Consider the following 288,358-nt stretch of genomic DNA (forward strand, 5'->3'; position numbering starts at 1 on the left):
AACTGCTAATGTAACACCCTTATTTAAGAAGGGAAGTAGACAAAAAGCTGGAAACTATAGACCAGTTAGCCTAACATCTGTGGTTGGCAAAATGTTGGAGTCCATTATTAAGGAAACAATAACAGAGCATTTGGATAAACATAATTTAATAGGACAGAGTCAGCATGGTTTTATGAAGGGGAAGTCATGTTTGACAAATTTGCTCGAATTCTTTGAGGACGTAACATACAGGGTGGATAAAGGGGAACCAGTGGATGTAGTGTATTTGGACTTCCAAAAGGCATTTGACAAGGTTCCACACAAAAGATTACTGATCAAGATAAAAAATCACGGGATTGGGGGTAATATACTGGCATGGGTGGAAGATTGGCTATCTAACAGAAAACAAAGAGTTGGGATAAATGGTTTGTTCTCGGGCTGGCAATCAGTAACTAGTGGTGTTCCGCAGGGGTCAGTGCTGGGACCCCAACTCTTTACAATCTATATTAATGATTTGGAGGAAGGGACCGAGTGCAACATATCCAAGTTTGCCGACGATACAAAGATGGGAGCGAAAGCAGTGAGTGAGGAGGACATAAAAAACCTGCAAAAGGACATAGACAGGCTAAGTGAGTGGGCAGAGATTTGGCAGATGGAATATAATATTGGAAAGTGTGAGGTTATGCACTTTGGCAGAAAAAATCAAAGAGCAAGCTATTATCTAAATGGAGAGAAACTGCAAAGTGCTACAGTACAAAGGGATCTGGGGGTCCTGGTGCATGAAACACAAAAAGTTAGTATGCAGGTGCAGCAGGTGATCAGGAAGGCCAATGGAATCTTGGCTTTTATTGCAAGGGGGATGGAGTACAAAAACAGGGAAGTCTTGCTGCAGTTATACAGGGTATTGGTGAGGCCACACCTGGAATACTGTGTGCAGTTTTGGTTTCCATATTTAAGAAAAGATATACTTGCTCTCGAGGCGGTTCAGAGAAGGTTCACTCAGTTGATTCCGGAGATGAGGGGTTGACGTATGAGGAAAGGTTGAGTAGGTTGGGCCTCTACTCATTGGAGTTCAGAAGAATGAGAGGCGATCTTATCGAAACATATAAAATTGTGAGGGGGCTTGATCGGGTGGATGCGGTGAGGATGTTTCCACTGATGGGTGAGACTAGAACTAGGGGGCATAATCTTAGAATAAGGGGCTGCCCTTTCAAAACTGAGATGAGGAGAAACTTCTTCACTCAGAGGGTAGTAAATCTATGGAATTTGCTACCCCAGAGAGCTGGGGAAGCTGCAACATTAAATAAATTTAAAACGGAGATAGACAGTTTCCTAGCAGATAAGGGAATTAGGGTTTACGGGGAGAGGGCAGGGAAGTGGACGTGAGTCTAGATTCGGATCAGCCATGATCCTATTGAATGGCGGAGCAGGCCCGAGGGGCCACATGGCCTACTCCTGCTCCTACTTCTTATGTTCTTATATTCTTATGTTCTTATGTAACTTCCCAGATATTATGAGGGTCTGGAGAACTCCTTCAGAATTCTGTAACTCTTCACCAAAGAGTGTACAGAGATTGAGTTCATGAGTTATTGATACAGAAGACTTATGTGAGATAATTCTAAAAATATATAGAGATTTATTAAAGAACCGACATGCAATTTACAGTTGGTGAATCAGTCAATCGCAATGTTAACAGTTCTAAAAAGAGAAAAAATACTATCTTATTATTAACAGAGAATCTTACTTTTAAATCGTAACTTCGCTACAATATTACAGTTCTTATAGTTTTCTATACAGGATATCCATCAATATCAAATACCTTTGATCCCCGAGGTACAAAGAGTTGGAGACCACAGAGCCACCTCTGTGGTCAATAATCGCTTTGTTCGATTAAAGCGAGTCTGATATCCCATTTGAGACTTCAATATTTATACCCTTTTCAGTTGTATTTCTTTTAAAGTTTTCTGCTGATGCAAGTTAATTATCCCTATTCATCTTTCTGCTGACCTCTGCAATTCTTACTGCTACTCAGCTTGTAATATTCCAGAATCTTGTCTCATCTTCAGGTGTTCTGGGTTGACCATATAAAACGGTGTGAAGGGCAGGTGTTCCTTATTTTATGTCATCTTTACGAGGTTTAAATTAAAACACCTTATCGAGGGTTCACCATTGTATTGTTCCCAAAAGGTCAACCTGTCAAAGCCATGCACCTTCTGTTTAAATAAGGTTATTTATTCAGGGTCAACAACTGTTTTATCTGGATCGCCAGAATTTTTTCATAGCCATTTCATAGTTAGGTTTCTAAATTTCCAAAGCCAGTTTGTCATGTTTTAAAGAATTTATAAGGTAGAGTTCCTTATATAATGGCCCAGAAATTCCAGAACGGGGCTTGCAGCGCGTGCAAGCCCCGTATTTACACTTACCCCGCGCTACTGCCGATCAGCTCCAGGGACGCCTGGAATTGGTGTTTCCAGAAGAAGAATCCCGGGCAGCGTATGACGTCACGCCGCCCAGGAGTGCAGCCAGCACGAAGTCAGGAGCGTGCAGTGCAAGTGAGACATGCCCCTTGAGGTCTCAGTTTCACTGGACATGCCCCCAATGTTTCTGTCAAGCTGCTAACCATTTTTACATGCAAAGCAGCAGTTTAAATAGGTTTTTGGAAGTTTTTTGAAGATTTTGGTAACTTTCATAAACTTTTTTAAATGTTTACATTATTTTGAGTAATCTGAAGTAGTTTTAAAGAGAATTAAAGCAATTTAAAGACTTTTAAAAGCCCTAAAAGAATTTTTTTAATTCCATTTATTTAGTTAGCAATGTCGTCGTCATACGTGTCTTCACACTGTTCCCTTTGGGGAACTGTATGAAGTGGTGGAAGGATTTATGGCCATGATTAACGCTCATTCCGTGACCTTAACCATCTTTGAACCAGCCATTAGGGCGGTTAGTCCTATGGCGGGAGGGTTTTACGGGCTCCCACAAGCTATACAAGGAGGGGGGGCCACCCACACCCACGGACGCAAATATCCCACTGGATGTCAACCCAGAATTTAGAGCCGGAGCTCCGACTCCACTTGCCGGGACTGTCTGGAACGGGGTTCGAAACCCTACCCTGATCTGGCCCAGCGGCGGGGATCCTATCGCTATGACAAAGGCCCAATCCAATTAGCAACGTGAAATGGCAGCATAGGGCTCCAGTCACGGGGAGGGAAAAGGCGCAGGAAACGTATGGGTGTCACCTTTTGTGTGGAGTGGGCCTTTTGCGTAGTAGTAAGCATCCCCGCCGCTGGGCCAGAAGGAGTAGGGTTTTGAACCCCACTCCAGACAGTCCCGGCAAGTGGAGTCGGAGCTCCAACTTTAAATTCTGGGTGGACATCCAGCGGGATGCTTGCATCCGTGGGTGTTGGTGGCCCCCCCCCCGCCTCAGATGGGTTGTGGGAGCCCGTAAAACCCGCCCGCCATAGGACTAACCACCCTAATGGCTGGTTCAAAGATGGTTACGGTCACGGAATGAGCGTTAATCACGGCCATAAATCCTTCCACCACTTCATACAGTTCCCCAAAGGGAACAGTGTGAGGATACGTACGATGATGACCTCTTGCGCAATGCACCTCCTTGGACCCTCAGTCGCAGATGCGAGGGGGCAAGTTGTGCAATTGTTAAATTTTTTATTTTATTGACATGTAAAATGTTGGCCCAGTAATTCCCTTCCAAATGCGCTAGTACGGTCGGGGTACTTACGCATCTGGCCGGATGAAATGCCGGTTTTCAGCATGCACAGTGCATGTGGGGAAAACCGGCATTTCCTGTCCTCTGAACGAAGGGGTTCAGAGGCAGAACGCGTGCGACTGCACAGGCAGCGCGTGCGCAGTATAATTCGCCGCTTTCATTAATGCTTTCAGTGAGGTCCAGTCATTACAACTTACACATGAAAAAAGCATGGGTACAGTTGCTCCAGAGGCTGCGGAGGAAGATATTTCTTATCGTGGAGCTTCTGAAAGTATGTATGTCTGTATATATTCCTTTGCGTGTTATGTATATATTCCTTTACTTATGTGTATGAATGTATTATTTAATTATGACTTTCAGAGAAAGTAACTTATTGGAAAATCATAATTAAAAATATACATTCATACACATTAGTAAAGGAATATAAAACATACATACATATACGTAAAGGAATATATGTGGACATACATACATAACTCATTCTCACATTCCATTCACACAGCCACAATTGCTCCTTCTACCTACCGTTCTGAAAACCCGTTTAAAAAAAAAAAAAAAATTGAAGTTTAAAACTTAGTTAAAATTTCTTAAAGTAACTTCCCTCCCTTTCCCAAACCTAAATATTGCATTTCATAAGCTCCTCCATAAAATATATCTCCTTCCCCAGCCAATGAACAACTTTACACTTGCTTTTTTTAAGTGCAAGTTCTAGGGACTTACCCTCACTGAATCCATCAGTGAAATCTACAAAGTTCACTGCGCAAGCGCTGCCTGTGCAGTCGCACGCGCTGTGAATAGACCTCGGGTCTGGAAATGCCGGTGTTCCCCGCATGCGCTGTTCCTGCTGAACGCCGGCATTTCCAACGGCCAGATGCGTGAGTAACCCGACCGTACTCACGCTTCTGGCCTGGAATTTCTGGCCCAATATATTCCATCACAATATCTGGGTCTGTTGAAAATTTTAAAACTGAGATTAATAGATTTTTGTTAGACAAGGGTATTAAGGGTTACGGAACCAAAGGAGGTAGATAGAGTTAAGATACAGATCAACCATGATCTAACTGAACAGACTCGAGGGGCTGATTGGCCTACTCCTTCACCTATGTTCCTACTAGGTTGGGAGAAGGCAACTAGATAGACCTTGCCCTTTTTGTCATCTAACTGTTCCTATGTTCCTATCTTCCTTATGGGAAGACAGTGGGAGCAGAAGACTTCCTTGTACAGGGGCGTGAGACGGAGGCTCGGCAGTTTATAAATGGTGGGCCTCAATTGAATCCCGCCGGTCAACTGCTCGGCCGTTTCCGGTGGAACAGCGGCAGCGGGGAAGGACGGAAATCAAAAGAAGGCTGTTGGCCAGCAGGGGTGGTCCGAGGATCTCGCAGCTAAGGAATGGAGGAGCCGGGCGGGAAGCACAGGCCCGGCCTGCTCCTCTAGGCTCCATCAAGGGAAGTTTTTTTTTTCTAACTTACCCCAGCGAGCCGTGCTGGCTTCCAGACTCAAGAGCCTGTTAAAGTTCCATCGGGATCCTTTGTACATCATTGTAACCCTGATTTACATTTATTAATGAGTTCAGCAGGAGCCTCATCCATCGACAAAACCAGCAGTGTTCAAATAGCAGGTCGGCAGGAGCGGAGCGTAAAATGGAGCCGCTCCATCTTAACAGCTTCCCTCACTCTGTTTCCACCGATTGAGGAGAATAAATATCACCCCTTATCTCTGTGCTAATGCATGGAATTACATAGAATTTACAGCACGGAAACAGCCCAGTAGATCCATGCCCGGGGTTTATGCTCCGCACGAGCGTCCTCCCACCCCTCTTCATCTCACCCCATTAGCATATCCTTCTATTCCTTTCTCCCTCATGTAGTTATAAGACTTCCCCTTAAATGCATCTGTGCTATTCGTCTCAACTACTCCCTGCGGCAGCGAGTTCCACACTCTAACCACCCTCTGGGTAAAGAATCTTCTCCTGAATTTCCTATTGGATTTATTCATGGCTGCCTTATATTTATGGCCCCTAGTTTTGGATTCCCCCGCATACACATGCAATCCAAATCCGTTATAAGGGGAGGACTGTGTGGAAAAACACAGTGGGCCTTTGCCCCAATAACCTGCCCTCAGCTAAGTATCTATAAAAAGCAGCAAGTTCCTGTTTTATTATTGGCAGGGAATCCAGCTACGATTAAGTGGCTTGTTATGAAATTTCTACTCTGTGGAAAAGAATATTGGCTTCTAAGATGAACTTGACCGGTTTCCAAGGGACAGGATGTTTGTTTATACCGTTGACTTATCACTGTCCTACTTGGATGGCCTGATGTCACTATTATTAATCAAATGGTGGCTAAAGGTCGAGGATGTGTCCTCACACTTCTCTTCAGGATAGGGAGTATCCCTGCCTCTTAAAAAAAAAAAAAAAAATAATAATAATTTGGCGCATCAAGTTCTATTTTTTGCTTCTTCTCGTGAGTTTGTAAGTCCGCCACTAGACCATGTTTCTCACTTGTTAAATGGGTCAAAGGGGAATATATTATTCTATTCAGCTCCATGACCTCTGATGCCAGTGTTTGTCCAACTGCCACAGAAGGTCGTGTAATCGACTGAAGGAATATCTTGCGATATTTAACGGGAACAAAACGTGCGCAAGGGTAGATTTTTTGTGAGTTTGCGCCTTGGTGCAGAGTTTCATGAGCCAGGACCACGTCTTGGTAATTCTAGTCTGGAGATCAGCAAGCCTCACGGAATTGGCCACCCCATAGTCTTCAAGGGCTGCAGAACTCAGCGCTCAAATTCCCGATATACGCTCCCGGCCTGTGAAACCCAGTGCCAGGAGTGCGCATGCATAAAATCTACCCTATGTGGTCAAGTAAGGAAAGGAAAGGATTTGCATTTATATAGCACCTTTCACAACCTCAGGACGTCCCAAAGCGTTTTCCAGCCAATGAAATACATAGGATTACATAGGATATACAGCACAGAAACAGGTCATTCAGCCCAACCAGTCCATGCCAGCGTTTATGTTCCACTTGAGCCTCCTCCCATCCTTCCTCATTTAAATTTATCAACATATCCCTCTATTCCCTTCTCCCTCATATGCTTATCTAGTTTCCCCTTAAATGCATCTGTGCTATTCACCTCAAGTACTCCCTGTGGTAGCGAGTTCCACATTCTCACCACACTCTGGGTAAAGAAGTTTCTTCTGAATTTGATTTCTTGGTGACTATCTTATATTGATGGCCTCTAGTTTTGCTGTTCCCCACAAGTGGAAACACTCTTTTCTGTATTGAAGTGTAGTCGCTGTTGTAATGTGGGAAACGTGGCAGCCAATTTATGCACAGCAAGATCCCACAGACAGCAATGTGACAATGACCAGATAATTTGTTTTAGTGATGTTGATTGAGGGATAAATATTGGCCAGGGCACCGGAGATAACGCCCCTGTTCTTTCTTCGAAATAGTGCTGTGGGATCTTTTACATCCACCTGAGAGAGCAGACGGGGGCCTCGGTTTAACGTCTCATCCGAAAGGTGGCACCTCCGACAGTGCAGCGCTCCCTCAGCACTGCACTGGGAGTGTCAGCCTGGATTCTGTGCTCAAGTCTCTGGGGTGGGGCTAGAACCCACGACATTCTGACTCAGAGGGGAAAATGTTATCCACTGAACCAAAACTCATTTTCATAAAATTGCTCTATAAATAATACTCCAGAAAAAAAACTTTCGTTTTTTTCCTCTGTCAGTCTGAGGGAATCTTGACAAGGAGCTCGAAACGCTGCGCAGCTCTCTCAGAGCAATGAGCTCATATCATTTTTATTGCTCGGTGTATATATATATATATATATACATAATAATAATACACATGCACTAGAAGCAAATACATATCAACCTGCATAAATGCGCATGTACATACAAATAGATACATTCTTGTGCAGACACAGCAGGCACCTGATTTTATTCACATGCACTAGCTCCGCCTTGTGGCATTGTCGTGCAAGCTTTGCCCTTATATCTGTGTGGACCAGACTTGGCCGTAAGGCTCCTCTTATGGTTGCTGATACTCAAGTGCCTGAGCTCACACAGGACGCCTCAGTGGGTCGCACCCTCGCCTCTGAGTCAAAAGGTCGTGGGTTCCAGTCCCACTCCAGAGATTTGAGCACATAATCCAGGCTGACACTCCAGTGAGGGAGTGCTGCACTGTCGGAGGTGCCGTCTTTCGGACAAGACGCTAAACCGAGGCCCCGTCTGCTCTCTCGGGTGGATGTAAAAGATCCCATGGCACTATTTTGAAGAAGAGCAGAGGAGTTCTCCCTGGTGTCCTGGGCCAATATATATATTCCTCAACCAACATCACTAAAACAAATTACCTGGCCATAGATCACGTGGCTGTGGGAGCTTGCTGTGCATAAATTGTGTGCCGTGTTTCCTACATTACAACAGTGATGACACTTCAAAAAGTACTTCATTGACCATAAGGTTGAGAAAGGCGCTGTATAAATACAAGTCTTGCTTTTTTCTGTTGTTAGAGCTGCTGTCCTGGCGGTGAGGTGTCGAACCGAGGCCCGATCTGCTTGTGCAAGTATATGTTGAAGATCTCATGCTTGTCCTGGCTAACATTCCTTCCTGATCCACCACCAAAATAGATTAACCGGTTACTGCAGTGTGTGGGGTATCGCTGGTGCACAATAGCTTCCGTGCTTCATTACACAGCAACAGTCAGCTCACTTTAAAGGATATGAGGAATGAGCAAGAGAGTCGGATCAGACTAGGTGGCTGATGTGAAAGAAAAGAATCTCCAGCACAGACTTAATCGCTCCATCATTGGTGGCCGTGCCTTCAGCTGCCGAGGCCCTAAGCTCAGGAATTCCCTCCCTAAACCTCTCCGCCTCTCCGCCTCTCTTTCCTCCTTTAAGACACTCCTTAAAACCTCCCTCTTTGACTAAGCTTTTTGTCACCTGCCCTAATATCTCCTTATGTGGCTCGGTGTCAGATTTTGTTTGATTACGCTCCTGTGAAGCACCTTGGGACGTTTTACTACGTTAAAGGTGTTATATAAATGCAAGTTGTTGTTGTTGTTGATGTGCTGAATGGCCTGCTTTGGCTCTGTAACATTCTGTGACTCTATCATTTACTTGGTGTCCGGGACACGTAGGCCTAGAATGTCTATGGGGAATCTTCTGATCTCTGGGCATTACTTTGAGCTCCTGGGAGAATTAACGGTTACAGCTAAAAGTGACCATTTATTCCATTTCGCCATGGTCCAGTACTGAGGGAGTGCTGCATCTTAGGGGTGTGATGTTAACACTGAGGCCCTACTTGCCTGTTTAGGTAGATGTGAAAGGTCCCATGCCACTTCTTAAAGAGCGGGGAACTCTCCTTGTGTCATTTCTAACCTACCTCCCTCGAACAAAACCATTAACCGGTCATTAATCTCATTTACTGCTTATGGGATCTTGCTGTGTGCAAAATTCGTTGCTGTGTTTTGCCGACATAACGAGAGTGACCACACTGTAAAAGTAATCCATCCTGAGGTGCTATAGAAATTCAAGTATGACCATAGTCAGGAGGAAAACTCTGCAAAAGAAGTTGGAGAGGGTGTCGAGGAGATTTATCAGAATGGTACAGGAAACTTTGTTCTATCCGGCACCGACGGGACCGAGCTGTTGCCGTCCCATCAAAACTGCCAGACAAACCAGCGCTAATGTTGAAATATACGGAGATTTTGAGCTCCGTATCTGGCAACAAACCCTGTTGCGCAACAGCTTCTAAACAGTCAGCCATACCTTGCAAGCGTCTCTGTAGCTTAGCAACAGCTTCAGCGAGACCTTGCAGAGCTTGACTGTTGAGAAAAAAGCAACGAAAAGAAAAAAAACCTAACGAAACGGCTCCTGATTTTTGCTGGTGGCTCGAGCTTGCCGTACATTTAGCCTCCGGATAACACAAAGTTTCCTGTACCAGGGATGAGAGACTTCAGTTACATGGAGAGACTGGAGAATCTGGGGGAGAGCAAAGAGAGTTAAAGGAAGATTTGATGGAGGTGTTCAAAATGACTGTATGAGGGGTTTTGATCGAGTAGATAGGGCAAAACTGCTTCCACTGGCAGGAAGGTCGGTAACCAGAGGACACAGATTGAAGTTAATTGACAAAAGAACCGGGGGGGAGCGATGAGGAGAATGTTTTTTACGCAGTGAGTTGTTGTGATCTGGAATGCACTGCCATGAAAGGGCGATGGAAGCAGATTCAATAATAACTTTCAAAAGGAAATTGGAGAAATACTTGAAAAGGTAAAATTTGCAGAGCTGCAGGGAAAGAGTGGGGTTGGGGGGGTGGGGGAGTGGGACTGATTGGACAGTCGGCATAGGCACCGCGGACCGAATGGCCTCCTTCTTACACTGTAAGATTCTACGATAAGTTGTGACTATAAAATACAAAGTAATAACTCATGGGGGCCAGTGTCCTTGTGCTGTGCTGTGTTGATTCAGGCTAAGATAAACAGTATCATAAGAGATAGTATAAACAAACAGCACATAACTGAGGGTGGGGATGGGGGAATCGATGATTTGTGACGTGCCTGCCTGTAAGATGTGGGCCCGAGGCTGAATCTATACGGAGCTGGTGTTTTATTCTGTGCTACATGATCTCAGGCCAGGGTCAGAGTAAAAAGCACAGAGACAATGGACTTCCCTGGACGGCTTTCAGCCACATTACTGCTCCTGGGTTATCTGGGCTGGCTCTTATGTAAAGAGTGGAGGTCGGACGTTTCCTCTGCTGCTCGAGAAGGTATGTTTTGAAACCCCCTTTCTGCGCGCCGAGAGTTAATAATCGGCAGGGCCCCTGAAGACGACAGCCAGAAGCTCCGCGTAGCGTATTGCAGGGGGATCGTTCTTTCTTTAAGGGGCCGGGTAGTATTCTGAATCAACATGCAATTCTGGATGTTACCGATGCCACTCAGCCCTCCCAGTCTCCTCTGTTTTAAAGGGGAAACGCCTTTCATGAGAAGCAACAGTTTGCATTTATACAACTCTGTTAACATCTAAGGATAAGGGGTAGGCCATTTAGGACAGAGATGCGGAGGAATTTCTTCACCCAGAGAGTGGTGAACCTGTGGAATTCTCTACCACACAAGGCAGTTGAGGCCAATTCATTAAATATATTCAAGAAGGAGTTAGATATATTTCTTAAGGCTAAAGGGATCAAGGGATATGGAGAGAAGGCAGGGACAGGGCACTGAATTTGGATGATCAGCCATGATCTCATTAAATGGCGGAACAGGTTCGAGGGGTCGAATGGCCTACTCCTGCTCCTATCTTCTATGTTTCTATAGTGAGACGTCTCAAGGCGATTCACAGGAGTGTAAATCAGACAAAACATTGACACTGAGCCAAAGAAAGAGGCATTAGGAGAGGGGACCAAACGCTTGGTCAAAGAGATAGCTTGTAAGAAGGGTTTTAAAGGTGGAGAGGGGAAGAGGCCTGGGGTGGGAATTCCAGAGCTTAGGGCCTAGATAGCTGAAGGCACGGCCGCCAATGGCGGGGCAAAGGGAGTGGGGGATGCACCAGAGGCCAGAGTTGGAGGAACGCAGGGATCTCGGAGGGTTGTCAAAGTCTTTGACAAACATTCCTTCATTAGTTGGGTAAACCCACAGTCCCATGGCAAAAATTGTATTGAAGTGCATAATTGAGTGCAACATTACCCTGAAGCCTCTTCTTTCTAGAAAGAAAGAAAAAAGGTTTGTAAACCTTTCTTCTTGAAAAATATTTCATTTTAAATACCACTTTAGAACAAGTGAATTTAGGGACAGATCTTAGAAGCTCATCTACCTGGTAGGACGATATAGAAATAGGGAAAGCTTGAAAAATTGGGTCATTTTTGTGTTCCAACAATGCAGGTTGTGTGGCGATATGCTACAAGTGTTTAAAGTTATGAAGAGGTGGGATAGGGTAGATAGAATCAAATTGATTCCAGTAGCTGATGGGTCAAGAATGAGGGGCTGGAGATACAAGATTAAATATAAGAGATTTAGAACAGAGGGCAGGAGAAACTTCGTCACATGAGAGATGTGAGGTCGTGGAATTCACTTGCAGGGTTAGTGGTTGAGGCAGAAATGATGTCAAGATCCAAGATTAGATTGGATAGGTGGCTGAAGGAAAAGGAGCTTGGAGGGATATGGGAACAGGATGGGTAAATGTGATTAGAACTAATTACTCACGGGGAGGGTAAACGCGGACACGGACTGTCTGGGCTGAAGGGCCTGTTTTCATGTTGTAACTCCGATGTATCGCTTCACACAAAGAGTGATCAATGACATGAATCTCGTCATTCAGGAAAGAAAGACTTATGAAATAATACTGAGCAGCCTGCGGGTGGCGCTGTCCAGGGAGAGTATAAATACTCGGGCACGGGCCCAGCTTGTGCAGGACATTCTTAACAGGAACTAGTGAAGGACACAACTGGACCTCCATGTTGTAAAACAGTTGATTAAAGCTTTGTTTAACGCTTAGACCAAGTGCCTAGTAGTTTTCTTACGTCAATCAACACTTGGAATGGACTTCTGGGCAAGAGAAAATAGGCCTGGAATAATGCTCAATTGGAGGCCCTACAGAGCCTTTCTGCAGCTACCCTGTGATGGGCAAAAGCTTCTACCAGCGACTCGATTGGTATCAGCCATACCCGAGTGTGTTCCTGAACCATAGCGAACGGGAAGAAGTAGCGCTGGCAAAATGGCAGGAAGTTTAAAAATATTACCCTTTAACAACGTAATGTATTTGTTTTGCTGCTACAGGTCCTGCTTCAGTGGCAGTGAGCGTGCCTGTGACGTTTGACTCCTTCCTCCACAATCAGCAGCTGAGGAAAAAGCTGCTGAGGTCATTCTGCAATCAAGGGCCGAAGGCCAAGAGGCTCCGCCAGCCCCGCTACTTTTCGGGGCTCAAAGTAAACGAACGTCATGAGCTGGTGTACTGCAACGTGCCTGACGTTGGCACAGTGAACTGGGACCGGATGTTAAAGATCCTGAACGATGTGCCCGGCCAGGCGGAGAAGATAATGCACGAGAGCATGCCGTTAAAAGCGCCTCACGAGTACCTGAGCCAGTACAACATGACCACCATCGACAGCCTACTGGCATCGTACACCAAAATTATCTTCATCAGAGACCCCCTTCAGCGCCTGCTCGCCACTTACCGCCGCGAGTGTGCTGCGGGGGAGTCCTTCGACACGTTCGTCCGACGCGTGTTAGGCCAGGGCCTGAAACCGGCCGCCAGCTGCAAACCCCTGGTCGAATTGTGCCACCTGTGTCTTGTCCGGTATGACTACGTCGCCGCGCACGGACTCCTCGACCGAGAGCTGAGACACCTTTTGCGTCGGCTAGGCTTCTCGGCGGAGGTGGAGCTGCCCGAGTTCCAGGATTCGGAGGAGAGCCTGTCGTCCCGGTGGCTGGTACAGCAGCACTTTGGCCAGCTCTCGGCCCAGCTGATGGGCAAGTTGTTGCAGTTCTACCGCAGCGACTTTGCTGCCTTCAATTTCACCAACAGTTTGACCTTGAGTTAACCGACCCTTCAAACCCATCAACCTGTGCGGGTTAAAAAACCTACAGTGGGAGTTAGATGGACGCTTGCCCTTTTTCTTCGCTACCTTGGGTTCGAATGCACCTAATGGAATGAAAGGATCCTCGTGAAATGAGTTTGGGCGGGCTCAGTCTAATTGGTTGTGAGCATGCGCCGACGGCACTCATTGGCTATCTCGCTCAGAGAGACTGCAGGGTGAAAATATCAGGGCATCAGGGAGAATTTCTACCAAAAATTCTCACAAATATGCCCTGATTTCAGAAATCTGAATGACAACCAAAAACTCCCATTCCTACTGGGAGAGGAGAGAAGCTGTATAACACTGGCGGCACACTATGTTACAGCTTGCCATGAACAGAGGGACAACCAGTAAACTAAGAAAAGAATATATATAAACAATGCGAATGTATATTTATACACTCAGGGATATACCTCTTTATACACTGTATGAATAGAACTGCGTTTATGTGCTAAACCATAAATGTATTTTGATGCTTTGGCAACATAAGATGTAACTTATCATGCCAATAAAGCGATTTGAATTGTGAATTGTGAATTGTGACTGGTGTGGGAAGTGGAAGAAAACGTCACGTTGGCACAGCAGCAGCCATCGCTCTTTTGAGGAGGAGAAGGTAGTTTTATTTCTCATCTAGCTGTACCGGACCATTGGGTACCTGAAATGGGCAGAGTTCCATACCTGGGCAGTTTTCCACATTGTCAGTTAGATGCCAATGTTCTGGCTGTAATGGAACAGCTTGGCTAGAGGCACGGCTAGTTCTGGAGCACAAGTCTTCAGCACGACAGCCGGGATGTTGTCAGGGCCCATAGCCTTTGCTGTATCCAGTGCACTGAGCCATTTCTTGATATCGCGTGGAGTGAATCGAATTGGCTGAAGACTGGTTTCTGTGATGGTGGGAACCTCAGGAGGAGGCCGATATGGATCATCCACTCGGCACTTCTGGCTGAAGGTGGTTGCAAACGCTTCAGCCTTGTCTTTTGCATTCACGTGCTAGGTTCTGCCATCATTGAGGATGGGGACATTCATGCAGCCTATGCCTCCCATTAGTTGTTTAATTGTCATCCACCATTCACGACTGGATGTGGCAGGACTGTAGAGCTACCCTCAGTGCTTCTTCCAAGTGGTGTTCAACATGGCGGAGTGCTGATTCATCAGCTGAGGGAGGGCGGTAGGTGGTAATCAGCAGGAGGTTTCCTTGCCCATGCTTGACCTGAAGACATGAGACTTCATGGGGTCCGGAGTCAATGTTGAGGACTCCCAGGGCCACTCCCTCCCGACTGTATACCACTGTGCCGCCACCTCTGGTGGGACAGAGCATACCCAGGACATACGACAATCCAGTAGTTTCATGCTCTCCATTACTGAAACTAGCTTGTTATTCCTGATTTTTATTTAATTAATTGAATTTAAATTTCCCAGCTGCTAGTGGTGGGATTGGAACTCACGGGCTGGATTTTGATACTGGAGGTGTGTAGGAGGCGGGACTACATCTTTTGGGGTTGTAGTCCCGCCTCCATCGAGTTGTGGCCAACCCACTCAATTTTCACTTGATTGACCTTGTTGAGCTCGCCCAGCGGGCTCAGCAGGCCAATTAAGGCCCACCCGGCAACAGGTGACGTCACAGATTGACATTTCATCTGTCAAGAGCTTTTGACAGATGAAATATCAGCGTTTGACAGCTCTTTGAAGCTGTCAAACACTAACAATCTGTACACGAAGTTAATTCCTTCCTCTCAGGCTGATTTAGAGATCTCTCTAGAACAGAAAGCTTAATGGTACAACTTTTGACAGCTCGCGGCCGTTCTGCTTTCTGTGCCGGTGAGATGAGGGACTCCCGAGACCTGAAGGAAGGAAGGCTGTAAAGGTAAGTAAAATTTCTTTAAACACTTTACACACACCAAACACACTTACCTCTGTACTCATGCACCCATCACTCACCTGAACACCGGACATCTCGAAACTTCCAAGCCCTTCAGCCCGACGGTCCGCCTCACTTACTTGGCGTGGTTTGGAGCCGTCTGGAATCCCAGACTTCAGCAATAAAAATAGGGATTAGGCTAAAAATTGCCTGTTAACTACCTGTTAACAGGCAGTTAATTGGCACTAATCCCCTTCCCGTCTCGGGGAGGCAGCTCCCAGCACAGGTCGATTATCCGCCTCCTTTGAAACTGGCATGGAGGCGGATTGGGGGCGGGATGGGTTCATGCCCCCCCGATTTCGAGATTTTAACCCCCCACACGCCTCCAATCCCGCCTCCATGGCCCAATGAAAATCCTGCCCCACATCTCTGGATTATTAGTCCAGTAACATAACAACTATGCTACCAACTCATAGGTGTGGTAGCTTCTCTCCATGCTCTAAACTGCAGACCATAAAAGATAGAGACATGAGGCAATGAGGTGGAATTGTGGCTTGTGTTCAAGGTTCGATTTGCGGTTGAAAGGTCATTGGAAATAGTAGCAGCCAATAACACTTCCGCATCATGATACACTGAATTAAATGGAAAATTAAATATTACTTTAGGTAACTGGTTTTCCTTTTAGAAATTTCTGTTTAGCAGGATTGAAACTCAAACTGTCTGGACCAGAACTGAGTGACAACCCATGTACGCTGACGACACCCAGCTCTACCTCACCACCACTTCTCTCAACCCCTCCACGGTCTCTAAATTGTCAGACTGCTTGTTCGACATCCAGTTCTGGATGAGCAGAAACTTTTTCCAATTAAATATTGGGAAGACCGAAGCCATTGTTTTCAGTCCCCGCCACAAACTTCATTCCCTAGCCACTGACTCCATCTCTCTCCCTAACATCTGTCTGAGGCTGAACCACACTGTTCGCAACCTTGGTGCTATATTTGACCCTGAAATGAGCTTCCGACCATATATCCGTGGCATAACTAAGACCACCTATTTCCACCTCTGTAACGTCGCCTGACTCCGTCCCTGCCTCAGCTCATCTGCTGCTGAAACCCTCATCCATGCCTTTGTTACCTCTAGAATTGACTATTCCAATGCATTCCTGACTGGTTTCCCACATTCTACCCTATGTAAACTTGAGGTTATCCAAAACTCGGCTGCCCGTGTCCTAACTCGCACCAAGTCCCGTTCGCCCATCACCCCTGTGCTCGCTGACCTACACTGGCTCCCAGTTAAGCAACACCTTGATTTCAAAATTCTCATCCTTGTTTTCAAATCACTCCATGGCCTCGCCCCTTCCTCTCTCTCTAATCTCATCCAGCCCCACAACCCCCCGAGATATCTGCGCTCCTCTAATTCTGCCCCCTTGAGCATCCCTGATTATAATCGCTCAACCATTGGTGGCCGTGCCTTCTGTTGCCTAGGCCCTAAGTTCTGCCTAATCCTTTCTGCCTCACTACCTCTCTTTCCTCCTTTAAGACGCTCCTTAAAATCTACCTCTTTGACGAAGCTTTGGGTCATCTGCCCTAATTTCTCCTTATGTGGCTCGGTGTCAAATTTTTTGTGTAATAACGCTCCTGTGAAGCACCTTGGGACATTTTACTATGTTAAAGGTGCTATATAAATACAAGTTGTTGTTGTTATTACTGTCCTCACAAGGAGGAAACACATTAATGGGCAAAACGAAAATACCACGGATGCTGGAAATCTGAAATAAAAACAGAAAATGCTGGAAACACTCAGCAGGTCAAGCAGTATCTGTGGACAGAGAAACAGAGTGAACGTTTTAGGTCGATGACCTTTTTGTCAGAACTGTTCTGGCAAGAGGTCATCGATCTGAAACGTTAACTCTGTTTCTCTCTCCACATTAATGGGCAAGATGCACAATGGCAAAAGACTCAGACGGAGATGAGCGGACTTATTTAGTCAACCTGTCCTCATAATTTAACCCTTTAAGCCCCGGTATCTTCTGGTGAATCTGCGCTGCACCTCCTCCAGGGCCATTATATCATTCCTGAGGTGTGGTGCCCAGAACTGAACGCAGTTCTCCAGGTGTGGTCTAACCAGAGCTTTATATAACTGCAGCATAACTTCCACCTCTTTGTATTCCAGCCCCCTTGAGAAAAATATTTCATTAGCCTTTTTGATTATTTTTTATACCTGTGATTTTAGTGATTTTGTGTACATGGACATCTAAATCCCGTTGCTCCTCATTGTTCTCCTCATCTCTCCCTATTAAGGCAATATCCCAAATTGTCTTTCCCAGTCTCAAAGTAGTTGACCTCACACATCTGCCATAGTTCTGCCCTCTCACTAGGACCACCACTGCACAATGGATTCCTGGGTCAGACCCCCGAAGACTGCAGGCATCCCAGTAACAGTACACCAGCCGGAATTACATGTGAGGTGGGGTAAAGGAGTAAAGTTAGGAATAAGTAAATGTAAATTCAATGTCACAGCTAGACAATGCATGTACAAACCCAAATCAAACTGTATCTTTGCATTAAATGAGTAAAAAAGCTTATGTTCTCTGGCATTGCGTGATACAGTGGGTCACACACTGTCCTCTGGGACCGGGTGCTGCAGGGTGTCACTCAGCCTGATTTATGGGATTGAAGGTGTCCCTCCCTGTACTGGCTGTAAGAATCCAACATGAAATTAATTTGAGCAGATTTACTGCAGATATTATTGGGTGCGAGACTTCATCACAAAAGTGATGCTAATGTTTCACTCACAGACATCAATGTCTGGGTTCTGTGAGAGCTAGAACTGACAGAAGGTTGGATATTGGGACTGTAACATCCCTCAGTGATCTCAACAAAAGAGAAAATTCTACTCCATCAGAATATTCTGCAAATTATATTTTATTTTAAATTTAAAATTAATCTCAGTACAACAGTCAGAGATTTGAAACTGGTGAATGACAGACTATACAGACATTACTGATATGCATTCACTACAACCTGAATGTTAAAATCTAAACATTATATTTACTAATTTACAGTATTAGCAGCCCTTCTCATACAGTTCTGATCACACTGAGAACTGTGCGTCTCTGACAGTGTAAGAAATATATATGTTTAATATATTGTCAGCGCAGTACTTAGTGAGGAGCATTGTAAACTGCGATGTCTATCATTAGTGAAATGGATCCTATTATCATGATAGCAAAATACTGCAGATGCTGGAAATCTGAAATAACAACAGAAAATGCTGGAAAAACTCAGCAGGCCAGGCAACATCCGTAGAGAGAAAATAGAGTCAACGTTTCAGGTGAACCCTTTGTCAAGACTAAAGAAGCACAGGAAATGAAATAGATTAAGAGGCCAGGCTGGGAGAGAACAAAAGAGAAGAAGAGACATTAAGAGGTATTCAAAACGAGACGAGATGGTGATAGGACTAGTGGAGACAAAAGACGGCTCTAGATTAGGTGTGAAATGTGCTGGCAGAATGGGAGACAGCTGCCATGTGGGAGAGAAAAAAAAAGAAAGGGGAGGAAGCGAAAAGTACATTTTTACTTATATTTTTTATCCACACCTTTGCTTTGGTTTCCCCCCCTTTTTTTTTTCTCTCTCCCACATGGCAGCTGTCTCTCATTCTGCCAGCGCATTTCACACCTAATCTGAGCCGTCTTTTGTCTCCACTAGTCCTATCACCATCTCGTCTCATTTTGAATACCTCTTAATGTCTCTTCTCTTTTGTTCTCTCCCAGCCTGGCCTCTTAATCTATTTCATTTCCTGTGCTTCTTTAGTCTTGACAAAGGGTTCACCTGAAACGTTGGGCTGGATTTTGCTACGGGGGCGGGTTGGAGGTGGGAAACCCACATTCGGGCTTGTTGTCCTGCCTCCATGGAGATGTGGCCAACCCACTGGATTTTCCTCTGATTGACCTTGTTGAGCCCGCCCTGTGGGCTCAGCAGGCCAATTAAGGGCCACCCGGCAACAGGTGACGTCAGAAATTGACATTTCATCTGTCAAAAGCTTTTGGCAGATGAAATATCAGTGTTTAGCAGCTGTTTGAAGCTGTCAAGCACTGAAAAACTAAATCATTTTGCTGCAGAAACCAAGAAGCTGATTTTTTTTTAAAAATCGGAGCTTCTGTGGTTCTTGCAGCCGACTCCCAACACCGGAATGCAGGACTCCTGTAAAGGTAAGTAAAAGTAAGTTAAACTTATTTAAACACTTTAAACACTTGCAAAACACTTACCTTTGCACGCCTGCACCCCTCACTCACCTGAACACTGGGCATCTCGACCCCTCCAAGACCTCAGACCTACGTCCCGCCTCGAAAACTTTTCGTGGTTGGAGCTGTCGGGAAGCCCACAAACCAGCAATAAAAATCGCGAATAGGCAAAAAACTACCTGTTAACAGGCAGTTTAATTGCCTTTAATCCCTTCCCGCCTCTGGGAGTCGGGTTCCAGCACTTGTCAGCAACCCGACTCCTATGAAATTGACATGGAGGCGGGTTGGAGGCGGGATGGGGTCGGGACCCCCGGATCTCCGATTTTTATCGCCTGCACACCTCCAACCCGACTCCAGGGGCTTAGGAAAATCCAGCCCGTTGACTCTATTTTCTCTCCACAGACGTTGCCTGGCCTGCTGAGTTTTTCCAGCATTTTCTGTTGTTATTTTGGATCCTATCATGGTTGTGTTTAGACTGCATTGTTAAATGATAATGCTAAACGGTAATGTTAAATGTTATTGTTGAATTATATTGCTAGACTTTAATGTTAGACTTTACAGTTAGATCATGTTCATTTGACTGTAATATTAAATTGCAATGTTAGAGATTGTAATGTTGATTGTCATGTTAGATTGTAATGTCAGAGATTGCAGTATCAGGCTGTATTGTTAAATTTTAATATGAATTTTAATGTTAAACTGTGATGTAGATTTAATATTAAATTGTAATGTTTGACTGCAATGTAAATTCTGATAAATGATCAGAGGATCAAAACATTAAGTTGTAATGTAAACCCTAACATATTGATTTATGGAGTAATTTTTAACAAAATAAAATGCTAATTGTTGTGTTTGATATCAACATACTATTAATGATCATACACCTAGCATATGCTCCTTGCCCACAAACTTTATTTCCTGTGTCACAATTTTGAGACACACTTTTTCCCTCAACAAACAACTGCATATGTAAATATAATAGGAAAAACAGCTCAACATTTATAATCCTATTTCATGTCAACTTTCACCTTCACAGTTTGTTGGTGAATTAGTCGAATCACTCAAAATGTCCTTTCTGGAAAACAAAATTGATTTACCATTTTGTTCAGTAACTGAAATTTCTGATTTCCAAAATTTAAACAAAAAAAAGCACAATTCATTATTTCATGATAACATGATTAAATTTACTCATTGAATTGCCGTTTGTGTCATTAAAATTTTGACTTTGTTGCCCCAGCCTGGATATTTTTACCTCACTATGGTCAGAGAGAGCTATCAACCACTCGATCCCTTTTGAACATGCTGAGTTTGTAGAATTTCCCAGCAGGCAATCTGTACATCAGCAGAAGTTGAAGATTAAAAGGATACCCTCGATTAATTTGAGAGGATTTGAGAGTTTCTTTGCTTTTTCCAAAAGACCTGATTTGTCAAAGCTTTATTTCAAGCAAATGCTGACGTTTGCCATTCTGTTATAAACTTCTACGGACAACGCCTGAGATTATCAGCAGCTGTGATTCACCACAACTATCATAGAATCATAGAATGACACAGCAAAGAAGGGAGGCCATTTGGCCCACCGTGCCTGCGCTGGCTCTTTGGTAGCGCTATCCAATTAATCCCACTTCCCTGCTCTTTCCCCCATAGCCCTGTCTATTTTTTCCTTTTCAAGTATTTATCCAATTCTTGGCTTCCTTTGTCGAAAAGTAAACAAAGAGATTGTTTATTGAGAACGGGCTTTGCTTGATTGTATGTGCAGTTAAAGCATTTCCCTTCTGATTAAGTTTTAAGGCTTACGGAATTTTTAAAATATATAATAACTTGTAAACTGCGTAACAATGAACTCTGAGCATTTTTCAGGTAATTTATGTTTATTTATTTTTTTAAAGACTGTACAGGGTAGATAGATTTTTCAGCATGCTGCTGGGGCATAAAACAGGCAGTGCGGGTGGACCGCCTGGTATAGAAACCGTCGGATTATTATTTCCATAACGGCTGTCTGAACCACAATGCCAGTTTTATACACAGGTGGCAAGTTGAAAATCTCCCCTATAAGTCTTCATCTCTCCGCCTCTCACTCCTCCTTTAAGACATTGTTTTAAAACCTCCCTCTTTGAAGAAGCATTTGGTCACCTGTCTCCTTTTGTGGCTGGGTGTCAATTTTATGTTTGATTACGCTCCTACACAGCATCTTGGGAAATGTTACTATGGTTACGAGAGGGACGGAGTCGCTGGCTAGGGAACAGAGTCTGTGGCGGGGACAAAATGTCTTCTCAATATTTAGTTGGAGGCAGTTTCTACTCATCCGATACTGAATGTCGGACAAGCAGCGTGAGAAATCAGAGACAATGGAGGCGTTGAGAGAGGTGGTGGTGAGGTAGAGCTGGGTTTTGTCAGCATGCATGTAGAATTGTCGTCGAATTACAGTATGCAGACGATGCTTGCGTCTGCGCTCACTTGGAGGTCGAACTCCAAACCATTGTCAACGCCTTCACCGAAACGTACGAGAGCATGGGCCTTACACTAAACATCCGTAAGACAAAGGTCCTCTAACAACCTGCCCCCGTCACACAGTGCTGCCCCCCGATTATCAAAATCCACGACAAGGCCTTGGACAGCGTGGACCACTTTCCATACCTCGGGAGCCTACTGTCAACAAGGGCAGACATTGACGACGAAGTCCAACACCGCCTTCAGTGTGCCAGTGCAGCCTTCGGTCGCCTAAGGAAGAGAGTGTTTGAAGACCACGACCTCAAACCCGGCACTAAGCTCATGGTCTACAGAGCAACAGTGATACGCGCCCTGCTGTATGCCTCAGAGACATGGACCATGTACAGCAGGCACCTCAAAGCACTGGAGAGGTACCACCAACGCTGCATCCGCAAGATCCTGCAAATCCATTGGCAGGATAGGCGCACCAACATCAGTGTTCTCGCTCAGGCCAACATCCCCAGCATCGAAGCTCTGACCACGCTCAATCAGCTCCGATGGATGGGTCACACTGTCTGCATGCCCGATATGAGACTCCCAAAACAAGCGCACTACTCGGAGCTCCGGCATGGCAAGAGAGCCCCAGGTGGGCAGAGGAAACACTTCAAGGACACCCTCAAAGCCTCCTTGAAAAAGTGTAACATCCCCACCGACACCTGGGAATCCCTGGCCCAAGACCGCACAAAGAGGAGGAGAAGCATCCGGGAAGGCGCCGAACACCTCGAGTCTCTTCGCCGGGAGCAAGCGGAAGCCAAGCGCAGGCAGCGCAAGGAGCGCACGTCAACCCAAGCACCCCACCCACCCGCCCCTTCAACCACCATCTGCCCCACCTGTGACAGAGACTGTAGGTCCCGCATTGGACTAATCAGTCACCCGAGAACTCATTTTTAATGTGGAAGCAAGTCATCCTCGGTTCCGAGGGACTGCCTAAGAAGAGAAGAAGAGAATCTGACATGCTTTCGGATGATGTCGCCGAGGGGCAGCATGTGGATGAGAAGTAGGAGGGGGCCAAGGATAGATCCTTGGGGGACACCAGAGGTAATGGTGTGGGAGCAGGAAGAGAAACCATTGCAGGTGATTCTCTGGCTACGACCGGATAGATAGATCCCTTGGTGATCAACTCGGCGATCAGTTTCCATCATCCGTCAACACAATCCACCATATATTTCTTTGGGCATTAATTAACTTGTCAAGTAGCTTTCAAGTAGTAAGCTCAATCTGCTGAATTTAACTATTGAATGGACTGCGACCTTTGTACGAACCTAAAAATTACTTGTTAAAAGGCTGCCAGTTGGTCAGACTTGGGTGTGATATGATGTCTTGACCTGAAGGGGGGAGGTCATGGAGTAGCCTGCGGGCCCCACTAATTTGTGTTCCATTGCCGAGTGTCCCAGAAACTGGGGGTCGATAAAATTCTCATGGGCCAAATAATGATCAAACGTTCCCTCACTCACTCATTGGAAACGATCATCTCCGGGGCTCAGGTTACACTTCGACATTCCAGGGAGTAAATGTCCCTGGTTCCGCAGGAGGACACTGGGGAAAAATGAAAACAATTTCATTCATCTTTATTTTATAAAACAGAAAATATACATTTCAATTAAAGAGGGAAGAATGGGTGTGTTTTAATTGTGGCCGTCAGCAATCACAGGCCTTTTGTATTAAACTCAAACCCCCGGGAGTGTGTCGGTATTTACAGGGGGTCCCCGGGAGTGTGTCAGTATTTACAGGGGGTCCCCGGGAGTGTGTCGGTATTTACAGGGGGTCCCCGGGAGTGTGTCAGTATTTACAGGGGGTCCCCGGGAGTGTGTCAGTATTTACAGGGGGTCCCTGGGAGTGTGTCGGTATTTACAGGGGGTCCCCGGGAGTGTGTCAGTATTTACAGGGGGTCCCCGGGAGTGTGTCAGTATTTACAGGGGGTCCCCGGGAGTGTGTCAGTATTTACAGGGGGTCCCCCGGAGTGTGTCAGTGTTTACAGGGGGTCCCCGGGAGCGTGTCAGTATTTACAGGGGGTCCCCGGGAGTGTGTCTGTATTTACAGGGGATCCCTGGGAGCGTGTCAGTATTTACAGGGTGTCCTGGGAGTGTGTCAGTATTTACAGGGGGTCCACGGGAGTGTGTCAGTATTTACAGGGTGTCCCGGGAGTGTGTCAGTATTTACATGGGGTCCCCGGGAGTGTTTCAGTATTTACAGGGGGTCCCCGGGAGTGTGTCAGTATTTACAGGGTGTCCCGGGAGTGTGTCAGTATTTACAGGGGGTGCCCGGGAGTGTGTCAGTATTTACAGGGGGTCCCCGGGGAGTGTGTCAGTATTTACAGGGGGTCACCGGGAGTGTGTCAGTATTTACAGGGGGTCACCGGGAGTGTGTCAGTATTTACAGGGGGTCCCCGGGGAGTGTGTCAGTATTTACAAGGGGTCCCCAGGAGTGTGTCCGTATTTACATGGGGTTCACTGGGAGTGTGTCAGTATTTACAGGGGGTCCCCGGGAGTGTGTCAGTGTTTACAGGGGGTCCCCGGGAGTGTGTCAGTATTTACAGGGTGTCCTGGGAGTGTGTCAGTATTTACAGGGTGTCCCGGGAGTGTGTCAGTATTTACATGGGGTCCCCGGGAGTGTTTCAGTATTTACAGGGGGTCCCCGGGAGTGTGTCAGTATTTACAGGGGGTCACCGGGAGTGTGTCAGTATTTACAGGGGGTCCCCGGGGAGTGTGTCAGTATTTACAAGGGGTCCCCAGGAGTGTTTCAGTAATTACAGGGGGTCCCCGGGAGTGTGTCAGTATTTACAGGGGGTCCCCGGGGAGTGTGTCAGTATTTACAAGGGGTCCCCGGGAGTGTTTCAGTATTTACAGGGGGTCCCCGGGAGTGTGTCAGTATTTACAGGGGGTCACCGGGAGTGTGTCAGTATTTACAGGGGGTCCCCGGGGAGTGTGTCAGTATTTACATGGGGTCCCCGGGAGTGTTTCAGTATTTACAGGGTGTCCCGGGAGTGTGTCAGTATTTACAGGGGGTGCCCGGGAGTGTGTCAGTATTTACAGGGGGTCACCGGGAGTGTGTCAGTATTTACAGGGGGTCCCCGGGAGTGTGTCAGTGTTTACAGGGGGTCCCCGGGAGTGTGTCAGTATTTACAGGGGGTCCCCGGGAGTGTGTCAGTATTTACAGGGGGTCCCCGGGAGTGTGTCAGTATTTACAGGGGGTCCCCGGGAGTGTGTCAGTATTTACAGGGGGTCCCCCGGAGTGTGTCAGTGTTTACAGGGGGTCCCCGGGAGCGTGTCAGTATTTACAGGGGGTCCCCGGGAGTGTGTCTATATTTACAGGGGATCCCCGGGAGTGTGTCAGTATTTACAGGGGGTCCCTGGGAGTGTGTCAGTATTTACAGGGTGTCCTGGGAGTGTGTCAGTATTTACAGGGGGTCCCTGGGAGTGTGTCAGTATTTACAGGGTGTCCTGGGAGTGTGTCAGTATTTACAGGGGGTCCCCGGGAGTGTGTCAGTATTTACAGGGGGTCCCCGGGAGTGTTTCAGTAATTACAGGGGGTCCCCGGGAGTGTGTCAGTATTTACAGGGGGTCCCTGGGAGTGTGTCAGTATTTACAGGGGGTCCCTGGGAGTGTGTCAGTATTTACAGGGTGTCACTGGGAGTGCGTCAGCATTTACAGGGTGTCCCGGAAGTGCGTCAGTATTTACATGGGGTCTCCGGGAGTGTGTCAGTATTTACAGGGGGGTCCCTGGGAGTGTGTCAGTATTTACAGGGTGTCCCGGGAGTGTGTCAGTATTTACATGGGGTCCCCGGGAGTGTTTCAGTATTTACAGGGGGTCCCCGGGAGTGTGTCAGTATTTACAGGGGGTGCCCGGGAGTGTGTCAGTATTTACAAGGGGCCCCCAGGAGTGTGTCCGTATTTACATGGGGTTCACTGGGAGTGTGTCAGTATTTACAGGGGGTCCCCGGGAGTGTGTCAGTATTTACAAGGGGTCCCCAGGAGTGTGTCAGTATTTACATGGGGTTCACTGGGAGTGTGTCAGTATTTACAGGGGGTCCCTGGGAGTGTGTCAGTATTTACAGGGTGTCCCGGGAGTGTGTCAGTATTTACAGGGGGTTCCCGGGAGTGTGTCAGTATTTACACGGGGTCCCCTGGAGTGTGTCAGTATTTACAGGGGTCCCCAGGAGTGTGTCACTGTTTACAGGGGGTTCCCAGGAGTGTGTCAGTATTTACAGGGGGTCCCCGGGAGTGTGTCAGTATTTACAGTGGGTCCTCGGGAGTGTGTCAGTATTTACAGGTTGTTGTGGGAGTGTGTCGGTATTTACAGGGGGTCCCGGGAGTGTGTCAGTGTTTACAGGGGGTTCCCAAGAGTGTGTCAGTATTTACAGGGGGTCCTCGGGAGTGTGTCAGTATTTACAGGTTGTTGTGGGAGTGTGTCCGTATTTACAGGGGGTCCCGGGAGTGTGTCAGTGTTTACAGGGGGTTCCCAAGAGTGTGTCAGTAATTACAGGGGGTCCTCGGGAGTGTCTCAGTATTTACAGGGGGTCCCTGGGAGTGTGTCAGTATTTACAGGGTGTCATGGGAGTGTTTCGGTATTTACAGGGGTTCCCGGGAGTGTGTCAGTATTTACAGGGGGTCGCCGGGAGTGTGTCGGTAATTACAGGGTGTTCTGGGAGTGTGTCAGTATTTACAGGGTGTTCTGGGAGTGTGTTAGTATTTACAGTGGGTCCACGGGAGTGTGTCAGTATTTACAGGGGGTCCCCCGGAGTGTGTCAGTGTTTACAGGGGGTCCCCGGGAGCGTGTCAGTATTTACAGGGGGTCCCCGGGAGTGTGTCTATATTTACAGGGGATCCCCGGGAGTGTGTCAGTATTTACAGGGGGTCCCTGGGAGTGTGTCAGTATTTACAGGGTGTCCTGGGAGTGTGTCAGTATTTACAGGGGGTCCCCGGGAGTGTGTCAGTATTTACAGGGGGTCCCCGGGAGTGTTTCAGTAATTACAGGGGGTCCCCGGGAGTGTGTCAGTATTTACAGGGGGTCCCTGGGAGTGTGTCAGCATTTACAGGGTGTCCCGGAAGTGCGTCAGTATTTACATGGGGTCTCCGGGAGTGTGTCAGTATTTACAGGGGGGTCCCTGGGAGTGTGTCAGTATTTACAGGGTGTCCCGGGAGTGTGTCAGTATTTACATGGGGTCCCCGGGAGTGTTTCAGTATTTACAGGGGGTCCCCGGGAGTGTGTCAGTATTTACAGGGGGTCCCCGGGAGTGTGTCAGTATTTACAGGGTGTCCCGGGAGTGTGTCAGTGTTTACAGGGGGTCCCTGGGAGTGTGTCAGTATTTACAGGGGGTCCCCGGGAGTGTGTCAGTATTTACAGGGGGTCCCCGGGAGTGTGTCAGTATTTACAGGGTGTCCCGGGAGTGTGTCAGTATTTACAGGGGGTGCCCGGGAGTGTGTCAGTATTTACAGGGGGTCACCGGGAGTGTGTCAGTATTTACAAGGGGCCCCCAGGAGTGTGTCCGTATTTACATGGGGTTCACTGGGAGTGTGTCAGTATTTACAGGGGGGTCCCGGGAGTGTGTCAGTATTTACAGGGGGTCCCCGGGAGTGTGTCAGTATTTACAAGGGGTCCCCGGGAGTGTGTCAGTATTTACATGGGGTTCACTGGGAGTGTGTCAGTATTTACAGGGGGTCCCTGGGAGTGTGTCAGTATTTACAGGGGGTTCCCGGGAGTGTGTCAGTATTTACACGGGGTCCCCTGGAGTGTGTCAGTATTTACAGGGGTCCCCAGGAGTGTGTCACTGTTTACAGGGGGTTCCCAGGAGTGTGTCAGTATTTACAGGGGGTCCCCGGGAGTGTGTCAGTATTTACAGTGGGTCCTCGGGAGTGTGTCAGTATTTACAGGTTGTTGTGGGAGTGTGTCGGTATTTACAGGGAGTCCCGGGAGTGTGTCAGTGTTTACAGGGGGTTCCCAAGAGTGTGTCAGTATTTACAGGGGGTCCTCGGGAGTGTGTCAGTATTTACAGGTTGTTGTGGGAGTGTGTCCGTATTTACAGGGGGTCCCGGGAGTGTGTCAGTGTTTACAGGGGGTTCCCAAGAGTGTGTCAGTATTTACGGGGGGTCCTCGGGAGTGGGTCAGTATTTACAGGGGATCCCCGGGAGTGTCTCAGTATTTACAGGGGGTCCCTGGGAGTGTGTCAGTATTTACAGGGTGTCATGGGAGTGTTTTGGTATTTACAGGGGTTCCCGGGAGTGTGTCAGTATTTACAGGGGGTCGCCGGGAGTGTGTCGGTAATTACAGGGTGTTCTGGGAGTGTGTCAGTATTTACAGGGTGTTCTGGGAGTGTGTTAGTATTTACAGTGGGTCCACGGGAGTGTGTCAGTATTTACAGAGGGTTCCTGAGAGTGTGTCAGTATTGACCGGGGTTTACGGGAGTGTGTCAGTATTTACAGGGTGTTCTGGGAGTGTGTCAGTATGTACAGGGGGTCCCCGGGAGTGTGTCAGTATTTACAGAGGGTTCCTGAGAGTGTGTCAGTATTGACCGGGGTTTACGGGAGTGTGTCAGTATTGACAGGGGGTCCCTGGAACTCTGTCGGTATTTACAGGGGGTCCCTGGGAGTGTGTCATTATTTATGGGGGCTCCCCGGGAGTGTGTCAGTATTTACAGGGGGTCCCCGGGAGTGTGTCAGTATTTAAAGGGGGTCCCCGGGAGTGTGTCAGTATTTACAGGGGGTCCCCGGGAGTGTGTCAGTATTTACAGGGGGTCACCGGGAGTGTGTCAGCATTTACAGGGTGTCACGGGAGTGTGTCAGTATTTACAGGGAGGTCCCCGGGAGTGTGTCAGTATTTACAGGATGTCCCCGGGAGTGTGTCAATATTTACAGGGTGTCCGGGGAGTGTGTCAGTATTTACAGGGTGTCCCCGGGAGTGTGTCAATATTTACAGGGTGTCCGGGGAGTGTGTCAGTATTTACAGGGGATCCCCGGGAGTGTGTTGGTATTTACAGGGTGTCGTGCGAGTTTGTCAGTATTTAAAGGGGGCCCCCAGGAGTGTGTCAGTATTTACAGGGTGTGTCTGTATTTACAGCAGGTCCCCGGGAGTGTGTCGGTATTTATAGGGTGTGTCTGTATTTACAGGGGGTCCCCAGGAGTGTGTCAGTATTGACAGGGTGTCCCCGGAAGTGCGTCAGTATATACAGGGTGTCCCCGGGAGTGTGTCAGTATTTACAGGGTGTTCTGGGAGTGTGTCAGTATTTATAGGGGGTCCCTGGGAGTGTGTCAGTATTTACAGGGGGTCCCCAGGAGTGTGTTACTATTTGCAGGGGTTCCCGGGAGTGTGTCAGTATTTACAGGGGGTCCCCGGGAGTGTGTCAGTATTTACAGGGGGTCCCCGGGAGTGTGTCAGTATTTACAGGGTGTCCCCGGGAGTGTGTCAATATTTACAGGGTGTCCGGGGAGTGTGTCAGTATTTACAGGGGATCCCCGGGAGTGTGTTGGTATTTACAGGGTGTCCGGGGAGTGTGTCAGTATTTAAAGGGGGCCCCCAGGAGTGTGTCAGTATTTACAGGGTGTGTCTGTATTTACAGCGGGTCCCCGGGAGTGTGTCGGTATTTATAGGGTGTGTCTGTATTTACAGGGGGTCCCCAGGAGTGTGTCAGTATTGACAGGGTGGCCCCGGAAGTGTGTCAGTATATACAGGGGGTCCCTGGGAGTGTGTCCGTATTTACAGGGTGTCACGGGAGTGTGTCAGTATTTACAGGGGGGTCCCCGGGAGTGTGTCAGTATTTACAGGGTGTCATGGGAGTGTGTCAGTATTTACAGGGGGGTCCCCGGGAGTGTGTCAATATTTACAGGGTGTCACGGGAGTGTGTCAGTATTTACAGGGGGGTCCCCGGGAGTGTGTCAGTATTTGCAGGGTCTCCGGGCATGTGTATGTATTTACAGGGTGTCACGGGAGTGTGTCAGTATTTACAGGGTGTCGTGCGAGTTTGTCAGTATTTAAAGGGGGCCCCCAGGAGTGTATCAGTATTTACAGGGTGTGTCTGTATTTACAGCGGGTCCCCGGGAGTGTGTCGGTATTTATAGGGTGTGTCTGTATTTACAGGGGGTCCCCAGGAGTGTGTCAGTATTGACAGGGTGGCCCCGGAAGTGTGTCAGTATATACAGGGTGTCCCCGGGAGTGTGTCAGTATTTACAGGGTGTTCTGGGAGTGTGTCAGTATTTATAGGGGGTCCCTGGGAGTGTGTCAGTATTTACAGGGGGTCCCCAGGAGTGTGTTACTATTTGCAGGGGTTCCCGGGAGTGTGTCAGTATTTACAGGGGGTCCCCGGGAGTGTGTCAGTATTTACAGGGGGTCTCCGGGAGTGTGTCAGTATTTACAGAGGGTTCCCGAGAGTGTGGCAGTATTTACCTGGGTTCCCGGGAGTGTGTCGGTATTTACAGGGGGTCCCTGGGAGTGTGTCCGTATTTACAGGGGGTCCCCGGGAGTGTGTCTGTATTTACAGGGGGTCCCCGGGAGTGTGTCAGTATTTACAGGGGGTCCCCGGGAGTGTGTCAGTATTTACAGGGGGGTCCCCGGGAGTGTGTCAGTATTTACAGGGTGTCACGGGAGTGTGTCAGTATTTACAGGGGGGTCCCCGGGAGTGTGTTAGTATTTACAGGGTGTCCCCGGGAGTGTGTCAATATTTACAGGGTGTCACGGGAGTGTGTCAGTATTTACAGGGTGTCCGGCGAGTGTGTCAGTATTTACAGGGGATCCCCGGGAGTGTGTTGGTATTTACAGGGTGTCGTGGGAGTTTGTCAGTATTTACAGGGGGTCCCCAGGAGTGTGTCAGTATTTGCAGGATGTGTCTGTATTTACAGGGGGGTCCCCGGGACTGTGTCGGTATTTACAGGGGGTCCCCGGGAGTGTGTCAGTATTGACAGGGTATCCCCGGAAGTGTGTCAGTATATACAGGGTGTCCCCGGGAGTGTGTCAGTATTTACAGCGTGTCCCTGGGAGTGTCTCAGTATTTACAGCGCGTCCCCGGGAGTGTGTCTGTATTTACAGGGGGTCCCTGGGAGTGTCTCAGTATTTACAGCGCGTCCCCAGGAGTGTGTCGGTATTTACAGGGGGTCCCCGGGAGTGTGTCGGTATTTACAGGGGGGTCCCCGGGAGTGTGCCAGTATTTACAAGGTGTCCCTGGGAGTGTGCCAGTATTTACAAGGTGTCCCTGGGAGTGCGCCTTGAGGAACTGTACGGCCTAGTACTGCTTCTATATCTTTCTTTTGTAAATCGTCCCAAGGCGCTTCAGAGGAGAGATTATTAAATAAAATTTGCCGTTGAGCCACATAAGGAGATATTAGGACAAGTGACGAAAAGCTTGGTCAAAAAGGTAGTGTTTTAAATGTGGAGAAAGAGCTGGAGAGGTTTAGGGAGGGAATTCCAGAGCTTAGGGCCTAGGCAGCTGAAGGCACCAGGATCCTCCATCGTGAGAAGGTAGTTGGGCTGAGATCCATTAGAAAAAGAACATGCCTGTTGGGACTAATGGGCCCACCCTGTTCCTGAAACTCTTGTCATCAGCGGGCTGCGCTGGGCTTGAAGGACGTGACTCTGGTGTGACCCCTCCACTGATGGCTGCAGAAAGACCCCGAGAAAGCATCAATTGGCCATCTCCGGTCTTGGCGTTCCCTTCAACCCAGTCACTGAGAGGAGACCCACGTACCATCTCCGTCAGGTTATCGATGCAGGCGTTACGTATCCTGTCTGGTGTTGCTGGGCTGTCCAGCCGGAAGAGGCCCGTCACTCCAGATGCTGCCCTGGCGACGGTAATGGCGTCTTTGATGGCGAAGAATATGGAGGCTGCGAGGAACAGAGGGGGTTCTCCAACGGCCTGAAATAAACAGACACGGTTCACATCCCACTGCCCCGGGGTAGAGTTAATCACTTACACTGATCCCTGAAATAAACAGACACGGTTCACATCCCACTGCCCTGGGGTCCAGTTATTTGCAGCAATACCTTTAATGATCATTAATTCATAATTTTAAATATGTTAATGAAGGAATTCACAAACTAGCCCACACACGCACGCACGATATTAATAAAGGCCTTGTCTCAGCTGGCATTGTGGCTTTCCTTTGTTCTCTCTCCTCTCCTGAAGGCACTGACTCATTTGGGGCCTGGTATGACAGGCCCCAGAAGCCTCCAGTAGAAGTGTCCATTCTCCATGTGTGCGCCTACACGCAGTGAGCGGTAACCAGCTATTCGACTGAGTGGAGAGGGGTCGTGGCCAATTGCGTGCTTTGAACCCATGCGCGTTCCATCAGAGGTTGCTGGGTAGCAGTCAGGAGTGGGAGCCCTGGCTGATTTCCACCCACCATTCCCCTCCTCCTCCTGCACCGCCCTTCGGGCAGGGGCACTGGGGCAGACTGTTGACCAGCCGAGATACCTGAACCAGGAGTCAAATCTGCACCCTGTGTGGTTTGATGCCACACCTGGTGATGCTGTAAACCACCCGCCCGCTCGAGAAGACCCTCCACATCACCCACTTAATCTCCTGACTCAAGGTTTCGCCTCAATATTCCGCGTTCGGGGAAAATCAGGCAAATCCCTTCAGTGTCTGCAGCCACCGTCATCGTTATGTGACGGTGAGGGTTATACTGCCATCTGGTGGCTGCAAAAATAACTGCAGTTTTTCATACAGCACAGAAGGAGGCCATTTAAAGAGCAGTTGTGTTTAGGCCCCCCCTCCCCGCTTTCTGTCCTGTAACCCTGTAAGTTCCTTATCCTCAAGGACCCGTCCAACTCCCTTTTAACATTATTGATGGAATCAGCATCCACCACCTGTTCAGGTCGAGCGTTCCAGATCCCGACAACTCTCTGAGTGACAAAAGTTTCTCCTCGTTTCCTCCTCTAGATCTTTTGTCAATGATTTTGAATCTATGAGCTCTAGTTTTTATTGTAATCTGCAGAGGGAATATGGGGGAATGACAGCAGGGGGAAATTGCTGAGTAAAGATAACTAAAGCGTTGGCCCCACAAAGTGTGATGTCAGCATCGACTGTGGCGACGCTGCCATCACTAAAACATCTGCAGAACAACTTCCGTACGTTTTACCTGGAATTCCTCTGCCTGCGATTTTATTGTGTTGGTCCCCTCGGTGAAAGAGCGCACTGAAGAACTCTATACAGGCACATTGCCACTATCGCCAAATGTGGTTTCAACCACAGGATCATACAGCACAGGAGGAGGCCATTCGGCCCATCGTGCCGGTGCTGCCTCTTTGAAAGAGCTCTCCAATTAGTCCCACAACAAATACTTATCCAATTCCCTTTTGAAAGTTACTATTAAATCTGCTTCCACCGCCCTTTCAGGCAGTGCACTCCAGATCACAACAACTCGCTGCGTAAAAAAAATTCTCCTCATCTCAGCCTCTGGTTCTTTTGCCAATTACCTCAAATCTGTGTCCTCTGGTTACCGACCCTCCTGCCGGTGGAAACAGTTTCTCCCTATCTACTCTATTAAAACCCTTTGTAATTTTGAACACTATTACATCTACATTTAACCTTCTCCGCTATAAGGAGAACAATCCCAACTTCTCCTGTCTCTCCACATAACTGCAGTCCCTACAAGATCGAAGTATTAGTGGTAATATATTGAGTTGGATTGAGAACTGGCTGGAAGGCCATAGACAGAAAGTAGCTACAGATGGATTTGTACCTGTTTGGAAACCGGTCACCAGTGGTGTCCCGCAGGGATCAGTGTTTTTATTAATGATCTAGATGTAGGTGTTGGGGACACGATCGACACGTTTGCAGATGATACTAAGATTTGTGCGAGTGTTACGACTGTAGACGATGCACGACAGCTTCAGGTGGACCTTGATGTGTTGGAGAGTTGGACTTGTGAATGGCAAATGATGTTTAACTTAGAAAAGTGCAGTGTTACTTTTTAAAATTCTCATTGGTGTTTTGAAATCTTTCCAAGGCCTCGCCCCTCCCTATCTCTGTAAACCCCTCCAGCCCTACAACCCTCTGACATTTCTGCGCTCCTCCAATTCTGGCCCTTGTGCGTCATTGGCAGCCGGCCCTCCCTAAACCTCTCTGCCTCTCTTTCCTCCTTTAAAACGCTCCTTAAAACCTACCTTTTTGACTAAGCTTTTGGTCATCTGCCCTAATATCTCCTTATGTGGCTTGTTGTCTAATTTTGTTTGCTCCCATTTGGTGAGACCACACCTGGCGTACTGTGTACAGTTTTGATCTCCTTACTTAAGGAAGGATATACTTGTTTCGGAGGCAGTGCAACGAAGGTTCACTCGATCGATTCCTGGGTTGAGAGGGTTGTCATATAAGGAGAGATTGAGTAGAATGGGCCTGACGTAATAAAACTCACTACGTGCTTGGTTTGAGCATAAAGCAAGGCTTTACTCAACTTCTTTCAGAACATGGAGGTCTAGTTGTATTTCACTAGCCCCTTGTCTTACAAAATGTCCTTGGAAAGCTGGGGCCCACGCCTGAGTATTTAAACTCCTTGGACGGCGCCACCAGCTGGCCGTCCAGCGTTATTTCATAAGTAGTTTCTTGATGATGAGATTTATAACAGGGCCTATATTCTCTGGAGATTAGAAGAATGGCAGGCGATCTCATTGAAACTTAGAATTCTTGACAGGGTAGATGCTGAGAGGTTGTTTCCTATGGCTGGAGAATCTAGAACTGGGGGCATAGTCTCAGGATAAAGGGTTGGCCATTTAGTACTGAGATGAGGAGAAATTTCTTCACTCAGAGGGTTGTGAATCTTTGGAATTCTCTACTACAGAGGGCTGTGGATGCTCAGTTGTTGAGTATATTTAAGACTGAGATCGTTAGATTTTTGGACACTAGCGGCATCAAGGGATATGGGGATAGTGCGGGAAAGTGGAGTTAAGGTGGAAGATTAGCCATGATCTTATTGAATGGTGGAGCAGGTTCGAGGGGCCATATGGCCGACTCCTGCTCCTATTTCCTATGTTATGTTCTTATATCCCTGGTACCATTCTAGTAAATCTCCTCTGCACCCTCTCAAAGGCCTTGAAATCCTTCCTAAAGTGTGGTGCCCAGAATTGGACACAATACTCCAGCTAAGGCCTAACCAGTGATTTTATTACATAGAAATTACAGCACAGAAACAGGCCATTTGGTCCAATTCGTCCATGCCAGTGCTTATGCTCCACACGAGCCTCTGCCCACCCTATGTCATCTAACCCTATTAACATATCCTTCTATTCCTTGATGCAAAAGCAAAATACTGTGGATGCAGGAAATCTGAGATAAAAACAGAAAATGCTGGAAATACTCAGCAGGTCGGTACGGTAGCACAGTGGTTATGTTACTGGACAAGTAATCCAGAGGCCTGGACTAATGATCCAGAAACGTGAGTTCAAATCCCACCACGGCAGCTGGGGAATTTAAATTCAATAAATTAAATAAATCTGGAATAAACAGCTCGTATCAGTAATGGAACTATTGGATGGTCATGAAAACCCATCTGGTTCACCAAAGCCCTTTAGGTAGGAAATATGCCGTCTTTACCTCGTCTGGCCTATATGTGTGCAAAGTAGTTGACTCTTAACTACCATCTGAATATGGCCTAGCAAGCCACTCAGTTGTAACAAACCACTACGAAAAATAAAAATAAAACCGGACGACAACAGCACACCCAGCCCAGTCGACCCTGCAAAGTCCTCACTAACATTTGGGGAATTGTGCCAAAATTGGGAGAGCTGTCCCACAGACTAGTCAAGCAACAGCCTGACATAGTCATACTCACAGAATCATACCTTTCAGCCAATGTCCTGGACTCCTCCAACACCATCCCTGAGTATATCCTGTCCCATCAGCAGACCAGAGGTGGCGGCACAGTGGTATACAGTCGGGAGGGAGTGGCCCTGGGAGTCCTCAACATTGATTCTGGACCCCATGAATGGCTTCAAGTCAAGCATGAGCAATGAAACCTCCTGCTGATTACAACCTACCGCACTCCCTCAGCTGATGAATCAGCACTCCGCCATGTTGAACACCACTTGGAAGAAGCACTGAGGGTAGCAAGGGCACAGAATGTACTCTGGGTGGGGGACTTCAATGTCCATCACCAAGAGTGACTCGGTAGCACCACTACTGACCGAGCTGGCTGAATCCTGAAGGACACAGCTGCCAGCCTGGGCCTGCGGCAGGTGGTGAGAGAACCAATACGAGGGAAAAATCTCATTGACCTCGTCCCCACCAATCTACCTATCGCAGATGGATTTGTCCATTACAGTATTGGTAGCAGTGATCACTGCACTGTCTTTGTGGAGGCGAAGTCCCGTCTTCACACTGAGGACACCCTCCATCATGTTGTGTGGCACTAACACCGTGCTAAATGGGATAGATTCAGAACAGATCTAGAAGCGCAAAACGGGGCATCCATGAGGCGCTGTGGGCCATCAGCAGCAGAATTATATTCCACCACAATCTGTAACCTCATGGCCCAGCATATCCCTCACTCTACCATTATCATCAAGCCAGGGGACCAACCCTGGTTCAATGAGGAGTGCAGAAGAGCATGCCAGGAGCAGCACCAGGCGTACCTAAAAATGAGGTGCCAACCTGGGGAAGCTGCAACACAGTACGACATGCATGCTAAACAACGGAAGCAGCATGCTGTAGACAGAGTTAAGCGATCTCACAATCAACGGATCAGATCAAAGCTTTGCAGTCCCGCCACATCCAGTTGTGAATGGTGGTCGACCATTAAACAACTAACAGGAGGAGGAGGCTCCATGAACATCCCCATCCTCAATGACGGTGGAGCCCAGCACGTGAGTGCAAAAGACAAAGCTGAAGCGTTTGCAACCATCTTCAGCCAGAAATGCCGAGTGGATGATCCATATCGGCCTCCTCCTGAGGTCCCCATTACCACGTGATATTGAGAAATGGCTGAGCACACTGGATACAGCAAAGGCTATGGACCCCGACAACATCCCAGCTGTCATGCTGAAGACTTGTGCTCTAGAACTAGCCCCACCTATAGCCAAGCTGATCCAGTACTGCTACAACACTGGCATCTATCCCACAATGTGGAAAGCTGACCAGGTATGTCCTGTCCACAAAAAGCAGGACAAATCCAACCCGGCCAATTAGCGCCCCATCAGTCTACTCTCAATCATCGGTGTTGTGTATTTTGAATGTTATATTTGAATTGTTCCACATAGCTTACCGTAGTTGTGATGTGCAATGCACTATGGGAAATAGAGTGCATTAAGTGGAAGAGATTCTTCTGGAAGTAATGGCTGTTAACTGAACTCTGTCTCCTGCGTACTCTTTTAATTGTTATACAAGCAAGGTTAATAAACTCTTGAGATTTAACAAAAGTGGCGACGAGGACGTCTGAACTTACGTGGCTCTGCTGTGCGGAAGATAGTCGGGTTTTACGTGTTTAAAACTGTTTATTTTGCCGTGGACAGTTAATTAAAGTGAGGCTGGTTCGAGGAAAGGAGTTTGCAATGGCGGGAAGACGAGACGACGCATAAGGTACTAATGACTTGAGGAAGGGGGGGAAAAGCAGTGAGTAAATCGGGAAGGACATTTATTCAACTGTGAAACGATCTGTGAATTGAAGCACTAAATAACTGATAGTGATTTTAGTTGAGTTCAACATTGGAAGGATCCTTAGTGAATGATAATTAGGAGCCTGAGAGAAGGAAAATGGCTGGAATTATCGGTAACATTGGACCGTTTGATGAGAATGTCGAACAATGGAGCTCATACACAGAACGATTTGAATACTTCACACAAGCAAATGACATTGGAGGGAACAAAGTAGTACCTACATTGTTAAGTGTGATGGGACCAAAGACTTTCAATCTTTTGCGTACTTTAGTGCATCCAGATAAACCAGGGACTGAACAATATAGCGAAATTGTGGAGATACTAAAAGGGCATTTTTCACCCAAACCCCTAGTCATAGCTGAGAGGTTTAGGTTTCACAGGCGTAACCAGGAAGAAGGATAAACAGTGACCATGTTTGTAGCTGCACTAAAAAGACTATCAGTGCACTGTGAGTTTAATGACGTGCTAAATGATACTATAAGAGACAGGCTAGTGTGTGGTATGAGAACTGAAGCCATACAGAAGAGACTATTAACGGAGAGTAATCTGACACTACAAAAGGCCATTGAAATCAGTATTTCCATGGAATTGGCAGCTAAGGAAGCTCAACAATTGGGTGCAACAGAAAAAGTGCACAAAGTAAGAACAGAGAGCCAAGGGCCATGCTTCCGTTGTGGCAAAACGGGGCATCTTGCGTCTGCATGCTGGTGTGTGGACATGGATTGCTACAGCTGTGGTAAAAAGGGACATATTCAGCGCGCATGCAGAAATAAAAAGGACACAGAGAAAACGTCAAAGACGGAAGGAAGAAAAAAAACATTCAGACAAAAGATAAAGAAGCATGTCCGCTCTGTAGAACAGGACAAAACAGAGGCAAGTGACACTTCAGAGGAGGAATTATCACTTAACGTGCTGACTGTAGCTGGGGATTCGCATGGCTACTGGGTCTCACCCTTGCTAGATGGGCAGCCTGTGCGAATGCAGATCGATACCGGGGCAGCAGTATCTCTTATGTCAGAGACAGTCTACAAAAAGACATTAAAGCACCTTCCACTTCAGCCAGCTAACCTAGCGTTAAGGACATATACCGGTGAAAGAGTAACCGTGAGAGATATCACTGAGGTCACAGTTCAGTTGAATGGACAAACTAGGAAGTTACCACTCTACGTAGTTAAAGGAGACTACCCCTCCCTACTGGGACATTCATGGATGGAGAGAATAAAATTAGACTGGCCATCAGTCTACATGATGTCACACAATGATCCAGGCTTAACCGCCATCTTAAAGAAACATGCAGAAGTCTTTAATGGAGAACTGGGTAGCATGAAAGATATTACTGTGAAGCTTTGTATTAAGCAGGATAGCAAACCCAAGTTCATGAAGGCACGACCTGTACCTTATGCCATCAGATCAAAAGTCGAGGCTGACTTAGAAGCCCTAGTTGAAAGCGGAGTACTAGAACCAGTCAGCGTGAGTGAATGGGCAACACCCATCGTACCAGTGCTCAAGAAAGGGGGTGGAGTTAGGATATGTGGAGATTTTAAAGTAACTGTTAACCCTGTATTGTCAGTGGAGCAATATCCGCTTCCCCATATTGATGATTTGTTTGCGGGACTTGCTGGGGGCCAGAAGTTTAGCACAATCGACCTCTGTCAAGCCTACCTGCAAATGCATGTGGATGAACAGTCACAAGAAATGCTGACTATTGTGATGCACAAGGGCCTATTTAGGTATCGTCGACTTCCTTTCGGAATTACATCAGCTCCAGTGCTTTTCCAATGTGCTATGGACCAGATCCTTAGTGGATTGCCTGTAGTCCAGTGCTACTTAGATGATATCTTAGTTACTGGGTGTGATGACCAAGACCATCTGCGTAACTTGGACGCAACGCTACAGAGACTGAGGGATTATGGACTCAGAGTTCGCAGGGATAAATGCGATTTTTTTCAGGCATCAGTTGAGTACCTCGGTCATGTGATCGATGCCACAGGCCTTCACAAGGCACCGTCCAAGACCAAGGCAATCGTGGATGCCCCAGCACCTGAAAATATCAGCCAGCTGCGTTCTTTTCTAGGGTTACTGAACTACTATGGATGGTTCATACCGAACCTAGCCTCGATGCTGAGGTCGCTGCATTGGTTGCTATGTAAAGACAAGAAGTGGGAATGGACTAACAAGTGCCAGGAGGCGTTCATGACAGCAAAGGACACGTTCCTGAAGTCAGAGGCTTTGACGCATTTTGACCCTTCATTACCAATACAGTTAGCTTGTGATGCATCGTCATATGGTGTGGGAGCGGCCGTTTCACATATCATGCCAAACGGAGAAGAGAAGCCGATAGCATTCGCATCTAGGACTTTGAACAGAGCTGAAACTAACTATGCCCAAGTAGAATGAGAAGCACTGAGCATCGTTTTTGGCGTTCGCAAGTTTCACCAATATTTGTACGGGAGACAGTTCACCCTACTAACAGATCACCGCCCTCTCACGACCATCTTCGGGCCACATACAGGGATTCCGTCACTTGCTGCGAGCAGAATGCAACGGTGGGCGCTGCTGTTGTCTGCACACACCTTTGACATTAGATATCGCAAGTCTGACCTGCACGGCAACGCCGACGGTCTTTCCAGGTTGCCGCTGCCTGTCACCAAGCCTATGACGAGTAGCATGGACATCTGCTATTTTAGGCAGGTGGAGAACGCACCTGTTACTTCGACACAGGTCCGACGAAACACCAGAAATGACCCAGTGTTGTCTGCAGTGCTGGACATTATTGTCAGGGGCAAGCTTGACAGCGATGACCCAAACCTGAAACCATATCTCTTAAGGAGAAACAAACTGTTGGTGCAGTCTGGATGTTTGCTGTGGGGGAGGAGAGTGGTTATTCCACCATCGCTACGGAAACCAGTGTTGCAGCAACTACACTCCGGAATGGTTCGTATGAAAGAAATAGCGAGGAGCTACTTCTGGTGGCCGGGTATGGATGGACAGATTGAGGACAAAGCTAAAACCTGTTCCTCATGTCAGAGAGTTCGTAATGTGCCACAGCTTGCACCTCTTCACCCCTGGGACTTTCCAGAGGAAGCATGGCACCGCATTCATGTAGACTTTGCAGGTCCATTCGAGGAGAGAATGTTCCTGGTGGCTGTTGACATGCACAGTAAGTGGCCAGAGGTTGTTATAATGAGGTCCACCACCGCTGAGAAGACCATCGAGAAGTTAGGTGAGGTGTTCAGCCGATTTGGATCTCCGATGCAACTTGTCTCAGACAACGGTCCACAGTGGGTGTCACAAGAAATGGCTACATTCCTGCAGGTGAATGGCTTACAGCATATCAGGGCTGCACCATACCACCCTGCTACCAATGGTCTAGCTGAGAGGTTTGTTCAGACCATGAAACACTCTCTAAAGGCATCGCAAGGCCAGGGAACGCTTCATCAGTGCCTGAATAGTTTCCTGTTGAGTTACAGGAACACACCACATGCGACCACAAAAGCATCACCTGCCACTCTACTGCTCAAAAGAGAGCTATGAACCAACTTCGACCTGCTGAAACCACCAAAGGTGAAAGACGTGGTACAGTATCAGCAGGACAAGCAGATCAAGCGATGTAAACAACGCTCCAAATACAGAGTCTTCAGTCCAGGTGAACATGTGTTGGCACGGAACTACAGTGGTGGACCTAAGTGGGTTCCTGCTACTGTCATTGCACAGACTGGTCCAGTATCCTACACTGTACAGACACCCAAGGACATTGTCTGGAAGAGACACACCGATCAGCTTCTACGAAGTGCAGCAACACCCACTGAACCACCAACAGCAGTTTATCTGCCATTGGGTGATGCTGTGGGTCATCCGCCTTCTACACCGAGAGGCTCAACTTCTGAGGAAGCAGCCGCTTCAGCCCCTATCTCATCAGCAAGGGAGACCTGTATACAGGCACCTCAGCCGCCTACACCTGTGGTGACGTCACCTGTGAGAGACAATGAACTGGAGAGTCAGGTTGACCGCCAGTATCCTACCAGAGAGCGGCGGGCCCCTATACGTTTGAACTTATAGTTCAGAGACTTACCCTTTATCTGGGGCAGAATAATCCCCATGGGTATAACAGGTTATTGTGTTTTAAAATTTTGTGGTTCTATTGGGACATCTAATGTAAGAGGGGAGGAGATGTTGTGTATTTTAAATGTTGTATTTGAATTGTTCCACATAGCTTACTGTAGTTGTGATGTGCAATGCACTATGGGAAATAGAGTGCATTAAGTGGAAGAGATTCTTCTGGAAGTAATGGCTGTTAACTGAACTCTGTCTCCTGCGTACTCTTTTAATTGTTATACAAGCAAGGTTAATAAACTCTTGAGATTTAACAATCAGCAAAGTGACGGAAGGTGTCATCGACAGTGCTATCAAGCGGCAGTTACTCACCTAGAACCTGCTCACCAATGCTCAGTTTGGGTTCCGCCAAGACCACTCGGCTCCTGGCCTCATCACAGCCTTGGTCTAAACATGGACAAAAGAGCTGAATTCCAGAGGTGAGGTGAGAGTGGCTGCCTTTGACATCAAGACAGCATTGACCGAGTGTGGCATCAAGGAGCCCTAGTAAAATTGAAGTCAATGGGAATCAGGGGGAAAACTCTCCACTGGCTGGAGTCATACCTAGCACAAAGGAAGATGGTTGTGGTTGTTGGAGGTTATTCATCTCAGCCCCAGGACATCGCTGCAGGTGTTCCTCAGGGCAGTGTCCTAGGCCAACCATCTTCAGCTGCTTCATCAATGACCTTCTCTCCATCATAAGGTCCAAAGTGGGGATGTTCCCTGATAATTGCACATTGTTCAGTTCCATTCGCAACTCCTCAGATAATGAGGCAGTCCATGCCCGCATGCAGAAAGACCTGGATGACATTCAGGCTTGGGCTGATAAGTGCCAGGTAACATTCACGCCACAGAAGTGCCAGGCAATGACTATCTCCAAGAAGCGAGAGTCGAACCACCGCCCCTTGACATTTAACGGCATTACCATCGTCGAATCCCCCACTATCAACATCCTGGGGGTCACCATTGACCAGAAATTTAACTGGACCAGCCACATAAATACTGTGGCTAAAGAGCAGGTCAGAGGCTGGGAATTCTGCGGCGAGTGTCTCACCTCCTGACTCCCGAAAGCCTTTCCACCATCTACAAGGCACAAGTCAGGAGTGTAATGGAATACTCTCCACTTGCCTGGATGAGTGTAGCTCCAACAACACTCAAGAAGCTCAACACCATTTCGGACAAAGCAGCCCGCTTGATTGGCACCCCAACCACCACACTAAACATTCACTCCCTCCACCACCGTGGCTGCAGTGTGTACCATCTACAAGATGCGCTGCAGCAACTCGCCAAGGCTTCTTCGACGGCACCACCCAAACCTGCGATCTCTACCACCTAGAAGGACAAGGGCAGCAGGCGAACGGGACCACCACCACCTCCAAGTTCCCCTCCAAGTCACACACCATCCTGACTTGGAAATATATCGCCGATCCTTCATCGTCGCTGGGTCAAAATCTTGGAACTCCCTCTCTAACAGCACTGTGGGGAGTACCTTCACCACACGGACTGCAGCGGTTCATGAAGTCGGCTCACCACTGCCTTCTCAAGGGCAACTAGGGATGGGCAATAAATGCTGGCCTTGCCAGCGACGCCCACATCCCAGGAACGAAAATAAAAGTTCAGGCTGCATTTGTGTAGCGAGAAACAAAGTTAACGTTTCAGGTCGATGACCTTTCATCAGAACTGGAAAAACTTAAGAGCTGTAACAGGTTTTACAATACAGATGGTGTGGAGATGCCGGACTTGGACTGGGGTGGACAAATGTAAGAAGTCACACAACACCAGGTTATAGTCCAACAGCTTTATTTGAAATCACAAGCTTTCGGAGCGCTGCTCCTTCGTCAGGTGAAGTGGAGAAATGCATAAAGACACAGCTTATATAGTCAGAGAATAATGTCAGATGTTTACAGGTAATCTTGCCAACTGCCATTTATCACACCTCGGCAGAGAGATAATCACAGCAATCAAAGGTGTGAATGGTGTCCAAACAGGTCAGTCAGGAAAACATTACATCAAAGAACAATGAGGTGGGGTCACAAGGGGTCAAATATTGCAGATGCTGGGGTCTGTATGAAAAACAAAAAAAGACAAAAAACATTTTTTGTTGTTGCTGGAACTCACAGCAGGTCCGGTCGCATCTGTGTAGAGAGAACAAGCCAATGTCGACTTGAGTCTGGATGACCCTGCGTCAGGTGGGGTTACATGTAGCGTGACATGAACCCAAGATCTCGGTTGAGGCCATCCTCATGGCTGCGGAACTTGGTTTCTGCTCGACGATTTTGCGTTGTCGTGTGTCTCGAAGGCCGCCTTGGAGAATGCTTACCCGAAGATCGGAGGCTGAATGTCCTTGACTGCTGAAGTGTTCCCCGACTGGGAGGGAACACTCCTGCCTGGTGATTGTTGCGCGGTGTCTGTTCATCCGTTGTCGCAGTGTCTGCATGGTCTCGCCGATGTACCATGCTCCGGGGCATCCTTTCCTGCAACGTATGAGGTAGACAACGTTGGCCGAGTCACATGAGTATGTACCATGTACCTGGTGGGTGGTGTCCTCACGTGTGATGATGGTATCTGTGTTGATGATCTGGCATGCCTTGCAGAGGTTGCTGTGGCAGGGTTGTGTGGTGTCGTGGTCGCTGTTCTCCTGAAAGCTGGGTAATTTGCTGCGAACGATGGTCTGTTTGAGGTTAGGCGGCTGTTTGAAAGCGAGTAGTGGAGGCGTGGGGATGGCCTTAGCGAGGTGTTCATCGTCATCGATGACATGTTGAAGGCTGCGAAGAACATGGCGTAGTTTCTCCGCTCCGGGGAAGTACTGGACGACGAAGGATACTCTGTTGGTTGTGTCCCGTGTTTGTCTTCTGAGGAGGTCGGTGCGATTTTTCGCTGTGGCCCGTCGGAACTGTCGATCGACGAGTCGAGCGTCATATCCCGTTCTTACAAGGGCGTCTTTCAGTGTCTGTAGGTGTCCATCGCGTTCCTCCTCGTCTGAGCAGATCCTGTGTATTCGCAGGGCTTGTCCATAGGGAATGGCTTCTTTAACGTGGTTAGGGTGGAAGCTGGAGAAGTGGAGCATCGTGAGGTTGTCCATGGGCTTGCGGTAGAGTGAAGTGCTGAGGTGTCCGTCTTTGATGGAGATTCGTGTGTCCAAGAATGAAACCGATTCTGAGGAATAGTCCATGGTGAGTTTGATGGTGGGATGGAATCGTTGATGTTATCGTGTAGTCTTTTCAGTGATTCTTCGCCGTGGGTCCATAGGAAGAAAATGTCGTCGATGTATCTGGTGTATAGCGTTGGTTGGAGATCCTGTGCAGCGAAGAAGTCTTGCTCGAACTTGTGCATGAAGATGTTTGCGTATTAGGGTGCGAATTTGGTCCCCATGGCTGTTCCGTGTGTTTGGGTAAAGAACTGGTTGTCGAAGGTGAAGACATTGTTGTCAAGGATGAAGCGGATGAGTTGTAGGATGGCGTCTGGAGATTGGCTGTTGTTGGTGTCGAGTACTGAGGCTGTCGCAGCGATGCCGTCATCGTGGGGGATACTGGTGTAGAGTGCCGAGACGTCCATCGTGGCGAGGAGTGTTCCTGGTTCAACTGGTCCGTGGGTGCTGAGTTTCTGTAAGAAGTCTGTAGTGTCGCGACAGAAGCTGGGGGTTCCCTGTACGATGGGTTTCAGGATGCCCTCGACATATCCAGAGAGGTTCTCACACAGGGTTCCGCTGCCTGATGCGATAGGATGTCCGGGTGTGTTGGCTTTGTGTATCTTTGGGAGGCAGTAGAAGTCTCCCACGCGGGGAGTACGTGGGATGAGAGTATGTAGGATGCTTTGAAGGTCTGGATCGAATGTCTTGATCAGTCTGTTGAGTTGGCGGGTGTGTTCTTTGGTCGGATCTGCGGGTAACTGTCTGTAGTGTTCCTGGTTGTCCAGTTGTCGGTCAAGGACATTCAGCCTCCGATCTTTGGGTAAGCATTCTCCAAGGCGGCCTTCGAGACACACGACAACGCAAAATCGTCGAGCAGAAACTGATAGCCAAGTTCCGCACCCATGAGGACGGCCTCAACCGAGATCTTGGGTTCATGTCACGCTACATGTAACCCCACCTGACGCAGGGTCATCCAGACTCGAGTCAACATTGGCTTGTTCTCTCTACACAGATGCGGCCGGACCTGCTGTGAGTTCCAGCAAAAAAAAATATATGTTTTTTGTCTGTTTTTTTGTTTTTCATACAGACCCCAGCATCTGCAGTATTTGACCCCTTGTGACCCCACCTCATTGTTCTTTGATGTAATGTTTTCCTGACTGACCTGTTTGGACACCATTCACACCTTTGATTGCTGTGATTATCTCTCTGCCGAGGTGTGATAAATGGCAGTTGGCAAGATTACCTGTAAACATCTGACATTATTCTCTGACTATAAAAGCTGTGTTTTTATGCATTTCTCCACTTCACCTGACGAAGGAGCAGCGCTCCGAAAGCTTGTGATTTCAAATAAAGCTGTTGGACTATAACCTGGTGTTGTGTGACTTCTTACAATACAGAGGCAGGGAAAGGAGGGAGGGGAGGAAAGAACAAAAGGGAAGGTCTGTGATAGGGCGGAAGGCAGGAGAGATTAAATGACAAAAGGGATGATGGTGCGAGGTGAAAGGAGATGGTAATGGAACAAGTACAGAAACAAAGGATGGGTCTAGAGGAGGTGTAAATGGGAATAGCAGAATCATCAACAGCTGCTGTCTGGAAAAAATGGGAACAGAGGTTATGATCTGAAATTGGTGAACTCAATGTTTTCCAGTTCTGACGAAAGATCATCGACCTGAAACGTTAACTCTGTTTCTCTCTTCACAGATGCTGCCTGACCTGCTGAGTGTCTCCAGCATTTTCTGTTTGTATTCCTTCTATTCCTTTCTCCCTTGTTTACTTATCTAGCTTTCCCTTAAATACATCTGCGTATAGATTAATAAAGGTTTACCATAACTTCCTTGCTTTTGTACTCTATGGGCAGGATTTTCATTGAGCCGTGGCGGTGGGATTGGAGGCGTGTGGGGGGTTAAAATCTTGAAATCAGGGGGCACGAACCCATCCCGCCCTCAACCTGCCTCCATGCCAGTTTCAAAGGAGGCGGGTACCCGCCCCGCACTGGGACCCGCCTACCCAAGGCGGGAAGGGATTAGTGCCAATTAACTGCCTGTTAACAGGCAGTTTTTAGCCTAATCCCTATTTTTAAGGTTGAAGTGTGGGATTCCCGACAGCTCCAAACCACGGCAAGTTAGAGGAGGCAGGCCGTCGGGTTGAAGGACTTGGAGGGGTCGAGATGTCGGTGTTCAGGTGAGTGATGCGTGCATGAGTGCAAAGGTAAGTGTGTTTGGTGTGTCTAAAGTGATTAAAGAAGTTTAAATTACCTTTTCTTACCTTTTCAGCCTTCCTTCCTTTAGGTCTCGGGAGTCCATCATCTCACCGGCACAGAAAGCAGAATGGCTGCGAACTGTCAAAAGTGACAGCCTTCAGCTTACTGTGCAGGAGAGATTTCTAACTGAGTCTGTGGAGAAGGACTCAGGTTAGAAGTAAGACTGTCAGTGTTTGACAGCTTCAAAGAGCTGTCAAACACTGATATTTCATCTGTCAAAACGTCTTGACAGATGAAATTTCAGTCTGTGACGTCACCTGTTGCCGGGTGGCCCTTAATTGGCCTGCTGAGCCCGCTGGGCGGGCTCAACAAGGTCAATCAAGTTAAAATCGCGTGGATTGGCCGCATCTCGATGGAGGTGGGACTACAACCCCGAAAGTTGTAGTCCCGCCTCCAACCCGACTCCTGAATGAAAATCCTGCCCTATGCCTCTATTAATAAAGTCAGAGACCCCAGCTTCCCTCGTCTCTCCACATCTTTGATGTGTTCAGATCAGAGCCACTGCCTCCTCTGTGCCCTTATTATTAATGAACTCATGCGAAGTGTGCCACCAACCCATGATGTGACAATGGAGCCAACAACTAATCCACTCTATTGGTTAAATAACAAAAAAAGGCCAAGTTACCTTGGAGGAATAAATAGCCTTTGTGTTCAGAGATTCCCGAAGGAGGGATACATTTAGTTCCGTTGGGATGTCGCCTGCTGCTGGGATCTTGTACGTCCCTGGTCCCCGGGTGTACAGGACTCCATCAGGTGAATAGCGCAGCTCCTCCATAGCAAAGAGACCGAGGCCCTGTATGAAGGCTCCCTCCACCTGATCAATAGAGAGAGATCAAATCACTAAAGCAGTCTCTTCGCAAACACTGACGTTAACACCACACACCCTCCCTTTCCTCTTTCGGAAGAGATCTTAAACCGTCGGCTCTCTCAGGTGGACTTCAAAGATCCCAAGGTGCTATTTTGAAGAAGAGCAGGGGAGTTCTCCCCGCTGTCCTAGGCCACTATTTATCCCTCAACCAACATCACTAAAAAACAGATGATCTGGTCATTATCACATTACTGTTTGTGGGAGCTTGCTGTGCGCAAATTGGCTGCTACATTTTCTACATCAGTGACTACACTTCAAAAAGTACTTAATTGGCTGTAAAGCGCTTTGGGATGTCCTGAGGTCATGAAAGACGCTATATAAATGCAAGTCAGTCTTTCTTTCTCTCTGTCTTTATATCTTTCTTTCTTCTCTCCCACTCCCCCCGTTAAAGGCCTGGGATAGCGCACCTCGTGATGCAAAGGCCTCTCACCTGCCCGATGTCCACTGCTGGGTTCAGGCTCTTCCCAACGTCCATGACGATGTCAGTGCGGAGGTTCTGAAATCAAGGACGTTTCGGAGTGAAGACGTGTACTTCGAGCGGGACACTAAACCATCAGTCTTTCCCGGGAGACCCACGCTCTCCGACAGGACACCGCACAGAGATATATAACAGACTGATGTCACAGCTAAAGGAATGCCAACCAGCATCATTCACAAACGCCACCACCTTGAACAGGTTCATTTGACTGCTACATGGGTGGTTACTCTTCGGAACCCTAACCCAGCCCCCTCACCCCTCCCATTCCCTGACATCCTTTCTATACACTAGTTGAAGCATTGTTTTGAAGTATTTTAATTTTGTTCAGTGCATTTTCTTGGCCTGTTCATTGGCCAGGTGTGGAGCTTTACGCACATGACTGAGGTTCACATCAACACTTCAGGTACATTTAAAAGGCACCTACATTATCATGGTATGATGCACTTATGTTGAGCGTGCTTACGTTGAGGTGTCAGCTGTGGCTCAGTGATAGCACTCTTGCCTCGGAGTCATAAGGTCGTGAGTTCAAGTCCCACTCCAGAGACTTGAACACAAAATCTAAGCTGACACTCCAGTGCAGTACTGAGGGAGTGCTACACCGTTGAGAGTGCCGTCTTTCAGATGAGATGTTAAACTGAGGCCCCGTCTGCTCCCTCAGGTGGAAGTAAAAGATCCCATGGCACTATTTCGAAGAAGAGTAGGGAGTTCTCTCCTATGACCTGGCCAACATTTGTCCCGCAACATCACTAAAACCGATTACCAGGTCATTATCAAATTACTGTTTGTGGGACCTTGCTGTGCGCAAAATGGTTACCGAGTTTCCAACAGTGGCTACATTTCAAAAAGTTCTTCATTGATTGTAAAGCGCTTTGAGACGTGCCAAGGATGTGAAAGGTGCTAAAGGAATGCAAGTCTTTCTTTCTTTCCCACTTCCCATGGTGCACTTACCCACTTGGCATGACTATTCCAACGCACTCCTGGCCGGCCTCCCATTTTCTACCCTCCATAAACTTGAGATCATCCAAAACTCAGCCGCCCGTGTCCTACCTCGCACCAAGTCCCGTTCACCCAAAACCCCTGTGCCCGCTGGCCTACATTGGCTCCCGATTAATCAATGCCTTGATTTTAAAATTCTCATCCTCATTTTCAAATCCCTCCATGGCCTCGCCCCACCCTATCTCTGTAATCTCCTCCAGCCCTACAAACCTCTGAGATCTCTGCGCTTCTCCAATTCTGGCCTCTTGCACATCCCCATTAGTGGCCGTGCCTTCAGCCGGTAAGGCCTTAAGCTCTGGAATGCCCTCTCTGAAGCTCTCTGCCTCGCTACCTCTCTCTCCTCCTTTAAGACGCTCCTTAAAACCTACCTCTTTGACCAAGCTTTTGGTCATCTGCCCTAATATCTCCTAATGTGGCATGGTGTCAAATTGTTTTGATAACGCTCCCATGAAGCACCTTGGGAGATTTTAGTACGTTAAAGGCGCTATATAAATGCAGGTTGTTGTTAGTTGCTTACCTTGTGATCCCCAGTGAGACAGTCAATTTCAACCTCAGAGCAAGCCACACCATAGCTAAAATAATGGTAAGGTCTTCCTTCGTTCTTCTCCCGGTTGTAATTAATATTAGGAATTCTGTCCGAGGAACATTAACATGTGTCAGTTCCTTTCAAATCATGACCCTTTGCAATGTTACAACTCTTAGCAAACTTCAGCACAACTGAAAACGCATTTTTTAAAACTTTCCTTCTCGACATGAGATTGATCAAAGGCCGTTCCACCATCTACAAGGCACAAGTAAGGAGTGTGATGGAATACTCTCCACTTGCCTGGAAGAGTGCAGCTCCAACAACACTCAAGAAGCTCAACACCATCCAGGACAAAGCAGCCCATTTGATTGGCACCCCATCCCCCACCTTAAAAATTCACTCCCTCCACCACCGGCGTACCGTGGCTGCAGTGTGTACCATCTATAAGATGCACTGCAGCAACTCGCCAAGGCTTCTTCGGCAGCACCTCCCAAACCCGCGACCTCTTCCACCTAGAAGGACAAGGGCAGCAGGCGCATGGGAACACCACCGTCTGCAAGTTCCCCTCCAAGTCACACACCATCCTGACTTGGAAATATATCGCCGTTCCTTCATCGTCGCTGAGTCAAAATCCTGGAACTCCCTCCCTAACAGCACTGTGGGAGTAGCTTCACCACATGGATTGCAGCGGTTCAAGAAGGTGGCTCACCGCCACCTTCTCAAGGGCAATTAGGGATGGACAATAAATGTTGGCCATGCCTGTGACGCCCACATCCCAGGAACAAATTTAAAAAAAAATTAGGACTCAGGGCGGGAAATTCTTCACAGGAAATTATGAAGGGTTTTGACAGAGTAAATGAGGGGAAACTGTTTCCACTGGCGGGAGGGTTGGTAACCAGAGGACATAGATTTAAGATAATTGGCAAAAGAACCAAAAATATGCAAAAAAAATTCAGCAACAGAATACTTTGAAACTAAGAGATGGAACGGCACTAAGTGGAAGAGGAGGTGTTACTGCTCCAAGAATCACCTGTGTACTTTTTACCGATGTCATTCAGCCATTCAGCCCATTTTAATTCATCCATCCAGAGGGGTCCTAAATGCCACCCCCTGCCCCGCCATATTGCAGCACCTGATTAGCCCCTCCAAGGTTCCAGGGTTTCCACCTCTGCTACTCTTCCTGGCAGCTTATTCCATACGTTGGTCACTTTGTTTGAGGAATTTCATGAGATCAGTCGTAACGTTAGTTTTTACTGATCTGAGGCTGTGTCCCCTTGTCCTTCCCTTGCTCTGTAACTTAAAGTACTATTGTGGGTTTACCTATGCCTTCCCTTTAACTAGCTCATAAATCGGCTCTCAAACACCTCCGATCCAGGTGGAAAAGCCCAGGTTTCTCCCATCTTTCCTCATATTTCCGACCTTTGACACCAGGGATCTTTCTTGCGAATCCTCTCTGCCAATGGGGTCTGCCCATTTTACTTGAGAAAGCAAAAAAAATATCAGACGAGGACACTTGAAAGCCACCAAACCCTCTCCTTCCACGGAGCAGGTGGAGCCGGCCCTATCATGAACTCACCATTTGTTTAATACCCTGAAGGAAAATTCTGCAGAATACAGACATTGTTTAAGTACATTACCAGAGAGTGAAGGGTCAGACCAGTCTGTACAATGAGTGCAGCAGATTTTGCACCGAATGATCCAATCCGCATAACTCATTACGATAGGTCCATAAAAGGCCCATACTCAGAGAGAGATGACAGCACACTCCTAGCTTCCATTGTCATGTCACCTCTGTCAAACACCAGAGACTTCATGGAATCATACAGCACAGAAGGAGGCCATTCAGCCCATCGTGCCTGTGCCGGCTCTTTGGTAGGACTATCTAATTAGTCCCACTCCCCTGTTCTTATCCCCGTAGCCCTGCAAATTTTTCCCCTTCAAGTATTTATCCAATTCTCTTTTGAAAGTTACTATTGAATCTACTTCCACTGCCCTTTCAGGCAGCGCATTCCTGATCATAACAACTCACTGTGTAAAAAAAACCTCCCTTCTGCTTCTTTTGCTAATTACCTTAAATCTGTGTCCTCTGGTTACCGACCCTCCTTCCAGTGGAAACAATTTCTCTCTATCTACTCTGTCAAAACCCTTCATAATTTTGAACACCTCTATTAAATCTCCCCTTAACCTTCTCTGCTCTAAGGAGAACAACCCCAGCTTCTCTAGTCTCTCCACATAACTGAAACCCCTCTTTCCTGGTGCCATTCTAGTAAATCTCTTCTTCACCCTCTCCAAGGCCTCGACATCTTTCCTAAAGTGCCCAAAAGAGGTGCCCAAATCTGGATACAATACTTCAGCTGGGGTCTAACCAGTGATTTATAAAGGTTCAGCGTAACTTTCCTGCTTTTGTACTCTTATGCCTCGATTTATAAAGCCAATGATCCCTTATGCTTTTTTACCATCCTTCTCAACTTGTCCTGCCACCTTCAAAGATTTGTGTACTTACACCCCCAGTTTTCTCTCTTCCTGAACCCCCTTTAAAATTGTGCATTTCATTAATATTGCTTCTCTTCATTCTATCTACCAAAATGCACCACTTCACACTTCTCTGTATTAAATTTCATCTGCCATGTGTCTGCCCATTGTCCTGCGCTGTCTATCTCAGGGACTGGCCTAGCTATAAACCCACAAACTGCAAGTGGACGTAGACACTTACCTGTAGAACCCTGCCGCTGACAGGCTCACTCTATCCATATAAGCTGCGGAGACCTGAGGGAAGACAACACAGAATCAAAAGGAAACGTTAATGATCTCTCCCACATGATTAAAGTCCATGCCAGCCGTATATCTTGTTGTGGGTCAGCCTTGTATGCGATTTCCAAAGGGCTGCTGCCGTATGTTCTGAAACTGATGACTTACTTCACGTACCTTTTCCCCTGGCTGGAAGGCCTAGATCCAGGGGGCAAAGTTTCAGAATAAGGGGTTGGACATTTAAGACTGAGATGAGGAGAACTTTCTTCACTCAGAGGGATGCGAGACTTTGGAATTCTCTGCCCCAAAGGGCTGTGGCTGCTCAGTCGTTGAGTATATTCAAGACAGAGATCGATAGATTTTTGGACATGAAGGGCATCAAGGGATATGGGAATAGGGCGAGAAAGTGGAGTTGAGGTAGAAGATCAGCCATGATCTTATTCAATGGCAGAGCTGGCTCGAGGGGCCGTATGGCCTACTCCTGCTCCTATTTCTCATTCTTATGTTCTTACGAGCCACGCGGTACACCACAGCCACAGTACATGGGGTCAAAGGTTTGTGGCCATGCTGTCGGACAGTGTCATGGGCAGCTGAGGTCAGAGGTTTCCTTGCAGGGAACGAGGGACAAGCAGAGGGGATATCACACTGGGCCTCTTTCCAAGGCCTCCTGGATCAGCAGTGGGATGTCCTTCAAAGGCGAGATGCATAGAGTACAAAATAAACACATTCCTATACGGCAAAAAGGTTTTGTATCAAAGGAAACAGTTCTGGGGCTAAATAGATTAAAAATAAACTGAAGTTTATATAAAGATAGGGACAACAAAAGCAAAGATAATCATGAGAAATGTAGGAAGGGTAATGGAGAGGTGACAGGTCAGATTGGAAGCGCTAAAAGATAATATGAAACAAAGGCTCTCAGATAAGAACATAGGAACAGGAAAAAAAAATAAGGGCAATAAGGGAAAAAAACTACTGTGGAAAATTCCCCTCCGAGCCCCCCCTCAGACAATCGAAACCTGTCCAGGAATCCAAGTGTTACCTGTAAAGACATTCACCTTTGATATGATGCAATCTCTAAATCAGCATCGAATACTCGCTGTCTCCCGACAGAGTGAAACTCCTGATATGTTGCCATTGCAGAAACAAGAGGCTTTAGTAATGAGAAACAAAACATCATTGCAACGAATTATTTTGTACCTACCCAGCTCTTCCAGGTGCCCTTCGGATCAGCAAGCTTAAACGGCTCCAGCCTGGTCAGAAGGGTCTGACACGCGTTCTGAAACAAACAGTCATCATCGAGGTTGAATCATTGCTCGCCTTACGGGAGGGCATGAAGTGGAATTACGCAAACTGAAGAATTTAAAAAAAAATAAAGCCAATAGATTTTTTTCGAAGTTGTTTTCTTACATAAATTGCCATTCCGTTCAAGTCGGAGCTCACTGAGGCCGCTGTCGGACTTGTGTTCGGGACAGTGTTGGTGCTTGTCTCAGAGATGTGAATCTGGGAAACCGGAATTCCTAGAGCTTTACTGGCAACCTGGATAACAAAGAATATTCAAACAGGCCATTCATTTACTCGAATCATTCAGAGAAGAGCCGCTTTGGGCCTAGTGCAGGCTTTTATTTTTCTCTCTTTCTGTTTGTTCTCCAGATGTGGGCATTGCTGACAAGGCAAGCATTTATTGCCCATATCTAGTTGCCATGAGATGGCTGTGGAGGTAGACCTTCTCCTTGACCTGATGGGCTACACACTGGCCTTTCATCTCTCGGAGCTGTGGTCTCTTGTGGTGATGCTGCTCCCACCATACTGTTGAGTCAGGAATTCCCACATTTCGACCCAGCAATGAAGAAGGAGCCACCTTATATGCCCACGTCAGGATGGTGTGTGACTTGGAGGGGAAACTTGGGGGTGACGGTGTCCCCATCATATCGCTGCCCTTGCTGTTCATAGTGATTATGAGTCACGAGACTGGGAGGTTCTGTTGAAGCAAGCTTGGCCTGTTAGAATCATGGAATGATACAGCACAGAAGGAGGCCATTTGGCCCATCGTGCCTGTGCTGGGTCTGTGAAAGAGCTGTCCAATTAGTCCCACTCCCCTGCTCTTTCCCCATAGCCCTGCAATATCTAATTTTCAAGTATTTATCCAATTCTCTTTTGAAAGTTACTGCTGAATCTGCTTCCACCGCCCTTTCAGGCAGTGCATTCCAGGTCGCAACAACTTGCTGAGTGAAAAAAAATTCTCCTCACCTCCCCCCCAGAACAGCAACGAGGTAAACGACCAGTGAATCTATTTTTGGCGCTGTCGATTATGGGGATGAATGTTGGCCAAGGCACGAGGTGAATTGCTCTGGCAGTAAGAAGCCGATAAGGTGGCTCCTTTATAGAAGTGTCAGAGGTATGCCAATTTATGTCAAGTCAGTGGGCTATCAACAAAGGAAAAAACCCAAGAAAGGAATACCATTGGCAATCATATGAACATACAAACAATGATGGACAGAAAAAGACCCACTGGTCCATCCAGCCTGTCCTATATAATTGGGATGCCTTGTGTATCATAATACATGCGCTGCCCACCCAACCCTGGGAGAGACGGAAAACCAGATAAAACACCAGGCCAATTACTAAAAAAAAATCTGGACAATTTCCCTCCGTTTAATTATTTTTTTATGCCCAAATGTTTATTAAATATAAATTTAAAAAATAAACGCCAAACTTTCCCGGGATATTAACTCCGTTTTTATTTCTGGGAGTCCCGGTTACATTCATACCTGCACCATCTTGGTATGGAGCCCTTGTCCCATCTCAGTCCCACCGTGAGTCAGAAGCACTGAGCCGTCAGTGTAAATATGCACCAAAGCTCCCGCCTGAAACAAAACACAGGAGAATATTCGAATTTCCGCTCGGGCGATAAGATTCCTGATTACGAATGGGGGGAGCCCCCCACCCCTCCACCCGACCCTCATGATTTTTCCGATATGTCCTCCCGCTGGCTGAGGCTCCGCACCGGGAGCACGCATTCGTACAATTAAAGCCTCTTAAAATCTTTGGGCCAAGACGCACTGCCTCTGCAGTTCTGATGGAAGGTGCACACTCGAAATGTTGGGACAATTGGAGCTTTCAAGACTGAGATCGTTAGATGTTATAAGAACATAAGAAATAGGAGCAGAAATTGGCCCCTCGAGCCTGCTCCGCCATTTAATGAGATCATGGCTGATCTGATCTTGGGCTCAGCTCCATTTCCCTGCCCGCTCCCCATAACCCTTCACTCCCTTATTGTTCAAAAATCTGTCTATCTCCACCTTAAATATATTCAAAAACCCAGCCTCCACAGCTCTCTGGGGAAGAGAATTCCACAGATTTATGACCCTCAGAGAAGAAATTCCTCCTCATCTCAGTTTTAAATGGGCGACCCCTTATTCTGAAACTATGCCCCCTAGTTCTAGATTCCCCCATGAGGGGAAACATTTTCTCAGCATCTACCTTGTCGAGCCCCCTCGGTATCTTATATGTTTCAATAAGATCACCTCTCATTCTTCTAAGCTCCAATGAGTATAGGCCCAGCCTGCTCAACCTTTCTTCATAAGTCAACCCCTTCATCTCAGGATGATAGCAAAATACTGCAGATGCTGGAAATCCAAAATAACAACAGAAAATGCTGGAAAAACTCAGCAGGCCAGGCAACATGCGTGGAGAGAGAAATAGAGTCCACGTTTCGAGTCAAACTCTTTGTCAAGACTGAAAAAGCACAGGAAATGAAATAGATTAAAAGGCCAGGCTGGGAGAGAACAAAAGAGAAGTGAAGAGACATTAAGAGGTATTCAAAACGAGACGAGATGGTGATAGGACTAGTGGAGACAAAAGACAGCTCTAGATTAGGTGTGAAATGCGCTGGCAGAATGGGAGACAGCTGCCATGTGGGAGAGAAAAAAAAGGGGGGGGAAAGGAAAAAACAAAGGTGTGGATAAAAAAATAAGTAAAAATGTAATGGGGGCTGAGGTTATGATCTGAAACTGTTGAACTCGATATTGAGTCCGGAAGGCTGTAAAGTGCCTAATTGGAAGATGAGGTGCTGTTCCTCGAGCTTACGCTGAGCTTCCGTGGAACAATGCAAGAGCCCGAGTACAGTGAGGTCTGAGTGGGAATGGGGCGGTGAATTAAAATGACAGGCGACCAGAAGCTCAGGGTCACCCTTACGGACTGAATGGAGGTGTTCCGCAAAGCGGTCACCCAATCTGCGTTTGGTCTCCCCAATGTAGAGGAGACCACATCGTGAGCAGCGAATACAGTATACTAGATTGCAAGAAGTACAAGTAAATCGCTGTTTCACCTGGAAGGGGTGTTTGGGGCCCTGGACAGTGGGAAGGGGGGAGGTATAAGGGCAGGTGTTGCATCTCCTGCGCTTGCACGGGAAGGTGCCGGGTGAAGGGGAAGGGGTGCTGGGGGTGATAGAGGAGTGGACTAGGGTGTCTCGGAGGGAGCGGTCCCTACGGGAGGGGACGATGCGTTTGGTGGTGGGATCACTTTGGAGGTGGCGGAAATGGCGGAGGATGATCCGTTGAATGTGGAGGCTGGTGGGGTGAAAGGTGAGGACAAGGGGAACCCTATCGTGGTTCTGGGAGGGAGGGGCAGGGGTGAGGGCAGAAGTGCGGGAGATAGAACGGACACAGTCAAGGGCCGTGTCAACCACGGTAGAGGGGAATCCTCGGTTGAGGAAAAAGGGCCCTTTCCCCCCCCACCCCTTTTGTTCTCTCCCACATGGCAGCTGTCTCCCATTCTGCCAGCGCATTTCACACCTAATCTAGAGCCGTCTTTTGTCTCCACTAGTCCTATCACCATCTTGTCTCGTTTTGAATACCTCTTAATGTCTCTTCACTTCTCTTTTGTTCTCTCCCAGCCTGGCCTTTCAATCTATTTCATTTCCTGTGCTTTTTCAGTCTTGACAAAGGGTTTGACCCGAAACGATGACTCTATTTTCTCTCCACGGATGTTACCTGGCCTGCTGAGTTTTTCCACCTTCATCTCAGCAATCAACCTCGTGAACCTTCTCTGAACTGCCTCCAATGCAAGGATATCCCTCCTTAAATACGGAGACCAAAACTGCACGCAGTACTCCAGGTGTGTTTATTGGGTAAGGGTATCGAAGGATATGAAGCTAAGGCGGGTAAATGGAGTTGAGGTACAGATCAGCCATGATCTAACTGAATGGCAGAATAGGCCCGAGGGGCTGAATAGCCTCCTCCTGTTCCGATGTTAACTTTGACTTTACTCTTTCAGATGCTGACGGACCTGCTGCGTAGTTCCAGCGACATCTGATTTTTAGATGATCTTGTTTAGAATTTTTTTTCCTTTGTTATCTCAGAGTTCATTTCTACGCAAGCAGCTCCCCTCACCCCGCCCCCCGCCCCCACCACCCACCTGATTCAAGAAGGCGGCGGTGAAGCATATCCCGAACTTGGTTGGAATAACTGCCAGCCCTCTCTTCTTCCAGCGATGTTGTCTGGGCATAAAGATTGAAGAAACAGTTAACCCTTGCACAATATTGTTTGGCAGTATAAGGGTTCAACTCCCCTAACTACCATTAAAGAAATAACTTACTTTTCTATAGCAATTTCTATCGAGCAGAAAGACCTTGGTGTCCATATACACAAATCCTTAAAGGTGGCAGGGCGAGTTGATAAGGTGGTCAAAAATGCATATGGGTTACTTGGTTTTATAAATAGCGGAATAGAATATAAAAGCCAAGAGATCATGCTAGAACTTTATAAATCACTGGTTAGGCCTCAGCTGGAGTATTGTGGACAATTCTGGGCTCCACACTTCAGGAAAGATGTAAAGACATTAGAAAGGGTGCAGAGGAGGTTTACCAGGATGTTACCAGGGATGAGGGACTTCAGTTATGAGGAGAGGTTGGAAACGTTAGGCTTGTTCTCCTTGGAACAGAGAAGGTTAAGAGGTGACCTAGTAGAGGTTTTCAAGATGAACATAGAATAGGGGAAAACTGTCCCCGCTGGTGAGTGGGTCAATAACCAGAGGTCATAGATTCAAAATCATTGGAAAAAGATCTAGAGGGGAGACGAGGAGAAATGTTTTCACTCAGAGAGTTGTCGGAATCTGGAACGCTCGACCTGAAAAGGTGGAGGAAGCTGATTCCATCAATAATTTTAAAAGGGAATTGGACGGGTCCTTGAGGATGAGGAACTTACAGGGTTACGGACAGAAAGCGGGGATTGTGGGACTAAGCATGACTGCTCTTTCAAAGAGCCAGCACAGGCACGACGGGCCGAATGGCCTCCTTCTGTGCTGTAAGTTTCCGTGATTCTAAAACTTCCACAACCTCAGGAAGTCCCAAAGCGCTTTACAGTCAAGGAAATACTTTTGAAGTGTAGTCACTGTTGGAATGTAGCAAATGTGGTAGCCAATATGCGCACAGCAGGCTCCCACAAACAACGAGGAGATAAACGACCAGATAATCTCTTTTAGGCACTGTTGGAGGAACAAATGCTGCCAGGACACCGGAAAGAACTCCCCTGCTCTTCTTCAAAATTGTGAGATCTTTTACATCCACTGAGAGAACAGACAGGGCCTCAGTTTAATGTCTCATCTGAAAGACAGCACCTCCGACAGTGCAGCACTCCACCTAGATTTTGTGTTCAAGTCTCTGGTGTGGGACTCTGAACCCACAACCTTGTGACTCGAGAAGGCAAGAGTGCTACCCACTGAGCCACAGCTGACAACCTAGTAGATGGAGGACAGAACAGCAGTTTGATAAACCAAGTTAAAAGAAACACACGCACACCAAAGACACAGGAGCGTTTATATATCCGACCTGTTAAATTCATCCAATGCTTTTCTCCTGCTGTGATAGGACGAACTCTCCAAACATTCGTCCCAACATCTCCTGATGCTGGACTCTTCTACCTTTTGGTTGAAGTAGGTGATGTCTCCCTCTTGGTAAAGGTTCAGCTTCCGCACCTCGGGAACGGAAAGGGAACAGGATTATTATGGATAAATGAGGACTCCTGGTATGCAGTGGTTGCTCCTGTGGTGAACGGGGGTGTTTGGAGGCCTGTGCGGCCCACTTGTGCCCGCACGTGATTCGACAAATTAACAGGTGGAACACCAGCCGACCTCAAAAGGGGCGTTCAGCCATTCCGTGTCAGAATTTCTGATATCTGATCCTGTGCCAGGAGAGAGCTAAAAATGGACTCTGAAAATCTTGGCCATTCTTTGTACCATGGCTGCAGTGTGTACCATCTATAAGATGCACTGCAGCAACTCGCCAAGGCTTCTTCGGCAGCACCTCCCAAACCCGCGACCTCTTCCACCTAGAAGGACAAGGGCAGCAGGCGCATGGGAACACCACCACCTCCAAGTTCCCCTCCAAGTCACACACCATCCTGACTTGGAAATATATCGCCGTTCCTTCATCGTCGCTGGGTCAAAATCCTGGAACTCCCTCCCTGACAGCACTGTGGGAGTACCTTCACCACACGGACTGCAGCAGTTCAAGAAGACGGTTCACCACCACCTTCTCAAGGGCAATTAGGGATGGGCAATAAATGCTGGCCTTGCCAGCGACGCCCAGATCTCATGAACGAATAAAAAAAATATTTGTGCTCAGGATGTGGGCGGTCCCCAGTTGAAGAAGGTGGCGGTTGTCGCCTTCCTGAATTGCTGCAGTCTGCGTGGTTTTTATTATTCTTTGGAGGGATTTGATACGACTGAGAGGCTTTCTTGGACACTGCAGAGGGCAGTTAAGAGTCAATCAAGTTGGTGTGGGACTGGAGTCACATATAGGCCCAGACCCTCTGAAATGGCCCCACCTTCCCCGGACTTTATGAACCCTCCCATTCCCCCCTCAAATCCATACTTACCTTGCCGGGGATTGTTTCCGTGGGTTACCTGGCAGCGAACACACCCCCATTCCCCTCGCCCCATCCCTGCACCCCCACTCCCCCCACCACCAATGTTGACTCTCATCTACCATAAGTCATGGAATTCCCGTCGGCTTTGGGCGGGAGTCAGCCATCAGGGATTAGAAATGAAGAGCGGTGGGAGTTAAAATCCTGCCCACGATTCCCGCCCCGAGTTAAAACCGGCCCTATAATCCGTGGGAGGAGCAGGCTTGACGAGTCAACTAGTTCTTTTTTACACTGTGCTTTCTTGCGCCCTAATCTGTGTCCCTGGTCCTTGGGGTCCCCGCCCCGCACCCCTCCCCAGCAGCCCTCGCTCACACCATACCTGCTCTGGAGGCAGTCCGCACTTCTCAATAACATCGTTCATCCAGTACTCTGCGATCAGCATTCCCTGAGGAGCCCCGAATCCGCGGAACGCCGTGTTGGAAGGCAGGTTCGTTTTGCAGATGTAGCCTATTCCTCGAATGTTGGGGATTTTGTAAGCGTTACCCATGTGCAATAAAGCCCTTTCCATGACCTGGTTTCAGAGTAAGGCAGTGGTGTAAAGAATTTACTTTGTGGTTCCCTCAGTATTGAAATATAATCTTTACCTCTTATTCTTTGGGAGAAAAATTCGGTTGCTTTGCGCTTCCCGTTAACGCCCCGGTGGTCCGGCAGGGCCCCGGTGCGTGCTGTGTTCGGCCTCTCCCCTTTAATCGGGGAGGGAGGCCTGTAGTACCGCGGCGCTACGTTCCGGCGCTCATGTCGCTGCGGCACGTAGCGCCTCGATATTCAATGGGAGCGCCCCAAGAGGGAGGGGTAGCACTTCCAGTAGCCCCGCCTCCTGCTTGGGGTTCTACCATTCAATTTTGGGCCGGGTGTGCTAACTTTTCCAGCGAAGTTAGTGCCCCAAAGGCGGCATGACTCAATTTTTCTCCCTTTAACTTTACAAGAATGCACAGGAGGCCCCTGGTCTGGATTCTCCTCTAAATTTATTGTCAGTTTTGGGGGCAGCAAGCGCTCTTAAAGGCGAACATCTCAGGTTCACCACAAATGAATAATCCTCCCCACAAAATAACTTCAGTTCCCTTTAAGGCCCAACACCAGACTGTTCTGTTACTCCAGTGTGCGGTTAATGTTGCTGAGAAGATTACCTCACTGAGGAGGCGGTAGCTTGCTGTACTTTACCTGCCTGCTGATCATTTTAATATTCACCAGGACCACCTGCGTCCACCTCCAGAACATTGCCCGACTCCGCCCCTGCCTCAGCTCATCTGCTGCTGAAACGCTCATCCATGCCTTTGGTACCTCCAGACTCGACTATTCGAACGCTCTTCTGGCTGACCTCCCATCTTCCACCCTCCATAAACTGGAGGTCATCCAAAACTTTGCTGTCCATAACCTAACTCGCACCAAGTCCCGTTCACCCATCAACCCTGTGCTCGCTGACCTACATTAGCACCCGGTCCGGCGGTAAAACTCTCATCCTTATTTTCAAATTCCTCCATGGCCTCGCTCCTCCCTATCTCTGTAATCTCCTCCAGCCCTACAACCCTTCGAGATATCTGGGCTCCTCCAATCCTGGCCTCTTGCGCCTTCTCAGTTTTAATCGCTCCACCATTGGCGGCCGTGCCTTCAGTTGCCTGGGCCCTAAGCTCTGGAATTCCCTCCCTAAACCTCTCTGCCTTGCTACCTCTCTCTCCTTCTTTAAGATGCTCCTTAAAACCTACCTCTTTGACCAAGCTTTTAGTCACCTGACCTAATATCTCCTTATGTGGCTCGGTGTCAAATTTTGCCGATAACGCTCCTGTGAAGTGCCTTGGGACATTTTACTATGTTAAAGGTGCTATATCAATACAAGTTGTTGTTGTTGTTGAAAGGTATGATGAAGAGATTGATAAGCCATGCAGTTGTTGCTTTCGTATCTTCACACTCTTCCCCTTGGAGAATGGCGTGAGGTGGCGGAAGGATTCGCAGACCCCTTAACAGCCTGACATGCCATGACGTGAACACACCTTCCGTGGCCGGAACCATCTTAGTACCAGCCAGCAGGGTGGTCAGTATTATACAGTGGGAGGGTGTCATGGGCTCCCACAACCCATATGGTGAGGGGGATGGGCAACCCACACCTATTGGGCGTGAGTATCCCATTGGATGTCAATCCATTGCATTCGAGTTGCGTACGCCTGTTTCACACCAGTGACTGCTCCAATGGGTATGCAAATTACCTGACCTAGGAAATCCTTGTGCAACTAACTCTCCTGAGCGCTAATCTTTTTACACTGGCGTAACAGCAGTGCAACTTGCTGCCTGGAAGTTCTCCCCCATGTTTCTCCAAAATCTTCCTTGCTGGCCTTCCATCATTGACCTTCCATCAACACCAACTTGTTCAAAACTCAGCCACCCGCATCCTGTCGCGCACTAACTCTCACTCATCCATCGCCCCCATCCTCACTGACCAGTACTGGCTCCCTAGCTGCCAACGCTTTGAATTTAAAACTTTTACCCTCAGTTTCAACTGCCTCCATGGCCTTGCTCCACCTTATCTCTACACTCGCTGCACCCTTATATCCCTTTCTTGCACACTTTGGTCCTCTTACTCTGGCCTTTTATGTATCCTGCCCTCCCTTGGTGTCAGAGCCTTTAGCCACCTGGGTCCCAGTCTGTGGAAATCCCTCCCTAAACCCTTCCGACTCTCCACGTCTCCCTTCATCTTTAAAAGCCTTGAATACACAGATCTTCTAACAAGCTTTTATACACTTCTTCTAACTCTCTCACTTGGGCTGTGTTTGTTCCATTATTCCTTTGATCTATTTTATTTATTTATCCCCTCTTCCCCACACACCCCTGTGAATTGCCTTGGGATATTTTCTACATGATAGGTGCTATATAAATACATATTGTTGTTGAAAGATAGAGAGAGTGGACATCTACTGGATTCAAGAAACATCAAACAAACAGGAGAACATAGGAGCAGGAGTAGGCCATATGATCCTTCGAGCCTGCTCCACCATTCAATAAGATCGTGGCTGATCTTCTACCTCATCTCCACGTTCCCACCCGATCCCCGTATTCCTTGATTCCCTTCGTGTCCAAAACTCTTTAGTGCTCTCAGCCTTGAATATACTCAACGACTGAGCATCCTCAGCCCTCTGGGGTAAAGAATTCCAAAGATTCACAACCCTGTGAGTGAAGAAATTTCTCCTCATCTCAGTCCTAAAAAGACCAACTCTTTATCCTGAGATTGTGACCCCTAGTTCTCGACTCTCCTGCCGGGGTAAGAAGCTCCAATATTGGTCTGAAATAGAATGCTCCCTTGTGCCACTGGAAAAAAAAGCTTTCTGCTTAGTAAGGAAGCACAAGCAAGTGTCACGTACAGAAGATGAAAGGTCCAAGGTATTTCCTGCGTTACAGTAAAACGTGAGATCCACTGCTACAATTTTCCCATTCTTCTGGTACCCGACCTTGAAGCAAAGCACAGGAAGAAAAGAAAAAAGAATCCATGAATAACGGGGCAAACAATTCCATTAACATTTCTCTTCACTTTTCTTACCATTCTCGCATCTTTACCTTATAGCGACCCAAAAACGGATTTCTTCCCCCGCTCACTAACATGTCCTCATCACGGTTCAGCATACATCGAACGGGACGCTTTGTCCTATCAAAGGGGGGGGTGGGGGGGGGAGAAGAGGGGATGAAGGGGGGAGGAAAAGAAACAGTGAAACCTTTTTTTGTTGCTGAAAAGCTCACACTTGTGAGTACAATTTCTGATGTTATACTCCCAGCATCGAGTCTCACCCATCGGGAGTAAATATTGAGGAATCAACGGGAGCAGGCCCCTTGGCTATCTTGTCCATGGTCGTGTCAGAAACTTGAATTGGTCACCTAGCCCAGCAACCCTGCTGCGTCTGCAGAGCGTGTACAATTCGCACGGCCGTGGAATCTTATTTAACCTCACAGGATTTACGACAGGACACCAGTGAAATCCCTGGGAGTTTCATCCCCTTTTATGTCCCAGAAGAGACCAGGAGGTAGAAACTGTGGACGTAAAACAGGGGCAAACGTATAGCAACAGTGGGACGTCCCATGTCCAATCTGCATTGGTGTTCGGGCCACTGCTAAATTAATCGGGCCTTTTTTTTAGGCGTCGCGGAGGGGGTGAGGGGGGGTGGTGCCTGAACCGGGTGTTAGGCTCTATGCATATGTTAATGAGGGGCCCGAATGCCTCTTTTAGGGCCCCTCTTGAAAATTGGTTTGTGAGAAGTGGAGCAGACATAGGACAGTAGTCATTAACCATCTGTTGGTCATCCTCAGTTTCTGTTCTCGTTTCTTTGACTGCCCTTTTACCGCTATACCTAGAATTTACAGCACCGAAACAGGTCCACAAACAGCAACAGATAATCTATTTTTTAATGATATTGTTTGAGGGATAAATATTGGCCAGGACACCGGGGAGAACTCACCTGCTCTTCTTCGAATACTGCCGTGGGATCATTTGCATCCACCTGAGAGGGCAGAGAGGGCCTTGGCTTAACATCTCATCCGAAAGACAGCACCTCCGACAGTGCAGCACTGCACTGGAGTTTCAGCCTAGATTACATGCTCAAGTCTCTGTGGTGGGACTTGAACCCACGACCTTCTGACTCAGAGGTGAGAGTGTTACCCACTGAGCCAAGGCTGACACCTGACATAATGGCCCAGAAATTCGGGTAGGGGGCTTCCCGCGGGTGCAAGCCCCCGACCTGCACTTACCTTGCGCGCTGGCAGTTGAGCTGTAGTGCCCCGTGGAATTCCGCTCCGGGGCCTGGCCCAGCTGCCGGCGCGCTGTGCTTGCGTGTCCCAGGGGTGTAGTTAGTGCGATGTGTCACCTGGGATCACGTGAGCCATGGGCAGCTTATCAGAGGAGGGAAAAGCCCATTCATAAGAATGACAGGAAGACCTGTCAAAACTTATAAATACTCCGGGCCCCAAAATAGGAGTAAACCTTCAAATAAAATTTTTTTTTAAATCACCCTTTTTAAATAAACTATAAATTACATTAAATAACTATTTTATACAATAATTTAAATTTTAGAAAAAAATAATTTTATATTCTAACGGGGCTAAAAATAAACTTACCTTGCTTTAAAGTATTAAAAAATAATAAACCTGTGGAAATTTTTTTTTAATTTTAATTAATTGACCACTTACCTTGTAAAAAGCAGGCCTTACGCCTGCTTTTTAAATGTGTAAATCCTGCAGGCTTAACCTCGCGTGAAAACCTGCAAAAAAAAACTAAGTTCAAAGCGCACGTGCAGCCTCCCCTACGCGCGCGTTCAACCTCTGAACCCCTTCGTTCAGAGGATCGAAAATGCCGGTTTCCCGCGCATGCAGGAAACCGGCACTTCCATTCGGCCTACGGGTGAGTACCCCGTGCGTACTCACCAGTGGAGACCCGAATTTCTGGGCCAATATGAGATTGGAGTCAAACCTGGTAGGGGTTGCAGGTTCCCTTCCTTGAAGGCATTGGTGAACCATTATTTATGAAAATCCAGTAGCTTTCATGGTCCTTTTTTTCCTGGTGCCAGCCCACAAACTTATTGGGGATAAACAGATCATCCCGAGCCTCCTCGCAGCTGAATTGATATCATCCGTGTTACACTATCGCCCACAGTCAATATTAGCCCCACTGAATTCAATTTTACAACTGGCCAGGGTAGGATTCGAACTCACTACCTCTTGGTTGTCATTCCAATACTATAGCCAATACACTACCGTATCCCAAAGGTACAGACAAATGAACAGGAACATTCAATTTTATAGGCCCATGGGGGTCCATGGTATGTATCTGACAGGCCCACAGAGACAAACAGTTTGGATACTGGGATGCAGCCTCGAACCATTCCGTTCCAGCAAGGGTTAGTGTTGCGCTTTTAGGGCCAGGGAGGTACATGGTTAGTACACCGACATGGTCATAAATCTCCTTCATTAGTTTCCTATAATCCTCCACTCGCTCTGACTCTTACTTGTAAGCAGCGATTGCCACCACCGAAGACAGCAGCGTGCTGCGGCTCTCCTTCCCACCGAAACCCCCGCCTAACCGCTTCACCCGACAGACGATCCTGTTGGCGGGGACGCCCAGTGCTTTAGCAACGAGGTGCTGCGGGAACACACAATGGAGAATTACATAGAATTTAACAGCACGAAACAGGCCATTCGGGATAAATGCTCCACCCCAGCCTTGTCCCACCTTATGTCATCTCACCCTATCGACATATTCTTCTATTGCTTTCTCCCTCATGTACATATCTAGTTTCTGCATAAATAAAAAGGAAGACCTGCATTTATACAGCGCCTAGCACAACCTCAGGACTTCATCAAGTGCAGCACAACCAATAAAGTACTTTCGAAGTGTAGTCACTCTTGTAATGTAGTAAACGCGGCCAAAATATGTGCACAGCAAGTTCCCACAAACAGCAATGTGATTATGACCAGATAATCTGTTTTAGTGTTGTTGGTTGAGGGATAAATATTGGCCAGGATACCAGGGAGAACTCCCCTGCTCTTCTTTGAAATAGTGCCATTGGATCTTTTACGTCCGCCTGAGAGAGTAGACAGGGTCTCAGTTTAACGTCTCATCCGAAAGACAGCACCTCCACCAGTGCAGCACTCCCTAAGTACTGCGCTGGATTGTCAGCCTAGATTTTGCGCTCAAATCTCTGGAGCGAGACTTGAACCCAAACCGCTAACTCAGAGGTGAGCGCGCTACCACTGAACCATAACTGACAGCTATGGATTGGGGTAAAAAGATGAGGGGATATCATTTTCTAACGCTAGGGATACACCATTTCCAACCCTTCCACAGACTGCGCAACACCTACTTACTCTAATTCTGCTTCCTGTCTGTTAACTAACTGACCCACAGGGTCATCACCACAGACTGGAACTGTCCCACGGAGTCATCACCACAGACAGTGAAGACGTGGGCCCCGACAACATCCTGGCTGTCATGCTGAAGACTTGTGCTCCAGAAATGGCTGCGCCTCTAGCCAAGCTGTTCCAGTACAGCTACAACACTGGCATCTAACCGACAATGTGGAAAACTGCCCAGTTATGTCCTGTCCACAAAAAACAGGACAAATCCAATCCGGTCAATTACTGCCCCATCAGTCTACTCTCAATCATCAGCAAAGTGATGGAAGGTGTCGTCGACAATGCTATCAAGCAGCACTTACTCACCAATAGCCTGCTCACTGATGCTCAGTTTGAGTTCCGTCAGGACCACTCAGCTCCAGACCTCATTACAGCCTTGGTCCAAACTTGGGCAAAATAGCCAAATTCCAGAGGTGAGGTGAGAGTGACTGCTCCACCATTCAATATGATCATGGCTGATCCTTATCTCAATATCATATTCCCGCTCTCTCCCCATACCCCTTGACGCCTTTTGCATCTAGAAATCTATCTATCTCCTTCTTAAATATAATCAGTGACTTGGCCACCACAACCTTCTGTGGTAGAGAATTCCACAGGTTCACCACCCTCTGAGTGAAGAGATTTCTCCTCATCTCAGTCCTAAATGTCCTACCCCGTATCCTGAGACTGTGACCCCTCGTTCTAGACTCCGCAGCCAGGGGAGACATCCTCCCTTCTTCCAGCCTGTCTAGCCCGGTCAGAATTTTATGCGTTTCAATGAGATCCCCTCTCATTCTTCAAAACTCTAGTGAATACAGGCCTAGTCGACCCAATCTCTCCTCATACGACAGTTCTGCCATCCCAGGAATCAGTCTGGTGAACCTTCGCTGCACTCCCTCTATGGCAAGTATATCCTTTCTTAGGTAAGGAGACCAAAGCTGCACCCAGTACTCCAGGTGTGGTCTCACCAAGGCCCTGTATAACCGTAGTAAGGCATCCTTGCTCCTGTACTCAAATCCTCTTGCAATGAAGGCCAACATACCATTTGCATTCCTAACTGCTTGCTGCACCTGCATGTTTGCTTTCAGCGACTGGTGTACAAGGACACCCAGGTCCCTTTGTACATCAACATTTCCCAATCTATCACAATTTAAATAATACTCTATCTTTCTGTTTTTCCTACCAAAGTGGATAACTTCACATTTATCCACATTATACTGCATCTGCCATGTATTTGCCCACTCACTCAAATTGTCTAAATCGCCTTGAAGCCTCTTTGCATCCTCCTCACAACTCACAATCCCACCTAGTTTCGTGTCGTCAGCAAACTTGAAAATATTACATTTGGTTCCCTCATCCAAATCATTCATATATATTGTGAATAGCTGGGGCCCAAGCACTGATCCCTGCGGTAGCCCACTAGTCACCACCTGCCACCCCAAAAAAGACCCATTTATTCCTACTCTCTGTTTCCTGTCTGTTAACCAATTTTCAATCCATGCCAGTATATTACCCCTAATCCCATGTGCTTTAATTTTGCACAATAACCTCTTATATGGGACTTTATCAAAGGCCTTCTGAAAATCCAGATACACCACATCCACTGGTTCTCCCTTATCTATTCTACCAGTTACATCCACAAAAAACTCCAGTAGGTTTGTCAAACACGATTTCCTTTTCATAAATCCATGTTGACTTTGTCTAATCCCATTGATATTTTCGAAGTGTCCTGTTATCACATCCTTTATAATAAACTCTAGCATTTTCCCTACTACTGATGTTAGGCTAACCGGTCTGTAGTTCCCTGTTTTCTCTCTCCCTCCTTTTTTAAATAGTGGGGTTACATTTGCCACCCTCGAATCTGCAGGAACTGTTCCATAATCTATAGAATTTTGGAAGATGCCAACCAATGCATCCACTATTTCCATGGCTACCTCTTTTAGTACTCTGGGATGTAGATTATCAGGCCCTGGGGATTCAGTTCCGTTAATTTCTCCAGCACTATTTTTTTTACAAATACTAATTTCCTTTAATTACTCCTTCTCACTAGACCCTTGGTTCCTTAGCATTTCTGGGAAGTTATTTGTGTCCTCTACCGTGAAGACAGAGCCAAATTATTTGTTCAATTACTCTGCCATTTCCTTGTTCCCCATTATAAATTCTCCCGTTTCTGACCTACATTTGTCTTCACTAATCTTTTTGATGGCTTATCACCAACAAGACAGCATCTAACCACTGCCCCTTGGCATTCAACGGCATTACCATTGCCGAATCCCCCAACATCAACATCCTGGGGGTCACCATTGACCAGAAACTTAACTGGACCAGCCACACAAATACTGTGGCTACAAAGCAGGACAGAGGCTGGGTATTTTTTGATGAGTGTCTCACCTCCTGACTCCCCAAAACCTTTCCACCATGTACAAGGCACAAGTCAGGAGTGTGATGGAATACCCTCCACTTGCCTGGATGAGTGCAGCTCCAACATTCAAGAAGCTCGACACCATCCAGGACAAAGCAGCCCGCTTGATTGGCACCCCATCCACCACCTTAAACAGTCATTCCCTCCACCACTGGCGCATCGTGGCTGCAGTGTGTACCATCTACAAGATGCGCTGCAGCAACTCGCCAAGGCTTCTTCGACAGCACCTTCCAAATCCACGACCTCTACCACCTAGAAGTTACACAACACCAGGTTATAGTCCAACAGCTTTATTTGAAATCACAAGCTTTCGGAGCGCTGCTCCTTCGTCAGGTGAAGTGGAGAAATGCATAAAGACACAGCTTATATAATCAGAGAATAATGTCAGATGTTTACAGGTAATCTTTCCAACTGCCATTTATCGCACCTCGGCAGAGAGATAATCACAGCAGTCAAAGGTGTGAATGGTGTCCAAACAGGTCAGTCCTCCCAAACATGTAACCCCACCTGACGCAGGGTCATCCAGACTTGAGTCGACATTGGCTTGTTCTCTCTACACAGATGCGGCCGGACCTGCTGTGATTTCCAGCAAAAAAAATGTTTTCTGTCTGTTTTTTTGTTTTTCATACAGACCCCAGCATCTGCATGTTCTTTGATGTAATGTTTTCCTGACTGACCTGTTTGGACACCATTCACACCTTTGACTGCTGCGATTATCTCTCTGCCGAGGTGCGATAAATGGCAGTTGGAAAGATTACCTGTAAACATCTGACATTATTCTATGACTATATTATTCTATGTCTTTATGCATTTCTCCACTTCACCTGACGAAGGAGCAGCGCTCCGAAAGCTTGTGATTTCAAATAAAGCTGTTGGACTATAACCTGGTGTTGTGTGATATCTTACATTTGTCCACCCCAGTCCAACTCCGGCATCTCCACACCATGACCACCTAGAAGGACAAGGGCAGCAGGCGCATGGGAACACCACCTCCTCTAAGTTCCCCTCCAAGTCATACACCATCCTGACTTACAAGTATATCGCCATTCCTTCATCGTTGCTGGGTCAAAATCCTGGAACTCCCTCCCTAAGAGCAGCGGATCAAGAAGGAGGCTCTCCACTACCTTCTCAAGGGCAATTAGGGATAGGCAAAAAATGCTAGCCTTCCCAGTGACGCCCACATCCCAGGAACGAATAAAAAAAAGACAGGAACTGACCTGCGGTGCCATCACCACAGGCAGGAACTGACCTGCGGAGTCAACATCACAGATAGGAACTGACCCGTAGTGTCCACCGTCACTGCAAACTGTGATGCGCGTACAAACCTCCTCCTATAGAGCCTCCCAATAGTATTGAAGTACAATGTCAGCTGGTGACATCTGCATTGATGCAGCAACCAGTCAGAAGCACCTGCCTGTGATTGCGAAGGGCCCTGCGTTGATGCAAAGAATTCCATTTCACCGTCTTCACCCTTGGGCACAGCCACGGTGCAGTGTGTCTCCAGGTAGAAGTGCTCCTGGCCTCCAATGTGAATTTCCCCTGCAGAACACCATCAACACAAGTTAGGTGATACCTTGCATCTTGAGAGAGGCGGATCCCGAACAACGAACACATTTTTAAATACAGCTGTACTTCAGGACGAGCAAAAGAATCATTGAATAATACAGCACGAAAGGAGGCCATTCAGCCCGATGTGCCTGTGCTGGCTCTTTGAAAAGCTTGGAATCTAATCGACAGGTTCAGTTTATATATGGAATAAAAACCATCGGAATCCCTCCATTAGATTCCAGTCTGTAATCACTCCCAGGTATCCATTATTCTATATATAAACCATCTGAACCCCTCGATTAGATTCCAGTCTGTAATCACTCCCAGGTATCCATTATTCTATATATAAACCATCTGAACCCCTCGATTAGATTCCAGCCTGTAATCGCTCCCAAGTATCCATTATTCTATATATAAACCACCTGAACCCCTCGATTAGATTCCAGTCTGTAATCACTCCCAGGTATCCATTATTCTATATATAAACCATCTGAACCCCTCGATTAGATTCCAGTCTGTAATCACTCCCAGGTATCCATTATTCTATATATAAACCATCTGAACCCCTTGATTAGATTCCAGCCTGTAATCGCTCCCAAGTATCCATTATTCTATATATAAACCATCTGAACCCCTCGATTAGATTCCAGTCTGTAATCACTCCCAGGTATCCATTATTCTATATATAAACCACCTGAACCCCTCGATTAGATTCCAGCCTGTAATCACTCCCAGGTATCCATTATTCTATATATAAACCATCTGAACCCCTCGATTAGATTCCAGCCTGTAATCACTCCCAGGTATCCATTATTCTATATATAAACCATCTGAACCCCTCGATTAGATTCCAGTCTGTAATCACTCCCAGGTATCTATTATTCTATATATAAACCATCTGAACCCCTCGATTAGATTCCAGCCTGTAATCGCTCCAAGGTATCCATTATTTTATATATAAACCATCTGAACCCCTCGATTAGATTCCAGCCTGTAATCACTCCCAGGTATCCATTATTCTATATGTAAACCATCTGAACCCCTCGATTAGATTCCAGTCTGTAATCACTCCCAGGTATCCATTATTCTATATATAAACCATCTGAACCCCTCGATTAGATTCCAGCCTGTAATCACTTCCAGGTATCCATTATTCTATATATAAACCATCTGAACCCCTCGATTAGATTCCAGCCTGTAATCACTTCCAGGTATCCATTATTATTCTATATATAAACCATCTGAACCCCTCGATTAGATTCCAGTCTGTAATCACTCCCAGGTATCCATTATTCTATATATAAACCATCTGAACCCCTCGATTAGATTCCAGCCTGTAATCACTTCCAGGTATCCATTATTATTCTATATATAAACCATCTGAACCCCTCGATTAGATTCCAGTCTGTAATCACTCCCAGGTATCCATTATTCTATATATAAACCATCCGAACCCCTCGATTAGATTCCAGTCTGTAATCACTCCCAGGTATTCATTATCTTCTATATATATAAAAGGATCTGTCCGTCTGTATGTCTGTCTGTATGTCTGTCTGTATGTCTGTCTGTCCGCTATACACTCAAAAGTTATAGAGCGTACCTACACATATGTTATATCAAAAGAAAGCTTATGATTAGGGGGAGTCTCATAGGCGTATTAACTTTTTGGTCAGACAAAAATTGTTCAGACAGTGTACAAAAAACTTTCAAAAATCCGCTCATTAGCGGTTGACCAATCCTACCGCTCATTAGCGTTGAGTGACATGATGGTTGACCAATTGGTGTGTCACGGGGGGCGTTTCATTCCGTGTGTGGGCGGGACCTAATCCTGCAGCCTCCCGAAACGTAGCGGCCATTTTTTTCACTGCTTTTACTCAACAGCGAGCGGGGCAGCTGCGGCAGCCTGCCGGAGCGGGAGGTGAGTTGGGGTCACTCAGGCCGGGTCTGACAACCGCTCGGCCCGAGACACAGAGCAGGGGAGCAGCAGCGGCCGGCCGTAAACCGCGCGGCCCGAGACACAGAGCGGGGGAGTGGTGCGGCGGCCGGCCGCAGCGGGAGCTCAGCTGGGGTCACTCGCGCTGGGCCTGACCGCTACGCCATGCACGGGGCCTCCGGCTCACCAAGGCCGGGCTCCCTCTCTCTCTCTCTCTCCCCCTCTCTCTCTCCTCCCCCTCGCTCTCCTCCCCCCTCTCCTCCCCCCCTCTCTCCTCCCCCCTCTCTCTCCTCTACTTTTTTCATAACAACATGCCCTCAAAAAACCCTCGGCACCGCCGGGCACTCCAGCTAGTTCTATATATAAACCATCTGCACCCCTCGATTAAAGTCCGGAACTCTTGGCTGTCTCTCACCCTGAGCAGATAAAGGCTTGCCAAACAGTTTTTTTCTCATGAAGGCAGTACGCCCGTAAAATAAAACCAGTACAGACCTTCGATGATGTCATCAGCTTGTGCAAATCCAAGATCAAGGTTTCCATTCTCTATTTTCTGTGGTGGAGTGTGGAATGATTCATGGGCGATTGCCTCCTGTTTTAGAAGATATATCTGGTCACTGCTTGCAGCCAACACACAGGTCTTCAAATGGGACCCTTTTACTTAGACAACGATATCTAGTGAACACAGGAGCTTTTAAACTGCAAGAAGACTTGAAAAGAAAGAACTTGCATTTCTATTGCACCTTTCACGACCTCAGGACATCCCAAAGCACTTTATCGTCAATTAAGTATTTTTGAAGCGTTGTCACTCTTGTAAAGTAGGAAATGGAGCAGCCAATTTGCACACAGCAAGCTCCCACAAACAGCATTGGGATAATAACCAGATAAACTGTGTTTTAGTGATGTTGGTTGAGGGATAAATAGTGGCCAAGACACCAAGGAGAACTGCCCTGCTCATCCAGCAACATTGCCACGGGATCCTTTATGTCCACCTGAGAGAGCAGATGGGGCCTTGGTTTAATGTCTTATCCCCGCAGTATGGCACTGGGAGCGTCAGCCTAGATTTTGTGCTCAAGTCTCTGGAATGGGACTATGAACTCACAACCTTCTGACTCAGATGTGAGAGTGTTACTAAGGGAGCTATGGCTGACACCTGCTGCAAGTGTAACTTGTGAACACTTGTTTCACAACTTGCTGCTGGAGCCCCAACTCCACTCATCGCTTCATTTGAGGTGAGCTAAGAATGCCATCATCTGTATTGTAAGGAAAGGGGTAATCTTTATATTGTAGGAATACTAGCTTTTAGCCGTTGTTTTGTTTAATAGGGATTCTTAAATTGTTAGAAGTCACAGACACAGGACAGGCAGAAAAAGCTCCATTTGTTCATTCATTAGAAAGGAAACCTTGAAGATAAGCACCTGCCTGAGAAAGACCACTGCTCTGGAAAGATAGAGAGTGTACTCAAGTTAGGGAGTGACCTATCTATGGCTGCAGGGGCAGGATATAATCAAATCAGTGTTGAATGATAACTATGCAATGTACCTTTGAAACGTGCAAATTATCACGTAGAAGGGAGGAGATAAAGGTATAGAAAGTGGCTATTGCAACAGATAATTTAGAATTCGATTAAGGTCTGATCAAACTCGGAACTGTCACTCACTTGAATTCTGCGGCTACAACTCATAAGGTTTTGTCTTAAGTACTGGCTGTTCAAGTGTATGTTTAATTATTGTATGCTTAATAAATATGTGGCACCTGACATTAAATGCTGCGAACCCTATTAATTTGAGGAGTAAATTACATCCATCCTCTAAAAGTATCATAATATAAAAGGGGGTACAGTTTACTGTATATAGTAATTAATATAAGGAGGTGCAGTGAATTACCTGAATGGTGATGATGGGCTTAAGCTTATTGTACGTGACCTTTACCGCCTTTGCAGCCCGCTGGGCATGAATCTCTGTGTCAGCAACAACTGCCCCAATAACATGTCCGACACAAGTGACCTACACAGTGTACAAAAATAACAAGGAGTGGTTATAACATACAGCAGTCTTTTTTTTTACGCTCCTAAGAAACCACCTTCAGATTCCACGCTGCCCAAGGGGAGACATGGCGTATCGAGAAATCACGAGCATGCGCTGTGCAGATTCACCAGAATGATACCTGGCCCAAAAGGTTTAAATTATGAGGACAGCTTGCATAGACTAGGCAGGTATTCACTTGAATAAAGACGATTGTGGGCTGAGCTAATTGAGGTATTAAGATGATTAAAGGAGTTGACAGGGTAGATGGAGAGAAAGGCCTTGAAATTGGTTATCATTAAAAATCTGCTGGTGCCACCGTGGGCTGGTGCTACTGGCCACTGCAAATGGTGGCACTGGTGGGACCGCTAAATTGGCACTGGTGGCTAATTAACATTAGCCCAGCGCTAAACTTAACGTCCAATGCCGTTCTGGTGGCATTCGTCTGGCAGGAGGCCCCAATGTAGCATGGCCGTAGCGTCATTGCAGCAAGAACAGCCTTCTCTTAAAGTGAGGCTGTCATTTCAGAAAGCAGTGTCGGTCTCTTAAAGAGGAACTGCCTTCTGAAATGAAAAAAAATTAAAATCATGTAAAAATAGGCAGCTTTTAGCCCTTACAGCTCAACTGCCTTCTGAAAAAAAGGTTAACATTTAAAATAATTCCCAAATGGGAGGCTCCAGCCCTTAAAGCTGAATTACCTTCCATACCTAAAAAAATGGGAAAAGTTCTTCAGCACTAACACAACTGGCTCAGCAAGCCAGAGAAGGGGCACCCAGGGTCTCGCACACAGCACTCCAGCTTTGTGCAGGGGGTCAACACTGCAAGAGAGGTCTTCCACCCACAGGGGCCAGGAGGCTCTCAAGAAAGAAGGATGTGGGACCAGATCACCGAGGCCGTCACTGCCAGCAATGTCGCCCCCACCAATTGGCTCCAGTGCCAAAAGAAGTTTCATGACCTCAGATCAGTGGTCAAGTTCAGTGAATGCATCTTCAAAAGCCGTCTCCTACCAGCTGCACCAATAGCCTCACACACTGCTCAATGCATGACTCCCCCACCCCCGCCGCATCACTCACCTACCAACAATCTACCAAACACAAGTCATCCCTCCCAATCCTAGCTTCACCTCACCCACTTGTAGGAGATGGTGTTGGCTATTCTTGGCAGGGGCATGGCTGAGTCCTTGGCCAGCCGCGGGGCTGAAAGGATACAAGGTGCTGGTATCCTCATATGTTATCTTCCTTCTGGCATGCACCTCATGCTTTCCTGCCCTCCCCTCATCACAACTCCACCCTTATCCCTTCCTTATTTCACACACCCAAGAAATGCAGCCTGCCCAGCCAGTGGTTGACCAAGAAGAGGGAGAGGAGAGTGAAGAAGAAGAAGAAACACTGTCACTTGATTTCACACTCCCAGCCACCAGTACCTCAGGTTCAACCAACAAGGCCATTTGCAGTTTTCCCCACTGAAAATCAGCAGCCTTTCACCAGCCATGCTGCAGCCACTGGGGTAGCACTGCATGACATCAGTAGGATAGACAAAGACACACACAAGACAATCACTAAGGGAATGCATAAAGGCGATGAGTTGATTTCTTGATGCCATATTGGATGGATAGATGTATAAAGTTCGATTGGAAAATTTGCTTTGTGGTGACTTTTATTTCAGCATCGTGGCCAAGAGGATGCTATAATGGTCAGTAACAGAGGGAAGGGAAGGTGTGGGACAAATGTTGAAAGGGAAATTGGGGTTGTGATCACTGGTACCGCAGGTAGATGATTCCATCCCAGACTGCCTGACCAGATAGGGGCTGTCTGGGTTGATCCTTCCTTCTACTTCTTCCTTTGCTTACTCCTCTTCTTCTTCCTCTTCTTCTGTCTCTTCCTCTTCTTCCTCTTCCTCTTCCCTCTGCGAGCAGATGCTGTAAATGTAAATCTGAAGTAAAAGCAAAAAATGCTGGAAATACTCAGCAGATCAGGCAGCATCTCGACCTGAGATGTGAACTCTGTTTCCCTCTCCACGGATGCTGCCTGACCTGCAGAGTATTTGCAGCATTTTCTGTCTTCTCAGAGGCCTTCTTTTACCATCCGAAGCCTTGCAAACATTCAGCAGCACTCCCTGCACACTTACAAAACTTTTAACATGCATTGCAGCAAGTCACTACTTTAATAAAATTTTTAAAAATCCAAATCAAACGCTTATGGAAGCAAACTGATCCCACTGAACCTGACAAGGTATCTATGGCAGTCCAGAATTTGTAACACTCACTCCCCCCATTAAAGCATCTGACTGAGTTTTAAATGACTCCCGAGTCTTTGGGGGACAAACTCATTATAGTCCCGCTTGGGGGGCTAAATTTTAAAAGTTTGGAAAATTAGCGCCAGGCGCTAATGATTCTAAACTTTTAAAAAATTCGGTTTTGCGCTCCAAGAAGGAAGTGGAGCACGAAATCAAGTGTTCCACCTCCTTCTTGGAGCACAATCAGCAGCAGGCGGGGCAGAGACTTCAGCAGTGCTGCACACTGGGCCGTGCAGCGCCGCCGTGTTCAAAGGTTCCTTCACTCCCTTAAAGGGAAGGGCCATCGCTGCAGGCTCTGCAATGGAAAAAGTACCTACCTGGACCACCAAGGCAGCCGCGATCCCACGCGATCAGCCTGGCACTCAAGCAGAGTGCTGGACTGATTGATTGCGGGCAGGAACCCACGAGAAAAAGCGGAACCACAAAGGTAAGTAATTTTTTACTTACCTCGGCCACCTCGCCTTTAATCATCACTCCCAAAGTGGCCAGCCGACCGATGCATGCCCCCTGAAGCTGTCGGTGTTTTCGGCCGGCGTTGCTGCAGGGGGCAGAGGTCAATTTCAGGTCCGGGGCGATGCGCATGGTGATGACATCATGATCTCCAGGTGATGGAGATCGGGGCGCAACGCCATAGCGCCACCGCAAAACTCCCGCCGAATATGGCAGGAGTTGATGTCAACGCCATTTGCGTCCCGTTAGTGCCACCCAGGGGTGCTAACGGGAGGCACAAAGGCACCCAATTTCGCCCCATTGTCTCCACTACCCAAACCTGAAGGTAAATTCCGCACGTTAGATCCACACAACTAAGTAGAACAATTGTTTACAAAAGCCAAATACTGCGGATGCTGGAAAACTGAAATAAAACCAGAAAATGCTGGAAATACTCAGCAGGTCAGGCAGTAGCTGTGGAGAGAGAAACAGAGTTAACATTTCAGGTCGATGACCTTTCATCATCCGAAGAATTGTTCCCTCAGTTGTAGAAACGCAGGAATTTGGTTTCCAATTTCTATTTAAGTGGAGAAACCAAACTGGTCCAAAAATGGGCAAGTGCTATCCCGATCTGCGTTCTGAGACAGTACTGAGGGTTGATCTTAAGATCTGTCTGAAAGGATCGGTCTTGATTCGATCTGAGTTATGCTGGGATCACGGAAGTGACACGTTACCCCATTTCATTATCGTCCCACATAGTTCCTATGTCATTTCCTCTTCCCTCCAAAAAACAGAACCTGGCTGATTTCCATTCCATTGATTTCAGAAGGGTGAAGATCAGGCGGGTCCTACAATGGACGGGTGACCCTCTCCCCCAGATTACCACCCAGGGGGGTGAAGATTAAAGTTTATCCCAGTGATGTATGAATGCAAGTTGTTATTGATATTGGTGAAGACTAACCACTCCCTCAGCAAACACCGTCTCATCTATTGCAATGTGTCCAGTCTTGTTGCTCCCAGGGACGTCCTTGGCAGTAAGGAAGCATGTGACTCCAGCGACCTTCAGGGCTTGACTTGCATCAATTGAACTGCAAGAAACAGGGGAAAGAAGTGAGTTAGCTCATTTCAACGCTTTATTTCAAGCACACAGAGTGTGTTACTGTGTAATATACATAGGGTGTTATTGTATAATATACACAGGGTCAATGTACCCCCAAATCTTTTTTGGGTGCGAGGCCCCTTTAAGGGGCTGCACAGTTTTGCGCATACGCAAAATTTAACATGGGAAAAGCCGGTCCCGGGCTGCGTGGGGCTGGTAAGGAGCTGCACGGCGTGCAGCTTAAAGGGAACAATGCACAGGATGTGTTACTGTATAATATATACAGGGTGCTATTGTATAACCTATACAGGATGTGTTACTGTATAATATATACAGGGTGCTATTGTATAACATATACAGGATATGTTACTGTATAATATATACAGGGTGCTATTGTATAACCTATACAGGATGTGTTACTGTATAATACATACAGGGTGCTATTGTATAACATATAAAGGATGTGTTACTGTAATCAGGGTTTTTGTAACACTCAGATAGCTTTATGCTCACATTTACTGACACCAGCTTTCTATTTCCAGATTCTTAAAACTGAATTCAAATTCTCAAACTGCCAAGGCAGAATTTGAACTCACGTTCTCTGGATTACTAATCCTGTAACATAACCGCGACACTGACACATGCCGATTGAAGCATATTGCAGCCTTGTGACACATTCCCGGTCATTGTTTATTCTCTAGCTCACTGTCATAGAGGGAGAGGTAAATGAAGAGTTACCTTATCTGGGCATGAGCTTCGGTGCTGGTCACCAGCGCCAGGTACAGCTCCTTCTCGAAATGTGGCAGGTCATCGCAGTAAAGCGCCTCTCCCGTGGCCTGCTTGGTGCTCGATAGATGCTGCAGTGGATGGCCGACCACATCCGTGGGGGACTGGCCAGGAGGCACTTCCTGCGGAAGTAAGGAGAGAGAACAGCTGTGATTCCAGTCACTGGGAGCTGAGTTGGAGCATCCATGGTCAGTACCACAGCTCGATGCGGTTCCACAGGTGCCAGTCAACCAATGGCAACTTGACCAATTGACCATTCATAGAATCATAGAACATTACAGCCTGGGCGATGGAGGGGTAAATTTTCCAGTTCGAGCGTGAGCCTATTGGTTCTTTGTAACCATCGGCTGGTCGGAGGCCAGATCCCACTGCAACATCTGGCCTCATTCCCATGGCGACAAGCATCCAACCCTTATAAAATGCCAATTAGGATGACACCAAATTAACAACGTGCACAGCCAGGTCCCACAAACAGCAATGTGATAATAACAGGATAATCTGTTTCAGTGATGTTGCTTAAGGGCTAAATATTGACCCAGGACACCGGGGATAATTCCCCTGCTCTTCTTTGAAGTAGTGCCGTGGAATCTTTTAGGCCCACCTGACGGGTCCTCGGTTTAACGCCTCATCCGAAAGACGGCACCTCTGACAGTGCAGCCCTCCCTCAGCACTGCACTGGAGTGTCAGCCTGGATTGTACGCTCAATCTCTGGAGTGGGGCTTGAACCCGCGACCTTCTGACTCAGAGGCGAGGGTGTTACCCACTGAGCCGGAGCTGCCACAAAACTATAAAGTGTCAACTCAACTCTTTTTAAATAATTAAATAGAGCCTTTGGGAAATGTATTCAGTGGAAGGATGGGGTGAAATTCCTCCTGTCGATAATTGTAACGGAAAAGTTGGGAATTTGAGTTTTGTGCTCACCGCTCCTTTCTGCTAAAAACTACCGGCTAAAGGAATCGTACTCCTCGACTCCACAGCCCTGTAAAGGTTACACAAGTGTATCCGTTTTACTGATTGTTGGCAAAGATCCGATCATTTGGGAAGTCAAGGTAACTTCAAGCATTAAAGATGCGCATCTGGGAAGCCTGACGGTGTAACCGCTGGGTCCCACTAACCTGGAACAGCTGAACCGCCGAGGGAGAGTCCTTGCTGAATAATTCCGTGGCACTGATGTATTCTGGCGGAATGCATTCAACTCGAAAATCCTAGAGGGAGGACGGGGAAATTGGAAAGCCAGTCATTTTAATGTACAAGTTTTACCTACACAACGGCAGGTCAAAAAGTAACTCTTTGTGTGAAGCACTTTTGAGATGGATTGATGTGATAAGGGATAATGTAGGTTATATAAGATCAGAAGATGGGGCTGACATCAATCTAAAAGGGTCACACTTGTTGGCTCAAATGACTTGCTTTCCTGCTTATATATTATAGATACATAGAAAGAAGGAAAGAAGGAACTTGCATTTCTATAGCACCTTTCACAACCTCAGGATGTCCCAAAGCGCTTCACAGCCAATCAAATACTTTTGGAATTGAAGTCACTGCAGTAATGTAGGAAACTGTTGCAATGTGTAAAGTAGGAACATTGGGAAATGTTGAGCCAATAAGCACGCCCCATTTTGGTTGATGTCAGCGGCATCTTCTCTCCAACAACAACATGCATTTATATAGTACCTTTGATGTAGAAAATATCCTAGAAATGAATAGTTACAGAAAGGGAAGAGAGAAAATAAGTACAAGAATGGAAAGGACGCCAATCCATTGTGGGACAGTGAGGAGAGGAGACTGAAAGCTTGTTTGAAAAGATAGGTTTTGAGGAGACTTTTAAAGGTTTGAGGGAGAAGTGATTGTACTATTTCCCATAGCTTATCCAATTTGTCTGTTATCCTTCAGTGTGAGGCATCCTGCCCCCCTAGTTTTTTGAACAGTTTCTCCAGACCAGCTTCATGTGTTCTTTTCATTAACTTTAAAAACTTTAATTAGGCCATCTCAAAGTCGCCTGTCTCCTGATGAGAACAAGGCCAACATCCTGATCCTTTCCTTACAACTTAGACCCCTCATACCTGGTATCATCAAGGATGTCCTATGCTGCCCCCTCTTAAGGGCGATAATGCCCTTCCTCCAATCTGATGGCCAATACAACACACAGAGCTCTAGGTGGCAACCCTTCATAAACCAATCATCGCTCACTGAGCCCTATGGCTAATTCAGTGAGATCGATAATTTACTACAGTGGTTTCTTGGCTGCGTAGAGTAATACCAACAATCCCCTGCCAGAATGAGGATGATTGGATAATTCCCTTAAGATAAGAAATAGGAGCAGGAGTAGGCCATTCGGCCCTTCGAGCCTGCTCTGCCATTCAATGAGATCATGGCTGATCTTCTGCCTCAACTCCATTCACCGGCCCTATCGCCATATCCCTTGATGCCTTTACTAGTCAGAAATCTATCAACTTCTGTTTTGAATATACCCAATGACTGAGCTTCCACAGCCCTCTGGGGTAGAGAATTCCAAAGATTCACCACCCTCTGTGTGCAGAAATTTCTTCTCATCTCAGTCCTGAATGGCCTACCCTTTATCCTGAGGCTGTGGTCCCTGGTTCTAGACTCCCCAGCCAAGGGAAACATTCTCCCAGCATCCACCCTATCAAGCCCGTAATAATTTTGTATGCTTCAATGAGATCCCCTCTCATTCTTCTGAATTCAAGAGAATACAGGCCTAGTTTACTCAATCTCTTCTCATACGACAGTCCCACCATCTCAGGAATCAATCTCGTGAACTTTCGTTGCACTCCCTCTATGGCAAGTATATCCTTCCTTAGGAAAGGAGACCAAAATTGTACACTGTACTCCAGGTGTGGTCTCACCAAGGCCCTATATAATTGGAGTAAGACTTCTTTGCTCCTGTATTCAAAACCTCTTGTAATGAAGGCCAGCATACCACTTGCCTTCCTAATGGCTTGCTGCACCTGCACATTCACTTTCAGTGACTCATGTACAAGGACACCCAGGTCCCTTTAAGCATCTGCATTCCCCAATCTTTCACCATTTAGGAAATACTCTGCCTTTCTGTTTTTTCTACCAAAGTGGATAACTTCACATTTATCCACATTATATTCCACCTGCCATGTTCTCGCCCACTCACTGAGCTTGTCGAGATCCCCTTGAAACCTCTTCACAACTGACACTGCCACCTAGTTTTGTATCATCAGCAAATTTGGAAATGTTGCATTTAGTCCCCTCATCCAAATCATTGATATAGATTGTGAATAGTTGGGGCCCAAGCACCGATCCTTGCGGTACCCCACTGAAAGGATTCACAAATTTCATGTCTCCCCCGAGGATTTACTTTTGGTTTATTAAAGAAGCCCTGGTTGGACTGAGTTTGGAATCCAGGGCTCAACAAGATGGCTGCGGTCAGCCTCATGGCCAAAGCCTGTAAGTTTCAGTTTGGACTGACAAGCTTGTATTCTGATGACTCTGAGAAGCAACTTCCCAGAACTTGAATGCAGACAGACCTTCTGCATTTATGCATGAGAAACAAACCCAGTGGCATTCGGGCCTCTGATTAAAAGCCATCAAGGTTGTTTGCACAAACAATCAAGAGCAGACAAGGCCTGTTCAATATGTAGTGGAAAAAATTCTGAGGGACAGAATTGGTCTCCACTTGGAGAGGCAAGGATTAATTAGGGATAGCCAGCATGGCTTTGTCAAGGGAAGATCATGTCTGACTAATTTGATTGAATTTTTCGAGGGGGTGACTAGGTGTGTGGATGAGGGTAGTGCAGTGGATGTGGTTTACATGGATTTCAGTAAGGCTTTTGATAAAGTCCTGCATAGGAGACTGGTCAAGAAGGTAAGCGCCCATGGGATCCCAGGGTGCCTTGGCACATTGGATCCAAAACTGGCTTAGTGGCAGAAGGCAGAGGGTGATGGTGGAAGGTTGTTTTTGTGACTGGAAGCCTGTGTCCAGTGGGGTACCGCAGGGATCGGTGCTGGGTCCCTTGCTGTTTGTGGTCTACATTAATGATTTGGATGTGAATGTAAAAGGTATGATCAGTAAGTTCGCAGATGACACGAAAATTGGTGGGGTGGTAAATAACGAGGAGGGAAGCCTCAGGATACAGGACGATATAGATGGGTTGGTCAGATGGGCGGAGCAGTGGCAAATGGAATTTAACCCTGAAAAGTGTGAGGTAATGCATTTTGGACGGACTAACAAGGCAAGGGAATACACAATGAATGGTAAGACCCTAGGAAAGACAGAGGATCAGAGGGACCTTGGTGTGCATGTACATAGATCCCTGAAGGCAGCAGAACAGGTGGATAAGGTGGTTAAAAAGGCATATGGGATACTTGCCTTCATTAACCGAGGCATAGAATATAAGAGCAGGGAGGTTATGATGGAGCTGTACAAAATGCTGGTAAGGCCACAGCTGGAGTACTGTGTGCAGTTCTGGTCGCCATACTATAGGAAGGATGTGCTTGCTTTGGAGAGGGTGCAGAGGAGATTCACCAGGATGTTACCTGGGCTGGAGCGCTTCAGCTATGAAGAAAGGCTGGACAGGCTGGGGTTGTTTTCCTTGGAGCAGAGAAGGCTGAGGGGGGACCTGATTGAGGTATACAAAATTATGAGGGGCATAGATAAGGTAGATAGAAGGGAACTTTTCCCCTTAGTAGCGGGGTCAATAACAAGGGGGCATAGATTCAAGGTAAGGGGCAGGAGGTTTAGAGGGGATTTGAGGAAGAACTTTTTCACCCAGAGGGTGGTTGGAATCTGGAACTCACTGCCTGAAAGGGTGGTAGAGGCAGGAACCCTCACAACATTCAACAAGCATTTGGATGAGCACTTGAAATGCCATAGCATACAAGGCTATGGACCAAATGCTGGAAAATGGGATTAGATTAGACAGGGCTTGATGGCCGGCGCGGACGCGATGGGCCGAAGGGCCTCTTTCTGTGCTGTATAACTCTATGACTCTATGACTCTAAGCTCAGCTGCATTCAGGCCTTCGTTTAGAGGGCGTCAACATTGTTTACCCAAGTGCTTCAAAACGATCAACGGGGCATTCAGACTGGAATAGCCCCATCACGAAACCAGTTGGACAAAGTGGAACACTGATGAGGCGTTTAAAACTGATTACCGGCCATCCAGGTCGATGGGCCCAGATCGGTACCTTTTGTATGAGTTTCAATACGTCCAGATTAGACAAAAAAAATTAGCTGATCTGGCGGGAGATAAGGGCTAGCGGGAAGGGTATAACTAGTCCCTCGGGAGGCCATTTCTCTCTCTCTCCTGCATCGCCTCCGGTGCCCTGCCTTACCATCAACCCAGCAAAAAGGACCGTCGACGAAGAGCCCGTCCAGGGAAGTAGAATACCTGCAGTTACGTTTAAATTACTGGGGTATCTCTGCTTTGGGGCAGTGAAAACCTAGGACATCGACAGGCAACAGGGCACGGTGCAGGCGTTTCAACATCCTAGACTGGTGAGCATCAATTTTCTGGCCCATCACAAGATAACCTAGATAGGTGTAAAGGGTGGGAGTTAAGGGGAATTGCTAAAGTGTCATTTTAGTCATTTTCGCTCGATGTGTCCGTTTCTCCTCCCCCGTTAAGTGTAATTGTGCTGCATCCATAGTGATTTTCTCTGTATAGTAATTGTTCTCTATTTTAATAAACACTGGTTTCCTTTGCACCAAACCATTGGTCTTGTTTGTCTATATCGCTACTTGTAAATAAGTCTGGTGGTCAGAACGAAAGGGGAAGCGATTCGAACAGCACAGGGCTGGAGCAGCTCAGACACACGACTGACTGACCAGACACAAACCCCAAACCAAAACCCCCTACAGAAATGGTGAGTCAGGCAGGAGCATCGGCGACAGTATGCGATATGGCAGACAGTGGTGCGGAGGGAGAAACCGCAATGGAAGAGAGGTTGTCCACTTATGTGTGCAGAAAGGTCAATATCGCCAAGAAATGGGTGGGCGCTATGTTAAAGGCCGAGCGTCCCATAGACGCCGCCGCCCAGTGGACGGCGAGTAAACAGCATAAGAGGGCAATTGAAAAGGCAGTCTGGTTAATGTGTTACAAGAAACAAGTCCTAGTGCTGGACAGTGTTGTAGCAGCACAGGCTGCCAAGCTCAAGAAATTGGCCCTAGAAATGCAGGATAAGGTTTTAGCGGAAGAGAAAGTGCTAGTGGCACTTCAGGAGTTAAGCCAAGGAAGAGCGCAGACGGCAAAGGAACACCAGGCAAAGGTAGAGCGTCTGGAGGCCCGGGCCGGCGAAGTGCAACGGGAACACCAGGCAAAGGTAGAGCGCCTGGAGGCCCGGGCCGGCGAAGTGTAACGGGAACATCAGGCAAGGGTAGAGCACCTGGAATACCAGACCGGTGAAATTAAAGCCAGCGCTAGGCGCAAGATGGAGCACTTGGAATACCAGGTCAGAGAGGTGAGGGGCAGCAAGATAAGGCTGCAGGACACGATTTGCGACCTCACCCAAGAATTAAAAGAGCAGGAGGAGAAAGCAAGGGAGGTAAAGGCAGCATACAAGCTAGCCTGCGACCGGGGGTTCGAGGAGGCAGATCACGGGCCCTGTAAGGAGGAGATAGAAAGCTTGGGCATGGCCTTATCGAGGGCAAAGGGCATGGTATGCCTCATCAGCCCAAAGGCGGGCCAGTCGGACTTTACCGGCAACCCAAACAGAATCGTCCCACAGGCAGCACCCAGAACAAAGTTGGCTAGGGAATCAGAGGTCCCACAGCCGCCACCCATAACTCCGCGTTTTCAGGAGTTCTGGCAGCAAGGGGAGGGGCGAGTGGAGGATGAAGTGGTAGGGGAAGCACAGCAGGCCCCGCTAGATAGGCCGGGACCAGGACCGGTGTACCCCCTCCGACAACGGAGGTACGGCCTGCCCGTTGATGACGAGGACCCAGGGGCCATCCAAAATCAGTTTGTGGTGCCGCATGGCACCCAACAGCTCAGGGCCATGGTTAGTCACATCCCCAAGCTCACCGAAAAGGGAGACCCCTCTCTGCACTTCAGGGAGATAGAACAGGCAGCGTGCGCTAATGACTGCGATGACGCAGAGCAAGCTAAGATGCTGTTGTTTTCTCTGGGGAGTGATCTCCTCCAGACCCTATCTGATGAATGTAAAAAGGGGCAGAAAGATTATGAGGATTTGAGGAACAAGATATTGGAGGCCATGAGGCTCAATGACGGTAGTCCATTCGCCCGGGCGGAAAAAACGGTACAGCTCCCAGGGGAGTCCTCCGCAGGCGTTTGCAGACAGGCTGTGGCCAGTCTACCGGAGCGCATGCCCGGGAATGCCAGCGCGGACATTACTGAACCAAGTCCAATTGACCCACTGGCTCCGTTGTCTGATGACAAACTGCCTGCCCCAAATCCGAGCCCAGGCTGTGGCCTGGTTTGACCCCTCAAAGCCCCCAGACCACCGAAGAAATGGTGATCCGCCAGCTCACGGTAGCGTTTAGGAATATGAGTGGTATCGAGACGCCCCAACCCAAGGGAAAAGTCCATGAGGTTAAACCTGGGGACCAGAATAAGAAAGAGTGGCACCAGGAGGGGAACCGTCCCTCCCAGACTAAGTTAAACTGTTACGGGTGCAGGAAGGATGGCCACTGGCGCAAGGATTGTAAAAATCCATGGAAAGACAATAAAGTAAAGAACTCCACAGCCCCAGCCCAGAAGGCAGAGACGGAAATTGCTCCCGCTGCGATCGAGTCATTTTTAGAGACCATGCGATCTCTTATGACCAGCCAGGGGAGAATAGCAGCCACCACCGGTGTGGTGGTTCCCTTGGCCTCCTCTGATGCCCCACAATGACTAGAGCCAGCGCAGCCTGTCGACCTGTGTCCCCCAGAAAGACACGCACAGGAAGAGTCCTCCTGTAAAATGGAGGAATACCTGCGGTGTCAGGTTGCGGAGGCTAAGTTAGTTGAGCAGGCTTTAAGGGAGGAGAACGCTAGGTTAACAGCGAGGGCTGGTAGGTTAGAGGGTCAGCTAAGGGTTTTTAAAATGGCTCATGACCAGTGTGAGCTGTTTAAGCTGGAGGCGAAGAAGCAGGCAGCTGGGATCCAACACGAGGTTAGAAATCCTCAGCCCGCAGCGGGTACGCGCACGCAGGCTGCACACGCAGGCGCAGTCGTGTGCGTCAAGGGAGAAGTTCCCCAGCACTTTGTCCAGACCACTCCCCCTCTCCTATGGGATTCTGAGGAGGAGGAGCCCAAATCAGATGGCCCCGCCCCCGAACCGGGTTTTGAACCTGGAGGGGGAGACTCTCAGCCACCGGCAGCTGGTGGCGAGGGATTGCCCGTCCCCAGTTCAGGTTTGGGAGGGGAGGGACCCGAGGGAGAAGGCCCCCAGCCAACGAGGACTGTGACCCGAGCCAAGGGTCTGCTCGACAGGGTAGCCCCACCGGTAGCACTCCCTAGGAGGCCTCCTCGGCCACCCCAGCCCAGAAAAGTATAGTCACCGGCTCTTCAGTTAAAAAGGGCGGCCTCCCGTGTCAGGGAGAAGCCGAAAGACAGAGGTCCCCAGCCAGCAGCCATAAGCTGCGAGAGACCAGAAGTGGAGATCAGTCCAGCTTCGCCGCAGGTAGTAGCCTGCAGCAGCCCAAACAGGGATTAGGCTGGCCGCCTGGAGACAGGCGGCGGATGTATATAGTTTAGGTAGTTTAATTTTTAAGTTTATATAGTGTTAAGTTTAGGGTGTTTAATTTAATTCTAATTAAGGTGATGGTTAGTTTTAAGTAATCCGCTCAGAGTGTGTACATTTGAGTCGAGGTCGCAAGACCCGACCATGCTTCACCGAAGCCAGTGAATCTCTAGGGAACCTGGCTGTGTGCTTCTATTTCTGCTACAGGAAAATTTACGGAATGAAGGGGGGCGTAATCCTACTCGCCCTGATAGGACTGAGCTTCGGAAGGAGAGGTGACGTGGAGGATTCCCACCTCTATGGGTGTTCCGGAGACACAGCACCGATAGCGATCGATGGGAGCGGCGAACGGCATGCAGAGGAGAATTTGACCAATTATGGGAATAGTAGTCAGAATGCTGGTTATGGGTAGGACGGCCCGACCCGCACCGGTATACAGGGTGGAGAACATTGAAGTAATTCAAGGGGGTGCACACATTCGTTTTACAGCGGTCCCACCCTATGTCATAAAGTGGGAGCACGCTATGACGGGTACTGACCTCTCGGGGTGCCATAGCCGGGGAGCACACATCATCCTGTGTCCCCAGCACTTGAATGCCTATTCGAAACCACAATGCGGGTTCAGAGCTGCTGATGCGAAACCTATAAATTGTACCATGGAAGCCATGGCACAAGGCCATGTTCCCCCACAGGTAGCATATATAGGAGGTGAGACATATTGCGTCACCACAGGAGCATCTCACTACCAGCACGGACAGCGCAGCTGGTGCGCGGTGAGTGACAGCAGCTTCTGCTTCAAACCCGAGGCAGAAGTTCAAGTGGCACAGGTACGAATTGTCCCCATTCCTGAACCGTCCACTGTTCACCTCACTGTGGAGGAGAGTTTTACCCACCTCCAGAAATATGTCGCCCACTTCGGTTATACGATTCCCCCTCTCCCAGAGCACCTTACCAAATTATTAAAAGCCGTTCTAGTATCTCAAAAGCACTCCTACACTTTGGAACAGAAGACTGTACAGATAGGGGCCGACATTTTAGATATTACGACCCCGCCCTGGTGGGGCGTTTTTGAAAGTATAGAGGTCCCCTCCTGGATTCGAACGGCGTCCCACATCTTAGTAGTCTGTCAGCTAGGGATCGTCCTCTACCTGGTTTGTGTCCAGTGTAGGAGAAAGGGTCCCGGGGTAGAATTTAAAGCAAAAAGGTTGTGGAAGGACCGGTATGCCCGGGTGGAAGAAGAAACACCTGTGTGAGCTTTGTGTCGTATCACTGCCGAGTGATGGCAGATTCGTTTGTTATTTTTAATAAAGCTCGTTCCTTCCGTTCGTTATTTTTAATAAATATGGTTCTGGCCTGATGTTGATTTTATTAAAGATTGTGTGTTGTAATAAAGTTTTATGATGTCCCAAGTAGTGCAGGGGTGTTGGACCCCCTCCGTGCTTGGATTATTGTAACAGATCATATTTGCTATCGATAGATGCCTGCCGTGCACTGCGGTTTTCTCTAAGTAAGGGGGATGTATCTGTCGGGGGATCGTGAATAGATAAATATAGGGGAAGGTTGTTTGTGGGGGGGTCAGAAATTTTGCTCACCTTGATTGGACACTTCAAGCAAGTTTCAGTATCCTAGGGGGCACTGAAAGGATTCGCAAATTTCATGTCTCCCCCGAGGATTTACTTTTGGTTTATTAAAGAAGCCCTGGTTGGACTGAGTTTGGAATCCAGGGCTCAACAAGATGGCTGCGGTCAGCCTCATGACCAAAGCCTGTAAGTTTCAGTTTGGACTGACAAGCTTGTATTCTGATGACTGTGAGAAGGAACTTCCCAGAACTTGAATGCAGATAGACCTTCTGCATTTATGCATGAGAAACAAACCCAGTGGCATTCAGGCCTCTGATTAAAAGCCATCAAGGTTGTTTGCACAAACAATCAAGAGCAGACAAGGCCTATTCAATATGTAGTGGGACAAGCTCAGCTGCATTCAGGCCTTTGTTTAGAGGACGTCAACATTGTTTACCCAAGTGCTTCAAAACGATCAACGGGGCATTCAGACTGGAATAGCCCCATCACAAAACCAGTTGGACAAAGGGGAACACTGATGAAGCGTTTAAAACTGATTACCGGCCATCCAGGTCGATGGGCCCAGATCGGTACCTTTTGTATGAGTTTCAATACGTCCAGATTAGACAAAAGAAATGAGCTGATCTGGCGGGAGATAAGGGCTACCGGGAAGGGTATAACTAATCCCTCGGGAGGCCATTTCTCTCTCTCTCCTGCATCGCCTCTGGTGCCCTGCCTTACCATCAACCCAGCAAAAAGGACCGTCGACGAAGAGCCCATCCAGGGAAGTAGAATACCCGCAGTTACGTTTAAATTACTGGGGTATCTCTGCTTTGGGGCGGTGAAAACCTAGGACATCGACAGGCAACAGGGCACGGTGCAGGCGTTTCAACATCCTAGACTGGTGAGCATCAATTTTCTGGCCCATCACAAGATAACCTAGATAGGTGTAAAGGGTGGGAGTTAAGGGGAATTGCTAAAGTGTCATTTTAGTAATTTTCGCTCGATGTGTCCGTTTCTCCTCCCCCGTTAAGTGTAATTGTGCTGCATCCATAGTGATTTTCTCTGTATAGTAATTGTTTTCTATTTTAATAAACACTGGTTTTCTTTGCACCAAACCACTGGTCTTGTTTGTCTATATCGCTACTTGTAAATAAGTCCGGTGGTCAGAACCAAAGGGGAAGTGATTCGAACCGCACGGGGCTGGAGCAGCTCAGACACATGACTGACTGACCAGACACAAACCCCAAACCAAAACCCCTACACCCACCGAACCTTGCGGTACCCCACTAGTCACAGCCTGCCATCCTGAAAAGGACCCGTTTATCCCTACTCTTTGTTTTCTGTCTGTTAACCAATTCTCAATCCATATTAATATATTACCCCCAATTCCATGTGCCCTAATTTTGTTCACCAACCACTTGTGTGGGACCTTATCGAAGGCCTTCTGAAAATCCAGATATACCACATCTACCGGTTCCCCTTTGTCTACTCTACTAGTTACATCCTCAAAGAACTCCAATAGGTTTGTCAAACAGGTTTTCCCTTTCATAAATCCATGTTGACTCTGCCCAATCTTACTATTAGTTTCTAAGTGCCCAGTTATTGCATCCTTTATAACAGATTCCAGCATTTTCCCAACTACTAATATGAGGCTAACAGGTCTGTAGTTCCCTGTTTTCTCTCTCCCTTCTTTCTTAAATAGCGGGGTTACATTTGCTATCCTCCAATCTGCAGGAACTGTTCCAGAATCTATAGAATTTTGAAAGATGGCAACCAATGCGTCCACTATCCCAATGGCCACCTCTTTCAAAACCCTAGGATGTAGGTCAGCCGGTCCTTTGGATTTATCGACTTTTAGTCCCATTAATTTTGCGAGTACTTTTTTTTACTAATAATAATTTCTTTAAGTTCCTCATTCTCGCCACAGCCTTGGTTTTCTCGTATTTCTGGGAGGTTTTTTGTGTCTTCCTCTGTGAAGACAGAAACAAAGTATTTATTTAATTTCTCTGCCATTTCCTCATTCCCCATTATAAATTCACCTGTCTCTGACTGTATAGGACCTACATTTACCTTCACCAGTCTTTTCCTTTTCACATGCCTATAGAAGCTTTTACAATCCGTTTTTATATTTTTCACTAGTTTGTGCTCATATTCCATTTTCCCTTTCTTTATCAATTTCTTGGTACCCCTTTGCTGATTTCAAAAAAGATCCCAATCCTCAGGTTGACCACTTTTTCTGGCAACTTTATAAGCTTCCTCCTTTGACTTAATACTAGCTTTAATTTCTTTTGTTAGCCATGGTTGGATCACTTTTCTTTTTGGGTTTTTATGCCCTAGAGGAATATATGTTTGTTGCAAATTATGCATTATTTCCTTGAATGTTAGCCATTGTATGTCCACCTTCATACCTTTTACTGTAGTCTCCCAATCTACCAAGGCCAACTTGTCCCTTATGCCCTTTTAGTTTCCTCTGTTTAGATTGTAGACCTTAGTTTCAGATTGGACTACATCACTCTCAAACTTAATGTAAAATTCAATCATATTATGGTCACTTGTCCCTAAAGGCTCCTTTACCACAAGATTATTGATTAGCCCTTTCTCATTGCACAGTACCAGATCCAGAATAACCTGTTCCCTGGTTGGTTCCTCCACATACTGATCCAGGAAACCATCTCACATGCAATCCAAGAATTCGTCCTCCACACCATTAGTGGTAATTTGATTTGCCCAGTCAATATGTAGATTAAAGTCCCTCATGATTACCGTATTGCTCTTGTTACATGCACTTCTAATTTCTTGATTGATACTGTGCCCTACATTACCACTACTGTTTGGTGGCCTATACACAACTCCCACCAATGTTTTCTGCCCTTTGCTGTTTCTTAGCTCCACCCAAACTGATTCCAGTTCTACATCACGATCTGCCGAGCCAAGATGTTTTATCTCTACCGTACCGATCTCATCCGTTATTAACAGCGCTACACCACCTCCTTTTCCTTTTTGTCTGTCCTTCCTAAATGTTGAGTACCCTGGAACATTCAGTTCCCAGCTTTGGTTACCCTGCAACCATGTCTCTGTATTGGCAATTACATCATACCCATCATACTTCTATTTGTGCCATTAAATCATCCATCTTGTTGCGAATGCTACGTGCATTTAGATAAAGTGCCTTTAACTTTGCCTGTTTAATATTTTTCTGTACTTTGACCCTCTTTACTGTTGGCCTTTGTTTTTGCTCCCTACTAGTTTTGCTGACTACTTTTCTAACTTGCACTTCCAGCTTTGTTTCTCTCCGTTCTGGGCCCACACTTAGGTTCCCAGCCCCCTGACAATCATGCCTGGAGGCCACACTGCTATAAGTGACTTGGATTGATTTTATGCACATAATCTGTATGCAACTATTCTCCACTCACTGCATTTTGTTGGAGAAATCACTGTGCTTTTATCGGGAGAAGTTAAGAACATAAGATATAGGAGCAGGAGTAGGCCATACGGCCCTTCGAGCCTGCTCTGCCAATCAATAAGATTATGGCTGATCTTCGATCTCAACTCTACTTTCCCACCTGATCCCTATATCCCTTGATTCCCCTAGAGTCCAAAAATCTATCTACCCCAGCCTTGAATATACTCAATGATTCAGCATCCACAGCCCTTTGGGGTAGAGAATTTCAAAGATTCACAACACTCTGAGTGAAGAAATTCCTCCTCATCTCAGCCGTAATTGGCCAACCCCTTATTCTGAGACTATGCTCCCTAGTTCTAGACTCCCCAGCCAGGGGAAACAACCTCTCAGCATCTACCCTGTCAATCCCCCTCAGAATCTCATATGTTTCAATGAGATCACCTCTCATTCTTCTAAACTCCAGAAAGTATAGACCCAACCTACTCAAGTTGCTGTATGTTGTGTATGTAATATGTATGTTGCTTTAGACCTATGGCCAGGGCAGCACTACTTTGTAGGGCGTAGTGATACCGTAGTACCACCCCTGGCCATAGGGGTATAAATAGTACTGTGGGCACTGATTTCCCCTCAGTTCCCGCCTGTTGGTATGAAGTAAAGACCTACGTTGAATCTTCCAAGCTGTCTCTTCATTATTGAATTAAGTATAGACACATACTTTACACTGGCGACGAGTTACGTTCGAACTCACCAGTACACGGTGCAACAAAGCAACGGCAGCAGTACGGAGAGAGAAGAAGAGAGGCTTCTTACCAGCCAGCCTGCACGGTCCAGCGGTGACCAATGGAAATCGACCAACACTCCAAGTGCGAGAGGTACACAGCCCAGCGGCGACCAAGAGAAATCGACCAACACTCGAGAGGTGCAGAGCCAGCGGCGACCAAGAGAAATCGACGAGAGGTGCAGAGCCAGCGGCGACCAAGTGAAATTGACCAACACTCGAGAGGTGCAGAGCCAGCGGCGACCAAGAGAAATCGACCAGCACTACAGGCACCAAAAAGAGCAGCAGCAACAGAGAGGGGCGCTCCAGCCACGGGGCAAAAGTCCAGGTAACTGAAATCCTTCCAGGGAACGGCTGCTGCAAGGAACGGGCAGGCGAGCTCGGGAATAAACTGAGCCACAAGGACTAACACGCCATCTAGTGGACAAAAGGGAAAAAAAAAAATTCATCCAGCGGTAAAAAAAAACAGCGCGATCTAGTGGACAAAAGGGGAAAAGTTTTTTTTTCTCTTCAAAGTTTTTTTTCTCGAGGACTAGCACTCCACCTAGTGGACAAAAGGGGAAAAGTTTTTTTTTTCTCTCTTCAAAGTTTTTTTTTCTTCACCAATTAAAAATGTCTAAAGACGGGTGGTTGGCACCATTTGTGGAGGACACAGAAGAATGGGAGGCCTATATCGAAAGGCATGAACTTTATTGCATAGTGAACAAGGTGGAAGATGATCAAAAGGTAGCAACCTTATTAAATTTCATGGGGCCAAAAACATACGGGCTGCTGAGAAATCTTCTTACTCCAGAAAAGCCAGCGGACAAAACGTACACCCAAATTGTTGATACGTTAAGGGAACATTTAAACCCTAAGCCACCATTTATAGCGGAAAGGTACCGCTTCTACGGACATGACCAAAGGAATGATGAGTCACAGGCAGCATATTTAGCTGAGCTCAGAAGGTTGTCCAAACATTGCCAGTTTGGAGCCATATTGACGGACGCGATCAGAGACAGATTTGTCTGTGGCATGTTAAATGAGAATACACGTAAACGGTTGCTAGCCAAGAAACAGCTCAGCCTAGATCAGGCGATTGAAATAGCATCGTCCCATGAAGCAGCAGCACAGGGTGCGGCCCAAATACGACAAAACACAACCAGCTATGACACCCATGAGGTGACACTTCACAAAGGTAAATGCTACCGTTGTGGCAAAACCACCCACGACCAAAGTAATTGTTGGTTTCGTGATAAAATATGCCGGCAGTGTGGTAAAAAGGGGCATATAGCGAAAGTTTGTCGGTCTGGTACGAAACCCAATCGTGGGGGCAATCCGAGCAGTACCAAGGCAAGGACAACAATACATAAGCTGTCTGACAGTAGCTCAGATGAGTCACAGGAAGGCACAACAGCAGAGCCTAAAGGTCTAGGATGTCTCAAGTTATATGGTGTAGACAAAACGGAGGACCACAGCACAATGTGGGTTAAAATGACGGTAGCAGGCGTCGAAGTTAATATGGAGCTAGACACGGGTTCAGCCCTATCAGTAATTAATGAATAAGATTATAACAGGCTGTTCAAAAGCATTCCCTTAAAGGATACGGAAATTAAATTAAAAACATATACTGGACAAAAAGTTTACCCGAAGGGAAAAATGCAAGTAACAGTTAAATACAACGGCACAAAAGTGCCAGGACTTTATTTATACGTCCTACCAAACGGTGGACCACCACTTTTGGGTAGGGAATGGATAAGAAAAATCCACTTCGACTGGAAGTCGATACACGAGTTAAAAGTAGAGACCACCACGGATGATACAACCATTACAAGCAGGCTGTCGAAACTATTGGCAAAAACGCCAGAGGTGTTCCAACAAGGGCTGGGGACCTTAAAGGACATTAGAGCAAAAATAACTATTGCTCAAGACGCAAACCCCAAGTTTTGTAAGGCCAGACCTGTGCCTTATGCCATTCGGCCAGCGGTGGAAGCAGAACTGGACGCCTTAGAGAGTGCAGGTGTCCTTACAAAGATTGAGTGGAGCGAGTGGGCCACGCCCATCATCCCAGTTATAAAGAAATCTGCAATTAACACACCGGGGGAACCAAAGAAGGTTCGCATTTGCGGGGATTTTAAGATAACTATTAACCCAGTCCTGCACACGGTACAGTATCCGCTGCCGCGGATAGAAGACATATTCGCATCGTTAGCTGGGGGTAGACACTTTATGAAGATTGACCTTTGTCAAGCTTATTTACAGATGGAGGTGGAGCAGGACTCGAAAAAGCTCCTAACGATTAACACACACAAGGGATTGTACCAATACAATCGCCTGGTATTTGGTGTGGCGTCTGCCCCGGCAATATGGCAGAGGACCATGGAACAGGTCCTACAGGGCATTCCAGGAACGCAATGCTACCTGGATGACATCCTGGTGACAGGACAAACGGATAACGACCACCTCGCTAACCTGGAGCGAGTACTTCTGCGGTTACAACAATACGGACTCAGGGCGAACAAGCAGAAATGTGAGTTTTTCCAGGAACGTATCTCATACTGTGGTCACATTATAGATAAGGAAGGCCTGCATAAGTCCCCGAAAAGATCGAGGCAGTAGTGAAGGCCCCGCCCCCTGAGAACGTATCTCAGTTACGATCATTCTTAGGCCTTATAAACTATTACCATAAGTTCCTCCCGAACTTATCGTCCATTTTACATCCACTAAATTCATTGCTACAAAAGGGAGCCTCCTGGAATTGGGACGAAACGTGTGAGGCTGCTTTTAAAAAGGGTAAACAACTCATCACATCAAAGGAAGTGCTCGCACACTTTGACCCAAAAATGCCAATGAGGTTGGCATGTGACGCCTCCCCGTACGGTATAGGGGCAGTGTTGTCACACAAATTTCCCAACGGGACGGAGAGGCCAATAGCATTTGCCTCAAGGTCGTTAACTACAGCTGAAAGAAACTATGCGCAAATCGACAGGGAGGCCCTCAGTCTGGTGTGGGGTGTAAAAAAAATTCCACCACTACCTGCATGGGCAACGTTTCACACTACTGACGGATCATCAACCATTGGTGTCGATATTTAATCCAACAAAAGGGGTGCCCCTGATGATGGCCCAAAGGCTACAGAGATGGTCACTGTTCTTAGGAGCACACCAGTACCTTATCGAATATAAGGGTACCAAACAGCATGGCAATGCGGATGGCCTGTCGCGGCTACCCTTGCCTACCGAGATCGAAGAGATAGTACAGGACCCCGTTGAAATATATCATACGGCTGTTATGGAACACCTGCCCATCACCAGCCAATGTATCGAGCGGGAAACACGGAACGACCCGACATTGGCAAGGGTTTACGAACTAACCGTGAAAGGCTGGCCGGCGCAGGGTGATGCATCATTGCCGGCGTTTTCAGCAAGGAAGGACCAGTTGTCCGTCTGCCGGGGCACATTGATGTGCGGAGCCAGGGTAGTGGTCCCTCAAAAATTACAACATAAAGTGTTGCAGGACTTACACGAAGGTCATCTGGGGGGTGTCAAAATGAAAAGCCTCGCCAGAGCCTACGTCTGGTGGCCCGGCATTGACAGGGACATTGAGGAAGTAGCAAAAGCGTGCCAAGGATGCCAGATGGTACAGAACGTACCACCACAAGCCCCACTACATCCGTGGGAGTGGCCCTCAACGCCGTGGCAAAGGATCCACATGGACTTCGCTGGCCCCTTCCTGGATGCGATGTTCCTCATTGTAGTGGACGCCCATTCAAAATGGCCGGAAGTCATAAAGATGTCATCAACGACAGCCGAAAAGACGGTCACAGTCTTAAGGACCATTTTTGCCCGAAACGGGGTGCCCGAGCAAGTCTGTTCGGACAATGGGCCACAATTTGTGGCAGAAGAATTTCAAGCATTCCTAAAAAGGAATGGAGTGCGACATTATACGTCCGCACCATATCATCCGGCTACAAATGGGCTGGCAGAGCGATTTGTACAGACTTTTAAAAAGGCCATCAAGGCGATGGGAGAGGAAAGGTTGCCACTACAACACAAGGTGGACAACTTCCTATTCGCATACCGTAATGCTGCACATACGGTGACCAACCAGGCCCCCGCCATCATGTTCTTTAATAGAAGGTTAAGGTCTCGCCTTGAATTGCTTAAACCAAACATTCGGAGAGATGTGGAAAACCGAGTATTTCGTAGGGCCCCTGACAGACAGACACGGAGCTTCGAGGTGGGGCAGCAAGTGTTGGCCCGTGATTATAGGAAGGAAAAGTGGCGGCCTGGTACGATCAAGGCCCGCCAGGGACCCTTGATGTACACAGTTGAGACAGGGGAAGGCGTAATCAGACGACATGCTGATCAACTTGTGGAGTCCAGAAACCCAACTGATCCACTACCTCAAACGTCTCAGCACATTATTACAGCGGAATCACAGCCCAGCTCGTCGTTACAGAGGCCTCAGGATGGCGAGGAGTTCAGCACTCCAGTGATCTCCACGGCACAGGATGTGCCATCAGACACCGATGAGTCCAGCGATGAAGGGGTGACAGAAGTACCGCTGCCTACACCGAGACCGACTAGAGAAAGACGTTATCCTAGTCGAGACAGGAGGCCTCCTCAGAGACTGAATCTATAACCTGTTTCTGCTTATATGTATATAAGTAGACAACTCTTGATGTAAATATGTTATGCAGATTGTGTTACCAAATGTTATTAGCCCTAATTATGGGGCATCCATTGACTTAATTGCACGGGTACGTTTTAATTAAAAGGGGAGGAATGTTGTGTATGTAATATGTATGTTGCTTTAGACCTATGGCCAGGGCAGCACTACTTTGTAGGGCGTAGTGATACCGTAGTACCACCCCTGGCCATAGGGGTATAAATAGTACTGTGGGCACTGATTTCCCCTCAGTTCCCGCCTGTTGGTATGAAGTAAAGACCTACGTTGAATCTTCCAAGCTGTCTCTTCATTATTGAATTAAGTATAGACACATACTTTACACTGTAGTCATGAGTTCTGTTTGCTTTAGTTTGTGGAGACTCTTTTTAAATAGACTCTGTTTGCTGAGTAAATAGACTTTGTTTTAAAATAGACTGTTTGCTGTGAGTCCTGCCGTAAGTCCCGCCCCACCTCCAACTCATTGGCTGACACAGTGGTGTCAATAGACACAGGGCACTTCCTTTGCCCAGGTAGTCCGACCCCAATAGTCAGATAGGACATGTGATCCATTCTCATATGTCTCTTCTGCACGGCCAAGTCCTCCGAGCAGCACGACAGCAATGCGATAATATTTGAACCTCTACGTCTTGTGGGATCGGCAGTGCGCGACGGCCAATGCTGGCGATTACGTACGCTCTTGAAGTCCTGTCCCAGCTTCTGGAGGACGCTGAGGTAGAATTTGAAGAAGAAGCTGAGGCTCAGGGTGCGCCGGAATTGCACCATCCCGCCAGGAGCAGAGGGCGATAGCGTGAGCTCAGCCGCGAGCAGCGAGCAGGCTTGCTGGAGAAAGGCCTCGTTCCACTTTCTAAACGGGTGACAATTGACGTAACATCAGAGACCCCATCAATATAAGATCAAAGTGCTCAAGAGATTCAAACAGGTGTGTAAGGCGGACAGTATTTAATATATTTTAATTTCTTCTTAGGATGTGGGCGAGGCTGCATTTCTTGCCCCTCTCTAGTTGCCCTGCAAGGAATCATAGAATGATGCCGCACCGATGGAGGCCATTCAGCCCATCGTGCCCAAGCCGACTCTTTAAGTTAGTCCTACTTCCACCGCTCTTTCCCCATAGCCCTGCAATTTTTTTCTTTTCAAGTATTTATCCAATTCCCTTTTGAAAATTATCATTGAATCTGTTTTCACCGCCCTTTCAGGCAATGCATTCCAGATGGTGGCATTTCACCCCCATGACCTCTGGTTTACGAGTCCAGTACCATAGCCAGTACATACCGTACTGTAAAAACCAGCCCCTGTGGCAATGTGGCACACCCTCAGTACTGTGCTGAAGTGTCAACCTGTGCGCTTATATCCCAGAGAAGCTTCAACCCACCAACTTCTGACTCAGAGGCAAGTGGGTGTCTAGGGGTATTTGAATATCTATCTTCCTGCTCTACGGGGCTCAGTGTCTCTGCTTCTACTCCATGGGGCTCAGTGTCACTGTTTCCACTCTGTGGATTGAGTGTATAAATTCTGACCATTTACTCCTGGATGTCATACCACACCAATCATGTGCACTTAATATAACTAACCAATGGATATTAAAATGGGAAACACATCACATGCACTTCCTTCCCCGCTGTGATTGAAAAACCTAAGTTATTGGCCTTACTCAGAGGAAGTGAAACTTGTCATTTTAAGAGATATATCACTATAGCATGGAATGAGGCCATTGCAGACGACACAAAGCTGGGTGGGCGAGTGTGCTGTGAGGAGGATGCAGAGAAACTCCAGTACGATTTGGACAGGTTGGGTGATTGGGCAGATGCATGGCAAATGCAGTATAATGAGGATAAATGCGAGGTTATCAACTTTGGTGGCAAAAACAGGAAGACAGATTATTATCTGAACGGCAATAGATTGGGAAAAGGGGAAGTGCAACGAGACCTGGGTGTGCTTGTGCACCAGTCGCTGAAGGTAAGCATGCAGGTGCAGTAGGCGGTTAAGAAGGAAAATGGAATGTTGGCCTTCATAGTGAGAGGATTCGAGTACAGGAGCAAGGGTGTCTTGCTGCAGTTGTACAGGGCCTTGGTGAGACCACACCTTGAATATTGTGTGCAGTTTTGGTCGCCTTATCTGATGAGGGATGTTCTTGCCATGGAGAGAGTGAAGCGAAGATTCACCAGACTCATACCTGGGATGGCAGGAATGACGTATGAGGAGAGATTGGATCGATTAAGCTTATATTCGCTAGAGTTTAGAAGAATGAGAGGGGATCTCATTGAAACTTATAAAATTCTAACAGGACTAGACAGACTAGATGCAGGAAGGATGTTCCCGCTGGCGGGGGAGCCCAGAACCAGGGGTCACAGTCTAAGGATAAGGGGTAAGCCATTTAGGACTGATGAGGAGGAATTTCTTTACCCAGAGAGTGGTGAACCTGTGGAATTCTCTGCCACACAGGGCAGTTGAGGCCAATTCATTAAATATATTCAAGAAGGAGTTGGATATATTTATCGAGGCTAAAGGGATCAAGGGATATGGGGAGGAAGCAGGGACAGGGTACTGAATTTGGATGATCAGCCATGATCTCATTAAATGGCGGAGCGGGCTCGAGGGGCCGAATGGCCTACTCCTGTCCTATCTTCTATGTTTCTATGGGCTATGGTTTCTGTGCCGTTCTTTGCTGAAAAGACTATGGTTTGGAAGAGTATTCTACTTCTGATGAGGCTTACTTCCCAAGAAGCTGTTCAGATGTCTTCTTTGCAGACACAGTGGTAGGCCCCATGCCTCCGTAACTCAGCTCAAACTCTTCCACAACATCAGTGCCTTCCTTGAAAGCAACTCGCATCCCACAGTTCACTATTGCAATGTCGTCCTCGCGTCTCTGGGCTTGTTTGAATGCTGAGAAATACTCTCCCTTCAAAGGAACAGATTAATTCAATGATCAACAGTCTATTAACGTGCTAGCAACTAGCATTGCATGCAAAATGGAGTCAGCGGCTAAGGGAACATGGCTTGCGACCAACACGTCAAAAACAGTCTTAAGCTAGGGTCATGTTCAGGGATGCGTCAGATGGAGCAAGCAAATTGTGGGCCAAATGGGAAGGAATAGTTAATGAAAAGAGAGCCAGAGACAAACAGAAACTGGCAACCACAGTGCTTCAGTGACAATCAATGAGAGACCAAAAGCAAATCTTTGAAGGGGACAAGACAAGTTGAGAAGGCTGGTAAAAAAGCATATGGGATCTTGGGCTTTATAAACAGAGGCATAGGGTACAAAAGCAAGGAAGTTATGGTAAACCTTTATAAATCACTGGTAAGGCCTCAGCTGGAGTATTGTGACCAATTCTGGGCATCACACTTTAGGAAGGATGTCATGGCCTTGGAGAGGATGCAGATGAGATTTACTAGAATGGTACCAGGGGTGAGAGACTTCAGTTTTATGTTGGAGTGACTGGAAAAGCTGGGGTGGTTCTACTTAGAGCAGAGAAGGTTAAGGGGAGATTTAATAGAGGTGCTCAAAATTATGAGGGGTTTAGATAGAGTTGATTGGGAGAAAATGCTTTCCACTGGCAGGAGGGTCAGTAAGCGGGAGATACCGATTTGAAGGTAATTGCCAAAAATTACAAGGGGAAACGAGGGGAATTTCTTTTTATGCAGCGAGTTGTTACGATAGGGTGGCCATTTTCCAGGATCAGTCCCCGGATGAGGGACTGTGCCCCCAGGAAAACGAAGTCCCTGGAAAGGTCCCCAGTTCAGGAAAGTCGTCCCCAAAAACGCACGGGTTCAAATCAGGAGGCACGTGACCCCAAGCTGCCCTGCAGTCAGTCAAAAAAGTGGGTGGGGTTGTGCAGCGGGGCGGGTTCCGATTGGTGGGAGGGATGTCAATCTCCTGTTTTCAACCAGTAGAAGGGGTGGCCTGACTGAGGGACTTTAATTTATGCAGAGATTGCGCTCTGTGGCCAGCGTACGCATCCGCCACCCCTCCCACATCCTACCCCAAACCCACCCCCCCACCCCCCCCACACCCACCTAATCCTCGGATAGTCCTGTGAAATTCGGTTGAAGAGAAATCGGCCCTGGAGCTAAAATGTCCGAGTAACGGGAGCCGCTGGTAACCGGACTAATGAGTGGCGGCTGGAGCTGGGCCGTGTGGACATCCCAAGAGTGGGATCAGACTGAGCTCCGCGGCCTCGGATGGCGTGGGTGAGTCGGGCTGTGAGGAGGGGGAGGAGCCGGTGATTGCGGCCGGCAGATGCTGTGAACAGCGGCCGCACTATTCAAGTGGAAAGTTCTGCCGCTGCTTTTTGCAGATACAGTGTGCATCAAAATAACAAAAAATTGTGCCTCGCGCCGCTGCGCAACCTCCATATTTCATCCTGGCTACCTTGCTGTGCTCCCACCCTGTGTGTCACCAGATTCGGTTTAGAAAATATGGTCACCCTAAGCTAGAGAAGCACATGAGGGATAAAGGAATAGAAGGATATGTTGATAGGATTAGATGAAGAAGGTGGGAGGAGGCTCGTGGGGAACGTAATCGTCAGCATGGACCAGTTGGGCCGAATGGCCTGTTGCTGTGCTGTTAATTCTATGTAATCCTATGTAAGTGATAATTCCCACACCAGTTAAACCGCGGACCCTCATTCATTTGCAGTTAGAGTCTGTTTTGTGGAGTTACAATAACCAGGAGGCAGTTCCTCACCTTCCTTGTGTAGGGGATCTCAATGGACAATAGTATTTCCTGCGGTTTTAACACTGTTTTCCTATATCCAGTGAAAAAATCTCCATCCATCCGTACAACTCGGGTGCTGCCTGTGAACGGTCAGACATAGAGAGGGTTAACGACAGGCACGATCACAGTCGGACAGTGATGGCACTCAACCCGTCTGAGATACAACCTACCTTCGGAGGCCAGGGTGAGCAGACAGCCAGAGGCCATGAACACGGGGTTGAGGTCTGAGATAGGGCTGGCAGTCATGATGTTCCCACCGACAGCCTGGAATTGTGGAGAGAGGGAAATTATTTTATTTTTAAATGCTCACTGCCCGATTGTTTTTTTGTTTTAAGTCCTTCTCACCCATTCTGATCCACACCACGCAATATTCCCGCTCATCGTCGGATGCTGTTGTGTGGATAGCGATGATCTGGATTTCCCTTCTTTCCCTTGAGGAGGTCTGGGCAGGACTTCCACCCACCGTCCCAACCCTGATATGACCACTCCCACCTTCACCCCTACCCTCCCCCGACGCAGTTCCCTCCACCATGTGGCGGGGCGAGCTGCTGCCCAGCAAAATGTGTTGGTACCAAGGAGAGGAGGAGAACAGAAGCACTGCATGGACTTTGAGATTTTCCATTAAAGATCTCAAGACTCAAACCACTCATTTGTACCAAAACGCTGCAAAGAATAACAAGAATTTGCAGTAGTTCAAGAAGAAGGCCAACCACCATCTTCTCAAAGACCAGCACCTTCTCAAAGACCACCACCTTCTCAAAGACCACCATCTTCTCAAGGCCCACCACCTTCTCAAAGACCAGCACCTTCTCAAGGTCCACCACCTTCTCAAAGACCACGACCTTCTCAAAGACCACCATCTTCTCAAGGCCCACCACCTTCTCAAAGACCACCACCTTCTCAAAGACCACCAACTTCTCAAGGCCCACCACCTTCTCAAAAACCACCACCTTCTCAAAGACCACCACCTTCTCAAGGCTCACCACCTTCTCAAGGCCCATCACCTTCTCAAAAACCACCACCTTTTCAAAGACCACCACCTTCTCAAAGACCAACACCTTCTCAAAGACCATCACCTTCTCAAGGCCCACCACCTTCTCAAGGCCCACCACCTTCTCAAAGACCACCATCTTCTCAAGGACCACCACCTTCTCAAAGACCACCACCTTCTCAAGGCCCACCACCTTCTCAAGGCCCACCACCTTCTCAAGGTCCACCACCTTCTCAAAGACCAGCACCTTCTCAAGGCCCATCACCTTCTCAAAGACCACGACCTTCTCAAGGCCCACCACCTTCTCAAAGACCACCACCTTCTCAAAGACCACCACCTTCTCAAGGCCCACCACCTTCTCAAAAACCACCACCTTCTCAAAGACCACCACCTTCTCAAGGCCCACCACCTTCTCAAAAACCGCCACCTTTTCAAAGACCACCACCTTCTCAAAGACCACCACCTTCTCAAAGACCATCACCTTCTCAAGGCCCACCACCTTCTCAAGGCCCACCACCTTCTCAAAGACCACCATCTTCTCAAGGCCCACCACCTTCTCAAAGACCACCACCTTCTCAAGGCCCACCACCTTCTCAAGGCCCACCACCTTCTCAAGGTCCACCACCTTCTCAAAGACCAGCACCTTCTCAAGGCCCATCACCTTCTCAAAGACCACGACCTTCTCAAGGCCCACCACCTTCTCAAAGACCACCACCTTCTCAAAGACCACCACCTTCTCAAGGCCCCCCACCTTAACAAAGACCAGCACCTTCCCAAGGTCCACCATCACCTTCTCAAGGCCCACCACCACCTTCTCAAAGACCACCACCTTCTCAAAGACCATCACCTTCTCAAAGACCACCACCTTCTCAAGGTCCACCATCACCTTCTCAAGGCCCATCACCTTCTCAAAGACCACCACCTTCTGAAGGCCCACCATCACCTTCTCAAGGTCCACCACCTTCTCAAAGACCATCACTTTCTCAAGGTCCACCACCACTTTCTCAAAGATCATCACCTTCTCAAAGACCACCACCTTCTATAAAAGTAAAAGCTTTTATAGATATGTGAAGAGAAAAAGATTGGTGAAGTCAAGCGTAGGTCCATTGCAGTCAGAATCAAGGGCATTTATAATGGGGAACAAAGAAATGGCAGACCAACTAAATATATATTTTGGTTCTGTCTTCACAAAGGAGGACACAAATAACCTCCCAGAGATGCCGGGAAACATAGGGTCTGATGAAAGGGAGGAACTGAAAGAAATCAGTATTTGTAGGGAAATGGTGTTAGTGAAATTGATGGGATTGAAGGCCGATAAATCCCCAGGGCCTGATAATCTACATCCTAGGGTACTTAAGGAAGTGGCCCTAGAAATAGTAGATGCATTGCTGATCATCTTCCAACATTCGCTGGAATCTGGAACAGTACCCATGGATTGGAGGGTAGCTAATGTTACCCCACTATTCAAAAAAGGTGGTAGAGAGAAAACGGGGAATTACAGACTGGTAAGCCTGACGTCGGTAGTAGGGAAAATGCTAGAGTCCATTATAAAAGATGTAATAGCAGAGCACTTGAAAAACAGTGACAGGATCAGACAAAGTCAACATGGATTCACAAAAGGTAAATCGTGCTTGACTAATCTACTGGAATTTTTTGAGGATGTAACTGGTAAAATAGATAAGGGAGAACCAGTGGATGTGGTGTATCTGGACTTTCAGAAGGCCTTCGATAAGGTCCCGCATAAGAGATTAGCGTGTAAAGTTAAGGCACATGGGATTGGGGGCAAGGTATTGACTTGGATAGAGAACTGGTTGGCAGACAGAAAGCAAAGAGTTGGAATAAACGGGTCCTTTTTCCGAGTGGCAGGCAGTGTCTAGTGGGGTACCGCAGGGATCGGTCCTTGGACCCCAGCTATTCACAATATATATTAATGATCTAGACAAGGGAACTAGATGTAATATCTCCAAATTTTCAGACGACACAAAGCTGTGTGGGCGTGTGTGCTGTGAGGAGGATGTCGAGAAACTCCAGGATGATTTGGACATGTTGGGTGATTGGGCAGAAACATGGCAGATGCAATATAACGTAGATAAATGTGAGGTTGTCCACTTTGGTGGCAAAAACAGGAAGGCAGATTATTATCTAAATGGCAATAGATTAGGAGAAGGGGAAGTGCAACGAGACCTGGGTGTCCTTGTGCACCAGTCGCTGAAGGTAAGCATGCAGGTGCAGCAGGCGGTTAAGAAGGCAAATGGTATGTTGGCCTTCATAGCGAGAGGGTTTGAGTACAGGAACAAGGATGTCTTGCTGCAGTTGTACAGGGCCTTGGTGAGACCACATCTGGAGTATTGTGTGCAGTTTTGGTCGCCTTATCTGAGGAAGGATGTTCTTGCCATGGAAGGAGTTCAGCGAAGATTCACCAGGCTGATACCTGGGATGGCAGGAATGATGTATGAGGAGAGATTGGGTCGATTGGGCTTGTACTCGCTGGAGTTTAGAAGAATGAGAGGTGATCTCATTGAAACTTATAAAATTCTGACAGGACTGGACAGACTAGATGCAGGATGTTCCCAATGGTCGGGGAGTCCAGAACCAGGGGACACAGTCTAAGGATAAAGGGTAGGCCATTTAGGACAGAAATGAGGAGGAATTTCTTCACCCAGAGAGTAGTGAACCTCTGGAACTCTCTACCACAGAAGGCGGTGGAGGCCAGTTCAATAAATATATTCAAGAAAGAGTTGGATATATTTCTTAAGGCTAAAGGGATCAAGGGGTATGGGGAGAAAGCAGGGACCGGGTACTGAATTTGGATGATCAGCCATGATCGCATTGAATGGCGGAGCAGGCTCGAGGGGCCGAATGGCCTACTCCTGCTCCTATCTTCTATGTTTCTATGTTTCTCAAAGACCATCACCTTCTCAAAGACCACCACTTTCTCAAGGCCCACCACCACTTTCTCAAAGACCATCACCTGCTCAAAGACCATCATCTTCTCAAAGACAATCACCTTCTCAAGGTCCACCACCACCTTTTCAAAGACCACCATCGCCTTCTCAAGGACCACCATCGCCTTCTCAAGGGCAACTAGGGACGGGCAATAAATGCCAGCCTTGCTAGTGATGTCCACATCTTGAGAGATAGCAAAATACTGCAGATGTTGGAAATCCGAAATAACAACAGAAAATGCTGGAAAAACTCAGCAAGTCAGGCAACATCCGTGGAGAGAAATTTGAGTTGACGTTTCGGGTTTGACCCTTCTTCAAAACTGGAGAGAAAAGGAACTAGATCGAAGGCAGGGCTGCGATCGGACAAAAGAATAAAAGAACCAAAAGAAGTAAAAGAGATTAGAAGCTAGACGAGATGGTAATAGGCTGTGATTAGGTGTAAAGTGTACTGGCAGGGCAAAAGATAGCTGCCAGGTGTGAGAGAGAAACAAAAGGAAAGGGGGGGGGGAAAGGAAAGGAGTGGAAAAATATAAGTGAAAATGAAATAGGGGCCGAGGTTATGATCTGAAATTGTTGAACTCGATATTGAGACCGGAAGGCTGCAGACTGCCTAATCGGAAGATGAGGTGCTGTTCCTCGAGTTTACGTTGAGCTTCCGTGGAACAGTACAAGAGGCCAAGGACGGTGAGGTCCGAGTGGGAATGGAGCGGTGAATTGAAATGACAGGCGACCGGAAGCTCGGGGTCACCCTTACGGACTGAACGGAGGTGTTCCGCAAAGCGGTCACCCAATCTGCGTTTGGTCTCCCCAATGTAGAGGAGACCGCATCGTGAGCAGCGAATACAGTATACTAGATTGCGAGAAGTACAAGTAAATCGCTGTTTCACCTGGAAGGGGTGTTTGGGGCCCTGGACAGTGGGGAGGGGGGAGGTATAGGGGCAGGTGTTACATCTCCTTCCCCTTCGCCTGGCACCTTCCCGTGCAAGCGGAGGAGATGTAACACATCCTATCACAGCCTATTACCATCTCGTCTAGCTTCTAATCTCTTTTACTTCTTTTGGTTCTTTTATTATTTTGTCCGATCGCAGCCCTGCCTTCGATCTAGTTCCTTTTCTCTCCAGTTTTGAAGAAGGGTCAAACCCGAAACGTCAACTCAAATTTCTCTCCACGGATGTTGCCTGACTTGCTGAGTTTTTCCAGCATTTTCTGTTGTTATTCCACATCTTGAGAATTCTGCGTTTTTTAAAATCTCTGTGCAACAACAGAAGACCATCGGCCCCACCAGGCCTATCCTCCCGACTATCCTCTTTCTTTAATTAAATGGCGGTGAGGCATTTTAGGGAAATAAAAATGCACACACACCTCATGGATGGAGGTGATTTGAGACAATCCACATCAGAGCGGTAATGAAATTCACATCAGGAACGTGGAGAGCTCCCTGGAATGTGTGAACTCTTGGACTATGGGGATTTTTAAGTACAATGCATAATGCATTCCCGACAAATCCCCTTGCCCGTGTGACTCTGGCGCAAGCTTAAATCCATTTATTGTAAGAAAGAAAGAATTTACATTTCTATAGCGCCTTTCACAACCTCAGGATGCCCCAAAGCACTTTCCAGCCAATGAAGTGCTTTTGAAGTGGAGTCACTGTTGCAATGTAGGAAACGAGGCAGCCAATTTGTGCACAGCAAGCTCCCACAAACAGCAATGTGATAATGACCAGATCATCAGTTTTCAGTGTTATTGGTTGTGGGATAAATATTCGGCAGGACACTGGGGAGAACTCCCCTGCTCTTCTTCAAATAGTGCGGTGAGATTTTTACACCCGGCCTGAGAGGGCAGAGCTGCCATGTTTCCTACAGTACAACAGTGACTACACTTCAAAAGTGCTGCATTGGCTGTAACGCGCTTTGGGACATCCTGAAGTTGTGAAAGACACTATAGAAATGCTTGTCTTTCTTTCAGGCAGTGCCTCGGTTTAATGTTTCATCCGAAGGACAGCACCTCCGACAGTGCAGCTCCCTCAGTACTGCACTGAAGGATCAGCCTAGATTACGTGCTCACGTTTCTGGAGTGAGACTTAGAACCCGGAACCTCTAGACCCAGAGGCGAGTGTGCTACTACTGAGCCAAGGCTGACATTCTAACCAGCTTAACGACTGCACTAAAATGGCGTGGGCGGGAATCCCTTCAAGGAGCAGAGCAAGTTAAATTTCTTACTAAAAGAAAATACTGCAGCTGCTGGAAATCTGAAATAAAAAGTTAAATTTCTTGGCTCATTGTAAATTGGAGCGGATTAATGGTAGGAGGCAGGTTTGGCGAAGAGCGGAGTGCTTCTGACACGTGTCACCTTTGTGTGATAACTCGTACGATAGCCGCCCCGCCCTCGGTCGGCGCGCAAAGTACTCACCGCAACATTCCGGATTTGATGGCCGGCAAACCAGCGCAGCTGCTCCAACACGGCCCTGAAAACCTCGGTCCTGTAACTGGGGAGCCTGTCTACGGCCTGCTTCAGCAGCTTCCCGATGTAGGTCAGGGTACACGCAGCCCCGAACAATATCCCTTCAAAGCGAGAAAGGTATACATATATTTTAAAAATAACAACAACTTGCATTTATATAGCGCCTTTTAATATAGCAAAACGTCCCAAGGCACTTTACAGGAGTGTAATCAAACAAAATTTGACACCGAGCCACATAAGGAGATATTAGGACAGATGATCAAAAGCTTGGTCACAGAGGTAGGTTTTAAGGAGCGTCTTAAAAGGAGGAAAGAGAGGTAGAGAGGCGGAGAGGTTTAGGGAGGGAATTCCAGAGCTGAGGGCCCAGGCAGCTGAAAGCACGGCCACCAATGGTGGAGCGATTAAAATCAGGGATACGCAAGAGGGCAGAATAGGAGGAGCGCAGAGGTCTCGGAGGGTTGTGGGGCTGGAGGAGGTTGGAGAGATAGGGAGGGGCGAGGCCAGGGAGGGATTTGAAAACAAGGATAAGAATTTTAAAATCGAGGTTTTCCCGGACCAGGAGCCAATGTTGGTCCGCGGATACAGCAACAATCTGACACCACGTGGCGGGTGGGGGGCGTGTGGGAGGAACCCATCCAAGTTAAAATGCGCATGGCCGCGGGCACATTTTTGGCTCCCAGTGAAGAGTTTTGCATATCGGGACACCGCACCTGGACTCCGTGAGGCAACAGCTTTCCGTCCGTTTAAATTGTGAACATTTATTCTGTAGCTTCGTAGATGTTGCAGCACAGAAGAATTTGCCCTGTGGTGCTGGAACCGTTGTCTGCTCTAATGCTTCTATTTGTCCGCTCTATTCCCCAAACCCTTTTATAATCTTCCTTTTCAGATAGAATCATCGAACGGTTACAGCACAGACGGAGGCCATTTGGCCCGTTGAGCCCGTGCCAGCTCTCTGCAAGAGCACTTCAGCTAGTCCCACTCCCCCACCCTTTCCCCGTAGCCCTGCAAATTTTTTTCCTTCAGCTACTTATCCAACACCCTTTTGAAAGCCACGATTGAGTCTGCCTCCACCACCCTTTCAGGCAGTGCATTCCAGATCCTAAACACTCGCTGCATAAAAAAGGTTTTCCTCATGTCGCCTTTGGTTCTTCTGCCAATCACCTTAAATCTGTGCCCTCTGGTTCTCGACCCTTCCGTCAGTGGGAACAGTTTCTCTCTATCTACTCTGTCTAGACCCCTCATGATTTTGAACGCCTCTATCAAATCTCCTCTCAACCTTCTCTGCTCTAAGATAAACAGCCCTAGCTTCTCCAGTCTATCCACGTAACTGAAGTCCCTCATCCCTGGAACCATTCTTGTAAATCTTTTTTGCACCCTCTCTGAGACCTTCACATCCTTCCTAAAGTGCGGTGCCCAGAATTAGATACAATACTCCAGTTGAGGCCGAAACAATGTTTTATAAAGGTTCATCATAACTTCCTAGCTTTTGTACTCGATGCCTCTATTTATGAAGCCCAGGATCCCGTATGCTTTTTTAACTGCCCTGCCACCTTCAATGATTTGTGCACATACACCCCCAGGTCTCTCTGTTCATGCACCCTCTTTAGAATTGTACCCTTTAATTTATATTGCCTCTTCTCGTTCTTCCTACCAACATGCATCACTTGGCACTTTTCTGCATTAAATTTCATCTGCCACGTGTCCACCAGCCTGTCTATGTTCTTTTGAAGTCTATCACTATCCTCCTCACTGTTCAATATCCTTCCAAGTTCAGTGTCATCTGCAAATTTTGAAATTGTGCCCTGTACACCCAAGTCTAAGTCATTAATATATATCAAGAAAAGCAGTGATCCTAGTACCGACCCCTGGGGAACACCACTGTATACCTTCCTCCAGTGCGATAAACAACTGTTCACCACTACTCTGTTTCCTGTCACTTAGCCAATTTTGTATCTATGCTGCCACTGTCCCTTTTATTCCATGGGTTTCAACTTTGCTGGCAAGCCAATTATGTGGCATTTTATCAAACGCCTTTTGGAAGTCCATGTACACCACATCAACTGCATTGCCCTCATCAACCCTCTGTTACCGCATCGAAAAACTCAATCAAATTAGTTAAACACGATTTGCCTTTAACAAATCCATGCTGGCTTTCCTTAACTAATCCGCACTTGTCCAAGTGACTGTTAATTTTGTCCCAGATTATTGTTTCTAAAAGCTTCCCCACTACCGATGTTAAACTGACTGGCCTGTAGTTGCTGGGTTTATCCTTACACCCTTTTTTGAACAAGGGTGTAACATTTGCAATTCTCCAATCCTCTGGCACCACCCTCGTATCCAAGGAGATTATGGCCAGTGCCTCTGCAATTTCCACCTTTACTTCCCTCAGCATCCTAGGGTGCATCCCATCCGGTCCTGCTGACTTATCTATTTTAAGTACAGCCAGCCTTTCTAGTACCTCCTCTTTATCAATTTTTATCCCATCGAGTATCTCAACTACCTCCTCTTTCACCATGACTTTGGCAGCATCTTTTTCCTTAGTAAAGACAGATGCAAAGTACTCATTTGGTACCTCAGCCATGCCTTCCTGCCTACTATATTAGTGGTAGAAATGTGGAACTCTCTCCCTCAAAAGACTATCGATCCTGGGGGACAATTGGTGCTTTCATGACTGAGATTGATAGATTTTTGTTGGGTAAGGGTTTCAAGGGATACGGACCAAAGGCGGGTAAATGGAGATGGGGTACACATCATCCATAATCTCACTGAATGGCGGAAATGGCTCGAGGGGCTGAATGGCCTCCTTCTGTTCCTATGCTGCCTTTCTAAACGTTACGGTCTCTGCCTCAATAGCCACTTGTGGTAGATCACCCCATATCGCTTGTGTGAACAAAAACGGGATATCAATTCATCTTGGGCAGAAACACAATGTGGGCGACAGCGAATCGGCTGTCCGTTATACACTCCGCCCCATTTTCTTTTCCTGCCAAGAGTGTGAGATCCTTCTGGTACAATGGCAGCCAGAGTATATCAGCAGGAGGGTCATTAGACCTCCACGGAACCAGGCCCAATATGTCATTGACCAGGCCACCCACTCATGTCCTTTAGGGAAGGTAACCTGCCGTCCTTACCCAAACTGACCTATATACGACTCCAGTCCCACACCGACGGGGTTGATGCTTAACTGCTCACTGAAGTGACCTAGAGAGCCACTCAGTTGTACCAAAGCCATTACCAGCGGGTCAAGAAGACAACAGCCCACCACCACCACCACCTTTGCCGGGCCACAAGGGATGGCCAATAAGTTCCGGCCTTGCCAGCCACACCCGCACCCCGAGAATGAATTTTCAAAAATCGTTATGCTGAGGCAGGGAACCTTCCCCTTGCGAAAGAAAAGTTGGACAACTTTAGAACGCCGGCTGTCAGTGGGCGGGCCTTCCCAACAGCAGTGCAGACTCCTAAAATCCCCCCTAATACTATAAATATAACGATCGAGGACTTACGGCTTAGCCTCACCTACCAGTATCTGTGCACCGGGTGAGATTCAGCTGTGGAATATGAGCTGGAGCCAAGATAACTGGGTACAACATGTTCTTCAACTTCATTTCGATGCCTGCACAGATCAGAGAGATAGTAAACAGTTTCCCTTCCCCCTCGGCGTCCCCCAGCCACGCCACCAATGCCCCCTCAGAATCCCTCCATTTTGTACCCAATGGTTACCGTGGTAACTCGGTCTGACTAGAAGACACAAAGGGGGTGGGGGTGTGGGAGGGGGTATTTCCTCGGGCCTTCTCCCGCATCTCCGCAATTTCTACGGAAACCCCATTTACGAGCTCAAACAGGGGTTTCTGGCCAAGGTTACAGCGGCAAAATGGGAGAAGCCTCGCGGAAATATTGGTGCACAAGCGCTTAACCTACTCATCATTGTCAGCCACTCCCAGCCCAACTATGGCATGGCTCAGCTGTAAGGGGCAAGTCCTCGATCCGAGAGTGCTGGATTGTGCATTCACCCCTGTAGAGTAAAGCTCCCTAAACGTACGTCAACTGTGGCATCAGAATAGCACTGCCCCTCCCTTCACCTCCCCTCACCTGCCCCTCCCCTCCCCCCACCACCCCTCACCTCCCCCACCTCCCCCCACCTGCCCCTCCCACCACTCACCTCCCCTCCCCCCCACCTCCCCCACCTGCCCCGCCCCTCCCCCCACCACCCCTCACCGCCCCCCCCACCTGCCCCTCCCCCTCCCCGACCTCCCTCTCCACCACCTCCCCCTCCCACCCCTCACCTCCCCCTGCTCCATCTCCCCCCCCACCTGCCCCTCTATTCCCCTCCCCTCCCCCCACTTCCCCCCACCTCCTCCCCCCCACCTGCCCCTCCCCTCCCCCACCTGCCCCTCCATTCCGCTCCCCTCCCCCTCCCCTCCCCTCCCCTCCCCCCACCTTCCCCCCCACCTGCCCCTCCACTCCGCTCCCCTCCCTCCATCTGCCCCCACCTATCTCCTCCCCCCACCACCCCACATCCCCCTCCGCTAACCATCACAGCATCTCCATCCCCCATAGGAGCCAGCAGTTTGGCCCTTGAACTAGACTGCCAATTTGTGCTGCATTATCGGACTTGAACCCACCAATATAGTGTGCATTAGTGTGGTGGTTATGTTACTGGACTAGTAATCCAGTATAGAATGTGAGTTCAAATCCCACGTTGGCAGTTTGAGAATTTGAATTTAGATCAGGAAAAAGTGACCATGAAGCTGTCGGGTTGTCGTTAAAAACCCCAACTGGTTTACTAAGGTCCTTTAGGGAAAGAAACCTGTCGTCCTCACTCCGGTCTGGCCTATGTGTGACTCCAGTCCCACATCACCGGGGCCGAATCTTAACTGCTCTCTGAAGTGGCCCCGCAAGTTTCTTGGTTGGATCAAATAAAGGACAACTAGAGATGGACAATATATGTCGGCCTTGTCAGGGATGCCCACAACCTGCGAATGAATTTAAAATGTTGATGTTGGCCCAAATTTATTCCACTCAGACTCTTACAGCGAGGAATAAACACACAATGAACAGCTCCATTCATTCCACTTCTCACTGCCAACTCAGCACTATAACCAGACCCTCTCTCACTACACTGTGGGAGGGTGGGGCATTATCCAGTCTAAGGTCTGCATCTTACCCACTTCGGTGTTGCCAACCACAAGCTTGGCCTCAGGGTACCTGGCCTTTAAGATCAATAGTTCGTCCAACGTCGTTGGCTGAATCCAGGTGACGCGCTCCCCTTTAAAGAGCAGTGTCTTCTGAGGCAATTCTGGAAGCAACTGCAGAACAAAGGGGGAAAAAGTGATCTGTTTAACGATGGTCGATTTTCCTTTCTGGGACTCTGCTAGTTGAGTGTACACAATCTTCCTGGCCTGAGTCGTGTAGGCTCGGGTGTCCTCCCATGGCCTTGCACTGGAATTGGGGGGCATTGGGGAGGAGAGATAGCAGGATTGTAGCTTCAGCCCTGAAAGGCCACAACTGTGCTTTTGGAGAATGGGAACGGTAGCACAGTGGTTATGTTACTGGATTAGTAATCCTAGTTAGAACTGGACTAATAATCGAGGAGGCATAAGTTCAAATCCCACCATAGCAGCTGGGGAATTTAACTTCAGTTAATTAAATAAATCTGGACTAAAAAGCTAGTATATAGTAATAGTGACCATAAAACTACCAGATTGTTGTAAAAACCCATGTTCACTAATGTACTTTAGGGAAGGAAATCTGCTGTCCTTACCTGGTCTGGCCTATATGTGACTCCAGACCCACAGCAATGTGGTTGATTCTTAACTGCCCTCTGAAATGGCCTAGCAAGCGACACAGTTGTATAAGGCAGATCACCAGCACCTTCTCAAGGGCAATTAGGGACGGGCAATAAATGCTGGCCTTGCCAGCGATGCCCACATCCCGTGAATGAATTAAAAAGAATGAGTTCAAATCCCACCATGGCAGCTGGGGAATTTAAATTCAGTTAATTAATTAAATCTGGAACAATAATAAAAATGCTAGTATCAGTCATGGTGGAACTACTGGAGTGTTGTAAAAGCTGGTTCACTAGTGTCCTTTAGGGAAGGAAACCTAGGGGTAGATTTTCCCGAAGAAGGCGGGACTTCAACTTTCGGGTTTTTGACCCACCTACATCGATGTCCGGCCAATCCGCGCGATTTTCCCTTGATTGACCTTGTTCAGCGGGCTCAGCAGGCCAATTAAGGGCCACCCGGCAACAGGTGACGTCACAGACTGCAATTTCATCTGTCAAGATTTCTTGACAGATGAAATATCAGTGTTTGAAGCTGTTTCAAGCTGTGAAACACTGACAGTTTGAGTTCTAACATGAGTCCTTCAGCACAGACTCAGTTAGAACTCTCAGCAGCACTCAAAGCTGAAGGCTGTCACTTTTCACAGATCGCAGCCGTTCAGCTTTAAGTTCCGGCTGAGTGATGGGCTCCCGACGGCTACAAGAAGAAAGGCTGTTAAGGTAAGTACAGGTAAGTAAAAGTTCTTTACACAATTTAGACACACCAAACACACTTACCTTTGCACTCATGCACCCATCACTCACCTGAGCACCGACATCGCGACCCCTCCAACTCCTTCAACCCGACGGCCCGCCTGCTCAACCTGGCGTGGTTTGGAGCCGTCGGGAAACCCACACGAAACCCCTCAAAATAGGGATTAGGCTAAAAACTGCCTGTTAACTACCTGCCTGTTAACCCGCCGCCCCTGAAAGTTGCGTGGGGCGGGGTTTTGGGCGGGATGGTGTCGGGACCCCCAAATTTGGGATTTTACCCCCCCATACGCCTGAAACCTTGCCCAACGGCTTGGGGAAAATCGGGGCCCTACTGTCTGTACCCAGTCTGGCCCTATATGTGACACCAGACCCACAATATTGTGGTTGACTCTTAACTGCCCCTCTGAAATGACCTAGCAAGTCACTCAGCGGTTCAAGGAGGCAGCTCACCACCACCTCCTCAAAGGCAATTAGGGATGGTCAATAAATGCTGGCTTTGCTGGCGATGCCCACAAAAAAGCAGCAGCTGCAAAGTCCCAAATACACCAAAGATTGCCCCATAACAGGAAGGAAATTCCTCCTTCTTGCTTCGGGATACTCCCACTACCCCAGTAGAATCTCTGGGCTTCAGAGGATATCAGTGCAAATCCCAGCGCCAGTTTTATTTGGGGGTGCCCCTTGACTTGGCGCTCTGTGGGTGCGGAGAGCGGAAAGTAGGGTGAGAGGCCAGGTATGCCCCTCTCCCACCTCATCGCAGAGCCTGTACCAGGCCTGTATCTACCCTAGAATTTGGTCCTGGGAAGTAGCGCAAAAACACGGTCATAGCAAATCTGCAGTCTGTTCTACGCCTCGCCCGATTTCCTTTTCCATTGAAGAAAAGCCGAATAAGGTGCAAAACGGGCTGCCGATTCACTATCTCCCGTTTTGCGCTCCCTCCAAGATCAATCCTTCCTTGGCAAGTAAAATCAAGGAAAACCCAAAGATGTTTTAGAAACATATTTAGAGCATGAGAATAACTAAAGAAAGAGTAGGGCTATTAGAGACCTAAAAGGAAGCTTGTGTGTGGAGGCGGAAGATGTGGGTATGGTTCTTAATGAATACTTTGCGCCTGTCTTCACAAAAGAGAGGGACAATGCAGACATTGTAGTTAAGGAGGAGTGTGAAATATTAGATGAGATAAACATAGTGAAAGAGGAAGTGTTAAGGGGATTAGCATCTTTGAAAGTAGATAAATCTCCAGGCCCGGATGAAATGTATCCCAGGTTGTTAAGAGAAGCAAGGAAGGAAATAGAGGAGGCTCTGACCATTATTTTCCAATCCTCTCTGGCTACAGGTGTGGTGCCGGAGGACTGGATGACTGCTAACGTTGTACCATTGTTTAAAAAGGGAGAAAGAGATAGATGGAGTAATTACAGGCCAGTCAGCCTAAGCTCAGTGGTGGGCAAATTGTTGGAAAAAATTCTGAGGGACAGAATTAATTGTCATTTAGAAAGGCACGGATTAATCAAGGACAGTCGGCATGGATTTGTTATGGGAAGGTCGTGTCTGACTAATTTGATTGAATTATTTGAGGAGGTAACGAGGAGTGTTGATGAGGGTAGTGCGTTTGATGTAGTCTACATAGATTTTAGCAAGACTTTTGACAAGGTCCCACATGGCAGACTAGTCAGAAAAGAAAAAGCCAAGGGATCCAGGGCAAAGTGACAAGTTGGATCCAAAATTGGCTCAGTGGCAGGAAGCAAAAGGTAATGGTAGACGGGTGTTTTTGTGACTGGAAGGCTGTTTCCAGTGGGGTTCTGCAGGGCTCAGAACAAGGTCCCTTGCTTTTTGTGCTATACATCAATGATTTAGACTTCAATGTAGGAAGTATGATTAAGAAGTTTGCAGATGATACAATTGGCCATGTGGTTGATAGTGAGGAAAAATGCTGTAGACTGCAGGAGATATCAATGGACTGGTCAGGTGGACAGAACAGTGGCAAATGGAATTCAATCCGGAGAATTGCGCGGTAATGCATTTGGGGAGGGCTAACAAGGCAAGGAAATACACAATAAATGGTAGGATACTGAGAGGTGTAGAGGAACAGAGGGATCTTGGAGTGCATGTCCACAGATCCCTGAAGATAGTAGGACAGGTAGATAAGGTGGTTAAGAAGGCATACAGGGCACTTTCCTTTATTAGCCGAGGCATAGAATATAAGAGCAAGGAGGTTATGCTTGAACTGTATAAAACACTAGTTAGGCCACAGCTAGAGTATTGCGTACAGTTCTGGTCACCACATTATAGGAAAGATGTGATTGCACTAGAGAGAGAGGGTACAGAGGAGATTTACGAGGATGTTGCCAGGACTGGGGAATTGTAGCTATGAGGAAAGACTGGATAGATTGGGGTTGTTTCCTTTGGAACAGAGGAGGCTGAGCGGAGACCTTATTGAGGTGTATAAAATTATGAGGGGCCTAGATAGAGTGGATAGAAAGGGCCTATTTCCCTTAGCGGAAGAGTCAATAACCAGGGGACACAGATTTAAAGTAATTGGTAGAAGGATTAGAGGGGAGTTGAGAGAACCTTTTCACCCAGAAGGCGGTGGGGGTCTGGAACTCGCTGCCTGAAAGGGTGGTAGAGGCAGAAACCTTCATCACATTTAAAAAGTACTTGGATATGCTCCTATCTTCTATGTTTCTATGTTTCTATGCTACGGATCAAGAGCTGGAAAGTGGGATTAGGGTGGATAGCTCTTTGTCAGCCAGCGCAGACGCGATGGGTCAAATGGGCTATGATTCTATGATTCTGATGCCCAGAATTGGGCACAATGCTGCAGCTGAGGCCTGCTGTGATTTATAAAGATTTGGCTGAACTCCCTTCTTTGACTGTAAGGCCCAAAAGTGGCAGACGCCCACATATGAGTGAGAAGGCTGCTCGTGCCGCCACCAAGCACTGTAATCGGCTCATGCCAGATGCCCACGGTTGGGAGGAGGGGGGTAGTGATGGGGTGGGGTTGGGGGTGGGGGGTGAGAGAGTTTGCTCTTCGCTGCAACTGCAGGACGCTCAATTCCGAGGTTCAACTAAGAGGAAATGGGGGTGCAGAGACCCCATTGGGCGGGTGGACCTAAGCTGTTTTACTGCAGTTTGTTTTAAGTTGCATCTGCTGGAAAACTGCTCAAAAGGATTACATCGGATTACATCGGATATACAGCACAGAAACAGGCCATTCGACCCAACCAGTCCATGCTGGCGTTTATGCTCCACTCGAGCCTCCTCCCGTCTTTCCTCATCTAACTCTATCAGCATAACCCTCTATTCCCTTCTCCCTCATAATCTAGCCTCCCCTTAAATGCATCTATACTATTTGCTTCAACCACTCCCTGTGGTAGAGTTCGACATTCTCACCACTCTCTGGGTAAAGAAGTTTCTTCTGAATTCCCTGTTTGATTTCCTGCTGACTATCTTATATTGATGGCCTCTAGTTTTGTCAGGGAGAAACAAAATGGAAGCCTGTCCATAGATGGATTAAAGGGGCTACAACAACAGCAACAATTTGCAGTTATTTTGCATCTATAACGTAGTAAAAAATCCCATGGCGCGTCACAATTTGAGCGATTATCAAACAAAATTTGACACCGAGCCACATAAGGCGATATTAAAACAGGTAAGAGCTAGGTTTTAAGGAGCATCTTAAAGGAGGAGAGAGAGGTAGAGAGGCGGGGTGGTTTGGGAGGGAATTCCAGAGCTTAAGGCCTCGGCAGCTGAAGGCACGGCTGCTAATGGTGGAGTGAAGAAAATTGGGAAGGCGCAAGAGGCCAGAGTTGGAGGAGCGCAGAGATCTCGGGGGGGGGGGGGGGCAGAGGAGGTTACAGAGATAGGAAGCGGCGAGGCCATGGAGGAATTTGAAAACAAGGACGAGAAATTTAAAATCGAGGCGTTGCCAGACTGGAAGCCAATGTGGGTCAACGAGCATGAGGGTGGGGGGGGGGGGGGGGGGGGGGGGATGGTTAATCTGCGGCGCTCCGCTTCAGCAATAGGGTCGTGGCTTCCTGTAGGGGAAAGGTTACATTTACCTGCACCTACCAGGAGTTCTGGGGGGAAGATCGGCTCCTGAGTGGGGTCCAGAGGCTTAAACTCCGATGGCTCAAAGAGTCTGGGTGATATCTGAAATAAGCAGCAAGCGTTTATTTGTCACTCCCAGAATGCACTTTGACCAGTGATCTTGACGTCATACCGTGAGCAATTTTTACCTGTAAACAATCTTTCAATCATATAAGTGGACACTGTCTTCGTGAAAAAATAGTGTGACGACATTTCTTTGGGTGGGTGGGGGGGTGGGGGGAGGGGGGTGGAGGTTGTTGGTTGGAGAAGGGCCAGCAGAGCCACGGACCAACTTCATCGCAATGGCGTTACGTGTAAGCGAGGAGGTGATGCACTCCAGCTGTAGCTTGCACAGTCACGTCACGTGCTAGTAGACAAAATGGTGATGGGTTCGATGAAATCTTTTATTTTGGTTAGGGGCGGTGGCCCTTTAAAGATGTCAATGATTAACAGAATGCAGCATTGTGACCAGTCGCATGATGTCATCGTGACTGATGAACAAATGAACCAAAAAGGGGGTGGGGTTTAATCAAACACTCACTGTGAAGACACTAGCCCTTTAAGAACCAATCCACAGTTTAATTTGCTCGGTAAAGTGGTTTATTATTGTCCAATCTAAGGTCCCATGGATCAAGCCTACTTCAATATTGATGGCAAATACACATCCAAAAATCACAGTTAAATATGAGGCAATGTGGAGAAGGTAGTGCAGTCGTTATGTTACTAAACTAGGAATCCAGAGTATCAAATCAAATCCTACCATGGCAGTTTGAGAATTTGCAATCAGTTCTGAAAATATTTTATGCACCAAGTTATAACGATCTGGAACGCACTGCCTGGAAGGGCGGTGGAAGCAGATTCAATAGCAACCTTCAAAAGGTGCAATTGGATAAACACTTGAATGGGAGAAGATTGCTAAGCTATGGGGAAAGAGCAGGGGAGTGGAACTATGGATAGCTCTACCAAAGAGCCGGCACAGACACGATGGGCTGAATGGCCTCTTTCTGTGCTGTGTGATTCTATGATTTTATAGTCAGATGGCTGCGGTTGGACCTTTTTTAACTGAAGCCCCTCCTATCAAGGTCAGTTTTCTAATGGTAGCTCACAAATTCAGTTTCACAACTTGCCATGGTGGGACGTAAGCTCCGGGCATCGAGGTTGCTAGTCCAGTTCTATAATTACAAGTCTACCATATCCATTTGTGTATACATGCACAAAAAAACACACACACACACACACACACACTATAACTACCAATCTACCATCGTACACACGCACACACAACACACACACGCAATGATACATACACACACACACGCATGGAAAGAAACACGCACAAACACATGCAGACAAACAAACACATATGTACAGAAGTAACATCAGCAAACTGATTTGGGGATAATCAGAGGTATTAACACTTGCTTGACTCTGTTTCTTGCAGCAGCCATTTTCTCTCCCACTCCCACCACAACAGCTTGATGGCTGAATGGAAAAAAAAAAATCGAACGTGTGTTTAGCATACAGCAATCCAGGTTCCAACAATCGCCGTGATCAACAACAACAACAACTTGTATTTATATAGCGCCTTTAACGTAGTAAAACATCCCAAGGCGCTTCACAAGACAAAAATTTGACATCGAGCCACTTAAGGATTTAGGGCAGAGGACCAAAAGCTTGGTCAAAGAGGCAGGTTTTCAGGAGCGTCTTAAAGGAGGAGAGAGAGGTAGCGAGGCGGAGAGGTTTAGCGAGGGAGTTCCAGAGCTTGAGGCCTAGGCAGCTGAAGGCGATTATAATCAGGGATGCTCAAACAGCCTTGTGAAACTGTGATAGTATAAGTATTGAGTCCAAACGTATAGCGGGGGGGTGTGGGGAGGAGTGAAGTTCTGCTGGGATCCGCTGGGATCCTCCAGCTCATCATCGGCATAAGAGCCACAGAAAAGCCTGGAATAACGGGAGTAAACTTGTTGATCTGGGGATTCTGCAGACCTTCCACCAACGATACAGCAGACAAGCGGGAGAATCCCTGGTGATGTTCAAACCCCACCCCTGCCCCAAGATTACACCCCAAGACACTCGTGTATGAATACGGAATTCTCCTTATCCTTGGTACATGGATTGAATATACACTCTATCAGATTGACACTCAGGCTATAAACCAATGGACAGTTTATTTAGCATGAAACAGGTAAATGAACAGTACTGAGTAAATACACTAATTATAAATATACAGCCTGCACTTGAATGTGGGGATAAATTCAAAACTAATCTACAGAAATAATATTTCAGTGAGTGTGTGGTCATTCTATGGAACAGACTCCCTAGGGAGACGCTGGAAGCAGTTAGTATTGTTTCGTTCAAAGGCAAATTAGATAGATTTATTTAAAAAAATAACATTTTGAGATACAGTATTTGAGTAATTTGAGACATGACATGGTGAGTGCAGCGTGCTCGGGAGGAACAGGTGACTTTGGACCTCTGGTTCTCAAAGCTCTCCACCACTGGGGGTTTTCCCCTCCTCATGTCTGGGTCTGTTGTAAACTAATTGATAGAAATTGATTATCATGATTAGTCAACAGCTCCATGAGTGTTGTATCATGTGACTACTAGAAGGTGAACTAGATGGACGTTGGTCTTTTTTTCATCTAGTAATTCTGATGTTCCTAACATCCTCCTGAAACAGTTAAACCAACAAAGTTAAACCATCAGATTGATCCTTGAAATATGGTCTCTCACTTTTTATGTGGTAAAATGTTACAATGGAACCAGATTAGCTGAGTCTCTCTGCCGGCTTTAGACTATCTGGTGATCTGGGAGCAGGCAGCCCAATATAAACCTGAAACTGGATATCCATGAAAGGGTTATAATGAATCATTGACTGTAAGAGCCCTGGGATTTATATACATCAGGTACACCAGACAAATCCTTAACCCTTCACCGTCTGCGATCTATGGCCCAGTTTATGCCTATTATCGAAGAAGTCAGATAACAAAGTCATGAAGTAACAATTACACAGAATTATATAGAATTCACAGCACAGAAACAGGCCATTATGCCCAACTGGTCCATGTCGGTGTTTATGCTCCACTCGAGCCTCATTCCATCCTACTTCATCTCACTCTATCAACATATCCTTCTATTCCTTTCTCCTTCATGTACTTATCTAGCTTCCCCTTAAATGCATCTCTTATTCGCCTCAACCACTCCATATGGTAGCGAGTTCCACATTCGTACCACTCTCTGGATAAAGAAGTTTCTCCTGAATTCCTTATTGAATTTATTAGTGATTATCTTATATTTATGGCCCCTAGTTTTGGATTCCCCCACAAGCGGAAACTTCTTCTCTAAGTCTACCCTATCGAACCCTTTCATAATTTTAAAGACCTCTATCAGCTCAGTCTTCTCTTTTCCAGAGAAAAGAGCCCTAGGCTGCTCTGCCTTGTCTGATAGTTATAACCTCTCAGTTCTGATGTCATCCTTTTATTATTTATTAACCTTGGAATCGTAGTTAGCAACCATCAAGAGATTCTTGGCAGATATTTTGACACTAAAGTTCAGCCTTCACTCCTTAGGTGAGACTTAAGCCAACGAGTCTCGATAGAGCTACCAGTATAGAAGCTGAGTTTACCCAGGGGCAGGTTTTCCAAGGGGGTTTCTGCCACACTACCAGTGAACTTACAGCGACGGAGTGGGAGCAGCTCCGAGTAATTTCCTGGCCACTTACATAGGTAAAGAAACCTCCTTATTTCTATCGACCAATCTGAGTGACCTTTCTGAGGTCAGTCCTTCTGGCATCGCTCACCTCACACTGACCTATTGGTATCCTTGAAGACCTCCAAATCAATGAAGCTCTGGCACCTAGACATGCCAGGTCACTCATTTACTCCCTAGCTTTCCTGACAATGGGGTCACATAGAGGTCCAGATATTAAACGACATCTTTATGTCCCCCTGCTCGAGCAGCCTCTGGGCCTGTGATCTTGATGGCTTCTCTTCTAGTGTTGGTAAGGAATAGGTTGCTTGTGTAAACCTTCATGTGGTGCCAGCCATGGTTGTGGGCTCAAGCCCCAACCCAGAAACTTGAGCACAAAATCTAGGCTGACAATCCAGTGCAGTGCTGAGGGAGTGCTGCAATGTCCAGAGGGGCCATCTTTCAGATGAGATGTTAAACCCAGGCTCCGACTGCCCTCTCAGGTGGATGTAAAAGATCCCACAGCACTATTTTGAAGCAGAGCATTACTCCTATTATTGCAAAGAGGAGACTAAGGGATGTCTATAAAGTTATGCAGCATCAGCAGTGGGTGGGGGCGGAGCAGCGCGGCAGAGCGACTACAAGAGGCCCCGGAGGCTCAGGTAGGCCTCAGTGCGGCATCGGCAGCGGGTGGAGGCGGAGCAGCGCGGCAGAGTGACTACAAGAGGCCCCGGAGGCTCAGGTAGGCCTCAGTGCGGCATCGGCAGCGGGTGGAGGCGGAGCAGCGCGGCAGAGTGACTACAAGAGGCCCCGGAGGCTCAGGTAGGCCTCAGTGCGGCATCGGCAGCGGGTGGAGGTGGAGCAGCGCGGCAGAGCGACTGCAAGAGGCCCCGGAGGCTCAGGTAGGCCTCAGTGCGGCATCGGCAGCGGGTGGAGGCGGAGCAGCGTGGCAGAGCGACTGCAAGAGGCCCCGGAGGCTCAGGTAGGCCTCAGTGCGGCATCGGCAGCGGGTGGAGGCGGAGCAGCGCGGCAGAGCGACTACAAGAGGCCCCGGAGGCTCAGGTAGGCCTCAGTGCGGCAGCGGCAGCGGGTGGAGGCGGAGCAGCGCGGCAGAGCGACTACAAGAGGCCCCGGAGGCTCAGGTAGGTGTACCAATCTCCAATCTCAGGCAAGGAGAGAGGTAAAAAGTATTCAAGGTGTGACGTCACCATAAAACAGGTAGGTGATTGGTTGGAGTATTTCTCTCATTTTAAAACTTTAAGGCTATGGTTTATAGTGTTTAAGGTTGCTGTGGTGTACCAAGGCCTTTCTGGTGCAGAGTGACTGTTGGTAAACCATTTAACTGGTGTAACTAGAGGGATTGATTTAAGTTAAATCTAATTAATTAAAGGGGATACTAGCATCTAAAATCGGGCAGAGGGTGTCCATAACTAACAATAAAAAATTTAATTAATTACATAGAATGGAGCAGGTGATGTGTTACTGTTGCGAGATGTGGGAGCCAATGAACCCCTTTGAGGCTCACGGTGATTACGTCTGTGACAAGTGTCTGCTGCTACAGGAACTCCAGCTCCGTGTTGATGAGCTGGAGTCTGAGCTTCAACACTGCGACACGTCAGGGAGGGGGAGAAGTACCTGGACTCTGTGTATCAGGAGGTGGTCACACCTATGAAGTTAAGTAATTCAGATGTAGCCCATGGTCAGGGACAGGACGGTGTGACTACGGGTAAGGCAGGTATGGGGATCCAGGAGGTAGAGCTGGAGGAGCCGCAGCCCTTGCTCTTGACCAACAGGTTCGAGGTTCTTACTCCCTGTGGGGACAGGAGCAGGGACTGCAGGGAGGATGAGCAACCTGGCCACAGCACCGTGGAACGGGGGGGCCATTCAAGAGGGGGGAGTAAATAGAAATGTTGTAGTGGTAGGGGATAGTATCGTTAGGGGGATAGACAGAGTTCTTTGCAGCCGAGAGCGAGAGTCCCGAAGGCTGTGTTGCCTGCCCGGTGCCAGGGTTAAGGACATCTCCTCTGGACTGGAGAGAAACTTGGAGTGGGAGGGGGAGGATCCAGTTGTCGTGGTCCATGTTGGTACCAACGATATAGATAGGACAAGGAAGGAGGTTCTGCTGAGGGAGTTTGAGCAGCTACGGGCCAAATTAAAAAGCAGAACCACAAGGGTAATAATCTCTGGATTATTACCTGAGCCACGTGCGAATTTGGCTAGGACAAATAAAATTAGAGAGTTAAATGCGTGGCTCAAAGACTGGTGTGGGAGAAATGGGTTTTGCTTCCTGGGACACTGGCACCAGTACTGGGGCAGGAGGGAGCTGTTCCATTGGGATGGGCTTCACTTGGCCAGTGCTGGGGCTAGAGTCCTGGCGGATCATATAACTAGGGCTGTAGAGAGGGCTTTAAACTAACTAGTGGGGGGGAGGTTCTTAGAGAGCAAAGGTAGCAGTGGGGAAATTAAAAACCAGACCGTGTCAGGAAGGGGCAGAAGGTATGGAGTAAAAGGTAAAGTAATAAAAAGGGCAAAAGCAGGAACTAAGTGTCACAAAACATCTTTGAAAGTTCTTTATCTGAATGCACGTAGCATTCGTAACAAAATAGACGAGTTAATGGCACAAATAACTACATATGGGTATGATCTTGTGGCCATTACAGAAACATGGCTGCAGGGTGACAATGCCTGGGAATTAAACATACCAGGTTAATTAACGATCAGGAAGGACAGGAAGGAAGGAAGGGGAGGTGGGGTGGCTATGTTAATAAAGGAAGGAATCACTTTAATACAGAGAAATGATATTGGGTCAAAAGATCAGGATAATGAAACAGTTTGGGTGGAGGTAAGGAATAATAAGGGAAAAAAACACTAGTGGGCGTAGTCTATAGGCCTCCGAATAGTGGCAACTCTGTTGGACGGAGTATCAATCAGGAAATAGTTGAGGTTTGTAATAAGGGAACATCTATAATTATGGGGGATTTTAACTATCATATTAATTGGACAAATCAAATTGGGCAGGGCTGCCTTGAGGATGAGTTCATTGAGTGTATTAGGGGTGGGTTTCTTGAGCAGTATGTAACTGAACCGACCAGGGGGCAAGCAACCTTAGATTTGGTCCTGTGTAATGAGACAGGATTAATTATAAATGTCCTAGTAAAGGATCCCCTTGGAATGAGTGACCATAACATGGTTGAATTCCATATTCAATTAGAGGGTGAGAAGGTTGGATCTCAAACAAGCGTGCTAAGCTTGAATAAAGGAGACTATGAAGGTATGAGAGCGGAATTGAGTAGAGTGGATTGGGAAAATAGATTAAAGAGTAAGACGATACATGATCAGTGGTGTACATTTAAGGAGTTATTTTACAACTTCCAAAAAATATATATTCTACTGAGAAGAAAAGGGTGTAAAAGAAAAGACAGCCATCCATGGCTAAGTAAAGAAATTAAGGATAGTATTCGACTAAAAACAAGGGCATATAAGGTAGCCAAATCTAGTGGGAGGATAGAGGATTGGGAAAACTTTAAAAGACAGCAAAAAATAACAAAAAGATTGATTAAGAAAGGGAAGATAGATTATGAAAGTAAATTAGCAAAAAATATAAAAACAGATAGTAAGAGTTTTTATAGTTATATAAAAAGAAAAAGGATGGCTAAAGTAAATGTTGGTCCCTTAGAGGATGAGACCGGGAAATTAATGGTGGGAAATATGGAGATGGCAAAAACACTGAATGAATATTTTATATCAGTCTTTACAGTAGAAGACACTAAGAATATCCCAACACTGGACAAACAGGGGGCTATAGGGGGGGAGGAGCTAAACACGATCAAAATCACTAAGGAAGTGGTACTCGGTAAAATAATGGGACTCAAGGCGGATAAATCACCTGGACCTGATGGCTTACATCCTAGGGTCTTGAGGGAAGTGGCGGTAGGTATTGTGGATGCATTGGTAATAATTTTCCAAAACTCCCTAGATTCGGCAAAGGTCCCGGCAGACTGGAAAACTGCTAATGTAACACCCTTATTTAAAAAGGGCAGTAGACAGAAGGCTGGAAACTATAGACCGGTTAGCCTAACATCTGTGGTAGGTAAAATTTTGGAGTCCATTATTAAGGAGACAGTAACAGGACATTTGGATAATCATAATTTAATAGGACAAAGCCAGCATGGTTTTATGAAGGGGAAGTCATGTTTGACAAATTTGCTGGAGTTCTTTGAGGAAGTAACATATAGGGTGGATAAAGGGGAACCAGTGGACGTAGTGTATTTAGACTTCCAAAAGGCATTTGACAAGGTGCCACACAAAAGATTATTGCTTAAGATAAAAAATCACGGGATTGGGGGTAATATTCTGGCATGGATAGAGGATTGGCTATCTAACAGAAGGCAGAGAGTTGGGATAAATGGTTCATTCTCAGACTGGCAATCAGTAACTAGTGGTGTTCCGCAGGGGTCAGTGCTGGGTCCCCAACTCTTTACAATCTATATTAACGATTTGGAGGAGGGGACCGAGTGTAACATATCAAAGTTTGCAGATGATACTAAGATGGGAGGGAAAGTAGTGAGTGAGGAGGACATAAAAAACCTGCAAGGGGACATAGACAGGCTAAGTAAGTGGGCAGAGATTTGGCAGATGGAATACAATACTGGAAAGTGTGAGGTTATGCACTTTGGCAGGAAAAATCGTAGAGCAAGTTATTATCTTAATGGCAAGAAACTGGAAAGTACTGAAGTACAAAGTGATCTGGGGGTCCTGGTGCACGAAACTCAAAAGGTTAGTATGCAGGTGCAGCAAGTGATTAAGAAGGCCAATGGAATGTTGGCTTTCATTGCTAGGGGGATAGAATATAAAAATAGGGAGGTATTGCTTCAGTTGTACAAGGTATTGGTGAGACCGCACCTGGAATACTGCGTACAGTTTTGGTGTCCATACTTAAGAAAGGACATACTTGCTCTCGAGTCAGTACAAAGAAGGTTCACTCGGTTAATCCCGGGGATGAGGGGATGGACATATGAGGAGAGGTTGAGTAGATTGGGACTCTACTCATTGGAGTTCAGAAGAATGAGAGGCGATCTTATTGAAACATATAAGATTGTGAAGGGGTTGGATCGGGTGGATGCGGGGAGGATGTTCCCGATGATGGGTGAAACTAGAACTAGGGGGCATAGTCTTAGAATAAGGGGCTGCTCTTTCAAAACTGAGATGAGGAGGAACTACTTCACTCAGAGGGTGGTAGGTCCATGGAATATGCTGCCCCAAAAAGCTGTAGAAGTTACACCATTACATAAATTTAAAACAGAAATAGACAGTTTCCTAGAAGTAAAGGGAATTAAGGGTTACGGGGAGCAGGCAGCAATTTGGACATGAGTCTAGGTCCGGATCGGTCATGGCCCTGTGGGTAGCGGAGCGGGCCCAGGGGCCGTGTAGCCTGATCCTGCTCCTATTTCGTGTGTCTAATTCTGTTAGATTCAGGAGATGGTTCTGTGACAGTGGATTGGCGGTTAGGATCAGATCAGCCATGATCTTATTGAATGGCGGAGCAGGCTCGAGGGGCCGATTGGCCTACTCCTGCTCCTATTTCTTATGTTCTTATGTTCTTATGTATGAAAGGGTTTACTAGGGTAGATGTAGAGGAGATGTTTTCACTTGCAGGGGAGACCACAAGTAGGGGCTATAAATATAGGATAGTCACTGCTAAATCCAATAGGGAATTCAGGAGAAACTCCTTTTCCCAGAGTGGTTGGAATGTGGAACTCCTTGTAATTTTTCCCTGTAATATTTTTTGCTGCCGCAAGGCCCCTTTAAAGGGATGCGCAGGCCATTCAAAATATCGCGCATACTCAGTTTTTGCATTGAATAGTCGGCAAGCTGGCTGTGGGAGATCCATGAAGCGCTGCGCGGCCATAAAGAGAACATTGCTTGCCACCAAGTGGCGAATAGCATTTAAAGTGAGTCTAGATAAACACATGAGGGAGAAAGGAATAGAAGGAGATGCTGATAGGGTGAGATGAATAAGGGTGTGAGGAGGCTCGAGTGGAGCATAAACACTGGCATGGACCTGTTGGGCCGAATGGCCTGATTCTGTGCTGTAAATATTTTGTAATACTGTGTAACTATGTAATGTTGGGTGAAGGCAGGACTGAACAACCTGCTAAAAGACACTGTCCAGGTTCACATGAGGAACAGCCAACTGGGGCTGATACTGGAATACATTTAGTACCCGTGGTCCTGTATCCAAGCATTAGTCAGGAGAAAGGTGGGTTGGGGGGAGGGGGGCAAGAGACAAAAACACCAGAAGCTCACTTCAGGTTATAGAATGGAATCTTAATTATCTCCCCTCCCATTATCTCCTTCCCATTTTCCCCTCCCCATGATCCCTCTCCCATTTTCCCCCTCCCATTATCCCCCTCCCATGATCCCCCTCCCACTATACAACCCCTCCCATGATCCCCCTCCCACTATACAACCCCTCCCATTATCCCCCTTCCCATTATCCCCCCCTCCCATTATCCCCCTCCCTTTATTCTCCCTCCCATTATCCCTCTCCCATTTCCCCCCTCCCATGATCCCCCTCCCACTATACCACCCCTCGCATTATCCCCCTTCCCATTATCCCACCCCTCCCATTATCCCTCTCCCATTTCCTCCCTCCCATTATCCCCCTCCCTTTATTCCCTCTCCCATTATCCCCTTCCCATTATCCCACCCCTTCCATTAACCCCCCTCCCTTTATTCACCTCCCATTATCCGCCTCCTATTATCCACCCCGCCATTATCTTGTTATCACCAAGAATTATCATGAGTCAGCCCTTAGTTTTGCATAAGCAAGCTCAAATGTAAATGATATCTTAAATGATCTCCGGCAGGGGCCAGAGCCTCGGGTCAGGAGGCCAGCAGGAGCCAGAGCCTCTGGTCAGTGGACCAGCAGGACTTGGTCTCCCAGCATTATTTTTAAGAATCTCTCACTTTTAATCATCAGATCCCTTGTGTACCCACAGAATAAAGAAGGCTCTGCAAAGACCGCACCTTTGTCCAGGCCTTTTTAAAATGGTGAGAAACTTTCAAATGTTGGTGTTCAGAGAGATTTGGGTGTCCTTGTGCAAGAAACACAGAAAACTAGCATGCAGGTACAGCAAGCATTAAGGAAGGCAAATGGCATGTTGGCCTTTATTGCAAGGGGGTTGGAGTATAAGAGTAAGGAAGTCTGGCTACAGTTGTACAGGGCCTTGGTGAGACCACACCTGGAGTACTGGGCACAGTTTTGGTCTCCTTATCTAAGGAAGGATATACTTGCCTTGGAGGCGGTGCAATGAAGGTTCACTAGATTGAGTCCTGGGATGTGAGGGCTATCCTATTTGGAGAGATTGTGTAGAATGGGCCTATACTCTCTGGAGTTTAGAAGAATGAGAGGTGATCTCATTGAAACATACAAGATTCTGAAGGGGATTGACAGGGTAGATGCTGAGAGGTTGTTTCCCCTGGCTGGAGAGTCTAGAACTAGGGGGCATAGTCTCAGGATAAGGGGTCGACCATTTAAGACTGAGATGAGGAAGAATTTCTTCACTCAGAGGGTTGAGAATCTTTGGAATTCTCTGCCTCAGAGGGCTGTGGATGCTGAGTCTTTGAGTATATTCAAGGCTGAGATCGATAGATTTTTGGACTCTAGGGGAATCAAGGGATATGGGGATCGGGCGGGAAAGTGGAGTTGAGGTCGATGATCAGTCATGATCTTATTGAATGGCGGAGCAGGCTCGAGGGGCCGTATGGCCTACTCCTGCTCTTACTTCTTATGTTCTTAGGCCACTGTGTGACAATGTCCCTGATTTTAACTCCAGCTGGATTCCCCGCTCAGGCCTGAGTTAAAATTACAGTCGGGTCTCAATGATGTCACTGGGCCGCAACATGAAATGTAAAGAAGGACCCTGTTGGCTCTGGACTCGTGTCCTTGCTGCCTGCTCAGGAGAGCGGGTTAAAATTGCAGATGTTGCGATCATGGCGGCTTTCAGACAGGTAAGAGCCAGGGCAATTTTAACTGCCCACCCGCCGGGTTTCTGCTGAGTGGGTAGGTTTAAAATCACCCCTTGTGTCAGTCAGTGTCATAACTACACTGCCATAAATTGGCCTGAAGTAACAAAATCTTCCCTTGCATGTTTACGCAGTTTTGCATTTGGCTACAAGTCTTCACTGGACTGCGAACTGGCAGCCAAATTCGCCCACTGCGGTTTGAATTTCCTTACTTTGGCAAAGGTACTGTAGCCCTGGAGGATGGCTCTGTATCCCGTGCATCGACACAGGTTTCCTATAAACAAAATAAAAGGCAAATTAACAGATGCCAGCCAAAAAAAATGAAATACAACACTCAGGCTCCATCCCCCTAGGTGCCTCTCCTCATAACCAACACCCCTGGACTTTTCATACTCTGCAGTCCATTAATGGTCAGAATCGAGTAATATTTTGCAGCATATCCACAGAATTCAGCAGGAAGGTTGGTGTACACTGGTGTAGTGGGGGATGGGGGGGAGGCAGGGAAGCGAGCGACTTCCATCTAGTCTATCACAAACACCGACAGCACTTGTGGGGGAGACCAAAACTAGGGGCCATAAATTTAAAATTTTCACTAATAAATCCAATGAAACATTCAAAGAAAGTCTTGCATTTATATAGTGCCTTTCGCAACCTCAGGAAGTCTCAAAGCGCTTCACAGCCAATGAAGTACTTTTTGAAGTGTAGTCGCTGTTGTAATGTAGGAAACACGGCAGCCAATTTACCACAAACTGCAATGTGATAATGACCAGATAATCTGTTTTTTAGTGATGTTGGTTAAGGGATAAATATTGGACCAGGACACCGGGGAGAACTCCCCTGCTGTTCTTCCAAGTGCCACGGGTTCTTTCACATCTACCTGAGAGGGCAGACAGGGCCTCGGTTTAATGTCTCATCTGAAAGATGGCACCTCCGCCAGTGCAGCACTCCCTCAGTACTGCACTGGAGTGTCAGACCGTGATTTCACCAGCGGAGGCGGGATCGCAGCGGAAGAGGTGGGTGGTGGGTCCCGGACCCGCTCCCGGCTCCAGCCCGCTCTCTCCAAGTGATTTTACTTGAGCTTGTTAAGCCTGCCCTGCACATTTCCCGGCCAATTAAAAGGAAGCGAATCTGATGATGTAATTTGATGACATGTCATAATCCGGTTTCCTTAAAGGGACCATGTCCACATTCATTTTTGACAGTTGTGCTGTCAGTGTTTTGCAGCATTGAGGTGCTGCAAACACTGACAAGCACTGCACAGAGGTGCACGGCTGCACCCAGGCTCTCCCATGACTCCCTCCATATGCTTATGGAGGGAGTCACAGCACGCAGGAAAGTTCCCTTCCCTTCCCATGGGCGGAAGAAACCTCCCCAGGACACCAACACAGCCTGGTTGCACATTGCACAGGAGGGCAAAAGCAGGGATGTCGTCAGGAGGACCAGGCTGCAGTGGCGCAAGCCTTTCAATGATCTGCACAGATCGCGAAATGTTACTGCCATGCCACACTCAACCTCATCCTGCTGTGTTACTCATCACATCCACATCACTCTGCCTTCCCTACCTACTCCTGCACATCCTTACTCACACCAACTTACCTTGTATCTCCACCCATCCCTCTCTATCTACATTATCACATCCCTATCTCACTAGCCACCCCTCACACTCATCCTCATCCTACTGCAAATATATCAACTAACAACACACAGGGGTAGGCACTTGAGTGGCTTAGCCAATGTTCATGTGAAGTTTCTGGTAATGTGTGTCAAACATTGAAATCTATATTTTCAACACTTCACCTTATTGGACAGATCTGTGCTCACCTTGAGAAGTGTCTTAGTGAGTTCCAGTAAATGTTGAGACATAACTCCTCCCCTCCCCTCCCCTATTGTGATGAGTGTGAAAGGAATGGCTTGGTCATTGTAGGGATGCTTTATGGTGCTGGTGTGGGGTGCTGTCAACCTGGCGCATTATGTGGCAGCCAGGGTTTACAGCGTCAAGTGAAGTAAATCTGGCCATGGTGATGCCATCACTGGCCTCCCGGGCAGCAATGTTGTCGGGTGCTGATGCCCTGTATCCTGTGCAGCATCAGGTGCTTGCGGAGAAGGTTGGTGTTGTTGTTGGTGATGTTGTTGGCGATGTTGGTGTTGGGGCTGATAGTGGAGGGATTCAGAGGACCATGGTGAGATTTTTTCAAGCGCACTGATGTTGCTGCAATAGATGGCAGCTGCAGTTGAGATGACAGAAGCGATCAGTCAATGGTGAGAGAGGTTGTTCCAATGAGGTGCCACTGGATATAGAGTTGGCTCCAAACACTTGCAAGCTACAGAAAGCTCTATGGGGGAGAAATTCGGTATCGCCCCGTTTGGGGCACAATTATCGGCCGGGCACAAAGTTTAGCGCCTGGCGCTAATTATCGCCTCCGACTGCAAACTTGGCTTCTATCGCCCCTGGAGGTGATTGGAGCGCTAAATCAGGTGCTACACATCTCTCTTAAGGCGCTAACACAGAGGAGCGAGGTGAAGCTCATGTGATGTCAGTCAGCAATGGAGCACAGACACACTGGCGCCGGCCAGTTCTTAAAGGGGAGGGCCGATCTTGCTCTCCATCCACACCCTGCTCATTGCAGCCTTGAATCTCGGCCTGGAGAGACCGGTACATTAAATCTGCTGGAAAGAACAATGGAGAGGCCCAGGGAAAGGTCTCAGAGTGCAGCCCCCTCCGCCTCTTTTAAATCGATGCAAGGAAGGTCAAATCAAAATGAACCTGCAAAGTGCTGCTCAGTACCCAAAACTCCTTCACACAGCGTTGAATCTCTCCAGAAGTCTCTCTCTCACTCAGAATGCGTGGTGTAAAAATGTCGCCGACAGAAAATGGCAGGAACCGGTCGCCTTTAAATAGCGCTCCCCCAGTCCCTTCCCGACTGCAAAACGCTCCCCTCAACCTGTCGTTGCTAGCGGCAGGCGGTAAGGCAGGGGGCGCCACTCAACATCCGGTCCGGGGCGCTACCGGGGTGTTGCACGCTCGACTGATGTCACGATCTGCGTCACAGGAGATCGTGGTGGTAGTGTTTAGTGCCGCCGGAAAATGGTCAATTTCGCGAGCGGCGCAAACATTGCCGCGCCAGATGCTTTGCGCCCCATTAGCGCCCTCTTAGGGCGCTAATGGGAGGTGCAAGCCAACCGAATCTTTCCCCCTATATGTCTTACAAATGCAGTAACCAACAGTTTCTGAGCTCTGAAACCGAACAGCTGCAACATGGCACCCTTTAAACCACTTCTGCAGCTGTCAGGTAATCAGATAAATCAAAGCAGACTCGACTCATGACAGGGTGAGCTGTCGTGCTCCCCGAGCAGCGGGTAACCCGTGGGGAAGCACGTAAAATTAGAAGGTGGGCTCAAAATAGCATTAAATTGGCTGTTAACAAGCCATTTAATGATATAAATTGCCTCCCTCGTGCTTGGTATCGGGTCTGTTCTGCGCAGACAGACCCGACACCTGGGAGACTCGCGTGGAGGCGGGTTGACAGCGGGTTTCCTACCCTCTGTCAACCTTTGCTATTTTGACAGTGGACCCGCCTCCAAACCCGCACTCTGAGCGCCGGCACAATTCAGCCCTCAGCCTAGCGTGACTTGAACCCAAACCTTTTGAATCAGAGTTGAGAATGCTACCAACTGAGCCACAGCTGACACATTTTTTACTTCTTTACCAGAAGGTGGTGAGAATGTGGAACTCGCTACCACAGGGCGTGGTTGAGCTGAATAGCATTGATACATTGAAGGGGAGGCTAGGTAAGTACATGAGGGAGAAAGGAATCGAAGGATATGTCAATAGGGTGAGTTGAAGTAAATAGAGTGGGGGGAGGCTCGTGTGGAGCATAAACACCAGCACAGGCCAGCTGGGCCGAATGACCTGTTTGTATAAATTCTACGTAACGCTGTCAACTCCTGAGAGGCAGAAGAAAAACAAAAGAAGAACCTTTCTTTAACACTTTCACATTCCCAGGACATCCCAAAGCACATCACAGGCAATGAATCACTCATTGTTATTACATAGGTGGACAGAGCAGCCAATTTGCTCAGACCACAGGCCCACAAACAGCCGATTAGATAGCCAGCAAATATGTTTGGGTGGAGCTGCAATGTGGGATAGACTCAAGACCTGAACTGGGATGGGGCTGGGAGATACACTGAATGGGGGGTGGGGGGGGGGGGCGCGGGGGCTGGGGAGACATTGAGAGATGGGCTGGGAGAGACAGTAAGGGATGGGCTGGGAGAGACAGTAAGGGATGGAGCTGGGAGAGACAGTAAGGGATGGGCTGGGAGAGACAGTAAGGGATGGGCTGGGAGAGACAGTAAGGGATGGGCTGGGAGAGACAGTAAGGGATGGGCTGGGAGAGACAGTAAGGGATGGGCTGGGAGAGACAGTAAGCGATGGGCTTGGAGAGACAGTAAGGGATGGGCTGGGAGGGACAGTAAGGGATGGGCTGGGAGAGACAGTAAGGGATGGAGCTGGGAGAGACAGTAAGGGATGGGCTGGGAGAGACAGTAAGGGATGGGCTGGGAGAGACAGTAAGGGATGGGCTGGGAGGGACAGTAAGGGATGGGCTGGGAGAGACAGTAAGGGATGGGCTGGGAGAGACAGTAAGGGATGGGCTGGGAGAGACAGTAAGGGATGGGCTGGGAGAGACAGTAAGGGATGGGCTGGGAGGGACAGTAAGGGATGGGCTGGGAGGGACAGTAAGGGATGGAGCTGGGAGGGACAGTAAGGGATGGAGCTGGGAGAGACAGTAAGGGATGGGCTGGGAGAGACAGTAAGGGATGGGCTGGGAGAGACAGTAAGGGATGGAGCTGGGAGAGACAGTAAGGGATGGGCTGGGAGGGACAGTAAGGGATGGAGCTGGGAGAGACAGTAAGGGATGGAGCTGGGAGAGACAGTAAGGGATGGGCTGGGAGGGACAGTAAGGGATGGGCTGGGAGAGACAGTAAGGGATGGGCTGGGAGGGACAGTAAGGGATGGGCTGGGAGAGACAGTAAGGGATGGAGCTGGGAGAGACAGTAAGGGATGGGCTGGGAGAGGCATTTAGAGGATTAACGAATTAATCTTTAATTGCTGGTTCTCCAGGACATTCCGAGACCGTTGGCGACCCAGCACCTCCTCATTGATACCCCTTCGCACCTGAATTGTATTATAAGGTAAATTTCTGATCCGCACTCCATGTGGGGAGCCTCACTCGATGAAAGAGTGAGTCAGAGAATCGACGCTACGAGGTGGCAGCTTGATCTCCAATGCGTGCCCTCTTCAAGCACAAGGTCCCCCACTGAGAGGACAGGACAGCGAATTAAACCTTCTGCGTTGATATGAAGGTTGAGGTATGATTGACAACTAGGGATGGGCAATAAATGCCAGCCTTGCCACCGATGCCCACATCCTGTGAAAGAAATTTTTAAAACTCTTCTATTGGGCAAGGCAGCTCAAGGGCCCCCTGTGTAAGAATAGGGGCTAGAAATTCGGTATTGCCTCGGTTGGGGTGCTAAATTTTAAAAAGTTGGAGGATTAGCGCCAGGTGCTAATACTTCTGACCTCCCGCTAAATTGATTGTTGCGCTCCAAGAGCGAACTGGAGCGTGAAATCGAGCGCTAATCACCTCACTTAGGGCGTTAAACACCACTTAGGGCGTTAGTGGTGTTCCGCAGGGGTCAGTCCTGGGACCACAACTCTTTACAATCTATATTAACGGTTTGGAGGAAGGGACCGAGTGCAACATATCCAAGTTTGCCGACGATACAAAGATGGGAGGGAAAGCAGTGAGTGAGGAGGACATAAAAAACCTGCAAAAGGACATAGACAGGCTAAGTGAGTGGGCAGAGATTTGGCAGATGGAATATAATATTGGAAAGTGTGAGGTTATGCACTTTGGCAGAAAAAATCAAAGAGCAAGTTATTGTCTAAATGGAGAGAAACTGCAAAGTGCTACAGTACAAAGGGATCTGGGGGTCCTGGTGCATGAAACACAAAAAGTTAGTATGCAGGTGCAGCAGGTGATCAGGAAGGCCAATGGAATCTTGGCTTTTATTGCAAGGGGGATGGAGTGTAAAAACAGGGAAGTCTTGCTGCAGTTATACAGGGTATTGGTGAGGCCACACCTGGAATACTGCGTGCAGTTTTGGTTTCCATATTTAAGAAAAGATATACTTGCTCTCAAGGCGGTTCAGAGAAGGTTCACTCGGTTGATTCCGAAGATGAGGGGGTTGACGTATGAGGAAAGGTTGAGTAGGTTGGGCCTCTACTCATTGGAGTTTAGAAGAATGAGAGGCGATCTTATCAAAACATATAAGATTGTGAGGGGGCTTGATCGGGTGGATGGGTGAGGATGTTTCCACTGATGGGTGAGACTAGAACTAGGGGGCATAATCTTAGAATAAGGGGCTGCCCTTTCAAAACTGAGATGAGGAGAAACTTCTTCACTCAGAGGGTAGTAAATCTATGGAATTTGCTACCCCAGAGAGCTGTGGAAGCTGCAACATTAAATAAATTTAAAACGGAGATAGACAGTTTCCTAGCAGATAAGGGAATTAGGGGTTACGGGGAGAGGGCAGGGAAGTGGACGTGAGTCTAGATTCGGATCAGCCATGATCCTATTGAATGGCGGAGCAGGCCCGAGGGGCCGTATGGCCTACTCCTGCTCCTACTTCTTAGGTTCTTATGTTCTTTAAATACCGCTCCTTCAGCGGCCATCCGACTGCATTCCGCATCCTCTTCCTGCTGTTGTTAACGCCAGGCGCTAAGGCAAGGGGCGGCAGTCAATTTTGCATCTGGGCCGTTAACGGGATGTTCCACCCGCGTTGACGTCACGATCTGGCAGCCACTAAAGGCGTAGGTGCTAGATGTTATCAGCAGCGCTAAATCCCGGGTGAATGTCGCGTGCGACGTTGGATTCGCCGCGCCCCACCACTAACCCATTAACGCCCCGTTAGTGCCCCCCCCCAGGCGCTAACGGGAGGCGCTAACATGCCGAATTTCTCCCCTTTAGGTTTAGGAGGTGTTTAGAGGAACTAGGGTAGAAAGAGTTAAATGACCCAAGCTGTTGCTGGAACTGCTTTTCTGCAACATACAGTACCCTGCTGTTAGGCACTCAGACCAACTGACTGCTGGTTCAGCATGACTAACGGATCATAAGCATCCTGTTACTGCAAACTAAATGTTATTGCAAACTAATGGAGGCAAGATCAGTTTGAGACTTGAAGCTGTCTACATCATTATCTCTTATGTCTCCTCTCTGACTGCGGGGATGCGTATTAAGAACTCTTGCTATTTGTTGAAATATAATCAAATATAATCCCCTTTCACTATTTTTCAGTATTAAGCTTTCCTAGATTGCAGTTTAATATTACGTTTGCTAGACTATAGTTTTATTTCTCCTCTGTTAGAATTAGGGAAAAGAATGATGTTGAGCCTAGGTTTTATTTACAGTTAGAACTCTTGGGGGGAGAAATTCAGTATCGCCCCGTTTGGGGCGCAATTATCGGCCGGGCGCACAGTTTAGCGCCTGGCGCTAATTCTTGCCTCCGACTGCAAACTTGGCTTTTATCACCCCTGGAGGTGATTGGAGCACTAAATCAGGCGCTACACACCTCTCTTAAGGTGCTAACGCCGAGGAGCGAGGCGCTACCTCAGAGCGCTGGTGAAGTTCATGTGATGTCAGTCAGCAATGGAACACAGACACACTGGCGCCGTCCAATTCTTAAAGGGGAGGGTCGATCTTGCTCTCCATCCACACCCTGCTCATTGCAGCCTTGAATCTTGGCCTGGAGAGACCTGTACATCAAATCTGCTGGAAAGAACAATGGAGGGGCCCAAGGAAAGAGCTCAGAGCGCAGCCCCCACAGTCTCTTCTAAATCGATGCAAGGAAGGTCAAATCAAAATGAACCTGCAAAGTGCTGCTCAGTATGCAAAACTCGCTCACACAGCGTTGAACCTTTCCCGAAATCTCTCTCTCTCTGTCAGAATGCGTGATGCAAAAATGTCACCGACAAAAAAAGGCAGGAAGCGGTCGCCTTTAAGTAGCGCTGCCCCAGTCCCTTCCCGACTGCAAAACGCTCCCCTCAATCTGTCGTTGCTAGCGGCAGGCGGTAAGGCAGGGGGCGCCATTCAATATCCGGTCTGGGGCGCTACTGGGGCGTTGCACGCTCGACTGACGTCACGATCTGTGGGCGCAGGAGATCATGGCGGTAGTGTTTAGCGCCGCCGCAAAATGTCTGGTCAATTTCATGAGCGGCGCAAACATCGCCGCGCCCGGGCGCTAGTTGCTTTGCTTAGGGCTTTGTTTTCTTCCCTCTTAGGGCGCTAACGGGAGGCACTAATCAACCAAATTTCCCCCATGCTGTCTTCAAGGTCCTCGTCTTGAGGCGGGGGGCACCTCCGACTCCTCACTCAATCTTATTTCTTATTTCTGCAGCAGGGCCGCTAACTCTAAGTTATTAGCCCGTCGACAAGTCTGCTAAGCATACGTGTCAAGCAACACATCATGATTATTAAGACACATAGGCCTAGAAATTCAGTATCGCCACGTTTCGGGCGCTACAGCCGGGCGGTCGCTAAATTTAGCGCCCGGCGCAACTTAGCGCCACCTTCGCCGAAATTGAGTTGCATCGCCCCAAGAGGTTGCTGCTGCGCTAAAGCAGGCGGTGCACGACTATCATAAGGCGCTAAGCCGGCGAGCCGAGGCGCTACCACTGAGTGCGGGCGCAGCGCAGGTGCGGCGAGTTGTTGATTGAAGGTAGACACGCTAGCGCCGGTCAGCTCTTAAAGGGGGAGGGTCGATTTGTTTTGCTGTCATGCCCTGCACACTGCTGCCCTGAATCAAGGCCTTAACAGAGCTGCTTCAGGAGTTCAACGCCCACCACTATGGAGAAGGCCAGGGAGCGAGCTCAGCGCTTCAGCGAGGGTGCCCTCAAGCTACTGGTTGGCGCAGTGGAGCACAGGCGACCAATCCTCTTCCCTGATAGTGGCAGGAGGCCGCTGCCCAGCGAGTACAGAAAAGCCTGGAGGGAGGTGGCAAACAGGGTGACCACCAACAGCATGGTTGCCAGGACACCCTCGCAGTGCAGAAAAAAGTTCAACGACCTCACTCGGGTTGGCAGGGTGAGTATCCTTTCGAACACCCTCTTCATCCCTGCATGTGCACCTCACTTTACGGCCAAAGGGTCCTGAAAGCCCCAATGCCCAGCCCTCATCCAACAGCTATGGGACTCTCATGAAAATCACATGCACCTTCAGCACTTTACACACTGTCAGGGCTATTCCACCATGGGAGGCAGTGCAGGCGAGATCAGGGCTTGACACTGTCAGGGCTATTTCACCATGGGAGGCATTGCAGGCAAGAGCAGGGCTTGACACTGTCAGGGCTATTCCACCATGGGAGGCAGTGCAGGCAAGAGCAGGGCTTGACACTGTCAGGGCTATTCCACCATGGGAGGCAATGCAGGCGAGATCAGGGCTTGACACTGTCAGGGCTATTCCACCATGGGAGGCAGTGCAGGCGAGATAAGGGCTTGACACTGTACTTAGAGGCCGTCCTTTCTCTTGCAGGGCAAGCTGGCCCACAATCGCAGGCAACAGCTACGGACCGGGGGAGGCCGTCCTCACCTTCAAGAGCTCAGCGACCTGGAGCAGCGAGTGGAGCGGATTATGGGAGGCCGGCTGATTGGCCCCATCGCCACTGGAGATGCCGACCCCGTTCTGGACAGCAATGGTAAGGTCATGACCTTTTTGACCTCTCTCTTTCCACTTGTGCCTCACACCAGCATCCTTTGCCACTCTCGAACCAATGCAGTGCATAGCAGCACTCATGCCTCCCTCGCTGCCGCCCTGTCCTCACTCTAAAGCAACTCTTGTGCCTCCCTGCTTTCAGATGCTGAATCGCCAGGTCAGGAGGCGGGCCCTCAAGCTGGCACTGTGTCTGAATTGGAAATCGAGGAGGAGGAAGAGGAAGCCGGCCCATCAGTGCCACCCTCAGCCGAGGCAGCCCATGGCCATGATGGGGACACGTCTTCCCTGGAGGGGAGCAGGGGGGAAGGGTCTGATGGGGGTGAAGCTCCGGGGCCCAGCGGGCTGCAGCAACGCGGGAGGGGTGGGGAAGTTTGCCGGCCTTCTCCCCGGAGGGTGAGTGCGGCCTCCAGTCCTGCTATGGTGAGCGCAGAGGAGGTGCGGCTCCTTGTTGAAATGGGCGCCCAGGTTGAGCGCAGGCACACTGAGCTCATGGCTGCAGTGGCAAGGATGCCTGACTCCATAGAGTCACTGGCAAGGAGTGTTCAGGAATTTGGGGCAGCACAGGCCAGGAGTCTGCAGGAATTCAGTGCAGCACAGGCCAGGAGTCTGCAGGACTTCGGGGCAGCACAGGCTAGGAGTCAGCAGGACTTCGCTGCATCACATGCGGCTTCCAGCCAAGTGCTTAGTCGTGCCATGCATTCACTGGCTGGTCTGATGCAGACACAGATCAGGGCCACACGGGCACTAGCTGCTGCCACCCTCGCTGGATCGGCCAGGAATCGCCGGGGCCCTTGCCGCGCCGCAGCAGCCCAGCAGTCTGTGCTTCAGCAGATTGCTGCGCATGCTTCAGTGCTGGCCCGTGCGAGTGCCAGTGTATCGGCCGACCAGGGAGTGCCTGTGCTCTGTCAGGTTGACAGCATTCCTGCTGCCAACACTGTCACTCCTCCACTGCAGCTGCCACCACCCGTAGGACAGACTGCTGCCGCCCAAGCAGAGTTGGAGCAGTCAGCAGCCGGGCCCTCCAGGCCCAGAGCTGGTCCAGGCCATCCCCCAAGGGCAACTGGCAACTCACCATCTGACCCTCAGCAGCCTTCCCCCAGCCTTGCTGCAGCCACTGGGGTCCCATTGAGGAGGAGCTGCAGGGCGGGAAGGGGCCAATCGCGAAAGCGAGGCGGATCACCCTCGCAGGCGAAAAAGTAGAAGGTGTGGCCAAATGTTTTTTTTTATATGAAGGCCGAGGATGTTATGTTTGTTTTTTATGAAGGCCGAGGATGTTATGTTTGTTTTTTATGAAGGCCGAGGATGTTATGTTTTTTTTATATGAATGCCGAGGATGTTATTTTTTTTTATATGAAGGCCGAGGATGTTATGTATTTTTTTTTAAAGGTCGAGGTACATGGTCATTTTTGTTTAACTGTTTTTTTCATTTTCTCCTGGTTGTGAGAGCCAGTTATGTGTCTGACTGTTTTTTGGGGGGTTTCTCTGTTTTTGTTTGTCATGCGGGAAGGGCACAGAGTTTGTCAAATAAAAATTTGTCTTCATTCAGATTGTCCATGTTTGCACTTTGAACTGTTTGTTGCCTTGACCGGCTGAGGGTTTGCGGAGCGGCTCCATTCATGTTCTTTCAATGGCACAAGCCATTCCCTGAGAGGGGACCTAGGACCAACTTGCAATAAGCCGCTGACAGACGGCCCTTGCATTTTGTGCCTCCCTCCCGTCTTGGTGCTCCTCCTCCTCCTCCTCCTCCTCCTCTGGTGGTCCTCCAATGTCTGCTGGCAGTGGCTGAGTCCTGAGGTTGCCAGGCTGTGCAGCATGCAGCACACTACAACGAAATGGGATACTCGCGAGTACTGTAGGGCTCCCCCGGAATGGTCCAGACAGCGGAACCGTTGCTTCAGCACGCCGATTGTGTGCTCAATGATGTTTCTGGTCACTTGATGGCTGTCATTGTTTTGTTCTTCAGCAGGGGTGGTGGGCACACGGAGCGGGGTCATCAGCCAGGTGCACAAAGGATAGCCCTTGTCCCCGATAAGCCAGCCTCCTGGCTGAGCCGGGGCTTCGAAAATGTCTGCCACAGAAGTCTGGCGCAGGATGAAGGCATCGTGGCTGCTGCCTGGAAAGCGGGCATTGACAGCTAGTATGAGCTGCCTGTGGTCACACACCAACTGGACGTTCAGCGAATGGAACCCCTTCCGGTTGCGGTAATCCTCGGCATTCTCTAGAGGCGCCCACAAAGCCACATGCATGCAGTCAATGGCGCCCTGGACCATGGGGAAGCCCACTATTCTTGCAAATCCCATTGCGCGCTCTTGCTGCTTGTCCGGGGTCATGGGGAAGGAAATGTACTGACGTCTCCTTCTGAAGAGGGCATTCATCACCTGGTGGATGCAGCAATGCACCGCGAACTGGGAGACATTAGCAATGTCCCCAGTAGCGGATTGGAAGGAGCCGGTGGCATAGAAGTTGAGAGCCACTGTCACCTTCACTGCCACTGACACAGACGTCCTGCTCCTCAGCTGTGGCTGCAGATCTCTCTGAAGCAGGTGGCAGGTCTTAGTGACCACCTCCTTTCTGAATCGCAGCCTCCAAATACACTGCTCCTCAGACATGTTGAGGTATGAGAACTGCTGGCGGTATACCCTGGGTGGGTAAGGCCTCCTGTGCCGACGCCTGTTGGCCCTTCTCTGTCTGGCCATGATTGGCACTCTCTCTCGGCGTCTCTGAGCCCTTTCAATGCAATGCAGAAACTCAACATTTCCACCCATTGCAGCCCCCATTATATGTGGCGACTCAAGGCTATGGCACTGAAAGTTAAATCCAACTGCAAAGCTCTGGCCTGAAGCCAGAAGTACCTGTGCGAGCGCTGGGTTAAAGCAGAAAGCTCTCTCCCTTTGTCTCTCTCCAAATCTCTCTCTCTCACACAGAAGGAGTGGAACAAAATGGCTGCCACAAAGAATGCAGGAAGAGTCCCCTTTAAATAGCGCCCCCAGCTCCCCACAGCGACTGTGAGCCGTTCCACTCAACCAGTCGCTGGGAGCGCCAGGCGCAAAGTAGGGGGGCGCCAGTGAAGTTCTGGTTTGGGGCGCACCAAGGGCGTTGCACCATGAAATGACGTCAGGATCTGCACGCGCACCCGAGCGGGCGCTGTGGTTCTGCGCCGTCGCTAATTCTTGTCTGAAGTTCGGGAGAGGCGCAGTTCACGCCGCGCCCGGGTGCTAGCCGCATCGCGCCCCACTTCTCGCCCTCCTAAGGTGCTAGCGGCAGGCGCTAACAACTGACTTTCTGGGCCATAATATCACAGCTTGAGTAATCACAAAACACATGGACATGATACGGTGCCAAGGATGCCGCCCCACATTGGACACCATTTCCCACCATGCATGATTCCCATGGGTAGATGTCCTCTTGTTAATGTCAGTATTATGTTGTTTCATATGTCAGTCTTTCAGTTTAAGGGTTTTTAAACTACTTAAGTAATCCAAGAACATGGTTTCCTTTACTACTTATCAGCTTTAATCTCCAACAGCCCTGGTGACCCCTCATAGGCTTACCTAAGGTTCCCATTTAATAAGAACATAAGAATTAGGAGCAGGAGTAGGCCATATGGCCCCTCGAGCCTGCTCTGCCATTCAATAAGATCATGGCTGATCATCGACCTCAACTGCACTTTCCTGCCCGATCCCCATATCCCTTGATTCCCCTAGAGTCCAAAAATCTATCTATCTTAGCCTTAAATATACTCAAAGACTCAGCATGCACAGCCCTTTGGGATAGAGAATTACAAAGATTCACAACCCGCTGAGTGAAGAAATTCCTCCTCATCTCAGTCTTACATGGCCGACCCCTTATCCTGAGACTATGCCTCCTAGTTCTAGACTCTCCAGCCAGGGGGAACAACCTCTCAGCATCTACCCTGTCAATCCCCCTCAAACTCTGATATGTTTCAATGAGATCACCTCTCATTCTTCGAAACTCCAGAGAGTATAGGCCCAATCTAATCAATTTCTTCTCATTTGTTAGCATCCCGTATCTTTCTCGAGCCATATGCTCTTCTAGTCTATGTTTCACCTGGCTAATACTACACATCATGATACAGACAAAGAAAATTATAATGGCCCAGAAATTCGGGTCGGGGGCTTCCCGCGGGTGCAAGCCCCTGACCTGCACTTACCTTGCGCGCCGGCCATTGAGCTGTGGGCCCGCGTGGGATTCTGATCCTGGGCCTCCTCCAACTGCCGGCGCGCAGTGCTTGCGTATCCCAGGGGCGCAGTTAGTTTGATGCGTCCCCTGGGATCACGTGGGCTATGGAGAGCCAATGGCAGCAGGGAATGCTTCATTCATAAGTTTGACAGGAAGAGCTGTCAAACCTATAAATACTATAAGCCCCAAAACATCACTAAAACTTCAAATAAATTTAAAAAAAATTATGGCCTAGAAATTCACTTTGGGCCCGCCAGCTGGCGTGCGCCCAAAAGTTAGCGCTGAGCGCAGAGCCAGTTGCGCCCGTCAGATATTCAGTTTTTGCGCCCCAAGTCGGAACCGGGCACTATTCCAGGGTGTGCCCGCCCCCGCTCGGGGCGCTGAAACTGAATTTCAGCGCTCTAGGCGCCGCTGCGCCACCCGCTGCGGAGCGGCAGGCTGCGGTACTGCAGGCCGCGGTACTGCAGGCGGCCGCCGAAAAAGCGGCCGGCCGCACCTCCACCTTAAAGCGCCCCACTAAGGCTACAGGACGGCCCCGTTTTCTGATCGCTGTTTGCGGCCGCTGCGGAAGAGGCGGCCGCAACTAAATATGGCGGTCGGGCCGGTAGCGGGGCGGTAGCGGGGCACTGCGCACACCGATGACGTCATCGGTGGTGGCGCAGCGCTACTGGCTAACGCCGCCATTACCGCAGCGCTGAATATCGGCAAAAGCTCAGCAAGTGGCGCAAAAGCTCTCTTTGGGCGAAAACTGGGCGCAAAGCCTACTGAATTTCTAGCCCTATATTTTTAAAATAAATATAAATTACAGGAAATAACTATTTTAAACAATAATTTAAATTTTTGAAAAATGAATTACATTTTTTAACAGGGCTAAAAATAAACTTACCTTTCTTTAAAGTATTTAAAAATAATAAATCTGTGGAAAAAATGTTTTAATTTTAGTTAATTCACCACTTACCTTGTTAAAAGCAGGCCTTGCGCCTGCTTTTTAAAAGTGTAACAGCTAGAGACTTACCCTCCCGGAGAAACCTGCAAAAGAAACGTAAGTTTGATGCGCACGCGCTGCCTCTCCGGCGCACGCGTTCCACCTGTCAACCCCTTCTTTCATATGAACGGACGTGCCCGTTTCCCGCGCATGCGCAGTGCATGCACGAAACCGGCACTTTCGTTGGGCCTACGTGTGAATACCCAGTGCGTACTCACGCATTGGGACCCAAATTCCTGGGCCAATACATTGTACAGAAAGCTACAGTGTACCATATTATCAAGAAATCATGAGATTCTCCAGCTTTCCCTTTACCCGTGGATAATCTTTCCTAAGTATTATTTCTCCCTGGCCCTTCATTGTCCCAATCCAAATTCTATATCCCTCTTTACTTTAATTTTAATCCCTCTGACAGGTACCAGTGTGTTTAATTCTATCCCGATTGTTTCATTAATTAGTTTGTTTCTCCATGGAGCATGTGTCAGTGCCCTGATTTAACACATTCTCTCACTCTCCTGAGCCTTTTACTGGGCAAGGCAGCTCAAGAGCCTCGTCACTGAGTCACGATGAACATACTTTACCTTGGAGGCTGCCTTCGATTTCTTCCATTGTGGGCTCCGGATTGTTCCGTAATAAAGTGTACACAGACATGACAATTCCAGGGGTGCAGAATCCACACTGGGAGCCATGAGCTTTTGCTATTCGCTCCTGGTGAAGCAATGAAAGAAGAGATTGACAGTAGGAAGGTTGATCAGCCATGGAAGGCCTCATCAGCGGCAAAGAACTACACAGAGAGTGGGATTGGACTAGCTCTTGCAGAGAAAAACACAAACACAGGCTCGATGGGCTGAATGGCCTGGCTTCTGTATTGGCACATCCACTGATTCTATGAAAGTTATAAAGGAATAATGACATGGGATGGCATTCCTGGACACAGGCAGCATTTTATTGACTGGAGGAGTTGAGTTATGGCAACCCTGCCACTCAATGTAGGTCTCACAAATTTTCACACAAGTAAATGGAGTACTAACAAGTCATAGTTGCTGAAGAGATGGCCATTATTTTGCCTGTTCCCAAGCAATTAAACTGTTCTATGCTGGAAGTGGCCACACTTTATTGAGGTGTTTCAATTTGACTAGTCGTGTCCATAGAGCTCACTGACAGCCTGGGGCCTGTGGTACTAGCCGTGACCATAGAGCTCACTGAAAGCCTGGGGCCTGTGGTACGAGCTGTGCCCACAGAGTTACTGACAGGCTGGGGCCTGTGGTACTAGTCGTGTCCACAGAGTTACTGACAGCCCGGGGCCTGTGGTACTAGTCATGTCCATAAAGCTCACTGACAGCTTGGGGCCTGTGGTACTAGCCGTGACCATAGAGCTCACCGAAAACCTGGGGCCTGTGGTACGAGCTGTGCCCACAGAGTTACTGACAGGCTGGGGCCTGTGGTACTGGTCGTGTCCACAGAGTTACCGACAGCCTGGGGCCTGTGCTACTAGTCGTGTCCATAGAGCTCACTGACAGCCTGGGGCATGTGGTACTAGCCATGCCCATGAGTTACTGACAGCCTGGAGCCTGTGGTGCTAGCCATAGAAACATAGAAGATACATAGAAGATAGGAGCAGGAGTAGGCCATTCGGCCCTTCGAGCCTGCTCCGCCATTCAATGAGATCATGGCTGAGCATCCAAATTCAGTACCCTGTCCCTGCCTTCTCCCCATATCCCTTGATCCCTTTAGCCTCAAGAAATATATCCAACTCCTTCTTGAATATATTTAATGAACTGGCCTCCACTGCCCTCTGTGGCAGAGAATTCCACAGGTTCACCACTCTCTGGGTGAAGAAATTCCTCCTCATTTCAGTCCTAAATGGCTTACCCCTTATCCTTAGACAATGACCCCTGGTTCTGGACTCCCCGGCCATTAGAAACATCCTTCCTGCATCTAGTCTGTCCAGGCCTGACAGAATTTTATAGGTTTCGATGAGATCCCCTCTCAATCTTCTAAACTCCAGTGAGTATAAGCCCAATCGACACAATCTCTCCTCATACGTCATTCCTGCCATCCCAGGTATCAGCCTGGTGAATCTTCGCTGCACTCCTTCCATGGCAAGAACGTCCTTCCTCAGGTAAGGTGACCAAAACTGCACACAATACTCAAGGTGCGGTCTCACCAAGGCCCTGTACAACTGCCGCAAGACATCCTTGTTCCTGTACTCGAACCCTCTTGCTACGAAGGCCAACATACCATTTGCCTTCTTAACCGCCTGCTGCACCTGCATGCTTACCTTCAGCGACTGGTGCACAAGAACACCCAGGTCTCTTTGCACTTCCCCTTCTCCCAATCTATTGCCATTCAAATAATAATCTGCCTTCCTGTTTTTACCACCAAAGTGGATAACCTCACTTTTATCCACATTATAGTGCATTTGCCATGTTTCTGCCCAGTCACCCAACCTGTCCAAATCGTACTGGAGTTTCACGACATCCTCCTCACAGCATACCCTCCCACCCAGCTTTGTGTCACCTGCAAATTTGGAGATATTACATCCAATTCCCTCGTCCAGATCATTAATATATATTGTGAACAGCTGGGGTCCTAGGACTGATCCTTGCGGTACCCCACTAGTCACCGCCTGCCACTCGGAAAATGACCCGTTTATTCCAACTCTTTGCTTTCTGTCCGCCAACCAGTTCTCTATCCAAGTCAATACCCTGCACCCAATCCCATGTGCCTTAATTTTGCACGCTAATCTCTTATGCGGGACCTTATCGAAAGCCTTCTGAAAGTCCAAATACACCACATCCACTGGTTCTCCCTTATCCATTTTACCAGTTGCATCCTCAAAAAATTCCAGTAGATTAGTTAAGCATGATTTACCTTTTGTAAATCCATGTTGACTTTGTCCGATCCAGTCACTGCTTTCCAAGTGCTCTGCTATTACATCTTTTATAATGGACTCTAGCATTTTCTCCACTACCGATGTCAGGCTTACCGGTCTATAATTCCCCGCTTTTTCTCTACCACCTTTTTTAAATAGTGGGGTAACATTAGCTACCCTCTAATCCATGGGTACTGTTCCAGAGTCTATCGAGTTCTGGAAGAGGACCAGCAATGCATCTACTATTTCTAGGGCCACTTCCTTAAGTACCCTAGGATGTAGATTATCAGGCCCTGGGGATTTATCGGCCTTCAGTCCCATCAATTTTCCTAACACCATTTCCCTACAAATACTGATTTCTTTCAGTTCCACCCTTTCATCAGACCCTATGTTCCCCGGCATCTCTGGGAGGTTATTTGTGTCCTCCTTTGTGAAGACAGAACCAAAATATGTATTTAGTTGATCTGCCATTTCTTTGCTCCCCATTATAAGTTCCCCTGATTCTGACTGCAAGGGACCTACGCTTGACTTCACCAATCTTTTTCTCTTCACATATCTGTGTCCACAGAGTTACTGACAGCCTGGGGCCTGTGGTACTAGCCGTGTCCATAGAGCTCACTGACAGCCTGGGGCCTGTGGTATGAGCCGTGTCCCTAGAGCTCACTGATAGTCTGGGGCCTGTGTGTAGTGTATGTAACCGTTCCACCTTTAAGAGAACTATTTTAAGGTAGCACTACTTTATCTTGGCTGCTGTATACTGTAATACCGGTGGTGACCACACCGGTATATAAGTGCTGTGTAATGATTTATTGGGCAGTTCCGCCCTGACCTTCAACTAGTAAAGACCTGTTAAAGTTTACTCTTGTGGTCTGTGTAGTAATTCTCAATATAACACACAGACTTAACAGTGACGACGAGTACGATCTTACCCTGCGACAGAGATACATCCAAGGCAGTTTAATGGGCGTCGAGAGGAGGCATCCGCCCTCATCATTCTGCTGAGAAAAGACTCGGGTCTGCAGAGCAAAGGAAGAATTCTGACACGAAGTCTTCCATCAGCAACAGGCAGTGATCATCCCTTCTATCACGGTGGTGGGTAAGCCGATCAGCGACGAGCAGCAAGTCGGCCACGTTGACTGTGAGTAGGGGAGAAAATTTAAAAAAAAAACAGAGGATATAAGGGCGGAGAACTCGACCACGGCCGGGGAAAGGAGCCGGACAGAAGTCGGGGCCAGAGGCGCTGAGACTGGGGCAGCGTAAGGCACGGAAGCCGCGGTGAATGCAAACGCAGCCGGTGCGAAAGACCGGGCTGCAAGCGGGCTGGGAGACGCAACAGCGTCGAGAGAGAGCTCGACCGCGACCGGTGAAAAAGGCCGGGCAGCTACCGAGGCCGCAAGGCGCAGCGACCGGGTCAGCGTAAGGCGCGGGAGAAAATAAAAAAACCGCAGAGAACTCAGCCGCAGCCGGGGGGGAAAGGACCGGACTGCAAGAGGGGCTGGGAGGCACGATTGAAAACCGCTGGGGGAGGGCGAACGCAGCAAATCGGCAATTGCCATTACAGCCAGCGGGGGAGAAAGGCAAACGCGAGAAGCCGCCATTTTCGGAGGCGGGGGAAGAAGACAAGCGCGGGAAACCGCCATTTTGTAAAAGAAAAAAAAAAAAATTATTTTGTTTCTCAAGAAGATCGCGAGGATGCCTAAGCGTGGTAACATCAACGATTTCGATTCCGATGTTGAAGATTGGGCCACGTATGTAGAACGCATAGAGATATTTTGTAAGGCAAATAAAATATCAGATGAAGATAAAGCACTAACCTTACTAAACTCAATGGGTGCGAAGACATACGGGCTATTGAAGCATCTTCTATCACCAGCTAAACCGGCGGATCAGACTTTTGCTAATATTGTTGCTGTCCTGAAGAATCATTTGAACCCCACACCGCTGATGTTAGCGGAACGATTTAAATTTTATGCGAGAACGCAACTGAAAGAGGAAAGCAACGCGGAGTATTTAATTGAACTGCGCAAGCTAGCGAAATACTGTCAGTTTGGGGAAAGCCTGACAGAGGCACTGAGAGACAAATTCGTGTGTGGATTGTCGAAAGAAGGAACACAAAAGCGATTGCTTGAAGAGAATGATCTTACACTTGATAAGGCTGTCACTATTACAGCATCGCACGAAGCCGCAGCGAGAGGCACCACGGAAATGCAGCTGAAGGCAACGGTACTCAGCGTAGATCAAATGGCTTCGGGTACAATGAAATGTTATCGTTGTGGGAAGACAACACACGATCAGAACCAATGCTGGTTTAAAAACCTGGAATGTAGAAAATGTGGCAAGCTTGGTCACATAGCTAAAGTATGCCGGTCAGGAAAGAAGACCAGCAACAAAAAGTCACCACAGGAAAAGTGCAGAAAGGTTCATAAGGTGGCTGAGAAGAGTTCGGATGAACAGAATTCGGATTCAGACTCCAACAGCAAGGAACTGGGTAGTCTGAGAATTCACAACGTGAGTAAGGAAGCTGACCGACAAACTATCTGGGTCACACTGCAGATAGCAGGAGTCCAAGTGAAGATGGAATTGGACACCGGATCGGCGTTGACGGTCATGAATAAGCAAGATTACAAAAAGTTATTCAAACATATTCCCCTATGGGATACGGAGATAGTATTGCAGACATACACGGGGCAAAAAGTATACCCCATCGGAAAGATAAAAGTCAAAGTGATACACAAGGGCAAAGAATACCAAGGAATGGACTTATATGTACTACCTGAGGGAGGTCCACCACTTCTGGGATGGGAGTGGATCAGGAAAATAAATATAGACTGGCACCCCCTAAACGCAATAACGGAAGATTCCGGAAAAAAATGTCAAACCTGAACGATTGTCCAGAATATTGGATGAGGCTAAAGAGGTGTTCCAACAGGGACTGGGAACACTGAGAGGAATTAAGGCAAAAATCAAGATTGCAGAACATGCAAACCCAAAATTTTTCAAAGCCAGACCGGTACCGTATGCGATACGACCTGCTGTGGAAGCTGAGCTGGAAGGGCTGGAACGTTCAGGAGTACTGTCTAAGGTGGACTGGAGTGAGTGGGCCACGCCCATTGTTCCCGTCATGAAGCGTTCATCGAGTAACAAGCCAGGGGAACCGGGGAAGGTCCGCATCTGTGGAGACTTCAAGATCACGGTTAATCCGGTGCTTCACACGGTGCAATATCCGCTTCCGCGGATTGAGGATATCTTTGCTTCATTGTCTGGCAGGAAACGCTTCACCAAGATAGACCTGGCGCAAGCGTACTTACAGATGGAAGTTGAGGAAGAGTCGCGCCAGTATCTCACAATCAGCACGCACAGAGGCTTGTATCGATATAATAGACTGGTTTTTGGAGTGGCTTCGGCTCCGGCAATTTGGCAGAGGGCCATGGAGCAGGTATTACAGGGAATTCCAAGCACTCAATGTTACTTGGACGATATCCTGATTACAGGGGATGACGATGAGGAACACCTTGCAAATTTGAAACTGGTGCTCACCAGGTTGAAGGAATATGGCCTTCGAGTTAATCGCGAGAAATGTGAGTTCTTTCAGAAACGGATCTCGTACTGTGGTCATGTCATTGACCAGGAGGGGCTGCACAAGTCACCTGACAAGATCGAAGCTGTTGTGAAGGCTCCCGCTCCGGAAAATGTATCCCAGTTGAGATTGTTCCTAGGGTTGATTAACTATTACCATAAGTTTCTGCCAAATCTATCCACGGTGCTGTACCCGCTGAATGCTCTTTTGCAGAAAGAAGTACCATGGAAGTGGAGCGAGGACTGTAAGAAGGCCTTTCGCGAAAGCAAGACATTGATCACCTCAGAGGAAGTGTTGGCTCACTTCAACCCAACGCTACCTATTCGTTTAGCTTGTGATGCTTCTCCTTATGGTATTGGAGCAGTACTCTCACACAAGTTGCCAAATGGCTCAGAAAGGCCAGTCGCATTTGCATCCAGACCATTGACCTCCGCTGAGCGCAACTATGCTCAGATAGATAGGGAGGCTCTCAGCCTGGTGTGGGGAGTAAAGAAGTTTAATCATTACCTGCAGGGCCAGAAGTTTACACTGCTGACAGACCACCAGCCGCTGGTATCCATATTCAACCCTAAAAAGGGCGTTTCCATTATGACAGCGCAAAGGCTACAGAGGTGGTCCCTTTTCCTAGGGGCACACCAATATGACATAGAATACAAAGGATCAAAACAACATGGGAATGCTGACGGTTTATCACGCCTACCATTGCCAACGGTAGAAGAGGCGCCTACAGTGGACCCAGTGGAGATGTTCCACTCAACCATAGTGGAATGTCTACCAGTAACAAATTCTATGATCGAAAAGGAAACAAGAAATGACCCGACTCTCTCACGAGTCTACGATTTAACGGTGAAGGGATGGCCAGCACACGGCGAACCACTGTTGCCAGCTTTTTCGCAAAGAAGAGAACAGCTGTCAGTGTGCCGAGGAACTTTGATGTGTGGATCCAGAGTGGTGATTCCACCCAAACTCCAGCAAAAAGTGCTAAAGGAGCTTCACGAGGGGCATCTGGGTGGAGTGAAAATGAAGAACCTAGCCAGAGCGTTCGTGTGGTGGCCAGGTATTGATGGAGACATCGAAGAAACGACCAAGAGCTGCCTAGGATGCCAGAAGGTCCAAAACGCCCCACCACAAGCTCCTCTGCATCCATGGGAGTGGCCCTCATCTCCATGGCAAAGGGTACATATCGACTTTGCTGGTCCATTTATGGACTCAATGTTCTTAATCGCGGTGGATGCACACTCCAAGTGGCTGGAGGTAATAAAGATGTCCGCCACCACCACGGAAAAAACCATCACAGTATTAAGGACCATGTTTGCCAGGAATGGGCTGCCGGAACAGATCTGTTCCGATAATGGACCGCAATTTGTGTCCGAAGAATTCAGGAAGTTCTTAAAAAACAATGGGGTTAAGCACTACACGTCCGCCCCATACCATCTCGCCACCAATGGATTAGCTGAAAGGTTTGTCCAGACCTTCAAGAAGGCCATAAAGGCCATGGGTAATGAAGACATAAATCTACAACATAAGGTAGATAACTTCTTGTTGGCGTACAGGAATGCAACACATGCGGTCACAAACCAAACTCCCGCCATGATGTTTTTCAATAGAAGACTAAGATTTGATCAAGCCAAACATCAGAAGGGATGTAGAGAACCGGCAATTTCAAGGCATGAATGAAAGGCCAACTAGAACCTTCCAGATAGGTCAACAAGTTTTGGCCCGGGACTACCGTACCGAGAAATGGCAGCCTGGAACTATTTGCACACGACTAGGACCGCTGATGTATACCGTGAACATTGGTGAAAGCATAATAAGGCGCCATGCTGACCAGATCATAGCGTCATCCGAAAAGGGACAACTTACACCACAACTCTATACGCCTAATGATGAAGCAGAGATACCCATAGTATCTACCTCCGATCCGGTGATACTGGAACCAGATGAACCCGACACTGACATTCAAGCAGAATCGACCTTGCCAAAAGAATCTACTACACCACTGAAAACTACTACACCACCGAGGCGTTATCCGGACCGAGTCAGGAAGCCTCCAGAGAGACTGAATCTATGAACTGTTTTTACATTAAGTTGTGTATATATGTTATGATGTTATGGTTTAATGGGAAGATATACTGTTAACCTAAAAAGGGAGGATTGTAGTGTATGTAACCGTTCCACCTTTAAGAGAACTATTTTAAGGGCTGCACTACTTTATCTTGGCTGCTGTATACTGTAATACCGGTGGTGACCACACCGGTATATAAGTGCTGTGTAATGATTTATTGGGCAGTTCCGCCCTGACCTTCAACTAGTAAAGACCTGTTAAAGTTTACTCTTGTGGTCTGTGTAGTAATTCTCAATATAACACACAGACTTAACACTGTGGTACTAGCTGTGTCCACAGAGTTACTGACAGCCTGGGGCCTGTGGTACTAGTCGTGTCCATAGAGCTCACTGACAGCCTGGGGCCTGTGGTACCTGTCATGTCCATAGAGCTCACTGACAGCCTGGGGCCTGTGGTACCAGCCGTGTCCATAGAGCTCACTGATAGCCTGGGGCCTGTGGTACTAGCCGTGTCCATAGAGCTCACTGACAGCCTGGGGCCTGTGGTACTAGTCGTGTCCATAGAGCTCACTGACAGCCTGGGGCCTGTGGTACTAGCCGTGTCCATAGAGCTCACTGATAGCCTGGGGCCTGTGGTACTAGCCGTGACCATAGAGCTCACTGACAGCTTGGGGCCTGTGGTACTAGCCGTGTCCACAGAGTTACTGACAGCCTGGGGCCTGTGGTACTAGCCGTGTCCACAGAGTTACTGACAGCCTGGGGCCTGTGGTACTAGCCATGCCCATAGAGCTCACTGACAGCCTGGGGCCTGTGGTACTAGCCGTGTCCACAGAGTTGTAGTGTATGTAACCGTTCCACCTTTAAGAGAACTATTTTAAGGGTTGCACTACTTTATCTTGGCTGCTGTATACTGTAATACCGGTGGTGACCACACCGGTATATAAGTGCTGTGTAATGATTTATTGGGCAGTTCAGCCCTGACCTTCGACTAGTAAAGACCTGTTAAAGTTATTCTTGTGGTCTGTGTGCAGTGATTCATATTAACCATAACTGGAACACACAGACTTAACAGTGGCGACGAGTACGATCTTACCCTGCGGCAGAGATACATCCAAGGCAGTTTAACGGGCGTCGAGAAGAGGCATCCGCCCTCATCATCCTGCTGAGAAAAGACTCGGGTCTGAAGAGCAAGGAAGAATCCTGACACGAAGCCTTCCATCAGCAACAAGCAGTGATCATCCCTTCTATCACGGTGGTGGGTAAGCCGATCAGCGACGAGCAGCGGGTCGGCCACGTTGGCTGTGAAGTAGGGGAGGGAAAAACGGAGGATATAAGGGCGGAGAACTCGACCACGGCCGGGGAAAAGAGCCGGACAGAAGTCGGGGCCAGAGGCGCTGAGACTGGGGCAGCGTAAGGCACGGGAGCCGCGGTGAATGGCAACGCAGCCGGTGTGAGAGACCGGGCTGCAAGCGGGCTGGGAGACGCAACAGCATCGAGAGAGAGCTCGGCCGCGACCGGTGAAAAAGGCCGGGCAGCTACTGAGGCCACGAGGCGCAGCGACCGGGACAGCGTAAGGTGCGGGAGAAAATAAATTAAAAAAAACAGCGGAGAACTCAGCCGCAGCCGGGGGAAAGGACCGGACTGCAAGAGTGGCTGGGAGGCACGATTTGAGAACCGCTGGGGAGGACGAACGCAGCAATACGGCAATCGCCATTACAGCCAGCGGGGGAGAAAGGCAAATGCGGGAAGCCGCCATTTTCGTAGGCGGGGGAAGAAGACAAGCGCGGGAAACCGCCATTTAAAAAAAAAAAAATTAAAGAAAAATTTATTTTTGTTTCTCAAGAAGATTGCGAGGATGCCTAAGCGTGGTAACATCAACGATTTCGATCCCGATGTTGAAGATTGGGCCACGTATGTAGAACGCATAGAGATTTATTGTAAGGCAAATAAAATATCCGATGAAGATAAAGCACTAGCCTTACTAAACTCAATGGGTGCGAAGACATACGGGCTATTGAAGCATCTTCTATCACCAGCTAAACCGGCGGATCAGACTTTCGCTAATATTGTTGCTGTCCTGAAGAATCATTTGAACCCCACACCGCTGATGTTAGCGGAACGATTTAAATTTTATGCGAGAACGCAACTGAAAGAGGAAAGCAACGCGGAGTATTTAATTGAACTGCGTAAGCTAGCGAAATACTGTCAGTTTGGGGAAAGACTGACAGAGGCACTGAGAGACAAATTCGTGTGTGGATTGTCGAAAGAAGGAACACAAAAGCGGCTGCTTGAAGAGAATGATCTTACACTTGATAAGGCTGTCACTATTGCAGCATCGCACGAAGCCGCAGCGAGAGGCACTGCGGAAATGCAGCTGAAGGCAGCGGTACTCAGCGTAGATCAAATGGCTTTGGGTACAACGAAAAGTTATCGTTGTGGAAAGACAACACACGATCAGAACCAATGCTGGTTTAAAAACCAGGAATGTAGAAAATGTGGCAAGCTTGGTCACATAGCTAAAGTATGCCGGTCAGGAAAGAAGACCAGCAACAAAAAGTCACCGCAGGAAAAGTGCAGAAAGGTACATAAGGTGGCTGAGAAGAGTTCGGATGAACAGAATTCGGATTCAAACTCCAACAGCAAGGAACTGGGTAGTCTGAGAATTCACAATGTGAGTAAGGAAGCTGACCGACAAACTATCTGGGCCACACTGCAGATAGCAGGAGTCCAAGTGAAGATGGAATTGGACACCGGATCAGCGTTGACGGTCATGAATAAGCAAGATTACAAAAGGTTATTCACACATATTCCCCTACGGGATACGGAGATAGTATTGCAGACATACACGGGCAAAGAGTATACCCCATCGGAAAGATAAAAGTCAAGGTGGTACACCAGGGCAAAGAACACCAAGGAATGGACATATATGTACTACCTGAGGGAGGTCCACCACTTCTGGGACGGGAGTGGATCAGGAAAATAAATATGGACTGGCACTCCCTAAAAGCAATCAGCAGTGACAGTGACAAAGCAGAGAGTGAGAACTCGGTGAAGACAATCAGCTCAGACTCTGGAACTGATGATGGTAAGACCAGCCCATGTGCAAAAGACAAGTCTAAAATGGACTTGCAGACTAATGATGGAAAAACGAAGGAGTGCATAAATGCTTCAGAAGAGAACAAAGTATCAGAACAGAATTCCACTGAACAACAACAACATAGTTTGACAGAGAATTCTGATCTGTCCAGTCTACAGACATGCACATTTCTGAGGAACACCGGGCTCGAACTCAACTCAATCTCAAACTACAACAGCAATTAGAACAAATGATTCGCCGTTTTGAGCAAGAGATGACTGCAAAGAAAAAGTTCTTTGACACAGAGTTGGAGAATCTGGGAAGACCGCAGAAGCAGCTGATTGAGAAAATGGATCAGGAACACACAAACCGTCTGCGCGATGAGGCCAAACGAATCAAAGCTGAGCAAGAAAGGGAATATGTCAAATTCATCGATCAGTTGAAAGCTAAGAAGAATGAGCACCCTTCTGTGAGCAGTGTCAGCAGTAATAAGCCACTCAGGGAATTGGTGGCAGAGGCAAAAGCTGAAGTGATGGAGGAAATAGAAGACAATAGAGAAGAAGCAGAAGATGATGACTCATCTGAACCATTATCACCCCTACCAGGTCACGCACGTGGTCCCTCCGAACTGAGCCAAATCAGTCTGGAAGTATAAAAACTTCCCAAGGTACTCGAGCCTTTAGAAGTCAGCAATGCTGGTTCTGAAGTTACGAAAGTTCAAGCTGTTAAGTCCAGTGAAGGACTATTAGATGAGTCACCCCAGCAACGAGAACCTACTACACCACCGAAAACTACTACACCACCGAGGCGTTATCCGGACCGGGTCAGGAAGCCTCCAGAGAGACTGAATCTGTGAACTGTTTTTACATGAAGTTGTGTATATATGTTATGATGTTATGTTTAATGGGGAATATATACGGTTAAGCTAAAAAGGGAGGATTGTAGTGTATGTAACCGTTCCACCTTTAAGAGAACTATTTTAAGGGTTGCACTACTTTATCTTGGCTGCTGTATACTGTAATACCGGTGGTGACCACACCGGTATATAAGTGCTGTGTAATGATTTATTGGGCAGTTCAGCCCTGACCTTCGACTAGTAAAGACCTGTTAAAGTTATTCTTGTGGTCTGTGTGCAGTGATTCATATTAACCATAACTGGAACACACAGACTTAACAAGAGTTACTGACAGCCTGGGGCCTGTGGTACTAGCCATGTCCATAGAGCTCACTGACAGCCTGGGGCCTGTGGTACTAGCCGTGTCCATAGAGCTCACTAACAGCCTGGGGCCTGTGGTATGAGTCGTGACCATAGAGCTCACTGACAGCCTGGGGCCTGTGGTACTAGCCGTGTCCATAGAGCTCACTAACAGCCTGGGGCCTGTGGTACTAGCCATGTCCATAGAGCTCACTGATAGCCTGGGGCCTGTGGTACTAGCCGCGTCCATAGAGCTCACTAACAGCCTGGGGCCTGTGGTATGAGTCGTGACCATAGAGCTCACTGATAGCCTGGGGCCTGTGGTACTAGCCATGTCCATAGAGCTCACTGACAGCCTGGGGCCTGTGGTACTAGCCATGTCCATAGAGCTCACTGACAGCCTGTGGCCTGTGGTACTAGCCGTGTCCATAGAGCTCACTGATAGCCTGGGGCCTGTGGTACTAGCCGTGCCCATAGAGCTCACTGACAGCCTGGGGCCTGTGGTACTAGCCGTGTCCATAGAGCTCACTGACAGCCTGGGGCCTGTGGTACTAGCTGTGTCCGCAGAGTTACTGACAGCTTGGGGCCTGTGGTACGAACCGCGTTCATACAGCTCACTGATTGTTTGTTTCAGTTAGGTTACTGAGTAGCTATTGCTCAGACACCATACCATTACCTAGCTCGAAGGAAAATCAACCAGTGACCCTCGCTGGAAAGTGAACAGCTGCAGCCATCAGGTGAGGACAGGATCAGGGTCATGGTAAATGGCTCATCAGCAACATTGTGTGGACTCACACAGGAAGAATGACTACTTGCCAAGATACTAGAGAACGCTGATCCCTGTAAAACTGTTCCTCAGCATGAAACCACAGCCCTCTCCCAGCAGGAGAGGAGACGAGGAAGGGGAGATAGAAACAAGGATGTTTCAAACTCAAGCAACATTGTTGTACGTACTACAGATAGATGCTGGTAATGGCAGGAGTGGTGTGGGATGGAGCTTGGCAATGTCCAGATGCTCTCCATGTACACAGCTCGCACCATTTCATAGAATCATGCAGCACAGAAGGAGGCCATTCGGCCCATCGTGCCGGCTCTTTTGAAAGAGCTCTCCGATTAGCCCACTCGCCTGCTCTTACCCCAGAGCCCTGCAAATTTTTCCTTTTCAAGTATTTACCCAATTCCCTTTTGAAAGTTACTATTGAATCTTCTTCCACTGACCCTTCAGGCAATGCATTCCAGATCATAACAACTCGCTGTGTATCAAAATGTTTCCTCATGTCATCTCTGGTTCTTTTGCCTTAAATCTGTGTCATCTAGTTATTGGCCCTTCAGTCATTGGAAACAGTTTCTCCTTAGTTATTCTATCAAAACCCTTCGAGAATTTGAATACCTCTATTAACCTTCTCTGCTTTAAGGAGAACAACCCCAGCTTCTCCAGTCTCTCCACATAACTGAAGTCCCTCATCCCTGGAATCATTCTAGTAAATCTGTTCGGCACCCTCTCCAAGGAGAAACAAGTCACAGCGCCAGTACAACCCGGAAGGCTCACCTGGACCGGGTGAAGCCGAGTGGTGGTGCTCCCAATTCCTTCCACGGTGGTCACAGCGGCGTGGTGCAGGGAGCAGAGCGGCGCTAGGCAGGCGTTAATGGCAAAGTGTCTGGGGCGGCACAGTTAAGGAGGGCTAGTTACCATACGGTGACGCCCAACGGAATGAGAAGCATGACACGTCTGTACACCGTGGAGCGGTGTCCATTCATTCGGGGAATCGGGGTGGGGCAAGCAATGAGGTTCTGGGGGAACTGCAAGGGTAAAATGGCTAAGTGTAGCATGCCCGGGAGGAACAGATGAATTTGGACCATGGTTCCCAAAGCTTTCCAGCAAAGCTTTCCTCACATCACGTCTGGGTCTGTTGCAGACTAATTGATAAAGATTGATTATTATGAATAGTCAACAACTTTAACATATCAGGCGACTGCCAGAATGGTAGAAGGCGAATTAGATGGACCTCAGTCATTTTATCATCCAGCAATTCCTACGTTGCTATATTCTTAAGCCCAGGCTCCAGTCCTCCCAGTGTGGAATGGTATTCACAGGGGATGAGCGTTATAGAATGGGGGCTGCAATGCTGCATCTTCCTCTGTCTCCTACCTGCACTTCCATCTAGTTCGCTTTCCCCACAGGTGAGACTGAAACTATCTAGTCAACGTGACGCTGTCAGTAACCATGCAATCAAGTACCTTGGCTGCAAAGTTTAATATATGAGGCAAATTTACTACACAAATAATGAACAAGCAAATAGTTTAACAGAGACTTAGGGCTGGATTTTGCCAGCCCTGGGGAGGCGGATTTGGAGGCGGGACTGCCGGGAAAATGGCAGAATTTGGGGGCGGGTGCCCAACCCGCCCCCAACCTGCCTCCATGCCATCTTGCCAGGAAGTGGGTAGCCGACACGCGCCGGGTCCCACCTCCTCGAGACGGGAAGTGGATTAATGCCAATTAACTGCCTGTCAACAGGCAGTTTTTTGGCTAATCTCTATTTTGAGCCCTGAAGTGTGGGCTTCCCGACGGCTCCGAACCTCAGTGAGGCGGGCTGTCGGTCTGCGGGGGTCGGAGGGGCCGAGATGTCGGGTGTGCAGGTGAGTAATGGGTGCATGTGTGCAGAGGTAAGTGTGTGAGGTGTGTGTAAAGTGTTTTAATAAGTTTTACTTACCTTTACTTCTTCCTGCAGGCTTCCTCCCTTCAGGTCTCGGGAGTCCCTCAGCTCACCGGCACAGAAAGCAGAATGGCCGCTGACCTGTCAAAAGCTGCAGCCTTCTGCTTTCTAATTGAGTCTTGAGTAAAGACACAACTTAGAGTACAGATTGTCAGTGTTTGACAGCTTCACAGAGCTGTCAAACGATGACATTTCATCTGTCAAAAGCTCTTGACAGATGAAACGGCACTCGCTGACGTCGCCTGTAACTGGCTTTCCCTTAATTGGCCTGCTGAGCCCGCTGGGCGGGCTTAACAAGGTCAATCAAGGGAAAGTAGCGTGGGTTGGCCACAAGTCGATGGAGGCGGGACTAAAACCCAACAAGTGGGAGTCCCGCCTCCAAAAGCTCCCCATTGACAAAATCCAGCCCTTAGTTATCGTAGAAAATCTGTTATCCAGCTCCTTGAGTTGGCAAAAATAATAAAGAAAATGCTCCAAATCTAGGAATGAATCGAATCTTTTATGGATGAGTTTTACATGCACGCATGTCGGGGGGTCATTTCCACCTTCATGGCCTGGGCAGCTGGAGTTGATCGCCCACCCATTGACCAGTAGGTTGAGGAACAGGCGGGTTCGACAACAGGTGGCAGTGGGGCGGGGTGGGGGGGGGGGAAATCCACTCGGCCAGATGACCACCCAGGTGGTGAAGTTCACAAAGACCCTTTCGCGTTGCTTCTCTTTCAGGAAGGTTAAAGCTGTCTCTGCTTGGCAGAAGCGAGATGTTTCAGATCTAACTGCCTCCAATCGGACAAAAAACCTGCCTCCTTATATCGTCCGGAATGAGAGTTGCCAGGACATCCTGGATTTCGAACAACAAGCCGTTCAGCTTCAAAGAGGAGCCAGCAGTCAAGTACAAAGTGAACTGATCACAAAGACTGTATATATTTTGAAAATGGCCTGCTTTTCTCTCTCAGTCCATGGCGGAAGAAAAAACAAGTGGCAGCTGACTCCTTACAGCTGAAGAGCACCCTAGGGTTATTACTATTTAGGGATACTGCAGGAATTAGCATTGCTGCTGGTTGGAGAGGGAGGACTGTCCAGTGTATAGAGTGCACACTGATGGGCCTTACTATCTTTCCTTTCCTGTTTCATATGTTCAAAATGTTCTATTGAATGCCTGCTGCAAAAATAAAATGGATTAAGTTTTAATGCTTCATATAATTGTTGGTGAAAGGATACAGGATCTTCCTTTGAAGCGAGTTGTACCTAGAGACCATCACAGTGCAGGCCCCACATCCTCCTTCTCCGCAGCCTAACTTGGTCCCAGTCAGGTCCACTGGCACAGTTGTATTAAGGAAATCATTGGTCAACTGCTACATAATTGACAAACAACAGTTTAAAGACACCCTGCCTGATTGCACCCACTGTTGGTGCTCAGGATGTAGTGTGAGCATCACAGGAGCACCAACAGCATAGGGACTGCAGAGGTTCAAGGAGAAGGCCCACCACCACCTTCCCAGGGTAACGACAAATGGGTAATAACTGTGACCTTGACAGTGTTACCCACATCCCACAAACACATTAAACAAATCTGACCACGAAGGGAGTTTAGCAGGGAGATTATAAATGAACCAGTTAGTCCAGTGATGGGGTTTACAGAGGAACTAGTTAGTCCAGTGATGGAGTTTACAGAGGAACCAGTTAGTCCAGTAATGGAGTTTACAGAGGAACCAGTTAGTCCAGAGATGGAGTTTACAGAGGAACCAGTTAGTCCAGTGATGGAGTTTACAGAGGAACCAGTTAGTCCAGTGATGGAGTTTACAGAGGAACCAGTTAGTCCAGTGATGGAGTTTACAGAGGAACCAGTTAGTCCAGAGATGGAGTTTACAGTGGAACCAGTTAATTGAGTGATGGAGTTTACAGATGAACTACTTGGGCCAGCGATGGAGTTTACAGAGGAACTAGTTAGTCCAGCGATGGAGTTTACAGAGGAACCAGTTAGTCCAGTGATGGAGTTTACAGAGGAACTACTTGGGCCAGTGATGGAGTTTACAGAGGAACCAGTTAGTCCAGAGATGGAGTTTACAGAGGAACCAGTTAGTCCAGTGATGGAGTTTACAGAAGAACCAGTTAATCGAGTGATGGAGTTTACAGAGGAACTACTTGGGCCAGCGATGGAGTTTACAGAGGACCCAGTTAGTCCAGTGATGGAGTTTACAGAGGAACTAGTTAGCCCAGTGATGGAGTTTACAGAGGAACTAATTAGTCCAGTGATGGAGTTTACAGAGGAACCAGTTAATCGAGTAATGGAGTTTACAGAGGAACTAGTTAGTCCAGCGATGGAGTTTACAGAGGACCCAGTTAGTCCAGTGATGGAGTTTACAGAGGAACTAGTTAGCCCAGTGATGGAGTTTACAGAGGAACTAATTAGTCCAGTGATGGAGTTTACAGAGGAACCAGTTAATCGAGTAATGGAGTTTACAGAGGAACTACGTGGGCCAGCGATGGAGTTTACACAGGAACTAGTTAGTCCACTGATGGAGTTTGCAGAGGAACCAGTTAATCGACTGATGGAGTTTACAGAGGAACTACTTGGGCCAGCGATGGAGTTAACAGAGGAACTAGTTAGTCCAGCGATGGAGTTTACAGAGGAACCAGTTAGTCCAGTGATGGACTTTACAGAGGTACTAGTTAGTCCAGTGATTGAGTTTACAGAGGAACTAGTTAGTCCAGTGATGGAGTTTACAGAGGAACTGCTTGGGCCAGCAAAGGAGTTTACAGAGGAACCAGTTAGACCAGTGATGGAGTTTACAGAGGAACTACTTGGGCCAGCTATGGAGTTTACAGAGGAAACAGTTAGTCCAGAGATGGAGTTTACAGAGGAACCAGTTAGTCCAGTGATGGAGTTTACAGAGGAACCAGTTAATAGAGTGATGGAGTTTACAGAGGAACTACTTGGGCCAGCGATGGAGTTTACAGAGAAACTAGTTAGTCCAGCGATGGAGTTTACAGAGGAACCAGTTAGGCCAGTGATGGACTTTACAGAGGAACTAGTTAGTCCAGTGATGAAGTTTGCAGAGGAACCAGTTAAGCGAGTGATGGAGTTTACAGAGGAACTACTTGGGCCAGCGATGGAGTTTACAGAGGAACTACTTGGGCCAGCAAAGGAGTTTACAGAGGAACTAGTTAGTGCAGTGATGGAGTTTACAGAGGAACTACTTGGACCAGCGATGGAGTTTACAGAGGAACTAGTTAGTCCAGTGATGGAGTTTACAGAGGAACCAGTTAGTCCAGTGATGGACTTTACAGAGGAACTAGTTAGTCCAGTGATGGAGTTTACAGAGGAACTACTTGGGCCAGTGATGGAGTTTACAGAGGAGCCAGTTAGTCCAGTGATGGAGTTTGAAGAGGAACTACTTAGTCCAGCGATGGAGTTTACAGAGGAACCAGTTAGTTCAGTGATGGAGTTTACAGAGGAACCAGTTAGTCCAGTGATGGAGTTTACAGAGGAACTAGTTAGTCCAGTGATGGAGTTTACAGAGGAACTAATTAGTCCAGTGATGGAGTTTACAGAGGAACCAGTTAATCGAGTAATGGAGTTTACAGAGGAACTACGTGGGCCAGCGATGGAGTTTACACAGGAACTAGTTAGTCCACTGATGGAGTTTGCAGAGGAACCAGTTAATCGACTGATGGAGTTTACAGAGGAACTACTTGGGCCAGCGATGGAGTTAACAGAGGAACTAGTTAGTCCAGCGATGGAGTTTACAGAGGAACCAGTTAGTCCAGTGATGGACTTTACAGAGGAACTAGTTAGTCCAGTGATGGAGTTTACAGGGGAACTAATTAGTCCAGTGATGGAGTTTACAGAGGAACTACTTGGGCCAGCAAAGGAGTTTACAGAGGAACCAGTTAGACCAGTGATGGAGTTTACAGAGGAACTACTTGGGTCAGCGATGGAGTTTACAGAGGAAACAGTTAGTCCAGAGATGGAGTTTACAGAGGAACCAGTTAATCGACTGATGGAGTTTACACAGGAACTACTTGGGCCAGCGATGGAGTTAACAGAGAAACTAGTTAGTCCAGCGATGGAGTTTACGGAGGAACCAGTTAGTCCAGTGATGGACTTTACAGAGGAACTAGTTAGTCCAGTGATGGAGTTTACAGAGGAACTAATTAGTCCAGTGATGGAGTTTACAGAGGAACCAGTTAAGCGAGTGATGGAGTTTACAGAGGAACTACTTGGGCCAGCGATGGAGTTTACAGAGGAACTACTTGGGCCAGCAAAGGAGTTTACAGAGGAACTAGTTAGTGCAGTGATGGAGTTTACAGAGGAACTACTTGGACCAGCGATGGAGTTTACAGAGGAACTAGTTAGTCCAGTGATGGAGTTTACAGGGGAACCAGTTAGTCCAGTGATGGACTTTACAGAGGAACTAGTTAGTCCAGTGATGGAGTTTACAGAGGAACTACTTGGGCCAGTGATGGAGTTTACAGAGGAACTAGTTAGTCCAGTGATGGAGTTTACAGAGGAACCAGTTAATTGAGTGATGGAGTTTACAGAGGAACTCCTTGGGCCAGCGATGGACTTTACAGAGGAACTAATTAGTCCAGTGATGGAGTTTACAGAGGAACTACTTGGGCCAGTGATGGAGTTTACAGAGGAACCAGTTAGTCCAGTGATGGAGTTTACAGAGGCACTAGTTAGTCCAGCGATTGAGTTTACAGAGGAACCAGTTAGTCCAGTGATGGAGTTTACACAGGAACCAGTTAGTCCAGTGATGGAGTTTACAGAGGAACTAGTTAGTCCAGTGATGGAGTTTACAGAGGAACCAGTTAATTGAGTGATGGAGTTTACAGAGGAACTACTTGGGCCAGCGATGGAGTTTACAGAGGAACTAGTTAGTCCAGTAATGGAGTTTACAGAGGAACCAGTTAGTCCAGTGATGGAGTTTACAGAGGAACTACTTGGGTCAGCGATGGAATTGACAGAGGAACTAGTTAGTCTAGCGATGGAGTTTACAGAGGAACCAGTTAGTCCAGTGATGGACTTTACGGAGGAACTAGTTAGTCTAGTGATGGAGTTTACAGAGGAAACAGTTAGTCCAGTGATGGACTTTACGGAGGAACTTGTTAGTCTAGTGATGGAGTTTACAGAAGAACTAATTAGTCCAGTGATGGAGTTTACAGAGGAACCAATTAATCGAGTGATGGAGTTTACAGAGGAACTACTTGGGCCAGCGATGGAGTTTACAGAGGAACTACTTGGGCCAGCAAAGGAGTTTACAGAGGAACCAATTAGTCCAGTGATGGAGTTTACAGAGGAACTACTTGGGCCAGCGATGGAGTTTATAAAGGAACTAGTTAGTCCAGTGATGGATTTTACAGATGAACCAGTTAGTACAGTGATGGAATTTACAGAGGAACTAGTTAGTCCAGTGATGGAGTTTACAGAGGAACTACTTGGGCCAGTGAAGGAGTTTACAGAGGAACCAGTTAGTCCAGTGATGGAGTTTAAAGAGGAACTAGTCAGTCCAGCGATGGAGTTTACAGAGGAACCAGTTAATCCAGTGATGAAGTTTACAGAGGAACCAGTTAGTCCAGTGATGGAGTTTACAGAGGAACTAATTAATTGAGTGATGGAGCTTACAGAGGAACTACTTGGGCCAGCGATGGACTTTACAGAGGAACTAATTAGTCCAGTGATGGAGTTTACAGAGGAACCAGTTAATCGAGTGATGGAGTTTACAGAGGAACTACTTGGGCCAGCGATGGAGTTTACAGAGGAACTAGTTAGTCCAGTGATGGAGTTTACAGAGGAACCAGTTAGTCCAGTGATGGAGATTACAGAGAAACCAGTTAGTCCAGTGATGGAGTTTACAGAGGAACCAGTTAATCGAGTGATGGAGTTTACAGCGGAACTACTTGGGCCAGCGATGGAGTTTACAGAGGAAGTAGTTAGTCCAGTGATGGAGTTTCCAGAGGAACTACTTGGGCCAGCGATGGAGTTTACAGATGAATTAGTTAGTCCAGTGATGGACTTTACAGAAGAACTAGTTAGTCCAGTGATGGAGTTTACAGAGGAACTAGTTAATCCAGCGATGGAGTTTACAGAGGAAATAATTAGTCCAATGAAGAGATTTACAGAGGAACCAGTTAGTCCAGTGATGGACTTTACAGAGGAACTAGTTGGTCCAGTGATGGAGTTTACAGAGGAACTAGTTAATCCAGCAATGGAGTTTACAGATTAACTAATTAGTCCAGTGATGAGGCTTACAGAGGAACCAGTTAGTCCAGTGATGGAGATTACAGAGGAACCAGTTAGTCCAATGATGGACTTTACAGAGGAACTAATTAGTCCAGTGATGGAGTTTACAGAGCAACCAGTTAATCCAGTGATGGAGTTTACAGAGGAACTAGTTAGTCCAGTGATGGAGTTTACAGAGGAACCAGTTAGTCCAGTGATGGAATTTACAGAGGAACTGGTTAGTCCAGTGATGGAGTTTACAGAGGAACTAGTTAATGCAGCGATGGAGTTTACAGAGGAACTAATTAGTCCAGTGATGGGGTTTACAGAGGAACCAGTTAGTCCAGTGATGGAGATTACAGAGGAACCAGTTAGTCCAGTGATGGACTTTACAGAGGAACTAATTAGTCCAGTGATGGAGTTTACAGAGGAACCAGTTAATCCAGCGATGGAGTTTACAGAGGAACTAGTTAGTACTGTGATGGAGTTTACAGAGGAACCAGTTAGTCCAGTGATGGAGTTTACAGAGGAACCAGTTAGTCCAGTGATGGAGTTTACAGAGGAACCAGTTAATCCAGTGATGGACTTTACAGAGGAACTAGTTATTCCAGTGATGGAGTTTACAGAGGAACTAGTTAATCCAGCGATGGAGTTTACAGAGGAAGTAGTTAGTCTAGTGATGGAGTTTACAGAGGAACCAGTTAGTCCAGTGATGGACTTTACAGAGGAACTAGTTAGTCCAGTGATGGAGTTTACAGAGGAACCAGTTAGTCCATTGATGAAGTTTACAGAGGAACCAGTTAGTCCAGTGATGGAGTTTACAGTGGAACCCATTAGTCCAGAGATGGAGTTTACAGTGGAACTGGTTAGTCCAGTGATGTAGTTTACAGACGAGCCACTTTCTCTAGCCTATCATGTTATCTGTGCCATTGTCTTGTGCCCATGTGGTAATTACCCACAATAAAAGGCATCTGCGGGAACTAAAGTCTAAATAAGCAATAAGAAGGTTCAATAAAGTAACCTGGAGTAGATTTTGTTCCTAATCAGATCAGACTTTTTACATTCTGATAAAAACGATATAGAGGCACTGTAAAAAGTGCAATATAGATTTACAAGGAAGATGCCAGAATTGAGAGGTTATAACTATCAAGTAAGACAGAACAGGCTGGGGCTCTTTTCTCCAGAAAAGAGAAGGCTAAGGGCTGACCTGACAGAGGTCATTCAGATTATGAAGGTGTTTGATAGGGCAGATGTAATGAAGATGTTTCCACTTTTTAAAAATGTATTCATTCAAGGGATGTGGGCATCGCTGGCAAGGCCAACATTTATTGCCCATCCCGAATTGCCCTCGAGAAGGTGGTGGTGAGCCGCCTTCTTGAACCGCTGCAGTCTGTGTGGTGAAGGTACTTCCACTGTACTGACTTTGTCGTAGCGGTTTGGTACAACTGAGTGGCTTGCTTGGCCATTTTAGAGGGCAGTTAAGAGTCAACCACATTGCTGTGGGTCTGGAGACTTGTGGGAAGAGTCAAAAACTAGGGGACGTAAATATAAGATGGTCACTAATAAATCCAATGGAGAATGCAGGAGAAACTTCTCCACCCAGAGAGTGGTTAGAACGTGGAACTTGCTACCATAGGGAGTAGTTGAGGTGAATAGCATTGATGCCATTAAGGAGAAAGCTAGATAAGTACATGAGGGAGAAGGGAATAGAGGATTATGCTGATAGGATTAGATGAACTAGAATGGGAGGAAGCTCATGTAGAGTATAACTGCCGGCATAGACCAGTTGAGCCGAATGGCCTGTTTCTGTGGTGTACATTCTATGTAATTCTATGCTAACATAGACAGGCTATCGTACCCCTCTGTATCAATCAGTAAAATACTCCAATATCAATTGTTAAACTATTGGTGCAACATCACTGCTCATTTAAGCAAGCTACAGTTACAGTTGCTAGACATCTTGACCAGCACTGAATTAGAAGAAAATCTATGGGTCAGTTTCACTGGTTCCTATTGCAGATTGTTTTAAAAGGATGGCTATGTTGGACAAGCAAAAATGGCGGTCTCCTTTCCTTGCTCTCTAAGGTGAAGAGGCATCGAAGGGAACACATTAGATTTATTTAACTTCCATCTGCAGAGCTGGATATTTATAGGGAACAGAATGTTCAGTTAGCCTTTGGATCAAATTTGGGATTTGTTGCAAGATTCAAAGACCCCTCCTTTCCATCCTCCCCAAACCAAACCCTGGCTGTCATTAATTGCCCAAACTGAGGGTCTCCACTCCTCGATACATTTTCTTCTCAGGTAGGTTAGAAGGTTCAATTCAGGATCCACATCTTTCTCCACAACCTGTGGACAATGAAACAAAAAACAGACGGAAAGTTTAGCAACTAACCAGCTCGTTTTACCAGGTTGAAGATTACTCTGTCGATTCCCTCACGAATTGACTGCTGACTGCTCAGAATGGCGGCAACTCCGTTTGGGGTGGAGGGGCTACAATTCCTCCATTTTTAACAGCTTTCCCCCAACTTCATCCCTTTAAGTCACACAGCATCCTGATTTGTAAAAATATGCCATTCCTTCATTGTCGTTGGGTAAAAATCCCGGAATTCCCTACTGAAGAGCAGCTTGGAAGCACCACGAGGAGCTGCTAAGGTTCAAGCAGAAAGCCCACCATCACCGTCTCAGGGCAATTCCTAAACTCATGACTTCAACCACCTAGAAAGCCAAGGGCAACAGGCGCATGACATTGCCAAGATCCCCTCCAAGTCACACACCATCCTGACTTGGACATATATGGTTGTTCCTCCATCATCATTGGGTTAAAATCCTGGGGCACCCTACCTAACAGCACTGTGGACGTACCTTCACTACACGGGCTGCAGCAGTTCAAGTAGAAGGCACACAACCATCACGACAAGGGCAACTAGGGAATGGGAAATAAATGGTGCACATACCCCAAGGGCAAATAAAAAATAATTCCTTGAATATCTTCATAATACGTTCTTTCCTGGACCAAAAGACTGGGTTTAGAGTGTATTAGTTGTCTTCGCTTGTGAAGACTATTGTGAAGAATTAGTTCAATACCTCTGTTGTTTCTGATTTCCCCGTGTTTAAAAAGTCCTTTGGAATCCACTTTGCTACCATTTGCTACCTTATTGCCTTCTCTACCCTTTTAATTGAAAGTAAGACTTACACCACACAATGGCCAGGAAATGATCATCTCCAACAAGAGAGTCTACCTCCCATTCAATGGCATTACCATCACCGAATCCCCAACCATCAACATCCATGGGGTTGCCATTGAGCAGAAACTCAACTGGCTCAGCCACATAAATGCTATGGCAACTAGAGCAGGTCAGAGGCTGGATATTCTACAGCGAGGCACTCACTTCCTGACTCCCCAAAGCCTCTCCACCACCTACAAAGTACAAGTCAGGATATGGATGTCGCTAGCAAGGCTGGCATTTATTGCTAATCCCTAATTGCCCTTGATGGTGATGGTGAGCTTACGTCTTGAACTGCTGCAGTTCCTGTGGTGAAGGTACCCCCACAGTACTGTTAAGTAGGGAGTTCCAGGATCTTGACCCTATGTGACAGTTACGGGCTTCTGTCTCACTATCTCGTACCTTGTGTCCATTGACGAAGAAAACCAGCTCATCGCTTTCAGTCATTGTGGAGCTCCCAGTAACACTGCTCTCTCTCCGAGCTGTTAAAAAACAAGACCCACAAGCTATTAGATAGCGTACAGTACAGCCCACCTGACCATAACAGTCACACTTCAACCCTTCCCACCCCTCGCTCACCTCGCAGTATGTGACTTATAAAAGAATGGACATTAATCAGAAGCAAGGAAAGGAGTTCCCAAAGAGAATTCTGTGTAAAAATACCAAGCAACAGAAGTGTTAGGACAAGCCAAAACTGGACGCATGGATTTTTTTAACATCAGAAAATGCATAAAAACTAAGAACTAATTCGAGATTTTTTTTGCTGGTCAGAGGGGATTGGAGATAGTAGTGAGGGGAAATGGGAGAGGGAGAAAGATGGGGGTGAGTAGGAGGGAGAGAAGGACGGGGGAGGGAATGGGAGCGTGAAGGATGGGGTGAGCATGGGAGGAAGAGAAGGGTGGGGGTGAGAGTGGGAGGGAGTGTGAAGGGATATTTACTAGTCCTAGCCCTTTTAGGGCTACCCTGGATCAGGCGTATTTCTCAGACGTTCACTTTCAACTAAAGTTTGAGGTAGCCGAATCCTAAAGACATTTATACAATAGCAAAATACTGCGGATGCTGGAAATCTGAAATAACAACAGAAAATGTTGGAAACACTCAGCAGGCCAGGCAACATCCGTGGAGAGAGAAACAGAGTTAACGTTACAGGTCTGGGACCCTTCATCAGAACTGGAAAAAGCTGGAGATATAACAGATATTAAGCAGGTGCAGAGACAGGGGTGGGGGGGGGGGGTTAGGAGGCGAGGAAGGAATTGAAAGAACATTCTGTACTTTTGTAAGAGGCAGGAAAGATAAAATGTTGCAAATGGGAATGGCAAAAATCATACAGCATGAAAAATGGGGGCAGGGATTATTATCTGAAATTGTTGAACTCGATGTTGAGTCCGGAAGACTGTAAAGTGCCCAATCGAAAGATGAGGTGCTGTTCCTCGAGCTTATGTTGAGCTTCATTGGAACAATGTAATAGGAAGGACAGAGAGATCAGAGTGGGAGTGAAGCAGAGAATTAAAGTGACAGGCGACCGGAAGCTCAGGGTCACCCTTACAGACTGAAAGGAGGTGTTCCGCAAAGCGGTGGCCCAATCTGCGTTTGGTCTCCCCAATGTAGAGGAGACCGCATCATGAGCAGTGAATACGGTATATTAAATTACAAGAAGTACAAGTAAATCGCTGTTTCACCTGGAAGGGGTGTTTGGGGCCCTGGACAGTGGGAAGGGGGGAGGTATAAGGGCATGTGTTGCATCTCCTGCGCTTGCACGGGAAGGTGCCGGGCGAAGGGGAAGGGCTGTTAGGGGTGATTGAGGAGTGGATCAGGGTGTCGCGGAGGGTGTGGTCCCTTCGGAATGCTGAAAGTGGAGGTGAGGGAAAGATGTGTTTGGCGGTGAGATCACGTTGGAAGTGGCGGAAATGGCGGAGGATGATCCGTTGAATGTGGAGGCTGGTGGGGTGAAAGGTGAGGACAAGGGGAACCCTATCGTGGTTCTGGCAGCTACCTGGACTACACTTCCTCCCACCCCACCTCATGTAAGGACTCTATTCCATTCTCCCAGTTTCTCCATCTCCGCCGCGTCTGTTCTGACGATGCCACCTTCCATACCAGTGCTTCCGACATGTCTTCCTATTTCCTCAACCGAGGATTCCCCTCTACTGTGGTTGACACGGTCCTCCGTTCTATTTCCCGCACTTCTGCTCTCACCCCTTCCCCTCCCTCCCAGAACCACGATAGGGTTCCCCTTGTCCTCACCTTTCACCCCACCAGCCTCCACATTCAACGGATCATCCTCCGCCATTTCCGCCACCTCCAACGTAATCCCACCACCAAACACATCTTCCCCTCACCTCCGCTTTCAGCATTCCGAAGGGACCACTCCCTCTGCGACACCCTGGTCCACACCTCAATCACCCCTAACAGCCCTTCTCCTTCGCTTGGCACCTTCCCGTGCAAGCGCAGGAGATGCAACACATGCCCTTTTACCTCCTCCCTTCCCAATGTCCAGGGCCCCAAACACCTCTTCCAGTGAAACAGCGATTTACTTGTACTTCTTGCAATTTAATATACTGTATTCACTGCTCACGATGCGGTCTCCTTTACATTGGGGAGACCAAACGCAGATTGGGCGACCGCTTTGCGGAACACCTCTGTTCAGTCCGTAAGGGTGACCCTGAGCTTCTGGTCACCTGTCACTTTAATTCTCCGCTTCACTCCCACTCTGATCTCTCTGTCCTCGGCCTATTACATTGTTCCAATGAAGCTCAACGTAAGCTCGAGGAACAGCACCTCATCTTTCGATTAGGCACTTTACAGCCTTCATCGAGTTCAGCACTCAACATCGAGTTCAACAATTACAGATAATAATCCCTGTCCCCATTTTTCATGCTGTATGATTTTTGCCATTCCCATTTGCAACATTTTGGGGGGAAAATTCGGTATCGCCCCATTTGGGGGCGCCATTATTGGCGGTGCACAAAATTAGGCGTCCGGCGCTAATTATTGCCTCCTACAGCAAACTTGGCTTTTATCGCCCCTGGAGGTGAATGGAGTGCTAAATCAGGCGCTACACACCTCTCTTAAGGCGCTAAGGCCGAGGAGCGAGGCGCTACCTCAGAGGGCGGGCGCAGCGCAGGTGCTGTCAGTTAGCGATTGAACACAGACACACTGGCGCTGGTCAGCTCTTAAAGGGGAGGGTCGAACTTGCTCTGCAGCCACACCCTGCTCATTGGAGCCTTGAATCTCGGCCTGGGCAGACCTGTGGCTAAATCCTGCAGCCAAGGACTATGGAGAGGGCCAGGGAGCGAGCACAGTGCTTCAGCGAGCGGGCCTTGGAGGCTCTGGTTGGCGCGGTGGAACGCAGAAGATCCATTCTGTACCCAGAGAGTGGCAGGAGGCCTTTGCCATGCGACTACAGAAAAGTGTGGAGCGAGGTGGCTCAGAGCGTCTCCTCAAGCAGGATGGTGCCTTGGACCTATCTCCAATGTAGGAAAAAGTTCAACGACCTCACTCGGGTCGTCAGGGTGAGTGCCTTTTTTTCAAAATCTCTCCATCCCTCCATCTCAACCTCACTTTATGGCCAGAGGGCCTTAAAAGCCCCAATGCCCAACACTCATCCAACACCTATGCCCTTTCATCAAACACACACGTACATTCCACACTTTGCATACAGTAAGGGCTATTCAATTATGGGAGGCATTTCAGGCAAGACCATGGCTGCATACAGTAAGGGCTATTCAACTATGGCAGGCATTTCAGGCAAGACCATGGCTGCATACAGTAAGGGCTATTCAACTATGGCAGGCATTTCAGGCAAGACCATGTCTGTATATTTACTCAGGCGCCGTCCTTTTTCTTGCAGGCCAAGCTGTCTCATAATAGGAGACAGCAGCAATGGCTGGGTGGAGGGCAGCCTCAGCTGCAACCCCTCAGTGATCTTGAGCTGCGCGTCCAGAGGATTGTGGCAAGCCGGGTGATTGGTCCCATCGCCACTGGAGACGCCGACCCCGTTCTGGACAGCAATGGTAAGGTCATCACATTTTTGTCCTCTCTCCTTCCACTTGTTCCCCACAACACCAGCCTTTGACACTTTCAATCCAAATTACTAAATCGCTGCACTCATGCCTCCCTTGCTGCCACCCTGTCCTCACGCTAAAGCCACTCTTGTACCTGTAGTGTCCGTGTGTAGATAAAGACACTGAAGACAGGAGTTGGTTCATAGGTATTTACTAGGCAAGTCTGGGGGGGGGGGTTCTAAAGGATATACACAATACACAGGCTTATATAGCCCAAGTGGCAATTACCGGCATTACGCACACCTGGGGCTCTTAAAGGCACATACACCACAATTGCTCTTAAAGGCACATACACCACAATTCCTCCCCTTCTAGCTAACTAGTACATCATATTTTAAGTAATTATTAATTACATGTTATATGCAAAATAATATACATTGCTGTATTAATTAATTATAAGTTAGTCTCTCAGGAGGCTTCCTGACTCGGTCCGGATAACGCCTCGGGGGTGTAGTAGTTTCTGGTGGTGTAGTAGGTTCTTCTGGCAAGGCTGATTCGGCTTGAAGGCCAGTGTCGGGTTCATCGGGTTCCAGTATCACCGGATCGGAGGTAGATATGGGTATCTCTACCTCATCGTTAGATGTATAACGTGGTGGTGTAGGTTGTCCCTTTTCGGATGACTTGATGATTTGGTCAGCATGGCGCCTTATTATGCTTTCTCCGATGTCCACGGTATACATCAGTGGTCCTAGTCGTGTGCAGATAGTTCCAGGCTGCCATTTCTCGGTACGGTAGTCCCGGGCCAAAACCGGTTGGCCTATCTGGAAGGCCCTAGTTGGCCTTTCATTCATGCCCTGAAACTGCCGGTTCTCCACGTCCCTTCGGATGTTGGGCTTGACCAAATCCAGCCGGCATCTTAGGTTTCTATTGTAGAACATCATGGCGGGAGTTTGGTTTGTAACCATATGTGTTGCATTCCTATATGCAAATAAGAAGTTATCCACCTTGTGCTGAAGTTTTATGTCTTCATTACCCATGGCCTTTATGGCCTTCTTAAAGGTCTGGACAAACCTTTCAGCCAATCCATTGGTGGCGGGATGGTATGGGGCGGACGTGTAGTGCTTTACCCCATTGTTCTTTAAGAACTTTCTGAATTCTTCGGACACAAATTGCGGTCCATTATCAGAACATATCTGCTCCGGCAGCCCATTCCTGGCAAATATGGTCCTTAATACTGTGATGGTTTTTTCCGTGGTGGTGGAGGACATCTTTATTACCTCCGGCCACTTGGAGTGTGCATCAACTGCGATTAAGAACATTGGGTCCAAAAATGGACCAGCAAAGTCGATGTGCACCCTTTGCCAGGGAGATGAGGGCCACTCCCATGGATGTAGAGGGGCCTGTGGCGGAGCATTTTGGACCTTCTGGCATCCTAGGCAGCTCTTGGTCATGTCTTCGATGTCTCCATCGATACCTGGCCACCATACAAACGCCCTAGCTAGGTTCTTCATTTTCACTCCACCCAGATGCCCCTCGTGAAGCTCCTTTAGCACTTTATCCTGGAGTTTGGGTGGAATCACCACTCTGGATCCACACATCAAGGTTCCTCGGCACACTGACAGCTGTTCTCTTCTTTGCGAGAATGCTGGCAACAGTGGTTCCCCATGTGCTGGCCATCCCTTCACTGTTAAATCGTAGACCCGTGAGAGAGTAGGGTCATTTCTTGTCTCCCTTTCAATGGCAGAATTTGTCACCGGTAGACATTCCACTATGGTAGAGTGGAATATCTCTACTGGGTCTACTGTAGGTGCCTCTTCTATCGTTGGCAACGGCAGGCGCGATAAACCGTCAGCATTCCCATGCTGTTTTGACCCTTTGTATTCAATGTTGTATTGGTGTGCCCCTAGAAAAAGGGACCACCTCTGTAGTCTTTGTGCCGTCATAATGGGGACACCTTTCTTAGGGTTGAATATGGAGATGAGGGGTTGATGGTCAGTCAGCAAGGTAAATTTTTGTCCGTGTAGGTAATGGTTGAATTTCTTCACTCCCCATACCAGGCTGAGTGCTTCCCTGTCTATCTGGGAATAGTTACGCTCAGCTGAGTTCAATGAGCGTGACGCAAAAGCTATCGGCCGTTCCGAGCCATCAGGGAATCTATGGGACAATACCGCTCCTATGCCGTAAGGGGATGCATCGCACGCCAGTCTGATTGGTAGTGATGGGTTGTAATGAGCCAAAACTTTCTCGGATGTGATTAAGTCTTTACATTTATGGAAGGCACGTTTACAGTCTTCGTTCCATTTCCAAATCACTCCTGTGTGTAGAAGATCATTAAGAGGGTGTAGAATAGTTGATAAGTTCGGTAAAAATTTATGATAGTAATTTATTAATCCCAGGAATGACCTCAATTGTGAAACATTTTCAGGTGCTGGGGCTTTTATAACTGCTTCAATTTTTTCAGGTGACTTATGCAACCCTTCCTTATTAATTATGTGGCCACAATATGATATCTGATTTTGGAAAAATTCGCACTTGGGGCGATTTGCTCGTAGGCCCCGTTCTTTCAGCCTAGTGAGCACCTGCTCCAAATTGGCAAGGTGCTCGTTGTCGTTTTCTCCTGTTATAAGGATGTCGTCTAGGTAGCACTGAGTCCCCGGAATCCCTTGCAGGACTTGCTCCATAGCTCTTTGCCAGATAGCTGGAGCTGATGCTACTCCAAAAACCAGTCGATTGTACTGGTACAGGCCTTTGTGTGTGTTTATTGTGAGATACTTTTTAGAGGTCTCCTCAACCTCCATCTGTAGATATGCCTGTGCCAAGTCAATTTTTGTGAAACGTTTTCCTCCGGATAGTGAGGCGAAAATATCTTCTATCCTCGGAAGAGGATACTGTACCGTGTGAAGGACCGGGTTTACAGTCACCTTAAAGTCCCCACAGATGCGAATTTTTCTCTGTTCCTCAGAGTTGTTTTTCAATGCTTTTTTCATGACTGGAACGATGGGTGTTGCCCATTCGCTCCAATCTATTTTGGATAATACGCCTGCCTTTTCCAAATTCTCCAGCTCTGCCTCGACTGCCGGACGTATTGCGTATGGCACCGGTCTTGCCTTAAAAAATTTTGGAATTGCTGCATCTTCCACTTTTAGTGAGGCTGTGATGCCTTTCAAGGTTCCTAGTTTCTCTTGAAACACTTCTTTGGCGTTGGCCAAGATGTCTTTTAATCGTTCAGGTATGATGTCATCATTGTTTTTTTCCTTACTGGTCACCGTCAGTGCCTGAATGGAGTGCCAGTCTAAACGTATCTTCCTTATCCATTCACGTCCCAACAACGGTGGACCACCATCTTGTAGAATGTATAAATACAACTTTTGTATTTCTTTGCCGTTGTATACCACAGGCACCTTTATTTTTCCTTTGGGGTATACTTTCTGCCCCGTATATGTTTTTAAGATAATGGATGTGTCTTTTAGAGGTATATGCGAAAATAGCCTCTCGTAATCTCGTCGATTTATTACGGTTAGAGCTGATCCTGTATCTAGCTCCATTTTAACTGGGGACCCTGCTATTATGAGGGTAACCCAAATGGTCTGGTAATCTTCATTGGCAATTACATTATGTAATTTGAGAGAGCTTAGTCTCTTGTTCCCGGAGTCGCTATCGCTCTTCTGGTCTTTGGAGCTACTGTCCGTCATCATTTGTACCTTTCTGTGCTTTTCCTTATTGATTCTTTTCCCATTAGTGGATTTTTTATTTTCAGATCGGCATACACGTGGAATGTGTCCCATCTTTCCGCATCGCCTGCATGCTTTTTCTTTGAACCAGCAATCCCTCTGGTCATGGTTGGATCTGCCGCAGCGATAACATCTCTCGAAACCCCGTGTCATTTCATGGGTGCCGAAGTCCTGTTGCCTTTGCTGTATCTTTGCCGCTCCTATTGCACTGAAAGCCTTGTCCAGTGTTAAATCTTTTCCAGAAGATATCTTTTTCTGTGTTTCTACACTTAGGGGATCGCAGATGAATTTGTCTTGCAGAGAATCTGCCAGTCCTGCCTCGAATTGGCAGTGTAGGGTATCAACAATCTCCTCAAAATTCTTGTCCATCGGTTCGGCTGGAGTGATTAAGTTGCGTAACAGCTTGTATGTTTCTGCGCCCATTAGATCCAGAAGCACTGAAGCTTTTTTTTCATCTTCTATTCCATTTGCGGTGCAAAACACCTCCACTCTTTCTACATATGTGGTCCAATCCTCTATCTTGTTATCAAAAACATCAATATTGCCAAAGTTAGGCTCTGTTTCGTTATCAAAAGCATCAATATTGCCAGACTTAGGCATTTCAAAAAAGATGTGGCGCTTCCCGCGCTTTCCCGCCGCTGCTACCGATAACAAGGCTGTTTTACTGTGGTTTCCGTTTATTCACTGTTGGAGACTCGTTCCCGACGGAGGTCTAAACGCTGACCTGCTTGCCGCGCCGGCCGTCTCCCGAGTGCACCCTCCCAGTCCGTTATTGCTTGCCTCCGATTTTGCTGCCTGTCTCAGCTGTAGAGCCCGCCGCTGGAGCCCCAGCCTGAAGCCCAGGAAGGATTAGCGCAGTACCTGCCACCAGCTTGGCCAGCTGGTGAAACCACAGTTTCTATTACTTCCTTGAGTCTTCTGGACGCTGGAGGAATCGATGTCCTTGAGGTGCTGCCGAATTGCAGGTAAGTCCGTTTCCACTTCGTCGCCACTGTAGTGTCCGTGTGTAGATAAAGACACTGAAGACAGGAGTTGGTTCATAGGTATTTACTAAGCAAGTCTGGGGGGGGGGTTCTAAAGGATATACACAATACACAGGCTTATATAGCCCAAGTGGCAATTACCGGCATTACGCACACCTGGGGCTCTTAAAGGCACATACACCACAATTGCTCTTAAAGGCACATACACCACAGTACCTCCCTGCTTTCAGATGGTGATTCACCAGGTGAGGAGACGGGCCCTCAAGCTGCCAGTGGGAGTGAAGCTGAAGGCGAGGAGGAAGAGGAAGCCGGAGCATCAGCACCACCCTCTCCCGAGGAAGCCCATGCCCACACTGGGAACACGCCTTCCCTGGAGGGGAGCAGGGGGGAATGGTCTGATGAGGGTGAAGCTCCAGGACCCAGCGGGCTGCAGCAATGCGATGGGGGTAGGGAAGCTCGGGGGCCTTCTCCCCGGAGGGAGGGTATGGCATCAAGTCCTGCTGCACTGCACGCAGAGGAGGAGCGGGTCCTCGCTGAAATGAAAGCTCAGGCGGAGCAAAGGCACGCTGAGCTCATGGCTGCAGTGGCAAGGGTGCCCAAATCCATTGAATCACTGGCAAGGAGTGTGGAGCACTTCGGTGTAGCACAGGTGGCTGCCATGCAAATGCTAAATGCTGCAATGAAGTCAGTGGCTGGTCTCATGCAGACGCAGTTTGAGGCCACGTGAGCACTGACTGCTGCCACCCTCGCTGGATCAGGCACATTTCCCCGGGGCCCTCACCACGCCGCAGCAGGCCAGCAATCTGTGCTCCATCAGATTGCTCCGGATGCTGAAGTGCTGCCCCGTGGGAGTGCCAGTGTGTCGGTCGAGTCCTCTCTCAAGATGACAGCATTCCTGCTGCCACCACTGGCACTTCTCCACTGCAGTTGCCACCGCCTGTAGGACAGACTGCTGCCACCCATGCAGAGTTGGTGCAGTCTTCAGCTGGGCTTTCCGGGCCCAGAACTGGTCGAGGCCGTCCTTCAAGGGCATCTGCAGTCTCAGGTTGTGACAATCAGCAGACATCCCCCAGCCTTGCTCCAGCCACTGGGGTCCCATTACGAAGGAGCTGCAGGGTGGGAAGGGGGGAATTTTGCAAGGGATGGAGATCACCCTTGATGGGAAAAAAGTAGGAGGTGTGACAAAATGTTTTTCATTGTTTTATTAAAGGCCGAGGTTCGTGGTCAAATTTTTGTAACTGTTTTGGACATTGTCTCCAGGTTGTGAGAGCCAGTTATGTTAATGACTGTTTTTTTTTGTGTTTCTTTCTATTAGTTTGTCATGCGGAAATGAGACGCACAGAGTTTGTGAAATAAAGAAGTGTCTGTATTCAAAATGTATATGTTTGGTCTTTGCAATCATTGTTGCCTTGACCAGCTTAGGGGTTGCGGGCTGGTTTCATTCAGGTTGTTTGAATGGCATTTCCTCAGAGGGGGCCTAGAAGCGACTTGCTATAAGCCTTTGACGGACAGCCCTTCCACTTTGTACGTTGTGTGCCTCCCTCCCACCTTGGTGCTGCTGATGATCATCCTCCTCATCTTCCTCCTCCTCTTCCTCCTCCTCCTTCTGCTGGTGCTCTAATGCCTGGTGGCATTGGCTGGGTCCTGAGGATTGCAAGGTTATGCGGCATGCAGCACACAACAACGAAGTGGGAGACTCGCTCAGGCGAGTACTGAAGGGCTCCTCCAGAATGGTCCAGACAGTGGAACCGTTGCTTGAGCATGCCGATTGTGTGCTCAACGATGTTCCTGGTAGCTTGATGGCTCTCGTTGTATCGCAGCTCAGCAGGGGTGCTGGGCGAACGGAGCGGTGTCACCAGCCAGGTGCACAGAGGATATCCCTTGTCCCCGAGAAGCCAACCTCCTGGGTGATGCGATGCCTGGAAAAGGTCTGTCACAGAAGTCTGGCGCAGGATGAAGGCATCGTGGCTGCTGCCAGGAAAGTGGGCATTGACAGCGAGTATCAGCTGTCTGTGGTCACAGACCAACTGAACATTTAAGGAATGGAAGCCCTTTCGGTTGCGGAAATCCTCGGCATTCTCTTGTGGCGCACGCAAAGCCACATGCGTGCAGTCAATGGTGCCCTGCACCATGGGGAAGCCCGCTATCATCGCAAAGCCCATTGTGCATTCTTGCTGCTTGTCCGGGGTCATGGGGAAAGAGATGTACTCTCGTCTCCTTTTAAAGAGGGCATTTGTGACCTGACGGATGCAGCAATGCACCGCGAACTGGGAGATATTGGCGATGTCCCCAGTAGCTGATTGAAATGAGCCAGTGGCATAAAAGTTGAGAGCCACTGTTATCTTCACTGCCACCGACAGAGACGTCCTGCTCCTCAGTTGAGGCTGCAGATCTGGCTGAAGCAGGTGGCAGAGCTCAGTGACCACCTCCTTGCTGAAGCACAGCCTTCGCAAACACTGCTCCTCAGACATATTAATGTAGGAGAACTGTTGGCGAAAAACCCTGGGAGGGTATGGTCTCCTGTACAGAGGCCTGTTGGCCCTCCTCTGTCTGGCCATGATTGCCACTTTCTCTCTGTGTCTCTGTGCCCTCCGAATGTGATGGAGAAGGACGACGTTCCCATCCATTGCAGCCCCCATAGTATCTAGGCAATCAAAGTTATGAAGGTTAAAAACCAAAGTACCTGCAAAGTTATGGTCAGAAGCCAAAACTACCTCAGACAGCGTTGACTCGATGCAGAAGTCTTTCGTTCTCTCTTTGTCTCTCTCAAAATCTCTCTCTCTCTCAGAACGAGTGGTGTAAAAATGGCTACCACACAAAAGCCAGGAAGAGGCCCCCTTTAAATAGCGCCCCCCAGCCCCACAGCGACTGGGAAGCGTTCCAGTCAACCTGTCGTTGGGTGCGCCAGGCGGAAAGGAGGGGGGCACCACTCAATTTCCATTCCAGGGCGTTACAAGGACGTTGTACTCTCGAATGACGCCAAGATCTGCGTGCGCAGGAGATCTGGCGGTATTGTTTAACGCCGCCGCAAAATGTCCGGTCAATTTCGCGAGAGGCGCAGGTATCGCTGCGCCCGGGCGCTAGCTGCTTTGTGCTCCACTTGGCACCCTCTTAAGGCGCTAACAGGAGGCGCAACCAACTGAATTTTTCCCCCTTTATCCTTCCTGCCTCTTACAAAAGTACAGAATGTTCTTTCAATTCCTTCCTCCCCTCCTAAACCTCCCCCCGCCCCCTGTCTCTGCACCTGCTTAATATCTGTTACATCTCCAGCTTTTTCCAGTTCTGATGAAGGGCCCCAGACCTGAAATGTTAACTCTGTTTATCTCTCCACGGATGCTGCCTGGCCTGCTGAGTATTTCCAGCATTTTCTGTTGTTATTCCTAAAGACACTTAATTGGGTCTAAAGGTCCGGGCTATCTCTCCCTAAAGGAAAGGTGCAACCCAAGAATGTTACCGTCCTCCAGATAGCGCTTTTAATAAGTTTAGCTGGACTGCAATGTTCCGGATATTATGAAGGTCTGGAAAACTCCTTCAGAATTCTGCAGCTCCTCACCAAAGAGTGTACAGAAATTGACTTTGCGAGTTTTTGATACAGAAGTCTTACGTGAGACAATTCTAAAAATGTATAGATTTATTAAAGAACCGACATGCAATTTATAGTTGGTGAATCAGTCAATCGCAACATTAACAATTTTAAAAAGAGAAAAAATGCTATCTTATTATTAACAGAGAATCTTACTTTTAAATCTTAACTTCACTACAGTATTACAGTTCTTAAAGTGTTCTACAGGATATCCACCAATATCAAATACCTTTGATCCCCGAGGTACAAAGAGTTGGAGACTACAGAGCCGCCTCTGAAGCTGAGAATCGCTTTGCCCGATTAAAGCGAGTCTGTAATCCCATTTGAGAGTTCAATATTTATACCATTTTCCAGTGGTATTTCCTTTAAGGTTTTCTGATGATGCAAGCTAATTATCTCTAGTCATTCTTCTGCCAACCTCTGCAACTCTTACTGCCACCTCAGCCAGTCTCGTGTCTCATCTCTAGGTGTTCTAAGTTTACCATATAAAAACGGTGTGATGGCAGGTGTTCCTTACTTTTTGTCATCTTTATGAGGGCAGATGTTCCTTACCTTATGTGCTTCTTTACGAAGTGTAAATTAGAACACCTTAGCCAGGGTGAACCATTATTTTTTTCTCAAAAGTTCAGCCTGTCGGAGCCCTTCACCTTCTGTTTCAATAAGGTTATTTATTTAGGGTCAACAACTGTCTTATCTCAATAGCCAGAATGCTTTCATAGCTATTACGTGGTTAGGTTTCTAAATTTCCAAAGCCAGTTTGTCATGTTTTCATAAGATAGCGTATTTTTCTGAATAGGTTATATGGCTTATTCCTTCACAAGTGAAGGATGGGGTGAAAGTGGGAAGGAGTGAAGGGTGGGGGTGAGAATGGGTGGGAGTGAAGGATGAAGGTGAGAATGGGAGAGAGTGAAGGATGGAGGTGAGAATGGGAGGGAGTGAAGGAATGGGTGAAAATCGGAGGAAGAGAAAGATTGGGATGAGATTATGGGATGAGAAGAATGGATCAAGGGTGGGTAAATGCAGTTGAGGTACAGATCTAATTGAATGGTGGAACAGGCTTGGGGGTTGAATGGCCTTCTCCTGTTCTTACGTTCTATGGTTCCATATGATAGATGAGCCTAATAAGAAACATCTTCTCCAGGCCAAGCTCGCTCCATAAATTTTCCTGTGCCTCTGGCTTACTGAAATTTCCCATTGGAAAATTGACTCCTGTGTGCTGCAAGGGGAGGCAAGCCTGTGCAAAGGCCTAGCTGAACCCCATTACTGCAAGACTCCGAAAAGCTGCCTCATCGCTGCCTCCCCACCGCCCCCCTCCCCGCCATTGTCCGGCTTCATAGAACGACCCTTGAGAAGCTGGTACATCTCGTGCAGTGGCTTCTTCTCCTTCCCCTGCGCTGTCACTGCAAAAATTCCTCCAAGGATCAACCCTTCCCTCCCTCCTCTTCCTAGTCTCTATGCTGCTCATTGGCACTATCAGAGGCCAGCATGGATTCCGCTCTCATATGGAGATGACAGCCACCTTAAGCCCCTCCGGCACTGTAACCCATCTACATCCAGAACCGATTGCTCAAGTGTTCTCCTTCCTGGCCTCTTATCATCCACAAACTCCAACTGGTCCAAAATACAGCTGCCCACACACTGTCCTGCTCGCCTATCTCCTGGTCCTCACCGGCCTACCCTGGTCCCCCAATCCCCAATGCATCTCATTTAAAATCCTCAACTTCAGCTTTAATTCTCTCCATGGCCTTGCTCTGTAATCTCTTCCAGCTTTACATTCTTTCCCTCCTGCGCTCTCCAGTTCTCTTACTCTGGCCTCCTGTGCATCTCCTCATCCCTTTGCCCCACCATAAGCGGCAAAGTTTTCAGTCACCCAGGTCCTACTCTCTGTAACTCCCTCCCTAAATCCTTGCACATCTCTACTTCTCAGACCTCGAAACCTACCTTTCTGCCCTAGCCTCCAGAAACCTCCCCTAAACAGTCCCTCACGGATCTTATTATTCCTTTGCTCCTCGGGACATCTTTTATGTTAAAGACACTACTGTACATAAATTGTTGTTGTTTGCCTTTGAAGATATCATAATAAATGATTACATTTGCTGATTACTTTGAATTGACTTAAAACTTTGGGATTAGTTGAAAATCTTCCTCAATCCTTCACCACGCTGAACAATTTGCCTGATGGACTTTTGTCAATCAGAGAAACATAGGAACAGGTGGAGGCCTTTCAGCCCCTTGAGCCTGTTCTACCATTCAGTGAGATCAGGGCTAATCCGCACCTCAACTCCATTTACCTGCCTTAGCTCCATATCTCGTGATACCCTTACCCAACAAAAATCTCTCGATCAGATTTGAAAATGTCAATTGACCCTACAACATACACACCCGATTTACACTACCCTTTGTGAGAAATATTGGGCCGTATATTCCGATGCCTATGGGTGTGTACGAGCTGTGTACGCACCCGTAGGGACATCGGAAATGCTGGTTTCAGGTATGCGAAGCGCATGCGCTGAAAGCCGGTATTTCTGATCTGGCAAGAATGCTCTTGATAGATCGGACGCCTGCCCTGGAGAAGGACCTCTGCGGGCGGATAGTTCTGCTTTCTGGAGAAACTCCGCCCGCAGAAAACACTTAGAAATCTTACGCCTGGTAAAAGCAGGCTCTCTGGGACTCTGTCTCTCTGGGACTCTACCTCTCTCTGGGACTCTGTCTCCCTCTGGGACTCTGTCTCTCTGGGACTCTGCCTCTCTCTGGGACTCTGCCTCTCTCTGGGGCTCTGTCTCTCTCTGGGACTCTGTCTCTCTGGGACTCTGCCTCTCTCTGGGACTCTGCCTCTCTCTGGGACTCTGTCTCTCTGGGACAGTGCCTCTCTCTGGGACTCTGTCTCTCTGGGACTCTGTCTCTCCCTGGGACTCTGCCTCTCTCTGGGACTCTGCCTCTCTCTGGGACTCTAACTCTTTCTGGGACTCTGCCTCTCTGGGACTGTCTCTCTGGGACTCTGCCTCTCGCTGGGACTCTGCCTCCCACTGGGACTCTATCTCTGGGACTCTGTCTCTCTCTGGGACTCTGTCTCTCTGGGACTATGTCTCTCTGGTGTTGTGTATGTACCTTTAAGAGAAGAACTGATTCTATACTGCAGTACCGGCTGTGGCCACCCCTGTATATAAAGCCATAGCAGGCCTCTGTACTTCAGTCTTAAGTTACTCTCTGTTCAGTAAATGCCTGTTATTATTGTTCTCCTGCAATCCATGTATTATTGATACTCGGACACTACATTGGCGATGAACAGGTTCGAACTCACCTGCAGTACTGCATCACCTCACGGGGATCTTTCCCTGAGAAGAAGCTTCTTGGAGGTCGAAGTCAGAGCAACGGGCGTCGACCGCGGGCAACCGCCCAAGGATCCATCGGAGTTCGGAGAGTTGCAGGAGAGGCTGTGGAGAGCTGGGCTTGGCTTCGCAGTCAAGGTGTTCCAGCAAATCATGCTGGTAGCAGGTAGTGCGCTGACCCTTCCGGACTGCGGCGGGCTCAAGCTCGATCGAGCGGCTCTGCAAAGGGGCTGTGCAGCGTCGTCGGGAGGAAAAGAGAGAGAGAGAGGGTGGAGCGCACAGGGCGCGATCGGTGCTCAAGAACCGGGCAGCGTAGCAAAAACAAACGAGGGGAAGGAAAAGTGAGACCCGCTGAAGCCGCGGGTCGCTGCCATTACCCTGTAAAATGCTAGGAGCAGCGTGGCAGCAAGGGGAAGAAGGAAAAGCGTGGGAGGCGCCATTTTATTCCATTGGGGAAGAAGGAAAAGCGCGGGAGGCGCCATTTTAATCCATTGGGGAAGAAGAAAAAGTGCGGGAGGCGCCATTTTAAATCACCCAAGATGCCGAAAAGCGGCAGTATCACTGCTTTCGACAACGAGGTAGAAGACTGGACCACGTATGTGGAAAGAATTGAAGTGTACTGCAAGGCAAATGAGGTGGCCGATGGAAAGAAGGCGTCGGTATTATTAAATTTGATGGGCGCGAGAACGTACGGTCTATTGCGGAATTTAATTACCCCAGCTAAACCAATGGAGAAAAGTTTTGAAGAGATTGTCAGTATCTTACAGGAACATCTAAACCCTACACCGCTGCTGATAACAGAAAGGTTCAAGTTCCATAAAAGAAACCAGCACAAAGATGAGAGCAATGCTGACTATCTTACGGAACTACGCAAGTTATCGAAGCACTGCCAGTTCAGAGCAGGCCTGGCAGACACCTTACGGGATAAGTTTGTCTGCAGGCTCCAGAGTGAAGGAACCCAGAAACAACTACTTTCGGAAAAGGACCTGACGCTAGAACAGGCTTTCAGCGTGGCAGTATCCTACGAAGCAGCAGCACGGGGAGCTGCAGAAATACAACAGAAACCACAAGAATACAGCGCTAACGAAATGGCGTATGGAGCAGAAAAGTGCTATCGCTGCGGCAGAACAACCCATGATCAGAAGGACTGCTGGTTTAAGGACAAAGTATGCAGGCAATGTGGGAAAATGGGACACATAGCAAGAGTCTGCAGGTCGGGAAAGAAAACCAACACTACAAGAACTACTAAGGAAAAGTACAAGAAAGTAAAGAAATTGACAGACAGTAGTTCGGAAGATCAGGAGAGTGATAATGGCTCTGGGAGAAGGAGACTAAGTTGTCTAAGGTTACACAACGTGATCGCAAAGGAGGATCACTGAACCATTTGGGTCACCCTCATGATAGCAGGGACCCCAGTAAAGATGGAATTGGACACAGGATCAACCCTAACTGTCATGAATCGATGAGACTATGAGCGGCTATTCTCACACATACCCTTAAAGGACACGTCCATTGTATTGAAGACATACACGGGGCAAAAAGTCTACCCCAGAGGAAAAATAAGGGTGCCAGTTGAATACAACGGCAAGGAAACACAGAAACTGTATCTATATATACTACCAGATGGAGGACCACCATTATTGGGAAGTGAATGGATCCGAAAAATACAATTGGATTGGCATTCCATTCAGGCGCTAACTGTGACTGACAAAAAGGATGATGACGTCACACCTGGGCGACTGTCAAAAATTCTAACTGACATGAAAGAGGTGTTCCAACAAGGACTTGGGACGCTAAAAGGAGTAACGGCAACGATAAAAATCGAAGATAACGCAAACCCAAAATTTTTTAATGCCAGACCGGTACCTTACGCGATCCGCCCAGCCGTTGAAGCACAGCTGGAGAGTCTGGAGCGTTCGGGTGTGCTGTCCAAGGTGGACTGGAGCGAGTGGGCCACACCCATCGTTCCTGTAATGAAGAAATCATTGAGCAGCACGCCTGGGGAGCTGAAGAAGGTTCGCATCTGTGGGGACTTCAAGGTAACTGTGAACCCAGTCCTGCACACGGTACAATATCCACTTCCACGGATAGAAGATATTTTTGCCTCACTATCTGGAGGGTAACGCTTTACAAAGATTGATCTGGCCCAAGCGTATCTACAAATGGAGGTGGAAGAAGCATCTAGGAAATACCTCACGATTAACACTCACAAAGGCCTTTACCAGTACAATCGACTGGTATTCGGGGTTGCATCAGCCCCGGCTATTTGGCAGAGGGCGATGGAACAAGTCCTGCAAGGGATCCCGGGGACCCAGTGTTATTTGGACGACATCCTGGTTATGGGCGAAAATGACAGTGAACACCTTGCCAACCTGGAGCAGGTGCTCACTAGATTACAGGAATATGGGCTACGAGCCAACCGCCCCAAATGCGAGTTCTTCAGGAGACAAATCTCGTATTGTGGCCACATGATTGATGAGGAAGGGTAGCATAAGTCGCCGGACAAGATTGAGGCTGTAGTCAAGGCTCCAGCACCGGAAAATGTGTCGCAACTGAAGTCGTTCCTCGGGTTGGTGAACTACTACCATAAGTTCTTGCCGAATTTATCTACAATTCTGCACCCACTGAACGCCCTGCTGCAAACTGGAGTAACATGGAAATGGAGTGATGAGTGTAAGCGTGCCTTTCAGAAATGTAAATGCCTAATCACTTCAAAAGAAGTATTGGCCAACTGCAATCCAACACTACCGATTCGGTTAGCATGTGATGCGTCTCCTTACGGCATCGGAGCGGTGCTGTCACACAAATTCCTTGACGGTTCAGAGAGGCCAATAGCCTTTGCGGCACGCTCGTTAACCTCAGCCGAGCGTAACTATGCCCAGATTGACAGGGAGGCCCTCAGCCTGGTGTGGGGGGTGAAGAAGTTCAATCACTATCTGCACGGGCAGAAATTCACCCTACTGACTGATCATCAGCCCCTGGTCTCCATTTTTAACCCAAAGAAGGGCGTTCCGGTGATGACAGCACAACGGCTGCAAAGATGGTCACTTTTTCTAGGGGCACATCAGTACGATATAGAGTACAAGGGTACGAAACAGCATGGAAACGCTGATGGGCTGTCGTGCCTACCGTTGCCTACGGTAGAGGAAGCACCTGCAGTGGACCCTGTTGAGATATTCCATGCGACCATAGTCGAATGTCTACCTGTTACAAACTCAAGTATAGAGAAGGAAACCCGAAATGACCCGACACTCTCTCGGGTCTATGATTTGACGGTGAAGGGATGGCCAGCAGATGGCGACTCACTGTTGTCATCATTCTTGCCAAGGAGAGAACAGCTGCCAGTGTGCCAGGGGACCTTGATGTGTGGATCCCGAGTGGTAATTCCACCCAAGTTGAGAGATAGAGTGCTCAATGAGCTTCATGAGGGTCATCTGGGAGGGGTAAAAATGAAGAGTCTAGCCAGGGCGTTTGTGTGGTGGCCGGGAATCGATAAAGAAATAGAGGATATGACCAAGAGATGCACAGGATGCCAGAAGGTCCAAAACGTTCCACCACAGGCCCCGCTACATCCATGGGAGTGGCCCTCATCTCCATGGCAACGGGTACACATTGATTTTGCTGGTCCATTTATGGACTCAATGTTCCTAATCGCCGTGGACGCCCATTCGAAATGGCCAGAGGTCATCAAAATGTCCTCCACCACCACGGAGAAAACTATTGCAGTCCTGTGGACCATCTTCACCAGGAATGGCGTGCCAGAACAGATTTGCTCCGACAATGGGCCACAGTTTGTGTCCGAGGATTTCCGGAGGTTTCTGAGGAATAATGGGGTGTATAACGACGACATACCACTACAACACAAGGTGGATAATTTCTTGTTTGCTTACCAGAATGTGACACATGCAGTCACCAACCAAGCTCCAGCCATAATGTTCTTCAACCGAAGGCTAAGATGTCGCCTGGATTTGCTCAAACCAAACATAAAACGAGATGTTGAGGATAAGCAATTCCAGCACATAAATGAGAAGCCAACCAGGAGCTTCAAGATAGGGCAACCAGTCTTGGCCCGTGACTACCGAACAGAAAAATGGCAGCCAGGAACGATATGCACACAGCAGGGACCACCAATGTACACAGTGGACATTGGAGAGAGCATCGTGAGACGCCATGCTGACCAGATTCTAGAGTCACAGGAACAAGCCAAACTCATACCATGAGCAGGTGCACCTGATAATAAACCCGAAGGACAGATTGCGTCTGCCTCAGAAGCAGTGGTATTGGAAGCTGACGAACCAACCAATGACAATGAGCCAGAATCAATTTGGCCGCAAGAACAGGATACTCAAGAAAGGCGCTATCCAGTCAGGATCAGGAAGCCTCTTCAAAGACTGAACTTATAAATGATTATTTCAGTTGATGTATATAGTACAGTGAAAATTGTAATTGTAATTAGTTATTATTTAGTTGTTAAATGAATGTTATGTGCTATTTATCTAAAAGGGGAGGAATTGTTGTGTATGTACCTTTAAGAGAAGAACTGATTCTATACTGCAGTACCGGCAGTGGCCACCCCTGTATATAAAGCCATAGCAGGCTTCTGTACTTCAGTCTTAAGTTACCATCTGTTCAGTAAATACCTGTTATTATTGTTCTCCTGCAGTCCGCGTATTATTGATACTCGGACACTACATCTGGGACTCTGCCTCTCTCTGGGAATCTGTGTCTCTGGGGCTCTGCCTCTATCTGGGACTCTGTCTCTCTGGGACTCTGTCTCTCTGGGACTCTGCCTCTTTCTGAGACTCTGTCTCTCTCTGGGACTCTGCCTCTCTCTGGGACTCTGTGTCTCTGGGACTCTGTCTCCCTGGGACTCTGTCTCTCTGGGAATCTGTCTCTCTGGGACTCTGTCTCTCTGGGACTCTGTCTCCCTGGGACTCTGCCTCTCACTGGGACTCTGTCTCTCTGGGACTCTGTCTCCCTGGGACTCTGTCTCTCTGGGACTCTGTCTCTCTCTGGGACTCTGTCTCTCTGGGACTCTGTCTCTCTCTGGGACTCTGTCTCTCTGGGATTCTGCCTTTTCTGAGACTCTGTCTCTCTGGGACTCTGTCTCCCTGGGACTCTGCCTCTCTCTGGGACTCTGCCTCTTTCTGGGACTCTGCCTCTTTCTGGGACTCTGCCTCTCTCTGGGACTCTGTCTCTCTGGGACTCTGTCTCTCTCTGGGACTCTGCCTCTCTCTGGGACTCTGTCTCTCTGGGACTCTGTTCTCTCTGGGACTCTGCCTCTCTCTGGGACTCTGTCTCTCTGGGACTCTGTGTCTCTGGGACTCTGCCTCTCTCTGGGACTCTGCCTCTCTCGGGGACTCTGGGCTAGAAATTCAGTTGAGCCACTTTTGGGGCGGTAAAGTCGGGCGGCCGCTGAAGTTTGCGCCCGGCGCAAAGTCGAGGCCACTTCGCCGATATTCAGTAGCATCGCCCTAAGAGGTTGCTGCAGCGCTAAAACTGGCGATGCACGACTATCTTTAGGCGCTAAACCGGCGGTACTGAGCTATACCGCCGAGGCCGGGCGCAGCGCAGGTGCGGTGATTTCTTCATTGACGGCAGACACGCTGGCGCCGGCCAGCTCTTAAAGGGGGAAGGGTCGATTTTTTTGGCTGCCACGCCCTGGACACTGCAGCCCTCCACCTAGGCCTGAACACTGCTGCTGCAACTCTTCACCACCCAGGATGATGCAGAAGGCCCAGGAGAGAGCGCTGCGCTTCAGCGAGGGTGACCTGAGGCTGCTGGTTAGCGCAGTGGAGCGAAGACGCCATGTTTTGTTCCCTGACAGTGGCAAGAAGCCGGTGCCCAGCGTCTACCGCAAAGCCTGGAGGGAGGTCTCCAACAGGGTGACATCCAACAGTGTGGTTGCCAGGAATCCTGTACAATGCAGGAAAAAGTTCAACGACCTCACTCAGATTGTCAGGGTGAGTACCCTTTCCAGTGTCCTCCTCATCCTTGCATGTGCACCTCACATTATGGACAAAGGGACCTGAAAGCCCTAATGGCCAGCCCTCATCCAGCAGCTATGGGACTGGCATGAACATCAATTGCACATTCTGCACTTTACACACTGTCCAAGCTATTCGACCATGGGAGGCAGTGCAGACAAGATCAGGGCTACACACTGTCCAAGCTATTCGACCATGGGAGGCAGTGCAGACAAGATCAGGGCTACACACTGTCCAAGCTATTCGACCATGGGAGGCAGTGCAGACAAGATCAGGGCTACACACTGTCCAAGCTATTCGACCATGGGAGGCAGTGCAGACAAGATCAGGGCTACACACCGTACTTAGAGGCCGTCCTTTCTCTTGCAGGCCAAGCTGGCTAACAACAGGCGTAGCCAGATTGGGACCGGTGGAGGCCGACCTCAGCACCAAGAGCTCACCGACCTAGACGAGCGCGTGGAGCGTATTATGGGAGTCCGTGTGATTGGCCCCGTTGCCACTGGAGATGCCGACCCTGTTCTGGGCACCAATGGTAAGGACATCACCTTTTGGACCTCTCTTGTTCCACTTGCGCATCAGATCAACATCCTTTGCCACTGTCCGACCAATGCGGTGAATGGCACCACTCATGCCTCCCTCGCTGATGCCCTGTCCTCACTCTAAAGCTACTCTTGTGCCTTCCTGCTTTCAGATGGTGAGACACCAGGTGAGGAGGCGGGCCTCGAAGCTGCCAGTGACAGCCCCTCGGAAGAGGAGGAGGAGGAGGAGGAAGAGGTCGCCAGCCCATCAGTGGCACCCTCAGCCGCGGCAGCCCATGGCGATGTAGGGGACACGTCTTCCCTGGAGGGGAGCCTGGGGGAAGGGTCGCAGGAGAGTGAAGTTCCTGGGCCCAGCGGCCTGCAGCAATGCGAGAGGGGTGGGGAAACTCGGCGGCCTTCTCCCCAGAGGGTGAGTGCGGCCTCCAGTCCTGCGACGGTCAGCGCAGAGGAGGTGCGCCTCCTAGAGGAAATGGCCGTCAACTCGGAGCGCAGGCACACGGAGCTCATGGGGGTAGTGGCACGGATGCCTGACTCCATACAGTCGCTGGCTCGGAGTGTGGAGGAATTCGGGGCAGCACAGTCGGCGAGTACCCAAGTGCTCACTCGTGCCGTCCAGGCCCAGGCCAGGAGTCTCCAGGAATTCGGGGCAGCACAGTCGGCGAGTACCCAAGTGCTCACTCGTGCCGTCCAGTCACTGGCTGGGAGTGTGGAGGAATTCGGGGCAGCACAGTCGGCGAATACCCAAGTGCTCAGTCGTGCCGTCCAGTCACTGGCTGGTCTTATGCGGTCACAGACCAGGGCAGCACGGGCACTAACTGGTGCCACACTGGCTGCATCAGCCAGGCATCGCCAGGGCACCCGCCGCCCTGCAGCAGCCCAGCGGGCTGTCCTTCAGCAGTTTGCTGCGCATGCTGCAGTGCTGGCCCGGGCGACTGCCACTGTATCAGGCGACCAGCGAGCGCCTGCCATCAGCCAGCTTGCCCCCATTCCTGCAGCCGATACTGCCACTCCACCAGTGCAGCTGCCACCAGCTGCTGGACACACTGATGCCGCCCAGCCACAGCTGCAGCAGTCACCAGCCGGCCCCTCGAGGGCCAGAGCTCGTGCAGGCCGACCCCCAAGGGCATCTGCCGTCTCGCCATGTGCCCCTCAGGAGCCTTCCCCCAGCCTTGCTGCAGCCACTGGGCTCCAATTGAGGAGGAGCAGCAGGGCGGGCAGGGGCCGCACAAGTATGCGCAAGGCATCGCCCTCGCGGGCCAAAAAGTAGAAGGTGTGGGCAAATGTATTGTTTTTATGAAGGCCGAGGATGTTGTGTTTGTTTTTATGAAGGCCGAGGATGTTGTGTTTGTTTTTATGAAGGCCGAGGATGTTGTGTTTGTTTTTATGAAGGCCGAGGATGACGGTCTTTTTTGTTTCACTGTTCTGTTAATCCTCTCCAGGTTGTGGGAGCGAGTTATGTGTCTGACTGTTTTTGGGGGTGGTTTTCTGTTTCTGTTTGTCATGTGGGAAGGGCACAGAGTTTGTGGAATAAACAATTTTCTTTAATCAGATTGTCCATGTTTGAACTTTGAAGTTTTTGTTGCCTTGACCGGCTGAGGGCTTGCTGAGCGGCTGCATTCATGTTCTTTCATTGGCACAAGCCATTCCCTGAGAGGGGGCCTCGAACCTACGTTCAATAAGCCGCCGACGGGCGGCCCTTGGACCTTGTGCCTCCCTCCTGTGCTGGTCCGCCTCCTCCTGCTCCTCCTGCTCCTCCTCCTGAGGCGGTGCTCCAATCTGTGGTGGCAATGCCTGAGTCCTCCGGATAGCCAGGTTGTGCAGCATGCAGCAAACGACCACGAAATGGGAGACTCGCTCCGGCGAATACTGCAGGGCTCCGCCGGAACGATCCAGGCAGCGGAACCGTTGCTTCAGGACGCCGATTGCTTGTTCGATGATGTTCCTGGTCGCTTGATGGCTCTCGTTGTATGCCTCTTCAGCAGGGATCCTGGGCGCGCGGAGCGGGGTCATGAGCCAGGTACACAAAGGATAGCCTTTGTCCCCGATAAGCCATCCTCGTGGCTGAGGCTGTGCCTGGAACATGTCAGCCACAGTAGTCTGTCGCAGGATGAAGGCATCGTGGCTGCTGCCTGGAAAGCGGGCATTGACAGCTAGGATGAGCTGCCTGTGGTCACACACCAGCTGTACGTTGAGGGAATGGTAGCCCTTCCGGTTGCGGTAATCCTCGGCATCCTCCACAGGTGCCCACAAAGCCACATGCGTGCAGTCAATGGCGCCCTGCACCATGGGGAAGCGCGCTATTCTTCCAAATCCCATTGCACGCTGTTGCTGCTTGTCCAGGGTCATGGGGAAGGAAATGAACTGACGTCTCCTTCTGAAAAGGGCATTGGTCACCTGGCGGATGCAGCAATGCACGGCGAACTGGGAGATGTTAGCAATGTCCCCAGCAGCGGATTGGAAGGAGCCGGTGGCATAGAAGTTGAGAGCCACCGTCACCTTCACTGCCACCGACAGAGACGTCCTGCACCTCAGCTGTGGCTGCAGATCTCTCCGAAGCAGCTGGCAGATCTCTGTGACCACCTCCCTTCGGAATCGCAGCCTCCTAACACACTGGTCGTCAGACATGTTGAGATAGGAGAACTGCTGGCGGTAGACCCTGGGTGGGTAAGGCCTCCCTTGGCGATGCCTGTTGCCCCCTCTCCACCTAGCCAGGGCTCGCACTCTCTCACGGCGTCTGTGAGCCCTTTGGATGTAATTGTGAAAGCCTGCGTTGACACCCATTGCAGCCCCCATAATATGCTGGCAAACAATGAGATATGAATGAAGGCAAAGACAATTGCAAAGCTGTGGCCTGAAGCCAGAAGTACCTGTCCTAGTGTTGGGCCAAAGCAGTAAGGTCTCTACCTTGGTCTCTCTCCAAAGATCCGTATCACAAGAATGAGTGCTGCAAAATGGCAGCCTTTTATAGTGCAGGTGAAGTGCCCTTTAATTTGCGCTCCGCGCGGCCCGCATCGGCTGAGCACCGTTCCACTCAAAAGTCGCGAGGGCCGCCAGGCGCACAATGGGCCGGCGCGACTGAAGTTCCGGTTGGGGGCGCACAAAGGGCGTTGCATGAGGAAATGACGTCATGATCTGCGCGCGCAGCTGAGCGCACGCAAAGACTTTGCACCGGCGCAAAATGTCTACTGAAGTTGGGGCGAGGCGCAGATCGCGCTGCGCCCAGGTGCTAAGCGCCTAGCACTCGACATCTACTCCTCCTAAGGCGCTAACGGCTGGCGCAACCAACTGAATTTCTAGCCCTCTGTCTCTCTGGGACTCTGCTCTCTCTGGGACACTGCTCTCTCTGGGACTCTGTGTCTCTGGGACTCTGCCTCTCTCTGGGACTCTGTCTCTCTGGGACTCTGTCTCTCTGGGACTCTGCCTCCCTGGGACTCTGCCTCTCTCTGGGACTCTGTCTCTCTGGGACTCTGCCTCTTTCTGGGACCCTGCCTCTCTCTGGGACTCTGTCTCTCTGGGGCTCTGCCTCTCGCTGGGACTCTGTCTCTCTGGGACTCTGTCTCTCTGGGACTCTGTCTCCCTGGGACCCTGTCTCTCTGGGACTCTGTCTCTCTGGGGCTCTGTCTCACTCTGGGACTCTGTCTCTCTGGGACACTGTCTCTTTCTGGGACTCTGTCTCTCTCTGGGACTCTCTCTCTCTGGGTCTCTGCCTTTTTCTGAGACTCTGTCTCTCTGGGACTCTGCCTCTCACTGGGACTCTGCCTCTCACTGGGACTCTGTCTCTCTGGGGCTCTGTCTCTCTCTGGGACTCTGTCTCTCTGGGACTCTGTCTCTCTGGGACTCTGCCTCTCACTGGGACTCTGCCTCTCACTGGGACTCTGTCTCTCTGGGGCTCTGTCTCTCTCTGGGACTCTGTCTCTCTGGGACTCTGTCTCTCTCTGGGACTCTGTCTCTCTGGGATTCTGCCTTTTCTGAGACTCTGTCTCTCTGGGACACTGTCTCTTTCTGGGACTCTGTCTCTCTCTGGGACTCTCTCTCTCTGGGTCTCTGCCTTTTTCTGAGACTCTGTCTCTCTGGGACTCTGTCTCTCTGGGACTCTGCCTCTCACTGGGACTCTGCCTCTCTCTGGGACTCTGTCTCTCTGGGGCTCTGCCTCTCGCTGGGACTCTGTCTCTCTGGGACTCTGTCTCTCTGGGACTCTGTCTCCCTGGGACCCTGTCTCTCTGGGACTCTGTCTCTCTGGGGCTCTGTCTCACTCTGGGACTCTGTCTCTCTGGGACACTGTCTCTTTCTGGGACTCTGTCTCTCTCTGGGACTCTCTCTCTCTGGGTCTCTGCCTTTTTCTGAGACTCTGTCTCTCTGGGACTCTGTCTCTCTGGGACTCTGCCTCTCACTGGGACTCTGCCTCTCACTGGGACTCTGTCTCTCTGGGGCCCTGTCTCTCTCTGGGACTCTGTCTCTCTGGGACTCTGTCTCTCTGGGACTCTGTCTCTCTGGGACTCTGCCTCTCACTGGGACTCTGCCTCTCACTGGGACTCTGTCTCTCTGGGGCTCTGTCTCTCTCTGGGACTCTGTCTCTCTGGGACTCTGTCTCTCTCTGGGACTCTGTCTCTCTGGGATTCTGCCTTTTCTGAGACTCTGTCTCTCTGGGACTCTGCCTCTCTCTGGGACTCTGTCTCTCTGGGACTCTGCTCTCTCTGGGACTCTGCTCTCTCTGGGACTCTTCTCTCTCTGGGACTCTGCCACTCTCTGGGACTCTGCCTCTCTCTGGGACACTGCCTCTCTCTGAGACTCTGTCTCTCTGGGACTATGTCTCTCTGGGGCTCTGCCACTCGCTGGGACTCTGTCTCTCTCTGGGACTCTGTCTCTCTGGGACTTGTATTGATTTCTTTGTGGGTTCAATGACGAGACATTTATGAAAGAGAATGTCTTTTAATCTAAAGCTTGTTCAACTCTTTTAACAGCATTTACAGGAGACATCATGCTAGTGATGCATCTAGAATGAAACTGAAACTAAACTGCTTGTCTCTGTCACATGCCCTCTGCTGGTCAGGCATAAGTAATCAATCAGGCAAATATGCTGATAAGGCATAAATAATCAAACAGGCAAATACCATCACTATTTGCTGATATCATTACATCTCCCTTTCTTAAAACAAAAGTATTTTACTTTTAACTAACAACATGTTTTCTTTGTATTAATCTGCATTTTAACTGTAACACTTAATGAACTTACATTATCATTATCATGATCAAGGTTTTTTAACCTTGCTTTGTGTGTTCACATGAAATATGTAAATACACTAGAACTTGAAGAAAGAATAAGATAACATTACTTCCTTCTATAACAATAGTCCTTAAATTTGCTCAATGAGTCTCTCAGGAGGCTTCACGTGTCTTGAGGATTTTCTGATTGATTGTCCTTGAATCTGAGTTGTTGCCTCAGATGATGATTTCTCAGCTGTGTGATCAGGTTGTTCAACAGTATCAGTCTTTTGACCTGCTGTGTCTGGTCCCATGAGAAGATCTTGACGATTTCTTCTCAGAACAGCACCCTCATCCGTCTGAATGGTGTATGATCTTGGTTGAACTTCACTCAGGACAGTTCCCTTCTGAGTCCATGTGTTTGTTTTGTCTTTGAACCTTACTTGGTCACCAGTGTGGAGTTCAGGTAGGTTTTGTGTTCCTCTGTCATAGTAGTACTTTTGCTTTTCTTTCTGTTGTTCTTTGAACTTCCTCACTTTCTCCCCCTCTTTTGTTTTCAGGAGGTTCTCCGGGATGGGTAGGTTTGACCTTAGCATACGTCCCATCAGGAGTTGGGCTGGTGACATACCACACTCGAGCGGCGTTGTGCGGTATACAAGCATGCTCTGGTAGAAGTCAGTTCCACTGTCTTTTGCCTTGTACATCAGTCTTTTCACTGTCTGGACCGATTTTTCCACTAGACCATTGGACTGTGGAAAGTGAGGACTTGACGTTGTGTGGACAAAGTCCCACTCTTTGGCAAAGTGTCGGAAACTTGCATTGTAAAACTGAGGTCCGTTGTCTGTGAAGACCTCGCTTGCCACGCCATGTCTGGAGAATATGGCTTTCATACATCTTATCACAGCATCTGCAGTGGTGGTGTACAGTCTACAAACCTCTGGATACAGGGAGTAATAGTCTGTGACTACAAGATGGTCCTTCCCTTGACATACGAATAGGTCAGCGCCTACCTTCTGGTAAGGTCTGTCTGGCGCTGGGTGTGGCTTTAGTGGTTCTACCGGATTGCTTGCTCGATATTTCAGGCATATTGTGCAGTTTGACACCTCATTTGTCACATCTTGGTTGATTCGTGGCCAGTACATCACCTCTCGTGCTCCTTTCTTACACTTTTCGATTCCCAGATGTCCTCCATGGATCCTTTTTAGCATCTCTTTTCTCAGACTCTTTGGGATAACTATTTTACTTCCTTTGTAGATGATGTCTTCGACCACTGATAGTTCCGCCCTGCAGTTCCAGTACTCTGCCATGTCAGGTGAGCAGTCTTGCTTCATGTTGGGCCATCCATCCAAGATGCTTTTCCTCAGTCGTCTAAGTGTTTCATCTTTGTTTGTTTCAGTCTTTATGAGCTCCATTTTTGCATCTGCTATGGGCAGTGCACTTGTGATCATGTCCACGTAGGCATTCACTTTTTCATCCATTTTGGTGTTTGCGGGCTCACTTGGGTCAACAGCTCTGGACAACGTGTCTGCTGTATACATCAGCTTACCCGGTGTGTACGCAACATTCAGTGTATAGCGTTGCAGCCTGATCATCATTCTTTGTATTCTAAGCGGACAGCTATTTAGTGGCTTTTGGAACAATGCAATCAAGGGCTTATGGTCAGTCTCTACACTGATTGCTTGTCCTGCCACAAACTGGTGAAATCTTTCACAGGCGTATGTGATGCTGAGCAGCTCCTTTTCCAATTGAGCATATCGCGTCTCCGCGTCTGTCATTGAGCGCGATGCATATGCAATAGGTTGCCAGTAGTCATATATTTGCAGAAGAACGGCACCGAGCCCACTCTGTGATGCATCTGATGATATCTTGATCGGTCTCGCTGGGTCATAAAACCTCAGAACTGGTTCCTCTGTGAGCAGTTTCTTTAGATCGCTCCATGACTTCTCATGCTCATGATTCCATTCCCATTCTATGTTCTTTTCAGTTAGTCTTCTCAGTGGCGCCATCTTTTCTGAGAGGTTGGATATGAATTTCCCCATGTAGTTGATCATTCCATTAAACCTCTGCACGTCCTTTTTGCATTGTGGCTTTGGCATATTCTCAATGGCGGACACCTTTCTGGGATCTGGTCTGATGCCCTCACTGCTAAGGATATCTCCCACGAATGTCAGTTCTGTCACCCCGAGCTGGCATTTCTCTCTATTCAGCTTCAGGTTTGTTTTCCTTGTTGCTTCCAGCACTTTTTTCAGTCTCTCGTCATGCTCAGTTCTCGTGGTTCCCCATACTATGATGTCATCCATTGATGTATCAACTCCCTCCAGGTGCTCATAGATCATATGGATAGTTTTGTGATACACTTCAGGAGCTGAGGCAATGCCAAATGGTAACCTTAGGAATCTGTATCTGCCAAATGGACTGTTGAACGTGCACAGTCTTGAACTTGCTTCGTCCAATTTCATCTGCCAAAATCCTGATGATGCATCTAACTTGCTGAAATACTTTGCATTTGCAAACTGTGCCATGATTTCCTCACGTGTAGGAAGCTTGAAGTGCTCTCTCTTTATTGCTCTGTTTAGATCTCTTGGATCCAGGCAAATCCTGAGCTTTCCATTCCTTTTGTCCACTACGACAAGGGAACTCACCCACTCAGTTGGCTCATCTATCTTCTGAATCACGTTCAGGCTTTCCATCCTGTCCAACTCTGCCTTCAGTTGCTTTTGAAGAGCAAACGGAACTTTTCTGCATGGATGTATGACCGGTGTCATATTTTTATCTACTCTGATCGTGTGTTCTCCTGGAATGCAGCCTAGACCCTTAAATAGGTCTTTGTACTCTTTCATGAGTTCATCATAGACTGTCTCTCCTTCGCTTTCCACAACGAGGACTCTCTTTACCAGGTTCAGTCTCTCACAGGCTTTCAAACCTAGTATGGCTTGCACATCCTTTGGCACCACGATTAATGCTAGCGTGTGCTCTCTGTCCTTGTGTGTTACTTTGACAATGCATCTTCCTTTCACTGGTATATCAGTACCTGAGTATCCTGTCACTTTCACTTTTATTCCATGTATCTTTGGTCTGGGTCTAATTTTCTTAAAATCAGTCTCTGATATCACATTAACTTGTGCTCCAGTATCCAATTTAAATGGAATGTGTATGTCATTCACTTTTAGTGTCAACACCCAGTCTCTTTCTTCTTTTTTGTTTTCAGACACAACACCTACATAGAACTCCTCTATCTCGCTTTCATCTACTGTATGGACCTTGCTTTGTTGCGCTTGGTTCTTACAGCAACGGGCATAATGGTTGTTCTTGTTGCAACTATTGCATGTTTTACCATATGCTGGACACTTTCTTGGTGGATGCTGTGTACCGCATCGACTACATGTCTTTCGATTGCCCCTTTCATTTTCGTTCGCTGGCCACGCCTCTTTTTTCACATTGGCGCTCTTTTTGTTAAATGGTTTGTGTCCGTTCTTACTCACTGCATCCACGTTGCAGCTACTGTCACTGAACAGCTCCTTTGCCTGCAACTTCACAGTCTCTGTAGCCCTACACAGTGCTATGGCTTTTCCCAGGTCTAGATCTTGCTCTCTTAGCAGTCTTTCCCTTAGACCATTATCTGGAATACCACACACCAGTCTGTCTTTTATCAGCGAGTCTGTCAGTCCCCCAAATTCACACGATTTGCTTCTGTTTCTCAGTTCAGTCACATACTGATCAATAGTCTCACCCATTTTCTGTACACATGTGAAAAATCTGTGCCTCTCAAATGTCACGTTACGTTTAGGTATGCAGTAGGCCTCAAACTGTTCCATTATTTTATCTAGTTTCATTTTGTCTCCATCAGCAGCGAATGTGAAATTATTATACACCTCCAGCGCTTCATCACCCACGACATGTAAGAACAGTGACGATTTCCTTTTATTACTTTTCTCGTCAGCTCCAATTGCTGATAAATACAACCCCACACGTTGTTTGAATCTCCTCCAATTTTCAGCCACATTACCTGTCAACTGAAGCTTCGCCGGTGGGTGTAAACCTTCCATTTTTTCACTTCGTTAGCTATTCTCCAATGGTAAGCAACGACGTTCTCTTTTGGCTTGCTAATTTGTGGAGAGCTGATTTAACTTCAGATTTTTTCTCTTCATCTCTTTCAATCACTTCTGACACCATGTATTGATTTCTTTGTGGGTTCAATGATGAGACATTTATGAAAGAGAATGTCTTTTAATCTAAAGCTTGTTCAACTCTTTTAACAGCATTTACAGGAGACATCATGCTAGTGATGCATCTAGAACGAAACTGAAACTAAACTGCTTGTCTCTGTCACATGCCCTCTGCTGGTCAGGCATAAGTAATCAATCAGGCAAATATGCTGATAAGGCATAAATAATCAAACAGGCAAATACCATCACTATTTGCTGATATCATTACAGGACTCTGCCTCTCTCTGGGACTCTGTCTCTCTGGGACTCTGTCTCTCTGGGACTCTGCTTCTCTCTGGGACTCTCTTTCTCTCTGGGACTCTGTCTCTCTGGGACTCTGTCTCTCTCTGGGACTCTGTCTCTCTCTGGGACTCTCTCTCTCTGGGACTCTGCCTTTTTCTGAGACTCTGTCTCCCTGGGACTCTGCCTCTTTCTGGGACCCTGCCTCTCTCTGGGACTCTGTCTCTCTGGGGCTCTGCCTCTCGCTGGGACTCTGTCTCTCTGGGACTCTGTCTCCCTGGGACCCTGTCTCTCTGGGATTCTTTCTCTCTCTGGGACTCTCTCTCTCTGAGACTCTGTCTCTCTGGGACTCTGTCTCTCTGGGACCCTGTCTCCCTGGGACTCTGCCTCTCTCTGGGACTCTGTCACTGGGACTCTGCCTCTCTCTGGGACTTTGCCTCTCTCTGGGACTCTGCCTCTCTCTGGGACTCTGCCTCTTTCTGGGACCCTGCCTCTTTCTGGGACGCTGTCTCTCTGGGACTCTGTCTCTCTGGGACTCTGCCTCTCTCTGGGACTCTGTCTCTCTCTGGGACTCTGTCTCTCTCTGGGACTCTGCCTCTTTCTGGGACCCTGCCTCTTTCTGGGACTCTGCCTCTCTCTGGGACTCTGCCTCTCTCTGGGACTCTGCCTTTCTCTGTCTCTCTGGGACTCTGCCTCTCTCTGGGACTCTGTCTCTATCTGGGACTCTGTCTCTCTCTGGGACTCTGCTCTCTCTGGGACTCTGTCTCTCTGGGACTCTGTCGCTCTGGGACTCTGTCTCTCTGGAACTCTGTCTCTCTCTGGGACTCTGCCTCTCTCTGGGACTCTGTCTCTCTCTGGGACTCTGCCTCTCTCTGGGACTCTGCCTCTCTCTGGGACTCTGCCTCTCTCTGGGACTCTGCCTCTCTTTGGGACTCTGTCTCTCTCTGGGGCTCTGTCTCTCTGGGGCTCTGCCACTCGCTGGGACTCTGTCTCTCTGGGACTCTGTCTCTCTGGGGCTCTGCCACTCGCTGGGACTCTGTATCTCTCTGGGACTCTGCCTCTCTCTGGGACTCTGTCTCTCTGGGACTCTGTCTCTCTGGAACTCTGTCTCTCTCTGGGACTCTGCCTCTCTCTGGGACTCTGTCTCTCTGGAACTGTGTCTCTCTGGGACTCTGTCTCTCTCTGGGACTCTGTCTCTCTCTGGGACTCTGCCTCTCTCTGGGACTCTGCCTCTCTCTGGAACTCTGCCTCTCTCTGGGACTCTGCCTCTCTCTGGGACTCTGCCTCTCTCTGAGACTCTGTCTCTCTCTGGGGCTCTGTCTCTCTGGGGCTCTGCCACTCGCTGGGACTCTGTCTCTCTCGGGCTCTGCCTCTCTGGGACTCTGTCTCTCTGGGAGTCTGGCTCTCTCTGGGACTCTGCCTCTAAAATTGTAAGGCCTGCTTTTACCAGCATAAGAGTTGAATAAAGTTTTATAAAAGCATTTTTAATTTAAAAATACTTTTAAAAAACGTAAGTGCCTTGTGCATTGAGTGGTGCTGGAGTTTTGCTGAGTGGGAGAAATATCATTTAAGTGTATTTTGTGAATTTTAGTGTGTTAAAAGTCAATTATTTGAAGTACGTTTAATTTTTTAAGGGTTTTTTAAACTCTTGGGCAGTTTAAACCGGAAGTAGAATCTGGGTATAAAAGGGGAGGGGCTAGTGCAGTGCACGGAGTGCCTTGTGCATTGAGTGGTGCTGGAGTTTTGCTAAGTGGGAGAAAAATCATTTAAGTGTATTTTGTGAATTTTAGTGTGTTAAAATCAATTATTTGAAGTAAGTTTAATTTTTTAAGGGTTTTTTAAACTCTTGGGCAGTTTAAACCGGAAGTAGAATCCGGGTATAAAAGGGGAGGGGCTAGTGCAGTGCACAGAGTGCCTTGTGCATTGAGTGGTGCTGGAGTTTTGCTAAGTGGGAGAGTTCGGATAAGTGGGAGGTGAGGGTGTGTTTTTTGCTCTGTTTTGTTCCCCACTCCCAGGCTTGGACAACACTGCGGAGGCGGAGCAGTGAGCTGAGTCAACCAAACAGGCCCCACAGACAGTATTCAAGGAGGAGGTTGGTGATCAGCTGGTTGGTTGGTTTTCTTCCTTCTCTTTTTTATACCTTTAAGTTGGTAAGTCCTATTGAATAGTGGTGTGACATTATCATCGATATCCGGGCAGGGTCTTCATAACTAATAATAAGAAATTTAATTAATTATATAGAATGGAGCAGGTGATGTGTTACTGTTGCGAGATGTGGGAGCCGGTGGTCTCCATTGAGGCTCACGGTGATTACATCTGCGACAAGTGTTTGCTGCTAGAGGAACTCAAGTTCCATGTTATGGAGCTTGAGACCAAGCTTCAGACACTGCGACACATCAGGGAGGGGGAGAAGTTCCTGGACTCTATGTTTCAGGAGATGGTCACACCTATGAAGTTAATTACTGCAGATGTAGTCCGTGGTCAGGGACAGGACGGTGTGACTACAAGTGAGGAAGGTACAGGGATCCAGGATGTAGTGTTGAAGGAGATGCAGCCCTTGTTCTTGTCCAGCAGGATCGAGGTTCTTACTCCCTGTGAGGGCGGGAGCGGGGACTGCAGGGAGGATGAGCAACCTGGCCACAGCACCGTGGTACAGGGGTCCATTCAAGTGGAGGGAGTAAAAAGAAATGTTGTAGTGGTAGGGGATAGTATCATTAGGGGGATAGATAGGGTTCTCTGCAGTCAAGAGCGGGAGTCCCGAAGGCTGTGTTGCCTGCCCGGTGCGAGGGTTAAGGACATCTCTTCTGGGCTGGAAAGAAACTTGGAGTGGGAGGGGGAGGATCCAGTTGTCGTGGTCCATGTTGGTACAAATGACGTAGATAGGACAAGGAAGACGGTTCTGTTAAAGGAGTATGAGCAGCTAGGGGTCAAATTAAAAAACAGAACCTCAAGGGTAATAATCTCTGGGTTATTACCTGAGCCACGAGCGAATATGGCTAGGATAAATAAAATTAAAGAGTTAAATGCGTGGCTCAAAGACTGGTGTGGGAGAAATGGGTTTTGCTTCTTGGGACACTGGCACCAATACTGGGACAGGAGGGAGCTGTTCCGTTGGGACGGACTCCACTTGGCCAGTGCTGGGACTAGAGTCCTGGTGAATCATATAACTAGGGCTGTAGAGAGGGCTTTAAACTAATTAGTGGGGGGGAGGTTTCTAGAGAGCAAATAATAGAAATGACAACAGAGAAGGTCATATGCTTAGGTAGCAGTGGGAGAATTAAAAAACAGAATGTGTCAGGAAGGGACAGAAGGTATGGAGCAAAAAGTAAAGTACTAAAAAGGGAAAAAACAGGAACTAAGTGTTACAAAACATATTTGAAAGTTCTTTATCTGAATGCACGTAGCATTCATAACAAAATGAATGAGTTAACGGCACAAATAACGACATATGGGTATGATCTTGTGGCCATTACAGAAACATGGCTGCAGGGTGACCATGACTGGGAATTAAACATACCAGGTTATTTAACAATCAGGAAGGACAGGCAGGAAGGGAGAGGAGGTGGGGTGGCTATGTTAATAAAGGAAGGAATCACTGTAATACAGAGAAATGATATTGGGTCAAAGGAGCAGGATAGTGAAACAGTTTGAGTGGAGATAAGGAATAATAAGGGGAAAAAAACACTAGTGGGTGTAGTCTATAGGCCTCCGAACAGTTGCAACTCTGTTGGACGGAGTATTAATCAGGAAATAGTTGAGGCTTGTAATAAGGGAACAGCTATAATTATGGGGGATTTTAATGATCATATTAACTGGACAAATCAAATTGGGCAGAGCAGCCTTAAGGATGAGTTCATTGAGTGTATTAGGGATGGGTTTCTTGAGCAGTATGTAACTGAACCGACCAGGGGGCAAGCAACCTTAGATTTGGTCCTGTGTAATGAGACAGGATTAATTAAAAATGTCCTAGTAAAGGATCCCCTTGGAATGAGTGACCATAACATGGTTGAGTTCCATATTAGAGGGTGAGAAGGTTGGATCTCAAACAAGCATGCTGAGCTTGAATAAAGGAGACTATGAAGGTATGAGAGCGGAATTGATTAGAGTGGACTGGGAAAATAGATTAAAGGGTAAGACGGTACATGATCAGTGGTGTACATTTAAGGAGTTATTTTACAACTTCCAAAAAAAATATATTCCACTGAGGATAAAAGGGTGTAAAAGAAAAGATAGCCATCCGTGGCTAAGTAAAGTAATTAAGGATAGTATCCGACTAAAAACAAGGGCATATAAGGTAGCCAAATCTAGTGGGAGGATGGAAGATTGGGAAGTCTTTAAAAGACAGCAAAAAATAACAAAAAGATTGATTAAGAAAGGGAAGATAGATTATGAAAGTAAATTAGCAAAAAATATAAAAACAGACAGTAAAAGTTTCTATAGTTATATAAAAAGAAAAAAGGTGGCTAAAGTAAATGTTGGTCCCTTAGAGGATGAGACTGGGAAATTAATGGTGGGAAACATGGAGATGGCAAAAACACTGAACAATTATTTTGTATCAGTCTTTACAGTAGAGGACACTAAGAATATCCCAACACTGGACAAACAGGGGGCTCTAGGGGGGGAGGAACTAAATATGATTAAAATCACTAAGGAAGTGGTACTTGGTAAAATAATGGGACTCAAGGCGGATAAATCCCCTGGACCTGATGGCTTGCATCCTAGGGTCTTGAGGGAAGTAGCGGTAGGGATTGTGGATGCATTGGTAATAATTTTCCAAAACTCACTGGACTCAGCAAAGGTCCCGGCAGATTGGAAAACTGCTAATGTAACACCCTTATTTCAAAAGGGTAGTAGGCAGAAGGCTGGAAACTATAGACGTGTTAGCCTAACATCTGTGGTTGGTAAAATGTTAGAGTCCATTATTAAGGAGACAGTAACGGGACATTTGGATAAACATAATTTAATAGGACAAACTCAGCATGGTTTCATGAAGGGGAAGTCATGTTTGACAAATTTGCTGGAGTTTTTTGAGGAAGTAACATACAGGGTGGATAAAGGGGAACCAGTGGACGTAGTGTATTTAGACTTCCAAAAGGCATTTGACAAGGTGCCACACAAAAGATTATTGCTCAAGATAAAAAATCACGGGATTGGGGGTAATATTCTGGCATGGGAGGAGGATTGGCTCTCTAACAGAAAGCAGAGAGTTGGGATAAATGGTTCGTTCTCAGATTGGCAACCAGTAACTAGTGGTGTTCCGCAGGGGTCAGTGCTGGGTCCCCAACTCTTTACAATCTATATTAATGATTTGGAGGAGGGGACCGAGTGTAACATATCAAAGTTTGCAGATGATACAAAGATGGGACGGAAAGTAGTGAGTGAGGAGGACATAAAAAACCTGCAAAGGGACATAGACAGGCTAAGTAAGTGGGCAGAGATTTGGCAGATGGAATACAATACTGGAAAGTGTGAGGTTATGCACTTTGGCAGGAAAAATCATAGAGCAAGTTATTATCTTAATGGCAAGAAACTGGAAAGTACTGTAGTACAAAGGGATCTGGGGGTCCTGGTGCACGAAACTCAAAAAGTTAGTATGCAGGTGCAGCAAGTGATCAAGAAGGCCAATGGAATGTTGGCTTTTATTGCTAGGGGGATGGAATATAAAAATAGGGAGGTATTGCTGCAGTTGTACAAGGTATTGGTGAGACCGCACCTGGAATACTGCATACAGTTTTGGTGTCCATACTTAAGAAAAGACATATTTTCTCTCGAGTCAGTACAAAGAAGGTTCACTCGGTTAATCCCGGGGATGAGGGGGTGGGCATATGAGGAGAGGTTGAGTAGATTGGGACTCTACTCATTGGAGTTCAGAAGAATGAGAGGCGATCTTATTGAAACATATAAGATTGTGAAGGGGCTTGATCGGGTGGATGCGGTGAGGATGTTCCCAATGATGGGTGAAACTAGAACTAGGGGGCATAATCTTAAAATAAGGGGCTGCTCTTTCAAAACTGAGATGAGGAGAAACTTCTTCACTCAGAGGGTGGTAGGTTTGTGGAATTTGCTGCCCCAGAAAGCTGTGGAAGCTACATCATTAAATAAATTTAAAACAGAAAGAGATAGTTTCCTAGAAGTAAAGGGAATTAAGGGTTACGGGGAGCGGGCAGGAAATTGGACATGAGTCTAGGTTCGGAATGGTCATGGCCCTGTGGGTAGTGGAGTGGGCCCAGGGGCCGTGTAGCCTGGTTCTGCTCCTACTGTGTTCTAATTCTGTGTTAGATTTCAGGAGATGGTTTTATTCCTGTTCCTGGCTGGGGTGGAGATTGCCTTTACAGAAGGTAAGTACTGTAGAAAATATAGGGACAGAGTGATCTCCTGGAAGAATTTCGATCGCCTAGATGGGTCGGAGAGGAATTTCCCAGATTTTTTTCTCCCAAATTGGCCATTGGGTCTTTATCTGCTTTTTCGCCTCTCCCGGGAGATCACATGGGTTCGGGTGGATGCACAGTGATAGAAGATTTGAGGTTAGGATCAGATCAGCCATGATCTTATTGAATGGTGGAGCAGGCTCGAGGGGCCGATTGGCCTACTCCTGCTCCTATTTCTTATGTTCTTATGTTTATTTTTCGGCCCTTAAAAAACATTAATTTTTTTTTTCAAAAAAAAAAAGTATTTTTTACATATTTAATTATTGTAATTTCAACTCATTTAAAAAATGTGATGGTTTTTAAAAATTTATTTAATGTTTTACTGTGTTTTGGGGGTTCTCGCCACGCTTATATTTGACAGGTCTATCTGTCAAGTGTATGAAGGGAGATTCCCTTCTCCCATTGGCTCCCCATGGCCCACGTGATCCCAGGGACGCTTGCGAACTGCCTGTGCCTCTGGGATACGTGGGCCCTGCGCATTTCGAGTTTGGAGAGGCCCAGGAGCGGAAGTATATGCACCTCGGGAGCCCTCGGGTAAGTCCGTAGATTTTTTCCAGATCAGAGGCCTCCGCACACAGGAAGCCTCCGATCAGAAAATACATAAGAACATAAGAAATAGGAGCAGGAATAGGCCACTTGGCCCCTCGAGCCGGCTCCGCCATTCAATAAGATCAGGGCTGATCTCGGGCTCAAAGCCACTTCCCCACTCGCTCCCCATAACCCTTCACTCCCTTATCTTGTAAAAATTTGTCTATCGCCACTTTAAATGTATTTAATGACCCAGCCTCCACAGCTCCCTGGGGCAGAGAATTCAACAGATTTACGACCCTCTGAGAGAAGAAGTCCCTCCTCATCTCAGCTCTAAAAGGGCCGACCCTTTATTCTCAGACTATGCCCCCGAGTTCTAGATTTCCCTACGAGGGGAAACATCCTCTCTGCATCTACCTTGTCGTGCCCCCTCAGTATCTTATATGTTTCGATAAGATCACCTCTCATTCTTCTAAATTCCAATGAGTATAGGCCCAGCCTGCTCAACCTTTCCTCATAAGTCAAACTCCTCATCATTAACCTAGTGAATCGTCTCTGCACTGCCTCCAATGCAAGTATAACCCTCCTTAAATAAGGAGACCAAAACTGTACGCAGTGCTCCAGGTGTGGTCTCACCAACGCCCTGTACAGTTGTAGCAGGACTTCCCTGCTTTTACACTCCAACCCCCTTGCAATAAAGGCCAACATTCCATTTGCATTTTTTGATTACTCGCTGTACCTGCATGCTAACTTTTTGTGTTTCATGCACAACGACCCCCAGGTCCCTCTGAACTGTAGCCTTTGTTTCCTGAGTTCACTCATAAGTGGCCTAATTTTAACAATATGATCCCGTTCACCTCAAAGTCATCTCTTTTCCCAGGAATGTAAACTCGGCTTCTTTAACCTGTCCTCATAACTCATTCTGGAGTCACCATTGCTGCTTGCCTTACCTTCTCAGGGGCAATAGTACCCGTCTAGAGGACTGGAGTTTCACGCAGAGCTCCAGATTGGGATCCAAACAACGTTGTGTACAAGAACACAGCCTCTTGATTTCTGATGGGCATCCCTTCGTCAAGTGCGTGTGTTGTGGTAAAACGTCCTTTGGGTTTGTTATTTTCAATCATTAACGGACGTGCAACTGAATAGATTTTTTCCCCAGGGTTCAATGACATCGCAGCGATGTTCCAGCTTTCTGCTGAAGCAATGCTGAGCCACAGCACTGAGTTTCGCCCATGGTGATTGCAAGTTAATCAATAATCTCCGGAGCTATAGAAACACATGGCTCCTAGATAACATCGTTCTAATGCAGCCATCCGAGCAGCATCGCCTGCATCATCTTGCCACAAGCTAGTTTGTTCATTTTGTTATGGGAGAGGCATTCTAAAAGGAAAATCAGCTATCTTGGAGTTTGGTCCCCCTCTTTACTAGGGCAGTAACAATTTAGGGATCGGTTGCACAATGTAATGCTCAACCTAGTCAAAAGTTAGGTTATGGTTAGGTTATGCGCAGTGAAGCAAGGTGAAATTTCTTAAAAATTAACTGTTAGTTTTAGCTGCGTTAAAAATTATTTTTTTGTTTTAAATCTAAAATGGAGTAGAAAATAAGACAGGTTTTATTTTGAGAAGTGTGGGAACTGCTAATGTGACATTGACCGCGGCACTTTCTCCACTACCCACATCACTCTAATTAATCTCCCTCTGAACATTTAGTGCTCTGTTCTCTCAGGTTGAGTCCTGACATCATTCTCAAAACCGCTGACAAACTGAGGGTGGGGGGTGGGGGTGGGGCTGTTGTTGTATGGCGGAAGGACCTCTATCTTACCCGGGCTGAGTGCTAATTGTATGACAACTCCTCCTGCCTCCCCTGGACTACGACCCCACTGCTGAACCCCAATTCATAGTTACATATAGTTATATAGGTTTTACAGCACAGAAACAGGCTATTCTGAGGGGATAATTACTAGTCCTCGCCCCTTTAGAGCTACCCCGGATCAGGCGTATTTCTCAGACGTTCACTTTCAACTAAAGTTTGAGATAGCCGAATCCTAAAGATGCTTAATTGGGTCTAAAGGTCCGGACTATCTCTCCCTAAAGGAAAGGAACAACCCGAGAATGTTACCGTCCTCCAGATAGCGCTTTTAATAAGTTTAGCTAGACTGTAATGTTCCGGATATTATGAGGGTCCGGAAAACTCCCTCAGAATTCTGTAATTCCTCACCAAAGAGTGTACAGAGATTGAGTTCGCGAGTTTTTGATACAGAAATCTAATGTGAGACAATTCTAAAAATATATAGATTTATTAAAGAACCGACATGCAATTTATAGTTGGTGAATCAGTCAATCGCAACATTAACAGTTCCAAAAGGAGAAAACATATGGGCCTAGTATTTGGGTATAGCCCCGCTTGAGGCGTTAGAACTGGCGCTGCGCAAAGTTTATAGCCAGACGCAACTTATCGCCGCCTGGCGCGATATTGGATTGCATCGCCCCCAAAGGTGATTGAGGCGCGACTTCAGACATTGCACGGGACTCCTAAGGCGCAGAACTTCCGGCGCAACCCAATATCGGCGCGGACGGGCGCAGCGCAGGTGCTCTCAATTACCGAAAACCACGAGACTTCCAGGCGCCGGCCGGCTCTTAAAGGGGTGGGTCAGTCAGCCTCAGCTTCCACACTCAGCACCTTGTAGGCCTCAGAATCGACGCAGGCCCTTCTCTGGTGCAAAAACCTTGGACCAGATGGAGAAGGTGAGACAGAGAGCAGAGCGCTTCAGCAATGAGGCTCTGGAGCAATTGGTGGCCACAGTGGAGCGCCGTCGAGATGTTCTGTACCCAGACAATGGCAGGAGGCCGAATCAAAAGGCATACCGCCGAGCTTGGAGGGATGTTTCTCAGAGGGTCAACTCCAGCAGCATGGTGACCAGGAGCCCTGTACAGTGCAGGAAGAAATTCAACAACCTCACTTGGGTCGTGAGGGTGAGTGGTGTTTATTCAAACTTCTGAATCCCTCCATCTGCACCTGACTTTATGGCTACAGGGTGCACAATGCCCCAATGGCCATGTGTCAGCAAGCACCCATGGCCCTTTCTGGGCACACACATGCACATTTGACTCAGGGCATCATGTAAGGGCTCTTCCACCATGGGGGGCATGAGATGATCACTCAGGGCATCATGTAAGGGCTCTTCCACCATGGGGGGCATAAGATGATCACTCAGGGCATCATGTAAGGGCTCTTCCGTCATGGGGGGCATGAGATGATCACTCAGGGCATCATGTAACATAACTTCCCCTTCTTTCCCCTGCAGTCCAAGCTGGCGAAGAATCGCAAAGACCAGCTTCAAACCGGTGGAGGACCTCCACAAGTGGTCACTCTCACGGATCTCGAGGAGAGAGTGCACCAGATTCTTGGAGGACGTCTGAGTGGTCCTGTTACCACTGCAGCTGCCGACCCCATTGTCTACAGCGATGGTAAGGTTCTCACCTTTTACAGTTGTCTCCTTCTACTTGGTCCCCCCGCCAGCATGCTTTCTCACTGTGGAGCCATGTCATAGCCTTGCCGCAATCTGGCATGCCTTGCTGCCAACCTGTCCTTTTGCTAAAGCCACTCTTCCACCTCCCTGCTTTCAGATGCTGCGTCACCAGCTCGGGATCCAGGCCCTGAAGCTGCCAGTGCCAGTGCCTCCGGAGGCGAGGAGCAGGAGGAAGCCGGACCATCCGTTCCAGCCGCAGGGGAGCCTTCACATCTGCAGACTGGGGATAGTAGTTCCCTGGAGGGGAGGGGGGGGCTCTGATGAGGAGCCAGTTGCCGGAACAAGCAGCCTGCAGCAATGCGAGGGGGGTAGGCAAGTTCGGCCACCGGCTCCCCGGAGGGCAAGGCAGGGAACGATGACTGCTGCACAGAGTGCAGAGGAGGTGCGGAGTCTGGCTGAAATGAGCACCCAGGCCCGGCTCAGTCACACTGAGCTTATGGCTGCAGTGGGGAGGATGCCTCAGTCGATAGAAACACTGGCAAAGAGTGTGCTGGACTTCGGGGCAGCAATGGAGAGGACTGTCCAGGGCTTCGAGGCCGCTATGGAAAGGACTGTTCAGAGCTTCGGACAATCCCTGGAAAGGTCTGTCCAGGGCTTGTCCGAGGCAGTGGACGGACTGCTCCGGCCTTGTCCGAAGCAATGGAAAGAACTGTCCAGGGCTTCTCCGAAGCACTGGCACCTGCCACACAGGTCCTCAATGCTGCCACGCAGTCACTTGCTGGCCTCGTCCACACCCAGATTGAGGCAACGCGAACTCTCACTGCTGCCGCCCTATCTGCATCAGTTAGGATCACCCCGGGCCCTTCCAGTACCACACGAGGCCAGGAATCAGTGGAGCAGTCGATTGTGGCGGCTGAGCCGAACCGGTCCCCTCAGAGAGCCAGTGTGTCATCCGACCATGGTGCAGGTGTCCTCTCTCGGCAGGTGATCATTGCTCATGCCACCGCTGGAACATCTGCAGTGCAGCTGCCACCACCTGCAGTGCACACTGCTTCCAGCCGTGCCCAGATCAAGCAGCCAGCCTCCGCACCCTCCAAGCCCAGAGGTCGTCCAGGCCGTCCCTCAGGGGCTTCTGCGATTCCAGACAGTCAGCAGGCGTCCCCCAGCCTTGACCCCGCCACTGGGGTTCAATTATGTAGGAGCAGCAGGGAGGGAAGGGGCCGACCGTGAAAGAGAAATCGGTCTCCATCAAGGGGCCAGCAGTAGAGGGAGTTGCTGAGACGTTTCTTCCTCCAAATTCAAGGGCGCCCTCACCTGTTGTGATTGTTTGTGATGGTTTGTTTAGTTTTGCGGCTTTGCCAGAGAGTTCACTGTTATTTTGTTAGTTATGGTTTCTGTTGACATGACGTTGTTATGCTGGAAGGAAGCACTTTTTTGACAATAAAGAATTTTTTTTATTTACAATGGTACTCGTAACTATTTACACTCATGGTGGCCTTCATAGGCTTTGAATGGTCCGAAGTGCGCAGGACGAATGACAGCCATCATTCCGTCAGAGGGGCCTAGAACCAAGTCCTTATGAGCCTCTGACGGACGGCCCTTCCAGTTTCAGGAGCCCTCCCATCTTCCTCCTCCTCCTCCCCCTCCTCCTCGTCCGCATGCTCCTCCTCCTCCTCCTCGTCCGCCTGCTCTTCCTCCTCCTCCTCCTCCTCCTTGTCCGCCTGCTCTGCTGGACCTTGAGGGTCGGCTGGCATTGGCTGGGTTCGTCGAATGGCCAAGTTGTGGAGCATGCAGCAGACGACGACGATGCGACCCACTTGCTCCGGCGAGTACTGCAGGGCTCCCCCCGAATGGTCCAGACAGCGGAAACGCTGTTTGAGCACACCAATATTGTGCTCGACAATGTTCCTGGTCGCCTGATGGCTGCTGTTGTAAAGCTCTTCTGCCGGGGTGGCGGGCAAACGGAGTGGGGTCATGAGCCATGGGCAGAGAGGATAGCCCTTGTCGCCCAGAAGCCAGCCTCGTGGGTGAGCCGGGCCCTCAAAAAGGTCAGAAACTGAGGTCTGCCGCAGGATGAATGCATCGTGGCTGCTCCCAGGGAATTGTGCGTTGACTGCCATGATCATCTGGCGGTGGTCACAGACCAGCTGGACATTGAGGGAGCGGAACCCCTTGCGGTTGCGGAACTCCTCCGGATTCTGCAATGGCGCCCGCAAAGCCACGTGTGTGCAATCAATGGCCCCCTGCACCATGGGGAAGTCTGCAATAGCAGCGAAGCCCTGCGCGCGCTCCGCCTGCTTCTCCAGGGTCACAGGGAAGGTGATTATATGACGCCTCCTTCTATAGAGGGCAGCTGTCACTTGCCGGATGCAACAATGCACTGCAAATTGTGTTATATTCGCGATGTCCCCAGTGGCTGACTGAAAGGATCTGCTTGCGTAAAAGTTCAGGGCAACAGTCACTTTGACGGCAACCGACAGAGAGGTCCTGCACCGTAGACACGGCTGCAGATCCTCAGCAAGCAGGTGGCACAGCTCAGTCACAACCTCCTTACCGAATCTGAGCCTTTGCAGACACTGCTCCTCGGACATGGTAAGGTATGACACCTGCTGCCTGAAAACGCTCGCAGCGTATCGTCGGATTGGCCGACCTCCATTGCCCCTCCTCCTTCTGGCCAATCCCGGCCCTCTCTCCCGCCGTCTCTGTGCCCCTTCCAAGTGTCCGGCCATGAGGACGTTCCCCTCCAAAGCAGCTCCCATTGCTGTGCCAGACAGGCAACACGCAGTAATGTCTAGTGCTCCAACTGCTCCGGACAGGCTTGCAGGTCCCAAATCTTTGAAGGCTAAATCTGAAAAATAGTGTGCAACAGTAGTTCACCAACTCTCTCCAGCAATGAACAGAATGAACAGGCCAAGTGGCTGCAGCTTTTATACTAGAGCTGTCCCCTTTAAATAGCGCCCCCCGACTCCGAGAAGGGCCTGGGAACGTTCCATCCAACTGTCACTAATAGCGCCAGGCGGAAAGGTTCCGGGCTCCACTGAATATCCGGTCAGGGGCGCCAAAAAGGCGTTGCACACTGAAATGACGTCATGAACTGCCTGCGCACACGGGCGTGTGCTAAGAGTTAGCGCTGGTGCTAAATCGCTATGCAATATGGGAGGTGTCGCTATCTTCATTGCGCCCGCCCGAACATTGGGTAACGCCCCAATTCTTGGGCTCTTTAGGCGCTAATCGCTGGCGCAACCAACCAAATTTCTAGGCCATGATCTTTTTAACAGAAAATCTTACTTTCAAATCTTAACTTTGCTACAGTTTTACAGTTCTTGAAGTTTTCTACAGGATATCCACCAATATCAAATACCTTTGATCCTCGAGTTACAAAGAGTTGGAGACTACAGAGTCGCCTCTGAAGCCGAGAATCGCTTTGCCCGATTAAAGTGAGTCTGTTATCCCATTTGAGAGTTCAATATTTATACCCTTTTCCAGTGGTATCTCCTTTAAGGTTTTCTGATGATGCAAACTAATTATCTCTAGTCAGTTTTCTGCCGACCTCTGCAACTCTTATTGCCACCTCAGCCAGACTCGTGTCTCATCTCTAGATGTTCTAAGTTTACCATATAAAAACGGTGTGACGGCAGGTGTTCCTTACTTTATGTCATCTTTACGAGGGCAGATGTTCCTTATCTTATGTGCTTCTTTATGAAGTGTAAATTAGAACAACTTATCCAGGGTGAACCATTGTTTAGTTCCCGCTGCAGTCCGTGTGATGAAGGTACTCCCACAGTGCTGTTGGGGAGGGAGTTCCAGGATTTTGACCCAGCGACGATGAAGGAACGACCGATATATTTCCAAGTCAGGATGGCGTGTGACTTGGAGGGGAACTTGGAGCTGATGGTGTTCCCATGCTCCTGCTGCTCTTGTCCTTTTAGGTGGTGGTTGAAGACCAGTCCAATAAACTTCCCTTAACTCCTACTGTCTGCTTTCTGTTTTGTAGCCATCTTTCAATCCATGCTAATACCTGCCCCGACTCTACCTTTATCATGAATCTCTTATGTGGCGCCTTATTGAAGGCTTTCTGAAAGTCCATGTATACCACATCTGCTGCATTGCCCTTGTCTACTCTTTCTGTTATTTCTTCAAAGAATTCAATAAAATTAGTTAAACATGACCTTCCCTTTAGAAATCCATGCTGATTATTTTTTATTATATCATCCATTTCTAGATGTTCTGTTATCTGATCTTTTAGCAAAGATTCTAGTATTGTTACTACCACTGACGTTAAGCTAACTGGTCTTTATTTTTCTGGATTAGTTTTATCTCCATTTTTGAAGATAGGAATTAAATTTTTGTTTTTCACAATTCGTCTGGCACTATTTCTTTCTCTATTGATTTTTATTTATGGATACCAGTACCTCCGCTATCTCCTCCCTAGTTTCTTTGGGTGGTCGCACAGCGTTATCAGAAATGGAGTGCATCATAAACCATTTGCCTTCCTAATTGCTTGCTGTACCTGCATGTTAACTTTCTGTTATTTATGTACAAGGACACCCAAATCTCTGTGAATACCAACATTTACTAGTCTCTTACCTTTTAAAAAATATTCTGTTTTTCCATTGTTCCTACTAAATTTCATACTTCCCCACATTATATTCCATCTGCTATGTTCTTGCCCAATCACTTAATCAGCCCTTATCCCTTTGCAGCCTCCTCACAGCTTACTTTCCCACCCAGCTTTGTATCATCAGCAAACTTGGATATATTACACTCGGTCCCCTCACCTAAGCCATTGATATAGATTGTAAATAGCTGAGGCCCAAGCACTGATCCTTGCGATACCCCACTAGTTACAGCCTGCCAACCTGAAAATGACCAATTTATTCCTACTCTCTGTTTTCTGTCCATTAACTAATCCTCAATCCATGCTAAGATATTACTCCCAATCCCATGAGCCCTAATCTTGTGCAACAACCTCTCGTGTGGCACCTTATCAAATGCCTTCTGAAAATCCAAATATACTACATCCACAGGTTCCCCCTTATCTACTGTGCTAGTTACATACTCAAAAAACTCTAATAGATTTGTCAAACATAATTTCCCTTTCCAATTCTTGGTTCTGACAAAAGGTCATTCACCTAAAATGTTAACTCTGTTTCTCTCTCCACAGCTGCTGCCTGACTTGCTGAGTATTTCCAGCATTTTCTGTTTTTGTCAGATTTCTAGCATTTGCAGTATTTTGCTTTTGTTCCCTTTCATAAAACCGTGTTGACTCTGCCCAATCATATTATGATTTTCCAAGTGTCCTGTTACCACATCCTTAATAATAGATTCTAGCATTTTCTCTATGACTGATGTCAGGCTAAGTGGCCTATAGTTCCCCTGTTTTCTCTCTCCCTCCTTTCTTGAATAGTGGGGTTACATTTGCTGCCTTCCAATCCATGGGGACCGTTCTAGAATCTCGGGAATTCTGGAACATCAAAACCAGTGCATCCACTATCTCTGCAGGCACGTCTTTTAAAACATTAGGATATAGGCCATCAGGCCATGGGGATTTGTTGGCTTTTAGTCCCATTACTTTCTCCAGTACTTTTCTTTACTAATATTAATTACTTTTAGTTCCTCACTCTCATTAGACCCTTGGTTCCCCAATATTTCTGATTATGTTCTTTGTCTCTTCTACTGTGAAGACAGACACAACATATTTGTTTAAAGCCTCTGCTGTTTCCTTATTCCCCATTATAATTTTTCCTGTCTCTGCCTCTAAGGGACCTACGTTTACTTTCACTAATCTCTTCCTTTTTACATACTTGTAAAAGTATGCAATTAGGAATGGGCAATAAATGCTGGTCTTGCCAGCAACGCCCACAATTCAGGAATGAATGAAAAAAACCTCATAATTTGTTTATATTTCTTCCTAGTTTACTCTCATTTTATTTTCTCCCTCTTAATCAATTTCATGGTCATCCTTTTCTTATTTTTAAAACCCTCCAAATCCTCAGATTTACTACTCTTTTTGGAAACACTATAAGCCTCTTCTTTTAATCTAATACTATCTTTACCTTCTCTAATTAGCCATGGGCTTTCCCAGTGGAGCTTGTATTCCTCAAGGGAATGTATATTCGTTGAGAATTATGAATTATTTCTTTAAATGTTTGCCATTGCTTATCTATTGTCATATCTTTTAATCTAATTTTCCAATCTACTTTAGCCAACTTGCCCCTTGTACCTCCGTAATTGGCTTTGTTTAAATTTAAGACCCTAGTTTCAGACTTAACCATATCACTTTCAAACTTAATATGAAATTCTATCATATTATGATCACTCTTCCCCAGAGGATTCTTTACTATATTATTACTAATTAACCCCATCTCATTACACAATACAAGATCTAAAATAATCTGTTCCCTAGTTGGCTCCTTGAAATATTGTTCTAGAAAACTGTCTTGAATGCATTCCATGAAGTCGTCCTCTAAGCTACCTTTGCCAATTTGGTTTACCAGTCTATATAAAGATTAAAGTCCTCCATGATTATTGCTTTACCTTTGTTACATGCTCCTCTAATTTCCTGATTTATACTCTGTCCAACACTATGATTACTATTATCGGGACTATAAACTACTCGCACCTGTGTTTTCTGCCCTTTGTTATTTCTTATCTCCACCCATACTGATTCTACATCTTGACTTTCTGGGCTATGATCCGTTCTCACTACTGCCTTTATTACCAGGGCTACCCTACCTCCTTTTCTATTTTCACTATCTTTTCTAAATCAGTAAGTTCCCAGGAATATTTAGTTCCCAACATTGGTCACCCTGCAATATTAATCAAGGAGTCAATTACTGCTGTAAGGAGGGATGATATCTTAGCAGGTTCCTCTAATGAAGCCATATGGGTAGAACTTAAAAACAAAAAGGATGCAAGCACTTTGCTGGGAGTGTACTATAGGCCCCCAAACAGCCAGGGGAAGATAGAGGAACAGATATGTAGGCAAATCTCAGAGAAGTGTTGAAATAATAGGGTAATAATAGTAGGGGATTTCAACTGCCCCAATATTAACTGGGATAGTCAGAGTGTGAAAGGCTTAGAGGGTGCGGAATCCTTAAAGTGCATCCAGGAGAGCTTTCTGAGCCAGCATGTAGAAAGTCCTACAAGAGAGGGGGCGGTACTGGACCTAATTCTAGGGAATGTAGCCGGGCAAGTGGTAGAAGTGTCAGCAGGAGAGCATTTTGGTGACAGTGACCATAATTCGATGAGATTTAAGGTAGTCATGGAAAAGGACAAAGATGGACCGGGAAATAAAGGTTCTAAATTGGGGGAAGGCCGATTTTAATATGCTAAGGCAGGATCTGGCCAAAGTGGGCTGGGATCAGCTATTTGTAGGAAAATCCACATCATTTCTCTCCACGGATGTTGCCTGAGCTGCTGAGTTTTTCCAGCATTTTCTGTTGTTATTTTGGATTTCCAACATCTGCAGTATTTTGCTATCGTACTAGTGTTTGGTTCACTGCCACACCTCTTCTAGGAATGCCTACCTTGAAGAAGTTCTGCTCTTCTCTTCGACGGGATCTCCGTTTGGCTCTTCAACCTTGTTCATCGTCATTACTTTCAGTTTCCCTTCTCGTGTTTGATCAGGTATCTGCCAAGACTCGGTTTCACAGCCACATCATTTTCCTCAGCAACTGTCTCCGGTTCCGACTTATTCCACGTGGATTCCAACTAAACTTCCACCCTTCGTGCTTCGGATCCACCCAGGATTACAAATATCTCCAAGATATTCATCGTTCCTTGAACTACTGCTCTCGAGGAACAGCACCTCATCTTCCGATTAGGCACCCTGCAGCCTTACGGACTCAATATCGAGTTCAACAATTTCAGATCATAACCTCGGCCCCTATTGCACATTTTTCTTGTAATTTTTCCACTCCTTTCCCCCCCCCCTTTCCGTTTGTTTTTCTCTCACACCTGGCAGCTATCTCTTGCCCTGCCAGTACACTTTACACCTAATCTCAGCCTATTACCATCTCGTCTAGCTCTTTTGTTTCTTTCACTTCTTTTGTCCGATCGCAGCCCTGCCTTCAATCTAATTTCTTTTCTTTCCAGTTTTGAAGAAGGGTTCGACCCGAAACGTCAACTCAAATTTCTCTCCACGGATGTTGCCTGACCTGCTGAGTTTTTCCAGCATTTTCTGTTGTTATTTCAGAGCAGTGGGAGTCTTTCAGGAAGGAAATAGAGAGTACAATGCCAACATGTTCCTTTAAAGGTCAAGGGTGGGACCAACAAGCCCAGGGAATCCTGGATGCCAAGAGATATACAAGAATGGATTAGGAAAAAAATAGAGGCTTTTGGCAGATACAAAGGATTAAAAACAGTGGAAGCCCTAGAGGAGTATAGAAAGTGCAGGGGGGTACTTAAAAAAGAAAATAGGAGAGCGAAGAGGGGGCATGAAAAAACACTGGCGGGCAAAATAAAGGAAAATCCCAAGGTGTTTTATAAGTATATTAAGGGCAAGAGGTTAACCAGGGAAAGAGTAGGGCCCATTAGGGACCAAAGTGGCAATCTGTGTGTAGAGCCGGAAGATGTAGGTGAGGTTTTAAATGAATATTTTGCATCTCTGTTCACTATGGAGAAGGATGATGTAGGCATAGAAATCAGGCAGGGGGATTGAGATATACAGGAAACTCTCGATTTACTGGCACCCAAACAACCGGAAATCTCGGTTAACCGGCAAAATTCAGGAGTAGGTTCAGTTAAGTTTTTCTTCATATTAGTGGCCGCTTCTTGATTCTTGGCTGTGTAATCGGGGGTTTCTGCACTTGTTGCTAAGCAACAGGGAAGCCTGGATTTGTTACTGTTGTGATCAACCACCCCCTAGACCGAAGGGTTTGTTGATGTGGGAACAGGAGAACACAAGCACAGTCATAAGATTGGTCTATGAAAACCAGCAATTAGCGGTGTTTTATTTTAGTAAACGGGAAAAAGGGTTCACGTCTGGCACAATCCAAAACCATAAGACGTTCACATAGAATAAATCCATTTTCTTGTCTTGGCTTTACCCTCAGGTACCGGCCTTGTCTTGGCTTTACCCTCAGGTACCGGCCCACAACAGCAATCTTGGCTCTGTCCTGGCTTTCTCCTCAGGAACTGGCCCACAACAGTACAACAGCAATCTACTGAGGCACTGTCCTTCTCCTCAGGCACTGGCTTCAAGGAGTTCTGGCGCTGCTTTGGTCCCCGCAGGGACTAGCCTGGTCCTCTCTCAGGACCCCTTTCTCTGGCCCTGAAGGGATGCACTAGTTGACCTTTTAAACTAGTGAGCTAATGGGCAGATTTGCCTCAGGTGTGTTGGAGGTGGGTGTGGCCTCCCTGAATTGGAGTGAGAGGGGGACTTTGTCTCCATCTGGTGGCCACATACCATTCATCCACCAGTAAACCGCCCCCATAGCTCACACTGTGTACGGAGCTCTCGTACCTTTTAACTATAACTCTCTGTAATCCGGACCTTTTGATAAACCGGCACCACGCTGGTCCCGTCGGTGCCGGATAAAAAAGAGTTTCCTGTACTTGAACAAATTAGTATTGAGAGGGAGGAGGTACTAGCAGTTTTAGCGGGCTTAAAAGTGGATAAATCCCCAGGCCCAGACGAGATGTATTCCAGGCTGCTGTGTGAGGCAAGGGAGGAGATTGCAGGGGCTCTGACACAAATTTTCAGAACCTCTCTGGCCACAGGGGAGGTGCCAGAGGACTGGAAGACAGCTAACATAGTACCATTATTCAAGAAGGGTGGTAGGGATAAACCAGGGAATTACAGGCCAGTGAGCCTAACATCAGTGGTAGGGAAATTATTGGAAAAAATTCTGAGGGACAGAATTAATCTCCACTTGGAGAGGCAAGGATTAATCAAGGATAGTCAGCATGGTTTTGTCAGGGGGAGATCATGTCTAACCAATTTCATTGAATTTTTCGAGGGGGTAACTAGGTGTGTGGATGAGGATAGTGCAGTTGATGTAGTCTACATGGACTTCAGTAAGGCTTTTGACAAAGTCCCACATGGGAGACTGGTCAAGAAGGTAAGAGCCCATGGGATCCAGGGCAATTTGGCACATTGGATCCAAAATTGTCTTAGTGGCAGGAGGCAGAGGGTGATGGTCGAAGGTTGTTTTTGTGACTGGAAGCATGTGTCCAGTGGTGTACCGCAGGGATCAGTGCTGGGTCCCATGCTGTTTGTAGTGTACATTAATGCCTTAGATATGAATGTAGGAGGTATGATCAGTAAGTTCGCAGATGACACGAAAATTGGTGGAGTGGTAAATAGCGAGGAGGGAAGCCTTAGGCTACAGGACGATATAGATGGGTTGGTTAGATGGGCAGAACAGTGGCAAATAGAATTTAACCCTGAAAAGTGTGAGGTGATGCATTTTGGGAGGACCACCAAGGCAAGGGAATACACAATGAATGGTAGGACCCTAGGAAGGACAGAGGATCAGAGGGACCTTGGTGTGCATGTACATAGATATTGAAGGCAGCAGGACAGGTAGATAAGGTGGTTAAAAAGGCATATGGGATACTTGCCTTTATTAGCCGAGGCATAGAATATAAGAGCAGGGAGGTTATGATGGAGCTGTACAAAATGCTAGTTAGGCCACAGCTGGAATACTGTGTGCAGTTCTGGTCGCCACACTATAGGAAGGATATGATTGCATTGGAGAGGGTGCAGAGGAGATTCACCAGGATGTTACCTGGGCTGGAGCACTTCAGCTATGAGGAGAGACTGGACATGCTGGGGTTGTTTTCCTTAGAGAAGTGTAAGGGGTCGTTTTAACGAGCTTGTGGTGTGCGAGATCGGTTTTTGATTTCACACTGCTCGTGAGCGGTTCCGAAGCGCTCCCCCCTCACCGGTTCTAGACACTGGGCTTATTGCCAGACCACCTTGATGTGTTGGCCCAACTTGTGACTTGGAAGACAAATGGATCAGGTGAGACAAGGTAAGTTTTAAATCAAAGGTATCTTTATTTTTAAGGAGAATAAAACATAGAGAATGAAGAAACAATGCAGACAAAAATCACGAACACGCCTCTCAATGGGAACTAAAATTTAACACACAAGAGTTACTTTGACTATCATAACACATCAATTCTAGATCAGCGATATAATAAAACGGGGGTGGAGAAAGCGCATGGCACAACGAAGGATGAATAACACTCCCAAATTACAAAGCCCTTCATATTAAAAACCCTCCCGTCTCTAAAATATACCTCAACTAGATCAGCTAGGTGGAGTTGGGCCTCTATGCTCACCAGGGTTTTAAAAAAACTGTCCTTGACCTTGGTGCTCCTGTATTGTCCGGGACCTCCAATCTTCCTTATGGGACCGGCTCCTGAACCTGCTCTCCTGCTCGAACTTGTAGGCCCTCCGTGCTCCTCGAACCGTAATCGAACCTCTCCACTCGCTCTGCCTTTTTTCCTTGTGTCTGTGTGAAACTGTGTTTTTGTCTCTTTTCCCCCAACAGTTATACTGTTTTCTTGCCCTTATCTTGGCGCCAAATCAGGGGTTTTCTTTTGTTAAAGTAATGGGCAGGCTGCTTTGACAAAAGCGGGTACTTTATTTTAATGTCTTGTAAATGAAACTAATGGGATCTGTCCTGTGTCCCTCTGAGTTTGGTACAGATAATAGGTTTTGTCTGTGCTCTGCGATTTCAGAGATGGGTTTGTGTTTTGCTAGCAATTAACACACCTTGAGGTGTAAATACTTTTGTTTTGACTTCGTTACTACTGTAACCATTTTACCATATCAATTGCAGTCAGTTCTGGAATCTTCTAATTGGTGGCGACTCAGGTTTCTTTAAGATACTGCAGTGGTATGTCCTTCTGAAATGAGTCATGTGATCTGCCAACTCCATCTTGTGTTCATAAAATGTGGCCATTTCAGGGGTTTTACAATGTAGACTGTATTTTCCTGGATTTTTGCGAATCCTACAGAAGAGAAGGTTGAAGGGGGACCTGATTGAGGTGTACAAAATTATGAGGGGCATAGATAGGGTAGATAGAAAGGAACTTTTCCCCTTAGTAGAGGGGTCAATAACTAGGGGGCATAGTTTCAAGGTAAGGGGCAGGAGGTTTAGAGGGGATTTGTGGAAAAACGTTTTCACCCAGAGGGTGGTTGGAATCTGGAACTCACTGCCTGAAAGGGTGGTAGAGGCAGGAACCCTCACAACATTCAAGAAGCATTTAGATGAGCACTTGAAATGCCATAGCATACAAGGCTACAGACCAAGTGCTGGAAAATGGGATTAGAATAGACCGGGCTTGGTGGCTGGCGCAGACATGATGGGTCGAAGGGCCTCTTTCTGTGCTGTATACCTCTATGACTCTATGCAACCACGTCTCTGTAATGATTATTAGATCAACCCCATTTATCTCTAATTGTGTCATTAATGCATCTTGTTACGAATGCTTTGTGCATTCACATATAGTGCCTTTAATTTGAATGTTTTACTATTTTCCCTGATGTGGCCTTAGTTTAACAACGTTAATAAAGCATTAGTGACTCTCTGTTCCTTCCTGACACAATCTGCTTGATTTTACCCAAATCGCTACTCTGCTCTACAGTTTTGACTTTTCTCTTCAGACTTATAAATTTACCCTTACCTGAACCCTCCCTCCCCTTTAATAATTTAAAATCTTAACTACCACCCTAGCAATTTGATTTGCCAGGATACTGGTCCCAGCCCGGTTTAAATGGAGACCGTCCCAACGGAACAGCTCCCTCTTTCCCCAGTACTGGCGCCAGTGCCCCATGAACTGAAACCCCTTCCTCCCACACCACTCTTTCAGCCACGCATTTAAACCTCTAATCTGTTTGTCCCTATGCCAATTTGCGCCTGGCTCAGGTAACAATCCAGTGATTATTACCTTTGAGGTTCTGCATTTTAATTTGGACCCTAGCTCCTCAAACTCCCTCAGCAGAACCTCATTCCTAGTTCTACCTATGTCATTGGTTCCTACATGGACCACAACAACTGGATCCTCCCCATCCTGCTCCAAGTTCTTCTCCAGCCGTGAGGTGATGTCCTTAACCCTGGCACCGGGCAGGCAATACAGCCTTTGGGCTGATCCCCATCTTAATTCTCCTTATGTTATTTATGTGACTTTATTATTTCCTTTAATATTCTTTGATACTTTCATTTCATGTTTCCTCTTTGCCTTCCTAATTGTCTTTTTAACCTCCTTCCTAAACTCACCATATTCCCCTTTGTCATCCTCTCCTTTATCATTTATATGTACTTTGCGTAGACGTTTTTCTTTAGATTCAATTTGATCCTCACCTCTTCAGTTATCCATGGCAACTCATTCTTGGCTAGTTTATTTTAGTGGATTATAGTTCCCCTGAATGCTTTTCATTGCCCCTTTTAAACATTACCCACAGTTGTTCTATTTCTTTTGTCTGTCAATATTTTGCCCAGATATCCCTTTCCTTCAACCACCTGTTGTAATTATTGACATGGGCTCCGCTTCAATCATCATCCAGTCATGCATTTCACAGCCTCATAACCATCTGTGTAAAAGAACTTTGCACACAGACTCTGTTTCATGCCTTCATATTATGCTGCCTCTCCTTTTACCGTTGCCCATCAGTTCCTTCCCTGCAAAGGCTGAAAACTGCTGCGGCCATTTTCCTTCACGCACCCTGGGATGTGCTGACTATAATTATGTCGGCAAACAACGGGTCCGTTGATGAGGGCGGTAAGATCCCACAAACATCAATCAGGTGGGTGACGGGGCACCGAAAGTCGGGCCCGCTCACTCGATTCTCACGTCCGATTGATCCCGCCTCAGACGCGCAGTGCCACAGTTTCAGTGTTTATACTTCTATCACAGCCAAACCTGACGCCACTCCCACCCCACCCTCCCTCTCTTCCCCTGAACAGACACACGCACGCACCTTCCAGCAGAGGGCGGTGTCCAGGAGCTGGGGTCCTGGCCGGTTTTGGTTTTGCTCCCCTCCCTTGGCATGCACTGCCACCTCTCCGAATGAAGTACTTCATGGATTATCAGCTTACTTTGATGGTGGATTTAACAGAAAAAAAAACCACTGTCCTGCCCGTTTACTACCATTTGCTTCATTGACGGGAAACCAATTAATCTACACCAAAGAGCTGTGCTGGGAGATCACCTCGAATGAGAGGCAGGTACCCTGTCATATAAATCAGGGTCAATGTGATCTCCTGGACTAATTTTGATCGACTAAAGGGGGCCAAGAGCAATTGTCTAGATTTTTCCACCTAATTGTCCTGGGTTTTTTTCGCCTCGTCGAGGCGATTCCATGGCTCCAGGTGGGAAGGGAGTGTCTGTATTATGAGGCACATGACACAACAACTAAAGTGCATAGGCTGGATGGACCAGTGGATCTTTTCCTGTCCGTCATTTTCATATGTTGGTATGTTTAATGCCTGCGAAGAAACCTGAACATTGCTTCACGTGTAGGAACGGAGGTTCCTAACTAAATAATTCAGCTCAACTCGATGGATTAAAAGACTGGAATTTAATAACAACGAAGTTTGCTGGATGTTACAAGGAGGAAATCAAAACACGTTCGTTCAAGATGCCAGGTAGTCGAAGACTGCTGGAAAGTTCTCTAAGCTGACGTCATGACGTCCCCACGTTCTTCGCGCCCCTGGTGGTCACGTGATCGGCGTCATGACGTCACCACGCAGGATAAAGGCAAATACACACTGTAAAGGTAACAATCAGTTTAAAGGTGCAGTCCCCGGCTGCACTATAATACAATTAAGGGGATTATACTAAAGTACACTGAGTCTCTTGTCGCTCCTCCACAGGCACCCCCCAGAATCCCCGTTAATGGCCAGTGTCAAACGAACAGGGGGCTTGATGGTTCTCTCCGAGTGTCGACGACCCTCAGGCGACGGAAGTGGAACGTCGGGAGAAAGCATGGAGCCTGGCTGTGGTTGTTGCGGCGTGTCAGGTGCGGCGAACGCAGTGTCTGACTGCGAAAACGATGATGAGGAATCAGTAGGCAGTTCAACGGCTGGCTGTTGTAATGATGAATCTGCATGCAACGGTGGTCGTCCTCGGCGAGGTGGCTGGGCAGGCACTATTGTTTCAGTGCGATCGAGGTGAGCGGCCTTCAGACGGTCGATGGAGACGGTGTCCGGTCTGCCGCCTACGTCGACGGTGAAATATTTCTCACCGGCAGATATGACACGAAATGGGCCGGCGTGTGGTGGTTTAAGTGGGTCTCTGTGCACATCGTGCCTGATGAAGACATAATCGGCGGACATGAGGTCCGCAGGAACGTGAGGCCTCTGTAAGCCATGATGCGAGGTCGGAATGGACAGGAAGTTCTTGGCCGCCTCGTGATGCTGGATAAGCTGCTAAGCTGCAGACCACGGTTCCGTATGCGGAGGCAAGAAGTCACCAGGGACCCTCAAGGTTTGCCCGTAAACTAACTCAGCTGATGAAGACTGAAGGTCTTCCTTGGGAGCCGTCCTTAGCCCTAGCATCACCCAAGGCAATCTGTCTACCCAGTTGGACCTGCGCAGGCTGGCACGAAGGGATGTCTTAAGCGACCGATGGAACCTTTCGCACAGGCCATTTGCCTGCGGATGGTAGGTGGTGGTACGGTGTAGCTTGGTACCTAAGCCGTGTGCAACGGCGTTCCATAATTCGGAAGTGAATTGTGGACCTCGGTCCAATGATATGTCAGATGGGACGCCGAAGCGAGCCACCCACGACGACAGGAATGCCCTGGCAATATCAGCTGTAGTGGTAGCGACCAACGGAATCGCCTCTGGCCACCTGGTGGTGCGGTCCACTATTGTGAGGAGATGCGTGAAACCCCGTGAACCGAGGAGAGGACCCACTAGATCCACGTGCACGTGGTCAAACCGTCGCTCTGGCACTGGAAACTCAGCCAAAGGGGCTTTAACATGCCGGTTGACTTTCGCTTTTTGACAATCAAAACAATTGTTTCTCCAATCTCGGACATCTAAGTGCATGCCCTTCCACACGAACTTGCGGGACATGAGACGTTGCGAAGCTCGCATCCCTGGGTGCGACAACCCGTGTATCGCCCGAAAGACTTTCTTGCGCCACTCGACCGGCACTATGGGACGAGGCACTCCCATGGACGTGTCGCACAAAAGGGTGGTTCCTGCTGAGTGGAACTGAACGTCAGCGACTTGCCAACTGGAAGGCGTGGTCCGGTACGCTTGAACTTCGGGGTCAGCCAACTGCTCTTCCGCTAAGCCAGTGAAATCAACGCCCAAGTTAACTGCCAGGACAGGAGCGCGGGAGAGGCAATCGGCCACGAGATTGTCCTTGCCCGAGACGTGTCGTAGATCGGTGGTGAATTCCGAAATGAAGGTGAGGTGGCGCTGTTGCTGCGCTGACCAAGGTTCAGATGTTTTGGCCATGGCAAACGTGAGTGGCTTGTGGTCCACAAACGCGGTGAACGGGCGTCCTACTAGCAGAAAGCGAAAATGTCGAATAGCCAAAAACAGGGCGAGCAACTCCCTATCGAACGTGCTGTACTTGCATTCGTTCTTGCGTAGTTGGCGGCTGAAAAAGGCCAGCGGCTGCCAAGTCCCGTCTACCCACTGCTCCTGCACCGCTCCAATGGCGTAGTCCGAAGCATCCGTCGTGAGAGCGATGGTTGCACCTGGAATAGGGTGTGCCAGCATGGTTGCATCTGCCAGTGCTGCTTTGGTATCTAGGAAGGCCTGGTCCATCTGGGGAGTCCAGTTGATGAAGTCTTTGCCAGATTTCCCTTTCAGTGCTTCATACAGCAGTTGCATCAACTGCGCTGCCTTGGGGACAAAACGATGGTAAAAGTTAACCATCCCCAGGAATTCCTGCAAGGACTTAACAGCGAGGGGACGTGAAAAAGCTGTAACAGCCTCGACCTTGGTGGCTAGTGGAACGGCGCCGTCCGATGTTATCCTGTGCCCCAGGAAATCGATGCTGGTGAGACCGAATTGGCATTTGGCCGGGTTGACAATGAGGCCATGCTGGCTTAACTGAGTGAAGAGCTGGCGTAGATGTAACAAGTGTTCCTTGGGGTTCTTGCTAGCGACGAGTATATCATCCAGATATACGAAAAGGAAAGGCAAATCCCGTAAAACAGAGTCCATGAGCCGCTGGAAAGCCTGCGCTGCATTTTTTAACCCGAAAAGGCATTCTGAGAAATTCGAAAAGGCCAAAAGGTGTGATGACAGTCGTCTTGGGAACATCTTGGGGGTGTACCGGAACCTGGTGATACCCGCGGACGAGATCCACCTTTGAAAATATTGAGTTTCCAGCCAAATGTGCTGAGAAATCCTGGATATGAGGTATGGGACACCTGTCAGGAGTCGTGGCATCGTTTAGTCGTCTGTAGTCACCGCAAGGCCGCCACCCTCCACCTAGTTTGGGGGCGATATGCAGTGGAGAGGACCAAGGACTGTCGGAGCATTGGACGATCCCGAGGCACTCCATTGTTTGGAATTCGGCTTTAGCCGCCATGAGTTTGCTGGGTTCTAACCTGCGTGACCGGGCGTAAACCGGTGATCCATTCGTGGTGATATGGTGTGCCACACCATGTTTCGTGACTGCTGCCGAGAAGGTAGGCCGGGTGAGCTCTGGAAACTCACTGAGTAGGCGTGTAAACCAGTCGGTACCTCACAGGCAACCGACCAGGACGCAGCGGTGCTGCGGTGGCAGGGCACCGCGTGGTAAGTGGACGCGTGAATAAGGCGGCAGTTTTTGACGTCGACTAGAAAACCATTTGCACAAAAGAAGTCGGCTCCTAGTATGGCCTGTGACACTGTGGTAGTGATAAATTGCCAGAGGAACTGCTGACCGCCGAAAGTAACGGTAACCGTCCGTTTCCCAAAAGTGCGAATCGCCGCGCCATTGGCTGCCTCGAGTGCAGGGCCGCGGCCGCCGGATTGTAGATCCAGCCTGGAAGCTGGCAAAATGCTGCACTGGGACCCAGTGTCGCAGAGGAATTGCCTCCCCGTTGTGGAATCCGTAACATAAAGTAATTTCCCCGTTGAACCGACCCCCATGGTAAATTGAATGTGCTTTTCAGGGCTTGTCGTCCTTTTCGAAGGGTGATGGCTTGCTGAAGGATTTTTTTGGGGGGAGAAACTGCAGGGAGGCTTGCAGCATCGAGCTTTGGTGCCAAAACGGGCGTGGTACGTGCACCAGCCTGCTGGAGGAGGGCTGGGCTTCGCACGCGCAGGAGAAGGGCGCCTCGTGGCTGCACAGCACTGCTGTGAGACTGCAAAAATTTTGTCTGCCTCTGCCGCGAGCTTAACACAGTCGGTGATCTCAAAGCTGGCCAAGGCTGTCTGCACTGCGTCAGGTAGCTGGCAGAGGAAAAGTTCTCGGAATAAAAAACATTGGTCTTCCGAACCAAGTAGGGTGAGCATTTGGCTCATTAATTCCGAAGGCTTTGAGTCCCCGATGCCTGGCATGGCAATGAGCCTGTGTGCGCGCTCTGATTTGTTAAGGCCAAATATTTGCAGTAAACGAGCTTTGAGAGCCTCATACTTGCCCTCGTCTGGTGGACTGCTCAGTAGGCTGACGACCCTCGAGGCCGTGGCACTGTCGAGAGCAGAGACCACGTAAAAATAACGGGTCGAATCCGCTACGATCTCCCGCAGGTGAAACTGTGCTTCCATCTGTAGGAACCAAGCTTCTGGCTGCTGCTCCCGGAATTGAGGCAATTTGAGGGCGACGGCATTTGTGCTCATGTTGAATTCTCTTCGAAGTTTGTTCGACGAGATCAGGGTCACCAATGTAGGAACAGAGGTTCCTAACTAAATAATTCAGCTCAACTCGATGGATTAAAAGACTGGAATTTAATAACAACGAAGTTTGCTGGATGTTACAAGGAGGAAATCAAAACACGTTCGTTCAAGATGCCAGGTAGTCGAAGACTGCTGGAAAGTTCTCTAAGCTGACGTCATGACGTCCCCACGTTCTTCGTGCCCCTGGCGGTCACGTGATCAGCGTCATGACGTCACCACGCAGGATAAAGGCAAACACACACTGTAAAGGTAACAATCAGTTTAAAGGTGCAGTCCCCGGCTGCACTATAATACAATTAAGGGGATTATACTAAAGTACACTGAGTCTCTTGTGGCTCCTCCACACACGGACCGATCCACAGATCGCTTGTTTCGGTTTATTTTCCCGAAAGAGCACGAATCCGGATGAATTGGTGATTTCAAACCACGGGAAAAGATCCCGCCTGTCAGGCAACTTCGACCTGCAACCACCCCCCATCTCAACCAACCCCCTCAGCCAGTGACGTTCCGTCTATTAAAACTGGTGACAGGCTGGGAGTGCATAATTTCATAGAAACATAGAAACATAGTAGATAGGAGCAGGAGTAGGCCATTCGGTCCCTCGAGTCTGCTCCGACATTTAATGCGATCATGGCTGATCATCCAAATTCAGTATCCTGTCCCTGCTTTCTCCCCATATCCTTGATCCCTTTAGCCTTAAGAAATATATCTAACTCCTTCTTGAATATATTTAATGATTTGGCCTCTACTGTCTTCTGTGGCAAAGAATTCCACAGGTTCACCACTCTCTGGGTGAAGAAATTCCTCCTCATCTCTGTCCTAAATGGCTTACCCCTTATCCTTAGACTGTGACCCCTGGTTCTGGACTCCCCCGCCATCGGGAACATCCTTCCTCCATCTAGTCTGTCTAGTCCAGTTAGAATTTTATAAGTTTCAATGAGATCCCCTCTCATTCTTCTAAACTCTAGCGAATATAAGCGTAACCTACCCAATCTCTCTTCATACGTCATTCCTGCCATCCCAGGTATCAGTCTGGTGAATCTTCGCTGCACTCCCTCCATGGCAAGAACATCCTTCCTCAGATAAGGTGACCAAAACTGCACACAATACTCAAGGTGTGTGTAGTGTATGTACCCGTCTACCTTTAAGAGAACTATTGTATGTAACCGTCCACCTTTAAGAGAACTACTTTAGGTGTTGCACTACTTTGTTGGCTTCTGTATACTGTAATACCGACGGTGACCACACCGGTATATAAGTGCTGTGTCAGGAATTATTGGGCAGATTCGCCCTGACCTTCGAATAGTAAAGTCCTGTTTTAAGTTACTCTTGGAGTCTGTGTATTAATTAACTAAACAACCCACCGACTTTACAGTGGCGACGAGTCCGATCGTACCCTGCGGCAACAATACTTCCGAAGCAGTTAACGAGCGTCGAGAAGAGGCAACCGCCCTCGTCATTCTGCTGGGAGAAAACTCGAGTCTGCAGAGCTGGAAAGGAGGAAGAATTCAGAGACAAAGACTTCCATCAGCAACAGGCACTGACTGTCCCTTCTGCCACGGTGAGGAGTGAGCCGATCAGCACGAGAAGCAAGGCGGCCACGGTGACTGTGAGTAAGGGAAAAGTAAAAAGAATAACCGGAGGATAAGGGCGGTGCACTCGACCACGGTCGAGGGGGAAAGGAGCCGGACAGAAGTCGGGCCCAGAGGCGCTGAGACTGGGGCAGCGTGGAGCAAGGAAGCCGCGGTACAGACAGGCTGGGGACGCAACGGCGTCGTGAGACAGCTAGACCGCGACCGACGAAAAAGGCCGGGCAGCGACCGAAGCCACGAAGCGCTGCGACCGGGAGCGTAGGCGCGGGAAGATATAAAAACTCAGCCGCAGCCGGGGAGGGAAGCACCGGACTGCGAGAGGGCTGGGAGGCGCGATTGGGAGCCGAGCGAGTGGGAGAGGCAGAGCCGACCAAGGGAGACTGAGCGAGAGCCAGTCCAGCGGCTGAAGCTGTTCGCCGTCAACGGGGTGTACCCAGCGCCGGTAGAGCCGAGCGAGCGGGAGAGAGACAGAGCCCGAGCAAGGGGAACTAAGTGAGAGCCAGCCCAGCGGCTGAAACTGTTCGCCGTCAACGGGGTGTACCCAGCGCCGGTTGCCCTGCCGAGAAAAGGGAAAGCACTGAAGCCGACGCGCAGGCTGTGAACCTGAAAGCCAGCGGCCATCGCCCGTGGGGAAAGTGTACCCCTCCCGCCAGGGGAAGAAATGCGGGAAACCGCCATTAGGCGGAGAAGAAGACAGAAGCGGGGAACCGCCATTGAAGTGGGCGGGGAGAGAAGATAAGCGCGGGAAACCGCCATTTTCGCGGGAACCGCCATCTTGGGGAAAAAAAAGAAAATTTAAAGAAATAATTCGTGGTGTTATCAGGAAGAGAGGAAGATGCCTAAGCGTGGTAACATCAACGATTTTAATTCCGAGGTAGAAGACTGGGCCACATATGTGGAACGCATTGAGATCTATTGTGAGGCCAATAAAATAGAAGAAGATGACAAAGAGCATTCTGAAGGGGGAGGGGGATCAGCCAGTTGTCGTGGTACATGTAGGTACCAACGATGTAGGTAAAAAGAGGGAGGAGGTCCTACAAGCTGAATTTAGGGAGTTAGGAGCTAAATTGAAAAGTAGGACCTCAAAGGTAGTAATCTCTGGATTGCTACCAGTGCCACGAGCTAATAAGTTTAGAGAGAGTAAGATAGATAAGCTAAATACGTGGCTTGAGCAGTGGTGCAAGGGAGAGGGATTTAAATTCTTGAGGCATTGGAACCAGTTCTTGGGGAGGAGTGACCTGTACCAAGGGGACGGTCTACACCTGAACTGTGAGGGAGCCGATGTCCTCGGGGTAATATTTTCTAGGGCGGTTCGGGAGGATTTAAACTAATTTGGCAGGGGGATGGGAACCTAGGTAGTGGAAAAGAGGGAAGTCATATGAAGTCAGAAATAGATGGTAGAAAGGTGAGAAGCAATAAGCAAAGGAGAGAAACACAAAGGGCCAAACTAATTCATAATGAGAGTGTGAAAAAAGCAAGCCTGAAGGCTTTGTATCTTAATGCTAGAAGCATTAGGAACAAGGTGGATGAATTAGTTGTGGAAATAGAGGTAAACAAGTATGATTTGATTGGGATTACAGAAACGTGGCTGCAGGGTGGGCAAGGCTGGGAACTTAACATCCAGGGATATACAATATTTAGGAAGGATCGGCAAAAAGGTAGGGGAGGTGGGGTAGCATTGCTGGTAAAGGAGGGGATTAATGCAATGGAAAGGAAGGATATTAACTCGGATGAAACGGAATCTGTATGGGTAGAAATGAGAAATAGCAAGGGGAGGAAAACGTTAGTGGGTGTGATATATAGGCCTCCAAATAGTAATATGGAGGTGAGGGAAGGCATAAAAAGGGAAATTAGAGAAGCGTGCGATAAGAGCACAGCTGTCATCATGGGTGACTTTAATTTACATATTGATTGGACTACCCAAATTAGTAAAAATTCTGAGGAGGAGGAATTCCTGGAATGTTTTCGGGACGGTTATCTGGACCAATATGTCGAGGAGCCGACTCGAGATCAGGCCATTTTAGACTGGGTATTGTGCAATATTGTACGAGGCCCCTTGGGTCAGAGCGATCATAATATGATCGAGCTCTCAGTCGAGATGGAGAGTGAGGAAATTGAATCAGAGACTAAGGTCCAGAACTTAAATAAAGGGAATTACGAGGGTATGAGACGGGAATTGGGTAAGATTGATTGGGTGGTGTTTCTGGGGGGATTGACAGTGGATAGACAATGGCAAGCATTCAAAGATAGAATGGAAGAATTCCAGAACATGTTTATACCGGTTTGGCATAAAAATAAACCTAAAAAGGTGACTCAACCATGGATAACGAGGGAAATTAGGGACAGCATAAAATCAAAAAAAAGGGCATATCAACTGGCAAAAAAAAGCACCAGACCGGAAGATTGGGGGCAGTACAGGATACAGCAAAAGAGGACAAAGGGATTAATCAGGAAGGGGAAAATAGAATACGAAAGTAAACTTGCAGCAAACATAAAGACAGACTGCAAAAGCTTTTATCGGTATATCAGGAGGAAAAGACTGGTAAAATCCCAAGTCGGTCCCTTGCAGTCCGATTCGGGAGAATATATAATGGAGAATAAGGAAATGGCAGACCAATTAAACTCATACTTTGGTTCTGTATTCACAAAGGAGGACACAAATAACCTCCCAGGAATATCGGCAAACATAGGGACTAATGAGAGGGAGGAGCTGACAGAAATTAGTATCTCTAGGGATATGGTGTTGGGTAAGTTGAGGGGACTGAAGGCCGACAAATCCCCGGGGCCTGATAAACTACATCCTAGGGTACTTAAGGAGGTGGCCCTGGAGATAGCAGATGCTCTAAGGATCATCTTCCGGAACTCCATTGACTCGGGAACAGTACCCGTGGATTGGAGGGTAGCTAATGTTACCCCAATATTTAAAAAGGGGGGTAGAGAGAAAGCAGGGAATTATAGACCAGTAAGCCTTACATCGGTTGTGGGCAAAATGCTAGAGTCCATTATTAAGGATAAAATAGCGGAGCACTTGACAAATGGGGAAAGGATCGGACAGAGTCAACATGGATTTACAAAGGGTAAATCGTGTTTGACTAATCTGCTGGAATTTTTTGAGGAAGTAACTGGTAAAATAGATGGGGGAGAGCCAGTGGATGTGGTGTACCTTGACTTCCAGAAAGCCTTCGATAAGGTTCCACACAAAAGATTATCATGCAAAATTAAGGCTCATGGGATTGGGGGCAAAGTATTAACGTGGATAGAGAACTGGCTGGCGGATAGAAAACAGAGAGTTGGAATAAACGGCTCGTTTTCGGAGTGGCAGGCAGTGACCAGCGGGGTGCCGCAAGGATCTGTCCTGGGACCCCAGCTGTTCACAATATATATAAATGATCTGGATCAGGGAATTGGATGCAATATTTCCAAATTCGCTGACGACACTAAACTAGGAGGAGGGGTGGGCTCTGATGAGGATGTCAGGAGGCTACAGTGCGATTTGGACAAGTTGGGGGAATGGGCGGATACGTGGCAGATGCACTATAATGTGGATAAATGCGAGGTTATCCACTTTGGGGGTAAAAACAGGAGGGTAGATTATTATCTAAATGGCAATAGATTGGGAGATGGGGAAGTGCAGAGGGACCTGGGTGTTCTTGTGCACCAGTCACTGAAGGAGAGCATGCAGGTGCAACAGGCGATTAAGAAGGCAAATGGTATGTTGGCCTTCATATCAAGGGGGTTCGAGTATAGGAATAGGGATACCTTACTACAGCTGTACAAGGTGCTGGTGAGACCGCATCTGGAGTATTGTGTACAGTTTTGGTCGCCCCATCTGCGGAAGGATGTTCTTGCCATGGAAAGAGTGCAACGGCGATTCACCAGGCTGATACCTGGAATGGCGGGAATGACCTACGAAGAGAGATTAAATAGTTTGGGCTTGTACTCACTGGAGTTTAGAAGATTGAGAGGGGATCTCATCGAAACATATAAAATTATGGCAGGCCTGGACAGGCTGAATTCAGAGAGAATGTTTCCAATGGCCGGGGAGCACAGAACCAGGGGCCACAGTCTAAAAATAGCGGGCAAATCATTTAAAACAGAGATGAGGAAGAATTTCTTCACTCAAAGAGTGGTGAGCCTGTGGAATTCCCTGCCACAGAGGGCTGTGAAGGCTAATTCAATAAATATTTTCAAGAGAGAATTGGATATATTTCTGAAGGCTAAGGGGATTAAGGGTTACGGAGAAAAGGCGAGGACGGGGTACTGAACTGGTAAGATCAGCTATGATCTCAGACGAAGATCAGCCATGATCTCATTGAATGGCGGAGCAGGCTCGAAGGGCCGAATGGCCTACTCCTGTTCCTACCTCTATGTTTCTATGTTTCTATGTTTCTATAACCTTGCTAAACTCGATGGGCGCGAAGACATACAAGCTCTTGAAGCATCTACTAGCACTAGCTAAACCGGCGGATCAGACTTTCGATGATATTGTGACTGTTCTGAAGGATCACTTGAACCCCACACCGTTGATGTTGGCGGAACGATTCAAATTCTATGCGAGAATGCAAAGGAAAGACGAAAGCAACGCAGAATGCTTGGTCGAACTGCGTAGACTAGCGAAACACTGCCAGTTTGGAGGGAATCTGACAGAGGCGTTGCGAGACAAATTCGTGTGCGGAATGTCGAAGGAAGAAACACAAAAACGACTGCTCGAAGAGAACGATCTTACACTTGAGAAGGCTGTCCTTATTGCTGCATCGAACGAAGCCGCAGCGAAAGGAACGGCGGAAATGCAGCTAAAGGCAGCGGCACTCAGGGTGCAGCAAATTACTTCGGGTACAACGAAATGCTATCGTTGTGGGAAGACAACACACGACCAGAACCAATGCTGGTTTAAAAACCAGGAATGTAGGAAATGTGGCAAGCTCGGTCACATCGCTAAGGTATGCCGGTCAGGAAAGAAGACCAACAATAATGAGTCACCACAAAAGAGGTACAGGAAGGTACATGAGGTGACTAGGAAGAGTCCGGAAGAACAGAATTCGGACTCACACTCCACTGCAAGGAACTGGATAGTCTGAGAATTCACAATGTGAGTAATGAAGCTGACCGACAAGCTATCTGGATCACACTACAGATTGCAAAAGTCCAAGTGAAAATGGAAGTGGACACCGGATCGGCGTTGACGGTCATGAATAAGCATGATTATAAAAAGTTATTCAAGCATATTCCCCTACAGGATACGGAACTAGTATTGAAGACATACACGGGGCACAAAGTATACCCCATCGGAAAGATAGAAGTCAAGGTGAGATACAAGGACAAAGAGCACCAAAGGATGGACCTGTATGTGTTGCCTGAGGGAGGTCCACCACTTCTGGGACGGGAGTGGATCAGGAAAATAAAGATAGACTGGCATTCACTAAACACCATGACGGTAGATTCCGGAAAGGAAGATGTCAAACCTGAACGGTTGTCCAGAATATTAGACGAAGCTAAAGAGGTATTCCAGCAAGGACTGGGAACACTGCGAGGAATTAAAGCAAAGGTTAAGATTGCAGAACATGCAAGCCCAAAATTTTTCAAAGCCAGATCGATACCTTACGCGATACGACCTGCTGTGGAGGCAGAACTGGAAGAACTTGAACGATCAGGGGTACTGTCAAAAGTGGACTGGAGTGAGTGGGCCACGCCCATTGTTCCCGTCATGAAGTCTTCACCAAGTAACAAGCCAGGGGGACCGGGGAAGGTCCGCATCTGCGGAGACTTCAAGATCACAGTGAATCCAGTGCTTCACACGGTACAATACCCGCTTCCGCGGATTGAAGATATCTTTGCTTCGTTGGCTGGAGGGAAACACTTCACCAAGATAGACCTGGCACAGGCATACTTACAAATGGAAGTCGAGGAAGAGTCGCGTCAGTACCTCACCATCAACACACACAGAGGCTTGTATCGTTATAATAGACTGGTTTTTGGGGTAGCTTCGGCTCCAGCAATTTGGCAGAGGGCCATGGAGCAGGTATTACAAGGAATTCCAAGCGCGCAGTGTTACTTAGACGATATCCTGATTACGGGAGAAGACGAGGAAGAACACCTCACAAATTTGAAACTGGTGCTCACTAGGTTGAAGGAATATGGCCTTCGAGTTAATCGCAAGAAATGTGAGTTCTTCCAAAAACGGATCTCGTACTGCGGTCATGTCATTGACCGAGAGGGGCTGCACAAGTCACCTGACAAGATAGAAGCTGTCGTGAAGGCCCCCGCTCCGGAAAACGTATCACAGTTAAGATCATTCTTGGGGTTGATTAATTATTATCACAAGTTTCTGCCGAATCTATCCACGGTGCTGCATCCGCTGAATGCTCTGTTGCGGAAAGAAGTACCATGGAAGTGGAGTGAAGAATGTAAAAAGGCCTTTCGCAGAAGCAAGGCGTTGATTACCTCTGAAGAAGTGTTGGCTCATTTCAACCCAACGTTACCTCTTCGTCTAGCTTGTGATGCTTCCCCCTATGGAATTGGAGCAGTACTTTCACACAAGTTACCAAATGGCTCGGAAAGGCCAGTGGCATTCGCGTCCCGATCATTGACCTCCGCGGAACGAAATTATGCTCAAATAGATAGGGAGGCCCTCAGCCTTGTGTGGGGCGTAAAGAAATTCAATCATTATCTGCAGGGCAAGAAGTTCACATTACTGACAGACCACCAGCCATTGGTGTCCATATTCAACCCTAACAAGGCCGTTTCCACCATGACAGCGCAAAGGTTACAGAGGTGGTCCGTGTTACTTGGGGCACACCAATATGACATTGAATACAAAAGGTCCAAACAGCATGGAAATGCTGATGGGTTATCGCGCTTGCCATTGCCGATAGTAGAAGAAGCGACTACAGTGGACCCGGTAGAGATGTTCCACTCATCCATAGTGGAATGTCTACCAGTAACAAATTCGATGATCGAAAACAAAACAAGAAATGACCCGACTCTCTCACGAGTCTATGATTTAACGGTGGAGGGATGGCCAGCACAGGGCGAACCAACGCTGCCAGCATTTTCGCAGAGAAAAGAACAGCTGTCAGTGTGTCGAGGAACCCTGATGTGTGGATCTAGAGTGGTGATTCCACCCAAACTTCAACAGAAGGTGTTAAAGGAGCTGCACGAGGGACATCTGGGTGGAGTGAAAATGAAGAACCTAGCAAGAGCGTTTGTGTGGTGGCCAGGCATTGATGGGGACATCGAAGAAATCACTAAGAGCTGTCTAGGATGCCAGAAGGTCCAAAACGCGCCACCACAGGCTCCTCTGCATCCATGGGAGTGGCCCTCATCTCCTTGGCAAAGGGTACACATCGACTTTGCTGGTCCATTTATGGACTCAATGTTTCTAATAGCGGTGGATGCACACTCCAAGTGGCCGGAGGTAATAAAGATGTCCACCACCACCACGGAAAAAACCATCACAGTGTTAAGGACCATGTTTGCTAGGAATGGGCTGCCGGAACAGATCTGTTCTGATAATGGACCGCAATTTGTGTCCGAAGAATTCAAGAAATTCTTAAAGAGCAATGGGGTTAAGCACTACACGTGAGCCCCATACCATCCCGCCTCCAATGGATTGGCTGAAAGGTTTGTCCAGACCTTCAAGAAGGCCATAAAGGCCATGGGTAATGAAGCCATTAACTTACAACATAAGGTGGATAGCTTCTTGTTGGCGTACAGGAATGCAACACATGCGGTCACAAATCAAACTCCCGCCATGATGTTTTTTAATAGACGACTAAGATGCCGGCTGGATTTGCTTAAGCCAAACGTCAGAAGGAACGTAGAGAACCGGCAATTCCAGGGCATGAATGAAAGGCCAACTAGATCTTTTCAGATAGGTCAACAAGTTTTGGCCCGGGACTACCGTACCGAGAAATGGCAGCCTGGAACTATTGGAAAAAGGCTAGGGCCGTTGATGTGTACGGTGGACATTGGGGACAGTATAATAAGGCGCCATGTTGACCAGATCATAGGGTCAGCCACAAATGGCCAACCTACTCCACCACCTTACACGGTTAATGTTGAGACAGAGATACCCAGAACACCTACCTCCGATCTGGTAATACTGGAATCAGATGAACCTGACACTGTCCTTCAAGCCGAATCGACCTTGCCAGAAGCACCTACTACCCCGCCGGAAGTTACGACACCACCGAGGCGTTATCCGGACAGAGTCCGGAAACCTCCAGAGAGACTGAATCTGTGAACTGTCTTGCATAAAGTTGTATATATGTTATAATGTATGTTTAATGGGGAATCAGTATGTTGTAAGCTAAAAAGGGAGGATTGTAGTGTATGTACCCGTCTACCTTTAAGAGAACTATTGTATGTAACCGTCCACCTTTAAGAGAGCTACTTTAGGTGTTGCACTACTTTGTTGGCTTCTGTATACTGTAATACCGACGGTGACCACACCGGTATATAAGTGCTGTGTCAGGAATTATTGGGCAGATTCGCCCTGACCTTCGAATAGTAAAGTCCTGTTTTAAGTTACTCTTGGAGTCTGTGTATTAATTAACTAAACAACCCACCGACTTTACAGTGGCGACGAGTCCGATCGTACCCTGCGGCAACAATACTTCCGAAGCAGTTAACGAGCGTCGAGAAGAGGCAACCGCCCTCGTCATTCTGCTGGGAGAAAACTCGAGTCTGCAGAGCTGGAAAGGAGGAAGAATTCAGAGACAAAGACTTCCATCAGCAACAGGCACTGACTGTCCCTTCTGCCACGGTGAGGAGTGAGCCGATCAGCACGAGAAGCAAGGCGGCCACGGTGACTGTGAGTAAGGGAAAAGTAAAAAGAATAACCGGAGGATAAGGGCGGTGCACTCGACCACGGTCGAGGGGGAAAGGAGCCGGACAGAAGTCGGGCCCAGAGGCGCTGAGACTGGGGCAGCGTGGAGCAAGGAAGCCGCGGTACAGACAGGCTGGGGACGCAACGGCGTCGTGAGACAGCTAGACCGCGACCGACGAAAAAGGCCGGGCAGCGACCGAAGCCACGAAGCGCTGCGACCGGGAGCGTAGGCGCGGGAAGATATAAAAACTCAGCCGCAGCCGGGGAGGGAAGCACCGGACTGCGAGAGGGCTGGGAGGCGCGATTGGGAGCCGAGCGAGTGGGAGAGGCAGAGCCGACCAAGGGAGACTGAGCGAGAGCCAGTCCAGCGGCTGAAGCTGTTCGCCGTCAACGGGGTGTACCCAGCGCCGGTAGAGCCGAGCGAGCGGGAGAGAGACAGAGCCCGAGCAAGGGGAACTAAGTGAGAGCCAGCCCAGCGGCTGAAACTGTTCGCCGTCAACGGGGTGTACCCAGCGCCGGTTGCCCTGCCGAGAAAAGGGAAAGCACTGAAGCCGACGCGCAGGCTGTGAACCTGAAAGCCAGCGGCCATCGCCCGTGGGGAAAGTGTACCCCTCCCGCCAGGGGAAGAAATGCGGGAAACCGCCATTAGGCGGAGAAGAAGACAGAAGCGGGGAACCGCCATTGAAGTGGGCGGGGAGAGAAGATAAGCGCGGGAAACCGCCATTTTCGCGGGAACCGCCATCTTGGGGAAAAAAAAGAAAATTTAAAGAAATAATTCGTGGTGTTATCAGGAAGAGAGGAAGATGCCTAAGCGTGGTAACATCAACGATTTTAATTCCGAGGTAGAAGACTGGGCCACATATGTGGAACGCATTGAGATCTATTGTGAGGCCAATAAAATAGAAGAAGATGACAAAGAGCATTCTGAAGGGGGAGGGGGATCAGCCAGTTGTCGTGGTACATGTAGGTACCAACGATGTAGGTAAAAAGAGGGAGGAGGTCCTACAAGCTGAATTTAGGGAGTTAGGAGCTAAATTGAAAAGTAGGACCTCAAAGGTAGTAATCTCTGGATTGCTACCAGTGCCACGAGCTAATAAGTTTAGAGAGAGTAAGATAGATAAGCTAAATACGTGGCTTGAGCAGTGGTGCAAGGGAGAGGGATTTAAATTCTTGAGGCATTGGAACCAGTTCTTGGGGAGGAGTGACCTGTACCAAGGGGACGGTCTACACCTGAACTGTGAGGGAGCCGATGTCCTCGGGGTAATATTTTCTAGGGCGGTTCGGGAGGATTTAAACTAATTTGGCAGGGGGATGGGAACCTAGGTAGTGGAAAAGAGGGAAGTCATATGAAGTCAGAAATAGATGGTAGAAAGGTGAGAAGCAATAAGCAAAGGAGAGAAACACAAAGGGCCAAACTAATTCATAATGAGAGTGTGAAAAAAGCAAGCCTGAAGGCTTTGTATCTTAATGCTAGAAGCATTAGGAACAAGGTGGATGAATTAGTTGTGGAAATAGAGGTAAACAAGTATGATTTGATTGGGATTACAGAAACGTGGCTGCAGGGTGGGCAAGGCTGGGAACTTAACATCCAGGGATATACAATATTTAGGAAGGATCGGCAAAAAGGTAGGGGAGGTGGGGTAGCATTGCTGGTAAAGGAGGGGATTAATGCAATGGAAAGGAAGGATATTAACTCGGATGAAACGGAATCTGTATGGGTAGAAATGAGAAATAGCAAGGGGAGGAAAACGTTAGTGGGTGTGATATATAGGCCTCCAAATAGTAATATGGAGGTGAGGGAAGGCATAAAAAGGGAAATTAGAGAAGCGTGCGATAAGAGCACAGCTGTCATCATGGGTGACTTTAATTTACATATTGATTGGACTACCCAAATTAGTAAAAATTCTGAGGAGGAGGAATTCCTGGAATGTTTTCGGGACGGTTATCTGGACCAATATGTCGAGGAGCCGACTCGAGATCAGGCCATTTTAGACTGGGTATTGTGCAATATTGTACGAGGCCCCTTGGGTCAGAGCGATCATAATATGATCGAGCTCTCAGTCGAGATGGAGAGTGAGGAAATTGAATCAGAGACTAAGGTCCAGAACTTAAATAAAGGGAATTACGAGGGTATGAGACGGGAATTGGGTAAGATTGATTGGGTGGTGTTTCTGGGGGGATTGACAGTGGATAGACAATGGCAAGCATTCAAAGATAGAATGGAAGAATTCCAGAACATGTTTATACCGGTTTGGCATAAAAATAAACCTAAAAAGGTGACTCAACCATGGATAACGAGGGAAATTAGGGACAGCATAAAATCAAAAAAAAGGGCATATCAACTGGCAAAAAAAAGCACCAGACCGGAAGATTGGGGGCAGTACAGGATACAGCAAAAGAGGACAAAGGGATTAATCAGGAAGGGGAAAATAGAATACGAAAGTAAACTTGCAGCAAACATAAAGACAGACTGCAAAAGCTTTTATCGGTATATCAGGAGGAAAAGACTGGTAAAATCCCAAGTCGGTCCCTTGCAGTCCGATTCGGGAGAATATATAATGGAGAATAAGGAAATGGCAGACCAATTAAACTCATACTTTGGTTCTGTATTCACAAAGGAGGACACAAATAACCTCCCAGGAATATCGGCAAACATAGGGACTAATGAGAGGGAGGAGCTGACAGAAATTAGTATCTCTAGGGATATGGTGTTGGGTAAGTTGAGGGGACTGAAGGCCGACAAATCCCCGGGGCCTGATAAACTACATCCTAGGGTACTTAAGGAGGTGGCCCTGGAGATAGCAGATGCTCTAAGGATCATCTTCCGGAACTCCATTGACTCGGGAACAGTACCCGTGGATTGGAGGGTAGCTAATGTTACCCCAATATTTAAAAAGGGGGGTAGAGAGAAAGCAGGGAATTATAGACCAGTAAGCCTTACATCGGTTGTGGGCAAAATGCTAGAGTCCATTATTAAGGATAAAATAGCGGAGCACTTGACAAATGGGGAAAGGATCGGACAGAGTCAACATGGATTTACAAAGGGTAAATCGTGTTTGACTAATCTGCTGGAATTTTTTGAGGAAGTAACTGGTAAAATAGATGGGGGAGAGCCAGTGGATGTGGTGTACCTTGACTTCCAGAAAGCCTTCGATAAGGTTCCACACAAAAGATTATCATGCAAAATTAAGGCTCATGGGATTGGGGGCAAAGTATTAACGTGGATAGAGAACTGGCTGGCGGATAGAAAACAGAGAGTTGGAATAAACGGCTCGTTTTCGGAGTGGCAGGCAGTGACCAGCGGGGTGCCGCAAGGATCTGTCCTGGGACCCCAGCTGTTCACAATATATATAAATGATCTGGATCAGGGAATTGGATGCAATATTTCCAAATTCGCTGACGACACTAAACTAGGAGGAGGGGTGGGCTCTGATGAGGATGTCAGGAGGCTACAGTGCGATTTGGACAAGTTGGGGGAATGGGCGGATACGTGGCAGATGCACTATAATGTGGATAAATGCGAGGTTATCCACTTTGGGGGTAAAAACAGGAGGGTAGATTATTATCTAAATGGCAATAGATTGGGAGATGGGGAAGTGCAGAGGGACCTGGGTGTTCTTGTGCACCAGTCACTGAAGGAGAGCATGCAGGTGCAACAGGCGATTAAGAAGGCAAATGGTATGTTGGCCTTCATATCAAGGGGGTTCGAGTATAGGAATAGGGATACCTTACTACAGCTGTACAAGGTGCTGGTGAGACCGCATCTGGAGTATTGTGTACAGTTTTGGTCGCCCCATCTGCGGAAGGATGTTCTTGCCATGGAAAGAGTGCAACGGCGATTCACCAGGCTGATACCTGGAATGGCGGGAATGACCTACGAAGAGAGATTAAATAGTTTGGGCTTGTACTCACTGGAGTTTAGAAGATTGAGAGGGGATCTCATCGAAACATATAAAATTATGGCAGGCCTGGACAGGCTGAATTCAGAGAGAATGTTTCCAATGGCCGGGGAGCACAGAACCAGGGGCCACAGTCTAAAAATAGCGGGCAAATCATTTAAAACAGAGATGAGGAAGAATTTCTTCACTCAAAGAGTGGTGAGCCTGTGGAATTCCCTGCCACAGAGGGCTGTGAAGGCTAATTCAATAAATATTTTCAAGAGAGAATTGGATATATTTCTGAAGGCTAAGGGGATTAAGGGTTACGGAGAAAAGGCGAGGACGGGGTACTGAACTGGTAAGATCAGCTATGATCTCAGACGAAGATCAGCCATGATCTCATTGAATGGCGGAGCAGGCTCGAAGGGCCGAATGGCCTACTCCTGTTCCTACCTCTATGTTTCTATGTTTCTATGTTTCTATAACCTTGCTAAACTCGATGGGCGCGAAGACATACAAGCTCTTGAAGCATCTACTAGCACTAGCTAAACCGGCGGATCAGACTTTCGATGATATTGTGACTGTTCTGAAGGATCACTTGAACCCCACACCGTTGATGTTGGCGGAACGATTCAAATTCTATGCGAGAATGCAAAGGAAAGACGAAAGCAACGCAGAATGCTTGGTCGAACTGCGTAGACTAGCGAAACACTGCCAGTTTGGAGGGAATCTGACAGAGGCGTTGCGAGACAAATTCGTGTGCGGAATGTCGAAGGAAGAAACACAAAAACGACTGCTCGAAGAGAACGATCTTACACTTGAGAAGGCTGTCCTTATTGCTGCATCGAACGAAGCCGCAGCGAAAGGAACGGCGGAAATGCAGCTAAAGGCAGCGGCACTCAGGGTGCAGCAAATTACTTCGGGTACAACGAAATGCTATCGTTGTGGGAAGACAACACACGACCAGAACCAATGCTGGTTTAAAAACCAGGAATGTAGGAAATGTGGCAAGCTCGGTCACATCGCTAAGGTATGCCGGTCAGGAAAGAAGACCAACAATAATGAGTCACCACAAAAGAGGTACAGGAAGGTACATGAGGTGACTAGGAAGAGTCCGGAAGAACAGAATTCGGACTCACACTCCACTGCAAGGAACTGGATAGTCTGAGAATTCACAATGTGAGTAATGAAGCTGACCGACAAGCTATCTGGATCACACTACAGATTGCAAAAGTCCAAGTGAAAATGGAAGTGGACACCGGATCGGCGTTGACGGTCATGAATAAGCATGATTATAAAAAGTTATTCAAGCATATTCCCCTACAGGATACGGAACTAGTATTGAAGACATACACGGGGCACAAAGTATACCCCATCGGAAAGATAGAAGTCAAGGTGAGATACAAGGACAAAGAGCACCAAAGGATGGACCTGTATGTGTTGCCTGAGGGAGGTCCACCACTTCTGGGACGGGAGTGGATCAGGAAAATAAAGATAGACTGGCATTCACTAAACACCATGACGGTAGATTCCGGAAAGGAAGATGTCAAACCTGAACGGTTGTCCAGAATATTAGACGAAGCTAAAGAGGTATTCCAGCAAGGACTGGGAACACTGCGAGGAATTAAAGCAAAGGTTAAGATTGCAGAACATGCAAGCCCAAAATTTTTCAAAGCCAGATCGATACCTTACGCGATACGACCTGCTGTGGAGGCAGAACTGGAAGAACTTGAACGATCAGGGGTACTGTCAAAAGTGGACTGGAGTGAGTGGGCCACGCCCATTGTTCCCGTCATGAAGTCTTCACCAAGTAACAAGCCAGGGGGACCGGGGAAGGTCCGCATCTGCGGAGACTTCAAGATCACAGTGAATCCAGTGCTTCACACGGTACAATACCCGCTTCCGCGGATTGAAGATATCTTTGCTTCGTTGGCTGGAGGGAAACACTTCACCAAGATAGACCTGGCACAGGCATACTTACAAATGGAAGTCGAGGAAGAGTCGCGTCAGTACCTCACCATCAACACACACAGAGGCTTGTATCGTTATAATAGACTGGTTTTTGGGGTAGCTTCGGCTCCAGCAATTTGGCAGAGGGCCATGGAGCAGGTATTACAAGGAATTCCAAGCGCGCAGTGTTACTTAGACGATATCCTGATTACGGGAGAAGACGAGGAAGAACACCTCACAAATTTGAAACTGGTGCTCACTAGGTTGAAGGAATATGGCCTTCGAGTTAATCGCAAGAAATGTGAGTTCTTCCAAAAACGGATCTCGTACTGCGGTCATGTCATTGACCGAGAGGGGCTGCACAAGTCACCTGACAAGATAGAAGCTGTCGTGAAGGCCCCCGCTCCGGAAAACGTATCACAGTTAAGATCATTCTTGGGGTTGATTAATTATTATCACAAGTTTCTGCCGAATCTATCCACGGTGCTGCATCCGCTGAATGCTCTGTTGCGGAAAGAAGTACCATGGAAGTGGAGTGAAGAATGTAAAAAGGCCTTTCGCAGAAGCAAGGCGTTGATTACCTCTGAAGAAGTGTTGGCTCATTTCAACCCAACGTTACCTCTTCGTCTAGCTTGTGATGCTTCCCCCTATGGAATTGGAGCAGTACTTTCACACAAGTTACCAAATGGCTCGGAAAGGCCAGTGGCATTCGCGTCCCGATCATTGACCTCCGCGGAACGAAATTATGCTCAAATAGATAGGGAGGCCCTCAGCCTTGTGTGGGGCGTAAAGAAATTCAATCATTATCTGCAGGGCAAGAAGTTCACATTACTGACAGACCACCAGCCATTGGTGTCCATATTCAACCCTAACAAGGCCGTTTCCACCATGACAGCGCAAAGGTTACAGAGGTGGTCCGTGTTACTTGGGGCACACCAATATGACATTGAATACAAAAGGTCCAAACAGCATGGAAATGCTGATGGGTTATCGCGCTTGCCATTGCCGATAGTAGAAGAAGCGACTACAGTGGACCCGGTAGAGATGTTCCACTCATCCATAGTGGAATGTCTACCAGTAACAAATTCGATGATCGAAAACAAAACAAGAAATGACCCGACTCTCTCACGAGTCTATGATTTAACGGTGGAGGGATGGCCAGCACAGGGCGAACCAACGCTGCCAGCATTTTCGCAGAGAAAAGAACAGCTGTCAGTGTGTCGAGGAACCCTGATGTGTGGATCTAGAGTGGTGATTCCACCCAAACTTCAACAGAAGGTGTTAAAGGAGCTGCACGAGGGACATCTGGGTGGAGTGAAAATGAAGAACCTAGCAAGAGCGTTTGTGTGGTGGCCAGGCATTGATGGGGACATCGAAGAAATCACTAAGAGCTGTCTAGGATGCCAGAAGGTCCAAAACGCGCCACCACAGGCTCCTCTGCATCCATGGGAGTGGCCCTCATCTCCTTGGCAAAGGGTACACATCGACTTTGCTGGTCCATTTATGGACTCAATGTTTCTAATAGCGGTGGATGCACACTCCAAGTGGCCGGAGGTAATAAAGATGTCCACCACCACCACGGAAAAAACCATCACAGTGTTAAGGACCATGTTTGCTAGGAATGGGCTGCCGGAACAGATCTGTTCTGATAATGGACCGCAATTTGTGTCCGAAGAATTCAAGAAATTCTTAAAGAGCAATGGGGTTAAGCACTACACGTGAGCCCCATACCATCCCGCCTCCAATGGATTGGCTGAAAGGTTTGTCCAGACCTTCAAGAAGGCCATAAAGGCCATGGGTAATGAAGCCATTAACTTACAACATAAGGTGGATAGCTTCTTGTTGGCGTACAGGAATGCAACACATGCGGTCACAAATCAAACTCCCGCCATGATGTTTTTTAATAGACGACTAAGATGCCGGCTGGATTTGCTTAAGCCAAACGTCAGAAGGAACGTAGAGAACCGGCAATTCCAGGGCATGAATGAAAGGCCAACTAGATCTTTTCAGATAGGTCAACAAGTTTTGGCCCGGGACTACCGTACCGAGAAATGGCAGCCTGGAACTATTGGAAAAAGGCTAGGGCCGTTGATGTGTACGGTGGACATTGGGGACAGTATAATAAGGCGCCATGTTGACCAGATCATAGGGTCAGCCACAAATGGCCAACCTACTCCACCACCTTACACGGTTAATGTTGAGACAGAGATACCCAGAACACCTACCTCCGATCTGGTAATACTGGAATCAGATGAACCTGACACTGTCCTTCAAGCCGAATCGACCTTGCCAGAAGCACCTACTACCCCGCCGGAAGTTACGACACCACCGAGGCGTTATCCGGACAGAGTCCGGAAACCTCCAGAGAGACTGAATCTGTGAACTGTCTTGCATAAAGTTGTATATATGTTATAATGTATGTTTAATGGGGAATCAGTATGTTGTAAGCTAAAAAGGGAGGATTGTAGTGTATGTACCCGTCTACCTTTAAGAGAACTATTGTATGTAACCGTCCACCTTTAAGAGAGCTACTTTAGGTGTTGCACTACTTTGTTGGCTTCTGTATACTGTAATACCGACGGTGACCACACCGGTATATAAGTGCTGTGTCAGGAATTATTGGGCAGATTCGCCCTGACCTTCGAATAGTAAAGTCCTGTTTTAAGTTACTCTTGGAGTCTGTGTATTAATTAACTAAACAACCCACCGACTTTACAGTGTGGTTTCACCAAGGCCCTGTACAACTGCAGCAAGACATCCTTGCTCCTGTAGTCGAATCCTCTCGCTATGAAGGCCAATATACCATTTGCCTTCTTAACCGCCTGCTGCACCTGCAGGCTTACCTTCAGTGACTGGTGCACAAGGACACCCAGGTCTCATTGCACTTCCCCTTTTCCCAAACTATTGCCTTTCAGATAATAATCTGTCTTCCTGTTTTTGTCACCAAAGTGGATAACCTCGCATTTATCCACATTATACTGCATCTGCCATGCATCTGCCCAATCACCCAACCTGTCCAAATCATACTGGAGTTTCTCTGCATCCTCCTCACAGCACACACACCCACCCAGCTTTGTGTCGTTTGCAAACTTAGAGATATTACATCTAGTTCCCTCGTCTAGATCATCATTAATATATATTGTGAATAGCTGGGGTCCTAGCACCGATCCCTGCGGTCCCGCACTAGTCACTGCCTGCCACTTGGAAAAAGACCCGTTTATTCCAACTCTTTTCTTCCTGTCTGCCAACCAGTTCTCTATCCAAGTCAATACCTTACCCCCAATCCCATGTGCTTTAACTTTGCATGCCAATCTCTTATGCGGGACCTTATTGAAAGCCTTCTGAAAGTCCAAATACATCACATCCACTGGTTCTCCCTTATCTATTCTACCAGTTACATCCTCCAAAAATTCCAGTAGATTAGTCAAGCATGATTTACCTTTTGTAAATCCATGTTGACTTTGTCCGATCCTGTCACTGTTTTTCAAGTGCTCTGCTATTACATCTTTTATAATGGACTCTAGCATTTTCCCCACTACCGATGTCAGGCTTAATTCCCCGTTTTCTCTCTACCACCTTTTTTAAATAGTGGGGTTACATTAGATACCCTCCAATCCATGGGAACTATTCCAGAATCTATAGAATTTTGGAAGATGACCAGCAATGCATCTGCTATTTCCAGGGCCACTTCCTTTCGTACCCTAGGATGTAGATTATCAGGCCCTGGGGATTTATCGGCCTTCAATCCCGTCAATTTCCCGACGATTTCCTGGAGAGGCAGAAGACAAGAGGAGGCAAAGGTTGCAGCGTTCAGAGTTCATCAGTTTAAACACGAAAGAGGAATGGAGCTCTGGGAAGTTTTAGCATTCAGTTTGTCAGGCTGTTCCACAGCAAGTTTTAAAATACCATAAATTATTATTTTTATGAATTTCAAGCACATTAACATACCTTGTTGGCTGAGTTGGGGACACACTGTTCCTGCTTTAGGATCTTTGAATGCATCGACCTCAGTGAATCGCATCGAAAGCAAAAGACGTTAAGTTGTCAAGTTAATTACTGGCACAGTGAATTAACCTTCGTCACTAACCGAATCCTTAAATCACACTGCACTGCGATAGTGAGCGACATTTATTTTTCATAGGCACGTAGGAATTGCTAGAAATAAAACCAGAAAATGCTGGAAATACTCAGCAGGTTGGGCAGCATCTGTGGAGAGAGAAACAGAGTTAATGTTTCAGGTCGATGACCCTTCGTCAGAACTGGAAAAAGTAACAGATTTTTAAGCAAGAGTAGGGGCAGGCAGAGCGGGGGGGGGAGGAAAGAACAAAAGGGAAGGTCTGTGATAAGATAGAAGGCAGGAGAGATTAAGAGACAAAAGGGATGATGGTGCGAGGCAAAAGGAGATGGTAATGGGACAAGTTAAGAAACAAAAAATGACTCTAGATGAAGTGTAAATGGAAATGGCAGAATGATCAACAGCTGCCATGTGAGAGAGAGAGAGAAAAAAAGATAGGGGCCGAGGTTATGGTCTGAAATTGCTGAACTCGATATTCAGTCCAGAAGGCTGTAAAGTGCCTAACTGAAAGATGAGGTCCTGTTCCTCGAGCTTACATAGAAACATAGAAGATAGGAGCAGGAGTAGGCCATTCGGCCCCTCGAGCCTGCTCCGCCATTCAATGTGATCATGGCTGATCATCCAAATTCAGTACCCGGTCCCTGCTTTCTCCCCATACCTCTTGATCCCTTTAGCCTTAAGAAATATATCCAACTCCTTCTTGAATATATTTAATGAATTGGCCTCTACTGCCTTCTGTGGTAGAGAATTCCACAGGTTCACCACTATCTGGGTGAAGAAATTCCTCCTCATTTCTGTCCTAAATGGCATACCCTTTATCCTTAGACTGTGACCCCTGGTTCTGGACCCCCCGACCATCGGGAACATCCTTCCTGCATCTAGTCTGTCTAGTTCTGTCAGAATTTTATAAGTTTCAATGAGATCCCCTCTCATTCTTCTAAACTCCAGCGAGTACAAGCCCAATCGGCCCAATCTCTCCTCATATGTCATTCCTGCCATCCCAGGTATCAGCCTGCTGAATCTTCGCTGAACTCCTTCCATGGCACGAACATCCTTCCTCAGATAAGGCGACCAAAACTGCACACAATACTCAAGATGTGGTCTCACCAAGGCCCTGTACAACTGCAGCAAGACTGTACTCAAAGCCTCTCGCTATGAAGGCCAACATACCATTTGCCTTCTTAACCGCCTGCTGCACCTGCATGCTTACCTTCAGTGACTGGTGCACAAGGACACCCAGGTCTCGTTGAACTTCCCCTTCGCCCAATCTATTGCCATTCAGATAATAATCTGCCTTCCTGTTTTTGCCACCAAAGTGGATAACCTCACATTTATCCACATTATATTGCATCTGCCAAGCTTCTGCCCAATCACCCAACCTGTCCAAATCATCCTGGAGTTTCTCGGCACCCTCCTCACAGCACACATGCCCACCCAGCTTTGTGTTGTCTGCAAATTTGGAGATATTACATCTAGTTCCCTCGTCTAGATCATTAATATATATTGTGAATAACTGGGGTCCAAGGACCGATCTCTGCGGTACCCCACTAGTCACTGCCTGCCACTCGGAAAAAGTCCCGTTTATTCCAACTCTTTGCTTTCTGTCTGCCAACCAGTTTTCTATCCAAGTCAATACCTTGCCCCCAATCCCATGTGCCTTAACTTTACACGCTAACCTCTTATGCGGGACCTTATCAAAAGCCTTCTGAAAGTCCAAATATACCACATCCACTGGTTCTCCCTTATCTATTTTACCAGTTACATCCTCAAAAAATTCCAGTAGATTAGTCAAGCACGATTTACCTTTTGTAAATCCATGTTGACTTTGTCCGATCCTGTCACGGTTTTCCAAGTGCTCAGCTATTACATCCTTTATAATGGACTCTAGCAGTTTCCCCACTACCGATGTCCCCGTTTTCTCCCTACCACCTTTTTTGAATAGTGGGGTAACATTAGCTACCCTCCAATTCATGGGTACTGTTCCAGATTCCATTGAATGTTGGAAGATGACCAGCAATGCATCTACTATTTCTAGGGCCACTTCCTTAAGTACCCTAGGATGTAGATTATCAGGCCCTGGGGATTTATCGGCCTTCAGACCATCAATTTCCTTAACACCATTTCCTTACAAATACTAATTTCTTTCAGTTCCTCCCCTTCATCAGACCCTATGTTCCCCGACATCTCTGGGAGGTTATTTGTGTCCTCCTTTGTGAAGACAGAACCAAAATATGTATTTAATTGGTCTGCCATTTCTTTGTTACCCATTATAAATTCCCCTGATTCTGACTGCAAGGGACCTACGTTTGACTTCAGCAATCTTTTTCTCTTCACATATCTATAAAAGCTTTCACAGTCAGTTTTTATGTTCCCTGCAAGCAAATATTCTATTTTCCTCTTCTTAATTAATCCCTTTGTCCTCGTTTGTTGAATCCTAAACTGATCCCAATCCTCAGGTTTACTGCTTTTTCTGGCCAATTTATATGTTCTCTCCTTGGATCTTATGCTATCCCTAATTTTCCTTGTTAGCCATGGTTGAGTCACCTTTTTTGTTTTATTTTTATGCCATACTGGGATGAACAATTTCTGTAGTTCATCCATGCAGTCTTTGAATGCTTGCCATTGCCTATCCACCATCAACCCTTTGAGTGACATTCCCCAATCAATCCTACCCAACTCGCGCCTCAGACCATCATAGTTTCCTTTATTTAAATTAAGGACCCTAGTCTCTGAGTCAACTACTTCATTCTCCATCTTAATGAAGAATTCTATCATATTATGATTGCTCTGACCCAAGGGGCCTCGTACAACAAGATTGCTAATTAATTCTTTCTCATTACATAATACTGTGGAAGTACAGTTTCTCACTTAGACACAAAATGGCTTCCTAGGCACAGAATAAAAACTCAAATGGCCGACAGCATGATTCACTAATCAGTTTCAAGGGGTAGAGGCAATTTAGGAATGCTACATACGTACTCCTTAGCTGTGACAAGCTTAACAAGGAGCCTCGTTTACCAAACAAATAGCCAAGGACAGGATAAGGTAAACATCGGCCCACAGGCTCAGTTGGTACAGTGGGAGAACAGAAGGATCCCATAATGAAGGATTAATTAATCTTATCTCAAGGTATTTCTGTTCGTTATTCTAACGAAGCCTGGAATACGTTGTTCCAATAATTCGCAAGGTCTGTGCCTTTGTAATCAGGTATGATTCAATACTATGTCATGTGGCATAGAAAGCCTGTTTTGTTTCTGTACTGTATAAATATGTTACAAATTCTGTATTACTTTGAAGAGGTCTGATGTAGCCTTTGACTACACAACCCTTCCCTTGCAAGCAAATAAAGCCTGTCTTTGACGATACTTTGTGTTTAAGAGTCTTACTCGGGAGTCGAGACTTCGACAGTATTACTTGGAGGTTCCACCGAGATTGCTTGCTGCCTTTCGGTAAGTCACGGACAAGGACATCGTGAATCTCTAATGACAGATCCTGACTGACCACAGTGATGTTTTATCACATAAAAGGATTTCTCATTAGATATTGAATTGGTGTGGTCTGTTTCTTCCGACGGGAGTACTGCGATCAAGTTAAGACTCGTGTTTCAGATTTGAGTTGAATCCTGTAACTTTTGCTTCTTTTATTGTTGACCACTGAAAGGAGGAGAATCCTGACCACTCAGGTCTTTGAAAACAGAAAGTGTCGGGCAAAGAAGGCAAGAGGAAAGTCGACAGGGCTGAGTCCCAGACAGAAAGTTGACAGGGCTGAGTCCCAGACAGAAAGTCGACAGGGCTGAGTCCCAGACAGATAAGGTACCAAGTTAAAACTGCAGTATCAAGGGTGGGTCCCTTGAGCCGGGGCTGAGTCCCGCGGCAGAAAGTATCGTTTGAGAATTGTCACTGTAATTTTTTTAAGATCTGTATTATCAGGTCCAGGATTATTCTCCGTTGAGATACCTTCTACGAGGGTTCAAGCCCCTCGCATTAAAGCATAAGGATTTTATATGAACATAGAGGTTAAGAATTATCACAACCATTGTTTTCCGTTTTGTTCGTTGATTATTGACAACATTAAGACAGAAGACTCTCACATAAAGTATAAGTTAAATGTTAAGGACTCAGCTTGTAGTGGCGTACAACGCAAACTGAGAATTGACTATTTGTTTAGTTTAGAGTATAAGATAAATGTCTGAATATTTGGTCTGTTTGCCTGTTTGGGCAGCTGCATTACTTGTCATTTCTTTGACTGTTGTTATTACTTGTTATTTTTCATCACTTATGGTCCTTTGGACAGTCAGTAACAGTCGTAAGGGGGTAAGGGGTGAAACTTGTGATCTAGAAGAAGAGAGCCTAGTTAAAAAAAAGCATACAAACTAAGATGGGAGCTGCACAGAGCAAGATCCCAGAAAAAAAAGGAACTCCCGCTTCTTATGTCTTTACCTACCATGGTCAGATATCTACAAATGATTTACCTAAGTGGGCTAAATGGACAAAGAAAGACAGACACCCTTTCCCCTTGGATGGTACATTTAATCTAGATAGAATCACGTGTCTAGAAAACTGCCTAGCAGGCAGAGACCCAAGGAGAAGGGGTGCAAAGTCAGTAAATTGGTCTGCCTTCTCAGATTGGAAAAGGGAAGCAGAAAAACGTAAGGAACGCAGCATATTAGCTAGTAAAATTGAGAACAAAAATAAGAAAAGAGATCTAATGAATAAATTGATTAAACAAGAAAAGGTTACGCTAATGCCTTTAAGACAAAACCCGAAGCCTACCGCTCCTCCCTGTGAATATCCTCCCATGCCCACGACTCATTCCAGTGATGACGAGGATCAGGGATGGTTCAGAAGACCAGCCCCGCCTCCTGAATACGAAGTGCAACAACAAGGCGCAGCAGGTGGTGAATCACCCGACCCCAGTGCTGTAAGTCAGGAGAATATAATCAACGCTAGATAAGATAATTGAGACAACTCAGAAAAGGGATGAAGACGTTGAGGATTATATAGAAAGAATGGAAGCAATTATGGGACAGCATTCGGGTATGACAAAAGAAAATTATCAAATCCCTTTAATTAACGCCCTTGTAAACGGCCTCAGAACAGAACTTAAGGAACCGTTGACTTTAGTTTGCCTTGACTGGAGACATAAAACCATTCCTGAATTGACACAAATCTTGAAAGGAATACAGGAAAGGAATAAAGATCAAAAGAGTAACATTTCTTTGTTAATGGAGCAGGCAGCTTCTCCAGCCCCGACCGCCCAGACTACCATTTATTATCAGGGCCACTACAGAGGACGAGGCAGAGGGTATGACAGAGGCGGATTTAGAGGAAATAGTAGAGGAGGGACTGGCAGAGGCCAGTGGAACGGAAGAGGCGCAAACTCTCCGTGTTTTAACTGTGGTCAGGTCGGACACTGGAAGTCCAATTGCCCGTTCCCCAAACAGCAAAATCAAGGCTGGGGAGGTGCCCCAGTAAATACAAATACCCAAACCCAGGTTCACACTCGTCCACAAGCAGGCTTTACAACAGGGGATCCTTGGGGAGGTCAGATTATGGAAGGACAATTCGGACCCCCAGGGCAAAATTATTCAGCATGACATGGAGAAACGGCCCCGAACAATACCCACACTCTCCAATTACCACTAGTATCGCTAAATTCTAGAGATGAGCCATATCTATCCATAAATATGCAAGGCAAGAAAGTCCCTTTTCTCGTCGACACAGGAGCCACAACCTCACTATTGACAAAACAATACGCTACAGGAATTCCATGCACTGACAAGGATGTTACCTGCATAGGACTTTCTGGTGTCTCACAGACTCTGACATGGTCACAACCGTTACAAATACGAGCAGATAATTTTTCTGGCCAACATGCTTTTTTGTTATCAGACGACGCCCCCGTGAACCTTTTAGGGAGAGACTTGTTGTGCAAAATGCAGACAACAATAATTTGTTCAGAAAAGGGACTGCAGATACACGTTCCGACCGATAGATGTACTATGTGCCTTTTACAAGAATGCTCCCCTCCCATTGTCTACCAGTGGGCAAATGAAAACCAAGAAATAAGCCATAAACTAATGATAATTGTAGGAGCACTACACCGTGCCTCAAGAACAGTCTCAGAGTACCAGAAGGATTTGAAATTAGACAGCTGGCACATGAATCTGCATTGCACTGCCTTTTATGAAGGCACGAGAAAAGACACGACTATAAAAGACAGTTACTCAATTGGATCCCGTTGCATGCGGCCTGCCTGGATGCCTGCCAATTCTAGCTGCTGCCTATTACGCTGTACAACAGGCTCAAGGCATCACGCTTAATCACCGAACCGTTTTGTTTGTACCACATTCAGTGGAAGTACTGTTATCAAAATACGCCACTCAGCATCTAACATCAGCCCGTAGCAGCAAATATGAGGTTGCACTGTTGTCCAACTCCAATCTCCTAACTCAAAGATGTTCAGTTTTGAATCCAGCCACGCTGCTACCAACAGAAGAAGACGGAATCCCGCACTGCTGTGACACGGTTACCCAATTAGCTACCAAGGCCCGAACAGATCTATCTGAAACTCCTATTCCTAATAGTGACTTGGTATTCTACGTAGATGGATCGGTCCTTAGGGGTGACAAGGGATCACCTAGGGCTGGGTATGCTGTTTCAGATGATCATTCAGTTATGGAAGCGCTCTCACTACCTCAGTCATTTTCAGCGCAACAAGCAGAACTCTTCGCTCTTACCAGAGCTTGTATATTGGCTACTGATCAAACTGTTAACATTTATACCGACTCCAGGTATGCTTTTGGAGTTGCTCGCGATTATGGACAGATCTGGAAATTAAGGGGGTTTCTAACTTCCTCAGGATCAACTATTAAGAATGCTGAGCAAATCAATAATCTTTTAAAGGCTCTAGTGTGCCCCACTAAGATTTCAGTTATTAAATGTCAGGCTCATACAGGTAGTCAGGATCAGATATCCCTGGGTAACGAGCGATCAGATAGAGCTGCTAAATCAGCCGCTCTGTCAGGTACAGGGCCACTGGTCTCAGTCTTTGTTTTGCGTCAACAAAAATCAGATAATGACCCACCTTCTATTAATGATGTTTTAGCCTTTCAGTCACAGGCTAACTCGGACGAAGTGTTAAGTTGGGCAAGGGATTCTTGCTTTAAAACGCCTGAAGGGGTATGGGTTCACCATGACGGCCGCATGGTGGCTCCAAAGCCTTTACTTCCATGGATTACCCGATGCGTTCATGTTTTCACGCATGCAGGCAAAGGGGGGATGGCAGACTATATTAATCAAACATGGTATGCACCAGGTATTTCGGCAAATGCAAAACAAATTAGTGAAAGGTGCACCATTTGCCAGGAAATGAATCCAGGCAAGACACAGAAAGTACAGGCTGCCTCCCACCCGAATCCATCAGGCCCTTTTGTAAATTTGCAAATAGATTTTATTGAATTATCTCCATGTTTAGGATTTAAGTATGTGTTAGTAATTATAGATATGTTTTCAAGATGGGTCGAAGCTTTCCCATGTAAAAAGAATGATGCTGTAACAGTAACAAAGTGCTTGTTAAAAGAAATCATACCAAGGTTTGGAATACCTATGCAGCTTTCAAGCGACAGAGGATCGCACTTCACTGGAGCAATTATAAAAGAACTATGTAAAGCTTTGCAGATTAACCAGCATTTTCACTGCAGTTATCATCCACAATCCGCAGGACTGGTGGAAAGACATAACGGAGTCCTGAAGAATAAACTTTCTAAACTTTGCAATGAAACTGGATTTAAATGGGTCGAACTATTATCCTTAGCATTGATGATAATGCGAGCAGCAACTAACAGGACAAATGGACTGTCGCCACATGAGATTGTTATGGGACGACCCCTAAGACTGCCATTTTTGGCACCATTTACGGTGAAACAAATGGACATTCATAAAATGGACGAGGCTATGCTAAACTATTGCATCGCATTAACTAAATGTATTTCCAGCTTTCACCAACAGGTAAAGGAAGCTCAAACGAGTCCAGCAGAGGGAAAGTGCCACGACTTGGAACCTGGAGATGACGTCTACGTGAAGGTTTTTAAAAGGAAGAACGGTCTGCAACCACGCTTCGAAGGACCATATCAAGTGCTTCTGACTACAAACACAGCCGGAAAGATCTTCCTGGATTCACGCATCCCACTGCAAGAAGGCACCGAATAGAGACAATTGAATTTTGAAAGACTCTAACAATGAAGACGTTACTTATATTTTGTATACTAATCGGACTACTGAGTCTAATATGCCAAGGAGATGGGGAAAGATCCCGAAAGAAACGAGAATTACACGTGAATACTTTTTTGTACATGTCTTACGAATATGCTAGACGCAGTAAGTCGGTATGAAAACCCAAAGAACCAAGGCTGGGCTGACTGGATATTGGGAGGATGGCTGGGATCAGTAGGACAAATATTATTGCATGGACTGGTAGTAGTAATAGCCCTGATTGTATGCATTGCTCTGTTTGTCACAACGATTAAGTGTTGTTGCAATAGGTTAGGCAAGGCAGTCTTGCCTGCAATGAATATGATGATACAGAGAGAAGTAAAGTCAGTAGAGGAAAAGAATGGTCCCCTAGATGAGGAACTGAGATGATTGAATAAAATACAATTATAAGGATTAGAAGACTTAGACAAAATATATACATATATATTCCACATGCTCTCCTCTTTCTGTAAAACATATTTTTCCACTCAAATGAGAACTGCAGGCTAATATAAGCTGCAGGAAAATTAGAACTGCAGGCTAATATAAGCTGCAGGGAAATTAGAACACTGCAGGCTAACATAAGCTGCAGAACTATACAAAGACATAAACCTGAAATCAAATCAAACATAATTAAACCCTACAAGAACACACGCCCAAACACTAAGAATAGACAGAGAAGAAAGACAATCTTAGACAAGGTCAACCATCAATACAGGTAAATCCCGGGGATGGTTCAAAACGGCATAGAAGTCGGTATCCTCGGCTAAAATCTAAATTTGGTATGAGGACCGATAGGAAGAGGTTAATTTCAGTTATGTTGTCCTAGTAAGGACAAAAGGGAAGAATGTGGAAGTACAGTTTCTCACTTAGACACAAAATGGCTTCCTAGGCACAGAATAAAAACTCAAATGGCCGACAGCATGATTCACTAATCAGTTTCAAGGGGTAGAGGCAATTTAGGAATGCTACATACATACTCCTTATCTGTGACAAGCTTAACAAGGAGCCTCGTTTACCAAACAAATAGCCAAGGACAGGATAAGGTGAACATCGGCCCACAGGCTCAGTTGGTACAGTGGGAGAACAGAAGGATCCCATAATAAAGGATTAATTAATCTTATCTCAAGGTATTTCTGTTCGTTATTCTAACGAAGCCTGGAATACGTTGTTCCAATAATTCGCAAGGTCTGTGCCTTTGTAATCAGGTATGATTCAATACTATGTCATGTGGCATAGAAAGCCTGTTTTGTTTCTGTACTGTATAAATATGTTACAAATTCTGTATTACTTTGAAGAGGTCTGATGTAGCCTTTGACTACACAACCCTTCCCTTGCAAGCAAATAAAGCCTGTCTTTGACGATACTTTGTGTTTAAGAGTCTTACTCGGGAGTCGAGACTTCGACAATACCCAGTCTAAGATGGCCTGATCTCTGGTTGGTTCCTCGACATATTGGTCCAGGAAACCATCCCGTATACACTCCAGGAATTCCTTCTCCACAGTATTGTTACTAATTTGGTTAGCCCAATCTATATGTAGATTAAAGTCACCCATGATGACTGCTGTGCCCTTATTGCACGCTCCTCTAATTTCCCTTTTAATGCCATCCCCAACCTCCGCATTACTGTTTGGAGGTCTATATACCACTCCCGCTAACATTTTCTGCCCCTTGGTATTTCTCAGTTCTACCCATACAAATTCCACATCATCAGATCTAATATCCTTCCTTACAATTGTGTTAATCCCTTCTTTAACCAGCAATGCTACCCCACCTCCCTTTCCTTTTTGCCTATCTTTCCTGAATATTGAATACCCCTGGATGTTGAGTTCCCAATCTTGGCCACCCTGGAGCCATGTTTGCGTAATCCCAATCAAATCATATTCGTTTACCTCTATTTGTGCAGCTAATTCATCCACCTTATTCCGAATGCTCCTTGCATTAAGACACAAAGTCTTCAGGCTTGTTTTTTTAACGCTCTTAGACCTATTAGAATTATTATTTACTGTGGCCATGTTTGATTTAAACCGTTGATTTCTCTGACTGCCACTTTTGTTTTTCTCCTTCCTATCTTTTGCTTTTATCCTTGTTTCCCTTTCCTCTGTCCCCCTGTTCAGGTTCCCAACCCCCTGCCAATTTGGTTTAAACCCTCCCCCAGAGCACTAGCAAACACTCCCCCTAGGGCATCGGCCCTGCCCAGGTGCAAACCGTCCAGTTTGAACTGGTCCCACCTCCCCCAGAACCGGATCCAATGTCCCAGGAATTTGAATCCCTCCCCCCTGCACCATTCCTCTAGCCACGTATTCATCTGAAATATCTTTCTATTTCTACTCTGACTAGCATGTGGCACTGGTAGCAATCCTGAGATTACTACCTTTGAGGTCCTATTTTCTAATTTACCTCCTAACTCCCTATATTCAGCTTTTAGGACCTCATCCCGTTTTTTACCTATATCTTACCTATATTTTACCTTACGTTGCTAGATGTAGGTTTAGGAGGTGTTTAGAGGGACTAGGCTCCAAAGTGTTAAACGACCCAAACTATTGCTGGAACTGCTGTTCCGCAATATACACTGCTTTTCAAAAGAAAGGCTTGAGCATCTTTCACGGCCACCCGACGTCCCAAAGCGCTTTACAGCCAATTAAGTACTTTTGGAGTGTAATCACTGTTGTAATGTAGGAAACGCTGCAGCCAATTTGCACACAGCAAGCTCCCACAAACAGCAATGTGATATTGACCAGATAATCTGTTTTAGTGATATTGATTGAGGGATAAATATTGGCCAGGACACCAGGGAGAACTTCACTGCTTTTCTTCGAATAGTGCCAAGGGATCTCTTACGTCTGCCTGAGGTGGCAGGCATGGCCTCGGTTTAACACCTCATCCAAAATACAGCGCCTCCGACAGTGCAGCACTCCCTCAGTACTACACTGGAGCGTCAGCCTAGATCTTTGTACTCAAGTCTCTGGAGTGGGACTTGAACCCACGACCTTCTGACTCAGAGGCGAGAGCGCTACCCACTGAGGAACATCTGACACTCATACTAACTGACTGCAGGTTCAGCATAAATAACTGATCACAAGCATCTTGTTATTGCAAACTAATTGTTATTGCAAACTGAGGGACGGAAGATCGGTTTGAGACTTGAAGCTGTCTATATCGTTATCTCTCCTCTCTGACTGCTGGTATGCGTACTAAGAACTCTTGCTATTTGTTGAAATATAATCTCCCAATCCCACAACCTCTACCACCTAGAATGACAAGGGCAGCAGGCGCATGGGATCACCACCGCCTCCAAGTTCCCCTCCAAGTCACACAGCATCCTAACTTGGAAATATATCGCCGTTCCTTCATCGTCGCTGGGTCAAAATCCTGGAACTCCCTCCCTAACAGCACTGTGGGAGTACCTTCACCACACGGACTGCAGCGGTTCAAGAAGGCGGCTCACCACCACCTTCTCAAAGGCAACTAGGGATGGGCAATAAATGCTGGCCTTGCCAGCGACGCCCACATCCCGTGAACGAATAAAAAGAAATATAATCCCCTTTTACTGTTTTTCAGTATTAAACTTTGCTAGTTTGCAGTTTAATATTACGTTTGCTAGGTTATAGTTTTATTTCTCCTTTGTCAGAATTAGGGAAAAGAATGATGTTGAACCTAGGTTTTATTTGCAATTAGAACTCTTGTTGTCTTCAAGGTCCATAGGGTGAGTCGTCAACTGTAGGAACAGAAGAAGCTTGTGCTGCGGCTAAAAGACATATAATGGAGGCCCAAGGCCTCCAGTTAGCGGTAAAACCTAGGGAAGTTTGGGTCTCTCTCGGTGTAGAAGATTCAGGGAGGGCACCAGGCAGTTGACCGAGCGTGTGTGAGTTGGCGGTACGAGGAATGGGCCATGCTCTCTCTCCAAGGGCTACCCAGGCATGGACAAGACCGCAAAAAATAAGAGGCAGGCAGCCAGACCGATGCCCCCTCTCCCCCCACCGCCCCCCCCACCACCCCATCCCAACCTCCCTTCCCTCTCCGTGGGCCTCGCCCATAGATATTCTGGGGATGTGTGGGCTCCTCAGTAATAGTGTGAGACTGGAGTCACATGTAAGCCCAGTAGGGTTGCCAACCCTCCAGGGTTGCCCTGGAGCCTCCAAGAATTAAAGACCAATTTCCAGGACAAAAAATCTTTGAACTCTTTTGATTACTAGTTATAAAAATAATTGAGATGGGGGGTGTGGGGGGGGAAGGCTGTTTGACTGACAGTCAAGAATCATCCAAAAGTCTATTCACTTTCCAATGTATGGGAAGACGTTGCGCCGCGAATATAGACACGTTGGGTGAATAAATTTCAGGGTTATGGGGGTAGGGTGGCGGAGGCAGGAGGTCAAGTGATGGGACCTCACATGATGTGTCCACCCAGAGTTAGTAACCCGAAGGCCCAGGCCAGGTCAGGGGTGGCAGGTTCCCTTACTTGAAGGACATGAGTCAGCCCTTATTTTTGTTTGCGACAATCTGGCAGCTTTCGTGGTTCTGTTTCTGTCTTCAGGTTTCCAGCGTTTGCAATTTTTTCTTTTATTTTTACTTAACTGTCTCTGCCGAGTTACTTTCTCTATCTTGCCATTTCCCCCCTGTGCGCGACCAATAGGTGGCAGTGTAAGTCTGACCAAACCCTTCCATCCACCATCCCATTCAGGACATTCGGCAGCACATCTATCCCCAGCGATGCAGTTGAGGAAAGGGCGGCTGAATTTCCCAGGAAAGAACTCCCGGCTTCTTCATAGATGCCCCCCCCACCCGCCCCCCCCCTGAACCGGGTCCAAATTATGGAGTTGGGAGGGTTGGGGAATCTGTCCCATTTGCCGGGGAACTGGAGTGGCTGCACCAGGGAATTTTTTAAAATTTATTTTCATTCATGGGATGAGAGCATCGCTGGCAAGACTGGCATTTATTGCCCATCTCTTATTTCCCTTGAGAAGGTGGTGGTGAGCTGCCTTCTTGAACCGCTGCAGTCCGTGTGGTGAAGAAACTCCCACAGTGCTGTTAGGGAGGGAGTTCCAGGATTTTGACCCAGTGACGATGAAGGATCGGCGATATACTTCCAAGTCAGGATGGTGTGTGACTTGTTGGGGAAATTGGAGCTGGTGGTGTTCCCATGCGCCTGCTGCCCTTGTCCTTCCAGGTGGTAGAGGTCGCGGGTTTGGGAGGTGCTGTCAAAGAAGCCTTGGCGAGTTGCTGCAGGGCATCTCTAAGCTCCCATTGATGCCAGCGCAAGTAAGCAACGTCCACACCTTTCCAAGAACAGTGTTGACATGCACAACGGCTTCAGTAAACCCACGGTTTGTGTGTGCCAACCCCTTCATACCACCGAGCTTCTCTTTGTGCCACCGTGCGATCGTAATCCTAATCTGGAGCTTGTCATAGGTGCTGCCTGAGTGCCAGGAGTTGGCTGGCTACCATGTTCCAACAGGACCTCCCTCCTTATCTCTGTAATCTTCTCCAGCCCTACAACTCTCCGAGATCTCTGTGTTCCTCCAATTCTGCCCTCTTGCGCATCTTCCACCTCCTTCGCCCCACCATTGACGGCCGTGCTTTTAGTAGCCTAGGCCCTAAGCTCTGACATTCCCTCCCTAAACCTCTCCATCTCTCTTTCCTCTTTTACGACGCTCCTTAAAACCTACCTCTTTGACAAAGCTTTTGGTCACCTGTCCCAATGTCCCCAAAGGCTCATTTGAAGCACCTTCGGACATTTTAGAACATAAGAAATAGGTGCAGGAGTAGGCCATTTGGCCCCTCGAGCCTGCTCCGTCATTCAATAAGATCATGGCTGATCTTCTACCTCCTCTCCACTTTCCTGCACTATCCCCATATCCCTTGGGCCTAGAAATTCAGTAAGGCCCTGCCAGCTTTGCGCCCAGGTACCGCCGAAAGAGGGCTTCTGCGCCAAAAGAGGAGGCTGCGCTGATATTCAGCGCAGCGGGAATGGCGGCGGTAGCCGGTAGCGCTGCGCCGGCACCGATGACGTCATTGGTGTGCGCAGTGCCCCGGTTCCGCCCCGATACCGGCCCGACCCCCATATTTAGTTGCGGCCGCCTCTTCCGTGGCGGCCGCAAACAACGTTCAGAGACCGGGTCCGTAATGCAGCCTTAGTGGGGCGCTTTAAGGTGGAGGTGCGGCCGGCCGCTTTTTCGGCGGCCGCCTGCCCGCACCTCCTTCCCCGGCCTCCTCCACCCCCCACCCCGCGGCATTGCCGGCTGGTTTCCGGGAGCCCGGCACTTCTCCGTTGTGCCGGGCTCTTTTGCCGGCACTCGCGATCGGGGCTCCGGCTGTTGCAGGCACCTCCCCCTTAAGAGAGGGAGGAAGGCCTGCAGTACCGCAGGCTGCCGCTCCACTGCGGGTGGCGCTGCGGCAACTAGCGCGCCGATATTCAGTTGCAGCGCCCCAAACGGGGGCGGCCACACCCTGGAACAGCGCCCGTCCTCGACTTGGGGCGCTGAAACTGAATATCGGATGGGCGCGAGTGGCTCCGCGCCCAGCGGTAAATTCTGGGCGCAAGCGAGCTGGCGGGGCTATAGCTAATTTCTAGCCCTTGATTTCTTTAATATTCAAAAATCTATCGATCTCTGTCTTGAATATACTCACACAACACCAGGTTATAGCCCAACAGCTTTATTTGAAATCACAAGCTTTTGAAGCGCTGCTCCTTCGTCAGGTGAAGTGGAGAGATGCATAAAAACACAGCTTTTATAGTCAGAGAATAATGTCAGATGTTTACAGGTAATCTTTCTAACTGCCATTTATCACACCTCGGCAAAGAGATAATCACAGCAATCAAAGGTGTAAATGGTGTCCAAACATGTTTTCCTGACTGACCTGTTTGGACACCATTTACACCTTTGATTGCTGTGATTATCTCTCTGCCGAGGTGTGATAAATGGCAGTTAGAAAGATTACCTGTAAACATCTGACATTATTCTCTGACTATATAAGCTGTGTTTTTATGCATCTCTCCACTTCACCTGACGAAGGAGCAGCGCTCCGAAAGCTTGTGATTTCAAATAAAGCTGTTGGACTATAACCTGGTGTTGTGTGATTTCTTACATTTGTCCACCCCAGTCCAACACCGGCATCTCCACACCTTGAATATACTCAACAACTGAGCCGCCACAGCCCTCAGGGGTAGAGAATTCCAAAGATTCACCACTCTCTGAGTGAAGAAATTTCTCCTCATCTCAGTCCTAAGTGGCCGACCCCTTATTCTGAGACCGTGACCCCTGGTTCTAGACTCCCCAGACAGGGGAAACATCCTCCCTGCATCTACCCTGTCAAACCCTGTAAGAATTTTGTATGTTTCAATGAGATCACCTCTCATTCTTCTAAACTCTAGAGAATATAGGCAGAGCCTACTCAATCTCTCCTCATAGGACAATCCCCCCATCCCAGGAACCAGTCTGGTGAACCTTCGTTGCACTATGTTTTATGATGCTAAAAGTGCTATATAAATGCAAGTGGTTTTTGACTGAGGTGGGTGTCAAGGTTCGAGGTGGGCCTGCTGTAGGCCGCCCCACTTAGGACCAGGAGGTGGCCATTCAGCCCTTCGAGCCTGTTCTGCCATTCAATCAGATCGTGGCTGATCTGTTCCTCAACTCCATTTACCCGCCTTTGCTCCATATCCTTACCTAACAAATATCTTATGCTGCTGTATGGGCTCCCTGGCCTTTCCCCTTTTGGCCACATGTGCAGACTTTGGTAGGGGGCTGGTAAGAAGGAGCTGGTAACCCAAGAGACATCGTCAGTGCTCATTCCTGCCGCACCACTGGTCCTGTGCAGTGACTCAGCAAAGGGCACTGATTTGAAAGGAAAGCAGACCTAAGGGTGTCAATGAGATTGGTGACTTCCTGCCTCATGGTTCCACCATCTGTAATTGGTCACCAAGGCAGGTTCAGCGTCCGTGACGGTGACACCTAGTGACACTTAACCAGCATTCCAACAGTTCCACCGCAGTACCGCCAGCTTCCTGCAGGTGGAGCTCTTTAGCTGCCTCTGCGGCTCCACCAGAAAGTGTTTCATGGTACGGACTGATTATTTGCAACGCATTTTTGCCATGTGCACCCGTTTGGCACTGCGCATGCGCACCTCATCCGGTCACGCATGCGCTGTACCCAACGGTGCCGTGGCTGCGGCCTGCACCGCCACGCTTCCCTCGGCTCAGTGCGGAGAAGGTCAGGGGATCCATTGGTGGCTGGGGTGGGGGGGGAGAGGAGAGGGGATCAAAGGGGGGGAGAGAGAGGATCGGAGGGGGTGAAGAGAGAGGATCGGAGGGAGAGGATCAAAGGGGGAGAGAGGATGGTAGGGGGAGGGAGATGAGAGAGGATAGGAGGGAGAGGAGAGTGGATCGGAGGGGGAGGGAGAGGATCAGAGGGGTAGGGAGAGGATCGGAGGGAGAGGAGAGAGGATCGGAGAGGGAGGGAGAGGATCGGAGGGGGAGGGAGAGGATCGGAGGCAGAAGGAGAGGATCGGAGGGGGAGGGAGAGGATCAGAGGGGGAGGGAGAGGATCGGAGGGGGAGGGAGAGGAGAGAGGATCGGAGAGGGAGGGAGAGGATCAGAGGGGGAGGGAGAGGATCAGAGGGGGAAGAGAGAGGATTGGAGGGGGAGGGAGAGGATCGGAGGGGAAGAGAGAGAGGATCGGAGGGTGAGCAGGAGGATCATAGGGGAGGGAGAGGATTGTAGGGGGGAGAGGATCGTAGGGGAAGGAGAGGATCGGAGGGGAGGGAGAGGATCATAGGGGAGGGAGAGGATCGGAGGGGGAGAAGAGAGAAGACCGGAGGGGGCAGAGAGCGTGGATTGGAGGGGGAGGGAGAGGATCAGAGGAGGAGGGAGAGGGGATCGGAGTGGGAAGGAGAGAATTGGAGGGGGAGGGAGAGGATTGGAGGGGGTGGAGAGGAATGGGGGGGGAGGAGAGAGAGGATTGGAGGGGAGGAGAGAGACGATCAGATGGGGAGAGAGAAGATCAGAGTGGGCGGGAGGTGAGGGGATCGAGGGTGGAAGAGGAGCTCGGAGATGGGGGAGATGGTCAGGAACTCGGCGGGAAAGAAGGTCAGGAGCTCCAGGGTGGGTGTGGAAGGGAGATGGTCAGGAGCTTAGTGGAGGGTGTCAGGAACTCGGGGAAAGAAGGTCAGGAACTTGTTGGCGGGAGGAGCACAGTAAGAACAGTTGGGGGGTGGGGGGGAAGAAGGTGATCCAGGTCTAAAGGAGCGTGGGGGGAATGAGAGCAAGAACGTGATCCAGATGGGAGGAAAGATGACGTTCTCCCACCCTCTGTTAGGCCTGGATCATGTTCTTGCACTCCCTTTTCCACATTCGCCTTCCCCACCACCCCCCCCCCCCCACCCCAGGCCACAGCGGTTCAAGAAGGCAACTTACCTTGATCCTCTCAAGGGCAATTTGGGATGGGCAATAAATAATTGAATTTTTAAAAATGAGAACATATTCTGTGTTGGTCCGACAACATGCATAACATTACGTTGATGTGTTATTTTCCGGACTCGACTATTCCAATGTTCTCCTGGCCGGCCTCCCGTCTTCTCAATCAACTTGAGCTCGTCCGAAACTCTGCTGCCCGTATCCCAACACGCAGCAGGTCCCATTCACCCATCGCCCCTGTGCAGCTGTCTGGAGGACCCGTGTAACCCGTTAAAAACAAATTAGGGGGAACATTGTCCACCAACACCTTCATTTTAAAATTTTCATCCTCATGTTAAAATCCGTCCATGGCCTCAGCCCTTCCTATCTGAACTCGGCACTGTGAGCGCTCCTAACCCGGGAGGGTGAGCCCTGCCTGTTCTCTGAAAGCAGCAGTGTTAGTGATAGTGTAATGGACCAAATTACACATTGCAAAGATCTTGATTACTCAGGCAGACTGGATCTAATTACACATTCCAGACAAACTGCTGGGTGTGGCTTGCTCTCCAAGGAGACCAATCAGAAATCTGGTCTCGTCCTCCAAGGGGACCAATCAGAACGTTGGTGTTACAAATCGTTACAGCCTTAATGGTCCTATTGTGTACAATGATCCCTTTTTGACCTCGGGACGTCCCAAATTGATACTTTTCAAGTGTAGTCACTGTTGTAGTGTAGGAAATGCAGCAGCCAATTTGCGCACAGCAAGCTCCCACAAACAGCAATGAGTTAATAACCAGATAATCTGTTTTTAGTGATGTTAGTTGAGGGATAAATATTGGCCAGGACACCAGGGAGAACTCCGCTGCTCATCTTCAAAATAGTGCCATGGGGTCTTTTACATCCACCTGAAATGGCAGACCAGGCCTCGGTTTGACGTTTCATCTGAAAGGTGGTACCTCGGACAGTGCAGCACTCCCTCAGGCACTGCACTGAGAGTGTCAGCCTAGGTTATGTCCTCAAGTCTCTGAACGATTTAAACCCACGCCCTTTTGACTCCGAGGTGAGAGTGCTACCCACTGAACCACTGCTGACACACGAATGCCATTGGGCCCATCGTGCCTGTGCCAGCTCTTTGAAAGAGCTATCCAATTAATCCCACTCCCCCCTGCTCTTACCCCATAGCCCTGCAAGTTTCCTGATTAACTCTATATCCAATTCCATTTTGAAAGTTACTATTGAATCCGACTCTTCTCACTGCTTGAGTCATGTGACTGATGGGATTGGCGGGGGACTGATAGAAAGTGCGACACGACATAAGGTTTAGATTAGCTATGGAAAAGGACAGGGAGCAATCTAGAGTAAAAATGTTTAACTGGGGGAAGGCAAATTTCAGTGGGATGAGAACGGGTCTGGCCCAGGTAAACTGGAATCAAAGATTGGCAGGCAAAACTGTAATGGGACAATGGGCTGCCTTTAAAGAGGAAATAGTTCATGTACATTTGAGGTACATTCCCACTAGAGGGAAAGGCAGGGCAACTAAAGTCAGGGCTCCTTGGATGGCGAAACAGATAGCCAATATGATGATGCAGAAAAAGAGCGCGTATGACAGATGTCAGGTTGAAAATACATCTGAGAATCAGGCTATATATAGAAAGGTCAGAGGAGAAGTGAAAAAGAAAATAAGAGGGGCAAAGTGAGGGTATGAGAATAGAATGGCAGCCAACATAAAAGGTAATCCAGAAGTCTTCTATAGGCATATAAATAGTAAAAGGGTAGTAAGAGGAGGGGTGGGGCCGATTAGGGACCAAAAAGGAGACCTACGCCTGGAGCCAGAGGGTATGGCTGAGGTACTAAATGAGCACTTTGCATCTGTCTTCACCAAGGAAGAGGATGCTGCCATAGACCATAGTAAAGGAGGAGGTAGTGGAGAAACTTGATAGGATAAAAATTGATAAAGAAGAGATATTAGAAAGGCTGGCTGTACGTAAAGTAGATAAGTCACCAGGAGCAGATGGGATGCATCCTAGGATGCTGAGGAAATTGAGGGAGGAAATCGCGGAGGTACTGGCCATAATATTCCAATCCTCCTTGGATACGGGGGTAGTGCCAGAGGACTGGAGAATTGCAAATGTTACACCATTGTTCAAAAAAGGATGTAAAGATAAACCCAGCAACTACAGGCCAGTCAGTTTGACCTCGGTAGTGGGGAAGCTTTTAGAAACAGTAATCAGGGACAAAATTAACAGTCACTTGGACAAGTGTGGATTAATTAAGGAAAGACAGCACGGATTTGTTAAAGGCAAATCGTATTTAACCAATTTGATCGAGTTCTTTGATGAGGTAACAGAGAGGGTTGATGAGGGTAATGAGGTTGACGTGGTGTACATGGATTTCCAAAAGGCGTTCGACAAAGTGCCACATAATAGGCTTCCCAGCAAAGTTGAAGCCCATGGAATAAAAGGGACAGTGGCAGCATGGATACGGAATTGGCTAAGTGATAGGAAACAGAGAGTAGTGGTGAACGGTTGTTTTTCAGACTGGAGGAAGGTACACAGTGGTGTTCCCCAGGGGTCGGTTCTAGGATCACTGCTTTTCTTGATATATATCAATGACTAGGATGTGGGTGTACAGGGCACAATTTCAAAATTTGCAGATGACACAAAACTTGGAAGTATAGTGAAGAGTGAGGAGGATGGTGATAGACTTCAGGAAGACATAGACAGGCTGGTGAAACAGGCAGACACGTGGCAGATGAAATTTAATGCAGAAAAGTGTGAAATGATACATTTTGGTAGAAAGAATAAGGAGAGGACATATAAACTAAATGATACAATCCTGAAGCGGGTGCATGAACAGAGAGACCTAGGGGTATGTGTGCACAAATCGTTGAAGGTGGCAGGGCAGGTTGAGAAAGCGGTTAAAAAGGCTTATGGGATCCTGGGCTTCATAAATAGAGGTACAGAGTATAAAAGTGTGGAAATTATGATGAACCTTTATAAAACACTGGTTCGGCCACAACTGGAGTATTGTGTCCAATTCTGGGTCCCACACTTTAGGAAGGAGGTGAAGGCCTTAGAGAGGGTGCAGAAAAGATTTACGAGAATGGTTCCAAGGATGAGGGACTTCAGTTACATGGATAGACTGGAGAAGTTGGGGTTGTTCTCCTTCGAGCAGAGAAGATTGAGAGGAGATTTGATAGAGGTGTTCAAAATCATGAGGGGTCTGGACAGAGTAGGTAGAGAAAAACTGTTCCCATTGGCGGGAGGGTCGAGAACCAGAGGACACAGATTTAAGGTGATTGGCAGAAGAATCAAAGGCGACGTAAGGAAAAACTTATTTACGCAGCGAGTGGTTAAGATCTGGAATGCACTGCCTGAAAGGGTGGTGGAGGCAGATTCAATCACAGCTTTCAAAAAGGAGTTGGATAAGTACCTGAAGGAAAGAAATTTGCAGGGCTATGGGGAAAGGGCAGGGGGAGTGGGACTAGCTGAGGTGCTCTTGCAGAGAGCTAGCATGGGCTCGACAGGCTGAATGGACTCCTTCTATGCTGTAACCATTCTATGATTCTATGATTCTGCGAGCTAAGTTGACAGACTTTGATTGACAGCAGCTTCGACTCAGAGATTCCATTTTGGAAGCTTCAAGGAGAGTCAAAGAAACCTCGCCGCAGGAGCCAAGATGGTCTCCAAACTTGTGACAGCCTAGATAAATGTTGCCTTTAAAAAAAAATATATATATATATGAAATGCTTTGAAATACTACAGAAGGCAGATGTTAAGATGGTAAGAAATACCACGTTTCAAACGGGGAATGGAAATAAATGGAGCATTTACTCAGACATGCCAGGGAATGAGGTGTTAAATAGCCCGTTTTGAGACTGGCCCAGAATTCCAAAGGGCGATACGTTAAAGTCACAACTCAATGCACTGAGTCTCCTACTTTGACTTCGTTGCCAGAACCTTCCTGCTGATGAGATCCAGCTTTACCTTGCTTGACCCTAAGGTCATTGTCCTGACAGCAAGACCTCAATTTCCACCAGCTGAATTTCAGCAAATCTCAGGCCGTCCTTTCCGGCTTATGTCAGCAACTCTCCCTCCCCAGCTGCCATTGCAAGGTGAGCCCCCTCCTCCTGCCCCCATTCCCTCAACATTAAGTACTGCACTCCCCCACCCCCCCCCACCCCCAACCCCAGGGCCCGACCTTCTCCCCAAACCTCCTCCAGGCTCCGACCCTCTCCCTACTCCCGCCAGGCCCCGACCCTCTCCCCCACCCCTACCCACCCAAACTCCACTGGTTCCCCCGGCCCAATGTCCATATTTTCAAATCTTTCCATAGTCACACTTCACTCTAACTTAGTGAGCTCTTCCTTCCTTATATACCTACATTCACACGCATAGGAACACGAGTAGGCCATTTAGCCCCTTGAGCCTGTTCCCTCATTCAATGAGGTCATGGCTGATCTGTGACCTAACTCCATTTACCCGCCTTTGCCCCGTATCCCTTAATACCTCTAGTTAACAACAATCTATCAATCCCAAATTTAATATTAACAATTGATGAGCATCAATTGCCGTTTGCGGAAGAGAGTTACAAACTTGTACCACCCTTTGTGTATAGAAGTGTTTCCTAACTTCACTCCTGAAAGGTCTGGCTCTAATTTTTAGGCTCTGTCCCCTAATCCTAGAATCCCCAACCAGCGGAAATAGTTTCTCTCTATCTACCCTATCAGTTCCCCTTAATATCTTGAAAACTTCGATCAGATCACCCCTTAACCTTCTAAATTCCAGGGAATACAACCCTAATTTGCATAATATAGCCCTTGGAATCCAGGTATCATTCTAGTAAATGTATGCTGCACTCCCTCCAAGGCCAGTATATCCTTCCTAAACATGACTTCTAACCCTAATATAACAGCAAAATACTGCGGATGCTGGAAATTTGAAATAATTCGTGTTTGATCAGGTATCTGCCAAGACTTGGTTTCGCAGCCACATCTCTTTCCTCAGTAACTGTCCCCGGTTCAGAGTTATTCCATGTGGATTCCAACTGAACTTCCACCCTTCATGTTTCGGATCCACCCAGGATTACAAATATCTCCTCGATATTCATCGTTCCTCGAACTACTGATCTCGCCGCAGCTTGAGATCCATGCTCAACGCCATGCGGCGCCACACGAACACTCTCAACCTCTCTCTTCAGCAGCACCGACGCACTCTATCTCAAAGCTGTCCGGGTCCACAGTTCCATTTCATCCTTCGACTCATCCGACGCTTCAACAAAAAACTTTTTTTCTTCCTTTCTGATGTCAAGGATCGCAAGCTTCATCAACTCTTGAACACCAACGCCCCTCCGGAACCTTCTTCCCCGTTACTTTCCTCTGATCCCATCCCTTCTTCCAATCTCACCCCCTTCCGTGTTTTCACTATCCCCTCTGACCATTCCCTCTCTGACCCCGAACGATCAGTCCTCAGCAAAGGCCTGAGCTTCATCCCCTTACGCCCCCATCTGAATGAATTTCGAGCTCGGCACGATGCTGAACTCTTCTTCCGTCGCCTTCGTCTCCGTGCCCACTTCTCTGGCCAGGAGTCTTCCCCCCGCACGGCTGATCCTTTCTCCCGCTTTCTAAATTCTCGTTCTAGTTGGACCCCTCCTTCTGGCCTCTTACCCTCTCTAGATCTTTTCATTGCTAACTGCCGACGTGACATCGGCCGTCTCCATTTCTCTGCTCCCCTCTCTCACTCCAACCTACCTCCCTCTGAACTTGCAGCACTCCGTTCTCTCCAATCCAACCCTAACATTATCATTAAACTTGCTGATAAGGGTGGTGCTGTTGTTGTTTGGCGAACCGACCTCTACCGTGCAGAAGCTGAACGTCAACTCTCCGACACCTCCTCCTACCTCCCCCTGGACCATGACCCCACTAGCAAACATCAAACCACCGTTTCCAAGACTGTCACTGACCTCATCTCCTCTGGAGATCTTCCCTCCATGGCCACCAACCTCATAGTCCCCCAACCCCACACAGCCCGCTTCTACCTCCTTCCCAAGATCCACAAACAGGACTGCCCCGGTAGACCCATTGTTTCAGCCTGTTCTTGCCCCGCGGAACTTATCTCTTCCTATCTCGACTCTATTTTTTCTCCCCTTGTCCAGTCTCTTCCCACCTACATTCACGACTCTTCCTGGCCCCAACCGTCTCCTTTTCACTATGGACGTCCAATCCCTCTACACCTCCATCCCCCACCAGGACGGCCTTCGGGTGCTCCGTTTCTTCCTTGAACAGGGGCCAAACCAATCCCCATCCACCACCACCCTCCTCCGCCTGGCTGAACTTGTTCTCACATTGAACAACTTCTTCTTTGACTCCACTCACTTCCTCCAAATTAAAGGTGTTGCTATGGGAACCCGCATGGGCCCTAGCTATGCCTGCCTGTTCATGGGATATCTGGAACACTCTTTGTTCCAGTCCTACTCAGGTCTTTCCTCGCCTCTTTTTCCGGTACATCGATGACTGTATCAGTGCCGTCTCCTGCTCTCGCCCTGAACTAGATAAGTTCATTCACTTTACTTCCATTTTCCACCCTTCCCTCACCTTCACATGGTCCATCTCCGACTCTCCCCTTCCCTTCCTTGACTTCTCCGTCTCCATTTCTGGCGATCGGCTTTCGACAAACATCCACTACAAGCCCACTGACTCCCACAGCTACCTGGACTACACTTCCTCCCACCCCGCTTCCTGTAAGGACTCTATTCCACTCTCTCAGTTTCTCCATCTCCGCCGCGTCTGTTCTGATGATGCCACCTTCCATACCAGTGCTTCCGACATGTCTTCCTTTTTCCTCAACCGAGGATTCCCCTCTACCGTGGTTGACACGGCCCTTGACTGTGGCCGTTCTATTTCCCGCACTTTTGCTCTCACCCCTTCCCCTCCCTCCCAGAACCACGATAGGGTTCTCCTTGTCCTCACCTTTCACCCCACCAGCCTCCACATTCAACGGATCATCCTCCGCCATTTCCGCCACCTCCAACGTGATCCCGCTACCAAACACATCTTCCCCTCACCTCCCCTTTCAACATTCCGAAGGGACCGCTCCCTCCGCGACACCCTGATCCACTCCTCAATCACTCCCAACAGCCCTTCTCCTTCACCTGGCACCTTCCCGTGCAAGCGCAGGAGATGCAACACATGCCCTTTTACCTCCTCCCTTCCCAATGTCCAGGGCCCCAAACACCCCTTCCAGGTGAAACAGCGATTTTCTTGTACTTCTTGGAATCTAGTATACTGTATTCGCTGCTCACGATGTGGTCTCCTCTACATTGGGGAGACCAAACGCAGATAGGGCGACCGCTTTGCGGAACACCTCCGTTCAGTCCGCAAGGGTGACCCTGAGCTTCTGGTCGCCTGTCACTTTAATTCTCCGCTTCACTCCCACTCTGATCTCTCTGTCCTCAGCCTATTACATTGTTCCAATGGAGCTCAACATAAGCTCGAGGAACAGCACCTCATCTTTCGATTAGGCACTTTACAGCCTTCCGGACTCAATATCGAGTTCAACAATTTCAGATAATAATCCCTGCCCCCATTTTTCATACAGTATGATTTTGCCATTCCCATTTGCAACATTTTCACAGTATATTCTTTCAATTCCTTCCTCCCCTCCTAAACTCCACCCCCCCCCCCCGTCTCTGCACCTGCTTAATATCTGTTATATCTCCAGCTTTTTCCACTTCTGATGAAGGGTCCCAGACCTGAAATGTTAACTCTGTTTCTCTCTCCACGGATGCTGCCTGGCCTGCTGAGTATTTCCAGCATTTTCTGTTGTTATTTTATGACTCCTAACCTCTTGTATTCTAGTCCTCTAGATAAAAGGCCAGCATTCCATTAGCCTTTTTAAAATTATTTTCTGTACCTGTCCATGACATTATAATGATCTATGTTCATGGACCCCCAAGTCTCTTTGAACCTCCACTGCTTCTAACTTTTCACCATTTAGAAAGTACTCTGATCTATCCTTTATAGGACCAAAGTGGATGACTTCACACTTGCTTATATTGAAATCCATTTGCCACTGTTTTACCCATTCACTTAATCTATCAATAGCTCTTTGTAATGTTATGCTTCCGTCTACAGTGCTTACAATGTCGCCTATCTTTGTGTCATCAGCAAACTTGGATCACCTGCCATATAAACACGATGGAAGTTACCACGATCCATTCATTCCCCTTCACCCCGCCGCCCAGTCAATTTCTCCTGCTCTATGTGTTATTGAACTACCAATCGATATTTAAAGGAGCTGACCCCACCAAATAGCCAAATGTGGCGGAATTGGCTTTGTGGTATTTTGGGGCCTTGGTCTGGTAAGATCCCGGGGCAAGGCGCTGAACCAAAGACCCTCGCTCCGCACTCTTTATTTTACCTGGTTCTGCTGGTCCTTCCCAGGCCCACTAAGGGAGGCTGCGCTCCTTCCGATGCCATAGCAGCCAGAAAGCGATTCCCGCTCTGCAGGGCCAGTTTAATATGAAGGCCCAACAGCAGATCGCAATGCTCAGCAGTATTACATAGAATGTACAGCACAGAAACAGGCCATTCGACTCATGCCGGTGTTTATGCTCCACCCGAGCCTCCTCCCACCCCGCTTCATCTATCTCTATCAACATTGCCTTCTTTTTCCCTCATGTGCTTATCCAGCTTCCCTTTAAGTGAATGTGAGTCTTTGATGCCATTAGACCTACAGAGGTGAGTCCTTTATATTACAGGCCATGGCTGGTGCCAAGCATAGGGCACATCTCAGGTAAAGTGAAGAACCCATAGGCATAAGCGCTGGGCACGTCCTTTTCCTTGGTACGGAAGGCACAATGTAGCACCATTCAGGGTACGGTGGCTGAAGTGCCCTTGCAGAGAGCCGGCACGGGCTCGACAGGCCGAATGGCCTCCGTCTGTGCTGTAAGCATTCTGTGATTCTATGATGTGATCTAGCAAGCCACTCAGCTGCAGCAAACAACAAGGCCCACCACCACGTTCTCAAGGGACGGGCAATAAAGGGGGCTCGACAAGGTAGATGCAGAGAGGATGTTTCCCCTCGTGGGGAAATCTAGAACGCGGGGGCACAGTCTCAGAATAAAGGGTCGCCCTTTTAGAACTGAGATGAGGAGGAATTTCTTCTCTCAGAGGGTCGTAAATCTGTGGAATTCTCTGCCCCAGAGAGCTGTGGAGGCTGAGTCATTGGGGAAGTAATTCCTCCCCAAACGCGTGAGTACGGAAGGGGTACTCACGCGTCTGGCCGGAGGAAATGCCGGTTTTCAGCATGCACAGCGCATGCGCTGAAAACCGGCATTTCCTCTCCTCTAACCCAAGAGTTGAAGAGGCTAGCGCGTGCGCTGTAGGGGGCAGCGCGTGCGTCTTGGATTTCCTCTGTTTTGGGGGATTTGCGCATGTCTAAAGGCCTCCGGTCTTTACGCTTGTAAAAAGCACACGTAAGTATTTATTTTTACAGGTAAGTGGTGTTTTAGTGTAATTTAGAAAAAAAATTTCCACAGGTTTATTATTTTAAAGAATCTACAATAAGGTAAGTTTAGTTTTAGACCCTTTTTATTAAAAATTTATTTTTTTCAAAAAAAAAATTATTGTTTAAATTTTTTTTAAAACTTATTTATACTTAATTTAATGATTGAGATGTTTTTTAAATTTTTATTTAAAGTTCAAATAGTGTTTTGGGCCCCCATAGTTTTCATGAGTTTGATAGTTCTTACTCTCAAACTCATGAATGAACCTTCCCCTCCCCTGATTGGTTGTACAGTGCTCACCTGATCCCAGCCGGCACATCGCACTAACTACGCCGCTGGATCAGGTAAGCACTGCGCGCTGACATCTGAACCGGGCCTGCCACAGGAAATGCAGCAGGCCCGGGCTTCAGATGTCAGCGCGCAGGGTGAGTGCAGATCGGGGGCTTGCACGCGCGGCAAGCCCCCGACACCAAGTTCTGGGCCATTAAATACATTTAAGGTGGAGATAGACAGATTTTTGCAAGATAAGGGAGTGAAGGATTATGGGAAGCGGGCAGGGAAGTGGCTTTGAGCCCAAGATCAGATCAGCCATGATCTTATTGAATGGCGGAGCAGGCTCGAGGGGCCAAGTGGCCTATTCCTGCTCCTATTTCTTATGTTCTTATGTTCTTAAATGCCGGCCTTGCCAGCGACACCCACATCCCCAGAATGAATTTTTTAAAGAAACGGTGAAACTGACCCTCTTGTATCTGGCTGCATCCTGCAGAAAATAATCAAGATATTTATTTGTTCTCAGGATGTGAGCAATACTGACAGGCCCGCACTCATTTCCCTTCCCCCAGAAGGCAGTGATGGGCCTTCTCCTCCAGCTGCTGCAGCCCTTGTGGCGATGGTGCTGCCACAATGGTTTTCAGAGAATCTTACAGCACAGAAGGAGGCCATTCAGCCCACTATGCCTGTGCCGGCTCTTATCCAATTAGATAGGGTAACCGAACAGGGAATGCTATGGCGCCCCGTTAGTGGTGTCCGTTGGCAACTGGTCAGAGAACATAAACCTGGATCAATGCTTTCAGATGCACAAGAACAGCAGGGCAAGTGGGCACAGAGTTAGGGTATTGGAGGGCAAGTTTAGGGGTCGGAGACTGCACGGTGCGAGGGAATACTAATAGAAAGACTTGAAAAATTGGGGGGGTTTTTGTACAGACTGTGGGGCGATATGATAGATATGATAAATGCTCAAAAGTGAACTGACGGGACAGGGTAGGTAGAAGCAGATTGTTTCCAGTAGTTGAGAGGTCAAGAATTGCCGGCGTGGACACGATGGGCCGAAATGGCCTCCTTCCGTGCTGTAACATTCTGTGATTCTATGAATGAAGGGGGCCAAAGGTACAAGATTGAATGTAAGAGATTTAGAACAGAGGGCAGGAGAAGCTTCTTCACCCAGAGACTCGTGAGGATGTGGAATTCAGTCCCAGGGTTAATGGTCGAGGCAGCAACCACGTCAACATTCAAAGGTTGGTATTCTGGACGGGTGAGATCAAATGAGCCAAACCCGTCTAGCATTCCTGTCATGTGTGTGTCTCTGTTGCCTTGTCTCCTTCCCAAAGCAAAGAAAGGTTTGCCAAACACATGGGGGAGAGATGAAGCCCTGTGTAAATTGACAGTCGACGGACAAGGCAGGGTAATCGGAAAACTTCTATCCGTTCTGAAAACGTTCTGTACCGGGGAGTTGGCAGTGCGGGGGATGGTGGGGGTGGGGGGGAGATGGGGCTGCATGACGATTGTCCATTTGACCCCAGTGAGAATTGACCATTACTCCCCCTGTCCCCCCCTCCCTCCTGAATTGGAACCTGGCTGTACGTCGGAACAATCCCCATTCTTTACTCAGAGAGTGGTGAGAAGGTGGAACTCACTACCACAATGGACCAGGAGCAGGCCATTCAGCCCCTCGAGCCTGTTCCACCATTTAATTAGACCATCGCTGATATGGATCTTAACTCCATCTACACGCCTTGGTTCCGTAACCCTTAATACCCTATTGTAACATTTGCATATTGAATTATCATTGGCCCACAGGCATCTGTAAGGAATACCTATTATATTCACATGTGATCACATGCTGAGTTGTCATTGGCCTGCAGGCATCTGTAAGGAATACCTATTATATTCACATGTGATCACATGCTGAGTTGTCATTGGCCTGCAGGCATCTGTAAGGGTCCTAACTCCATCTTGTCCACACTGTGCTGTATGTTTGAGATCACAGACCTGATGCTTCATAAAAGAGTTTAAACTGTAATACTCCGTTGTCCTGCAATTTATTAGTTTTGTACAAAGTGTGCAAAACAAGACACCTATCAATTTCAGTTTTGAAATTTTCAGTTGAGTGAGTCTCAACAGCTTTTTGGGGGAGAGAGTTCCAGATTTCCAATACCCTCTCTAAGGCCTTGACATCCTTCCCTTTGTGTGAAGAAGTGCTTCCCGACTTAAAATCCTAGAATCCTAGAATGATACAGCACAGACTGAGGCGAGAGTGCTGCCAGGAAGCCAAGACTGACACCTTATTTAGAGGCTATCTTGAGTGCCAGACAGAGTGAATACACACGCTGAAGATGGGCTGCTGAATTTTTAGTGTTTTTAGTGTTTAAAGTGGGGAAAAAAAGGTTCATTTCAAGTTTAAAAAGGTTTTAAAGTTAAATTTAGTTCTAGTTAAGTTAGTTTAGTTTTGTTTAGTTAAGTTTAAGTTTAGTTTAGTCTAGATTAAGTAAGGAAGGAAAAGACCGCCAAAGAGACCACCAAAGGAAAAAAAAACCAGAGGAAATTAGAAAAAAAAAGCCAAAGCAAAAAAGAAATAAGGGAAGAAATATACAAACCAAAGAACAGCGGCCGCACGGGGCCACAGCAGCAGCAGAAGCGAGGTGACTCGGCCGCATCGGGAACCGAGGCGAGGTGACTCGACGAAGGCCGCACGGAGACGCAGCGACAGCCGGAGCGAGGTGACTCGGGGAGACCGCTTCGGGAAACGAGGCGAGGCGAATCGGGGAGGCCGCACGGAGACGCAGCAGCAGCCGGAGCGAGGTGACTCGGGGAGCCCGAGCAGCGAAAGAGACACGGCCCGATCGGTGGCCGCAGCCCAGCACCCGAGCGACGGCCGCAGTCCAGCACCCGAGCGACGGCCGCAGTCCAGCACCCGAGCGACGGCCGCAGTCCAGCACCCGAGCGACGGCCGCAGTCCAGCACCCGAGCGACGGCCGCAGTCCAGCACCCGAGCGACGGCCGCAGTCCAGCACCCGAGCGACGGCCGCAGTCCAGCACCCGAGCGACGGCCGCAGTCCAGCACCCGAGCGACGGCCGCAGTCCAGCACCCGAACGGCGAACGAGGCACAGCCCGAGTGGCGGCTGGGATAGAAAGCCCGGGAAAGGCCCGAGGAGCCAGGCCCAGAGACCTCGGAGGAGAAGGGGAGCAACCAGAAGGCTCCCAGAAGCAATCCAAGACTGTGAGTACAGGGCCCAGGGAGGGAGACTGAAGCCAGGGAAAGGCCCGAGGAGCCAGGCCGAGACAGAGGCCCAGAGACCTCTGAGGGGGAGGGGAATAGCCCGAAGGCACCGGGAAACAGCGGCTCACAGACTCAGACCTGAGAAGGGTGAACTCAGGAGCCGAGGCTCAGGGACCACGGGGTCGGAGAGGGGGACCGGGAAAGTTCGCGAACTGGGAGAGGGAAACACCAAACCCGGGGCCCCAGAAAAGCTTATTCTAAGATCAACAATACTTTACCAAAAATGAGCGAATCAGAAGATCCACAACAGCCCCGCTTCCAGATTCCCCCCAACACCGCAAAAAAAGCTATAAAAGCGATCAAGCATGATCAGATGAGAGAAAAACCAGAAACTCTTTTTGCTGACTGTTACAACAATGGGACAAAAAGTAACCTCATTTTCTACTCACATCAGCCAGCGGCTTGGATCACAGCAATAAAATCACACTATACCAATGTTAAGCTAGAAAAAACCGCAAATGGGTCCATAATGAAAATTAACACACCAGGAGACAGTTCAACCACGACGGTCAACGCGTACAATACCGGAACAATATTAGTGCAAGGCAACCTCGACAGATTTGCAACGGCCTTCAGGACACTGAAAAGATTAACTAAGGGGGGAAGGAACAGCCCCAGAGTGGCCCGCACTCCCCCCAACATTGACAACTTACCAGGAGAAAATCTGCCTGGTCAGGAGGTGAACGAGCCACACAGTTCAAACCAGACACTAACCCCGGGGAACCACAGCCACACGATACAACTGACAAACCCCAGCATAACTACCAGGGAGGAAGCCACACATAGTCCCCCTACCATTCCCAGCTCACCAAGAGAAGAGCAGCATAGCCAGGAAGTGAGTGAGCCTTCCAGGGCCGACCAGCCTAGCCAGGAAGTGAGTGAGCCTTCCAGGGCCGACCAGACACATACCCCGGGATCACACAGCCAGATACAACCAAAAGATAAATTTAATCAATTAGAGATAGAGATGGTTAAACTTAGAGAGGAGTTCCTCAAAATGAATGACGAACAAAAGCAGGAGAGGGAGAGACACAAGAGAGAGCTGAATCTACTTGAGAACCAGGTGAATCTACTTAGGAATCAGGTGAAAGAGCTGCAGGAAAAAGAAGAGAGCCATAGAGGAGAGATAACACCATTAGACCAGCAACCAGAGGCTAGAGATAAGACAAGACAGAGCCGGACGGAACGGCTGCACTCCCACACGGAACAAAAGCAACAGACACACAATACAAGGGGTGCCACACAGACCGACCAGCATACTGATTTGCAATCTTCCCCCACCACCGTGGAACCACAAGCGAGCCGCTCACAAGAGATACGCACACACCAGACACCCCAGCCCAGCACACACACTATGAGTCCAAGCGAAAGCCACCAGACAGTAAACACAAACAAGGCTGACGTCGTAATACTCATAGACTCAAATGGGAAATTTCCATGGGAGAAAAAGCTTTTCCCTAGAAGTAAAGTAGAAAAGATCTGGTGCCCAACAACAAACAGAGCCATGGGATGGCTGACCAAAGCCAGATTAGGCTCCCCCCAACACATAATAATACACACGGGCACAAATGACCTAAAGGCCCAACAGAAAGAGGTAGCAACATCGCTCAGAGCAATGATTAGGAAGGCAAGCAGTACATTTCCAAACACTAGAATCACTGTTTCCACAATATTGCCGAGAACAGACTTCAACAACAACACAATTCATGAGATAAATGCCAGCATAGCAAGAGACTGCGAATCAAACCACAACGTACACCTGGCCCAACACCCCACCCTCGATGAGGAATGTCTTTACGACCACGTCCACATCCAAAGGCAAAGAATATCGATCTTTGCTAAAGCCCTGAAGGACGTCGCTTTTAACCGGGTCCATACCCAGACTCCAAGAGGACCCCCCCCCCCGACCACCAGAGATCAGCGGGGTACATATCAGGAACACTACAAAGACCACCAACACACCAACCGAGACCAGAGAGGATCCCCATGCAAAACAACAATATCAGACCTGCACCACTCCTGTCCCACAGGGGAATAGGACCGCTCCCAGCCAGACAGAGGGAGAGATGCACAGGACGTACGCAATACCTCAGACAGAAACAATCCATTAAGAGACAATAAGCAGATGTGCAGCAGCATCTACTTCCGCCTTATGGATCAAGGACTAATTAATAGAAAGAACTGTAACCAAATTGTATTAACTTTTATAGACAACGGAAGTGATCTTTTTTTTCCCACACTTAGACACGACAAACACATACCACTCTTTAACCTATCATAGTAAAAGATCAAACTTAACATGAAATCCTTATATATTTCGTCCTGGAATATCCAAGGTCTACACTCTTCAGTGCGAGAAGTGAAGAGTAGGACCCCAGAGTTCATAGATGAAACTAAAGACCTAGATATTATCATTTTACAGGAAACTTGGTATAAAGGAAAAGGACACACTGGCTGTCCCCAAGGGTACACTGAGCTGGTGGTCCCCTCCAATAAATTACCAAGTGTAACCCAAGGCAGAGACTCCGGAGGCATACTGATCTGGTTTAAAACAGAACTTAAGAATTACGTCAAATTTATAAAAAAGGGCGAAAACCATATGTGGCTCAAACTTGAGAGGGAGATTATCTCAAACACCCAAGATGTTTACATTTGCGCACTTTATATCCCCCCAATCGATTCCCCGTACTTTAAAGAGGACACCTTCTCCAACATGGAGGGGGAAATTATCCAATACCAGGCCCAGGGGAACGTGTTGATCTGTGGGGACCTCAATTCAAGAACGGGCGAAGAACCAGACTTCACCAATAATCAGGGAAACAATTACATTTTCGGGAATAACCACTTTGACATCCCTTCCCTTCCATACAGGCACAACTGCGACAAGCAGTCAAATACCAATGGAAAACAGCTACTACAGCTCTGTCGAAACCTGGGTCTGTACATTGTCAATGGTAGGTTCATAGGAGACCTCCTAGGAAGATCGACCTATTGCTCACCTCTTGGCTGCAGCACAGTAGACTATATGATTACAGACTTAGACCCATCCTCTTTCAGAGCATTCACAGTCAAACCACAAACAACACTGTCAGATCACAGTCAAATTACTATGTTCCTCAAAAAGACAGAAACAAACAACGTAGAAACACAACCCAGTAAACTGTACAACACCAAAAAATCGTACAGATGGGCCAAAAACGACACGGAAAAATACCAGAAAACAATTAGCAATGCATCAACTCAAGCTCTCTTAGACACCTTTCTGGATAACATATACACTCACAATAAAGAAGGCGTAAACCGGGCAGTTATTAAACGAAACAATATTTTTGATAATTTGGCAACAAATGCAAACTTGAAAGCTCGCAAGAACAAACCCAAAACAAAAAACTATGAAAAATGGTTTGACCGAGATTGCCATAACATGAGGAAAAAACTTAGAAAAATATCAAACCAAAAACACAGACATCCAGAAAACGAGGAATTACACCTTACTTATTGTCAGACACTAACACAATACAGAAACACACTCAGAACCAAAAAAGAGCAATATATTAAGAATACACTCAGCTCCATGGAGGAATCCATTGATTCCAATTGTTTCTGGGAAAACTTGAAAACACTACACAAAAAACAACACGACGATTTGGCCATTCAAAATGGGGACACATGGGTAAACCACTTTGAAAAATTATACCAGAAAAACACACTAAGACCAGAGCAACACCAAATATGCAAAAAACTGGAAAAGCTAGAAATGGCCATAAAAGATAACCAAAACCCGCTAGACGCCATAATAACAGAAAAAGAACTTCTTGAAAAACTCAAGGACCTGCGACCAGGAAAAGCCTGCGGGACAGACGGCATACTAAACGAGATGATTAAACACACAGACAACAAAATGAAACTGGCTATCCTAAAACTCTTCAACTTGGTTCTGAGTGTCGGTTATTTCCCTGATATCTGGAACAAAGGACTCATAACGCCCATATACAAAAGTGGGGACAAAATC

General features: G+C 47.8%; 3 protein-coding genes and 1 long non-coding RNA gene across 7 annotated transcripts; 3 read left to right on the forward strand and 1 right to left on the reverse strand.

Annotated features, from left to right (window-relative positions):
• The first annotated feature begins 10,339 nt into the window (after window positions 1–10,339).
• On the forward strand, window positions 10,340–14,741 carry LOC147113094 (carbohydrate sulfotransferase 9-like). Its single transcript, XM_085996262.1, has 2 exons — window positions 10,340–10,475; window positions 12,478–14,741. Exons 1-2 carry the CDS (start codon window positions 10,370–10,372, stop codon window positions 13,239–13,241), a joined length of 870 nt encoding a protein of 289 aa, XP_085852388.1. The 5' UTR covers window positions 10,340–10,369; the 3' UTR covers window positions 13,242–14,741.
• Window positions 14,742–18,041: 3,300 nt separating this feature from the next.
• On the reverse strand, window positions 18,042–212,246 carry xdh (xanthine dehydrogenase). 4 transcript variants are annotated; one of them, XR_015079622.1, is made up of 38 exons: window positions 212,000–212,238; window positions 172,693–172,772; window positions 171,355–171,412; window positions 164,056–164,152; window positions 161,673–161,781; window positions 147,918–148,044; window positions 132,594–132,655; window positions 122,089–122,148; window positions 120,649–120,729; window positions 115,213–115,354; window positions 113,569–113,661; window positions 109,998–110,149; window positions 103,823–103,916; window positions 103,623–103,732; window positions 101,653–101,837; window positions 99,614–99,785; window positions 80,969–81,058; window positions 79,806–79,975; window positions 78,930–79,056; window positions 75,107–75,226; window positions 73,716–73,812; window positions 71,157–71,281; window positions 66,435–66,568; window positions 64,000–64,087; window positions 63,807–63,893; window positions 60,776–60,967; window positions 59,361–59,506; window positions 57,950–58,031; window positions 55,303–55,398; window positions 53,942–54,070; window positions 53,736–53,810; window positions 52,500–52,552; window positions 49,778–49,892; window positions 48,217–48,282; window positions 47,544–47,732; window positions 31,536–31,703; window positions 23,128–23,401; window positions 18,042–20,453 (listed from the first exon to the last, which is right to left on the reverse strand). XR_015079622.1 is itself a non-coding variant. In XM_085997952.1 (38 exons), exons 2-37 carry the CDS (start codon window positions 172,735–172,737, stop codon window positions 23,351–23,353), a joined length of 3,987 nt encoding a protein of 1,328 aa, XP_085854078.1. In that variant the 5' UTR covers window positions 172,738–172,772; window positions 212,000–212,238; the 3' UTR covers window positions 18,042–20,453; window positions 23,320–23,350. The 4 variants fall into 4 exon arrangements, 3 of the variants coding, with proteins under 3 accessions (XP_085854078.1, XP_085854079.1, XP_085854080.1); XM_085997952.1 differs by having other exon boundaries at window positions 23,320–23,401; XM_085997953.1 differs by lacking the exon at window positions 31,536–31,703 and having other exon boundaries at window positions 23,320–23,401; window positions 212,000–212,243.
• On the forward strand, window positions 210,900–215,975 carry LOC147113096 (uncharacterized). The gene is made up of 3 exons (XM_085998241.1): window positions 210,900–211,055; window positions 214,354–214,516; window positions 214,676–215,975. The coding sequence occupies exons 1-3, from the start codon at window positions 210,900–210,902 to the stop codon at window positions 214,837–214,839; spliced, it is 483 nt and encodes a 160-aa protein (XP_085854367.1). The 3' UTR covers window positions 214,840–215,975.
• A 37,230-nt stretch (window positions 215,976–253,205) lies between these two features.
• LOC147113097 (uncharacterized) lies at window positions 253,206–263,263 on the forward strand. Its single transcript, XR_015079623.1, has 2 exons — window positions 253,206–257,457; window positions 261,642–263,263. It is a non-coding gene; the product is annotated as an uncharacterized LOC147113097 (long non-coding RNA).
• Window positions 263,264–288,358: the final 25,095 nt, after the last annotated feature.

This window comes from Somniosus microcephalus, chromosome 9 (genome assembly GCF_052327205.1).
Source record: "Somniosus microcephalus isolate GS21.2 chromosome 9, FLI_Smic_1.0, whole genome shotgun sequence".
Taxonomy (NCBI): Eukaryota; Metazoa; Chordata; class Chondrichthyes; order Squaliformes; family Somniosidae; genus Somniosus; species Somniosus microcephalus.

What these genes read in the sequence shown, in the direction of transcription:
- LOC147113094 (XM_085996262.1), top strand. Translation starts at nt 10,370, where the DNA reads ATGGACTTCCCTGGACGGCTTTCAGCCACATTACTGCTCCTGGGTTAT. An exon ending in TTCCTCTGCTGCTCGAGAAG is followed by an intron (nt 10,476 to 12,477) that starts GTATGTTTTGAA and finishes TTGCTGCTACAG; the next exon opens with GTCCTGCTTCAGTGGCAGTG.
- xdh (XM_085997952.1), bottom strand. Translation starts at nt 172,737, where the DNA reads ATGACTGAAAGCGATGAGCTGGTTTTCTTCGTCAATGGACACAAG. An exon ending in TCTTCCCCCCAGAACTCCTG is followed by an intron (nt 115,355 to 120,648) that starts GTAGGTGCAGGT and finishes TTTGTTCTGCAG; the next exon opens with TTGCTTCCAGAATTGCCTCA. An exon ending in TCCATACCAAGATGGTGCAG is followed by an intron (nt 54,071 to 55,302) that starts GTATGAATGTAA and finishes TTTGTTATCCAG; the next exon opens with GTTGCCAGTAAAGCTCTAGG.
- LOC147113096 (XM_085998241.1), top strand. Translation starts at nt 210,900, where the DNA reads ATGAAGGGAGATTCCCTTCTCCCATTGGCTCCCCATGGCCCACGTGAT. An exon ending in TGCACCTCGGGAGCCCTCGG is followed by an intron (nt 211,056 to 214,353) that starts GTAAGTCCGTAG and finishes TTTCCCCTGCAG; the next exon opens with TCCAAGCTGGCGAAGAATCG. An exon ending in CCCCATTGTCTACAGCGATG is followed by an intron (nt 214,517 to 214,675) that starts GTAAGGTTCTCA and finishes CCCTGCTTTCAG; the next exon opens with ATGCTGCGTCACCAGCTCGG.